Source organism: Papio anubis, chromosome 12 (genome assembly GCF_008728515.1).
Source record: "Papio anubis isolate 15944 chromosome 12, Panubis1.0, whole genome shotgun sequence".
NCBI classification, from domain to species: domain Eukaryota; kingdom Metazoa; phylum Chordata; class Mammalia; order Primates; family Cercopithecidae; genus Papio; species Papio anubis.
In genome coordinates, this window is record NC_044987.1 from 74,398,652 (window position 1) to 74,687,009 (window position 288,358).

The window sequence follows — 288,358 nt, forward strand, 5'->3', positions numbered from 1 at the left end:
AGAAGATTATTAGACATCCGCAAAAAGCTGTATGTGGCTTATTCACTACTTACTCAAAGGCTTCTTGCAAGCGTTTCTACAGAGGGTAGAAGATTTAACACTTGATTTCCTAAGTTCTCTTGAAGTTAGAGTTCCACACAGACTAGGTTCTAGAAATCAGAGGCATTCATGAACACTTGGAAGGCAAAAGTGAGCACTCGAACACGATGGCTGTTTGAGAGGAGATGGGATATTATGGGAAGTCACTTGGAGTCAAAACTGCTACAGGTGAGGAGCAATGGACTTCCTACAAGAACATTTCCATGGTGTGGTTTGTTTTCCTGATGTTATTTCTGACTATGTGAGATCAAGACCTGACTCCCTAGCCTTTTTAAAAAGTTTTGTGAGCTCCTGAATATCCTGTCCTTACATGCAACTAAGCACCCAGATTATTACAACTCCAAATGTTAACAATTAGCATTATTGTTAATAGTTATACCGCCATCTCCCATGACCCTCTTTCCTTTCAGGAGAACTTATGAAAATTTAATTTTAACTCATCAAGAAAGAAAATTAAAAACACCTATACATATAAATAAACCTAATTTAATTTTGTTAATTGATAAACAGAAGAAATTCATCCGTAATTTCATGGCTAAGGAAACTTCCAAGATCCTAGGTTTGAAAAAATAGGGTTTGTCCAACAAGAAATAACAGATTGATCCATAAAAACTTATAAATCAGGATTGGGATACTCCCCTTGCTCCCCTCCAACCTTAGCAGCAAGTCCTTTCTACACTCCTTTGAGCTGAGGGCTTCTGTGTGGGTTCTGGTCTTATTGCTGTGAGAGAATAGAGGACACTGAGGTTTCTTTATGTTTGCCTATTGATTAAAGGGATACTGAAGATAACTGTCACTAAGATTGCCAAAGGCCTTCTAGATACTCTGAGGAAAGGCCTTAAGAATAAGATGGGCTGGAGTAGCCAATGAGGTCACATCATCATATAACAGTCTGTTGGCTAATCTTTTGCAACATGATATGGATGGGTAAACTTATCCTGACTATTTCTAGGGAGGATCAGTAAACAATGTCAGTCTCTTTGTAATAATAATCTGGGTTATAGCAGGCTGTGTCAGTGCTCTGACAGGATTTGCCATTCCTATTTGTATCCACAATTCTCTACTATAAGACCTATGATTCTCTGCCTAGGTATTTTCTCTGGCCACAGAAGCTTGGCCATGCAGGACTGGCTAGATGTGCTGGGGCATCAGCATTCCTGGGAACTACCCTTTAATAATAACAGACTGGAGTTGGTGGATAAATAACTTATCACTCCGTGGGTGGGACAATTCTGAGACATGCTCTCTACAGTGTTCCAGAGGGTCTCCGGAGGATGAGGCCTCAGTTCCCTACAGCAGTAACCTGCTCATGATCATATTCTGTAAAGGCTACCTTTCCTCCTCTGTCTCACTTCCCTGTTTCCTTATCAATGCAACTCCCAAAGAAATGGTTTGTACTCAAATTCTTGTCTTAGGATCTGCTTCTGGAGAAACCCAAAGTCAGATAACAGTTAACATTTATATAGCACTTACTGTTGGCTGCACATTGTTTTAAGAATTTTATGATTATTACCTTATGTAATCCTCGCAACAGCCCTAGGAAATAAGTAATAATATTATCCCTATTTTACAAAACAGGATCCAGAGACTCAGAAAGTTTAAGCGATTTGCCTATGGTCACATAGCTAATAAATGTGGGAGCCAGAATTTGAACAACAGTGTCTGGCTCCACAAGCTGCATTTAGCAACAGCTACATTATACTTTAGACCTGTGCTGTCCCAAAGAGTAGCCACTCGCCACATATAGATAATTACTTTTAAATTAATCAAAAATAAATAAAATTAGAAATTCAGCTCTTCGGTTACAATAGTTATATTTCACGTGTTCAAGGGCCACATGTGTCTAGTGTCTATTATACCAGATGGTGCAGATATAGAACACTTCTATTATTGCAGAAAGTTCTATTGGACAGCACTATTATATGCAAGACCCTCTTTTAAATGTATGGTCTTTCCCAAACTTCCTTAACACCATAGAAACAGTAAAAGAAACTACAGAAACACTCACCAGCCGGGCATGGTGGCTCACACCTGTAATCCCAGCGCTTTGGGAGGACAAGGTGGGTGGATCACGAGGTCAGGAGTTCGAGACCTGCCTGACCAACATGGTGAAATCCCGTCTCTACTAAAAACACAAAAATTAGCCCAGCGTGGTGGTGTGTGCCTGTAATCCCAGCTACTAAGGAGGCTGAGGCAAGAGAATCGCTTGAACTCGGGAGGCGGAAGTTTCAGTGAGCCGAGATTGCACCATTGCACTCCAACCAGGATGACAGAGCAAGACTCTGTATCAAAAAAATAAAAAATAAAAAAATAAAATAAAGAAAAGAAACACTCACCTATTCAGAAACTTCCTCTATAGAGGCCATAGTGAGAGCTAGAAAAGATAGGAAAATGGCCTTTGAGTAGCTGCAGTAAATGTTGTAATTCAGTGCTCTAGAGCCCTTTAGCATTCTTCAGCTCTGTATGTAGGAGAGATACCTAGATCCTTTCCTTAACGTCCTTCCTTCTGATTGGCTCCAGCCAGTTCTATTTAGCATGTTTCTATTGTTTTCCTGATGGCATTAAATTAGAAGGTGAATACTGAGGTAGATTGGGCCTGGGGCTAGTGGCAAAGATAATAGAAGAAGAAGAAGCCACCAAAACCCCAAAACATGATCCTGAGATCCTGACTGTGAAGGAGGAAATGAACAACTAAAAATGGTGGACGATGAGCTCTAAAGTATGGCAGCTGGGGGGCAGCAGGAATGGAGATAGATAAACAGCCCAGCCAACTCAGGCTTTTACTTAGGACACAGCACTGTGACTGATGTTCCTTTGATGATGGCTGTGAGTCATCCAGAGAAGGTTAAGAGGAGAGTGTAATGCATTTTAAGAGGGTTTCCATCCAAAGTGACTTTTTTAAAAGGTGCATTTTCCACTTAAAGTATGTTTCTCTTACCTGGGAATTTATCTTAGCAAGAACTGTCATTGTCTGAGAGTGTTGAATGAAACAGATTTTACACCAATTAGCTTTACAAGGAAGTTCTTATTAAGGACTTGTATTTCTACCTTTTTTGCAGTGTGGAAGAATGCTCTCAGACAGGGAGAGAGAGTCAATTTGGGTTCTGTGAGTCTGAGCCAAGAGAGAATTTTAATCATCTCAGAGGAACCTAACCTGAGTAATTTTTTGACGTCACTCACTGAGTCTATTTATTAGAGTGATCAGCTTGAGTCTGGGCCACTATGCTTTGCTCATTCTCTGGCAAGCACAGACAACACTAAAAATATTCTCTAGAAGGGACCTCTGCAGTTTCCATGTTGGCATCTCTATTTCTCTGGGGTTTGAGGAGAGCAGCCTGCAGGCCATATGACCTGTGATGGGAAAGAGGACTCAGCTGAAGTAGAGTGCCCAGTGAAGTGAGTTTAAATTAGAGGGCTCTGTGACGATTGTCTGTATTTCCACCCTTTAGCCAGTCTTCCTAACTGGCTTCGCAGAAGAGAAGGTAGTGTAAAGACATATGTTTCTAGTATAAACTCTATTAAGGTAGATAAATATATCAAGAAGCAAGGGCTTTAGAAGAGCTTAGGGCTTTGAGCAATTGGTTGCCTCTGTTGGTAGAGTTACAAGATAAGCTGAAAGAAGGAGCAACTGCAGGACCCAGGATTTGCTTTTAATCTTATGCGGTTAGATGACTGTCCCTCCTTATTCCCAGAAAAGACTGGAAGATTACCAGAATGAATGGCAAGACTCTCAGTTTTCTTCCTTACTCATCAGCTTATACTCCACCCAACTTCCATCCTGTTGCCCTCCACAGGAGATTGCAGGAATCCTCTTAAACCAAACGAGAAGCCAAAAGAAGACTTATAGCTACTGATAGTTTAGGGTTCACCTCAATAAAACAGCAAGATCACTTACCATCCAATCACTCTATATTCAGATCCATCAATGGACGACTCTGCCATCCACATCTTCTGATTAGCACTTTATTGCCTCTCTCTCTCTCTTTTTTTTTTTTTTTTTTTTTGAGATGGAGTCTCACTCTGTCGCCCAGGCTGGAGTGCAGTGGTGCCATCTTGGCTCACTGCAAGCTCTGCCTCCCAGGTTCACGCCATTCTCCTGCCTCAGTCTCCCGAGTAGCTGGCACTACAGGTGCCCACCACCACGCCCAGCTAATTTTTTGTATTTTTAGTAGAGATGGGGTTTCACCGTGTTAGCCAGGATGGTCTCAATCTCCTGACCTCGTGATCAGCCTGCCTCGGCCTCCCTAAGTGCTGGGATTACAGGCATGAGCCACCGTGCCCGGCCTGCCTCTCTCTTAAATATAAGTCAGCAGCCCAGGATAACTAGAAATGTAAGAATAGCTTCTAATATGAAAAGAATAAAACAAGAAACCTATATTTGATATCCTCAGAGAGCTAGGAGAGGATGCTGTACCCCTTAAATAAAAACAGGAGGCTATAAAAAGTAACATTCTCAGAATAAAATAGAAGCTTTTAGAAATTAAAAATATGATCAAAAGAATGAAAAAAATACACTTGAATAAAACCCTCCCAGAAAGTTTAACAGAGGGGGAGAGAGAGAGAGAGAGAGAGAGACAGAGAGACAGAGACAGAAAGAGAGAGAGAAGAGAATTATCAAAGAAACAAGGCAAGAAACCTTCCCTGAAGTGAAGGATATGAAATTTCAGATTGCAAGTAGTCCTCCAGTACTCAGAACAATCAATAAAAACAGTACACATCATCATAAAATTTTAGAACACCAGTGAGAAGAGATAGATAGATCTTATAAGAAAAACAACAACAACAGAAGAAAAGATAAAATGGGTTTCTCAGCAGTGACACTGGAAATAAAAGACAGCAGAAAATACTTTCAAAATTTTGAGTGAAAATGATTTCCAACCTAGAATTCTTCCCAGAAAAGCTACGAGTCATATAATGGCAAATATGCTCCACCAAAGTGAGAGAGTAAACCATGTATAAGGAAAAAATAGGTTCCAGGAAGAGGGATAAACAAGTGATGGGCAGAAAGATAATTAAGCAGATGAAAAGAGAGGGAGTTACCAACTCAAAATAAAACATGTATGCAAGGAAATGTAATCAAAGTACACAATGTGTCTCAGCTAAAAATAATATGTATATAGTCTTAATAATGTAAACTCTGAATATATTTTTGAGAAACAAATAGTTGATGTTACTACATTGACAGCAGGTGATGAGGGTAGGATGTGTTCTATTTGCAGGGAGGGGTAATATACAAGGATTCTTGTTAAGTAAGTGGAACTGAAACATAAGCACAGGGAAGGCAGGAGTTTTTGTTTTGTTCACTGTGAATCCCAGTGCCTAGAACAATGCCTGGCACATAGTAGGTCCTCAATAAATGCATGTTGAATGAATGAAACTTTCTCCTAAGAAACACTTCTTCTAATAAATTTGTAAAGAAAACAGAAAGTAAGCCAAATAAATAAAAATAAACTTCAAAACTATAGTACATGGAATCTGTTCCCAAAATGTTAAGAACACCATTTTCCTACTTTATAAGTAATACTATAAGTTTATTTAAACTGAGTATCAAAATATTTAAGACACAATTTAATAGCTAGAGATTCCTAGGAAACTATTGTCTATAAATCTTTATGGTAGTTTGGTTGGTTGTAGAGGCCTTGAGCCTCAGAACAGTTCCAGGGAAATCAAGATGCAATTTTCTCAATTTAAAAAATAATTTTATTAACTTTTCCTCCCATTCACTCACTAATATCATACAAAGATGGACTGAGGAAAACTGCCTTGTTTTGCTTTGCAAACTGGCAGACTCCTGAAGAGATAAAGCCCTCAGTACTTCCTCTCACATTTAATTCCAGAAAGATTTCACCAAGACACTGATAACTTTTATTAAAATAAAAAGAGGTGCATCTTTGGATGAACAATCTTCCCTTCCATCTAACAGATCTAAATTGTGTCTACATCTCAATTTAACTTGGGTGAACTTATTGTCTGACTTTTAGGGTAATGAACCCATGAATTGTTCATTTATTCACTGCCTTGCTCTTTCTGCCTCATTGAGCATTTGCAGGAACCTATTATGTGCCAAACACCATGCAAAGACACTAGTGGAGGAACAAGACTAGGTCAAATAATCCTGGGTGCGCAAAGCTAAAATAGCTAGTCCCCTGGAGACATTCAAGAAGACAACAAACTTGACTAACGGGGTATGTTTGTGTTTAGGTTGTTAAACTTCCCTTGGTGTCTGGTAAGCACTCTTCGCAGAGCAGCACGCAGGGATCCCAGTCTTGGCAGCCTTAATAGAAACTACCACATAATCCACCCCAGGCAGGAGCTGGGTGCTGGGTTATGGGCCACCCAAAGTGTCACTGTGAAGCAGAGGGCCTAGTCCAGAAATTGTGCCATGCTATGGCATATTGGGGGAACCCACCCCCGATAATTCAACATTATTTCACATAGGTTCCTTTCTATTTCCCTAAGGGTCAGCCGGTCTGAGAAATAAAGGGAAAGAATACAAAACAGAGAAATTTTAAAGCTGGGTATCCGGGGAAGACATCAGATGTCGGCAGGTTCCCTGATACCCCCCAAGCTGCAAAACCAGCAAGTTTTTATCAGTGATTTTCAAAGGGGAGGGAGTGTACAAATAGGGTGTGGGTCACAGAGATCACATGCTTCACAAGGTAGTAAAATATTACAACACAAATGGAGGCAGGGCAAGATCACAGGACCGGGGAAAAATTAAAATTGTTAATGAAGTTTTAGGCAGCGTTGTCATTGATAACATCATATCAGGAGACAGGGTTTGAGAACAGAAAACTGGTCTGACTAAAATTTTACTAGGCAGGAATTTCCTCATCCTAATAGGCCTGGCAGCACTATGGGAGACTGGGGCTTATTTCATCCCTTATCTGCAACTGTAAAAGACAGACATTCCCAGAGTGGCCATTTTAGAGACCTACCCCTGGGAGTGCATTCTCTTTCTCAGGGCTGTTCCTTGCTAAGAAAAGAAATTCAGCAATATTTCTCCTATTTGCTTTTGAAATGAGAGAAATATGGCTCTGCTCCACCCGGCTCTCAAGCAGGCAGACCTAATGGTTATCTCCCTTTTTCCCTGAACATCGCTGTTATCCTGTTCTGTTTTCAAGGTGCCCAGATTTCATATTGTTTAAACACACATGCTTATGAACAATTTGTGCAGTTAACGTAATCATCACAGGGTCCTGAGACATGAATCCTCAGCTTACGAAGATGATGGGATTAAGAGATTAAAGTAAAGACAGGCATAGGAAATCACAAGAGTATTGATTGGGGAAGTGATAAATGTCCATGAAACCTTCACAATTTATGTTCAAAGATTGCAGTAAAGACAGGAATAAGAAATTATAAAAGTATTAATTTGGGGAACTAATAAATGTCCATGAAATCTTCACAATTTATGTTCTTCTGCCATGGCTTCAGCTGATCCCTCTGTTCGGGGTCCCTGATTTCCCACAACATCTCTCCTTTTCTTTTTACATAAATGTGCCATGGCGATGAAGGCTTGTTTGTTCTCTTGATTTTGACGCAGGATTCTTTGACTGGTCTGGCAACTAAAGACAAGCCAATTAAACAGAGAAACATAATTCCAAAATTTACTACAGTTGAGCCCCCAATAGACTTCATCCAAGTTGTGCAGTTTAATCCAGAAAGATTTTCTGCCACCTGATCTAACGCCTCAGCTCCAGGCACAATGGATAAATGAGCTTGAGAGACTTCAAAACTTTGTTTCTTTAATTTAGTTATGTCCAACGACAAATTATCTTCCCTACCTAGAAGGTGTCCTTTGACCATTTCCCATGAATGATCAATCTCATTATAGGAATATGGGATGATACAGAAATCCAAAATATTCCAATTACACTGCGTTTACATGTGATGTTCAAGACTTACCACCTGATCTCCAACCCAAATAACAGACTGTCTTAAATCATTAATTTGATTAGCCAATTTTTGATCAATGCCTTGTTGAGAATTCCACATTTGGGTGGAATTGGCTCGCCAATCATTAACAAAATGAGTTGTTTGAATAGATTGGTGTAACGCCATTCCGGCAGTGGTGGCCAGTGCAGTGACTGTAATTAGACCTATGATCACAGTGATTAAAGTGAAAACAAATCTCTTACATCTTTTTATAATTTGCTGTAACACTTCATTAATTAATTGTATTGAGGGGGAGGATTCCCAAGGTCTGGGCAAAGTTACTGGAATCCAGATTCCTTCTCGAGCTTGAGCCAACATTACACTTTTCCTGGAGTCAAAATGGGAGTTAATACAAGTGTTTAAATGACAATTAATGCATTGGACAGTTTGATTGTTCGTCCAAATTTTTATTTTTCCCGCTAACAGCATGTGAGGAGGCTTAACACAACTCTGTATGGGAACAGTCAGGTTGGAGGTAAGTAAAACAGAATGTCTGGATCTACGTTGATACTGAGGGAGAGGGACAGTATCGGGGACAACAGACAGAATAGTTTCCCCTTCCCATACTCGTAGTCCTGACACGGCAATAGCCAATTTCCAAAGTTCTGGGTGTTCTGGGCTCAGAATGGGGAGTATCATAGGAGGCCTCGGGACGGGGTGGGGGGTGGTAATGACTTTATCTTCCCATTTTAAGGGAAAGAACGAGCTGAACCTCCTATGCAAAGTAGAATGATGATTCTCATTCTCCCGATGAGAAATAAAATAAGTAGCCTCCAGGCATTCCCTTCTGCCAGAGGAGCAATTGTTTTTTAAATAGCTCTTTGGTGCCCAGTCTATTACTAAACCATATGAGTCATTTTTTGATATTACTGCATGTGAGTTAACAAAATCTTCCCAAATTAAGGTTTTAGATGGGCCCTCAAAATTTTTAGGGCATGGTTTCCCTGCAGATTTATATTGAAAGTATGGGGTATCTCCCATTACTCCCCCTTTCATTTGTTTTAAAGGAGAAAGGGGGAGGCCGGAGACCAAATGTCCCAGTTCCTCTGTAGCTGATCTCTCTGGAAGACAAGCAACCCAGACTTGAGTTTCTAGATGGATACAACCAGGTGGATGTCTGAGGCACAGGGCGGGTTATTTATAACTCATGGTAACATTAAATGCAGTGCCTTTTTCTCCTGGTTGAGCAGGGCAACGGTCATCTGTAGCTCCAGGCATCCACATACTATTGTTAGTGTAGATTTCCGCAGGAGCATCCATCCAGGTGAGAGGTCAAATAAGTGGAGGAAAAGGCACATAAGTCCAATAAGAAAAATTTTGTGTAGCAGGTAAATCAGTGTGAGAGGAAACTGGTGAGACATAAAGTATAAGGAGGAGAATCATTAAATAAAACCTATTGTAGGCTACATTAAGTGTTGAAAGAGGAAGAGAATAACAGAGGGGTGTTATTTTTAGGCTAACAGAAATGGTGAGATTTTTAGGTTTGTAAGGATAAAAAGGTAATCAGAAGTGGGATTAGTTAGATGGGTCTCCGTTGCCATCAGGGAGGATTGAATCAGACCCATTTTGATTTGGCGTGCCAGCTTCTGAGGAGTTGGCACAGATCTCACCACATCTGAGGGCAGTCTCTGACATGGACGTCTTTTCCCTGTGGTTTTCGTTTGATGATCTCCTGGTGAAACACAAGCATATCCTCTTTCCCACGTTAAGTAGAATCGGAAACAATATTTAAAGGTTTGGGGAAATCCTGTAAGGCAGTAATGACAGCAATTAACTCTGCCTTTTGAGCAGAGGTATAAGGGGTAGAAATAAGCTTGTTTGTAGGACCTACATAACCAGCATTTACATTGCTGGAGCCATCAGTGAACACTGTAACAGCCTCAGGAATGGGCTGATCTTTGGTCAATTGAGGGACCACCCAAGAAGTCATTTTTATAAAATCGAACAATTTGTTTTTTGGATAACAATTTTCAATAATGCCAATACATTAATCAAGTGAATTTGCCACAGTGCGGAATGTTGACAGGCAGCTTGAACTTTGAGCTGATTTACAGGAACTATGTTTAAATTCGGATCAAATCCGGAAATTTTAAGTATTCTACATTGTGCCTGTCCAATTAAAATGGCCATTTGGTCCAGATAAACAGACAAAGTTTTTGACACAGAATGAGGAAGAAAACACCAGTCTACTAAATCATTATGTTGAACTATTAGCCCAGTAGGGGAATGCAGTGAAGCAAAAACTAGAAGCTGAAAAGGGTGATATGGCTGCACTCTAGATAACTGGGTGGTCTGGGTTCTTTCCTCTATGACTTCCAGTTCTAGTGAAGCCTCACGGGTCAAAGTCCTGGGACTGCGGAGATTGGAATCTCCCTGCAGCGTAGAAAACAAGTTAGACAGCGCATAGGTCAGAATGCCTAAAGTAGGTCTTAAATAATTAATGTTACCTAAAAGTTTTTGGAAATCATTTAAAGTTTTCAAAGAATCTCTCCTAATTTGAACTTTTTGAGGTTGAATACGTTGTCTATTGACCACCATTCCTAAGTATTGAACAGGAGTGGTCTGTTGAATTTTATCCTGAGTGATGTGTAATCCAGCCTCTGTAACATGGCGGCTCAAAATTTGATAACAGTCAATTAATTCTTTTTCAGTGGGGGTAGCAATTAAAATATCATCAATATAACGAAGAATATAGGCCTGGGGAAATCGGGCTCGAACTGGTGAAAGCACTTGTCCAACATAAAGCTGGCAAATTGTCGGGCTATTCAGCTTTCCCTGAGGAAGTCCTTTCCATTGATAACGAGCTGCAAGCTCCTGATTATTGACAGATGGTACAGCAAAAGCAAATTTTTCACAATCCGATTTATGTAAAGCAATATGAAAAAAAAAATCTTTAAGATCAATAACTATGAGAGGCCAATTTTTAGGTATTAAAGCAGGGGCAGGCATTCTGGGTTGGACGGCCCCCTCAGGTTTACTTACAGGGTTAATGGCCCTGAAATTGGTTACCATCTGCCACTTGCCTGATTTCTTTTTTACTAGAAACACAGGAGAATTCCAGGGGGAAAGAGAAGGTTCCACATTTCCCAAGTTGTAACTGTTCAGAAACCAAGTGAGTTAAAGCCTCCAGTTTTTCTTTAGAAAGCGGCCACTGCTGAATCCAAATGGGTATGTCAGATTTCCATTGTAAAGGGATAGGATCAAGAGGTGTGGCATTGGCCGCCATTAAAAACGATAACCTAAACCAGCCCTATTTTCTTTTATAGTAACTGGGAGGGGTTTAGTAATCCCTTCATGTTTTGGACTGAGACTGAGTCCAGGAACAAACCCCATATTTTCCATCATATGCTGACTGGGAGCACTATAAGAATTACATGGAATATTAATTTAAGCCCCAGTATCTACTAGGTCCTCAAACTTTTTTACTTGAATGTGTATGGTGCAGGTGGGCGGTTGTTTAGAAATTACATTAATCCAATAAGCAGCTTTCTCCGGAGCCTATCCCAGGGCCACGTGTCTTATCTCCTTTGTTTAAAATGATATTAGGTAGTAAAAGCCATTGAGCTTGTTTTACAGTAGTAAAAGAAACAGGAGCTTGGCCTGGGGCACGTCATTTATTGCAAGCTCTCATATACACCTTTGTTACTTGTTTTGTGGTAAGAGCATCAAAGCCTAATTGGGCATAAGTATCAGAGAAAGCTCAGAGCCTGTTAGCTGAGCCTCAGTAATTAGAATGCCACTAGTCCAATTTAGCTGAGCCTGCAGACGGGCCTCCTCTGCCCACCAGGCTGAGATGGGGTTAGAACAGCTTTTTGCCAAAAGGTCCTAGTCTAAAGGAGGTAAAGTGACCTCCATACAAAAAATGCGTAATACCATTTTAACATAAGAAGAAGTAGGACCATACTGAATACAAGCATCCTTAAATTCTTTTAAAAAGGTAAGATTGAGAGGTACATAATGATGCAGACCGGAATGAGAGTGTGAGAAAGGGGCACTGAAGGAGCAGAAGAGGCAGAAGATTACTGGCGTCCATGTGTGAAGAAGGGTACAGAGAAGCAGGCTGGGTGGATGGCAAAGTGACTGGTTGAGGAACCAAAACGACAGGAGGGTGAGGGGCTGCAGTGGATGGGGGAGGGCCTGGAGAATTATAGGCAAATTATAGTTTGATCCTGGAGTCATTAGCTGACACCAGAGGTTTGAAGAGAGAAGAATTAGCATATCTATGTTCCCGGGCTGTGTGAGTACTGGCCATGGGAGCTTCAAGTACTGGCTCTTCCTGAAAAGAAGTAAGATCAGTAGGGGGTGACGTTAAGCCCAAGTCACCTGAGTTAGATATTGAAGTCTCAGTATCCTTAAATGGAGGAGGAGTAGACAAAGGGAGAGGCTGATAAGATGATGAAGGTCATGTGGGAGAGGAAGGTTGAGGAGGTATTAGGATGGCATGAACCAAGGCCCAATCACCCCAAACAGTGATGGGAACATAATTCTCTGTTCAGACCAGTTCCTGGAAAGTACCAACAAGATCCCATACTTTTACATACATAGTTCTGTCAGGCATATGAGCCAAAGCTAAGCCATCATATCCCCTGTGACCTGCACGTACACATCCATATGGCCGGTTCCTGCCTTAACTGATGACATTCCACCACAAAAGAAGTGAAAATGGCCTGTTCCTGCCTTAACTGATGACATTACCTTGTGAAATTCCTTTTCTTGGTTCATCCTGGCTCAAAAGCTCCCCGACTGAGCACCTTGTGATCCCCACCCCCACCCACCAGGACAACCTCCTTTGACTGTAATTTTCCTTTACCTACCCAAATCCTGTAAAACGGCCCCACCCCTATCTCCCTTGCTGACTCTCTTTTCGGACTCAGTCCACCTGCACCCAGGTGAAATAAACAGCCTTGTTGCTCACACAAAGCCTGTTTGGTGGTCTCTTCACACCGACGCCCATGAAAGTTCCTTTTTCGGGAAAACAAGGACAGCATTTTTCCACCACCCTGAATAGAGTGACCATATTTTCCATAGGCACTCGAACCTTTGCCTGTTTTAACAGGTCTACATCTAAGGTTCCTTTTTCAGGAAACCAAGGACAGTATTTTCCCACTGCCCTGAATAGAGTGACCATATTTTCCATGGGCACTCAAACCCTTCCCTGTTTTAACTGGAGTTTAATATAGAAGAGATAAGTATAATTTTTAGACTCCATGTGACCCACAGTTAACCCGGACCATACACAGGCTACTCACCAGTCATCAGGGAGTCGAACAAACGTTTCTGTGAACCAATGACGTTTCTCTGCACCTACCAAAGGGAATCTGGTTCCCACATGCACTTGGGAAAAAGAAAAAACCACGTTGGTGCACCAGATATTGGGGGAACCCTCCCCCGATAATGCAACGTTATTTCACATAAGTTCTTTTCTATTTCCCTAAGTGTTGGCCGGTCTGAGAAATAAAGGGAAAGAGTACAAAACAGAGAAATTTTAAAGCTGGGTAACCGGGGGAGGCTTCTGATGTCAGCAGGTTCCCTGATGCCCCCCAAGCTGCAAAACCAGCAAGTTTTTATCAGTGATTTTCAAAGGGGAGGGAGTGTACAAATAGGGTGTGGGTCACAGAGATCACATGCTTCACAAGGTAATAAAATATTACAAGGCAAATGGAGGCAGGGCGAGATCACAGGACTGGGGCAAAATTAAAATCGTTAATGAAGTTTTGGGCACACATTGTCGTTGATAACATCATATCAGGAGACAGGATTTGACAGCAGACAACCGGTCTAACTAAAATTTTACTAGGCAGGAATTTTCTCATCCTAATAGGCCTGGGAGCACTACGGGAGAGTGGGGCTTATTTCATCCCTCATCTGCAACTGTAAAAGACAGACATTCCCAGAGTGGCCGTTTTAGAGACCTACCCCTGGGAATGCATTCTCTTTCTCAGGGATGTTCCTTGCTGAGAAAAGGAATTCAGCAATATTTCTCCTATTTGCTTTTGAAAGAAGAGAAATGTGGCTCTGTTCCACCCGGCTCTCAGGCAGCCAGACCTAATGGTTATCTCCCTTTTTCCCTGAACATCGCTGTTATCCTGTTCTTTTTTCAAGGTGCCCAGATTTCATATTGTTTAAACACATATGCTTAAGAACAATTTGTGCAGTTAACGCAATCATCACAGGGTCCTGAGGCAACATACATCCTCAGCTTATTAAGATGATGGGATTAAGAGATTAAAGTAAAGACAGGCATAGGAAATCACAAGAGTATTGATTGAGGAAGTGATAAATGTCCATGAAACCTTCACAATTTATGTTCAGAGGCTGCAGTAAAGACAGGCATAAGAAATTATAAAAGTATTAATTTGGGGAACTAATAAATGTCCATGAAATCTTCACAATTTATGTTCTTCTGCCATGGCTTCAGCCGGTCCCTCCGTTCGGGGTCCCTGTGGCAGTATGGCCATCTGTCCCAACACTTCAGAAAAGTCCTAGTGACACAGACCTGGTCTTTGGAGCTAGTGCCAGCTTTTGAGCCCCAGTTCCAAAGGTTCAAATTTCCCTTCAAGTAATTATTTTTGGGCTTCTTGGGAGGCCAAACACCATTGTGACGCCTCTTGAGCTCCCAGCTTGCTTCCTGGGCCCTGCACACCACTGATAACATTGACAGGTTGGGGAGCCCACTGCTTCAAGGTCTGGGGCCTTCCAGACCTCTCCCACCAGGCTGGCCCAAGCGCCCCACGAAGAGTGGTGCTTCCCAGAACTCCTGGGCTACCAGTTCTGCCAGACCTCAGAGAGGGTGGTAGTGGCCGAGAAAGAAGCAGGGTAAAGGGCACAGTCTTCATGCAGGTAGCACCTCCACCTTTCCACTAAGCAGCCATTTATCTGGGCTGGAATCAGGGACAAGGACACAGAAGTTTCCCCTAGAATCGCAGGGCTTTCAATAAAAGGGCTCCCAAGTGAAGGTAGCCTTGCTGTCCCTCATTGCATCCAAAAGTGAGCCCAACATCTAAAAATCTAAACAATTGAACTCATGGACCTAGAGAGTAGAGATGGTTACCAGAGGCTGGATGTTCGTGATAGAGATGGGAATGGTTAAAGGGTATAAAAAAAAAATTGAATATATAAGACCTACCATTTGCTAGCACAACAGGGTGACTACAGTCAATAATAACTTAATTGTACATTTAAAAATAACTAAAACAGTGTAACTGGATTGTTTGTAACACAAAGGCTACATGCTTGAGGGGACAGATACCCTACTCTCCATGATGTGATTATTACAATGTATGCTTGTATCAAAACATCTCATGTACCCCATAAATATATACACCTAGTATGCACCCACACACTTTAAAAATTAAAAAACAAAGCAGAACCAAAAACACAAAAGCGAGTCCAACAGTCTAGACATAGAGAACCTTCACATACGTAGAAATACTCCTTAGAGAGCTGGAGTTCCTGGTGTGGTACTACAAAGGTCCTGGAAGTCCTCCTGCCTTACTTCGAGTTCGCCAGAGGCTGGAGCTACTTCTAGAACAGTTCTGGCTGCCTTCCCAGGGGAGGGGGGGGACTGCAGGTCACCCTGACTCAGTGCACTCTGCGCATCTGAGTTGCAGGCCGGGCGGGTCACCCGAGTCCGCGGTCCGGATTCTTCGTGGGTGTTACCTGGAGTTTCCTTTGCACCGGTGCTGGAGGCCAGCCCTTCCTAGTCCCACTAGCTGGGTCCTGCCACACGAAAAGGACCCAGAGGGCCTAGACAGACATCCCCTGAACTTCCTTCTGACCCACAGAAACAGTGAGCATCATCTGCAGGGGTTCCGCTAGCCCCTGGCTTTGCTTCCTGCCCAGCAGCCTCCAGCAAGGTTTCCCGAACGCTCTCTCCAGGAGTGCAGGGGGCGCCGACGGACTTATTTAGGGTCGCTGCTGCCAAGCGGCAAAGAGCGAACCTGAGGCCCGGGACTGGGGGCTGTGGTGAGAGGCCCCCTTTCTTTCTTGCCACCGGCCCTACCCCCAGCTCCCTCCTAGCCTATTCTGCCAAAGCTGGGATCTTCTCCTGGATCCCGGGAGCAAGAAGAGCTGGTAGCGCCGACTCCCAGAATCCGGCTTTCCTTAAGAAAAAACGGATAGGCTGAGTTCGTGTGCGTGGATGTGCATGTGTCGGTGTGCGTGTTTGGGGGACAGTATGTACCCCCGTTTGCATAAAACACGCCTGTTTTTGGAAACAGAAATACACGGGGCTGCTTTCGGGTCTGGGTGTGGTTAGTTTGGGTTGCTGCTCGCGCGCCCTTTTGGGAGCGGCTGGTGAGGGCGCATCTGTTCCAGTGAGTGCTGGCTGTCTGCTGGACTGTCTATGAATGCAGAAGGCAGAGCGTGTGGCGGGGATCCTGCGGTAATGCGCGCACCGGCTGGTCTGCAGTCGCGAGTAGAACGGGTGTGGAAATTCTTGGGCTGACCTGTGGGCTGCAGCACCTGCTCCGCTCCTCGGGTGGCAGCTGGACCCCAGCGCGCTCAGCTCTTAGCTGCTTCAGCGAAGTGGGGTAGGGGTGTGGAGCGAGACAGATAGAGACCCAGGCATAGACCATCTCCGCCAGGCAGCTTGGCAAACAGGGGCAGAGTTGCAGGGCAGCTGTGTAAGCAAACTTCGGCGCGGCAGTGGAGGGTCCTGGCTTGGGATGGGAGATGCTGGACCCGCAGTCGAGGATTTGGAGATACAGTGTCAGTTTAGCACTCTCCCCAACCTCTCTTCCGCTCCTGCCCATCCCAGAGGAGTGAGGTGGAGAAAGGTTGGCTGCCAGACTGGCACCAAAACAGCCTTCTTTTGGGGCCTAGGGTGCCAGGGCTCGAGGGGTCGGACGATATCCAGAGAAGCACCCCAGGTGGTCCAAAGAGATCAAATTTTGAAGACCCCTCCCTCCCCTTTTCCCTTCCCTTTTCTCTCCTCCACCACTCCTTCCCTGCGGTGGGCTCTTTCAGCTGTGGTCCCTTTAGAACCCAGGACTACTGCTCAACCTCGTTGGGGGTTCAGGTGCCTGGACTCGGGTCCCTCACTGCCGTGACAGGAGGGAGTGCGAGGCAGGAGTTTAGGAGCCAAGGAGGTGAGAGAAGCTCTGGCCCTTCATTGTAGGTGACGCCAAACTATCCTCGACTTGCCCCGACTCTTAGTTAGGTGAAAGTTCTCTGTTCTCTCCCAGGCTCTCCAGCTTCCCAAGCAATGACCTCAATGAAAAAAATGACAGCGGGGCGGACTGCCGGCGCTCCAGAGTACCAGTGCCGGCAGTACGAGCTATGACGCAATCGGAGCTCGGTCGGTCCTTTGATTGGCTAGTCCTGGCCACTTTGGATTGGCCACGCGGGCTGGTGAGGACCCCCCTCCCGCTATCTCTGTAATAAGAGCGCGGGTTCCGCAGGGAAGGCGCGCACAGCAGGCGTGGTGTTCATCCGGGGTCGACCAGCCGCTTGCGCTGCCCTGAAACTCGTCTCCAGGTGAGGAACTTCCCATTCCCCATTCCGCTCACTCTAATAACCTGCTTCTTCGATTAGTTCATTCGGTTTGCTCCATCACCCAGTTTGCTCCATCTGCCTGTCTGCCTCTCCGCCGCCATCTGGTCCTACCTTACAGCGGTGGTCCTAGCTCTCTTCCAGGCTGCGGAGAAGGCAAGCGGTTAGGGTTGTCCCGGCATTTTCTCCTACCGGTGCTAGAGGAGCCCAAGCATCCCCATGGCTCAGCGTGGGCGCTAGAAGCGCTGCGAGCCGAGGTAGGCGGGTCTGCGACCCTGGCATTGGGGCCAGGCTGAGCGCAGAATTCTGCGGAGTTGGGTCCGGGAGCGCACTGAGCTGTCTTTGTCCTTCGGGATCATGTTTCGTCCCTGGGAGGTCAGAACCCTGAGCCTTCCTCTGAGGCGCCTCCTGGTGAGCCTTCCCGGGATTCCGGTCCGGATCTGAGGCAGTGTTGTTAGCCGACTAGAACCGTGGGCGCTCACCTCACGGAGCTGCTGCTCAGCATCTGCTGCTAAAGTGCGCTCCGGTAGAGGGCTGGCTTTGCGGGCGAGTCCTGAGACACCCGTACCTGGCATGTTAAAAATTTCCCCAGTTCCAAGACTGAGAGATGAGCGCTCCTTTCTAATCCACCCTTCCCACCTTCCCCTCGCATGCGTTGGCGAGAAGCCTAGCAGAGGAGAAGGCGAGAAGACAGGCGCAAGGGGAGAGCAGGTCTACAGCAAGGTGCGTCCACGCCTGGTTTCGGCATAAATCAGGGCAGAAGTGTGGGTTTGTGTGCACGGGCGCGTGTGGCTTCTGCCTGGCCTTCAACAAAATAGAACCAAAATTCATCTGTTCTCTCCACCCTTCCCCCAGGACACCTTTTTCTGCTTTATCAAGCCATTCACTCACTGCAATGTATCTCTTGAGATTCACAGCAGCCCTTCCTGCAAATGAAGGGAACAGAGGCTCAGGCAGGTGAAGTAACTTGCCTGAGGTCACATGGCGGTTGTGGCAGAGGCAGGACTGGAACCTAGATCTGTGATGGTGCAGTAGTAACGTCATCCTTCCTTTACAGAGAGGCGGCATGGGTTTCCAGAAGTTCTCCCCCTTCCTGGCTCTCAGTATCTTGGTCCTGTACCAGGCGGGCGGCCTCCAGGCGGCGCCATTCAGGTGAGACAGCCTGGAGCCAAGGGCGCCTTCTGCTCCCACTGCCCCTAGGACCGGACAGCTCTGTGCCTCTGAAGTCACGCGTGGCTCCTGGTGAATCAGTGCCCACAGGTGGACTCTGGCCTCATGCCCTGTCCCCTGGGAGTCGCGGTGGCCACATCCCCAGGGGAAGAAGCAGCGACCAGGAAGCCTGGCTGCCTATCCTGGGGAGGGGCAGGCAGTGGCTCACAGCCTGCAATGAGTTTGCTTTCCTTCCACAGGTCAGCCCTGGAGAGCAGCCCAGACCCGGCCACACTCAGTGAAGAGGAAGCGCGCCTCCTGCTGGCTGCACTGGTGCAGGACTATGTGCAGATGAAGGCCAGTGAGCTGGAGCAGGAGCAGGAGACAGGGGGCTACAGGTGAGGCTCCCCAAGCGCCCAGCACAGGGCCTCCTCTTCCCGCAGCATACCAAGAAGGCAGATCCCAAAAGGCAGGAGAGAACACACTGACCAGGAGTCCAGCAAGCTGATTTGTCCAGCGGGCTCCCTTTCTCAAGTTCCAAGGGAGACAGAGGTCCCAGTGCATCTGGAGAGACTGTGGTTAGACACAATAAAAAGCTCCGTTTCTGAAAGCTGTTAGGACATAGATGTAGAAGCTTTTTCTAGACATAGAAAAAACTCAATTTCTGAAAACTGATAGGAAATGAAATGGGGAGGTGTGGAATCGTTCACTGTGGGAATTGCTCTTGTAGTACTGGGAGATCTCCTAGCATTGGATGAGTTAAGACTGGTAAGGGTGAAGCCAGGGAGAGACCCAATATCTCACCCACCTCTCTTGAGCGTGAGGGACTGAATATCATGTGAATTCCAGAAAAAAATCATCCTTCCCCATTCAGCCCTTCTCTACACGGCCCTGGCCCACTGACCCTCTCAGCTTTCCTAATGGAGTGTGTGTGAGCTGCCCTCCTGCCTGCCCCACCTGATCCCACTCGACATGTCCCCTGCCTGGTCCAGCCTTCTGAGTGACTGGCCATGGGGACAGTCCCTAGTGCATGATACTGTCTGGCTTGTCCTTCCCTTGCAGCTTAAACAGTCCTAAGATTTAAGTAGTATAGTAATCTGAGTGCCTGTCTGCAGGGCACATACTTGCAGTACCTGAACAACTTTCATATGTTCCCTGGCATCAACTTTGGGCCTGAAATGCCTGGCAAGAATAGAGACATAGCCAGCAGCTTGCAGAGGGACCACTACCCCACTTCAGGGTACCCCTGATGGCAGCTGAACTCCTCTCGCCTCTCCTGATTCCCCTTCTTGCTCCACTTTATGAACCTGATGCATGTGGATTCCTCTCTGATTTGTCTTCATGCTGGTATTGGTAGCTTTGCTTATGGCAGAGAATGTTTTGAAGACCTCAGGATGGAAGGGAAGACAGCAGAACTTACTGACCACATTAGAGATAAGAGAAAATGAGGGAAGCTTCTTGAGACTGTAGAGGGTGTTATGACAGAGCCATCCAATTTCTGCTTCTAAATGTACTATCATAAAATAAGCACATCCTTAATGCCTTGGCATTTGATGAATCAATCTATTTTTCTAAAAGGAACTGAGCTGTGGTGCTCGTTGCTCTGGTCCACATCCAAGGCTTGTGGGTGTCCAGTGCCTATGCTCAGAAGTATCCTTAGCTTCAGGGTAGCTGGATATGGGGCTTGGTGGGTCATCTTTGTGACCCAGCTCAAGCAGCAAGAACAGTGTGTGAAGGAGCTGGTAAGTACTTCTGGGAGAGGATGCTGCAAACCCTGTTCTCTGAGATTCTTCTGAAGACTTTAGGGAATTTCATTTTCCTGTGGTAAGGGGTAGTGTTGGTGCTTGTGGCTGGGGTATGGTCTCTATATACTCCTTGTGTATCTTGGGGTGGATCTGGGCCTTGTTGCCCACTTCTTCCTTGAATGGTAAGTGCAGGGTTTCAGCCCGTGCCCCATGGCTTGGAACTTTTTTTTCTTCTTTCTTTTCATGATGGTCTTTGGGCAGAGCTCCTGGCAAAGACTGCCAGGTCATTTCCCCTAACAGCTTTGATAATTGCAGTTTCAAGAAACACTTACTGTTAGGTGGTGTGTCGAAGCGTTGCAGTTCTCTTTACGGAGGTCCCATGAGGTGGCCTCCTCCCCCAGCTTTTCACTCACAGATCTTCTCTTCTTTCACCATCTTGCAAATCAGCTCTGCTGCCCAGAAGAGAGCCTGCAACACTGCCACCTGTGTGACTCATCGGCTGGCAGGCTTGCTGAGCAGATCAGGGGGCATGGTGAAGAGCAACTTCGTGCCCACCAATGTGGGTTCCAAAGCCTTTGGCAGGCGCCGCAGGGACCTTCACGCCTGAGCAGATGAATGACTCCAGGAAGAAGGTAAAGGTAACTGCCCTTATGCTATGGGATGAGAGGGGGAAGGGACTTGGAGTTAAAACCTACATTTTGAAAACCTCTGCTCTGCTAGGTTCTTTAGGTTCCTTCTGTCCAGTTACATGCTTCCTCCTGAGGTAGTGAGTTCTTTCTAGAACCTAGCTTGATGTTAGAATGCCCTAGCATTCTGTGTCATTTTTCTGAGAAGAGAAATGGAAGGGAAAAAAAAAAAAAAAAAAAAAGCTTGCTGGATTCAGAAAGGGAGAGGTCTGCAAACCTTAACCAGGGCCAGTCTTCATTAATTAGGCTGGTTTCAGAAAGGGCTGAACCCATGACTACAGATTCAGATGGATGAGCTGTAATCATAACCTACTACCAAGATTAATAGATGCAGTTGAATTATTTTAGTCTTCATTTGCTTTACAAGCCTGCTTACCTCTCATATGCATAATTCATAAATGCTGTTTAAAGAAGCACTTCTGTAAATTAGTATTTTTTAAGTAATAATTGTGATTATTCATGACTTGTCTTCTACTTTTTTTCTCTTCCTTCTCCTTTTATCATCTTCTTCCTTTTTCTCTTCTTTCTCCTCCCCTTCTTCTCCGTCTTCTTCTTTTTTTCCCCCTCATCTCAGGTTATCATGAAACTGAACTCACCGTTTCTGTTAATTTCTATTGACAACAACTTGGTGAGAATGCCCCATGGAAGATATACATGTTTGCCTCCTAAGATACTGAAAAAAAGGCACCTTTATCACTTGAAAGGAATGAAACTGAATGCAAAATAAGCTAATTCCATATTTATTGTGCATCATTTTTATATTTAATTCTATGTCCAGTAAATGTGATGGCATCTCTCATTGACTTATCTGGTAGGAAACTGGTTCTTTGAGAGCCATCCTGTTGATCATGCAGCTCTGCCAAACCTTAGGGGGACAGGAAATCACTGCCTGTTGTGGTCTCTGAGGACACGTGGTAATGGTGATGCTGTGCCTTGTTATCTAAGAACATGACTGTATAATTTGTTTAAGAAAATGTCAATATTGTGCCATTTGTGAACTTCATCAAGATTAAAAGCATATTTTGGATACATTTGTTTCAAAACCTTGATGATGCATTACAACTTGTTTTCCTATGTAATAATAATAATGATGATGATGATGATGATAATAAATATTTTTGAGTGCTTACTATGTATGGGCCAGATGTTATTTTAAAACAGTGCTTTATACCTGTGAATTCATTTAATCTTCATGACAAAACCATGAAGTAGATGCTATTATTCATGTCCCTTCACCTCTGAGGAAACAGAGGCAGGGAGAAGTCCAAGGTCACACACAGATAGATAGTGGTGGACCCAGGTATTGGGTTCCAGGGCTTACAGTGGAAATCACTGCACTATATGCCTTTCAACAGTGGCTCCTGATGTTTTTCAGAGACTTGTGAGCCATTCTTTGGCCTTGTTGCCTGATAAGGTAGACCCTCAGATTTTGGAGATGCATAACAAATTTTAAACATAAAAACAATCTAGTCTTTACATAATATAATGAATTTTTTGTACCCATTTCTTGGCTTCAAAAACGATCAGTTGCTACTGTTGTTATGCCTGTATATCATCTATATCCCTTCCTCCAGTGTATTATCGTGTCAATATATCCATAAATAAATATTTCATCATGTATTTCCAAATGGGAAGGGCTTTTAAAATGTAATCACAATTTCATTTAACAACTAAAATAAATGTACAATAATTTAAAATTCTTTAATATTACACATCAGTCATGGTTCAAATTCTCCATGTATCATGTAATATAAATGATAAGATGAAGAATTTACATATATTTATATATATGTGAAACCAGGGCTCAGATTGCTGCGTTCAAATTCTCCATGTATCATGTAATATAAATGATAAGATGAAGAATTTACATATATTTATATATATGTGAAACCAGGGCTCAGATTGCTGCTGGTTAATAATAAGTTTTAATTTAAGGCTCTTACAAATTAGAGGTTCCTCCCTCATCTATTTTCTGCCTTGTTGTTTATTTGTTGGAGAGACTAAGTTATTTATCCAATAAAGAGTTCTACATTCTGCATCCCTGTGGTTAGGTTTAACAGTTATGTCCTGTGAATCAGCAGTTGGATCTTGAGTGAGTGATGGGGAAAAGAAATAGGGGATGAGACCAGAGAGTAGATGAAGGCAAAGACAGATTATGTAGTACTTTGTAGGGCATAGGAAACACTGGCTTTTTATTAGTCAGTCTCTAGTCAGGAAAACAGGAACTACCTCAGTAATTTTAACAGAAATAATTTAATAAAAGGAATTAGCTAAATCAGTATTAGTGTAGTGACAAAGCGAAAGAGAAGAGTAATTCAGAGACAGAAACCATAGGAAGAGGCCACCATCCTCGAGTCTATGGGAATAAAGAGAAGAGGGGAGGTAAGCAAGATCTAGAGCCTTCAGGAGGATTCTCAGACCAATCAAGATGGGAAGCTGGCAGATGCTGGTATCTCTGAGGGGTTATCTCTGGTATCTCTGAGGCGATTCTAGAAGTAGGGAAAAACAAAACAGAACTTAAAACTGGAAACAACCTCACTGCCGGGGTAGAGCATCTCTGTGGGTGATGCCAACAGAATTAAAAGTCGAAATTGGAAGGAACCTGTTTCTTCTTATTCCAGATGCCTCTTGTCTCTTCTTAGGACCCTCAATTAGCAGAGCCTAAAAGGGGTTCAGCTGACAGAGGAAAAGTTGGTTTGCAAAGTCCCAGCCTTAGTATTTCATAGTAAATATGGGATTTTAAATTTACATGTAGGGAAGTTCATTTTTGTGTGATGTACCATTATATGAGTTTAAAAAATATATTGTCATCCAATTACCACCACCATGGAGATATAAAACAGTTCTATTCCTTCTCCGAATTCTTCCATGTTTCCCCTTTGCAGTCAATCACTCCTTCCACCCTCAGCCTCTGATCACGACTGTTCTGTTTTTTGTCCCTATAGTTTTGTCTTCCCGAGAATGTCATATGCATGTGGCTTTTTGGTCTATCTTTTACTCAGCATAAGGCATTTGAGATTGATCCATATCGCTGGATGTATCAATGACTTGCTTCTTTTTATTACTGTGTAGTATTACATTCCTGCATTGTGCCACAGTTGATTTATAAATTTACCCAAAGAAGGACACTTGAGTTGTTTCTCATTTGGAATTTACGAATGGAGGTGCTATAAACATTCATGGACAGATTTTTGTGTGAAGAGGAGTGTAATGGGCTGAATAGGGCACCCAAAATGTGTCCATGTCCTAATCACTGGAACCTATGTTTTTACCTTAGCTAATGTAATTAAGAATCTTAAAATGAGATCATCCTGAATTATCCAGGTGTGTCCTAAATCCAATGATATATCCTTATAAGAGATTCACTCAGAAGACACATGTGGAGATGGTGACATGACAGAGGCAAGGAGGCACAAGCCAAGGAAGTCTGTGTCTACCAGAAGCCAGAATCACAGAACAGTCTCTGGAAGAAGAGCAGCGCTGCTGATACCTCAATTTTGGACTTCCAGCTTCCAGAACTGTGAGAGAATAATTTCTGTTGTTTTAAGCCACAAAGTTTGTGGTAATTTGTTATGACAGCCCTAGAAAACTAATACAATAAATTTTCATTTCTTTTGGGTAAATGCCTTGGACTGGGATTGCTCGGTTATTTGGAAAGTGTGTGCTTAACTCTATAAGAAATTGCCAAACTCTTTTCTGAAATGGCTGTACCACTTTGGCTTCTTGCCAATCATGTATGAGAGCTCTAGTATTTCCACAAATAGGTATGTAGCAGTATCTCATTACTGTTTTATTCTGCATTTCCCTAATGACTAATGATGTTGAGCATCTATTTTACCATATGTTTATCACCTTTATTGAAGCGTCTGTTTAAATCTTCTGCTAAATTTTTATTGGTTTGCTTGCTTTATTATTGTTGAGTTTTTAGAGTTCTTTATATGTTGTGGATGCAAGATTGTTTTCAGATATATAATTTAGAAACTTCCTTCTCCTGAATCTGCGGATTGTTTTTTTCATTTTCTTAGCAGTGTCTCTCACAGAGAAAAAGTTTTAATTTGAGTAAGATCCAATTAATCATTGTTTTTCTTTTATGTACTGTGCTTTTGGTTCATGTCTAAGAACTCTTTGCCTAACTAAGGTCCCAAGGTCACAAAAACCTTATTTTATACTTTCTTGTAAAAGTTTTATAGTTTTATATTTTATATGTAGGTTTGTGATCTATTTTGAGTTACTTTTTGTATAAGGTGAGAGGCATAGGTTGAAATTCATACCTGTGAATATAGATACCCAATTGTTTCAGTGCCATTTGTTAAAAAGACTGTTATTTCACCATTTAATTGCCTCTGCACCTTTGTCAAAAAGCAATTGATGATATTTGTGTGGGTATATTTCTGGGTTCTCAATTCTGTCTAATTGATTGATTTGACCATTCTTTTGCCAATGCTGTGCTGTCTTGATTAGTGTAGTGTTAAAGCGAATCTCAAAACCAGGTAATGTGAGTCTTCCAACATTATTCATTCTTGTTCAAAAAGATTTTAGCTACATCTAAAATATTTTCTACATCTTTTGTACATTTTAGAATCAGTGTGTCAGTATCTACAAAATTTCTGATGAGATTTTTAATGGGATTGTGTTAAATCAGTAGGTTAATTTTGGGAGAATTAGCATATTAATAATATTAAGTCATCCAATTCATGAACACAATACATGTTTTCACTTTTTTAGGTTTTCTTTTTTTTTTTTTTTTAATCAGTGTTTTCAGTTTTCAACAGAAAGATTCTACACATATCTTGTTAGATTTGTAACTGTTTTATTTTTTGGTGCTAATGTAAATGGTACTTAAACATTTTTATTTTAATTGTTTATTGCTAGTAGATAGAAATACAATATTTAAAATATTAACATTGTATACTGTGACCTTGCTAAACTAAATTATTCATTTTATGAGTTTTTTTGGTTGTTGTTTCTTTCTGGGTTTTCTATGTAGACAGTTACATTTTCTTCTAGTAGAGTTAGTTTGAGTTCTCCCTTTTACATCAACTTATCTTTCATTTCTTTTTATTGACATATTACACTGGCTATAACTTCCAATATGATGTTGAATTGGAGTAATAAGTACAGACATCCTACTCAATCTTTGTGGTGATATTAAATAAAAGTCCATACATTCTTTGGTACTACTTTCTTCAAAATGGGAAGTCAATATCCCCTTTCCTTAAGTGTGAATTCTATTGACTGATTTGCTTCTAACAATAGAATGTGACAGAGGAGATGGTATGTGACACATGCTTAGAACATATAAGGTATTATAGTATCCTCCTTGCTTTCTTTCTTGGGTTACTTGCTCTAGGGGAAGTTAGATGACTTGTGAAGACATTCAAGCACCTATGAGAGGCCTACATAGCATGGAACTGAGGCGTCCTGACAATAGCCATGTGTGAGCAAAGTGGGGTTGCAATCAGCTTCGTTGGTGCCAGTTAAGCCTTCAGATGACTGTAACCCCAGTGGATACCCTGCCTGCAGCCTCATGAGAGACCTTGAGCAAGCACCATCAAGCTAAGTCATTTCTAAATTCCTAACCCACAGATACTATGACCAAAAAATTGTTGTTTTAGGCCACTAAGCTTTGGGGTAGTTTGTTATGTAGCAATCAATAATACAGTCTTTCAACATTAAATATGTTAGCTATAAATTTTTTAATAGATACTCTTCGTCAGGTTAAGAACCTTCCATAGAGGGGAACAACACACACTGGGGCTTATTAGAGGGTGGAAGGTGGGAGGACAGAGAGAATCAGGAAAAATAACTAATGGATACTAGGTTTAATACCTGGGTGATGAAGTAATCTATACTGCAAATTCCCATGACACATGGTTATCTATGTAACAAACCTGCACATCCTGCACATGTACCCCTGAACTTAAAAGTTAAAAAAAAAAGAAAAAATAATTCCAAGTGTTTTTCCTCCATCTATTGATATAGTCATAATTTTTTTCTTTAGTTTGTTAATATGGTAAATTAATTGATTTGAAAATGTTGAAACAGACTTGCATTTTCAGAATAAACTCTACTTGGTTGTGATGTATTATTCTTTTTATATACTGCAGGAATCTATCTGCTAATAAATTTATAGAAGAATATTTTGAGTTTATGTTCAAGGAGAGCATTAGTTTGTGATTTTAATATTTTTGTTTTTAGGGTGTTAGGGTACTGCTAGCCTCATAAAATTAGTTGGGAAGTATTCCCTTCTCTTGTTTTCTGGCAGAGATTTTTTGGAATTGATATTACTTTTCCTTAAATGTTTGTAATAATTTACCAGTGAAGCCTCCTGGGCCTGGGTTTTCCTTGTAGAAAAGTTTTCAACTATATATTAAATGTATTTAATGCATATGTAGGACCATTTTTATAGGACATTTCCTTCCTGAATGAATTTTGGTAGTTTATGCCTTTCAAGGGATAGATTCATTTTTATCTAAGTTGATGAATTTATGGGCAGAATTATTCATAGTATTCCTTTATTATTGTTGTTATTGTCTGTAGGGTCTGCATTAACACCTTCACTTTCATTAATGATATTGGTAGTTTGTCTTCTTTTTCTTTTTTTCTTGGTCATTCTGGCTAGAGGATATAATTTATTGATCTTTACAAAGATTGAGCTTTTGGTTTCATTGTTTTTCTTTGTTTTCTATTTGTAATGTTATTGATTTATACATTTATTGTTATTACTCCTTTCTTCTTTTTTCTTTGGTTATTATATAAAATTCTTTTTCCATTTTCTTAGGGGGAAAGCTTAGGTTGCTGATTTGAAACCTTTCTTTCTTTTTTTCCCCTAATGTAAGTATTTAAAGTTATAAATTTCCCTCAAAGCACTGTTTTAACTATAAATTTTGTTTTGTGACATTTTAATTTTTATTCAAGTCCAAATCTTTTCTAATTTATTTGAGAAATCTTTTTAATATAGTTTTTCTGGAAATGTATCATTAATTTCCAAATATTGCAGAATTTTTCAATTTTGTTTTTGATTTACATTTTAATTATGTGCATGATTTCAATTTTAAATATATATGTTAATTATTATTATTTCAATAGTTTTTGTGAAACAGACGGTGTTTAGTTACATGGATAAGTTCTTTAGGTGTAATTTCTGAGATTTTGGTGCACCCATCACCCGAGCAGTGTACAGTGCACCCAAGGCGTAGTCTTTTCTCCCTAACCGCCGTCCTGCACTTCCCCCAAGTCCCCAGAGTCCATTATATCATTCTTATGCCTTGCATCCTCATAGCTTAGCATTAAATTTCTAAATTTTAAACTTAAATTTTTGGCAATCAAGTGTATTAATATTTTCCTTTATAATTTCTTTTTTACCCTCAAAAACAGCTTCCCCCATGTGCAACTACACCAAGCTTTTATTTATATGTGCCTTAACTCTATGAATGGCAAAATTGTCAGAGACGATTTTTCAGGCATATTATACTCACAATCCAACTGGAATTTACTTTGTTGTGTGGGAATCAGAATATTGTCTGCAGCTTTTCATTAAGCTAAGCATATGAGGACGCAAAGGCATAAACATCATAGCATAGCGCTTGGTTAAGGAATAGCCATACTTTAAAAAATTTTAATTATGGCCGTTTCTTAATCAAAAAATCGGCCGGGCGCTGTGGCTCATGCCTGTAAACCCAGCACTTTGGGAGGCCGAGATAGGCGGATCACCCGAGGTCGGGAGTTTGAGACTAGCCTGACCAACATGGAGAAACCCTGTCTCCACCAAAAATACAAAATTAGGCGGACACGGCGACGCATGCCTGTAATCCCAGCTACTTGGGAGACTGAGGCAGAAGAATCGCTTGAACCCGGGAGGCAGAGGTTACGATGAGCTGAGATCACTCCATTGCAGTCCAGCCTGGGCAACAAGAGTGAAACTCCGTCTAAAAACAAAACAAAATACAAACAAACAAAAACTACTGGATGTTGGCGTGGATGTGGTGAAAAGGGTACACTTTTACACTGTTGGTGGGAATGTAAACAAGTACGACCACTATGGAAAACAATGTGGAGATTCCCTAAAGAGCTAAAAATAGATCTATCATTTGATCCAGCAATCTTACTCCTGGGTATCTACCCATAGGAAAAAAAGTCATTATATGAAAAAGATGCTTGCTCACGCATGTTTTATATTATAGCAGCACAATTTACAATTGCAAATATATGGAACCAGCCCAAATGCCCATCAATCAACAAGTTGATAAAGAAAATGTGGTGTGGGCCGGGCGCGGTGGCTCAAGCCTGTATTCCCGGCATTTTGGGAGGCCGAGGCGGGCGGATCACGAGGTCAGGAGATCGAGACCATCCTGGCTAACACGTTGAAACCCCGTCTCTACTAAAAAAAAAAACAAAAACAAAAAACTAGCGGGGCGAGGTGGCGGGCGCCTGTAGTCCCAGCTTCTCGGGAGGCTGAGGCAGGAGAATGGTGTGAACCCGGGAGGCGGAGCTTGCAGTGAGCCGAGATCCGGCCACTGCACTCCAGCCTGGGAGGCAGAGCAAGACTCCGTCTCAAAAAAAAAAAAAAAAAAAAAAAAAAAAAAAAAAAAGAAAATGTAGTGTGTATATATAACATGAAATACTGCTCAGCCATAAAAAGGAACGAAAAAATAGCATTTGCAGCAAGCTGGATGGAATTGTAATTCTAAGTGTAGTAACTCAGGAATGGAAAACCAAATATCGTATGTTCTCACTCATGAGTGGGAGCTAAGCTATGAGGATGCAAAGGCATACGAATGATTCAATAAACTTTGGGTACTTTGGGGAAAAGCGTGGGAGGGGATCAAGGAATAAGAGAGTACACATTGGGTACAGTGTACACTGCTTGGGTGATGAGTGCACCAAAATCTCAGAAATCACCACTAAATAACTTATTCATGTAACCAAACATCACCTGTTTCCCCAAAAGCTATTGAAATTAAAAAAAATAAAAAGAAAAGAGCTGGGTGGCTACGCTAATATTAGACGCAAAAGACTTTAAACAAAAAATTATACAAGAGATAAAGAGGACATTTTATAATGATAAAAGAGATGACCACTAAGAAGGTATAATAATAATAAGCATATATTAACCTAAAAGCAGAACTCCAAAATTCATGAAGTGAAAACTAACAGAATTGAAGTGAGAAGTAGGTCATTTGAAAACAAAAAAGAAAAATAAAAGATAAATTATGGCCATTCTTGCAGAAGTAAGGTGATACCGCATTGTGAGTTTGATTTGCATTTCCCTGATAATTAGTGACGGTGAACATTTTCTCATGTGTTTATTGGCCATTCGTATATCTTCTTTTGAAAATTATCTATTCATGCCCTTAGCTCACTTTTTGATAAGTTTATTTATCTTTTTTTTACTGATTTGTTTGAATTCCTTTTAGATTCTGGGTGCTAGTCCTTTGCTGGATGCATAGTTTGTGAATATTTTAGCCCACTCTGTGGATTGTGTTTACTCTGTTGATTATTTCTTTTGCTGTGCAGAAGCTTTTTAGTTTTAGTTTCATCTATTTATTTTTGTTTCTGTTGCATTTCCTTTTGGGTTCTTGTTCATGAACTGTTTGTCCAGGCCAATGTCTAGAAGAGTTTTTCTGATGTTATCTTCTAGAATTTGTATGCTTTCAGATCTTAGATTTAAGTCTTTGATCCATCTTGAGTGGGTTTTTGTACCAGGTGAGAGATGAGGATCCATTTTCATTCCTCTACATGTGGCTTGCCAATTATCCCAGCACCATTTGTTGAATATGGGGTCCTTTCCCCACTTTATGTTTATGTTTGCTTTGTCGAAGATCAGTTGGCTGTAAGTATTTGGTTTTATTTCTGAGTTCTCTTTTCTGTTCCATTAGTCTACATGTCTGTTTTTGTACTAGTACCATGCTGGTTTGGTAACTATAGCCTTGTAGTATAGTTTGAAATCAGGTAGATTTGTTTGTCTTGCTTAGTCTTGCTTTGGGTATGCGGGCTCTTTATTTTTCCATATGAATTTTAGGATTGGTTTTTCTAGTTCTGTGGAGAATGATGATGGTATTTTGGTAGGAATTGCATTGAATTTATAGATTGCTTTTGGCAGTATGGTCATTTTCACAATATTGATTCTACCCATCCATGAGCATGGGATGTGTTTCCATTTGTTTGTGTTGTCTGTGATTTCTTTCAGCAGTGTTTTGTAGTTTTCCTTGTAGAGATCATTTGCCTCTTTGGTTGGGTATATTCTTAAGGTGTTTTTTTTTTTTTTTTTTTTTTTTTTGCAGCTATCACAAAAGGAGTTGAGTTACTGTTTGATTCTCACCTTGGTAACTGTCGGTGTATAGCAGTGCTATTGATTTGTGTACATTAGTTTTTATCCTGAAACTTTACTGAATTCATTTATCAGATTTAGGAGCTTTTTGGATGAGTCTGTAGGGTTTTCTAGGTTTATGATCATATTATTGGCAGAGACATTTTGACTTCCTTTTTACCAATATGGATGCCCTTTATTTCTTTCTCTTCTCTGATTGCTGTGGCTAGCACTCCCAGTGCTATGTTGAATAAGTGATGAAAGTGGGCATCCTTGTCTTGTTCCAGTTTTCAGGGGAAAGGCTTTCAACTTTTCCCCATTCACTATAATGTTGGCTGTGGGTTTGTCGTAGATGCCTTTTATCACCTTAAGGTGTGTCCCTTCTATGCCAATTTTGCTGAGGGTTTTAGTCATAAGGAGATGCTGGATTTTGTTATATGCTTGTTCTGCATCTATTGAGATAATCATATGCTTTTTGTTTTTACTTCTGTTTATGCAGTGCATCACATTTATTGACTTGTGTATGTTAAACCAAACTTACATCCCTGGTATGAAACCTACTTGATCATGGTGTATTATATTTTTGATATGCTGTTGACTTTGGTTAGCTAGTATTTTGTCGAGATTTTTTGCATCTGTAGTCAGCAGGGATATTGATCTGTAGTTTTCTTTTCTTTTCTTTCTTTTCTTTCTTTTTTTTTTTTTTTGTTATGTCCTTTCCTGACTTTGGTATTAGGGTAATACTGGCTTCATAGAATGATTTAAGGAGGATTCCCTCTTTGTCTATTTTGTGAAATAGTTTCAATAGAATTGGTATCAATTCTTTGAATGTCTGACAGAATTCAGCTGTGAATCCCTCTGGTCCTGGACTTTTTATGGTTGGTAATTTTTTAAATTGCTGTTTCAATCTCGCTACTTATTATTGATCTGTTCAGAGTTTCTATCTCTTCCTGGTTTAACCTGGGAGGCTTCTATATTTCCAGGAATTTATTCATCTCCTCTAGGTTTTCTAGTTTGTGTGAATAAGGGTATTCACAGTAGCCTTGAATAATCTTTTGTATTTCTCTGGTATCGGTTGTAATATCTCCCATTTCGTTTCTAATTGAACTTATTTGGATCTTCTCTCTTCTTTTCTTGGTTAATCTCACTAATAGTCTATCGATTTTATCTTTCCAAATAATCAGTTTTTTAAAAAAATTTATCTTCTGTATTTTTTCGTTTCAATTTCATGTAGTTTTGCTCTGATCTTTACTATTTCTTTTCTTCTGCTGGCTTTGCATTTGGTTTGTTCTTATTTCTCTAGTTCCTTGAGGCATGACTTTAGATTGTCTACTTGTGCTTTTTCAGATTTTTTGATGTAGGCATTTAACGCTATGAACTTTCCTCTTAGCCTGCTTTTGCTGTATGCCAGAGGTTTTGATAGGTTGTGTCACTATTATCATTCAATTCAAAGAATTTTTAAATTTCCATCTTGATTTCATTGTTGACTCAATGATTATGCAGGAGCAGATTATTTAATTTCCATATTTGTATAATTTTGAGGTTGCTTTTGGAGTTAATTTCCAATTTGATTTCACTGTGGTCTGAGGGAGTACTTGCTATAATTTCAATTTCCTTAAATTTATTAAGACTTGTTTTGTAGCCTATCATATAGTCTATCTTGGAGAATGTTCCATGTCCTGATGAAAAGAATGTATATTCTGCAGTTGCTGGGTAGAATGTTATGTAAATATCTGTTAAGTCCGTTTGTTCTAGGGTATAGTTTAAATCATTGTTTCTTTGTTGACCTTCTGTCTTGCTGACCTGTCTAGTGCTGTCAGTGGAGTATTGAAGTCCTCCATTATTATTGCGTTGCTGTCTATCTAATTTCTTACGTCTAGTAGTAGTTGTTTTATAAGTTTGGGAGCTCCAGCGTTAGGTGCATATATTAGATTCTCTTTTTATTAAAGAGTTATGAGAGTTCTTTCTATGTTTTGGATACTAAACTCCTATTAAATAAATGATTTGCAAAGTTTTTCCCATTCTGTGGGTTATTTTTTTGCCTTCTTTTAAAGCACAAAGGTTTAAATATTGATGAAGTTTACTATATATATATTTATTTACTTATATGTATTTTTGAGGATTTGCTTGTGTTTTAGCATATATAAAAATCCATTATATATATAATCCATTAATATGTATGAGAATCCATTGATCAATTTAAAGCCACAAATATTTATCTATGTTTTCTTCTAAGAGCTTCATAGTTTTAGCTCTTACATTTAGATCTCTGATCCATTTTGAATTGATTTTTGTATATAGAGTGAGGTAGGGATACACATTCTTTTGTTTTCCATGTGGAAATCCATTGTCTCAGCACAACTTATTGAAAAGATGATTCTTTCCTACATCTAATTGTCATGGAATCTTTGTTGAAAATCAGTTGACTGTAGATGGTTAGGTTTATTTCTGGACTCTAGGTATTATTTCAGTGATATGTATATCGATCTTTTGGCAGTAATATACATTTTAAAGAATACTGTAATATTGCAGTAAGTTTTGAAGCTGGGAAGTGTGAGTTCTCCAAGTTTATTTATTTTTCAAGATTATCTTGGTTATTCTGGATTTCTTGCATTTTCATATTAATTTTAGGATCAGCTTGTCTGTTTCTGCAAAAGGGGTAGCTAGAATTTTGATAGGGACTGTGCTGAATCCATAGGTCAGTTTAAGGAGTATTGCCATCTTAACAATACTACCTTGTCCAATTTGTGAGCACAGGATATCTCATTCGTATCATGAATTGTTTTTCTGATTTCATTCTGCTTTCATTGAATTGTCTATTTGTATTTTATTGTATCTTGTTGAGTACACTTAAGATAATTATTTTGAGTTTCTTTTTCAGCAATTTGTTGATTTTTTTTTTTTCATTGAGGTCTGTTACTAGGGAATGATTATGTTCCTTCAGTGGTGTCATATTTCCTCGCTTTTTCATTTTGTTGTTGTGGTGGTGGTAGTGGTGTGTGTATGTGTGTGTGTCCCCACATTGATGTCTGTGCATCTGGTGGAACAACTGCCTGTTTCCAACTTTCTACAGTGTTTTACACAGAGAAGAGCATTCACCTACAATTGGATCTAACTGTGCAATTTGGAACAATATAGTGACAATTTCCAGATAAGTGCAATGGTATAGTCTCAGTGCAGCTTCTTTGGCTGCATTCAGCATCAGCAATAACTGTAAGTGCCTCAGTGGTTTAGGCTGAGGTGCATCTGAGGTGGCAGCACAGGTTGTTAACATCCTCAGGGACAAGGTATTTTGAGGTCCTCCTATTCTTGTTTTTCCTACAATGGGAAAAACATAGGTGACAGGATCCCTTTTGGTGTCAGGTCTGATATGTCCTATAAGCTGCTGCAGTGGTGCTGGATTCCAGGTACAGGTGCTCAGATTGGCTGTGTGGCTGGGGTCGTAGGTTCAGTGTCTCCGAAACCTCTTGTGGCATCTGGGTCTTAGGGTGCAAGTTTACTCTCTGTGGATACAGGTTACTCAAAGAACCAGAATCTTTGGCCCTGAGGCAACCCCTAGAAACTCTGGTCTAGGGGATAGGGTTGTAGCTGTAATTTTATCCTTAGGGGGCAGGGTACAGACCTGGCCCAACTCTAGGGAAGAAGGGGTGCTCTAGAGGCTTGAACCCAAGGCACATGGTACAGCTGCCATGCAGCAGTCTGAACCAATAAGGTTCAGTGGCAACTCAGCTCCCTGGGGATGAAGCACCATAGAGTGGTGATTCCATACTCTGAGGATGGCAAGGCTTGGTAGTATCCCTGACTCTGTGAAGCCAGATGCATTGGCAGCAAGTACTCCACAAGGGCCAACCAAAGTTGTTATTTTGGTCTCAGGAGACAGGGAAAAGCACAGCAATGGCTGTACTCTCCAGGGAGAGGGGTGTCTCAGCAGCTCAGACTCTAGGGAACAAATCCAGTTCCAGTACTAGAGATGTTTGGCCTGTAGGGTGAGGTGTCTCAGCTGTCATTGCTCTGTTTCCCTGCGAAGCAGAGTGCTACACCAGCTCAGTTTTGGACTACACAGCTGCTTAGCTTGACAAAGGCACCAATTCCCCAGGTGGTGAAGTGTCACTGCAGCTCAGGCCTTGGGGCCTTCACTATTCTAGGCAGCCCAGGTACCATTTTTCTGTTATGTAGGGCTCCGTCAAAGCACTATGTCCCTGGGAGATAATGTGCAGTTTTAGTTTAGGACCCTAGAGGCAGGGTGCAGCCACCATTGACAGAGGTAGATGAAGATATTGTGTCAAAGTACCATTTTCCAGGAGGGAGTGTTGTGCAGCTTCACCTCTTGCCTGAGGTAGCCAGTTTGGGGATGCGAGGGCAGGTGGAGCAGTTTCATCACAGCTTGGCACCACCAGGGAGAGTGTGACAGTTGCCTGAAGCTTGGTTTGGGGATGCTGAGCCATCAGGTATGGGTGGTTCAATTGTAGTTTAGCCTCAGGGATAAAGGGGTGCTGTGGCTACTCACCCCCAGAGCAAGGCATACTCCAGCATTAGTTCCCTTTTCAAAATGACATAGGGCAGTAGCTGTATGGGCCACAGGAGCAAGGCACAGTGTCAGCTCTTTCTGGGGGTGTACAGCTGTGTGAACTCTAGGTAGGTAGCTCCCTCAGGTGGGCTTAGTGCTTGTGAGGTCTGCAGGAGACCCCAGTGGACTGTAGCTATCTCAGGTGTTGATGGAGGATGCTGAGGTTCTCTTGCCTATCTTTTCATTGCAAGGAGAATTTCCTCCTGGTTTCTAGCTGATCCTGGTGGTGGGGGTTTGGAATGGTGGAGGCCTGGCATTTTATTTTATTTTATTTTATTTTATTTTATTTTGAGACAGGGTCTCACTCTGTCGCCCAGGCTGGAGTGCAGTGGCCCAATCTTAGCTCACTGCAACCTCCGCCTCCTGGGTTCAAGCAATTATTGCACCTCAGCCTCCTGAGTAGCTGGGATTACAGGCACGTGCCACTACACCCGGCTAATTTTTGTATTTTTGTAGAGATGTGGTTTCACCATGTTGGCCAGGCTTGTCTTGAACTCCTGGGCTCAAATGATCCATCTGCCTTGGCCTCCCAAAGTGCTGAGATTACAGGTGTGAGCCACTATGCCCGGCCATTTCCTTCCATTCTTTATGTGGCTATCCTGAGTTTTTGTGCTCAGTAGGGTTTCTGTTCCTTTTCTGATGTACTCTGGCATTTACCTTTTATTATTTTTGCTAAAAGGTAGTTTTTTATTTATTGTTTTGGTTGTCTTTTTTGGAGGAATGAGTGCTAGTGGTATCTACTTGGCCATGTTGCTGACATCATCTTCAAGATGTCTTTTTACCAGTTAGATTTTCTTTGTTTTTATGTTTTTGAGTTCCTCAGCATTTATTTGGGAAAGTCTTTATTTCTCCTTCATGTTTGAAGGATATATTCACTGCATATACTGTCCTTGGATAAACAATTTTTTTCCTTTAGTACTTTATTGATTATTACTTTTTAAAATAAAAAATATAAACTTTATTTCTCAACATAAACTCCATGAAAGTCAAGAGTCTTGGTGGGCCATGATTCAGGCCGTTTAGTCCATCCTTAAGAACTGAGGGTCCTGATAATTTAACCATATCAGTGAAGTCTTTTTTGACATTATTAACTGAAAAAAAGAGTGCTCTTTAAAGATGTTTTTAAGATTAGAAAAGAAAAATAAGTCAGAAGGAGCCAAATCAGGATTGCAAGGTGGATACCTAGTGATTTCCCAGCAAAATTCTCACAAAATTGTCCTTGTTTGATGACAGGAGTGAGGAGAAGCATTGTTACGGTAGAGAAGGACTTTGTGGTGAAGCTTTTGTGGGTGTTTTTCAGCTAAAGCTTTGACTAATTTCCTTAAAACACTCTAATAATAAGCAGATGTTCTTGTTCTTTCACCCTCCAGAAATCAGTGAGTAAAATGCCTTCAGCATCCCCGAAAGCTATTGCCATGATCTTTGCTCTTGACTGGTCCACATGTGCCTTGACTGGCCCGCTTCCAACTCTTGGTAGCCATTGCTTTGATTGTGCTTTGTCTTCAGGATTATACTGGTAAAGTCATGTTTCATCTCCTGTTACAATTCTTAAAAAAAAGCTTCAGGATTTTGACCCCACTTGCTTAAAATTTCCATCAAAAGCTCTGCTGCTGTCTGCAGCTGATTTGAGCACAATCATTTTGGCACTCATTTAGTGAAAAGTGTGCTTAACTTTAATATTTTAATCAGCATCATATAAGCTGAACCAGTTGAGATGTCTATGGTGTTGGCTATTGTTTCTGCTGTTAATCACTGGTCCTTTTCAATCAGAGCACAGATAAAATTAATTTTTTCTTCACAAATTGATGTGGATGGCTTGTCAGTGAGGGCTTCATCTTTAACACTGTCCTTTCCCTACTTAAAACAAGTTATCAGTTTGTAAACTACTGAATTCTTTGGGGACATTGTCCCCAAAAGCTTTTTGTAAAGCAACAATGATTTCACCTTTCTTCCATCCAAGTTTCACCATAAATTTGATGTTAGTTCTTGTTTCAATTTTAGCAGAACTCATATTGCTCTTATAGGGGCTCTTTTCAAACTGAAGTCTTATCCTTCCTTTATGCCTCGAATTAGATCCTGTTCAGACATGTCATAACAAGTTAGTACAAGTTTATTTTGGTGCAAAATTTTTTGAAGTGATGTGTAGTTTTTCTTTTTCTTTTTTTTTTTTTTTGATTGTTTTAAAATTCAAGTTTATTTCCTTTAAAAAAAAATTTTTACTTTATGTTCAGGAGTACCTGTAAAAATTTGTTACATAGATAAATTCATGTCATGGGGTTTGTTGTACAGATTATTTAGTCACCCAGGAATTAAGCCCACTACCCAATAATTATCTTTTATGGTCCTCTCTCCCTCCTTCCACCCTTCACCCTCAAATGGACCCAAGTATCTGTTGTTTTCTTCTTTGTGTCAATAAGTTCTCATCATTCAGCTCCCACTTATAAGAGAGAACATGTGGTACTTGGTTTTCTGTTCCCGTATTACATTTGCTGCAGCTCTGTCCATGTTCCCACAAAATACATGATTGCTTTCTTTTTTATGGCTGCATACTATTCCTTTGTGTATATGTACTACAGTTTCTTTATCCAGTTTGTCATTGCCACTTTTAAGATCCTTTCTTTATCCTTGATCTTCGGGAGTTTGTTTGTTAAATGTCTTGAGATATTCTTTTTTGGGTTAAATATACTTGGTGTCCTATAGCCTTCTTGCACTTGAATATTGATACCTTTTTCTAGGTTTGGGAAGTTCTCTGATATTTTCCCTTTGAATAAATTTTCTACACCAACCCCCTTCTCTCTACTCCCTCTTTAAGGCCAATAATATTAGATTTGCCCCTTTTAGACTATCTTCTAGATCTTATAGATTTGTTTCATACTTTTAAATTATTTTTTCTTTTGTCTTCTCTGACTGTATATTTTCAAATAGGCTGTCTTCAAGCTCACTAATTCTTTCTTCTTCTTGACCAGTTCTGCTGTTAAGAGACTTTGATGCATTCTTCAGTATGTCAATTGCATTTATCAACTCCAGGAATTCTTCTTGATTCTTTTAAATTATTTCAATCTCTTTGTTATATTTATCTGATAGGATTCTGAATTTCTTTTCGTGTTATTTTGGATTTTGTTGAGCTTCCTCAAAACAGCTATTTTGAATTTTCTGTTGGAAAGGTCGCGTATCTCTGTCTTTCTGGGACTGGTCATTGGTGGCTAATTCAGTTGATTTGGTAAGGTCATGTTTTCCTGGATGGTCTTGATGCTTGTGGATATTCACTGGTATCTGGGCATTGAAGACTTATGTAGTTGTTATAGTTTTCACAGTCTGGGCTTGTTTGAACCTGTCCTTCTTGGGAAGGCTTTCCAAGTATTTGAAGGGACTTGAGTGTTGTGATCTAAGTCTTTGGTCATTGCAGCCATATCTGCATTATGGGGCACCCCAAGCCCAGTAGTCTGTGACTCTTCCAATCTCATAGAGGTACTACCTTAGTGGTCTTAAGTAAGATCTGGGAGAATTCTCTGGGTTACCAGGCAGAGACTCTTGTTACCTTCCCTTACTTTCCCCAAGGAAATGAAGTCTGTTTCTCTGAACTGAGCTGCCAGGAGCTGTGGGAGGGGTGACATAAGCACCTCTGTGGTCACCACCACTGGAACTACACTTGGTCAGATACAAAGCAAGCACAGCGCTGTCTTACCTAAGGCCTACAGTGACAATTGCCTAGCTACTGCCTATGTTCATTTAAGGCTCGAGGGCTCTATAATCAGCAGGTGGTGAATCCAGCCAAGCTTGTGTCCTTTTATTCATGGTGGCAAACTCTCCCCAGCCCTAGGCAGTTCCAGAGATGTCATCTAGGAGCCGGGGTCTGGATTCAGGAATCTTAGAAATCCATCTGTTGCTCTATTCTACTGTGGCAGAGCTGGCACACAAGCCACAGACAAAATTCTTCCCACTTTTCCTTTCCCTTTCCTCAAGCAAAGGAGTCTTTCCCCATGGTCAGCACTGCTCCAGGCTCATGGTGAGTACTGCCTGAGCCTGGCTACTGCTGATGTTCCCTCAAGGACCAAGGTCTCTTTAGTCAGCTTGTGGTGAAAGTCACCAGCCCCAAGTCTCTCCCTTCAGGGACATGGGCTCCCCTCTTGCCCAGGCCAGGTGCAGAAATGCCATCCAGGAGCCAATGCCTGGAATTGTGGACCCCAGCAGCCCAATTGGTGCTCTACTCCACTGTAGCTGAGCTGGTACCCAAGCTGGAAGACAATATCCCCTTTACTCTTCCATCCCCTTTCCTCATGCATTAGTCTCTCTCCACAGCCACAATAGCTGGAAATGCACTGGGTCTTACCTGAAGCCAACGAAACACTGGGTCTTACCCAAGGCCTATGATGTACTACCTGGATATCACTGCTGGTTATTCAGGACCCAAGGACACTTTAGCCAGCATATGATGGATCTTGTCAGGACTAGGTCTTTCCCTTCAAGACAACAGGTTCCCTTCTGGCCAAGGGTGTGTCTAGAAATGTCATCTATGAGCTAGGACCTGTAATGGAGGCCTTAGGACTCTTCCTGGTGACCTATTCTGCTGTGGCTGAGCTGGTATCCAATTTGCAAGACGAAGCCCTCTTTACCCTCATCTCTCCTCTCCTTGAGAAGGAAGGAGTTTCTGTTGGAGCTGTGAACTGCACTGCCTGAGGTTGGGGGAGGGGTGATGCAAGCACTCCATTGGTTGCTCCAGCTGGTGTCTCCCTAGTTTGCATACACGTGAAATCCATTGGCTCTGAGTCCAGCCCATCACCAGGACTTTTCCAGGAATTGCAGTCCTTATGGCCTAGACCACCTTTCAAGTTTATTTGGAACCCCAGAGCACTTTATCCCGTGGTGATGGGACTTGCCAGAGCTCAGGTTCTGATCATAGGGATGGATGATTCACCTCTGGCTAGGGCTGGTCTAAATGCTCCATCTATGGACACCAGCTGAGGTTCTGCCCCATGTTACTTTCTGCCATGACAGGGCAGCACTGAGTTCCAATGCCGAGTCGCACAATGACTGTGCTCTCCCTCTCCCAAGAGCACAGATTCTTCACACTATGCGACTGATGCCAGGAGACGGAGAAAGGGTGGTATAGGTGATTCAAGACTGTCTTTCCTACTCTCTTTAGTGCTTTTTTCCTTAATATGATGTTAAAACCTGGCATTGTGATCACTCATCTAATTTTTAGTTCTTATGAAGGTGATTTTTTTGTGTGTAGCACAGTGGAACTTCATGCTGTCATGTTACAGTGGAAAGCAACACTGAGTTCTACTGCACTGAGAATTTGTTTTTAACACTATCATGGAAAGTCCTTGAGTTTCCGTGCATGCCTTGAGCTGAGAGTTTTGGGATGTAGAGACATAAGCATTCACCTCCATTCTGAGATCTTTGGAGTGTCCAAACTTTTCTATTTGGTGAGAACTTAATTGCAGGTAATCAGTTTTATGCTGAGTGTCATAGCTGCTAGGTCTTTATTCTGGAATATGAGCGGGCCTTTGTGCTATTTGTCATACATTAGCTAGATAAATGATCCTATATTTCTCATATTTTGCATATTTCGCTACACATTTTTTTCCTTCACTGTGATCATAGTATCAATCTCTGTATCAGTTAGGATTCTTGGCTGTAAGCAGTAGAAATGGACTCAGGACCTCTCATGCAGAAAGGCAAATTTTTGGAAGCATATCAGAGCTTCACTGAATTATTGAGGGCCGGAAATGTGGGAGTGGCTTCATTGGGTGGTCCTGGTTCAGAATCTCTTGTGAAGTTGCAACTAAGATGTCAGCCAAAGCTGCAGTCTTCAAAGACTTGAGGATGTGCTCTAAGGCTACTAATGTGTCTGTTGGCAAGAGGTTTTAATTTCTTGCCATGTGAGCATCTTCAAAAGGTTGCTCATGTCATGACTTACCTCAGAGTAACTGATTGCCAGAGAGTAGTAGGTAGGTGGAAAGAGAGAATGAAAGCACAAGATGGAAGCTGAAAAGTCCTTTATCCCTAAATTACTTCTGTAATATTCTACGGATTACATTGACCAACCGTAGCATAATGTGGGAGCGAATTGCACAAAGGCATGAATACTGGGAGACAAGGATAATTAGGAGGTATCTTGGAGGCTGCCTACTACCATGGATAAGTGGAGGAAAAGCTAAGAAATTAAAAAACAAACAAACAAACAAAAAACAAAAAGAAAACCTAGGGATGCTCCAAGGGCTGGCCAGCAAAACTTCAGAAAATGTCAGAGAGAGGGAACAAAACTCTTTATGTTGTTATTGGCATAAACATAAAGACAAAAGTCTTTATGTTGTTATTGCCACTGTAATTGTTATGACTTTTAGTCATTCTACATTTGCTCAAGATTGAGAGCCCTGGGAGACAGCTGAGCCTACTTCATGTGCTTGCATCTCCATCATGCTGGATTTGTGAGAGAACATCTATTTAACTCAGCTTCCATCATGGGAATCAAGCACTACCTTCCACCAAGACTACACACAACAGGGAATTCTCCAAATAAGAGGTCAGGATGCTAACTGGAAAGAAGGGTTAATGCTAGATACATCTGCCCTTTCCCAGAAAAGACAGTATCTAATAGAGTCATACAAAATTGAGGGACCTCCAAGTGGCTAATGTGATGTGTAGTCTGAGAGAGCTATGTAAATAATTAAATGTAGGAGTCACTGGAATTTGAATAGGAGGTATTTGAGATTATGATAATACACAAAAGAGCTAGTGAGTGTTGGTAGAGGTGAGATAAGAGGTCAAGAAGGAACACAGAATATTTGAGAGAGTAGGAAAAGTCAAGCTCATGGATACTGCCTCTTTTCTGATTTCTCACTGTTTGAACCACATGCAGGAACTGATTCACTTGTAAGTCCTTGCTGCTATTGTGTCTCTTAGTTTTCTTTTGTCTAAAAGTGTAGTCTTCCTCAATAGGCTAGAGCTGTTATCAAGCAGAGACTGTCTCATTCACCTCTCCCTTTCTTCACCCCATAACTCAGAGTTGTTTAGCTATGTTTTAACCTGCCTGGGAGGAGGAGATCTAGCTACAGTTGATTATCCTGCCCCTGCAAAAGCTCAAGAGAAGAAGCCACTACTGGATGTTAGCAAACAGCTATAGAAAAAGTGATTCATACCTTGCTTTGGAGGAGAATAACCTTTTTATTTTTTTTTATTTATTTATTTATTTTTGAGACAGAGTCTCGCTCTGTCGCCCAGGCTGGAGTGCAGTGGCCAGATCTCAGCTCACTGCAAGCTCCGCCTCCCGGGTTCCCGCCATTCTCCTGCCTCAGCCTCCCGAGTAGCTGGGACCACAGGCGCCGCCACCTCGCCCGGCTAATTTTTTGTGTTTTTAGTAGAGACGGGGTTTCGCCGTGTTAGCCAGGATGGTCTCGATCTCCTGACCTTGTGATCCACCCGTCTCGGCCTCCCAAAGTGCTGGGATTACAGGCTTGAGCCACCGCGCCCGGCCGAGAATAACCTTTTTAAATTGCAACGTTCATTTGATGATTCTTCAGTAGCCCTCAGATCTAAACCTCTGGAAAGATAGAAGTTGCTATGCAGACAAAGAGATAAATTCTCAGTGTATAGTATGACTTGTGTTAAGGAATAATATACTGTTTGTATAACTTTCAATTCTTAGTAAATGAATATTGTGGATTAAGCTCTTCTTACAAGGATGAGACAATAAAGGATAAAGCCAGGGGCCTTCTGTAGGAGATAAGGTCTCACCTCTAGTGTAAGCTTGTTACTTGTCCCAGTTATATGGGGCAATAGGCCTGCTTCTCAGATAAGAAACTAGAACTTGGGAGAACAGGTATAGGTTGCCAGAAGGGAAATGATCCCTTCTTTGGTTTGGATTTCAGGAAAGGGTTGTTGAGATATCTAGGAAAAGGCTCACTGATGATGGGTGTTAAGATGACACTGACCTCGTGGAGGCAGGCTGGAGACTGAGAAGGTGGGAACAAAGGGAACAGAGTCAACCCTTTGAAGCTAGTTTGATGATTATCTCTCTGGGATGGAAGTGAAATGTTATAGAACCTTTGAGCCCTGAGAATGAGCTCCTGATGGTGAAAACCAGCCTTAGACGATAAAGCCAGACTTCACTTCCCTTTGGTATTTATTTACCTGTTGCCCTCCATCTGGGTTTTGTGAAATCTGTTCAAGTCCTGGATGGTCTCAGCTAAGCTCTGAGGGTACCCAGGTTGGCTCTTGTGTTCTATAAGAGTTAGAGTTTCAAAGAAGAAGTCATGGTCCACTTGCCTTTGGCCATTAGAGCATTTGCAGTGTGGATGCAGAATAAAGCATGAACATGTTCCATGCCTTCCTGTGTATCACTGAGGCAGTGCCTGGAGAATCGCACCATCTCTGTGTGCCCTTCCTAAGCCAGGCTATGGTCACATTGCTGGTCCCTGCTTCTGCTGCCTCCTGGCATGGCATCCTCTAGAAAGGGTGTGAAGGCAAGAGACTGGATTTCTTATCACTTAGTCTCCAGAACTATGAGCCGAAGACCTAAATTTTTTCAAGGATTCATGAAAATGTTCAAGTTTGCATAGCATATTATTGGCTTCGACATATGAATATGGTGAAACAAGTAAATAAATGTTTATTTAAGTGTCTTCATGTCTGTTGGTCTACTCAACTATTATGTAGTTGCATAGAAATTGTATTCCATATGAGATACAGATGTATCTTATTATGATATGAGGTGAGAATTTCAAAATAAAAGGACTAGCAGCATCTTAAAATACTCTCTTCCTCAGTCTGTCCCGCTAGGTGCAAAGCAACCTCTTATCCACCAGAGGGCGGACTAAGCCCCGCTTCAGCTTCCTTTGCCAGGATCCCCTTCTCCCTGGCAGGTCGCAAGCAGGCCTCCCAGATTCATCTGTAATTCTTCCTTCTTTCTGAGCCTTGGTTTTCTGGCCTGTAAATTTGAATTAATGGTGCCTCCATCATCAAGGTGAGGCAACATTCTCCAAAGCACGTGGGATTCCAGAGGCAGGTGGTAATGTTAGGGAGGTGGAAGGTTTGAAGGTTCCTCTCATCTGAGAAACCTTACTGAGACATCTAGAGACTGAGAAAACTAGTGAGACCCATTTTGCTTTATTCTTGATTTCCCTCAAAGCACAAAGACTGGGTCAGAGATGGAAGAGTGATGGGAGTGGGGGTCGTTACAGGCATGAATGGAGATCTCCGAATTTTGACACAGGACTGCTCTTTTTCTTGAGCCTGTCCTTCCTTACTGAGATGTATTATTTCAAAATGCTCTCTGAGCTCAAAGGAGGCTTACAGATCTCCTGGCTGAAGATGGGGTGGGGGTGGGTGAAGAAAAAATTAGGGAGGTTTTATGAAGGAGTTAGTCTTGACCTGAATGTGCTGGTAGGGTTTTTTTTCAAATGAAATAATTTAAATAACTTGTTTTCCTAATTATAAAATAATATACACACAATATAGAAAATTCAGAATATAGCATCTCTCCCCCAAAAATATATGTGTTTCTTAGTTATCCCATCATTCAGAGAAACCCACCATTAACAGTTTGGTGTATGTTCTTTGTTTTACATCTTACCTTAGTTTTGTTCCTGCTGCTATAACAAAATACTATAGACTGGGTGATTTGTAAAGAATAGAAATTTATTCCTCACAGTTCTGGTGGCTGGGAAGTCCAAGATGAAGTCATCAGCAGATTTAGTATTTGGTGAGGGTTGCTCTCTGCTTCCAAGATGGCACCTGTTGCTATGTCCTCATGTGGCAGAAGGGCAAGAAGGGGGACAAACACTGTGTCCTCACATGGCAGAAGAGATGGAGGGTAGGGGGAGCTCACTCCCTTAACGCCTTCTATAAAGGTGCTAATTCCAGCTGTAATAGTGAAACCCTCATGATTTAGTCACCTCCTAAAGCCATTGCCTCTTAATACAATCACCTTGGAGGTTAAATTTCAACATACGAATTTTGGAGGCACACATACATTCAAACCATAGCACATCTTATGTACATATTTATAAACATGTATAACATCAAATCTCTTTAAAGTCTACCTTTTTCAGTGTGTATTTTTCTATGCTATACTTTGTTCTTCTATTATTTTTTGCTTATTTCATGTTACATTGAACAGATGTGCCAGAATTTATGTAATGAAGCCTATATACATGTAAGTTTTTTCCAGATATTAATTATCATAAAATGCTGTCATCTTTGGAGCTAAATTTTGCAAAATGTTCATATTGTTTTCTTAGCAGGGCTACACATGGGGATAATCTGGGACCATTTAATCTAAATTTTAATCTAATGCGATACTATTTTTTATCCTTTCTAGAAATAGGATTGTATAGTCAAAGGGCAACTGCATATGTAATTTTGCTAGATGTAGGAAATGTGGCATTTGGTATTTCTACCTATCTTATATAAGAGTTCTTCCTTCTCGAAGCCTCACCAACTGGATATGTTGTCAAATTTCTAGATGAATTCCTGGATGACCAGATGTAGGAGGAGATAGTGCAACTTAAGCAACAGACAACAGAAACAGACCCACAGGTTCAAACGTAGGGGAACCTAACAGGAAGAGAAATGTCAGCTCCATATAGGGAAGCACTTTCTGTCACCCTATCTGTCTAAAGGTAGTGTGAGATTCTCAGGAAGTTATAGGCTTCCTGTCATTTGAGGTGTTCAAGAAAGGCCAGATGACCATTCAGCAGAATGTAGTAGAGAATGTTTCAGCACCACTTTGGCATCTAGATCCAGGACCTTTAAGACTGGAGAAAAACACAAAACCATATTGATTGCTTCATTTTAAATACCTGAATCCATGATTATGAGATACTTAATTAGGCCCTTGTTGCTGCCATGGATTTACATGTCCCTAGTCCATTCACTCTCCCATTTACTTCTAGATCACTTTTACATGCCTTTCCTCAAACTCCCAGTACCCTCTCCACCATCCTTATTCTCAGCTTCTGACCTCGCTTCCTACTTCACTTAAAGGATGGTATCGATCAGAAGAGAGCCTTCACAGACTCTTATCAAAACATCTCTATACCTACTGGCATCTGAACACAGGTACTCTTCTCCCATTTGTTGCCATTGATTAACTTTCTGTGGCCCTAGCTAGAACCATTTCTTTAATTTGTGCAGCAGATCCCATCCCCTTTCCACTACTAAAAGGCATTGCTTCAGCCATTATTTATCTCTGCCTTCACCTTCTACTTCCCTCACTCCTTTGTTCCATCTTACTGATCTTCCTGCTCTTGCTCAAAGATACCAGCCATACTGTTGCCTTAGAATATTTGCTTTCACTGATTCATTTTTTGGGAAAGCTCTTCTCACAGATTTTCATTATACATAACTCTTTCACCTCCATTTACATTGACTAGACTTAAAAAATATCTAACTGTAGGCTTTTTACAGGAGTTACCTAAAACGTAAGAATACAGAATGGCAAAAGTAAAAGAATGAAAATACAATATACCATGCAAACACTAACTAAAATAATGATAGTGTAATTAATATTAATTTGAATAAAATTGACTATAAGACAAAAAGCCTTAAGAGATAATGAGGGCTATCTTAAGATAACAAAATGCAACATTTCCAGCAGAATGTAATAATTCTAAATGTAATTTCACCTAATAACATAGCCTGACAGTATATAAAGCAGAAGTACACAATTATAGTGGGACATTTTAATTCATCTCTCCCATTAATTAACTCCTCGTATGGGAATGGTCTATTTATATCTCTTTCTCCATTTACTAGGTTGTGAGGACTCCAAGGTAGAGACCTTGCCTTGATCATGGTTGTATTCCTAGTGATGTGCATGGTGCCAGGCATAGGACTGGCCTTTATTCATTAATGTTTTCTGTACTAGACTTTCTCCGGCAATAGTGAGGTCACCATGTTCTGAAGCATTCCTTAGGAATGCTCTTACTCCTAGAAGGGTCTTAGTCTTCTGAATTGAAAGCTGTCTCTCTCAGCACCCTACCCTCCCTACCCTATCCTCATGGGGCTTGGGCATAGATAGGTTCTAGAGGGCCTACGTTTTAAATCATAAGTAGTGTTAATTGTAGGGAATTTAAAACAGATCAATTTTTTATTTCCTACAAAGTCCTGGGTTGGGCATGGTTTCTATTAGAAGGATCCTTTCTAATGGATCCTCAATAATCTAATACATCCTCAATAATTTATCTGAGGGTTTGCATTAAGGCTTTTCAATTATTCAAATTGTCAGATTTTTCATCTCTTGATGAAACTTTTCTGGAAGCTTCTATCTCAGTTGTTGCAAGTGCTTGATCGCATAGCTTCTGCCTTTGGCAAGCCCTTAGCCAAGGGCTGTAAATCTGGGCCTATCAAAACCATTATGGCAATTTAGAGGCGTTCTGGAAAGTTCAGTGCTTCTATAGAGAGATTTAAATGAGACAGTGTCTGTGGGGACTTAGAGAGTTTGTAGGTCTTAGTTTTTCTCTGGGTTCTGCTTATAAACCACTGTGCTGGGCATCCTTCCCCATAGCTTCTCTGTCATCTCTGCTCTGCTCTGCATCTGGAGGAGCTGGTCTTCAGACCGTAGCACCTGGACTCTCTTGTTCCCTGATTGGGTTCAGCCAACAGAGGCACTGGCTGGAGATCAGAGGAAGGAGCAGAGACAGGTTAGGGAATTTCTTTTCCACTTCTCTTTGGATCCATGATTTCATGATCACAGTTTCTTCTGGGTAGCCTCTTCCAAGGCTGCCCTGGAACACCAGTAAGTGATTTCCCTGCTTGTGCCTCTATAATTGGTGGTGGTAATGGCTTCCCACAGTTGTCAGTCCCTGCATGCTTCAGATCACTTGCTATTATTCTCTTAACCCTTAACATAAATAGGCCTTCATTAAATTGTCGTTCAAATTTTAGCCAACTGGCCTTTCACACTGGGACCTGCCTGGAATACGAAAATGAACAGAATATGCATTTTGCCCGAAAGATGGCCCCTTTGCTTACCATCTGTCAGCTCAGAGTCCTTATCAGATACACCTGGAAAGACTAGGTCTCAGGTGCTGTGGACTTAGGCGTGGAGATTCAGAGAAGGAAAAGACACTTGTGCAAAATCAAAGAGATAAAAGATAAGCCTCAAGCCCTCATCCCCTGTGCTGTGTGCTTTCTGCTGTTGGGCCTTCTCTTTTAGCTGTCTTCACTGAGGAGACATGCAGAGGGGGAACAAATGAGGACTTGTAAATTGGCAAGCAAAAGTAGAAAACTCAAGCTAGCTTAAGGGAAATAAGAAAAATCTTGTTAGAATGTACAGATATCTCATGGGACCCCCAGGACAGGGAAGTTGTTCATTCTCATAAACCAGGGATGGGAATGTCCTTCTCAGGGAAAATTATTGGAAACCCAAGTCCTCTTTAAGGACTGGGTTTTCTGTTGGTTCTGTTTCTCTTTTTGCACCTGGTTCCTGGATAATCTCTGCCCCTCTTTGCTCTGACACATGGGGCAGCTACTTCCTCTACCATGCTTGAACCATTCCATGGCAGTTTACTGAATATCTATTGTGTGCCAGCTACTGTACTAGAAGATATGGTCTCTTTTCTTGTGATATGGAGGGCAGGAGAGACAGACAGTAATCAAACAAACAATCAAGGGAATTTCAGAGAGTGATAAGTGGCATTCATAGGAGAATGACCAGGGATGGTTCTTTGTAGGTCAGGGAAGACTTCTCTCAAGATGGTGTGACTTGAGACCCTAGAAGAGAGAAGAATTATGTAAGGTTTCATGAGTCAGAAGAAAAGGTTTGCATTTTTTTTTTTCTAAGTGCAGTAGTAAAAAGCAATTAAAGAGTTTTAGGTGAGGGAGGACAATCTCATATTTACATTGTTAAAAGATGACTCAGGCTGCTGTGTGGTTAATGAAGGTTAGAGGGCAGAAGAAGAGGCAGGGAGGTCCTCGCAGAAGCTCTAAGCAGGAGTCCAGATTTGCAATGATAGGAAATGGTGGAAGGGTTAGAGAGAGAGACTGGAGGCAGAGCAGAGGATTAGCAGACCAGTTGGATAGACAGAGAGGGAGATAGTATAGGTTAAGAGGAAGCAAAGGCAGCTCAGGTTTTTGTTTTGATCAGCTGGGGGTGGGGTGGTGCCATTTAATGACCTTCCTTGATGAGAACTCCCAAGCAGTCCCAGAGCTGCTAAGCACTTTCCAGGTGGGGCAAGTTCTTTCCTTATCAGGCTCCACAGCTTACTGATGGCTCCCAAGTGCCCCTACAGGTCACTTCTATCTGCAGGCCTTGTTGTCTCTGGGATCAGCTCTTGTCCCCACAGTAACTTTGTGAGTCAGATCGGGGTCACCAAGTACCGGCTTGTACACACTATCCTCACTGGTTTCATTTCAAATGTATGTTTTCCAAGCCCCAGCTGGGCTCCTTTTTTCATCCCTAATCTGTTCCCTTCTTTTCCACACTTCCCATGGGAGCCAGGGTGTCCTATCCCTGATTCCTCAAGGCTTCACTCCCACTTATACTCCTTTCTTCTCCACAAATTACCCAGCCTCTCACTTTGGGAAAAGGCCTTCTCATGTCTCTGCCCCCATTCTGCCCTTCTCAGCAGCAGGTGCCTTTCCTCCTGTCTCAGGTGAACCTCTGCACTTGTATTGAAACTAGAGGGGCTGCCAGACACAGTGGCTCATGCCTGTAATCCCAGCACTTTGGGAGGCCCAAATGGGAGGATTGCTTGAGCCCAGGAGTTCGACCAACGTGGTCAACATAGTGAATCCCTGTCTCTACTAAAAGTACAAAAAATTAGCCTGGCTTGGTGACGCATGTCTGTAGTCCCAGCTACTCGGGAGGCAGAGGTGGGAGGATCACCGGAGCTCAGAAAGTTGAGCCTATAGAGCTGAGATCATGTTACTGCACTCCAGCCTGGGGGATGGAACTGAGACCCTGTCTTAGAAAGAAAAAAAACGGGGATGGAGTGGAGTGGGGAACAAACCAGAGGAGCCTAGAGTGAGGCAGAACTGGGTTTGAATCTCTGACCTTCCGTAAACTGGCTGTCTGATCTTGGGGGAGCTATTTAACCTCTCTCAGCCTGCTTCCTTCCCTCTAAGTGGGGCCAGTAATAAATACATATTATTAGATTGTGGTGAGACATATATAAGATGAAACATGGAAGAAAGTACTTAGTACAGGCAGGGCTGGTATGTAGGAAGAACTCAATACATGGCGATGTAGTCACTGTTATTATAATTTTGTCTCTCTTCCCGAGACCTCACTTCTTTAATTACCTTCATACCCATCTTTCTCCCTGAGGGGAGCACAGGAAATGGAAGAAACACTGGACTCTGAGCTGGAGAGGCCAAAATGGCTTTTGCAGCCCGGCTGTCCTCCTTCCAGAAGGACCCAAGAAGCTGTTCCAGGCAAGACAGAGCAAGTTCCTGGGAATCTAAAGAGCCAGGGAAGGTCCAATGTGAGTCACTTCCTCAGTTAGCACCAAGGCAGTGACAGAAGTAGCATTTCCTGGCCATGACTTTGCTGAGGTTGTCCTGCTGTTTTTGGAAAGGTATTGCTTTTTAGGCTTCAGAAATGGGGACTCCATCTTAGTTCAGGATGCACGGCCACTGCTTAGTCTCTTGGGATTCCCCAGGAGCATGGGGTTAAGGAAACTGGGGAGGAAGTGGTGCGACTGACTCTACACAGCCCATGCTGCTCTTACACCCTGTTGGCCTTTCCTCCCTGACCTAAGCAGACTTTATTTCATTGTTAGGGAGGCAAAGCTATGGCTCCTCCTGCTAGAGCAATTCTCCTCAAAGTTTAGCAGACATCAGAATCTCCCGGGAGACTTGTTCAAATGCAGCTTGCTAGACTGTAGTGACAGATTTTCTGATTCAGTCGTTATGGGGTGAGACCTGAGAATTTGCATGTTGTTATAAGATCCCAGGTGTTGTCAAGATAACTGGTCTAGGACTACTCTTTGAAAACCACCACCGCAGAGAGTTGCATATTTGCATCACCATTTGTCCTTTGGCATCCCGTCTTAGGGCAGGGCATGATGTAGGGGAAAGACAAAGGGGCAGGAATCTTGGGTTCTTATTTTCACTAATTTACTCTGTGGCTGCATTTCTGAAGACGGTTTTGATTGTGAGTAAGGGAATATAGCTTGTTACTCTAAGACACACATGGACTTTGTTGGAAGGATACTAGGGAATCTCTCTAATTTCAAGGAACAGATTATAGTTAAGGTTTGGGAAGGACAAAGCAGCCTTGGAATTTATTTTCTGCCGTCCAGGGCACTCTGGTCAGATAGTTCAAATTCTAAATGCTAATGAGAAGTAATCTATTTGGCTCACAAGGGACAAGACTTTCCCACCCTCCCCCACTTAGCCAATAAGCCTCAACAGGTATTTGGTGGAGCAGACATACACAGCACTGCGTCAAGTAAACAGGCAGGGCTGCTCCCCAGCTCCCACCAACCTGAACTGAGCAGCTTACTACAGAGGCCATGACTGGGATTCTTCCCCTGCCTAGGCCTCAGTTTTCTTATCTGTACTATGAGGGGTTTGGGTTAGAACTTCATCACTAGATTAGTGTTTCTCAAAGTTGGCCTGCATCATAATTGCTTGGGATACTAGAAAATAGAGACCCACAATGTCCCAAGGTGTGCTGCTAAATGACCAACAACAGACTTTCCAAAACAAAACAAAACACCCCAATTTATAGTGTTTGCTCAATTTCTGTAGTGTAAATAAATACTCCTACTTTGGCCAAGTTCAAGCTAACAATGTGAAGTCACTGAACTTCACTTTGGGGAAGAGAGGTACATGTGGGCTCCAGCACACCACCCACCTACTGACTCAAAACCACTGATGGAGGCCTTGGACTCTGCATTTTGCCCCCCTTCAGGTGATGCTAGTGGATCATAAAATTTCAGAACCCCTGCATCCAGAGATCTCTGAGGGCTTTGCTGTCCCTTCTGTCTCTCCATTCTAATTATATTACAGGTTCTCACACTGGCTCTGGGAGTTGGGGAACATTTTCCTTCTTGAAAGAATTGCAGAGCAAGGCCTAGAGAGATAAATGAGCCATTGCCCAAGTGAGCTAATGATGCATCTGCACCAGACTGTCTGGTACTTTTTCTCCTTGTCCTCTGTGAGGGCCCTATCTCTCCATCCTAGGGGCAGGGCAGCATCTCGATGTGCACGTCTCAGAGGGATACTGGAGGTTGCAGCTGTGGGTACTCGGACCCATGCTCATTGCCCATCTCTAAGGGTGGGGCTGGATTTCAGCTGCTATCACTATGACCTTTTGATCTCTTATCTCCATCCCTGGAACTGAGAGCCTGCCTGGTCATCGCTATTTTTGTGCAGGTTCCTCATCTTGATAACTTCTCTGTGCAGGTAGAGGACAGAGTGGAGGATGCCGTTTTTTGTCCTGAGGTGCACTGGGGCAGAGAGAGACATGACAGAGCCATGAAAGACCCACCAACAGATGGCAGGGGTGACACAGAAGTCGGGAAGAGGAAAGTTAGGCAAGGAAATGTACAAACTGCTGAAAAGTTAAAAATTCCTTTTGTTTTTTTTTTTCTTTTCTTTTCTTTCTTTTCTTTTCTTTTCTTTTTTTTTTTTTTTTGACACAGGGTCCCACTCAATTGCCAAGGGTGGAGTGCAGTGGTGTGATCATAGCTCACTGTAACTTTGAGCTTCTGGGCTCAAGCAGTCCTCCTCCTAGCCTCCTGCCTCAGCCTCCTGAGTAGCTGGGACCATGGGTGCACATCACTTCTCCTGGCTAAGTTTTTATTTTTTGCAAAGATGAGGTCTAGTTTTGTTGTTTAGGCTGGTCTTGAACTTTTAGCTTCCACTTATCCTCCCACCTCAGCCTCCCAAAATGGTACTGGGATTACAGGTGTCAGTCACTGCTCCTGGCCCAGGATTGTACATTGTTTCTTTAAGGAGCTTTCAGAAGAAATCATTTTTACGCGGTAGTTAGGTTGGAAATTTAGTTTTGAACTGGGATGGTCCCTGACTCTCTTATTCTAGGGAGTAGCGGTTCTCAAAGCATGATCTCCAGATCAGTAATATCAACATCACCTGGGAACGTTTTAGAAATGCAAACTCTTCAACTCAGAATATCTCCCCCTCTTAGAGCTATTGCCTGAATCACCACGATTCCTTATTCATTTGTGGAGATTAAGCAGTCCTCCCTCAAAAAGCTCTTTTCCAATGCTGATGCCCCATGGGACTGCCATGATGGGCTATTTTCTCTGACTACAGGGTGGATGAGCTTGTGATAAGAGACACAACTGAGGAATTCTGGGTTGGGGATGGGGGAAACTACAAGAGACAATAGAGACTACTCTGGCTATAACAGGCCTTCTTAGGCACTTTCTATTGTGGCTGCTTAGAAGGAGGCCTGAGGCCAGCACACCTCCTGCCCCTTGGAGATATCTAGCGTAACATGGAAGCTTCAAGCAGTGGATAAGCTCCTGGTGAACTGAACTCTTTGGATCTCTCCTGCATGTCTGTCCTCTCAACTCTCTGGACTCAGGACTTCACTGCCTGTCCCACAAGGAACAGGACTTTTCTGCCCTCCCCTATGTGGCCAATAAGCCACAACAAGTATGTGGTGGAACAGACACAGGAGAGGGTGGAATGGACTGGCTCCAACCCTTGTCTCCTCTCATTCCACCAGGGTTTTGCCATCTTCCTACAGTATAACTTCAACTCCCTCGGGCAACACATGCTCTGTTCTACCCGATGCTGGGGCTCCTGTGACAGGCCTTGTCCCAAGGGCCCTGTTTATATTCATCTGGGCCTGAAGGACAGGATCCAAGCATTGGAGGCTGGTCAGTGCTCAGAGCCTCTGAGGTGCTCCCTCCTTGGAAGTGTGATCCCTTCAGAAGAGTGTAGCTGAGGCTTCTTTCAATGACTATCTAGGGGATACTGGGGAAACAATTTGGAGCTGCGGCTGGGGGTTGACTATGAACCTGGCAGACTGGAGTGTAAACCTGAAGTCTTTCGTCCATTTAGGTCTGAACTTGTCCTTCCAAAAGTGATGTGTGAAGCTGGTGGATCTGGGATAGGCCATTTGGAGAGGAGAAGAATGTGGAGTCAGGCTGGAGGGGACCTTTGCCTGATACAGCTCTGGACCAGTCCTGAGGCACCTACTTTGGTTTAGGTGAAATAAGCTATTTGTGGGTACACCTCTGAGCATGTTCTACCCGTGTGTCTTTCTATGCATCCATAAGCGTTCCCATGTGTATCTGTGTAGAGTCTCCATCTCACCAGCTGTGAGGCCACAGACAGGTGATTTAAACCACCTGGCCTCCCTTTTCTGTGTCTGTATTATGGGGATAATAATAACTTTTATAAAAGCTTACTATGGCAGCAAAATGAAACAATACACACAAGCTTCTTAGCACAGTTCCTGGTGCTCATGTGTTAGGCTATTATTATCAATGCCTTGGGTAATTTACTTAACCTACCTGGGCCTCAGTTTCTTCATGTGTAAAATAGGGATAATACCAGAACCTAGTACTATTCTAAGGATTAGAGCAATTGATACCTATGAAGTTCTCATATACGCAATAAATGTTAATGAGTAGAATGTATATTATCTTTGCATATGGATGTGTCTGGATGAGAATATCCGAGTCTGTAAATGTCTCTGAGCATGTCTTGCTGCTGGTGTGTGTATATACACATGTATATATGTGTTTAAGTGTGTTTATATGGCCAGACAGGCCCAGTCTCTCTGGTGGAGTTTGCTGTTGGCCCAGGTCTGGACTCCCTGAGCCAACTAGGGCCGGCGCCGGGGATGGAATTTCCATTAAGAATTAAGCAGGACAGCCCAGCATTGAGAAGTCAGGCAGGCAGAGGGGAGGGGGTCGAGGGGGAGGAAGCTTCAACTCTGAGCTCCCTTGGGCGGCCTCAGTACTGAACTGCCTTGGACAAGCTTTGCCTTGAGTCACAGGCCTTCTCAGGGCCATGGCCCAGAAGGATGGGCAAAGGGGGAGAAACTGTTTACAGGGGCCTCCATAAGGAGACTTGGAGTTGCTGCAGCCAAGGCTGGAGCCATGAGGCGGCCCCCCAGTAATGGAGAGGCGGCCAGCGAAGGTCCAGGTGGCTGGGGTCTATGGGGAGTCCAGGAGTCCAGGAGGCTGTGCTGTGCCGTACGTATCTGGGAACGTGGATGTGAGTGTGTGTGTGTGTGTGTGTATTGGGAAGTGGAGGGTGGGGGCATTTATGCCAAGTGCCTCCAGGGAACATCTAACAAACCAAGTCTGTTCCTCTCTTACCCTGAAACCCAGACACAGAGTTTGGGCCTGGAAAAAAAGATCTTTGAGGCTTTTTTGCTAACATCGATCTGTTTATGATCTAAGCCTCATTCTATTTCTAGCGTATAATAAAATATCTTAGTTTTCCAGGTGCTTTACATCCTTGACCTCACTTCATACTTTCAACAACCTCATGAGCTGGGCAGAGATTATTATGTTCCCCAATGTACATATGGGAAAACTGACGCTCAGAGGTTCCAATCTGATTCAATCAAAAGTTCATCACTGAAAAGTGGTGGGGGCGGGATGCCATCCAGGTTTCTCTGAGGAAGGAGGTGGAGACCGACCACTTCCTTCTTCCTTCCTTCCTTCCTTCCTTCCTTCCATTCCTTCGCTTCCCCTTCCTTCTTCCTTCCTTCCTCCCAGAGGCTCCTTCCTTCAGCTATTCTTCATTCCTCCCTCCCTCCTACCTCTTTCTTTCTTCTTCCTTTTGCCTCCTTTCCTTTCCTTTCCTTTCCTTTTCTTTCCTTTCCTTTCTTTCCTTTCCTTTCCTTTCCTTTCCTTTCCTTTCCTTTCCTTTCCTTTCCTTTCCCTCACTCTGTTGCCAGGCTGCAGTGCGGTGGCGCAATCTTGGCTCACTGCGACCTCCAACACCGTGGTTCAACTGATTCTCCTGCCTCAGCCTCCTGAGTAGCTGGGATTACAGGCACACGCCACCACACCCAGCTAATTTTTGTATTATTAATAAGATGGGGTTTTACCATGAGGGACTCAAGCTCCGGACCTCATGATCCACCTGCCTTGGCCTCCCAAAGTGCTGGGATTACAGGCATGAGCCACCACTCCTGACTGAGACTATTCTTATCATACCACCTGCCTTACCAGAAACAGACTCAGAGAGAAGATTCTGCAAACTCTGCCCATTTGAGTAAGACTGCGGTTTCAGTGGTAATGCCCAGCCAGGTGGCACCAAGCCCTGTCCCCAGCCCTAGACAGCACTTGTTGAGACAGGAACTGAGGCCCCTCTCAGGGAACTTGGGGAGTAGAATCAGGCTGTTCTGGATGACTGCAGGGTAGAGTCGAAGCTGGCTTGTCTGAGAGGAATGGCTTGGCCATTTTCTGAGCCCTGGGTCCCTAGAGAGCTGAGGAAGAGAGTTAATGTCAGAGAGCTACTGTGTGTTCGAAGCCAGGGAGCAGCAGTCAGCTTCAGCCAGAGCCTGAAAAAAGAAATAGAGATTATTAGCATCAAGGAAGAGAAAGCTGCAGCGGGACCTTGGCGTGGTCATTTTGTCATGGGAACGGAGTCGAACTCCTTCTCCCTGAATACATATTGTGAGCAAATTGACATAGTTTGCATGTGAGAGATTTAGGTTAGATGTCAAGGAGAACTTTCTGCCAATAAGAGAGTTCAAGCTTTCGAACAGGGCTCAAGGGAGACCAGGGGCTGCCTTTGCTTGAGGACCTCCAATAGGTCGAGATTCTCTGGGCTCTGGGGGACTCATAGCAAGATGGGGTGGGAGCGGGGGGTTGTATGAAATGACCTGGAAGCTTTCCTCCAGGTCAATAATGCCACATTCCAGAGTTTTTGGGTGGGAATCAAGTTCTTCTAGATTTAGCTATTTCACAGAGTCCAGGACGGGGGTCGGGGTGGGGTCTGATCTTATGTGACGAAGTTAGAAGGAGTTTCTGCAACAACCCCTGGTCATTTCTGGCAGGTCCAGGATGTGGAGGGTGACTTAGGTGTGTGTGACCAAGGTTCCAGAGGGGAGCACCTGCGGTTAATAAACCGTCTCATTCTAGGTGTTTGGGACCGATCAAAGCCGGGCTGCTTCCTCCTTCCGAGCAAGTGAACTGTACCCAAATCCCTCCTTGTTTTGTTTCAGCTCCAAGGGAAACGATTGCGGCACATTCCCTTCCCCTCTCCAGATGTTGGCATGCGGGGCACCTTGCGGGCGACCCCGCCCGGACGGCTCCGCGGCTCCCGGGCAATCACCCTGGTGCCTGCCTCCTGGCCCAGGGTAGCCCGGTCTCTAATTAGGCCTGACCGCGTCCCCATTCCAGCGATCCCGCAGATGGGAGGGAGCGCCATGTTTCCCCCGCCAGGGGCACCGAAATAGCCTCGCAGTCCCGCGGAGACTGCAGGCAGCCGGGGCTGACGCGGGACCAAGGCTTGGCAGGGAGCGCGCTGCTGTGGAAGGTCCTTGGGAGGCTGCGGCCGCCTGGGAGAGGGCGGGTGGGGGAGAGCGGGGCGGGGGGCGGGGGCCAGGGGCGGCCCCTCAGGCTGGGCCGGCAGAGCGGCCACTTCGCGCGCGGCCTCTGGAGCTCCAGCTGCGCCCTGCCACCACTGGCCGCACGCACCACCCGCCTTTCTCGCACGCTAAGTAAGTAGACAGCTCCCCTAGCTGGACTCAGGGGCTGGTGATGCCTCTGCCAACCTAGTTGGGAACAGTGCAGATTTGTGACTAATTGGATAGTAGGTGTAAGTGTGTCAGTGGGAGTGCTTGTGAAGGGGAGCTTGTGCCAGTGTGAGGGAGTGTGTCTGGGTGGGATGTCCACATGTGGAATTTTCTTGCATGTGCCCTAGGGTGTGAGTGTGGGTGAACGAGTGTTTCAGAGTGTGTGTGGTGGCCTGGAGTGGGCCACAGGTGTCTGTCTGTGTGGCACCTGCTGCCCTGGGTGGACTGTGTCTGTACCTGTGGAAATGCCTGTGTGTGTGTGGCAGGAAGGCCTCCAGGTGAGCTGAGCCAGTCTGCATGTGGATGAGTGGATGTGCCAGAGTGAACCCAGGAAGGCAGAAGCTGGGGCTAGGGAGTGTTATCTGAACTCAGGCTTTCTAAGGTGACCTGACTTGTCCCCAGCTGGGGTGTCTTCTCTGTGGGTCATTCGGCTTTGGTTTCTCAGGGCTTGGAGCAGGGCAGAAGCTCAGCCCTCACACAACACTGGAGTGAATGTGACTCTGACTGACCCAATCTGGCTAGACCAGGGTCAGGGAGACAGCTTGCGGGACCCCACTCTTAAACCAGGAGAAGAGGCAGGAAGTCAGGGGATGAATAGACAGGATGGCCATGGCCACCCACAAACACTCGCAGTGCACCCACGCTCACATGCTCAGCATACACGCATTCCTGTCCATTGCACCAGTCTTGCGCATACTCTTCTTAGGATAGCCACGCAACCATTCACATACTTTCAACATGTATACCTGTGGACAGCGACATGTATGCAACATGCACCCGGTTTGTTCAATGAATATGAACAAATGTATCCCTGGTGTGGCCCCACCCTCAGCCTCTAGCCTCCTCCAACTTTTGCCCCTTTTAACCTATATTTTGTACCTCTGACAATGGGTCTAAGAAACTGGCCTCAGTGGGGAATATTTTAAGTCAGGGACTTTGGCTGCAGGGGTCAGGGCAGACGGTGATATGGTGCCTTTGAGGGGTTCCGTTTAATCTGAAACTGAGGCTGTCCATGGAGCTTAGCCAGAGAGCATCTTGTCCCTTAAGCTCTGGGACTTAGAAGCAGTGTTTGCCCTTTTAGAAGTGAAAACTTCTAAACACTGCCTTTGGAAGGCAAGCCAGGTCAGGCTGGGATCTGAGACAGAGCTCTGCATATGTAATTTGCTCCATGCTGTAGTTTATACTCTGGATTACACCTGCTGCAGAGAAGCAGCGACCCTTCTGGGCTGGGTCCCAGGGCAACCATTTGGCAGGGAGGACAGTGAACTGAGCTAGGCTGATTCCTTTTTTTCTTTGGTTTCATTCAACCCTACTTCGAGTCTCCCTCCCACATGCTGGTGGGGGGATGGCATTTGCTCTCTCCTCTCCTTTCTTCCAGTAGTTATCTTTTTTTCTGGACAGAAACTCCTCCATGACCTCCTCGCCATGGTGACCACTGGGCACATACCATACAGCGCTTGGAAGAGTAGGTGCCCTAAAATACCAGCTGAGTGGTGGTGTTTTCTTCTTAGCAGAGTTTCTAGAGCTGTTCTATCATGGCTATTCCCTTCTGAATACTTTATTGAGGTACTCAGACTAAATGTGCTCCTTCAGTTGGGAAGTTAGAAAGACGGTATTGAGTTTCTCTCTCTCTCTCTCCCCCTCTCTCCCTCCCTCCCTCCTTCCCTCTTTCGTTTCCTTTCGTTTCCTTTCCTTCCCCTTCCCCTTCCCCTTCCCCTTCTCCCTTCCCTTCCCTTCCCTTCCCTTCCCTTCCCTTCCCTTCCTTTCCTTTCCATTGACTGAGTCTCACTCTATTGCCCAGGTTGGAGTGCAGTGGCATGATCTCAGCTCATTGCAACCTCCACCTCCCGAATTCAAGTGATTCTCCTGCCTCAGCCTCCTAAGTAGCTGGGATTACAGGCGCCTGCCACCATGCCTGGCTAATTTTTGTATTTTTAGTAGAGATGCGGTTTCTCCATGTTGGCCAGGCTGGCCTCGAATTCCTGACCTCAAGTTGTCTGCCTGCCTAGGCCTCCCAAAGTGCTGGGATAACAGGTGTGAGGCACCACGCCCGGCCTGAGTTTCTTCTGTCTTAATGCCTATGGTTTGGTCTAAGGGGTGACTAAGCTGTCACCCACCAACTCCTCTAATATGCAGGAGAGCAAGTTGGGTTCAACTGCTTTCTGAGGGGAATGCTGGGATCTATGTTTTCTTTGGCCTGATCCTACACCTGACCCTTGGGAGTGGTTAAAAAAGGGCAGGCTGTGGTCAGTCAAGCAGAATAAAGGTGGCGGGGAAGGAATTATTTTCCCATTGTGCTTCCCTTTTCACTCTGGTTGCTGGGAAGCTCTTAGTCCATCATATTGTTCTGTTGTAATAACTATGTTAGTTGGAACCATTGCTTTGACTTCTAATTTCTGCTTTAAAAACTTTATAGAATACACATTTTTAATTGTAAACTTCCACTTCCTTTGCTGAAGGAAATCAGAACAAATAAATGAAAAATCAGCAATTAAGCCTTCTATTGGTCTCTGGGAATGGGAACCACACTGAATTTTCTTGGGACATCCTCAATTTCAAATATATCATCTGGTTTTCAAACCTTATGTCTCAATTTGGTTTCTGTACCTTTGGACTCTAATTGGTGACGATGTCTTGGAGGTTTTTTTCCTGGTAGCTCTGGGACATAATGCCTATCTCTGTGCTGGCTCAGACAAGGGGGATAGTTGAGAATGAATTGGGCCATTGATAAACACCCCCTGCTCCGAGTGTTTCAGCTGCTAGCTCTTCCCTGTCTCAAAAGCTCAAGTGTCTGGGTGCCTGAAGGAGTTTGACCCTTGCCCTAAGCTTGGCCCTGGCCCCACAGCCACCCCTTCCTCATGTGACCCTGCCCAACTCAGGGCTCTGCTGGGAGGTCTGTGTCTCTTGGATCTGAGCCCTCCCCCAGTATGGACCACAACATCTCTGATCAGGGATGGCCCTTGTAGAACTGGAGCTTGGGATGAGAGCTTGGACTTAAGAGTGTGGAGGAGCACATGAAGGGCTTTACTGCCTCCTTGCGTGGGTCTGTGAGGCCATGGGCCAGTGCTCAGCACTTTATCCTTCCTCATATGGTGTCTCTAGTCTGCTAAGTGGTCAGGGAGTCATTTGTCACCTCTTACCTGCAGAGGTGCACCTCATCTGAATGCAGGGCAGGGTTCTAGCCATGTTGCAAAGTTGTTGAAACTTCTAATTCACTCCAAGACAGATTATTTTATGCTGCCTAAGGCCATTCATGTTTGGAAAGGAGAAAGCTGGAGGGTAAAACTTAGCAACAAAGAATGATTAGAATAACTCAAATGGTGGGCTTTCAGGCATTGCATTGGGGTTCTGCTTCTCAGTATGTGTTATGTCAACCCAAGCCGGTAGCCATTGCCTGCCTTCAAGATGCATCCTCCCAGAAGCATTTGATCACAAGGTAGGAAAGAGGAAATCCCCTGTGGCCTGGTACTGAGTAATGTGCTGGTCGCCTGGTATGGGTGAAGTGTTTGTTCCCTCCCAGATAAATGTCATCTTAAAAAGGTAAGACTAGGACTGGAGCACATCTCTGCTGAATTTTCACACTATTTAGACTCTGGTTGGCCCCTGGGCTTTAAGCTTAACCAAGTGAAAACAGACTTAAAAGCCAGCAAGAGCATTGTGTGAGATGGTTAGGACTTCTGTGCAGGAAAGGCAACTCATAGTACCTCACGTTTATTTATTATAGACTACTGTCCAGCTTCCTTTTTAGGCTCTTTCCATCTTTTGATTCTACACCAACCCTATGAAATAGTTAAGACGATTTTAAATATAACAAAACTGAAACACAGCAAGGCTAAACAACTAACCCAAGGTCAGAGCTAGCAAAGACTGCTTTCCAGATCTGTCTAACTCCAGAGTGTGTAGTGAATGTCCACTGACCACGAGAGATGCCAGCAACTCCCTCATTTCAAAGACTTTCAAAGCAGGAAAAACTACTCCTTTGGGCAAATTGGGGAATGAGGCTAAGGGCTTGACTTCTCCGTCTGTCTTCAGGACCTGAACGTGATCAGCATCATTAGCCTTTCCAGCCTCAGCTGGAGACTATTGCTGTGTGAGAAGCAGGGATTGAAGGGGTGGGAAAGGCCTCCTGGGCTGTGCGGGGATCTCTCCCCTTGCCTTTCAACCCCCCACCAGCATGGAGTGGGCAGTGTTGAACTTCTGTGCCTTCACTTTTTCCTGGAGCAACCTCTGTCCTGGGAACCAAGCCTCTGCCCAGACTCTGCCATCTGACTGGCCTGATCTCCCCTCCCCCAGCTCCAGGGTATCCTCAGCGCCAAACTCTGGGGGAGTTCTGGATGCTTTGAGGATGTCTCAGGGCAGATTAGACTCTGTTTGGTGTGATGCAGTGTCTGTAGGCGTCAGCAGTTTGGCTGGGTAGTTGTGTATAGTGTTCACTTTCTGCTGGAGAAATGAAGGTTTTGTCTTACAAACCAAATATTCTGGGTTTGGAAACCATGTGAAATGTGGCCTGTGGTTGGAGGGTGTAAACTGTGTTTTGGGTCTGTGTGTGGTGCTGGATTTAAAGACACTGTTGAGGGACAGAACAATCGGCTCAGGCCATCTCACTTCTTTTGATGGAGGGTCAGAGGTGAGCAGTACATACTGGGAATGTGTGGGAAAGAGAGCATGGGCTTTGCAGCCAGATGGATCTGACTTGGAGCCTCAGTTTCCTCATCTGTAAAATGGGGTTCCTCGTAAGGTAATGTGGTGCTAGAACTGGAAAGTCTATTTGAAATTCAGTGTCTGGCATAGAATAGGCAAACCGTAAAGTGCAATATCCTTCTTTCCTATGCCACCCACTTTCTGTGAAAGAACACTGGACTGATTGGCACAAGATCTGGATTCCAGCTCTGACTCAGCCTTGGCACACTGTATTATCTTGGGTTAAGTCACTTACCGTCTCTGAGCCTCCCTTTCCTGGTGCATAAAATGAGAGAACTCATTTCTCTCACTTCTCTGCATTTTCTGAGGATAATGAAAGAGTAAAGTTAAGGGTTCTCTTGGAAGATCCAGAAAGTACAACCAAAACGGATTCATTTATTCATGCCTCAGTATTAATTGAGATATTTTGCTGTGCCAGGGTCTGTGCAAGGTGCTGGGGGTAGAGGTAAGTTGGAATATCCTAGGCTTCAGGTAGCAATCAGACCATATGGCAAGACAGACTTGTAAACAAATAAAGGCCTGTCTGTGGGGCGTGATCAAAGCAGGTACTGGAGGCTCTAATGTAGCAGCAAGGAAGTGTTGTCTCCAACTGGGGCAGTCAGAGAGGCCTTCCCAAAAGTGTAAGTACTTGGTGTGGATCTTGAAAGATAACAGGAAGTTGCCAGGAAGAGGAGGACATTGTAGGTAGAGAGACCAGCATGTGCGAGGGCATACAAGTGTTGCCTACTGTGGTAAGTTTGGGGAACTTTAAGCAGTTGGGCATAACTGGAGCCTATGGTGTGGGTGGTCAGTAGTGTTGGCGATGAGATGGAAGATGTTACAAAGAGCTTTGTATGGAGTCCTGTCTGGATTGCTGTCCTGAGATGTTTAGACTTTTTGTCATATTTATGGGCAAGCACTGAGGTATTTTAAGAAGGGAGGGACATGGTTGGATATGGGCTCACTTATTCATTCAACAAACATTTACTGAGTGCTTCCTATTTTTATGTCACTTTAAATTTTGACATATCAAATATAATAAAAATGTATAGGAGTTGTATAAGAAATCCCTCTTTATCCATATCTCAACTGTTTACATGATCTTCCATTTACTTTATTATTTTCATTCTCTCCAATCATACAAAATATTATTTTTTTATTTGCATATATTTTTGTTTATATAATTTATATTTTACTGTATATTTTTATAATATATTTATTGTTTTATTATATATGAATACATATGAAAATGTTTATATTTCTGATCAATTGAGGAGAAATTGGAGACATGATGCCTCTTTAGCCCCCATATGTTAAGTATATATTTCCTTAAAAAGGATATTCTCTTACCACAGTGCAATTCTGTCCTAATAATGTCTTTATGGCTCCCCCATCTCTCTCACCTCAGTCGGGATCTAGTCCACAGATTGCATTAATTCATGTCTCTTTAGTCTCCTCGAATACAGAGCAGTTCTTTTGCTTTATTTTTTTATTTTTTGAACTTTATGTTTTTGAATAGTACAGGTCAGTTATTATGTGGAATATCTATCAATTTGGTTATTGTTGATGGTTCCACATGACTAGATTCAAGCAATGCATTATGGGCAGGAATACCACTGCAGTGAGGTTATGTCCTCTCCAGTTTTCATATCAGCAAGCACATGATATGGGGATTGTCCCAGTGCTGGTGATGGGAGCTTTTATCACTTGCTTAAGAATAATGTCTGCCAGTTTCTCCACTGTGAAATTACTATTTTTTTCTCTGTAATTAATAAGTAATTTGTGGCGAGATACTTTGAGACTATGTATAAGCTGTTCCTTATCAAACTTATACCCACTGATTTTAGCATCATTGATCATTTTGAATCAATTATTTCTTCCATATTTAGTAGTTGGCATTCTACTTTAAAAAAATCTTTCCTCTCTCCCTCCCTTCCTATCACTAGGGTCTCATGAATTCTTCATTTATTCAATGGGTTATAAATCAATTATTATCTTTATTTTATTTCATTGTTCACATTGTCCCAAACTTAATTAGTGGGAGGCTCTGCAAGCTGGCTTTCTTTGTTTTTGATGCATCCCCACAATTCTCTATGCTCTTCCTTACTATTCGCTATAGCAAGAAGCTACAGGCTCAGTTTCCTTTCTGTGCTACAGCCCTGGAATTAGCCATTTGTCTAAAGAGCACTGGATCCTTTTAGTGGAAAATGATATTTAGAAACCAAGATTTTTAAAGGCCACCTGTGCTCCTTGTTATTGGTGTGTCATCATTTATATGCTCTCTTAGCAAACAGAGTTAGGACATATATGTATATTTATTTCTCCAATCAACCAATACAATACATTGTTACATGTTTTTAGAAGAAAAAACCCAAAGACTGCAATAGAGAGTAATGGGGTAGGAATACTTTAGATTGGGTGGTTAGAAAGGGCCTCTTTCAGGAGGCGATATTTAGGAAGACAGCATGAGGTGGGTGGATGGATTGGAAGAAGAAAGAGCCTAGAGATTGTTTTAATTATTCATACAGTAATTACCAGGGCCTGAACTAAGTTCAAATGGAGAGGAAGTGGAATTCAATAGGACACAGTGACTGGTGAATGCAGAAAGTGAGGGAGATGAAGGAGTCTGGGGGACTCCCAGTTTGATGCCTCAAAGGCCTCTCAAACTCAATGTGTCCAAAACAGAATTTCTGTCGTTCTTCATCATACTAAAACCTGGTCCTCTTCAGGTATTTCAGATTTCATTGAATGACTCCTTCTTCTGGGTAGCTGCACAAGTCAGACAGACCTGACGTTCATCTTCAACACCTCTCTCCCTAAAAACTCACATCCAATCCATCCCCATATCTTGTTGATATTAGCTTGTAAATATCTCTCAAATCTTTCACTTCTCACCATCTCCACCAGCATCACCCTAGTTCATGGTACCATCTTCATGTTTCTAGGGTACCACAAGAGCCCCCGGTCTCCCTATATCCATACTGGTTCCCCTCCAATTTGTTCTCCACATAGCAGCCAGAGCACATTTCAAAACTCAGCTATGTTCATATCATTTTCTTCCTTAAAAGTATGTTAGTTGCTTCCTATTGATCTTAAGATAAAGACCACACTCTTTAGTAAGTCCTACGAGGTCTTGCTTGCCTGGCCCTGCTGCCCTCTCTGACATCTCCCTACCTGGCACTCTCTCCCTGGCTCTCCCTGCCACACTGGCCTCAGCTGAGTCTCAGTCCCTAGGGCTTGTTAGGCTCCTCCTGCCATAAGTCTTTGTATTTGCTGTTCCTCTGCTTAGAATGCTCACTCTTCCTGACTCCACCTACTGAATTCCTTCTTTACTCTCAGTTCTCAACTGAGTTGTCACTTTCATAATCTTCAGGGCCAGGTCCAACCCCATTTTATAAAGTTTTAAAACATCATGTACCTCCTTCAAGGCTTTATCATAGTCTTAATTTTACATTTACTTATGTAATCATTAAAGCTTACCTTCTCTGTGTGATGATGAGCTCTGCGAGGGTTGGGACCATGTCCGGTTTTGCTCATTACTTTATCCTAGCAGGCATAATGGTACCATGTTACTGACACATGCCACAAATATATGTTGAACAAACGAGTTAATGAAGGTTTATCATCTGAGTAACCAGACAGATGATGGAACCATTCAGTGGAATAAAAATGAGGAGAGAAGTAGATTTGAGGAGGAAAATGATAATTCATTTTGGGACACCTGGCATTTGGGGTGACTGCCAACAATGTCTGTCCCTCAGAGACCTTACCATCTTCTGTACAAATTAGGATGTCACTAAGGAGCTTTTGGGGGGCTGGTGACAGGTGACATCTAATTCCCAGATGATTCTAAGAAGGTCCCTGGGGGAGGTGGCTAAGTCACAAATGGCATCCCTGAGCTGTGGCTTCCCTATCTATCATTATCTCTGGTTTGTAGAGCATACAGGAGATAGAAGGGGTTCCCAGTGGTCCTGACTTGGCTCCTTGGGTACTTGTATAAAATATCTTTACAATCCTATGAAAGACTACTTGGAACTTTAGTTACTTTATGATTCACATTTGTCAGGAGCTGCCAACCTCCTTCCTACCTCTAACACTGCACTAGACATAGGCTTAAAGGAATACAGAAAGTAGGTCTTACTAAGCCCGGTGAGCCATCCTTTCAAAGATGTCATCAGCACTAGGACAGATGGCCCATTCCATCCCTCTGACTTACTTACTCTTACATTCCTCACTCACTCATTCAACTTTCTATCTCATCTTGTTCATTCGGTCACTTACCCACATACCCATCTGTCACCCACCTATGCATCCATGAACAAGAGTTTATGTTGGATTTATAGCAGGACTCAAGGCTAATGCATTATCTTCAGTCCCACTCCTTTATCCCTCTTTTCTGTGGTCCTCACAGCTCAGAATCCTAGGCAAGGAGACTGTCAGGGGTTGGAGAGATGTCACTGTGCTAGTCTAGGGCTGGGCTGGGTATGATTGCAGGGTGTTAGCAGGAAGAGTGGGAGACCAGAAGTGGCCACACTGATTACTCCTCTTGGCTCATTGTCTGCTTTTCTGGCTTCCCTTCTTTCATTGGTGATGAGAACTTAGAGATTAGGTAGATATAAGGTAGATATAAGGCAGACTGGGCTTTGCGGAGGTATTAGGGGGCTCTGGCCTTAAGGGGAAATAGGAACACAGCTCCCTGTGAGCCCTACGGTGGAAAATGTGATGCTTTTGTTTTCTTCTTCATTTTAGACTACGATTGCACTTTAACCCTGTTGAATTTGCAGAGAGGCTATGGGAGGGTGGGAGAGCAGGATTTTAAAATGTGGCATTTAGAAACCAGGCAGTAGACTAATCCTGGCCACATTCCCCTAGAAGCTGCTCTTTCAGTTCTCTTAGGCTTGTCATTTACAAAGAGCTCCCTAGAATGTGTGCTATCCATCTGCTTCGGTGGCCGACAGGGCTGGAACTGAGAAGGCATAGGACAATGACAGCCACATCAGATAACAGCATCTTGGAAAAATGCCCGAAGGTTGCAAGGGTCTAAGTTACAGACTCATTCACTCATTCCCTCCCTCATGAATTCATTCATTTATCTACTTAGCACCTACCTAGTAGGTGCCATATTTAATTCTCAGCCCTGGAGACATGACAGTGAGCAAAACACATATTTCATGCCCTTGGAGGATTTGGTTTGGGAAGAGAGACAGTAAACAGGGTATATACACCATACAGAGTGTGAATACCATGGAGAAATATAGAGAATAGTAAGGGAGCTCCAAGGGTGGGAGGGGTTTATACATTTATACAGGGTCAGGAGGTTTTTCTCTGATAAGCAGGCATTTAAACAGAGGCCAAGAGGAAGCTATGTGAATACTTGTTGGAAGAGGAGCCAAATAAAGAGAAGAGTAAGTGCAAAGGCCCTGAGGCATGGTTGAGAAAGAGCTTGCCGGTTCATATGATTGAAGTTAAGTGAGGGATAGGGATAGTTGAAGGAGTTGAGATCAATGCAATAATGGGTGCCAGCTCATGAAGGCTCTGGTGGGTTATTTGAAGAACCTTGGCTTTTAATATGAGTGGTATAGTGAACATTCAAAAGTTTTGAAGAGAGAAATGACATGCTATAGCTGCTATGAAAATAGTAGATTGTTACTGGGAGGAGAAATGAATTAGGAGCCTATTATAGTGATTTAGGTGAGCGATGATGGTGGCTAGGACCAAGGGTCACTTATTCATTCATTTATCCTCCATTTCATTTTTTATTCTACAGATGTCTCTGTAACTCTGTCTGCCCACATATGAGGCCCCTTAGCACTTTGCATCCATTCCTCTGTCCGCCCCGCTCCCATGATCTGTCCAGCTATCCTCATTGCTTTCAACAAGTCTTTACCAGCTACTTGGAGAGTGTTGTGCCAGATGCTGACTAATATGGGCATATTCTTGTGGAACTTTGGCTCTCTCAGGGAGACAAGATGCATCCGTAGGAGATCACCAGTCAACTACAAAACCAAGGAAGTCTCTCAGGCTCAGGATGAATGGTGTCAACACTTCAGTGTTTCAGGAACCCTGTGGGCTGGAGGTCAGAGTAAGCGTCTGGGTGGAAGCCACATTTAAGCTGAATCTTGACAGGTGGGGAGGCCAAGTCAGTCCTGAAGAATAACAGGAAAGTTGCTCTGAAGCTTGAATGTAAGGGGCATGTTGGGGAATACTGGGTGGTAATGCTAAAAGGAGGTGTTGTGGGCTGGAAACAGGATCTAGAGAGGAACAAGCACCAGGCTAAGGAGTTCACATCTGAGTTGAGAGAGTTTGGGGAGACACAGGTTTTCAAGGAGATTTTACAATGAGAGCCGTGTTTTAAGAGGCTGAAACTAAAATCAGATTGAGGAATAATAGGCTGGGGACTCAGAGAGCAAAAAGACCATGGCCTTGTGTGAACCTGCTTGGCCTTTAGGCCAGCAGGAATGCTGAGGCTAGGAGGACTTCTGGGGCGGCTCCTAGATGCAATGGTGTGGGGCTCTATGGCTAACACAAGCAGCAGGATATGGTACTGGCAGTTCCTTGGACAAACCCTACATATCTCCTATAACTCAAAATCACCTTTGAGCAAAGAACACAGAGAAGCCTGGGTTCTGGGAAGAGCAAGCTGGAGAAAAATGTTCAGGTCTGGGCTCTGGTCATGAATGACTCTTTTAGAAGCTTCTGGGGTCACTGGATTGTAGGAACATTAGATTCAGAGCAGGAGCTCATCTAATTCAGCCCTCTATTCTTATAGATGGGAAACTGGAGGCCCAGAGAAGGGGCATGTATTGTGTAAGGCACTATAGAGCACTTGTTTAGAGAAAGGTCAAGCATCTCATTGAACTCATGCTGGAGGAATTTCTATGTTTTATTTAATTATTCATTTACATATCTCTTTCAATGGAAAAATAAAATTCTAAGAAGAAGAAAATTGTTCTGTTCATCTCCTCTCTCATCTAGCTGGGCCTTAACACAGAGCAGACGCTCTGCCTGACCCTCAGGATCACAATGTCTCCCCTCTTGACCCAGACAAAAGCAGAGTGTTAGGCTTGTCTCAGAGCTGGCCAGATGTGGAATCAGAAAGAGCTGCCTGTGGATGGGGATAGAGCCTGACTCTGAACCCCTTATCTATTCGTGAGGCTTGGCCTGTGACTAGTTTCTATCTCAGCTATGTCCTTGGTGACATCTCACTGGTGGCCATGATCATGGCTGTTGCCATGAAGGGGCCTGCTGAGAGAGAGGAGAGGGAGGTTTTGGTGTGGTGAGGGGATGTCTTGTGCCTGAGGCCACTGCAAGAGGAGAAAGCCTCTGCCCAGCTGGAGAGAGAGCAGCCCGCAGGGAGATTAACAGCCTCAGATGGGCACCCAGGATACACACTTGGGGCTTAAGGCCATTGCTTGGTCTGGCCTGAGGCTGCGCCTGCAGGGACTTCACCAAACTCACATATTTGTTCTCTTGCTGTCCTATGAAGCTTAAAGCCACTTCTTTAAGAGCAGCCTCTCTGTGCAGTCTGCAAAAGTCTATGGCTTAACATCAACAAGATTTTAAACTGAAGTGTCTTTTGATGCACCTCCATCCCTGCATTTAGGATCCTAGTGGGGAGGGCTGAAGCTGGAGATTTCTTGAAAAGTCAGAGGCATTTGGGCCATAGATCCTGCCAATCCAGGCACCAGGGTTCGCGTCAATGCTGGATGCGTAATTGGTTCTTAAGCTCTTGGTCAGCACCCTGTCCTGTTTGTCTTGTGCTGTATACTTGGCAGAGGACTTCCACATGGAGAGGGGTGAGTTATACTGGTGAGCAAGCTTATTTGTAGGCACAGGAAAATAAGTACTCCCTCACTGTGTTCCACGTTCCTCAGAGAATATCTTGGGGAGGCAGTGATGGGATCATTATGCTCTTCAGGATAGCAATCTTAGATCAAGCAATGTGGAGGGAACTTGGATAGGTGAAATTCTAGAAGGAGACTAGAAAGAACTTGGATTCACAACATGGTGAAACCCCGTCTCTACCAAAAATACAAAAATAAACTGGGTATGGAGGCTTGCACCTGTAATCCCAGATACTCGGGAGACTGAGGCAGGATAATCGCTTGAACCTGGAAGGTGGAGGTTGCAGTGAGCTGAGATCGTGCCATTGCACTCCAGCCTGGGTGACAGGGCAAGACTCCATCTCAAAAAAAAAAAAAAAAAAAAAAAAAGAAAGAAAGAAAGAAAGAACGAATGAACGAACTTGAGTTCTAATCTGGCTTCTACCACAAATTTGCTGTGTGACTTGCACAAGTCATTTATCCTCTCTGGGCCTCAATTTCTTTTTGTGCAAAGTACAGAGTTGAAAAAACCCCACCATTTCTGAGACCCTGTTTTGTATAACATTCCAGATATCTTACTTACATTATGCCAATAGGAATTTTGGTTAGGACTCTGTCTTCTGGATTTCTATCCTGACCAAGGGCTGATTTTGCACTTTGCCTGAATTATACTTTTCACTCCTTTTGATCTTTTAAGAGATTTATTTATTTATTTTTTCCACAGACCATATTGCCTAACAAAATCCCTCCTATTTTCATGGAATCATATAGAGATACAAAGCAGTGTCATAATGTCATATCCATTATTATATTTTAAGTTTTACAACAAATGTGCCAGGTAATCAAATATATATTATTATCCCCAGTTTGCATATGAGAAAAGAGGCCTAGAGAAGTCAAGTAACTTGACTAAGTTTACGCAGTTAGTTACCGGCAGAGCTGGGGCGGGGATGAAGGTTTCTTGGCTGCTAGTCTGTGTTTGGTTGTGCCGCTTTTTGGACTTGGGAAGGGGTATCATAAGGACTTCATGGGATAGGACTTGTGGGATTCATTAGGTGGCAGAATTATCAAGATGAGAGCACCTGCCACCACATACCTGTACCATGTAAGGTTGAAATGTTCTTAGCCTGGGGCAGCCCCCACGCACCTGGACCCAGAGGTGAGGGGCTAGACTGGCCCCTGTGCCCAGCTATGCAAAGATCAGGGCTGTAGATAGCCCTCTGTGGAAGCTATTACTGACAATCCAGCCCTGCTGTCTGCTGTATTAGCAGGATGGTGGGTATCTGGCCACTGCCTCTTAGTTAACCTTCCTTTCTTCATTTTAAGAAGCTTTTTTATCTGCTTGGTCCTGGAGCTAGGCTGGCTCTTTCTGGCTGCAGAAAGGGGCTTTTAAAGTATTTCTCTTAGTTTATTTCTCTCTGGGCCAATCCAGCCAGATCTTTGCTTGGGGCAAGAGGGAGCCTCAAGGGTAGAAGTATGTGAGCAAGAAGAAGCTCTCCTTTTACATACCAGTCAAGAATGACTGGACATCATCTGCCTCCCCAGCCCCATTCACTTTCTAATTGTAATTTGGGATCTGTGTGTGTGAGCTCTGAATAGGTTGCCCCCCATCTTCCCCTCCTTTCTCATTAATCAAGTTTCCATATTTTCTTGGGTCTTTTTAGGGGCTTGCTGTTCTGTTCTCTATGTTTACTCCAAGGTCAATATCCCATTGTATTTATTAGTTTTTAAAAAGTCTTATGATCTGGCAGGAAAAGTCCCTCCAATTTTTTCCAGAAACATTTTGGCTACACATTTCAGATTCAACCTGTCAAGTTCTAGAAAAAAATCCTATAGGGAGTTGATTGGAATTGGACTGAATATTTAGATCAGTTTATGGTGAATTAATATTTCCCTATCATATATATGGTATTTCATATGCATGAATTATCTATTAACTTATCTTGGCCTTCTTTAATATCATTTAATAATGTTTTACAATTTTCTCGAGAAGGGACTTGCACATGTTAAGGTTCATTTCTATGGCCTTTACATATTTTTGTTGCTTTGTTAATGACCTCTCTTCTAAATTTTACTCTGTTTATGCTGGTATCTATAACTATACTTGACTTTTGAATATTCATTTCTGACCAACTTTCTAAAACCTTATATAAATTAAAATAATTTTTTTGTAGATACCCTTTGATTTTCTACACAGAGAGTGAGGATGAATTGCTAGTTCATATGTTTTCATAAGAATTAGGGAAAGGTACCGTGTCTGCAGGGACACAGACCCATGGATACCTGGCTTGCCAAGTGGACCACAGCTCTGTGCCTGGTGGACCCAGCCCTGTGTTGGGGTGGCTGGATGAACACAACAGAGGCCAGTTTCAGACTCCTCACTCTTCTGGCTGTGTGCTGGTATGCACAGGCAGATGTGGCTGCCTGTGAACCACATCAACTGTAAATAATGATGGTTTTGTTTCTTCCCATTCTAATACATTTTTCTTTCTACACTAGCTAAGATCTCTAGCACAATAATGAGTAGAAATTGTTGAGAGCTGGGCATCTTTATTTTGTTTCTGATCTCACAGGAAATGCTTTCATTCAACATGTCATCAAGTATACTTCTCGTGGTATATATTTTTTCTTGGTAGATACCCTATAATCAGTTTAAGGGTTGAGATGGTCATAAGGTTTTTTCCTTCTTTATGTTGTGAGTTTCACTGATCTGTTTTCTAATGTTAAAATAACCATGTATTTTTAGGCTAGATCCAACTTAGCCATGATATACAATCCTTTTCACATATAGCTGGATTTTGCTTGCTAGTATTTTGTTTAGTTTTTTTTTTCATATATGTTTCTATATAGATTGGCCTGTATATTTCCTTTCTTGTGTTGTTCTTGTTCAATTTTAGTATCAAAGTTATTTAAGCCTTATCCAATCAATTGAAGTGTGTTTTCTCTTTTCCTATTCTGCGGAAGAATTTGGTTATTTTTCCTTTAAATGATATAAACTCATGCTTCTCTGGGCTTGGTGTTTTCCTTATGAGAAGATTTTAAACTATTGATGAATTCTTTCAGTGGTTATAGATCTACTTTTTCTTGAATCAACTTTGGCAAATTGTATTTTCTAGGAATTTATCTAGCTTATTTATGTTTTCAATGATATTGCATAATATCCTCTTATCTCTGCTGCATCTGTAGAAATAAACCTCTTTTATTGCTAATATTATTTCCTCTTTTTTTCTGTTTTTTTTCCAGATCTTGCCAGCAGTTTGTCTATTTTATGTTTTCAAAAACCAACTTTAGTCATTATGTTTATGTTTTGTTTTGTATTTTGATTTGTGTTTTATTTAATGTTTGCTCCTATCTTAATTTCTTAATTATTTTCCTTCTGATACTTTCTTTAGAATTATTTTCCTCTTATTTTTAAAGTTTCTTAAGTTGGAGATTATTATGTTGGAGAAGTTGGAGATTCTTTGAATTTTCAGATCTTTTTCTAATTTAAGTATTTAAGTCTATAATTTTTGTTCTTAGTTATATTTTATCTATATACATGATTTTTAATATGTGTATTTTCATCATCATTCAGGTTTATTTTCTAATTTCTGCTGTAATTTCTTCTTGGACCTATGGCTTGTATGTTTAAAAATATATGACTGTATGGGGTATTTATGTTGGGGTAGAGATTGCAACCCCAATGTCAATCTTTTGAAATTTGTTGAGGCTTGCTTTAAAGACTAGAAAGTAGTTGATTAAGAAAAAAAAAAAAAAGAATGATTCATGAGTGCTTGAAAAGAATGTGTATTCTGGGTGTTCTATTTATGAACATTAAATCTAACTTAAACGTGCCATTCAAATATTCTATATCCTTACTGATCATTTTCGTGCTTGATCTATCAGTTAATGACAGAATTGTGTTGAAATGTATGTGATTCAGGACTAGTTCATTTCTCCTTAAAGTTTTATCAATTTTACTTTGCATATCTTAAAACTATGCTATTAGATATATCCTCATTATTGTATTTTCTTAATGGGCTGAACATTTAATTTTCATGTAGTGAATCTCTTCATTGCCTTAAAGTTTGTTTTGCATTATATGAATACATTAGCATCAGATTTCTTTAGGTAAGTATTTTTATGGTGTATCTTTTGTGGCCTTTAAGTTTAAGCTATTTTAGGTCTTTTTGTTTTAGGGATACTTCTTGTAGCTAGCACATAGCATGCACAACTTCCAGCCCCCTCCATGTATTGCACCCTTAATAATCTCTGCTTAGAACTGGATAGTTTAGCTCATTTCCCCTTAATGTGACTACTATTATACATTGATACTCCCCTCTACATACTTTCTTTCTTTCTTTGGTTTAATTTTTTAAATTTATTGCTCATTTATTTTTTCCTCCTCTACACAGTTCAAGGGAATTGTCTCTTTCTCTATGTCTGTTATTTTAGTTAATTACTTTAGATATTATAGCATTAATAATAACCTAAAAAGCCTAAATTTAATTTACATCTCTATTTTTCTTCCCCCAAAATAGAACCTTGGAGCACTTTAAACAACTTTAGTCATATCCTTCTAAATTATATATAATATTTTAGATTCATCGTTTCTTATCTCAAAAATGAGGGATTATAATTGTTTTTTTTTTATTTGGAGGCGAGGTCTTGCTCTGTTGCCCAAGCTGGGGTACAGTGGGGCAATCACAGTTCACTGCAGCCTCAACCTCCTGGACTCAAATGATCCTCCCACCTCAGCCTCCTGAGTAGGTGAAAACACAGTTAGGATTCACTGCACTCGGCTTTTTAAATTTTTGTAGAGATGGGGGCTGCACTACGTTGCCCAGACTGATCTTGAACTCTTGGGCTTAAGTGATAATCCTGCCTCAGCTTCCCTAAGTACTGGAATTACAGGAATGAGTCAATGTGCCCGGCCCTGTAATTGTTTTTTAGTTAAAGTTTCTTTGGATTTACCCACAGTTTTAAGCAAGTTTGCTCATCATTCTTTCTTGTATCTCAAACCTTCCATATGATATTACATTATTTCTGCTTGAAGCAAATCCTTCAGAATTTCCTTTAGTGTGGGATTTTTGTTTGTCTGAGAATGCTTATATTTCATACTTATTCTTGAAATGTAATTTCTATAGATATAGAATTTTGGGACAATGATTTTCTGGCATAATATATTTTCTTGTTGTCTGCTGAGTTTCATCATTGTTATTAAGTGATCATCTGTCAATCTAGTTTCCTTTTCCCTTTGATTGCTTTCAAAATCTTCTGTCTTTGGTGCTCATTAATATTATGAGTTGTCTAGGGTGTGGATGTATATGTTTTGTATTTATCTTACTAGGGATTCATTGGGATTTCTGAATTTGAATGTTGTTTTGTCTTTCAAAAAATCCAGGGAACTGAAATTTCAGCCACTGATTCTTTGAATATCACCATTTCCCCATTCTCTCTCTTTGCAAATATGATGAAATACTTGTTAGATCCCATCACTCTATATTTCTTAGCTTTAATTCTCTCATATTTTTTCTCTCTTTTTCTCTCTGGACTGCATCTTGGTTAAGTTCTTTTGTTCTATCTTTTAATATACCAATCCATTTTTTAGCTGTGATTAATCTGCCCAATGAGTTTTTCATTTTAATTATTGTATTTTAATGTAGAAAAGGTCTATTTGTTTCTTTCTCAAATTTTCTTGGCCATATTTTATAGCCTTTGTTCTTTGAAAACATTTTCATGACTCTCTTTTATTTCTTAAAACTAAATTCTCTAATCAAGTCCCCCATCCCCACAACAGATAATGTAAATTCAGGCCGTAAGCCTATCTGAGGCCCATAATGTGGTCATTAATTCTCAACTTTCATTGTTGACAATTTTGATATAGAAGGTTTATTTTCCATTTACTCTTAAACTGAGTTTCTGGTTTTCTGGATCCCTATTTGATTCCTCCCCTTGGGAAGTTCCTAGGCTTTATCACATGTTTCCTTGCACTGTACACATAGGAAACAGAAGTCCAGAGAATACAACATTCAACAGATGTCTCAGGAAAAACAAAACAAAACAAAACAAAACAACAACAACAACAAATTCCCTTCAACTCTTGCTTCGGTTTCCTGGTTCTTCTTTTGCTTTACTTTTGGCCTCTCCAGCTTTCTTACACTTTTGCCAACTCAGTAATATATTTTAAAAACATTAAAAGGATAATTATTCATCCTTTAAAATTGTTCTTATGGAGCAGTATTTAAAGTATCTGGGCTACTGTATTGTTGGAGATAACAATCTTATATGAGTTTTCTCTATAAGGAGAAGGATTGTCAATTAAAAATCAGGTGCTAAAAATAATGACTTGATATGCCTCTCTAAAAGAGAAGGTAGAGTCTTCATCCTCACCCAACATATTAACTGTGTACCTTAGCAAATTATTGAACCTCTCTGGGTCACCATTTCTACATTTTAAAATGGGGATAATAGTAGTACTGATTATTTTGGACATTTGGAGGAATATGTGAAGTTATTTATGTAAGACACTTAGAAGGGTTCTTGGCACATAGTTAAGTGCCTAATACCATATTTCTTTGGATTTAAGATGTTATATATTGTAAGATCCCTCTTCATGAAAAAGAAAATATGGTTCCAATTAAACGATGACACAATGCCAAGATGCCATTGACTGTAACATACATCCCAATTTTGGTTGTTAAAATATGAAAAAAAAGATATCTTAGAATGACCTGCCTATAGTAAATTTTAGCTATTATTACAAATGGATGCATATGAGCAAAGTAGGCAGTGGTTGAGAAACAGAATCTTAGTCTCAGAATTGATAGGACTTAAATGTTTGTAGGTACTTACTCCATCCCACCATGATCCCATTAATTTCTGGACTCTGGCTGTATTGTGCATGAGTTCACTTCTGTGTCCAGAGGGCTGTCTTTAGACAAGCAAGATATTCCACCATCTCCTCCAAGACTGAGGAAGAAGTGACTTCTATGTGTGTAGCACATTCATAGGTGCCTTATATATAGCATTTACTTTAGTTCTCACAATTAGTCTCATTAATGAAGACAAGTTGCTATGACCCCCCAACATTAGTGGCTTAACATATTGTTTATTTCTTGCTTACCCCACAGATTGATGTGGATTAGGTGGCTCTACTCCAAGCTGTGATTCAAGTCTCATCTTCTTCCTTCCTTCCTTCCTTCCTTCCTTCCTTCCTTCCTTCCTTCCTTCCTTTATTTATTTATTTATTTTTTGCTTTGCCTTATTGTGGCTTTCGGGTTGCTTTGGCATCACTCAGCAGGTAGAAAGGGGAAGAGAGAGGGAGCATCAAGAAGGTACACCTTCTATTATAATTTAAAATTCTTTAAGACCTTGCCACTTTATTTATTCCTATTTGGAGGGAGAAATTAGTGTAAGTTAGGGTGTTTGAGGAGGCCTGCCAGATGAGGTGGGATTAGAGATGAATCCTGAGGCACTGGAATTACCTGGAGATAGAAAAGAGAATTGAGGGAATTCAGTCAGGATATGCTGGGGTGCCATGACTAATGCATACAATTGTGGAAGTGCAAGATGTTTTTGGACCATCATAGAACACTGTGTTGGTAGAAGGATTGGGCTTCTACTCTGTGCTAGACACTGCAAAGCACTAGACCTAAACAAGTCTTGATAAAACAGTATTCTGTGAATGGGTTGTTTTTCATGTTTGATCCATTCTGTGCCCCAGATGGATGTGGATCATGTGGCCCATGTACCTTACACCCCCTGTTTCCCAACATAAAGGATTCTTTAACTGAAGATGTTATGACAATGACAACAGGATTTGCTGAGAATGATTGTGTTGTGCTCACTCTCTGGGATATTCTGTTATATACAATGCTTCTAAAATAGGTGATGGTTCTGTCTTTTGTCCCTTTTTGTCAGTGAGCTGGTGAGAACTCTTCACCCTTGGGGCCAAGCCAAGGTTCTGGTTCAGTGTGGATTCTCCTTTGAATGTCCCATACTACTTTGGTCACATAGAATGTGAGCTGCGATATTAATTGTTTCTTCTGGGTCAATTTTACTCATCACAGAAAATGTCTTAGTGTTTTTGTCTGTGTTTATTCAAAACATAGTTTATTTCTTAGCCCATTTTGTGCTGCTAGAACAGAATGTATAATAGAATGGCATAGACTGGCTAGTTTACAGTGAATAGAAGTTTATTGGCTTACAGTTCTGGAGGCTGAGAAGTCCAAGATCAAGATGTCCATAGTTTTGGTGTCTAATGAAGCCATTCTCTTCTTCCATGATGATGTCTTGCATGCTGTGCTCTCTGAGGGAAAGAAGACTGGATGCTCACATGGTGGAGGCAGAAGGGCCAGGAAAGTGAATCCACTTCTGTAAGGCCTTTTTCTAATGGCATTAATTCATTCATGAGGGCTCTGCTCTCATGACTTACAGGCATATCTTAGAGATATTGCATATTCAATCCCAGACCACTGCAATAAAGCCAATATTACAATAAAGAGAGTTACACGAATTATTAGGTTTCCCACTGCATATAAAAGTTATGTTTATGCTATGCTATAGTATATTAAGTGTGAAATAAAATTATGTCTATGTCTAAAAACAATGTACATATATAATTAAAAATACTTTATTGCTGAAATGCTAATGATCATCTGAAGCTTCAGCAAGTCATAATCTTTTTGCTGGTGGAGAGTCGTGCCTTGATGTTGATGTCTGCTGACTAATCAGGGTAGTGGTTGCTTAAGGTTGGGGTTGCTGTGGCAATTTCTTAAAGTAAGATAACAGTAAAGTTTGCCACATCAATTGACTCTTCTTTTTATGAAAAATTTCTCAGTGGTGTGTGGTGTTTGACAGCACTTTACCCATCTTAAAACTTCTTTCAAAATTGGAGTTAACCTCTCAAATCCTGCCACTGCTTTATTAACTAAATTTATGTTATGTTCTAAATATTGTCTCTTCACTAGGAGTAAATAACATCTCAAGAAATTTCTTTCTTTGCTCATCCATAAGAAGCAACTCCTCATTCATTTAGTTTTGTCATGAGGTTGCAGCAATTCAGTCACGTCTTCAAGCTCCACATCTAATTCTAGTTTGCTTGCTATTTTTAACCACATCTGCAGTTGCTTCTACCACTGAAGTTTTGAACCTCTCAAAGTCATCCATGAGGATTGGAATCAAATTCTTCCAAATTCCTGTTAATATTGACATTCTGACCTCCTCCCATGAATCACGAATGTTCTTAATCACATCTAGAATGGTATTTGCTTTCTAAAAGGATTTAAATTTAATATGCCCAAATCCATCAGAGGAATCACTATCAATGGCAGCTACAGCCTTACAAAATGTATTTCTTAAATAATAAGACTTGAAAGTCAAAATTACTCCTTGATTCATGGGCTGCAGAATGGATGTTAGCCGGTGTAAAAACATTAATCTCTTTCCACATCTCCATCAGAGCTTTTGACAACCAGGTATATCATCAATGAGCAATAATATTTTGAAAGGAATATTTTTTTCTGAGTGGTAGGTCGCAACAGTGAGCTTAAAATACTCAGTAAAACATGCTATAAACAGATACGCTGTCATGTAGACTTTGATGTTACATTTACAGAGAATAGGCAGAATATATTTTGCATAATTTTTAAAGGCCCTAGAATTTTTGGAATGGTAAATGAGCATTGACTTCAAGTTAAACTCACCAGCTGCATTAGTCCCTAACAAGAGAGTCAGCCTGTCCTTTGAAACTTTGAAACAAGGCTTTGATTTCTCCTCTCGCACTATGAAAGTCATAGATGGCATCTTCTTCAAATATAAGGCTGTTCTGTCTCCATTGAAAATATGTTGTTGAGTGTAGGCACCTTCATCAATAATTTTAGCTAGATCTTCTGGATAACTTGCTGCACTTCTCCGTTAGCAGTTGCTGCTTCATCTTGAACTTGTATATTATAGAGATGGCCTCTTTCCTTAAACCTAATGAACCAACCTCTGCTAGCTACCAACTTTGCTTCTGTAGTTTCCTCACCTTTCTTAGCCTTAATAGAATGAAATAGGGCCTTGCTGTAGATTAGGCTTTGGCTTAAGGAAATGTTGTGTCTGGTTTCATTTTCTATCCAGACCACTCAAACTTCCACCATATCAGAATAGGCTGTCTTGCTTTTTTATCATTCGTGTGTTCACTGAAGTAGCATTTTTAATTTCCTTTGAGAATTTTTCCTTTGCATTAACAATTTGCCTAGCTGTTTGGTGCAAGAGCCCTAGCTTTTGGCCTATCTGGGCTTTTGACCTACTGTCCTAACTAAGCTTAATCATTTCTAACTTTTGATTTAAAGTGAGAGATGTGTGACTCTTACTTTCACTTGAACATTTAGAGGGCATTGTAGGGTTAGTAATTGGCCAAATTTTAATATTGTTGTGTCTCAGGGAACAGGGAGCCCAGAGGAAAGGGAGAAAGATAGGGGAACGGCAGGTTGGTGAAGTAGTCAGAACACATACAAAACTTATTGGTTAAGTTTGCCATCTTACCAGGGTGCAATTTGTGATCTCCCCAAAACAATTACAATAGTAATATCAAAGATCACTGATCACAGATCACCACAGCAGATACAATAGTAATGAAAAATTGAAAATATTGTAAGAAATTACTAAAGTGTGACACAGAGACATGAAAGGAGTACATACTATGGGAAAATTGGCACTGATAGGTTTGTGTGATGCAGGTTTGTCCCAAACCTTTAATTTGTAAAAAAGGAAAAGAAAAAAAAACACAACAGTATCTGCAAAGCACAATAGAGTGAAGTGCCCTAACTCCCAACACTGCCACACTGGGGATTAGGTTTCAACCTATGAACTTTGGAGGGGAAACACTGAACCATAGCAATCTCTATGTGCTAGGTTTTAAATCATATCTCTTCTATAGGACGCTTTGCTTCTTTCCAACATATTTAATATGTTTTGCTTTTTAATTCTCTCCAGTGGAAAGCAGCTCTTTGGATCTGAAGTCTGAATAGGAAATGGATCCTTCATTGGCCACAAAGATGGCTATCATGAAACTTCTTACAGAGTACCATTAACTAGCCTGCTGGGTCAAAGTAGCTTCTGGTATTATTATTTCACTTTCTCTGAAATATCATGCAGGCGACATCATCTTGTGTAATTTTGACCACAACACTGAGAATAGGTTTTATTCCCATTTTACGGATGTAGAAGCTGAAGGTCAGAGAGGCCTAGTAAGAGGCAAAACTGGGATTGGAATCCCAACCCTGAACTTTTGGATTTTCAAGACCTCACCAGGCTACCTTCTAAATGTTATTGAGCAAACTCCAATTTAGAGGATTTGAGGAAGAAATAAAATCAGAGAAGATTGGATTATCATGGTTGTTGATACAATGCTGTCATTTGCTCAAGACTTTCGATTTCAGAGAAAATTATATTTGTTAGACTATAAGAGATTGTACAATTCTCTCTCCTATGTCATTTTCCCAAGGGTATACAGACCCCTTCAACCTGGGTCCTCATCATGACTCAGAGAGGGAAATAGCTTGCCCAGTGTGCCCTTTGAGCATGATTTATGAAACAGGATGTATCCAAATTTTCACCACGTTGGAGCTATTCAATTTTCTCTAATGGCCTTTATCTGAGAGTTATGTCTATTCGTGGCAGTCACAACCAGTAAGTCATTAGCTTAAAGTATGCTGATTGTTAATTTTAGCACCCTGGGCCCTGGGCCCAGTGGGAGAGGTCTCTCGCTTTTGCAAATCGAAGCTAAGGAACATTTGAGCAGTTGGCAAACATTCACATCAGGAAAAGTTAGAAAGTAAGAAGGAATAATTTAAAAGTTAGAGTAAGAAGCAGTAGAATTGTTGGAGCTAAGGAGGCAACAGGATAGCTGTTTTGCTGGCTGCCTCCCTACTGCTAGGCACTGTCCTCACCAGAAGAGAGGTGGAACCAGTCTTTAAATCAACACCTGCTGTGTGCCAGGCACTTCACATATGTGAGCTCACTAATGTGCCTAGCGTTCTTATTTTATCCTTATTAGAGATCCCATTTTATAGACAAAAAACCTAACGCTCAAGGTCACACAGCTATTAACGGATGGAGCTCACATTTGAACCTGGGCAGTTGACTCCTGAATCTGTATTCTTAACCAACAGAGCTCTGAATGGGGGTGACTAAAAGGGCCAACCAAGCCTCCCTTGGAGCTACACTTTGCCTAAGATCTTGAGATCTGGCCACCAGATTCTCACTTTTAATCATTAAATAATTTTCAGCTCAGAGCTAGCTCCCAGAATGCCAGTAAGTGCAGCTTCCTTGTGTGGCTTAGGGCTGGGAGCTCCTCTGATGAGTAGCTGGTCAATCAGAGCCCCAGAGCCAGGAATGGCCCACCCTGAGATACAAGGTGAAGACAGCTCTGGCTTTCCTGATTCCAGGAGCCTGAGCTTTCCTCTGAGATGGCCACACAAGCTCCTTCAGGGGAGGCCGCTTGGACAAGCTGGAGCTCTCTAGAGGATAAACCATATAAACCAGGTGCTGGCACACATGGGCCTCAGTGAGGACACCTTGACACTGGGCTCCTCTCTCTCTGACCTCTGGGGACTCATGGGCACTTCCAAGTTAACCTGCCTGTCCCATTCCAGAGCTGAGCTGAATCTGAACAGAACTCATGAATTTCCCTGCCCACTCTCTATTTCCTCGTACTTGATAACCACAGCAAAGGAGAAAGTGCAAGCATACTTGCACTTTCCCAGTTTTGCAGATGGAGCACTAAGGCTGCATTGACTTCCTATGGTAAACCACTCTGAGGCACTGGTGGGTCTGTTCACTCCAGCCAGGCAAAGCCTTATTTGGATTTCCCATGGTGGGAATGAGGAAGCCTGTGTGCATGTCCCAGGTGTGGCTTGGCTTACTTTGTGACCTCAGTAAGTGTCTTTTTCTTTTCTTTTTGATTTCTTTCTTTCTTTTCTTTCCTTTTTTTTTTCTTTTAGAGGCAGGGTCTTGCTCAGGCTGAAGTGCAGTGGCATAATCATAGCTCACTATAACCTTAAATTCCTGGGTTCAGCCAGTCCCCCCACCTCAGCCTCCCCAGTAGCTGGGACTACAGGAATGCACCACCATGCCCCATCTAATTTTTCAATTTTTTTTTTTTTGGTAGAAATGGGGTCTTGCTATGTAGCCCAGGCTGGCCTCAAACTCCTTGCCTCAAGTGATCCTCTTGTCTTGGTCTCTCAAAGTGCTGGGATTGCAGGTGTGATCCACTGCACCCAGCCTCTCTTCTTCTTCTGAACTTGTCTCTCCATTGTCCACATTAACCCATCTGTGCTTCTGGTTCCTCATCTGAAAAACTGAGGTAACAATAGTAACCTACCTCATGGGGTTATTTTGAGGACTAAATGTAAAGCATTTACAACAGTGCCTTATATGTAGTAAGTACCCAAGAAGTGTTTCTCCCTGTCTGCCTCCTCTTCATCCTCTTCCTCCTCATTATTATTACCACTACTACAAGAGGATAATCTCTAGGGCCTCCCTACTAGTTCTCATACTCTGAGAGTATAATGTGAGCTCCTCCAAGAAGGCTGCCTGGACATTGCCCGGGAACTATAGTCTTAGCCCTGTCAAGTTCATGGACATATTTCTGTAGATGAGATTCCTATTGCCTTCTAGGTGAGGCCTAAAAGGTAGATGTATCCAATTAATCAGGTGGAGGCTTGCGACCTTGTTTGAGCTTTGTTGAAACTATTTGGGCTCCAGCATTGAGAGTCAGAACAAAGGTCTGGGTGGGGGCCCCCTCTACCTGATGCAAGTCGTTCTGGGCTATCTAGCGAGAGTCTCAGGTCCTGGAGGAGATTCAGCCCTGCTCTGTGAGTCCTTAGGTCTGTTCTTCCTACTTGTTGGGCTCTGTTATCTGACAGCTGTGAGGGGCTACTGGGGTTTCCTCCAGGGAGCTAGAGCTGTCTATATTTTATGAGGCTCAGTTCATTCAGCAGGGCTGGGTAGCAGCTTGCTTGGGTTCTTGTGCCTCTCCTGGGAACGAGGGCTCTTAAAGTATCTGATTGCTGCAGGATGCCAGCCACCACAGCTAGCAATAGCTCCAATGACTATTGCCACCCTTGCCCAGGTCACATAGAGGTCAAGAGTATGGTGGGGAGGGAGATGTGTTGTGATTACCTCCTAGAGCTCTTTGCAGCCCTTCTTTCCACTCCTAGGTTCCCACCTCTCCACTCCTAGGACTTTACTGCTCTGACTGAAAGCTTGCACCTGCCTGTTAAATTAGCCCTCATTGCTGGTCTTACTTTCTGGAGTTCATCCACTCCACTGGTTACCATGCGGACTGAAATTCCACTTTGATCATTTCACTCCCCTGCTCAAACACCTTTGATGGCTCTCTACCACCCACAGGACAGAGACTAAATAATCAGTTCCTTTCATGGTCAGGGCTATAGAGGCACCTTCCCTCCAGCCTCCTGAGAGAGATCTGGGTTCCCGAATACTTGCTCCATGTTCTGGTTTCCTTGCTATGGCTCACACTGCTCTTGGCACTGAATGCCCTTGTCCCATCTTCACCTGGAAAAATCCCTCCCTCCATTTGAGGTCCAGCTCAGACGTCACCTTCTCTAAGGTGAACAAGTCTTCTGTATTTCCCTAGCTGAAAGTGACCACTCCTTTTTCTGCATTCGCATGCTACTGAGGTAGTTTACTATAAACTCCACCACCAGGCTAGAGTGCTCCAGCCTTCTTGAAACACTTGCAGTTCCCTAATCTCACCATGCTCATGATTCTGGGTCAAATGCTCTTCCTTGTGTCCTGCACACTCTTCCTTTTAGCCCCCTTTCCTTCCTCTGCTTTTTCTACATTCTTTCAAGTTTCAGTATTGGAGTGATGCCCTGAGAAACTTCCCATGGTCTCTTCTCACCACCTTCCATTCTGACCTCGTACTGCTTGAAACTTGCTTGCCGCACTTCGGGGGAGGGTGACATTCCCTTGATTACCTGTCATTGCAGTTTTTGCACAGCATTGTGACTGTCCACTGATCTGTCTGTCTGTCCTATGGGAGAACTTGATGAACACAGAGCTGGGGGTGGGGAGGGAGGCTGCCCGACTGGGTACAACCAGACAGTGAGGACTGCAAGAACTCAGGAGGGACAGGCAGCTTTGTCTCAGTGGATGTTAGGATGCAGAGCGCTTTCAATGCACAGTGCGTATGGTATGCAAAGGCTCCTCCTCCCAACCCTGAGTATTCATCTCACTGAATACTCATCATGGCATGGTGAAATAGTTACCACTGTCTCCAGTTTATCCATGAGGAAGCTGAGCTTCCTTCCACAAGAACTCACCCAGTCAGTGAACAAGTGTCTATTGATTATTATGCACCAGACTATGTCAGGCACAGGGGGTATGGCAGTGAGTGGCACATTCCTTTAGTCCCTGCTCTTACCTTCAGGGGAGAAAGACATTAAGCTCTTATTAAGCCCCTAATGTTACAGTTAATTATTTAATTACAATTGTGATAAAGTCTATGGAGGAAAAATACTGAGGGGACTAGGGAATCTTAATGAAGGACGTGACTGAATCCACGGGTCAGGGAAAGCTGCCCTGAGGAAGTGGCATTTGTTCTGAGCTCTGAATGATAGGAATAACTTGGTGAGAGGAGACAGAGGAGAGGTTGTTGGGGTCAGAGGAACGAGTACCTTGAAGGTGCTTGGCAGGGGTAGGCGTGGCTTGCTGCAAGGATGAACAGCAGCCAGAGTGGCTGCAAGGCTGAAGGACAAGAAGGGTGGTTAGACAGGGACAAGATCCACGTGAGGCAAGTAGGCCATGGCACGGTTTGGTCTTAGTAGCAACAGGAAGCCATTGAAGGATTTTAAACAGTGGGTTGATGTGATTAGATTTGTGCTTGAGACCACCCTGTTGGTTGTGTGGAGAACAGTTTAGAGAGAGGCATGTCTGGAAAGGGGCGAGTGATGAAAGAAAGCCCTTGCAGAGGTCCAAGTGAGAGATGCCAATACCTTTGGCCAGGGAGGTGGTCATGAGATGAAAAAAATATGATGAGGGAAAGGGATGTATCAAGGATAATTCTCAGGCAAGACATCCAGATCTAGCCTCTGGGCTCTAAATTCTGTGTATTTTGCACAGGCCGGGGAAGGCAAATTGAAAAAAAAAAAGCCTATATTGTAGCCCTATTTTAAGGTGTAATCTGCATACCAGGTACAGGGTAACTTGATTCTTCTGCAGGTACCAGGAAGCCTCAGAAAAAAGTCTCCTTTCAGTCTGAAGCTCCTAGTCTGTGCACTTGATTGGTGAATCCTAGGTCATGTGCTTCTGCTCTGTGTGCCTGATTGGTGGCACCTAAGTCATGTGTTTTATCCTTGCTGCAAAGGATTCTGCCAAACAAGGGTCTGGCTTTTTAAGTTTCCATGTTGGGAGGCAGGTTTCCCTTACACTAAGACTCTTAAACAAAGGGATATTTCTCAAATGTAGGAAATGGGTTCATATGTTAGAGGCCAGAAAGAAAGATAAATGTTTACACGTGGATTATCTTGGTGCTCACAACAATCTTGTGAGGTTGTCTATTTTTGCCCCGTTTTACAGATGGGAAACAGATATGGAAACTCTGGAAAAGCCCTGATTTCTTCCCGAGTAAAGCAGTACTCTCTAAGGGTCTTTTCAGCTCCAAATGGTCGAGATTCATAATGATGGGCTGACAGGACATCTCTGTTGCTTCCAGTTCTTGCACTTTCTGGTCTTGGAGAAAGAGCTATATCTGCCTGGTGCTGTCTAACTCCTCTTCAACTCCCCAGCAACCTCCTCCCTGTTCCTAGAGCTGCCGCCAAAGCTTAACTACTTTCCACAATACTTACTCTCCCCTGTCCCTTTCGTGTTGACAGCACTAATATTGACAGCCCTAATGGGATTGCAGATTAAGCAATCCCAGACATGTTTGGAGCTGTACCTGGATCGGCCCTTTAGACAATGGCGGAAACCACCTTTGCTCCTGATTTTAATTGAATAATTTACTGTAAATAGCCTCCATTTCCTCCACAAACCATGTGTCATTAGCCAAATGGAGGTGAGCAAAGGCTGCGTCTAATTGGATGTGGGCGCAGAAATGAGCTGTCCAGATGGAGCTGTTGTCACAGCAAGCATTGAATTAAATCAGAGACACTTAAGACTTCAAGTCTTTCTTGTAAACTAGCCACTTCTGGTGGGAGCTACATAGCCCAGAGCCCTGCAGAAACAAGGCTGCAGGATCCATGGTGGGATTTTCAGTGAATTAGGAAAGGCCCTGGAACAGGTGATGGAGGGATTTCCTCTTTCCTGCTCACTCCTGCATGTGTCCTTTTCACCTCTCTTCCTGGGAAAAGCAGCAGCTCTGCTCTGAGATATATTTCTTAACTCTTCCTTCCAACAGGAAGGGTACTTCTTCTTGGAGGCTGCTATATGCCAAGCACAATACTGGGGACTTTTGCAAGTAATCTCATTTAATCCTCATGATGCTCCTGGGAAGTAGGTATAATTGAGGAAACCACATGTTCAGTGGGTTGGCAGTTTTCCCAAGGTTATGTACTTATCAGGTCAGGATTTGTACAAGTCAGGATTTGAATCTATCAGATTCCAAAGTTCATGTTCTTTTTGCAACACCAGTGAGGACACAGAGCCCAGGACCAAGGGCTTGTCTTTAACTCAGTTTTGGTTTCCTAACATTCTGTGTAACTTTGGAAGGAGTTTATTCTTCAAGTCTGCTCAACAGGATGAGTCTGACTTAGGGCTGTGGGAGTGGGTGGGTGCAAGAGCTTCAGACTGAAGATGGAACTTTGCAGTAGGAGCTTCCCTGAGGATAGCATGCTTTAAACAGGTCTATTTGAAGCTTTAACTGGAACTATGATTTCCCATCCCCCGAACCCTTTAGGGCCTATCTCTGTCCATATGACTTTCACAAAAGTGACAATAAATGAGGAACAAAAGAGAAATGTCTCCTTCTCCTTCCATATGACTGCAGTGTTTGCTTTTCTTCTTGAGGGCTGTGTCACTGAGGGCTGGCACTAGATGAAGCTGGAAGATTCACAGTCCGGGAAGTGGGAGCAGTAGGCGGTGCTGGTGAGAGGGAAGAGTGCTGGCATCTCTGAGAAGTGCCCTCTGGGGTTGGGTGTTGCCATTCAGAAATGGAGTCAGGCTGTCTGTTAGCAAAGGCTGAACACAGGCTCTTATCTTCATCTGCTCCAGCACCTCCCCTTCAATCATCAAACCTGGATTCTAGTCCTCTGCCACCTACTAACCTGTGCTTCTCACTGAATGTAAGAGGTCTCATCTGTAACAGAGGATGATGATAGCATTAAATGAACTAATACTATATGAAGCATTTAGAACAGTACCTGGCACATAAGACATGCTCAGTAAATATTAGCTATAATTATTATTGTTATAGATACTTTATAAACATCAGCTGGGTTAAACAAGTATTTCCTATCTCGCCTTTCAGATATTCTTCCTCATCCTTAGTGAAAATGAGCTGTGATTCCTCTGAGGCCTAATCTGATTCACAACCCATAGTCTTGACCATGCAGGTCATTGGGTCAGGACTGTGCCTAATCCCACATTCAGCAAGATTTGGCTTTAGACATTAAGGAATCTTGTCTTTTGGGGGCAAAGAGGCAGCCAATAATGACACAGTCTGTGAATAGGGCAGTGATGCATATGCAATCAGATGTCCTTAAGGTGCCTCCCCAGCCTCTGGGAACACAAGAGATCACATGAAGGAAGGTTTTGTGAGCTGGCAGGCTCCCCCTGAATACCTGCTGGGAAGTCATGGGTAAAAAGGATGAATGATGGCACCTCACTGGGATGCTTTAAAAAAATCGAGATATATTAGACTTATTGCAGTTCCCTCAGCTAACAGCCCAGAGGCTCCTGAAGGAAAAGAAGTTGATTGTTTTGGCTTGTTCCTGCTGTGTTCTAGCTGGCTTTTTGTGCTCACTGCTTCTTTCTGAAGGCTTCACAGGTCGGTGATCCAGAATTGGCTATAGAATTTACGGTCACAGAGCTGTATTTCTGGAATCTGCCTCTTAGGAATTCAGAACACTTTCTTGCATTCAGGCTTCTGCTCATGACAACTCTTTTTTTTCTCTGGGTCCCTCAGAAATGACTTGAATCAGAGTCAGAGGTTCACTGTAATACTCTATGGTATGTATGCTTCACCTCATCCGAAAGTTTCCTCTTGATTCAAACTTCAAAGGGTCCTGGAATTTTCTCAGTATTTCCCTGTCTCCTCTCCTACCTTAGGCTCTAATCCCCACTTCAACATATTTACTTTGCCTCTTTTCTTCTCAGTAATGAAGATGTGGAAGTAAAACAAAATCTACTTGCTCACTGCCATCTAATCACATCTTAGCTTTTACCCTAAGAAGTTGGTATTTTCCTTTTTTGTACTTTAGTCAAACATATCAAAAGGGAGCAAACACCTCATTTTATTGTTTCTAGTGTTTCTTTTGTGCCATCCCTTTCAGCCTATTGGCTCACTAAATTCCAAAAATATACCTTCTAAATAATGATAATAATGATGGAAATAACAATGCTGATAACATATGCTAATGAACGCTCGCTGAGCCTCTCGCTGTGCTAGGTGAGTTACCTGCTGTATCTCATTTTCTACATCTCCCTTAGCATAGATGACCAGAGAGCTGAGCACATAGCAGACTTATAGGACATAACGATAATAATAGCTAACTATTTATTTAGCTCTTACGTTGGCCATATACTTCCACATTCCTAATCTCATGTCATCATTATAATAGCTCTTTAAAATAGATATTATTATCCTCAGTTACAGATGAAGAGATGGGGCTCAACATCAATGTATTAAAAATTTATCCCACTCATTCTTTCAACAGAGGTGTAGAGTGCAGGCTAAGTGCCTGGCCCTTGGCTCAGTGCCAGAAACACATGTGGTGTCTACCCTCAGGAAGCTCACAGTCTAATGAGCTCCACAGACAGAGAAACAGGCAACAGCAGCAAGTCTCTGGAATTATCTAGTGCCCTAGTTTATTCTGGGTTCCTGCCTCCCCACACTTTTCCGACTGACTATTTTCTTCTTTCTTCCCAGCATTATGATGAGTGCTTTGTGTTCACCCACATCACTGTTAAAATGCTCCTCCTCCATTCTTTTCTATAGGGCTCCTGTGTAATCACGGAGTAAGACTCTTCTGTTGATGTGCCCAGGCAAAGGTGACAGAATCTGCATATTCCTCAGGGAGGGCTTACTCATGGGCTTGGAGGAGTTGGCAGAGAGAGAGAGAAATGAAAAAAAGAGATTGTATACAAAAAGGCCTCCAGGAGCACAGCAGGGACAAGGCAAGGGAGAAAAATACAAACAGGTGGGTAGTTGGTTTGGGTTCAAATGTGAGGCACAGGGAAGCCAGCTGCATCCTCGGTGCTGGGATTGGGAGTTCCTGGAACCTGGATTACTTTTATTCATTAGGATGCTTTTGGCTGTGTAGAACAAAAACCCTCACTCAGACTGACTTAAACGACAAGAGCTTTTGTTTTCTTAGATAATAGGAAGCCTAGAGCTGGGCCAAACTCCAGCCTTAGTTGATTCAGTGGTTTAGTGATCAAGGACCCAGCATATTTTTCTTGGAGTGTGCTAACTTTGTTCTCCAGCTAGTGCTGCTCATGATTGCAAGATGGTCTCTAGCAGCATTGAAGTGGATATGCTCCCTTGTTCAAGTCCAACAGGAGAGATACTGTCTCATCTTGCAGCTCTCTGTTGGGAGAAAGAACACTTTTCCTAGAAGCAGTCCTGTCGTGGCTCATTGGCCTAAATTGAGTCACATGCCTATTTCTGAACCAACCACTGGCAATTTGGGTACAGTTGCATCATCCGAAGTGGAATGGATTTGGGAAAGCAACCACTATGCCAGTAACAGGGTCACATTTTCCAGGACAGACTTAAGCATAATCACAGTGAATAACCCAGTTCTACAGTGGTAATAGCCAGGGAATTAGAATGTAGAATTGCCAGTTTTAGCAAGTAATACAGGATGCCCAGTTAAATGTGAATCTCAGATAAACCATAGATACTTTTTTGGTACAAGTATGTCCTATGCAATACTTACAGGCTGTGTGTTCCAATATTTGATACATACCAAAATAAGTCAGGCAAATATTTGAAATTGGAATAAGAAAATATTTTAGAGGTATAAAGTGGACTAGGGACTTAGAAACAAGATCAAATCTGGGTTCTGCCTTACTTGTATGAGGATAGTGGAGTGAAAACTGGTTCAAAAGAAGAAGAGGGCTAGGAGGCCTTACCTCTTTGCCTGCTTTGGTTCCTTGTGGCCTGGGAATGGGAGAGAAAGTGATTATGCCTCCTCTCTTAGGGCCTTGTTGTGCCATCCTGCCCTCTATTTTCAGGGTCACCACCGCTGCGAGCAGGCCTTGCTGCAGATTGGGATCAACATGATGGCGCTGCCTGGAGGTCGCCACCTGGACTCCATCACCCTGCCGGGTCAGCGGTAAGTCCTACAGCTGTCACTCCAGGCCAGGCCTACCCCATCTGAACCCTGACTGAGGTCCAGTTCCAGCATCCTGAGGCTGCAGGTGACCCCATCTTCCCATGCAATTTTCTGGGGAGGAAGCCGAGGATAATGTATTGGGGATGCCATGTTCACTCAGCAAATATCAATGGAACTGGACCCTGGGACACTGAAGAATCAGGCACATCCCAGCCTCTAATGAGCTGAAGTCTAATGCTGAGGCTGACCATAAAACAAAGAATCAAGTGGGTGTGCTAGTAAGATAGAGGACTCCAGAGGAGGCTCCTGATCCTGCCTGGCTAGGGGGCTGGAGCCCCTGGGGGTCCTTGGCGTTAGTGGAGGCCCTCTCTGAGGCTTTTGGAAGGTGTCATTCTACCCTTGGATGTCTTCTCTTTTGCCCAGAGCACCAAGGAGATAACGGAGCATAGAGCTGATCCTTGGAAAGTACTTGTTGTTCTGAGTTGGGCAATGAGGGAGGATGGGAAAGGCACATACTGAGAAGAAGGTGAAGCCCGGATAATGAGGGGAGAGGGCTTGAGAACATCCTGTCTGAAGAAGGAGACATTTGGGGCCACCAGAAGTGCCTGCACACAGCTGGAAGATGTGACAAGGCAGGTTCTGGTTTAATGTGACTGGTCCTGGAGCCTGAACCTGAACCAGTGTTAGAAGTGCCAGGGTGCTAGATCTTTCCTGCCCAACTGTCCCCATTTGCCGGGTCCTGTACTGATTTGGGTATGGAAGTCCTGTGGCCCTGGAAATTCCTGGCAAACCTGGAAAGTTGGTCACTGTAATGTAGGTTTGATCTGTAGAGGAACTCAGCAACCTCAGAGTGCTTGGGGATTCCACTTAGCCTTATTTATTCATTTATTTATTTTGCTGAGACATTTTGATGGGGTTATTTTGAGGCAACACAATCCAAGTAGATTTTGTAAAACTATTAAGCCATCGTTTTATTTTGTAATGTCTTGTGTTAACATATTCCATGTATCACTGACATTTTACCTTTATCCTTAACCCTCCATCTGAATTACTTGGGATTTCATCTTACTATGTTATTACTTTCAATATTGTTTGTTTGGTTATTATTTGTTTTGGAGTATGTGTTGCTTTTAAAATCAGAAAAAATTATTATTTGTTAAAAGTCTACTGGAACTGGTTTAGCCTCTGTGTACACACCAATCTGATCCCACAAAGCCATCATTATAAAGAGATTTTAGGATGTGATATACAATTCATGCATGTTCCTGAGGACTCAGGGCATGGTTAGAAATGCCACTCAGAATTTCCTCTGCAGCTGGAAGCCAAGAATAAGACATCATATGGGGATCCAATTATCTTTGCACACAGCACCTCTAAGGTGGAACTCAGAGATGATGAGATACAGACCTGTCAGGATGTATGTGGTTTTTTCAAGATGGGGCCTGCCTTAGCCTGGAATGGCTGATGGCCTTTCATGAGACGGGGAAGTGGGGTCAGCTTTGGACACATGACTGCCTGGCTTCAATGCTGAGCTATACATCTCACTAGCTGTGTGGTCTGTGCAAGTTCCTGAACCCTATCATCTGTCTCTCACTTTTCTCATGTAGAAATGGAAGTCATCCTAGCACCTTCTTCATAGAGTGAATGTGAGGATTAAATAAATCTATATATGCAAAGTGTGTGTCACATATTGAGAGCTACATATGCAGAGTCATTACTTATTGAGTGCCTGTTGCTGTGTGTTGGAGCTCTTCACGTAGGTGATATGGGGAAATTCTTCCAGAAATCCCTCTCCTGACCCCTAACCCTCAGCAAGTGACCTGAGTGAGAAAAAGAAATCATAGACAGACACTCTCAACAGCCTAATATTTTAAACCAGGAAAAAGTAAAACTACCCTGGTTGAAGTGAAGCTTGAGTCTCCCCTGCCCAGAGAGTAGGTTGGGAACTGTGTAGTCAGGTGGATAGCAGCAGCTCTGGCTACAGGGCTTTGGGATCCCTCCAAACACCCCCTTGCAGTCCTGGTATGGTCAGATCTGAACCTGTGCTGGGGTTGAGAAAGCCATCATCACAGGGACATTTAGGACAGTGGTTAGGAGTGCAAACGCTCCAGCTTGGTTCTTGGTTCTGCTACATAGTAGTCATAACTTTGGGCTTTAGTTTCTTCATCCATGAGGTGAGGATAATTTATACATGCATCATTGGGTTTTAGGAGCATTTAAAATTATGTGTATGAAGCCCCTACATGGAGCATAGGACCTGCTTAATCAACACTAATTTCCCCTGCTTCCCATGAGGAATAGGTGCTCTGAGTAGAGAATGAGGTGCAAAGATCAGATCTTGGGCCATTTTAGGCTCCTGAGAACCACTGACCTATCTCTCCCTCTCTCTCTCCCACTTCCAACCTCTTCAGAAGTTTTAAGGTCACAGGAAATTAAATTACATACAAATGATTTAGGAATCAAATTATTAGGAGGCAAGGCATGATTTCTAACTGATCTTGCACAGCAAATCCATTGGGAGGAAGACCCCAGACTAACATCAGGAGTTATGGCTGGCCATAGAAGATGTAGCTTGTTAAATTTTTTTTTTTTCCTTTCTTTTTTTTTTTTTTATTTTTTTTTTACAATATCTTCATCCTTACAGTTCTGATAGGGTGGGATGAGCAACAGAGAGAGGGTAGTATTTCCTTTAATATGTTCACAGCCTAGCATTGCCAGGCCTAGCCAGAACACTGGGGGAATAGAATCCCTGGACCTAGCAATCTGTTAATTGTGTATGTTCTAGGGGCCTATGCATGGTCCACGTTCACAGAGAAGGCGCATATGGAGTTATAGGATGTCGGAAGTGTTAATTTGCCTATGATGCAGTCTGAAGCAGTGTAATAGGCAGACAGTAGCAGTCACGTCTTTTTTTCTCCTGTTCCAAGTTGCAGAGTCTTCTCTTGTGGGGAATAACATCATGGTTATTGTCTCCAGATAAATAATTCATGCTGGATAATTGACTTCTTTCTGTTGTGTTCCACTGAAACTGAATTTTATTTTGCAGTGCCATTGTTCACCTCAGTGCACAAAAATAAACAAGTACTGCCATGTTGCATGGAAGCATCCAGCAGCCTGGGTAAAGCATATGGGTGAGGCCATTGGTATTTGAGACCATTGTGAGTAAATAGTAGCACAAAAGGCTGTTCTAGATGTGGATTCCTAGGAGAGAGTAGAGGTCAGGAGCAACAGCTTCCTAGCCCTGGGGTTGGGATCCATTGCTGAACTGGCATGAGTGACAGGAAGTGGACTGACAGGGTGCGGTGGTTCTCAGCTCTGTATCTGAGTGTCCTGGGATGCTTTCATATTTAAAAACAATAAAATAAGCAAAAGAACAAAACGCTACTCTTGGAATCTCTTATGTGGGGCTAAGTGGTTGAAAACATGTAGACCTTGGAATCAGACTTGGGTTCAAATCCCAGTTCACCTCCTACCAGCTCTGTGACCTTGAGTGACTGTTTAAGCTGTCTATGCATCTGTGTTTTTTTCAACATAGTGGCAGTGACAGCTGCTTTAAAAGGTAGTAGCAGTGCTTGGATCCAGCAGGGAAGGTCTCTGTAGAGCCTCAGGGTGCTTTGCAGTACACAAGCCTCACTTTCCCAGGTCATAGAAATCAGTAGTCCCCATCCCTGGTCCTCAGCCTGTTAGGAACCGGCTCCCCGCACAGCAGGAGGTGAGTGGCCAGCAAGAGCAAGCATTATTGCCTGAGCTCCGTCTCCTGTCAGATCAGAGGTGGCAGTAGATTCTCATACGAGCACGAAACCTACTGTGAACTGCTCGCATGAGGGATTTAGGTTGCATGTTCCTTATGGGAATGTAATACCCACCACTCACAGCCTCCCTGCATGGAAAAATTGTCTTCCGCTAAACTAGTCCTTGGTGCCAAAGGTCCCTGGTGCCGACAAGGGTAGGGACTGCTGGTGTAAATAACAGTAATAATCTATCTCCCTGAATGGTACTACCTAGGTTTTCCTCTAGGATTTTTATGGTATTAGGTCTAACATTTAAGTCTCTAATCCATCTTGAATTAATTTTCGTATAAGGAGTAAGGAAAGGATCCAGTTTCAGCTTTCTACTGATGGCTAGCCAATTTTCCCAGCACCATTTATTAAATAGGGAATCCTTTCCCCATTTCTTGTTTTTCTCAGGTTTGTCAAAGATCAGATGGCTGTAGATGTGTGGTATTATTTCTGAGGACTCTGTTCTGTTCCATTGGTCTATATCTCTGTTTTGGTACCAGTACCATGCTGTTTTGGTTACTGTAGCCTTGTAGTATAGTTTGAAGTCAGGTAGCGTGATGCCTCCAGCTTTGTTCTTTTGACTTAGGATTGTCTTGGAGATGCGGGCTCTTTTTTGGTTCCATATGAACTTTAAAGCAGTTTTTTCCAATTCTGTGAAGAAACTCATTGGTAGCTTGATGGGGATGGCATTGAATCTATAAATTACCTTGGGCAGTATGGCCATTTTCACGATATTGATTCTTCCTATCCATGAGCATGGTATGTTCTTCCATTTGTTTGTGTCCTCTTTTATTTCACTGAGCAGTGGTTTGTAGTTCTCCTTGAAGAGGTCCTTTACATCCCTTGTAAGTTGGATTCCTAGGTATTTGATTCTCTTTGAAGCAATTGTGAATGGAAGTTCATTCATGATTTGGCTCTGTGTTTGTCTGTTATTGGTGTATAAGAATGCTTGTGATTTTTGCACATTAATTTTGTATCCTGAGACTTTGCTGAAGTTGCTTATCAGCTTAAGGAGATTTTGGGCTGAGACAATGGGGTTTTCTAAATATACAATCATGTCATCTGCAAAGAGGGACAATTTGACTTCTTCTTTTCCTAACTGAATACCCCTGATTTCTTTCTCTTGCCTAATTGCCCTAGCCAGAACTTCCAACACTATGTTGAATAGGAGTGGTGAGAGAGGGCATCCCTGTCTTGTGCCAGTTTTCAAAGGGAATTTTTCCAGTTTTTGCCCATTCAGTATGATATTGGCTGTGGGTTTGTCATAAATAGCTCTTATTATTTTGAGGTACATTCCATCAATACCGAATTTATTGAGCGTTTTTAGCATGAAGGGCTGTTGAATTTTGTCAAAAGCCTTTTCTGCATCTATTGAGATAATCATGTGGTTCAGGACATAGGCATGGGCAAAGACTTCATGTCTAAAACACCAAAAGCAATGGCAGCAAAAGCTAAAATTGACAAATGGGATCTAATTAAACTAAAGAGCTTCTGCACAGCAAAAGAAACTACCATCAGAGTGAACAGGCAACCTACAGAATGGGAGAAAATTTTTGCAATCTACTCATCTGACAAAGGGCTAATATCCAGAACCTACAAAGAACTCAAACAAATTTACAAGAAAAAAACAAACAACCCCATCAAAAAGTGGGCAAAGGATATGAACAGACATTTCTCAAAAGAAGACATTCATACAGCCAACAGACATATGAAAAAATGCTCATCATCACTGGCCATCAGAGAAATGCAAATCAAAACCACAATGAGATACCATCTCACACCAGTTAGAATGGCGATCATTAAAAAGTCAGGAAACAACAGGTGCTGGAGAGGATGTGGAGAAATAGGAACACTTTTACACTGTTGGTGGGATTGTAAACTAGTTCAACCATTATGGAAAACAGTATGGCGATTCCTCAAGGATCTAGAACTAGATGTACCATATGACCCAGCCATCCCATTACTGGGGATATACCCAAAGGATTATAAATTATGCTGCTACAAAGACACATGCACACGTATGTTTATTGCAGCACTATTCACAATAGCAAAGACTTGGAATCAACCCAAATGTCCATCAGTGACAGATTGGATTAAGAAAATGTGGCACATATACACCATGGAATACTATGCAGCCATAAAAAAGGATGAGTTTGCGTCCTTTGTAGGGACATGGATGCAGCTGGAAACCATCATTCTTAGCAAACTATCACAAGAACAGAAAACCAAACACCACATGTTCTCACTCATAGGTGGGAACTGAACAATGAGATCACTTGGACTCAGGAAGGGGAACATCACACACCGGGGCCTATCATGGGGAGGGGGGAGGGGGGAGGGATTGCATTGGGAGTTATACCTGATATAAATGACGAGTTGATGGGTGCAGCAGACCAACATGGCACAAGTATACATATGTAACAAACCTGCACGTTATGCACATGTACCCTACAACTTAAAGTATAATAATAATAAATAAATTTAAAAAAAAAATAATAATCTATCTCCCTCCCCCCAGGTAGTGAAACCGATGCAGTCTCTGGTCTGAGTACCTCCCTGGGGGGTGGTCAAAGATTTATTCGTGGCAGTGAAGGGGCCAGAGGTGAGCTTCCTGGATAGCAGGAGACTGTGACTGCTATGTCCCTAGCTGGTCTTCATTTGCTCCTCTGGCCTCCCATCTTTCCATCTGGGATGCTGATCTTCTTGTTGGTTCTGGGCATGGTGGTGGTGCTGCTGGAATATAGCCATGGTGGTCAGCATGTTGGACGCAGGCTTTGCACTCCCAGAGTTGTGCCCTCCACCATCACAACCTGGCCTTCATATTCTGCCAGGATCCAGATGACCCAGTTCTTTGGCTTAACTTTCTTTATGGGAAGCCTCCTGGGGTGTAAGCTGGAGGCCAGGGTCCACACAGGGCTGGGTCCAAATGTCCCCTTCCTTCCCCACTTCCTTCTATAACTTATCTAGCACACAAATCATCTATGGCATTTAGAATTTTTCTCTCTGAATCCCCGCCAGTGAAGAGTCAAGGTGATTAATAGACTGGCCTTTGCAAACCCCCACAACGAGGTTGGCTTACGGTTTCAAGTACTTGTTATGGGCTGGGTACTCCACACAGCTATTAGTCTTCACTATGACCTATGTGTATAATTATTATTATCTATATTTTGCAAACAAGAGGTCATAGGTTGAGTTCTATGGGAAACAGCCTTTGAGGTGGGGTTTAGAGTTCAGCGTGGTTTTTAGTGACCATCTTTGGGATCAATGCCTATGGAAGGGAGAGGAAGGAAGCACGACTGGGCAGAAGGTGAAGTTGAGCTGCAAAACCTGGCTCAGTGAAGTCAACTGATTTCGCAGGGAGCTTTGGAATCAGAGTTGTTGTCCATTGGCCAAAATGTCCAGGGCCTTCATGTCCCACCTTGATCTGTCATTGGAATGTGTTAGAAAATATTTTAAACTGGGAAGCCATTAGGCTGGGGCTGCTTCAATACTTTAGGTTTCTACATAGCAAACTGAAGCCCAGCATCAACAGTAAAATGAAACTAGAAACTGTACTGATCAGAAATTAACTAACCTTTAACTAGGATCTTTCCCCTTTAGTCATTACATGCATTTTCTTTGTTCTCCTTTGTGTTCAGCCCATAAAAGCTTGCCACCCATGCTGCTTCAGAGGAGCTCTCCAACCTCTTCTGGGCTCTGAGTGCTGCCTGATTCATGAAATGTTTTTTTGCTCAAATAAACTCTGTTAAATTTATTTTGTCTAAAACTTTTAGACATCTTTAGGAAGGATATGATCTTAGGTGAGGTGGCTCTGAGAACATCTGGAGGGCCTGAAAGCTGAAGGCTGTTGGCTAATGATACTCCCAGCATCTGGGACAATAAATCCTGCCAAAAAGGGGAATCTCAGCAGCACATCACAATGTCTATCTCATGAGGGAACTGAGCCTTGAGGAGGTGAATGAAGTTACTTGCTCAAGAACAGAGCTGACAGGTAGAGAGCTAGGTTACATATTTCTATCTGGTGCTTAAACCTGAGTGCTGGGTAGTACTCTAATCAGTCTCTGTCTTTTCCATAAACAAATCATTTACTCATTTATGCAAGTACTTATTTATTCATTAGCTTTCAACAAAGTTCTTCTATAAATATTTATGGAGTACGGGTCATCTGCTTTGTATGGTGCCGTGTGCTTGAGGACATGTTGGTGACCTAGTTGGACATTGTTTCCTGCCTTCATGGAACTCAGTCATTATTCACTAACTTCTCTTTTGGCCTGAACAGGCCTGGATTTGTAACAGGCGTACAGTTTGGGGCTTTCATCTGTGACCTCTCCCTGTGAGTGAAACACTTTGTCACATGGTTTCCGTTCAGCTTGGAGTATGAGATGAGCCCGGACTGGATGCAGCTGCAGCTTGTGGCAGGCAACCTCCTGGATGCCCATGGCTAGCTGGGGAGATAACCAGCTTCCCTGAGCCAGTGGGGGCCATTGCAGGCCAGCTTGTCTCCATGCAGATAATGGCTTGCATATGTGTACCTCTGTTCCGTGGCCAGTTTTCTGCTGCTGGGTCATTTTCTATGCCTGTGGTGCTATGTGCAGACTGTAATTATGAATGGGATAATTGGATATTTTTCTGTTGTTTAAGCTGAAAAGAAGGCCAATCAAAGCTAGACTTGAATTCCATCCTTTCTCCCATTTCCAAAGAGAAATCCACAGAAACACAGGGTGTGACCCTGAGAAGGCAGAGGGACAATGATTCAATAGTTATTTTTAAGAGGAGAGGCTGGATTTATACTTTTGTACAGTGCTGGGAACCGAGATCATAGAGGCATTGGGTATTGTTGCTAGAGTTTCCCCAGAGTTCATCTATGCCATCCCTTCGTTATAAGATGGGGAAATTGAGGCCCAGAGAGGGGAATGTAGCTGTCACAATACTCTTCAGTCTGTTTTCCCACCTTTTGGAGTCCTGCCTCCTCTGGGTTGTGTTTCTTAAGCTAATGCTTTCACTCAGCCTTCAGTAAATCTTAGAATCTCTGTGTCCCCATTTCAGTGGAGTTCTCACATAGCAACTATCTGTAATAGAGAAATCAATTTCATTCATTCATTTGAATGAGATTTACTTTGGACTGAGAACTTACTTTGAACCAAGCCTGGGGTAGGCCAATAACGATTTATGTATATGTCATCTTTTCTGCTCAAGGATAAATGTCCTGAGGGCCTAAGGGCTAAATTCATATTTGGTGCATATTTGTGTTCCTGACTATGATTAGAATGTACACAGTAGGATCTCAATAAGTGATTGTTGAGTAAATAGATGTTTAATAGCTGTTTGATAAATGAATGATTAACTCTTGGCTAGGGAGTCTCAGGTGATGGTGAGAAATTAAATTAAATAGATTGGATTGTGTTTTTTTCTCTAAGACACTCTTCTGTCTCCAGCAAGCTATTCTCATTTTTTCAGTACAAAATTACTGTTTGGAGGGAAAGGGTAAGTCAGAGATTTATCCTGATTAATTTAAATACTCCCTTTGAGTGGGAGCCAAAGATTTAATTGGTTGAAGGAGTCAGAGAGTTGAAGAGACTTTGTTTTCTTCTAATGAAGAATAATTAAGAAGTATTTTTAGTCTTTGCATTTAAGTTCACTGGAAAAAAGTTTGCAATCTCATCATCAAATCCCCTGCAGGAGAGCACAGTGCAGTGGGGAGCATGGATTAGGAGCCAGGGACCAACCTTCCACTAATATTCTGTCAAAATATTCTTTGACAATTTTTCTCTCTCCTTGAGCCTTAGTTTCTTCATCTGAGGATGAGGAGGTAGATCCCCAGGGACCCTTCCAGCTTTAACATTCTAAGTCTATGAGTGGGTTTTGAATGCTTTTGTCCCTTTTTTGGACAAAAATAACCCATGTTAGTGCCACAGGGATAGGAAAACAAACACATTGCTAAAACAAGTTCTCATTCTTTCCTGTGAAATGTGCAAAGGGGTCTAGTGTTTGCCTTGTGGCTGGGAGGGACATTTCAAGGCATAGTAGTTTGGGAGTCCTCCTCACATCTGAGAATGTACCCTGTTCAGGTTTTATAGAAGCCCCTTGGTATATCCAGGAAAAGTATTCTATTGTGGGGTTGTGGAGTGGCCTACGGTGCCCAGCCTTGATGGAATATAATACAGATAAACCCATGGATCCTAGCATTCTAATATTCTGCAAAATTTGAGCCAGTCATTTTCGACTTTACCTCCACCCCTCTGGCTCCACTTAGCAACCTGCCCTTTTCTCAACACATGAGTCCATGGTTCTACTTCTTTGCACATGGTGTTTCTTCCGTCTGAAACTCTATCCTCTTCCAATACTAACTCTTTTCCTGGGAAACTTGAGGGCATCATTTAAAGACTAGCCTGGAAAACCTACTGAGATATTCTGGCTTGGGTTACATATCTCTTCTCTGTGCTCCCCTAACCCTCTGTGTTAACTTCAAAATGCCATTTGTGGCACAGTGAGCCATAATTGTTTGTTTACAATTATTTAGTAAACCTTTACAGAGTGCCTATGAATTACTGGGTGCTGTTGTAGGTATAGGGAGTATGTCACTGTGCAATAAATGATTCTGCCCTTATGGGGACCATATTCTCACATCTCTCCTCTGTAATCCTAGCACACAGGCCCAGTGCCTGGCCCATTTGGGGTGCTTAGTACATTTTGGAGGTCACTTCCAAGTGTTTCAGGTATAGCAAATTGTTCCTTTACAGAGAACTCCCCACTTCACACAGAAGGTAGAATAAAGTAAGGCAGAGAATTCCAGACTTTGAAGACTTTTAAAGTTCCATTCTAAATGAAAAGAAATTAAAATGAGCCAAGAAAAGAATAGGCATAGATTTCCAAAAACTATTCGCCCTAGAGTTTTGGGGACACTGGGCACCAGATCAGCAGGATAAGCTGGGAATAAGGAACAGGTACCAGTAGCTGGAGGCCAGGGCACAGATCTTCTGAGCTGGGAAAATTGTTCTCTTTGGCCTCTGAGGGGTCAGGTAGAATGACCTTCTCCCAGTGGTAGGCTTTGGGTAATGAAGGAGGTGGTCCACAAGGCAAGGGCAGAGGCAGGGCAAGGCCACTGAGGGAATAAGGAGACCCGTAGGCAGATCCCATGAGGATCACTCCCCACTGTGTCACTACTTATATGATCTTTTGGGCTTCCCTGATGCTGCTACAAATTCATCAGAGGTCTGTGATGTTTACGCCAGGGCCACAAGTTCTGTCCTGAATGTTGAAAACATGAACCCCAATTTTCCTCAGAAAGAAACCAGACAAGGGTTTGAAAAAAGACCAGACACTCCATCATCTTTATATGATCATAAGCTATAAAAAGGCAATCGTATGTCACATAAAGGCAGTCTTGCATAGCAGAAAGAGCTCCAGATTGTATTTGAGGGTTTCAGTATTAGCTAAATTGCTAAAAGCCATCAAAGAGCATAGCGTAATAATTAAGAACAAGGCTCTGGTCTTACATTGCTTGGATTTTTGTTTCCACTTATTCACTGTGCAATGTTGGCCAAGTCACCCTGCCTAGCAAATCTCAGTTCTGGGAATCTCATAGGATTGTTTTGAGGGTTAATTAAGCCATTAAGATTGAATCAAGCATTTAGCACACTGCCGAGAACGTAATAAGTACTCAATCAATTTTAGCTTTATTGCCACTATTAACAATGAGGTCCTAGACAAGTTATACAATGCCTCTAGACCTCAGTTTCTCCTTCTGTAGAATGGGGATGGCAATCTCCAATCATCAAACCACAGTGAGGCCTGGAGCAGAAGGTTCTTGGTACATCAAAGATGCACTATAGTTGGTAATCCTCCCTTTCTGTTGGGTGGGTTAATTTCTTCTGACTTTGGAATACTCCTGAGGAAATAGTGTATGGAGAATACTGTTTCATACTGCAATTTCTTGGTATGAGACTTTGCTACTCCCTTCTCCCACCCCAACTCCACCCTAGATAATTCCAGCTTAGAAAAAAGTCATCTGGCCTGTAGCCTGATATGTGGAGATGATTGTAGTTGCATTTGGCTTTGTGTTTGAGTCTGCTAGACTTCAGAAAGCCCAAATTTTAGGACTCAGTCCCCTCATTCCAGATGTTTAGGACAGCCTCCATCAGAATGCAATGAGCAAAGTTACTTGGGGAATAGGCAACTTCTGGGAGCTGGGTAGGACTCCTGAGAGCCATGTTCACGGTCTTGGATGCCCTCCTTGCTCTCCAGGCAAGGAGACAATCTTAATAGCATCAACTTCAGATTTCAGTTCACTGTGGAGACTAAGGAAATAAAACCTGAGTCCTGGCCCCTGAGCCCTCCAGCTCCTTGGCCAGGGACCTTACAAGCTCCTGACTGCCGTGGTTTTCCATCATGAAGGGAATGTGACTCATTGCCAGTCCATCTGCGTTGACCTCAATTTTTAATTCCCATCCTCTGTGTGAGTAATAGGATCAGTCGTTCATACTTGCAAAGGAAGGATTTCATGCATAGTGAGATGGCAGCTCGAAGTTCATGGCTGAGGACAATTGATCCACTGGGAGTTGGAAGGGGCAGAGAAGCAGCAGGCAACCCCCACCACACAGCCAGAACTGCTCTGTTTAACCAGACTTTGCATACTGGGGTCAAGCAGCAAATCCAGTAGGAGAGGTGGAGCCCAGAAAGTCAGGGAGCTAATGACAGAGAGTCAGGCAATCTATGCAATTATGGGATGTTCAGCACTAACACAGTCCAAACCTTAATGAGCTGCAGTCCCTAGACTCCCAAAATTGAGAAGAGCGCTTATTATATGGCGGCACCGTGACCGTGGCTGGTATTAGATGGGCTTGTGGTGGGGCCATGTGTGATTCACCAGGTCCAGTCTCCTTCCTGAGAAAGCTGGGGCGCCCTTTGATGGCCCCTCTGCAAGGCCTGACCCTGACTTCTGCTGTGGCCTTGTATTCTCCACTTGTCAGAGGCCACACCCTGTAATCAAACCAAATGAAAACAGTTCCTCCCTGGATGTGTTTCCTATCTCAGCGAGGGCAGCTGCAAGAGAAACCAGGGGAGTCAATTTCAATTCTTTCCTCTTCCTCACCCGCATATCCTATCCTCTCCCTCCCAGATCTTCCTATCCCATGCCATTGCCTTAATTCAGGCTTCTGTCTTCTCTCTCTGTTTCTAACTATCATTTCCCAACAGGCTCCTCTCCTGCCTAGGATTTAACCTGGCTGTGATTCATTTTTTACTGATTCTTTGCACAATTGTTGTCACTTCCCTGCTCTAAAATGCTTTTGGTGGCTCCAAGTTGCCTTTGAGATTAAATCCACATCCCTAATCATGGCATTCAAGGTCTTTGATCAACTAGTCCCTGTTTCTCTCTTCAGACCCCTTCCTGGTCCCTCCCTCAGAGGCCCCTGATGCTATAGTCTAGTGAAACTTCTTGCCATATGACTTTTTGGCTATATGCCTCTGGGTCTTTGTACATGGTGCCTCCCCTATGTGGAAATCTTTTTGCCTTTGTCATCATGACAACTCTTCTCCTCTAAGAACCAGGGCAAATGTCACCTCCTTTGTGTAAATATTCCCAGGCGAAGTCAGGCCCTCTGTCTTCTGTGATCCTAGTCTATCCTGCTCATAGCTTCTTGATGGTAGTGTGGTGTTTAGTTGATAGAAGCTGAGGCTCTGAACTCTAGATGCCTGAGTTTGAGTAATGGCTCCATTATTTACTCACCATGTGGCCTCTCCAGACAAAAGTCTCCTCATCTGTAAACAGGGGTAATAATAGTACCTCCCTCACACGACTGTGGGCAGGCTTAAAGGAGATAATATATAGAGAGGGCTTAGACACTGCCTGACTCCTTGCTGGAACTCAATACTTCAACTACTCTTATAATTATAACCAGATTGAATTGTTGGTGGTTTTTCTGTTGTTGTTTTTTTTCCTGTTTGGGTCTTGGCTGAGCTCTATGAAGGCTGGGATTTTCTCCTGTTCAACTTTGTAGCCTCAGCTCCTAGAACAGGGCTTGTTCTGAGCAGGCCCCTGGAAAACACCAGGAGACTAGGTCTCCAGGCCTGGCCCCACTGTGCACTGGCTGTGGGACTTGAGACAGGCAACTTCTCCTGGCCTCTTGCACCTGGGGGCCCTTTTGGAGGGCAGAGCTGCCAGTGCAGCCCCAGGTGAAAGATCTTTTTTCCCTGGGTCCGCCTACAACTGAAAACAGAGAATCCTCCTTAGGAGCCTGAGGCTTGGGAATGGAGCCAGGGCATGGTGGAGGCAAGGTACCCAAGTGGTGGCTGGAGGCTGATGGAGAGTTCTGGAGCCTTGTAGATGGTGGAGAGACTGGCTCTTGGAAACCCTCTAGTGGTGATTTCTATACACTCACCTGCACTTCACAGAACCATGCAGAGGTATCAGGATGGGAATGGGCACATTACGTCTGTGAATTCTCCTAAATGTCCACTTTGGCAAATGAAAATATTGTCTTTAAAGTAGGGAGAAGAACAGAGTAGAAAAAACAAAGCTAAACCATTTTTAGTCTATACAACAAATCCCATGTTACTGCCATGAAAATTCATGACAAACAATAGGAATAGCTGGATGTGTGTGTGTAGGAATGCATTTATAAATTTTACCTGACAGTACTGCACATGATGTTGGAACAGAGCACAGCCTAAAGCAGTTTAACATAACACTGAAGAACATGTAGTCTAGACACTGATGAGCTGAGTTCAGAGCCAAACTTTGCCACTTGTGATCTGTGTGATGTCAGATACATTACTTGACCTTGCTAAGCTTCAGTTTCCTCATCTGTAAAAGTAAGATCATAAGAGTACCCTCCTCACAGGGTCATTGTGAGAACCAACTGAGATAATACATGTGAATCAATCCCCATGATAATTGGCAAGGGCCCATCCTCAATTAATGCCATTATAATGATTATGGATTTTATCTCCGTGACCCTCACAACCCAATGAGACAGGACAGCAGTATAGCTTATTATTATTCACACTTGATAAATGTTTAAATATAATTAAGTTCCATAAATATAAACCAGCTGCATCGTTAGTGTGTCAGGTCCAGTGCCTTGCAGATAGTTTAGCATGTAGCATGGTGGCATGTAGGGAGGACAAGACAGACACAAGATCTGCCCTGCCTTGTCTAGGGGGTGAAACAGACAATTGAAAGTTGTTAAACAATTGAGACCAGTGTAGATCAGGGGAAAGACAGAGTGCTACAGACATGTGGGGCACATGGGACATAAACTTGTTGAGGAGTCACAGAGGACTCCTTCAGAAGAGACATTAGGTCAAGACTTCAAGGTTGTGTAGAAGTCAGCAAGGTAAAGGGGAAGTGGGAGAGAGGGACCAGCATGTGCAAAGCCTGGGAGGCTGGAAGTCACAGTAGCAGGACTGAAATAACTCAGGGCTGGGACAATGGTTGGAAATAAGGGGGGGATGAGCAGGCCAGGAAACTGAGGCTCAGAGAGGACACGTGTCATATGTAAGGGCACACAGCTATCAAGAGGAGGGAGTGGGAGGAGGGCACAGGTGATGGCTCCTAATCAGGTGTTCTTGTGGCTTATATCATCATAATGACTCTCATACATATACTGGCAATACAGATATACACATATACCATTTTTAGAGGTTAAAAAATAAGTCATTCATGAGTTAATGAAAGATCAGAGAGTGTTAATAATGTCTTCTCTCAATTAGAGGGCATCTACAATGCTGGAATTTGACAGTTAACAAGATGGGGCTCTGAGTCATCAAAGAGAAGGGAGCTGTCAGATGTACACATTGGCTCATAGGAGTGGAAACAGTTACCTGGAACTAAATTCATGTTCCTTGGCCTTCTGAAACCGAAATAACAACAAGTTCCATTAGGGTTCTGGACAGACTGCGGAGGTGCTGAGAGCACAGACTTTGGAATCAGGCACTGGACTGAAATCTAGCACTGTCATTGACCAGGTGCAAAAACCTCTTTGAGTCTCAGTTTCTCCTCCTCTGTAAGATGAGGGTAATAAATAGCATTTTACTAAATACTAGTTAGATATCATATGTGCAAGTTCTTGATATGTGCCTGCTATGCAGAAGGTACTCAAGAGATAGTTTGTTTCATAGTGTGCTTGGAACTATGCTACATTAAAAATAATTTGTTAGAATAGTCAAGTCTCTTCTTTACCCTCAAACCCTTCTACCAATTGAGAGAAGACCACAGCCTGGAGAAATGGATGTAATAAAGTGTTGACAGTGCCATAATCCATGCCCATGTCACAAATTACTCTCAGTATTAGCTTCAAGGTGGGTTGGTGGGTCTCATTTTGCCTCCCCCAGGACCCCTGGGGTTATACCATAGGATTTACTCTTTTACTGTATTATACCGAACAGTTTAATTAACAGAAAATGATATAGAACACATGTCAGAAAATGATACGGAACACCAAATATTAAGTGAATAGGATGAAGAGTGAAAAATGGAGATTTCTGAGTAATGTTGATCTGAAAACTTTTTCTGCTGCTGCAGCTTGGAGCAGAGGACTAATGCGTGGAGACAGGAGAGAACACAGAGAAGCTCAGAGGAAAAGGGGGCATTTCCACTGCAGGTGGGCACAGGAGGCATTTTGTGGAGCCCATTGAAGGAGCAAAAACCTTCTCAATGTTTCTGGTATTACATAGATGTGTCAGTGGCAAGTTAGAAACATTTTTTTTTTGAGACGGAGTCTCTTTCTGTCGTCCAGGCTGGAGTGCAGTGGCAGGATCTCAACTCACTGCAAGCTCCGCCTCCCAGGTTCACGCCATTCTCCTGCCTCAGCCTCCCGAGTAGCGGGACTACAGGCGCCCGCCACCACACCCGGCTAGTTTTTTGTATTTTTTTAGTAGAGACGGGGTTTCACTGTGTTAGCCAGGATGGTCTTGATTTCCTGACCTCGTGATCCGCCCATCTTGCAAGCTGCTCAGCACCAAACACTGGGGCAGGGTTTACACTTAAAATGTGAACTTGGAGTGGTTAGGGTTGGAGAGACGAAGAATTGCCTGCCACTTACATAAAACCGCTGATGCACAGTAGGGCCTATGCTGACGCAGCTCAGCGTGGTATTCAGAAGCAGATCAGAAGCAGAGCAATGAAAACATTGAAAAATGTGAACAAGATTAGAGTAGTCACATTTCCTTTAGTAGCATTTGACTGGGTCTTCACAAGAGCCTTGGTGCGGAGGGATGGGAAGTGAATAGCCTAACTATGCTGTAAATTATTTATAGCTTGTTACATAAATAATTATGGTTTAATTAGCTGTTTATTAAACAGTTTATAGTTCACTGCATAGCAGAGGTTAAGTCATTCTAAAGTCATCTAAAGTGTTGTTTTTATAAAGCCCTCACTGAGAGAGTCTTCCTGTTGGGTTATAGAGAATGGGCTAGATGGACCTAGATGAAATCTGGTCGCAAGAGTTCTTGGGGGACCTGGGAAATATTTTGTTTACTCAGAATAAAACCCAAAGTGCTTACAATGGCTTCCATGGCTTTATGTGATCTGGCCTAACCCCTTCTCTGAGCTCCCCTCCTACTAATATTTCTCTACTCTAGCCACACTTATCTCCATACTGTGTCTCAAACAAAGCAGGCATCCTCCCTCCCAAGGCCTTTGCGCTAGTCTCTGACCGCCTGCAACTCAGTACCCACATTTCAGCTAATTCTTTCACCTCCTTGAAGTGTTTGCTCAATCTTAGCTTCTCAATAAGCCCTGCTCTGACCACTTATTTATAGTGGCAGTTACTTCCCTGCTTTCCACAAGACAATTGTGGTACCCCTTATTGTACCGTTACTTGTTAATAGAAATCATCTGCTTTTAACATACTGTATTCATTTTTATTTATTATATTTATTATTGTTGTCTGTTTTCCCCTGCTATGATGTGCTCTCCACAGGGGCTGAGATGTTGGTTTGTTTGCTTACTAATAAATCCTAAGTAGCTAGAACAGTTCCTGGCACCTATTTGACTCTAAGTAAATATTGTTGAATGAATGAAACTTGTGAGAATATTCAGGGTGAGACTTGTGACAGTATGTCAGCCATGCACTCTGTATGGATGCTGGGAGTGCCTGGAAGTTTTTAGAATGAAGTTCTATGAGAGGACAGTCCAGTAAGAGGGACTGGACTTCTTGAAAAGAAGAGATGGTAGGTCTGTTAGATTCACCATGTCACAAATTGAACCTATCATTGTGTCTTCCAAATTTATTTCTCCTATCCATTCAGCTGCTCAAGTAAAAAATCTGGGTCTCATCTCTTCACTCTCTCTCATTCATCATCTATATGAATCAGTGTCCAAGTCTCACTGATTTTATCTTCTTAATCATTCTTGAAGGATTTTTGCCCAACATCACTTCTGTCATCAGAGCTGAGAGTTCCTACTCACACTTGAAAGTCATTTTGAATGAATATAAAATCCTTGGCTCACACTTTATTTCCTTGAGTACTTTAAATATGCAACTCTACTTTTTCTGGTATAAAGTATTTCTCTCAGAATCTGATGATAGCGCAATTTTCTGTCTCTTATGGGTAACATGCACTTATTTTTAGATGCACAAACAATTTCTTCCCTCCCTGCCTCCCTGCTTTCCTTCTCATTCTTTTCTCTTGTGCAATAATCTTACTATCTTACTAGAGTATGTCTTGCATGTTTGCTTTCATGTATGTAGTATGTTCTTTCAAAGTGTAGTTTTAATTCCCCTCCCACATGTGAAAGTTTTCTGATTTACAGTTTTAGTATTTACCATGTTTCTGTGCTTTGAATTCATTCCTTAGGAACTTACATTGTGTGTTTGTTGGATCTTCTTACCTAACTTTAATGTTTGTTGTTTTCTCTCAAATTCTTTTTTTTTTTTTGGGGGGGGGGATTTTGGGATGGAGTCTTGCTCTGTCGCCCAGGCTGGAGTGAGTGCAGTGGTGAGATCTTGGCTCACTGCAACCTCTGCTTCCTGGGTTCAAGAGATTCCCCTGCCTCAGCCTCCCAAGTAGCTGGGACTACAGGCACCTGCCACCATGCTTGGCTAATTTTTTGTATTTTAGTAGAGACAGGGTTTCACTTTCTTCATTTTTTTATTTTCAAAGTTTTCTTCATTTTTGCATTTGATTTTTAAAGGCATTATCTTATGTGTTTCTTCTTTAGTCTTTGTTTCTAAAATGAGTTTCCTCTCTTTAATTCCTTCCTGAGTTAGGACATTTCCTTTCTGAGAATGTATGTTTCTTGTTCCTGTCTTTTATAATTTCCTCAAAATTTTAAGCTTATTTTGTTATAGTTTTATCTGTTTTAAGAGTACATTTTTTTTCTGGCATTTTCTCATTGTAGAGATATTATTCCGCTCTTTATTCTCTTTTTGAAATAACTATATATGGAATGAGACTACAATAATTTTCTGTTGCTCATTTTTAAGTGAAATTAGTTTTCATGGACCTTTAGAAGAAGGCAGGGTTCAGGAAACCTATTCTAACTTTATAGAACTCCACCTTCTTTTAGTATAGGGTCCAAAAATATGATGACCTGCTCTCTGAGCATTCCTAGCTCTGCTTTCTTCCCTCACATTGATTTGAATATCTCGTTCCTGTGCCTCTGTTGTCCCTGTCACACTGAATTTGGATTCCACTCCCAGGAGTTTCTCCCTAATGTGGTGCTTTGTTGTCGAAGAGATTCCTGGTGGGTCAGTATTGAGAGTTCATAAAACACCCTGTACTCAGCTATATCGGAAAGGCAAATCACCTTCTAGTTTCAGCTACTGTTCTCAAATTACTATGCTGTGCTTTCCAGTAAATACTCAGAGCTATTTTGGGTTCTCCTTTCTCATGTTCATCAGATGCCACCTTATTGCTTCTTTCTTCATCTTCTCATAAGATAATACGATATGGTTTGACTGTGTCCCTACCCAAATCTCATCTCGAATTATAGCTCCCATAATTCCCATGTGTTGTGGGAGGGACCAGGTGGGAGGTAATTGAATCATGGTCGTAGTTTCCCCCATACTGTTCTCATGGTAGTGAATAAGTCTCACGACAGCTGATGATTGTATAATGCCTGCCACCAGTTCAGATGTGCCTTTCGCCTTCCTCTATGATTGTGAGGGCTCCCTATCCATGTGGAACTGTGAGTCCATTAAACCTCTTTTTCTTTATAAATTACCCAGTCTTGGATATGTCTGTATCAGCAGCATGAAAACAGTATAATAGAAGATACTGAGCAGGTCTTACGGCTGTTGGTGGGTTGTCCCCATTTGCTAGTATTTCGAAGTTTGTGGGGATAACTTATCATCTAGTTTAATTATAAATATCCATGAGGCAGAGGTTGTCATATAGTTGCTCTGTCAGTTTTCATGTGGGGGTTTGAAGAGACTGGAAAAATATGCACCGCCACTGCCATCTTTCCAGAATTTTCTTCATGTTTTTGACTTTAAGGTAAAAAAGATTTGATGATACAGCGGCTTTATTAGAACTGCTCTAATAGGAGACTAACACGTAGAGTATTACCCATCAGGTAAAAAGACCAGGAGTTAGTTATTACTATCTTTCACCATTTGCTGGTGAGGAAACTGAAGCACTGAGCAGTTATGTTAACTTGCCCAAAGTTACATAGTTAGCAAGTCGCAGAGCTGGAATTTGAATCCAGGCAACCCAGCTGTAGCGTTTATGCTCTGGTGGGAGCAGTGGTAACCAACAGAAGTCTCCACGATGCCTAGAAGACCCAGCGGCATGTCTGGTGGTGGTACCCTGGTAACTAGGAGAGGTAGCAGTAAGAGAAGAAACGGTGATTGTAACAGTCTGAGATGTCCTGTGGAGTCCAGAGAGCATGACATTCACTGGAAGGAATGGCAGCCATGCTGGGTGGACGTGGGATGGCATGGCAGCTGGGGTCATGCCTAGTGTAAGGCTGCTAAGGAATAAACGGTGTCAGAATCATTCAGTTCCACCTTGTGGTTGCTGAACCAGTCTTTTCCCAGGGGGAGTGGGGGAACATATGTGAGATGAACTCTGGGGACTCTTAGATGCACTTGAGCGAGCCTCATGACCCATCATGATGGGAAGAGAGTGAAGTTGGGCTGTCTGTCTCTTCTGCTAGACTGTGTAAGCTTCCTGGGGGCAGGGATCACCAGAAGAAGGCCTGAAACATTGTCGGTGTCAATAGTGTTTCACTGAATTAAGTTGACCAGGGATTGCCTGAGAGATACTGCTTAATGTTTTAAACCTTGTTGAACTGGTTGAGAATATCCTATGTTTGTTCCTGGTGTCGTGTCGGGACAGACACTCCTCAAGAGCTTGAGAATATATGCCCACAACTCACCAGAGCGCTGTTTGCTTTACATTCAGGCCAGGCTCTGAGAATTGGGATAACGGTTGCTAAGGGTCCAAGCTCTACCCAACCAGAGCATTGCTTAGTGGAAGACAGGAACATTTGCAAAAATGCCTTGGATGCGAAGTTCCTCTGGTTCTAATGCCGTCAGCTTCAAGTATTTCAAAATCTTTATTATCACACTTTTTGTGGGATCTAGTTACTGGCCCAATGCTTAAACTTTTGCCACAGGGCTGGGAACTCACCTATACTTTGTCTGACATGCTAGCCAAAGACAAAATCCACACCTCCTAAAATGTAATTCCAGAGCAGAGGATGGGATGGGTTTGGGAGATTCCTATGTGCCAGTCCAGGACACTCTTGCCCAACTTGTGTAACTCCTTGCAAGTTTGGAAAGTATTTTTTTCAAATAAGCTGGCTTGGCAAGGCATACAATGCTCGTCTCCCAGGCAGTCTCAGCCTTACTTGATTCAATTACATATTTATTGATACTACTGTGTGTCAGGACTTGTGCTGAGATGAATCAAACAATGCCTGCTTTTGAGGATGTCTCAAAGTCTGGTGGAGGAGAGACACAGATGGGAAGCTGAATAGTGTGGTCAGTAGCACAGTCTCTGGAGCCAGACTGCCTGCATGGAGTTCTGGCTCTCTTAAGTCATGTAGCCTTTCTACACCTCTGTATTTTCACCTGTAACATGGAGCGAATAAGAGAGTAAACTGAGTAAGGTTGTCATGAGAATAAAATAATGTATGATAAGTGCACAGCTCTTGAGGCACTGTAAAAGTTCAATAAAAGTTATTACTACTGGTAGACTTTTTAAATTTTTTATTTCACTGTGACTTCAGAACTGCTTTTTGTCTAATTCCATTTTTTTTTTTTTTTTTTTTTTTTAGCTAAACACAACAATATTATTAACACAGTAGTTCAGTTTAAATGTGAGCAACTTGGGTGCAAAGCATTCTGGGAGAAGTCAGGCTGGGTGGGGGTTCTTGAGCAGCCAACCCATTTTTTCTTTCAGCTGCTAATAGGCCAGAGCCTCTGAATGTCTTCCCTGCCCTGGACATAAGTGACATGCACCTGCTTGATGGGGCCTGGGGATTGGCCACTGAGTAGAGGTAAGGGAAGGCAGGGATTCCCGTGCTTACTAATTTGTTCTATGTTTTCTTCTCAGTATGTCTGGTTGCTGCTTGGGGAGAGAGATTTGGTGCTGTTTAAACAATCTCTAGAAATAACACTTGTTTTAAACTTTTTTTTAAGAGAAAGGGTCCCGCTTTGTCACCCAGGCTGTAGTGCAGTGACACCATCATAGCTCACTGCAGTCTTGACCTCCTGGGCTCAAGTGATCCTCCTGCCTCTGCCTCCTGAGTATCCTGAGTAGCTGGGACCACAGGGAAGAGCCACCATGCTCGGCTAATTATTATTATTATTGAGATGGAGGTATCGCTATGTTGCTCAGGTTGGTCTCAAACTCCTGGTTTCAAGGGATCCTCCCACCTCTACCTCCCAAAGTGTTGGGATTACAGGCATGAGCCACCACACCTGGCCTAAGTTCATTCTTAAAGTAAACCAGATTCTGCTTTCCCCCACTGGCACTTTGTCTGTCCTCATTTCTAGGACTGTTACCATGAAAGGCAACTCCTGCAGCTGGACAGCTCTGTGTGGGTTTGGCCTGAAAGCAGAAATGATATCTTGGCAGCTTATCATTCTTGCCCACCCTCCTCCCCAGAGCTGTAGGCAGGGTCAGGGGCTCACAGTTTCCTTTCATCTTCCTTTGCCCATAGCAGCCCCAAGTTGTTGCTTGAGCAAATGGTCCTCCCCATCTGCCTATGTTAAGGCTGCCTCATCCCTTTCTTTGCTCATCTACTTTATTATTGTGTTTTATTTTAAGTGCTGGGATACATGTGCAGGATGTGCAGGTTTGTTACATAGGTAAACGTGTGTCATGGTGGTTTGCTGCACCTATCAACACATTACCTAGGTGTTAAGCCCCACATGCGTTAGCTATTTATCTTGATTCTCTCCCTCCCCCCCACCCCACTGACAGGCCCCAGTGTGTACTGTTTCCCTCCCTGTGTCCATGAGTTCTCATTGTTCAGCTCCCGCTTATAAGTGAGAACGTGCAGTGTTCGGTTTTCTGTTCCTGTGTTAGTTTGCTGAAGATAATGGCTTCCATATCCATCTGTGTCCCTGCAAAGGACACGATCTTAATATGGTGCTCAATACATGGGATGTGCTCAATATATTCCAGTCATTATTGTATTTCTAGTTATTGTGACATGTGCAGAGGTGTTTTATATGGGGAAGGGCAGCACAGAGAACTAATATTTTTGAACGTCCTCTTTTGTGCCATGCAGTGTGCTAGGCCCTGCACATTCATCACTTAATTTAATTCTTCCATCAACCCTGTGCAGAAACCTCTATTATTATCTGTTTTATAGATGAAGAAATTGAGGCTCAAATTGGTTAAGAAACTTACTCAAAATACAAACTTAGGTTGTTAAAAGTCAGGATACTGGTTATCCTGGTTGGGGAGTGACCAGAAGGGGCACAAGGGAGAGTTCTGGGACAATGGTAATAGTTGGGTTTCTTTATCTGGTTGCTGAATTCATGAATGTGTTGACCTTATGAAAATGTATTGAACTGTAGCTCAATATTATGATGTGTTCACTTCTATGTACATATGTTATACTTCAATGAAAATTTCAGAAAATGGAAAAAAAGAAGCAGCAGCTTGCCTAAGGTCACACAGATTATGAGAAGCAGCGCTAGCTCTTCCTACCCTTATGCCAGTGTGCAGGCCTTGTTTGCTTGTGTCTGGATACGTCCCCCTTATGCTCAGACTCTAATACAATAGGCTACTCAGTCCCAAGGAAGCTGTGACTCAAGGCCTGTCTGTTCAGGTGGTTAAGGAAGGAGCAGGGTCATTATGAGCTGTCATGAGGGACCTCAGAGGGAGGGTCCCCTGACATAGCTAGGCATTGAAGGCACAGGTCCACGAGGCTCACCTGGGATCCAGCCATTGGTGGGCTGTAGGACAGATAATGGGGGCCCAACTGGAAGACAAAGCTACTGGGAGTAGCCATGTTCCTTTCCCCTGAGAGAACAACTTCCACCCGTAGTTTGGCTGGTGACCGCTTTTCCTTCCACTTCCCAGTTCTTTGAGGAAGGCTCCATTCCTGGCTCTTTAGCGAGCTTTCACCTACCATCCTGGAGCTTGGGCTCTCCAGGTCTTCCCTGCATGAGGCTCATGATATAAAACCAGAGAGACAGCCAGTCTGGGCTCACAGGGTTTTTTGTTTTTTGGTTTTTCTTTTGTTCTGTTTTGTTTTTTGTTTTTGTTCTTTTTGAGATGGAGTCTTACTGTGTCACCCAGGCTGGAGTGTAGTGGTGTGATCTCTGCTCACTGCAACCTCTGCCTCCCAGGTTCAAGTGATTCTCCTGCCTCAACCTCCCGAGTAGCTGGGATTACAGGTATGTGCCACCACACCCAGCTAATTTTTTTTTTTTTTTTTGTACTTTTAATAGAGACAGGTTTCACCATGTTGGCTAGGCTGGTCTCGAATAGTTACAGATTTAGAGAAAGTTGTAAAGGTAGTACAGAGTGTTCCCATATACTCCACACCCAGTTTCCTTCACTGCTGACATCTTATATTACCATGGCACATTTGTCACAACTAAAGGACCAGAACTGGTCCATTGCTATGAACTGAACTCTAGACATTGCAGTTGTCCCTTGGCATCCATGAGGGATTGGTTCCGGGACTTCCCACAGTTATGAAAATGCATGAATGCTCCAGTCCCTGATATAAAATTGCCTAATACTTGCATATAAGCTACACATATCCTCCTGTATACTTTAAATCACCTCTAGATTATTTATAATACCTAATACAATGTAAATGCTATGTAAATAGTTGTTATACTGTGTTTTTTATGTGTGACATTTTTATTGTCATTTTTTTTGAATAATTTTAATCTGCAGTTGGTTGAAACCATATATGCAAAATCTGTAGATATAGAAAGCTAACTGTATTCAGATTTCACTAGTTTTTTTCATGAATGTCCTTTCTCTGTTTCAGGATTCCACCCAGGATATCGTATTATACTTAGTCCTCACATCTCCTTGGTCACCTCTGTTCTATGACAGTTTTTCAGTCCACCTTTGTTTATGATGACCTTGACCATTTTGAGGAGTATTAGTCAGGTGTTTTATAGAATGTCCCTCAGTTTGGGTTTGTTTGCTTCTCTCATCATGAGACTGAGGCTATGTGTCCTGGGGGAAGAATGCTACAGGATGAAGTGCACTTCTTATCATATCCTATCAGGGGTACATGCTAGCAACATGCCTTATCCTTGGTGGGGTTAAACTTGATCACTTGGTTAAAATAGTGACTGCCAGATTTCTCCACTGTAAAGTTTCTTTATTTCTCCCTTTTCTATACTCTTTTCTTTGGAAATGATTCACTAAGTGTACCCACGCTCAAGCTCCTCCACCCCCAGTTTTTAATCATCAAGTTTATATGAGGTAAGTCCTGTAAACACATATATAGTCATATATTTGCGCAGATAGGGATATACAGACACACAGACAGATACGGGCATCCAGATAATATAGACAGGCACCCAGATGGATTCATAGCTACAAACACAGATGCTGGTAGGCACAAACACACAGGGCTTGAAGAAATCAATAGTTCTGTCACTCCAGTTCTCCTACTAGCAGAGTGCTGAATCGATTAGGAGTTTAATTAACACAGCTTCTGAAATCTCACTTTCTTTTTAATTCTTACATAGCTTTAAAAACAAGAACTAAGTATACACCTCCTGTGTGCATTGGGGTGGAGGGCTTGACAAAAATGTGAGTTGTGGGTCTGAGCAGGCCTCCCAGGGCCTTGTTCTCCTTTCCTACCTCTACCACAGCTTTGGGGTTGTGTTCGTTCTTTCCCTTCCAGGCCAGAGGTAAGGGGTATGAGTGTCTCCATTCAGAGGATGCCAGAGCTTTTCCTCGGGGAGCAGCCCCAACACACAGGTTTCCTTGGAGCCAGGTGGTGGTGCCAGGTGCCGTGATTTGGCTGTTTTCCAATCCTACCCATCCCTACCTCCCCTGCCCTGCCACCCTCCAGTATATTCTCAGAGCTCTCAATGCAAATGGCCAACCCCTAATCTGGCACTGAAGGCTTCTCACAATCAGGGCCTTGGTGTACCTTTCTGGCTTTCCTTATCATGGTTCCCTCTCTTCCAGAATGTACAACTCTAGAGCAGGGGACTTACTTATTGTCCCTTCGACTACCCCACCCTGGAATATGCTCTCACTGTCTTGACAAGTACAAACCCTACCCAGGGTATGACCACCTCCTCCAGGCACCTGCCCCTGATCTCCAGTGGAAAGGGGGAGTTCTCTTCTTGGAATTCCAAGCAGACCTTTACTCTAAGAAGAACACCAACTCAACTATGTTTAGTTATTTGTGCACTTGTGTCTTAGAAAATGTTCTTTTAGTTACAAGCAATAGAAATTAACTATTGGATTTGTCTGTCCACTCCCCAAGTGATCCTAGAGGTTCTCATTGAACAACTGAAGTTGCCATAGTTAACATGTCCCATGTACAATAATTCGTGTCTGTATGACCCTTGGTTCTACGTTCCACAATTTGGGGAAAGGAATTGGATTAGTGCAGCTTGGTTCAGAAGCCCACCCCTGGATCAAGCACCAATTGTTTCCAGGGGCATTTTAACACAGTCCAGACGTGGCCACAGATGGCCAGGGATCACCCCTGTGTTTGGGAGGAGGGGACTTTAGCAAAGAAGAGGGAAAAGCTGCAGCCTTGGTAGCCATCCCAAGAGGTAGCTAATGAAACTTGTCTTTATGATTGACAGAAGAGAGAGAAAAAGATGCTGGAAAGATAGTGTAACCGATATCCACTGCAAAGTGCTTATGCAGTGAATGAGTCAGTGTGCAAGTGACTTGTTCATTTGTTGCCTCTTAAAAGCCCCTAGGTCATTTTGCCTCCCATTTCTATGTCTTTAGAACACAATAACACAGTTTTTCCATCTTTAATAACTCATTTCCCATCGTGTCAATCTCAGGGCATTCTCTGGGTAGCTTGTGTGATGGAGGCATATGAAGTCTCTGCATAGGTACAGACTTATGGCAATAAATGCCTGACATTTGGCCACTCATCAATGGGCATACATTTTCTGAATAACTGATATATATCAGACACTGGCAATAAGCCAGGCACAAGAGACTGTTCCCCATGGGACTTGGGGAGTTCAGGCACACACACCAATTGCAGTAGAATGTTATTAGTGCCCTATTGAAGGATGCAGGGGCTCTGAGGAGGAACTCATGAGCTCTGGCTGTAGTTTTTTAGAGGAGGTAACATAAGAGCCAGGTCTTGCAGGGTGAGTAGAAACTTGCCAGGTAGAGAAGAAGAAAGGAGGATTCTAATCTGAGGGAGAACTGCGTGTTCAAGGCTGTAGAGGATTGTGGAAGAGAGTGGTATGTTAGGGAAATAGGGAGGTTGAATGTATCTGAGGTGTAGAGTGTGTTTGTGGCAGGGGCGCTAGGAGTTGGGGAAGATGGACAAGGGAGATGTGTGGGAAGGGAGACTGTGGCGATATCATGGAAGCTCTCTCATTTTAGCCTCAGGAGTTTTGACTTATCCAGGGAATGGTGGTCTGGTAGGGCTCAACTGAAGGATTTAAGCAGCGGAGAAACATATTTCAATATCTATGTAGAAAGTCCAAATACATTCTTGGGGGAATGTGAAGCATTGGGGCTTTTGAAAGTCAACATGGCAACATCTATTGAATTACAATTCTATTCCTGGGGATCTATGCCCTAGAATTAAGGTTCTGATGTGTCAGAACATATGCATGAGGGTATGAATGTTGCATTGTTTATAAAGGTCAGGAGCTGAACAAAAAGTGAATGCCCAGCAATGGCAAAATGGCTTAATAAGTTGTGGAATATACACAATATGGAATAGTGCTCAGACATTGGAAAGAGTGTTTTAGGATTCTGCTGGATGACTTGAAAGATTTCAAAGTTAAGTAAGAAAATAAAAATGCAGCAGGATGTGTATATATTATGGTCATATTTACAAAACAAGCAATAGGTCAGAAAACCTTATAAATGTATATATACTTAGATAAAAGTCTGTGTAAGAATGCATGAGTGTGGAGAAAAATATAAAATGATTCTTACTAGGTTAAAGTTAGTTGGCTGAGGTTGGCAGGGGTGGGCAAATATAAGGGGATGATAATAAGATGCAGAAGATTAGAAGTTGTCTGCAATCAAAGAGTATATGAGATGTGATTCTATTTAATGTAAAATTAAATATGTTTTCATAAGGATATATTGGCAGTAGGGTGCTGTGATTTTGGATTTAATGGATTTCTCTTCTCTGTGTGTGTGTCTGTATACATAGTATACATAAACATATACGTATGTGTTCACATACATATGCATATATATGTATACGTTCAAATTCTCTGCAAAATGTAATAGCTATTTCCATGAAGGGAGGCAGAGGCAGAAAAATCATTGGTTATTTTTTAAACACGATTTAAAAAGCATTTCCTAAAAGAATCATATGTTCAATTTCACAATTAAACATAAGACTTGTGGTTAAAAATTACATGTAAAAGCCTGTAGTCAAATAGTTGCATATTTCAGAAAGTCCTCCTCCTTCTCATTAAATAACTGTAAACATGAAGACATGATTTTTTAACCTTGATAACAGGAGTCTGCCTTATAATTTCAACCCTACTTGATACCTTTGCTTCACCAGGCTGGCCTCATTGGTGCCCTTTATTTGCTATACTGACTCAGAATAAAAGCCAGGTCCCCATCTTGTCCAACACAGCCCTATAGGATCTACTCCCCTAACCCCCACCTCATTGCTCTCAACTCATCTTTCACCCCAGTTGACTCTTCCCATGCTACTCTGGCCTCCTTGCTATTCCTCACACATCTCAGGACACTTCTGCCTCCAGAGCCTTTGCACTTACTGATCTCTCTCCTTGGAGCAATTTGCCCTCAGATATCCACATGGCATCCTTCCTCGTGTGCTTCAAGTCTTTGCTCAAGTGTCTCTTTCTCAATGAGCCTCCTCTGATCCTCTTATTTTAAATTGCGAGGTCTACTCCCCCATCCACCCTTAACACTCTCTAGCCTTCTTTCATATTCTCTTTTCCTTCCTAGCACTTGCTACTTGCAACATACATTGCTCATTTATTTTGAAAATTGACTGTTCTCTCACTTGAATGTAACATTCGCTAGAGAAGTGATTATTTGTTTGCTGCTACAGTCTAGGTCTTAGAACAATACTTGACATGTTGTAGGTACTGATATTTTTAGATGAGTGAATGAGCTGGTGACAGGTGAAGAATGTTTGAGGCAGGTAAGATCAGCGGCAGAAAGACTAATCAGAATACTGTGTCAAGCCAAAGACAAAAGAACTTGCGCTCAGCCTTAGTCATTAGCTATGCATGTCTTCTGTTGTGAAATAATGGTGAAATTTGTTATTGTCTTTTTAGTTTAGTTTTGTTTTTAAGCTTTACTTTTAATTGACACATAACAATTATCTTTTAACTTCTCGTAAGTTTATCTTGATTCTTTAGGCAGATCAAAAGCTTTTTGAGAGTGGAGGCTTGATATCTTCGTATCTGCTTTTCCCACAGTGCCTGGCACTTATATGAAATATAAGGGACCCAACAAATGTACGATGCTTTATCAATGATCTGATATTACTGACTTTTACTTGACTCAGTGAATTTTAGACTGCATTTTATTTGATTAAGATCTTAGAAACTAATCTACGTTCTCATGCTGTTGTACTAAATAAAGTTAATTTTATTCCATTACAAAAGTAATATATATGCTCACTATAGAAAATTTGGAAACTAGAGAAAAGTTAAAAAGATGAAAAAGACTTTAGTTATATTACCCATTAAGAGCCTTTAGCATTGTAATGTGTTTCCTTTAAATATTTTTCCTAGATGGAGCTTTCTAACGTTATTATAATAATTGTGTGTTTACATTTCCATTTTTGCATACTGCATTCCGCACTTTATTAGCACACACATTTTTCTTAGCTATAAACTTTTGGAAAGCATCATTTTAAACAAATTCATACTACATAATCATAGCTATACTATAGCTCACTTAGCATAACCGTTATTTGATATTTAGGCTATTGCCATTAACTTTTTTTTGAGAGATGGGATCTTGCTATATTGCCCAGGCTGGTCTTGAACTCCTGGCCTCAAGCAATACTCCTGCCTCACCCTTCCATTTCCCTCTTATTGTAAAGATCATTGGCTACTCTGTCAGACATAATTGCCTGTTGCTTATTAGTCATCATTGGCTACTCTGTCAGACATAATTGCCTGTTGCTTATTAGTCTGGTCATCTGCCCTTAAAACTTTGTGCTTCAGACTTATCTGTAAGATGAAGAGAATGAGAAAGGACTGAGAATATCAAGATGCATGAATAGGAGAAACACTGCTAAGCATTTAATAGGTGCTTAGTAAATATCAGATGGCCTAGAATTGAGACCTTTGGAAATCATGGGGTGTTGATAATTATCGTGGTGCTGTTTCCTGGTTGCAGACTGCACCTGATGCAGGTGGACTCAGTCCAGCGCTGGATGGAAGATCTGAAGCTCATGACCGAGTGCGAGTGCATGTGTGTCCTGCAGGCGAAGCCCATCAGCCTGGAAGAGGATGCACAGGGTGACCTTATCCTGGCAGGTGGCCCTGGCCCTGGAGACCCCCTGCAGCTGCTGCTTAAACGGGGTTGGGTCATCAGCACAGAGCTGCGCAGGATCGGGCAGAAGCTGGCCCAGGACCGCTGGGCACGGGTGCATAGCATGAGCGTGCGTCTGACCTGCCATGCCCGCTCCATGGTCAGCGAGTACAGTGCTGTCAGCAGGAACTCCTCGAAGGAAATGGGCCAGGTCAGCTGCCCTGGGATAGGAGTGGGCGGGAACTGGAAGTCAGGATGCTTTAGAGAAGAGTGGGTTTGAATCATATGTTGTCTGAACCTTTTTTGCTCCAGAGGCCTTTCTCCCCTTCCAGTAAAGGAGGAAAGAAAGAGAGTAGAACCTTTACTGAGTGCCTACTATGTGGTGGACATTGTGCTAGGTGTTTTTTTAAACATGTATCTCATTTAACTTGCACAATCTGTGAGGTAGGTGCCACTACTTTGAGAAGCTGTGCAGTGGTTAAATTTATTGACTTTAATGCCAGATGGCTTGGGTTGAAATGTCAGCTCTGCTGTGTGGACCTCGGCAAGTTGCTTAACTTCTCTGTGTCCCAGTTCCTTCGTCCTAAAAGGTATAATAATATAATTTATTTTATAAAGTTGTTGTAAATACTAGATTAATTGTTACATGCAAAACACTTAAAGCAATTAATTAAAAATGTTAGTATTACCTTTATTTTATAGAGGAAACAGGAGTTCTAGGAGGCCAAATAATTTATTTAAAGTTACACAGTGAATGGTATAATAAGTAGGGTCCAATCTAAGCTTGTCTGATTCCACAGCCCATGACTTTGAATCTTCTTCTGAAAGCCCAAAGTGAACCATTAAAAATCTCCCTTGTTATTAATTCTCTCTTTCGTCATTCTCATTTCACCTTAGTGCTTTGCCCTTTGCCTCAAACTTTCTCTTCCTCAGCTTTGCAGGCATTAAAACTTCTCTTCATTCTTCAAAGCCCAGCTTAAATGCCCATTCTTTCCTGAAGCTTCCCAGCTTCCTCAGCATAAATAATTGCTCAGTTTCATATTCTTATACTCCCGAAGCAGCCTACCCTGATCTCTTTTGCCACCTGTATCACACTGTGTTATATTTTAAGTGCCTGTTCCCCAAGTCACATTACTTGATTCTTCATTTTTAATGCCCCTGAGTGCTCAGCATAACAGTTGGTCCTCAGTTAATGCTTACTGAGTTGAATAAAATGGACTTATTTTTCTACAGATTGAGAAACTGCTAATGGAGAAATGCTCAGAGCTCTCGGCAGTCACAGAGAGGTAAATTTGGACCCTGGATCTCCCAGGGTCTGCCCGCCTGACCTCTGGCGGGAGAAGGGGCTGGTAGCTTCTCCCAGAGGGAGAATGGGAATGGGAGGCCTGGTGGTGGTTTCAGAGTTTTCTTTTTCTGACTTTTGTCAGAAATCTTAAAATATTCTCTTGAAATTTTCTGCCCCATATTCAGGCCCTAGGGATAGGGTAAAAGGCAGAGGAGAGGCCTGGGCATAGAAAGAAAGAGGATTTTCTAGGAGTTGGTAACAAGGAAAAGGTTTTCCACGGCTTTGGGAAGACCCACAGGTCCCCAAAGTCAAGGCAAGGTGAAAGCAGATACTCACACCCTTACACAGACATACACATAGACTTCAATGCCCACAGACACTCACTTTCTCATGTACAGATATATAAACACATGCTTGGACCAGCACAGAAATACACTCACACCCTCTCCTCCATATTTCACACACATAAACATCCACGTGTTTATACTCAGATATGTACACAAACTCAGCCTCACATGTATGCACACCGAGGTGTGTGTTGACATTTTTCTTCACCCTTCCCAGAGCCTGTATCCTGAAGATAAAACCTGAGCTCCCTGAGGTCTTTTGCTTTCCTGGGTGGAACACTGTCAGGCCACAGGGGTAAATTTGAACCTGATCGCCCTCTGTTTTTCTTGTCTGGGAAGAAAATTCTCAAGACTTTCTGCACACTCTAGGCAGCCATTTCTTAAAGGGCCACAGGCATTGCAATCCACCTTTACAGAGCTCACTAGCAATACCTGGCACTTGGCACCTGTCTTTGAAGTTTTTTGCCCCTCCATCTCCCACCCCCACATCACAGACAAGATAGACCCTGGCTGCAGTGATGGCAGATTCTGCAGGGAGAAGCCCAGAGGTATACATTTTCCACATTCTGATGGCCTTTCTTCCTGGTAATGTGGACTGGTAGTCCTCATCTCAGGCCAGCACATCTCTGCACACTAAGAGACCAGGCGGCGAGCCAGCTATGGAATATTCTATCTCTGACTCCCAGTTGCCGATGTCTTCACGACACACCAGGCTTGGAGCAGGTCCAGCTCTGGACCCTGCAACATTTCTGGGCTGACCACATGCCCCTTCCATTGGCCCACTCCATGGTTTCTTCTCTTCAGGTGCCTTCAGGTTGAGAATGAGCATGTCCTGAAGTCAATGAAGGCCTGCGTGAGTGAGACCCTGAGCATGCTGGGCCAGCACTTTGGCCAGCTGCTGGAGCTGGCCCTGACACGGGAGGTTCAGGTCAGTGCAGGCTGGGCTGCGGGGAGGGGTGCTTGTGTGGACCCTTGGAGGAAAGGAGAGAAAGAGAGGCTGAGCCAGGCTTGGGGAAGATACTGATGTGGACTTTAGTGGGAAACATCCTACTCAAACCACCAAAGTCAACTCCAGCGTTTGTGAAACAAAACTGTCAGAGCTAGGCTGAGGCTTCCCGAGCACCTAACCCAACTCTGCATTTTCCAGCTGTGAAAACTGGAGCCCAGAGTGGGGAGAAGCTTATCCAAGGTCACACAGCAAGATGGTGGCAGAGCCCAGCATCTCCCAATTACACTTTCAGTATTACTCCCACCACCCTCAATCTTCTCTGTTGAGTTAATGTTCACAGTGTACCCAATGGGTCCTTACTATCCTGAAAGAATTGAGGCACCTGCAGGGAATAAGCCAATTCTAGAAATCCTGACAACAAAGAAGAATCTAGAAAGATCATATAGTCTAACCCCTGCCTCTAGGCAGGCTTGTGCTTGATTCCAGAAAGAGGGAGGGATTTGGAGCCTGAAGCATCTACTTTCAAACTGTGGTTCTCCGTGGAGCCTTGGTTAAGTTCCTGAACCTCTCTCAGCCTCTTTTTCCTCCTGTATAAATTGTTAAACCTGCTCCAGAAGAAAATTTTGAGAACTAAGCAAAGGCATATGGAAGGTGTTTAGCACATAGTGTGGGTTAAATACATGTTATTTCCCTCCCTTGCCCTTTGCTATTTTAAAAACCTCCCAGTAAAGCAGATTCCATAAGGTTTTCATTATGAAAGGTATTTATGGTTATTTATAGTTACAGAAATATTGTGTTACATATTTGCCATTCTTTTCCCACCACCAAATAAAAGCCTACCACAAATAACAAATCTCTTTCCATGTCGGCTCCTCTCCAAATTCAGCCTCTCTGCTGAGCCCAGGGTTTGCTTTCTCTCCTTCCTGAGTGTTTGGCTGGTTTGGCGCAGGCCCTTCTGGCTTGACTCACATGCTGGTCCTGCCTCATCCCCACTCCTCCCACAGGCCCCCATGTCAGGGCAGCTGGCCCTGAGTATTATCACCCCCCACCCCAACCACAGGAAGGTCCTCAAGGGCCACTCTCCATGTCTTGACAGGGACAAAGGGAAGGAAGGGCCACAGGCTGGGGTGCTGGGGCAGGCACCTGGAGCTGATGATCCAGTGCTGACAGTCACATGCAGGGGCAGGCAGTGATCAACCATCAAGTCCAGAAGGACGCAAGGGACACAGGGACCAAAATGGGCAAAAAGGTCGAGGGAGTGACGAGCAAGAAATATTGGAGTTAGTGGTGGGGAGGGAGACCTGGAGCAACTTCTGAGCAGGGGTACAGGTGCTGGCTGTTGCTTTTTATGCCATTTTTATGCCCACATTCCTGGAAGTGCCAGGTTCAATTAAAAGAGCTGAAAAGGGCCGGGCGCGGTGGCTCACGCCTGTAATCCCAGCACTTTGGGAGGCTGAGGCGGGCGGATCACGAGGTCAGGAGTCAAGACCATCCTGGCTAACATGGTGAAGCCCCCTCTCTACTGAAAATACAAAAAACATTAGCCGGGCATGGTGGTGGGCACCTGTAGTCCCAGCTACTCAGGAGGCTGAGGCAGGAGAATTGTGTGAACCCGGGAGGCGGGGGAGGCGGAGCTGTAGCGAGCCGAGATCATACCACTGTACTCCAGCCTGGGTGACAAAGGGAGACTCATCTCAAAAAAAAAAAAAAAAACCAAACAGACAAACAAACTAACAAAAAGGGCTGAAAAGGCGGTGTTAAGCTGAACTGTGAATGAAAGCCAGCTGGGTTTGGAACTAGTCATCAGTGTTTTCTATGAGGCAGCGAAGAGGCAGGATACCTTTGATGCTATAGGTCAGAAGAGCCCGGGAAAAGCTCCCTGGGCTTGCTTGGAGCCTACTTCCCTGGCCTTTGGGCTGTATAGTTGGATCCATTCTGCTATTCCTTCATTCTGACCATATTCAGGGTGAAATTCCTGATCTGGTGCTTCTACTTCCCCAGCTGTCCCCTGCTCTAATGCCAGGTCTGACCACTTGGTTCATTGATGCCTGGCCTGGAAGCTGAGCAGACCAGCTCCTGCTTTGTTAGAATGGGTTCCTTATTGGTCTTCCACCCTGGTAGGAGTAGGGGAGTGGGGTGTGTGGCCACAGAGTGTTGTCCTCCATTCATCTGCACATTAGTTTTCTTTCTGATAACCCCCTTTCCTGGTGCTTTCCCCTTTCCCTGCCAGCGTGTCCCATGTCCCTCTTAAGGGCTGAGTCTACCATGCTCATAATATATTTTTGGCTGATCTTTGGCTTCTTTTTACATTAGAAAGTTTCCATACAGGACAGAAGTGACATCAGGAGATATATTGGCTGAAGACAGGGTAATTTGTGTTCAGTGTTGTAAGCATGTGTTTCTTAAACTAGTGACTCAAATATTTTTCCTTAGGATATTAGTAATTATACCAGGATCTTACATTTGTACTGTCTTGATGTAAATGAAATCAAATCTATTTCTTTACATCAAAATTTGTCTTATGATGTGCCATTCTGCTTTGCAAATCTTCCAGAAGGTCCTCATGCACTTATAGTATTTCTTGTCTGAACTGCAGCTTCCATAGGCAGGGATTTTGGTTTGTTTTGCTCATTCATATATCTCTAATTACTAGAACAGTATCTGTTATAGAATGTTAAGCAATATATTCCCAACTTTCAGGGTCAGAGATTTAAAAAATATTATTAAAGCATCTATTTACTTCTTCTGAGATGTGGGTGTTTTAGGAAATGCAATTCAGGAAACATTCTTTTAGCACTAAGAAGTCATGTGGGCTTGAGCAGAGGAACAAATCTCCCCATCCCCTTCACCCCAGACTTAAGGGCTCTTTGTACCCCTTCAGTTATGGTTGGGAAAGACTAGTACAAATTGAGAAGTCCTGAAGGAACCTCCCACTGTTGTACAGACAGCCTGGACGACAGCTCCTGAAGGAAACCCAGCCCCCCACACACTAGAATGAGGCCCTCCTTGCTGAGATGAACAAAGTATGAAAATTGAAGCGATTGTATCAACCTAAGAATCTGGGACTTTTGATTATTCCTAGAGGAAAAGAATTTAAGGTTTTTCTTTTACTTTATTTTTTCCCAGGGAACTTTAAAACTTTAAAATAGGAGCATATTAAAATTTTGGAAATATTTATGTTTGTCATCTGACAAGTGTGTTTGGATTATCTTAGTATTGCCATTTAATCTCACTGCAACTTCTACTTACCTACATTGGGCAACATGGCTGAGCAAAATCTGCTCAGTGGGAGAGTGGGAAATATAATAGGAAGCAAATTTCAATCCTTTTGCTTTTGGAATAATCCAAAGTCCCAAATTCTTAGGTTAGTACAATCTCTTCAATTTTTATACTCTGTTCATCTCAGCCAGGAGGACCTCATTCCGGTGTGTGGGGAGTTGAGTTTCCTTCAGTAGCTGTAGTCCAGGCTGTGTCTTCAATAATGGGTGGGGTTCCTTCAGGACTTCTCAATTTGTACTAGTCTTTCCCAATCATAATTAAAAGGGTTCAAAAAGCCCTTAATACTGGATACATAATACTATCACAGCACTACACATATATTCTCAGAAAGTTAAAATAAGCCAATCCTCAATTTCTATAGAACTCCAAGAACTTCAGGCAACCTGCTGTCCCAGGATGCCATCCTTAGGGTTGCCGAAGGCCTTAACAGATACATGTTCATCTGTAGCCAATAAAAAAAAAAAAAGGATGGGTGACTGAGATGGTCTGGCTGGCAGCCTTGGTAGGATGTCAGTCAGTTTATTTCAGTTGTCTATAGTCTATAAAGATTTGTGAACATACACCCACTGGGGGAAAAAAGTCCACCGCAGGTTAATTGTGGTACTATGTTTACCATATATGGGGAGAAAGAATGCCTCCTTTCTCATTGATGGGCATTTGAACCGTTTCCCTTTTCCTGCAAAGTCAGGCATTTGCAGCTTCTTTACTAGGACTTGCTTGATTTGCATTCTTTCCCATTCAGCATATTCAAAACATCTTAATTTCTAGCTCCCTGAAAACACTGTTTCTGCCACTCCAGCATGCATTGATTTGGGCTTCCTGAAGTGACAGACCAGTAGTCTTCAAACCATTTCAATTGCACCGCATCCCCCAGGTTCCCAAAGATTTCCCAGGAGAAATGCAAGCACATATAGTTTTAAGGAAATCTTATTTCCAGATCTTCAATTTTCATTTGTTTTCTTCCTTAAAAATGATCTTCCCAATAATATACTGAGTTTTTTATAGGCTTTCTATTATTTTCCAAAAGGCATACTCTTCACCCATCCCAAATTTTACAGTACATTGCCTTGCCATGCAAAAATCTTGGTATGGGAGTGGAGAATCAAGCAAAGAAAAAGCCTTCATTCATGAACCATTAAGACCCTTAGGCTCCCATTAACTATTTCCATGCTTTATACATATTTATGTTGAATGTGCCATTAGAAATTGTGTATTTTGGCTGGGTGTGGTGACTCATGCCTGTAATCCCAGCATTTTGGGAGGCCTGAGGTCGGCAGTTCGAGACCAGCCTGACCAACATAAAGAAACCCTGTCTCTACTAAAAATATAAAAAAATTAGCCAGGCATAGTGGCATATGCTTGTAATCCCAGCTACTTGGGAGGCTGAGGCAGGAGAATTGGTTGAACTCGGGAGGCGGAGGTTGCCACAAGCCGAGATTGTGCCATTGCACTCCAGCCTGGGCAACAAGAGCAAAACACCGTCTCAAAAAAAAAAAAAAAAAAAATTGTATATTTTTCCCAGTGTGAGCAGTTTCTCAATTCAGATATATTGTTGTGTGTGTGTGTGTGTGTGTGTGTGTGTGTGTGTGTATGTGTGTGGTTGGAGGGATGATTATAAAAGTTTTCAATTTATTTTATCCCTTCCATCCGTTTATTCTCAAACAGTGCATGGTTCTTGAGGGACATTCTCCTTAAACCAAAGCAAAGAGAGCACTGGTAGGATACATCAAACACTAAAAATTGCTTTTTTAGGACACATTTAAATGCAAGCAATTTCTCTCAGCTATTTTTCACACTCATCCCTAGGATGTGACATTAGCTGGAAAAAAAGTATCTTTGAAGAGCCAAAGACTAAAAGTTAATGACACTGATTCTTTTAAATGTAACTGTAATATGCTTTTGAGAACCACCAAGATTTTCAAGGTATATTGGATAAAATACAGATATAAGTTCTACATTTAAAAAAAATTTTGGTGCACATTATTTAACAATTAAAGTCTTTTTGCCAAAACATTTTCTGAAATATTTATACTACTTTTTATTGCCTGTTAAGAAAAGAAAAAATTAATTGCTAGCAGTTATGCTAATTAGATGTAAGCAGTATATACCTTTCTTTTTCTTTAAATACATAGAAAAATTTGATGGTGAGAGCTACTAAAATTAATTGAATTATATATGCTTTTTAAATTCTCAGTTCTTATTTAATTATTCCCTAAAGACACCAAAGTTTAATACATATGTGCCTATTTACTAAAGGAATACTGTGCTTTTTGAATCATATTCTTAGATTTGTTATTAACTTAGAATGTTTGCTATGTATTGCTTTGCATTATTACAAATTCAGTAAATTATTTTATCTTGGCTTTATAACGTATACAAATAAATCAAATTTTATTTTAGGTCTAATTTATTTTAATATTTACAGTTTTGGGATTTTTTTTCCTGTAGAGAATGATCTTCATAATTATTTGTCAGTAGGTTTTTGCATTTCTTGAAATACATATAGAAATTTTGTTTTGTTTTGTTTTGTTTGAGACAGAGTCTTGCTCTGTCACCGAGTAGAGTGCAGTGGCAGAATCTCAGCTTACTGCAACCTCTGCCTCTTAGGTTCAAGCAATTCCCCTGTCTCAGCCTCCCAGGTAGCTGGGACTACAGGGCACGCCACCACATCTAGCTAATTTTTGTATTTTTAGTAGAGATGGGGTTTCACCATGTTGGCCAGGGTGGTCTTGATCTTTAGACCTCGTGAACCACCTGCCTCGGCCTCCCCAAGTGCTGGGATTACTGGCATGAACCACCACACCTGGCGAAACATTTCTTAAATAGAAATGAAGTCAGGTCTTTATTGAGAAAAAGTTAACTCTGACTTGGCTGATTGGGTTGACTAAAAGGACTGTCTTTGCCAATTAGGTTATAGGGTGGGTATTTTTCATAAATTAAGTAAGTAAAAGCTGGAGCTTCAAGCTTTCAACAAAACATATTTGAAGAACAAAAATATTTTATTAAAAATTGTATTGACAATGAAATAAATAATACTTTGATTTTCCCAGTCCTTTCCGAAAAATTCAGGTGACTCAAGGTGCTCTTAAGTGAAAAAGTAATGGTTGTAATTAATAGTTATTTGATAAGTCTTGGAAAAGTACTTTTGGAATTTTTCCCAGAAATTGAGAAAGTAAATGAACACCTCTAATGATTGGGTAACAAATGCTTTTGCAAGTCAAATCTTTTCCAATTCTTTGCTTTTGTCAATTTAGAAGATCAATTTAGAGGAGTTATCAGCTGCCAGATTATTAAAGATAGTGTTTGATGATAGATTGCTATGTGATTACATAAGTTAGAAGGTGACTCAAGGGATAAAACACTGTAGTACACAAACTCCTCTCATTTCCCTCTATTGATTTATGGGAACAAGATTTTTTGGAGTTTACATCTAAAAATATAGCATTAAGTCAATATTCAATCATTGATACATAAATGAATTATCCTAAAAATGATAAAAAGCCTCATTCATCTCATTTAGAGATATATTTATTTTAAAAATAAAATTTTTATAACTTACAGTTATTTATCAAGACTTATAATATATTTATTCCATTTGACCAATTGGGCTGATAATAATCCTCAACCAAGAAAAGATTTTTTTTTTTAACAAGGAGCTTGATAGTAACAGTATATAACATTTCAAATTTTAATGATAAGTGTGATAAGGGTGATCAATAAAACACTTTAAAACTTAAATATATTACATTAAATTCTGAAGGAAAATTGAAATGGGAATACAAATTTAATGAAAGATGCAGAATGTTAAAAAAGAGATTATTCGTGTATTTTTAAGTGAATGATGATGGTATCAAGTTGTTTTGGTATTTAGAATCTATTGAATACATTTGAAAGAGTGATGTAATAATTTTTTTTACATCAACATTGCAATTTTCTGGAAATCACATTCTTTCCAACTTTGTTTTTTAAACTTATGATAAAAAAATTTAGCTGTCAAATTAAAAATGTGCAAGGGGTCATATATTTTTCAAAATATTTTTAGGGTGAAATGAGAAAAAATTATTTTGACATAAGATATGCAAGTGCTTCTCTTCTAGTTCTGTATCATGAGGGCTATTGTCTCCTCCTCTTACAAGAGGTTTGCTTAAACTTTATGATTCCTATCTGCTGGAAGGAGTTTCCATTTGGTTTCCACATTTGCTGCATTTGAACATCATCCTCAGCAGATACCTGAACTGAGGCCACTCTTGATGTTCCCGAATTCTGAGTACATGAAGGTCACTACCTCTGCCAGGGGCTTCTCAGAATAGCATCTTCCTATAGATTTTGAATATACCAGTTTTTAATAGTATTTCTCTCTGCTACTTTTTTTTTGTTTTTTGTTTTTTTGTTTTTGTTTTTTTTTGCAGTAATGAACTCTGCCCCCAGTGTTCTCTTTCCCTCTGTTAATCCTCCATTCCCTTTAGAGAGACTCATTTGAATTTCTAACTATTTACTCTCCTTCTCATGTAGGTGTCTTTCCTTTTCTAACTCATAGAGTGAATGCAGCATCCGGATCTGAGCTACTTTTCTGCTTTTACTTCCCTTCCCTTTCTGACACATTCTTTTGTTTTTCCAACAACCTAATCTAGATGTTGGTATTTTCCTGATTGAGAGAAATGAAATCAATTAAGTTTTGGGTCTGTCAAAATATTTTATTTCTAAGATATCTTATCCACATTTGTGTTCCTAAATTGGATATTCCCACTTAGGAGGTATTTTCCCATCTGACCAACAGCTCATCTAAACCTAGATATAATTATTATTTTGTCTACCTTCTCTTCAGTACATCCAATCTTTCTGTGCCTTCCCTCAGAGTCCTAATTCATGCATTTCTCCAGCATGTTCTGTTAAGACAAAGGAAATACTGCATCCTCACTTCCAAAAACTTTCCCCTGAGATGGTTTATCCAGTAATCTTTCGAATAGTTCATGTTGAGCTCTGTGGTCTTTTCCTGTGTTCCGAACTCTATTATTAAAGTATTTTTTAAAAACCCAACAGCGATTACTTTTATTATATCTCACAATTTTAAGGGTCAGTAATTTGGACAGGGCTTGGCTAAGTGATTCTTCCATTCTGTGCAGCAACAACAGATGTGGTATTCAGCTGGCAGATGGCTTGAAGAGTACTAGATAGTGGTATTCACTCACACATATGGTGCCATGGAGGGGATGGCTGGAAGGCTGGCCTCAACTGAGAGTATTGATAAGGATCTTACACATGGCTTTTCTAGCATCACATTCTCAGTTATCAAACTTCTGATATGGAAGCTCAGGGCTCCCAAAACAGTGTTCCAAGTTCCAAGATGCCTGGATGGAAGCTTCAAGGCTTTTTATGAAGTGGCCTTGGAAGACTTAGGACATTACTTCTGCCAAATGCTGGCTTCTATTGGTCAAGCAAGGCATTAAGACCAGATTCAAGGGAAGGGGAATTAGAACTCATAGAGAGATGTCTCTGTAAAAGAAGTAGAAAAGAATTTGTAACCATCTTTAATCTACCCCATCCTGTCAATGCTATCTGCATTTTATGTAACCCCTTTGCACAGATGAGCTACTCTACTACGTCTGACTACGGAGTTTCTATCCAAAACTTTAGGGAAAGGTCTCACAATATTTTCCTGGCTCCTTCTGAGGAACTCATGCCAGTTTACTTTTTGAGAGTTTACCTCCTTTCTGATAGATTTCACTGGGTTGCAGTCTCTCTTTTTCAGATTGACAGACAATGAAAAATACATTTTTTCTTTTCTAATTCCTTATGCAGAGAAGTGAAACTACAAGCATCTCCTTAGCCCCCTTTTAATCCCTTTTCCTTGGTTTTTAAGATCTTATTTTTTTTTTGTTTCATATCTACCTAGTATGCATTTTAAGAAAATGTTTGTCATTCAGCCTCAGCCTATCTTCTTTTATTTATTTTTTTCAGTCTTTCACCACTCTTCTCATGATATTGAGTGAGGCATATTTTTGAAACTTTTCCAATGTCTTCTTGATTTCCTGAAAAAACAAAACAAAACAAAAAAAAACCACCTTGATTTGTAGAGACTGTGTCAGTTTGAGGCAGATACTAAGGTAGGAGTAGATAGGAAATTCCTATGATGCATGCAGAGGAGGAAGCAGAAGCAGGCATGGAAAGCCCTATTGCAGGTCTGACATCTGAGAAAGAAAAGGAGGAAGGAAAAGACTCAGACAGGGAATCAAGCCAAAGTCCCCTGTTGGAGGAGTCCCCTGTCACACAGTCATGTTGTGCTCAGTTATAACTAGGAGTAGCTTAGGGGAAGTGTGGCCTTGGCAAGAACACAGGGTATATCCAGAGGGGCAGTTGCAAGGCCCCCACTCACAAGCTTAGGTTACCAACACATAGTGTTAGATACGAAGGGAATGGGAAGCCAGGATGGAGACCCACTCTCCTATTTGGCAAAAACTGCTAATGAGGCTGGACAATAGCCTTACCTTGAGGCTTCAATCTCCACTAGTCCAGGTGAGACCCTGCCTACATTGAAGGAGATGGATTTCCTGACCTTCAAAAATCAGACATCGAATTCAGAGGGGTCAGGGCCCAGCTCCTCCCTAGACCACATAGGTAACCTTAGTCAAGTCTACATCTGTTTCCTCCACTATGAAATGAAGATTGGACAGATGACTTCCGAGGTCCTTTCCAGCTCTGACAAATGGTGATATTTAGGGCCTTGAAGATTTCAGTGGAGCCTTTGATCTCATATCTTTCCAGATTAACACTGTAAAGGATGCTTACAACTTTTCTTTGTCAGAGATCTGATTCACTGAGACATATCTGAGGTGTAATTACTGTATATATGTGTATAGACATTAACATGAAATTATTCTCAGACTTAAATTGTCTAATATTAGCAGCTGATTGCAAAAGACATTGGATTTGAATTGTTTAATGTAATGCTAATTTGCTTCAAGTGCAAACACTAATCAGGAACATTAGGTAATCATCATTTAGGTACAGGACCCCAATATATGAAATCTGCATTTTCATGTGAGCATTAGTATCACATGTGTAGCTGCTTACGGTAACAGTGGGAAGAATTCTAAGAAGTGTGATCATTACAGGGATTTGTAGTGACAAATCTTGGTTATTAATTTTACATTTTGTTGAATTTCTAATAAGAGGCATCTATCAAAACTTAAAGCATAATTTTTGTATTTAATGTAGTTTGATTAAATACACACTTTATCTTAGACTGCTATATCTAGATTAGCACGTTGTGCATGTGTGAGGAATTTCATAAATTTGAATAAAGAAGACAAAAGGGAGAGCCACTTACCTTGAGCCTCAAACCTCCTAATTTTAATCATTTTACAAACAGGGAAACCAAAGTGTAGGGAGCTTAACTGCACAAGATCACAAAATTATAACTGCTTACAATTTTATTTAGTTTCCACCTGGCAGCTACCTTTAGAAATCCTTTATATATATTGACAACCTTAAAAAATGGGCACAACCCCCTTAAAAGATAGAAATTGTTATTTACACCATTTTATTTATTTATTTATTTGAGATGGGGGTCTTGCTATATTGTCCAGGCTATTCTTGGACTCCTGGACTTGAGCAATCCTCCTGCCTCAATCTTCAAGTAGCTGGGACTCATAGGCACTTGCCACTGCAGCTGGCTTATTTTTACACCACTTTATAGGGGAGGAAACTGAGGCAAAGAAAGGCTAAGGTGCTCCAAGTGTTGCTCTTAAGTATCTTTTCCATAACACCGGTGTTTAATTAAAAATAAATTTCATTTTAATGTTTTAAACTGGCAACTGAAAGCGCATGGGTGGCTGCTCAGAGCACCCAGGTCTGGAGGTCTTACTTTCTTGCCTGAGGCCCTTGAAGGTTGCTCTTCTCAGTCTCTAGATCCATTCTTTCTAGGAGAAAACTTGAGCTACTGGTATTAATTAGCAGGAAGGAATCCTTTATAATCAATGAATCACATGCTCCAAGGCAAATGGCTGATGATGAAGTGGTTTTAAGTTACACGAAAACCTTTCCCTCAGAAATTAGCTAAACTTTTCTAGAAATAATCTTTGTATCTTTTTTGTTAATGAATCTTTCATTTGCTTTCCTTCCTGAACCTCTCTTCTTGGTCTTATGTTCAGTCATTCCCAGACCCTCTCACCGCTAGCCTTAGGTTCTTCAGCCTTGATGAGTATAGCATTCCTTACCTAGTTACCCACCCTTTGACAGGATTCCCAGTGTTGCTATTTCGTCTTGGCCTTGCCCCCCAAGCAGCAAGCTATTGGAGAGAGCAAATGTCCAATAAAAATATCCCTCAAGCAGTAAACTACTGTGAAGCACTTCTCTTGACTTAACCCTTGAACCCATCAGTCAGCTGGAGTTCACCATTGGCTAATAGCCATTCAAAATGAGCAAATTCTTTGGTCACAGCTATAGCCACTCATTAGTTTTCAATTTGATGGTTTGTTAATTTAACTGATGGTTTCTTTTCTCATTAAGAACCAGTAGATTCACAAAATGGTATTTGCTGAGCTCATCAATGTTGGGAGCTGATTTTCTGAGGGACTAGGGCAAGGCTAATTATGGCCTATGTCCCAAGGGCTTGAAATTATCCCATATCTCTAAAATGTAGCTTAGACCTCTCCCTAACTGATACCTTTCCCAAAGCTAGAACCTCATTGCCCTCACAATGGGACAGTGGCTAGGGGCAGGAGTAGATTTCATGGTTGCTATTAGGAGCATGGGCCCACTGGTGTTCCATTAAGATGAGCAGAGGGTAGAGGTGGTGAGTAACTAGCTAACTTTTCTCTCCCTTCTTAGGCACTGGTGAGAAAAATTGATGCCTCAGACAATATCTACACCACAGAGTCCACCACAGGGAACCTGTTCAGCCTGACCCAGGAGGGGGCTCCCTTGTGCCGCATCATAGCCAAGGTGAGCTTCATGGTTAGGGGTCAAAATGGCAGGCCTGGGGAAGTACGAGGAAGCTCACTTGTTCAGTGGGAATAGCTGGCTCAGGAGGTCTGTCTTGGCCCCTGCATTAGCTGCCGAGTGACCTTGGGAGAGTCACTTATCCTATCTGGGCCTTGGTGTCTGCATTTTTAATAGGTGGCTAGCCCCTCTGATTTCATTTCTTACTTGAGACAGAAATCTGGTGCCCCCAGAGCCTCTATCTTCTTTCCTTATGTGGTATATGTTATAAATATCAACCATCCTTCTCCATCTCCACATATCCTTCCCTTCCTGGCAGCTGTGGTGTCCCTGAGGTCCATGGGATGTGGTGATGTAGTGAATAAAGAGATCATCTGGCATGTGGCATTTTGGGTGATCAATTGACCTTATATGGCTCCCTGACATCATGGTTGTAAGACATGGGATGTCTCAAACCCAGTTCAAAGAAAAGTTTATTTTTCCATATAGACTTGTGTATGGTTTAAGCTCTATCCACATCTCTTAATGCTGCTGCTATAACAACCTATACCCCATAATAATTAGCAGTAGCATTATCAGGAGAAAGAGGAGGAACAGGTCTACAACCATGACCTTTGCCACAAACTCAGAGGTTTGTTCTCTGGGTGCCCTTTAGTCTCTTTTTATGTCCCCTTAGAATCTTGTGATTCTGCCTGTGATCCTTGGAAAAACAGGAGGAGAATCTGGGTCCTCTATTGTTTTGTCACCAAAGATACCGGCCAGTGTTCAACAGGCATCAAGACAAGATGGGGTCTGAAATACACTCAGTCTCTGCCTAAGCTTTCCTACTCCTCCCAAAAAAGGAGGCTATACAATTCTCTGAACAAAATAAGATGCAAAGATGTGCTCACGGAATACGAGAAGGGAGAAGAATGCAGGCTAAACTACAAAGCAGACTTGATTTAACGAATGCTTCTCAAGTCTGTTGGCATGTTTCTCCTTTTAAACCTTCCTGTCAGTTTCTCCCTCTCCTAGGCTGAAGAGGAGCCCAGAGACAGCCTCCCTCTCTCCTCTGGCTCTCTCTGTTGGTTGGGTCCTACATTCTGGCCATGGACTGGGGTGGTTGTGGCTGTCCCAGGTGCTTGTCTGAGGAGAAAGAAGAGAAGGCACAAGGGCATAAGTCATGGCCTTCATACCTTTTGTCTTTGTGATTTGAATGTCCTTCTCTCTTTTTGCCACTTGGAAAACTCTTACTCAGCATTCCACACTCAATTCTGTATTCTTCTTTATTGCTTTCCAGACACTCTCCCACCTGTGGTGTCTAAAAAGAGTAGCAGGCACTGTCTCAGCACTTACCATATTCTATTTTGTTATGTGTTTTAAGCTGTGTGCTTTTCAAGGACAGAAATATCTGAATCATCTCTGTGTCCTTGGTGCCTAGTGCAATCCCTGCACAAAGTGGGTACTCAAAGAGTTTGTTGAATGAGAAAGTTACAAATTCACAGATCCAAAATCTTTGAGAGTTGGGAGGGAACTGAAGTTCATTCGACCTTCAACTTCAGTAGGGGTTTCTGAAGGGCTGTTGAGTATCCAATGGGTCATCCTGTATCCAGAAACAGGTTCACTGGGCGTGGAGTATTTTAAATAGACCCCCTTTTTTCCCTTCTCTCATGTCCCCAGTTCTAATGCAAGTTCTCAGGGTACTACACTCTGAGATATGCAAAGCTAGTATGGTACTCTCTAATAACATTTATACTCAGACTAGATTCATATGTATTGGAAGAGAATTCACATATGTTTGACTCTGTTATATTTCTGACACTACACCGACAGGGTCTCATGTAATTGTCATGATTCTGTGAGGAGGGTGGTATTAACATTTTGTACAAATGAAGACACTGAAGAACAGAGAGATTAAATAACTTGCTGAAGAGCATATAACTATCAAGTTGAATTGCAGGTATTTAAATTGTGAGCTTTGATTCCAAAGGATTCATTGCACTTAAATCATATGCCTGGGAGTAGGTCTAGGATTTGTGAGGCCAGAATCTTATAGAATTACCGGGGCCTTACTTAAGTAAAAGATTATAGAATTCCAAATTCCAAATTATTTAGAAAAGTGGGTTATTTAGAACGAGAAAATAATTCAAGAATATTTCTGGAAGGCAATTTTTTATTTTTTAACCACTTTTTTAAAATTATTATACTTTAAGTTCTAGGGTACATGTGCACAACGTGCAGGTTTGTTACATATGTATACATATGCCGTGTTAGTTTGCTGCACCCATTAACTTGTCATTTACATTAGGCGTGCCGCCTAATGCTATTCCTCCACCCTCCCTGCTCCCCCCACCCCATGATAGGCCCCAGTGTGTGATGTTCCCTGCCCTGTGTCCAAGTGCTCTCATTTTTCAATTCCCACCTATGAGTGAGAACATGCAGTGTTTGGTTTTTTGTCCTTGCAATAGTTTGCTCACAATATTGGTTTCGAGCTTCATCCATGTTGCTACAAAGGACATGAACTCATCCTTTTTTATGGCTGCATAGTATTCCATGGTATATATGTGCCACATTTTCTTAATCCAGTCTATCATTGATGGACATTTGGGTTGGTTCCAAGTCTTTTCTATTGTGAATAGTGCTGCAATAAACATACATGTGCATGTGTCTTTATAGCAGCATGATTTATAATCCTTTGGGTATATACCCAGTAATGGGATCGCTGTGTCAAATGGTATTTCTAGTTCTAGATCCTTGATGAATCGCCACACTGTCTTCTGGAAGGCAATTCCATACTAGGTTGGTTTGCAGGAATTCACCTACATGAGAAAGTGATGCCAACCACATTAATATATCCCACCAAATTAAAACAAAGCATGCCTCTCACACTCAGCTTCACGGCTGGATCTGAAAAATGCCTGCAGCCACTCCAATACTACATTAGAGGAAGACTAAATCAAAAAGGATGGTGGTTTTCGTTAATTACAATGGGAGTTGTAATTCATTAGCTTCATGGTTAACTTGTCCCTGAACTCGGCTTTAAGATACTTAGAGCAAATATAGGCAACTGGTAGCCCTAGGACCTCAGAAAGGTCTTTCGTTTCTGGTTTCCATTCTTTTTCACTTGAAATATGACATCACCCGGAGACAGAACCAGCGATCTAATTGGTAGCAAAGTTATGTCCTTCAATAGACTTAAGATGCTAGTCACAGGAAGATGCCCCAGCAACAGTGGTTCCCAGTGCCTACTCTGTATTGCAGTCCCTCAGAGAGTTTGTGGAAAACCCAGATACTTGTGCCATATCCAAGATTCCCTGGGGTCCTTGGGTAAGACCTGAGAATCTTCATTTTAACAAGCTCTACAAGTAGTTCTAAAGCATGGCCAGACTCAAAATCACTGATCTAAGCCCGTAAAGCAATCTTAATAGTAGAGCAGCATAAATCCTCATCAACTCTTGTGAGTGGAGAAGTGAGTTATATGTAATAGCAATAGCTAACATTTGAGTGTTGCTGTGTTTTGTCTTTAATGCATTACATACTTCCTTTCTTTTAAATCACAAAACCATCCTATGAAGAAGGTACCATGTTGTTACCATCAATAGTTGAGGAAATGGTTTAAGGAGCTTATTCAGGATCATACAGCTGACAAGGGGTCAAGACAGAATTGAACCCCAGTCTCAGCCTCTTTAATTTTAATTCAGAGTTCATGGTCCTAAACACCACAGTGGTGACTTCTGGTTCAATCCTTGACCCTTCAGGTCCTTGAGCCAAAGTGTGACTCAGGAGTTCTCAATCCTGGATACACAATCGAACTCTTAGAGAGCTTTAAAATTTTTCGGATTCTGATTTAATTGGTCTGGAGTAGGTCCTGGGATGAATATTTTAGCTTTCCAAGTGATTCTACTGTGCTGTGTGGGTTGAGGATCTCTACTCTCTTTTGGGAGTCATTTAAATGTATTTAACCTGAAGAGCTTGTAGTGGTGTTGGGGCAAAGGGGATGAAGGAGATAGCATTGGATCTGTTTTCTCCAAGGATTCTGTGACTCAAACATTTAACTTAGTCAAGAGGGTTGACTGTAGATTTTTGTCTTGGTGCTGTTGGGGAACAGCGAACAGCTCCAACCTCTGAGCTGAAACTGACTTAACGTTAGTTTGATGATTAACTCCAAACAGTAAGTAGCTGAATTTCTTTTGGAACAATTACCATTTTTCCCATTCAAAATGAGTTGCAAACACATGCTGGGTTTGGGTTCTCTGTGTGGATCTGAGGTAGTCTGGGTGGGATAAGGACTTCTTCTGAATGGCACATGGGGTCTGAAGAGATTTTATGTTTTGTAAAGAATGGGCCTTAGAAATTTCCTGGGAAGGAAACTTTGCTTGACAGTAGCTCTGAAGCTCTGGGTGTTCTGTTTCAGGACCTGAGCACTCAAGGTCTGTTTCCATGTGCCGCTTGATATAGACAGCTCCTACCACCTGCCAGAATTTGAGCTTCACATTCAGGAAAGCAGAGAGGAGACATGTATTTGGTTGTAAGCCAAGATGATGTTTGGCCTCCTGCAGATTTAGTCTCCTGTCAGGACCAGGCCTTAACTCCAGTTAAACATTAATCCCAAACATTTCCAGTGGTAGAAACAGGGGAAAAGGCCTGGGTTGGGACGAGAGGACAGCTCTCATCCCAGCTCTACTGCTAGCTCACCGAAGGAAGTTGGCCAGACCACTGGGGATTAACTCCTCCTTGGTACCTTTGTGGCCTGAGGATGCTGGACTGTATATTTAAGACACCTTCCAAATCTACCATGCTGCCTGGCTTTCCCAGTGTTTTCATGGGAAAAGTAAGGTTGCAATTTTACTTTTATCCTATTCCTTTTTAAAACAGAAGGCTAAGGTGAACTATTTGCCACGTTTAGTCATCACTTCCTACATTTCTGTCCACAGGCTTCTCAGCTGTTCCATCACCTCCTCAGCTACTCAGGGATCTCCCATGCCCCTAGCACTCCTCTGGGCTCTCAAGAGCCATGACTAGGAGTTGTTTAAAGATTTGGAATGATCATTTGATTATTTACATGGGCCACACCCTCCAGAGCCTGCCAAGAGAATACTTGAGTCTTACTGAATATTAACAACAACGATAATAATTACTATTTATTGGTGGCTTCCTATGTGTCTAGGCCCTGTGCAGGGACTTTCACACAGTTGTTGTATCTTGTCTACATGACCCCTCTGAGAAGTGTATCAGTGACCCTGTTTTACAGGTTAGAACTCCAGGACTCACAGTGGTTGAATACCTTGAGCAGTTGACACTTGAAACTAAATTTGTCCAGCTCTGGAGTCAGTGCTATTTCCATTTCAGCAGCTCAGTTGGTTAAAATCTAGAGTCTTTCCCTTTCCAGGCAAAACCCTGCTACAACAAATCTGTCTCCCTCCTAATCAGTATTTCCTCTTTTTCTGCTCCTGGTCCACTGCACAGTAATCAGCTTGCTTGCTCTGGGTATGAGGCTGGTGGAGGTCAAAACTGGGAGGCATTGGCAGGAGCTGGGGACAAATGGGAGAATATGAGCTTTCTGAAGCCAAAAGTGATCAACTCTGATGATGATGGTTGTGATGACAACTGTAGTAGCAGTAGCAAAATAAATTTAGTTTTATAGCGCTCACTTTGTGCCAGATAATGTTTTAAGGGCTTTATACAAATAACGTATTTTAACCTCCCAATGATCGTCTGTGGTAGGCAGGATCTACCCCCATTTTCCAGGTGAGGGAGCTAAGACAGTGAAAAGGTCCAAAGCTAGTAAGTGACTGAACTGGAATTTGAACCTGGCTGTTTGGCAGCAAAGACTACGCATCTGGTTACTGTTCTGAACTGCTTCTCAGCAGCCCCTCCTCTTCCTCTTCCTCCCACCTCTTCCTTCCCACTCTCTTCCTTTCTCCCACCAATCTTCCATGCCCATTGTTTACTCAAGCATGATGCTATGCTTTCTATTCACCATCTCATCTGATTCTCCAACAGTCTTTTGATTTGTCATAATTATAATTCCCATTTTGAACATGAAGAAACAGAGTTTCAGAAAGAATATAAATAATGTATTCGAGGTCACACATATGAAAGCAGAGCTGGGATTTTTTTTTTTTTTTTTTGAGACGGAGTCTTGCTCTGTGCCCCAGGCTGGAGTGCAGTAGCGAGATCTCGGCTCACTGCAAGCTCCGCCCCGCTGGGTTCACGCCATTCTCCTGCCTCAGCCTCTCGAGTAGCTGGGACTACAGGCGCCCGCCACCTCGCCCGGCTAATTTTCTTGTATTTTTAGTAGAGACGGGGTTTCACCGTGTTAGCCAGGATGGTCTCGATCTCCTGACCTCGTGATCCGCCCGTCTCGGCCTCCCAAAGTGCTGGGATTACAGGCTTGAGCCACCGCGCCTGGCCGCAGAGCTGGGATTTTAACCAGGTCTACAGATTCCAAAATCTTAATCTCAACCTTCTGATATTTCAGGTCTAAAGGATGAAGTAACAGAGTGTTGAAGCAGAGAAAAAGATTCAAGGAGGACTTCCATCTTTCCAGCTCATCTTTTCATCCATTTTTCTGGGCTGGAAAAGGGAGTCCTTCCTGAATCTTCTCTCTGGGAGAAGATGGGAGACTAATTCCTCCTATAGAATTACTGTGTTTGGGTTTCCAGTTCTGACAGTGATGCAGGAGCTGGAAGTCCCTGGCATGCCCTGCACAGCATCCTCACCTTGGATGCTCAGTAGATGTACCCAGTGTTGTGACAGTGTGGGGCAGTGACCTAGTGGCCTTCCTCATCCACCTCTTTGCTGCCTGCTGTTTTGTTTGTTTGGGTCCTTCATCTATCTTAGCTGCCTCTGGGAGAAAACATGGGCAACCTCTCTGAGGCTTGTCCTCTCAGCTTCTTGGGTTCCTCTGAAGGCTAAAGAATAAGCCCAGACCTCTCTGTGGTGATGGTGGCAAACTCCATCCCTTCCCCTGTGCAGGGCACAGAAAACTCCTCTGGGCTTCATCAAAATTATCCCCCCCCCACCACCAATAGCTCCTCTGTTATTCCTTCCACCACCAGCCCACACACCCCATAAGTGATCTCTTCCCACTTTATGACAGCTCATCCCAAATCTCTCTGAATAATTCATACTGTTATGTGGCTGGGCTTTGAGCCCAGAGCTTTCTATAAAATTAAACAAGCTTTAGCCAACAATGTGATTCTGCTAGCTCAGGCCATTCCCAGCTTCACTCCAGGATGAGTACTGCACTTGGTTCTTGAATGGGGGCTCCAGAGTGGTCCTCAAGACCAATCCATCTTATTTCCTCTGTGGCCTCCTTCCTTCTCTCTCCTCCCACATATCCTAGCCCTCAGGGCCTCCTTCATGAGGAGGTGAGACATTCTTCTAACCAGGAAGCCTCACATAGCCTGACCCTTACACACTCTCCAGAACCAGGTTCTAGGCCTTTCCACATGCACTAACTCAATTGCACCCCCAACAGCTCAGATATATAACTATCATAGCCCATTTTTAGCCAACCTTAACCAGCAGGAAAGCCAGGATTTGGACCAGAATCTCCTTCTTTCGGATCCAGGAATTTCCCCCTCCCTCTCCTGGTAGCTAAAAGTGCTAAGAAGGCCATTTTTCACAGGCTTGAGAAAGAGGTAATGAGAATCCAGTGCAAATGCATGCAGAGGCTTAAATATAGTTGTGCTGGGCTCGGTGCCTCCTGAGCCAAAGGAGGGCTGCCACATTCATCCTGGCTCAGGCCTCATGCGCGTTCTTTGGCACTGTTTCTTCATTGTCTGCTTCAGATGTAAATGTCTATCAATCAGTCATCTCTCTCTCTCTCATCTATCTACATATATGGAGAAATAATAGTTATATAATATGTATGTTTAAATATAAGCACACATATATAAAAATATATATCCATATATATGAATGTATATTTACATCTGGAGGAAGGCTAGAAATGACCAGCAGGGCTGGCTGAGGTGAGCTTAGGAGTTCCATTTCTTTCCTTCTCATTCTAAAGAGTAACTTGGTTTTGCTTCAGTGACTCTCTGAGGTCTGTATGTAGAATCCTCTTGCAGATGTCCCAGGAACTATGGGAAAGTAGGAAGGCAGGAGTAAAGGTTGTGGAACGAGGAATCAGACGGGTAAGTGTCTGTCTCATGCCAGACATTTTTACTGAAGTAATTATGTGCACTTAAAATCAGAGTGGTTCTGTCTTGACCCTTCTACAACTCCCTACCCTCCAAGCACTTTAGGGCTTCTGCTCTGTGTTCTTTTAACCCTGCACCCCCAACCACATGTCATTGCCCCTCTACCCAGCTTTATACCAACTTTTAAAATCATCTGCCTTCTCTATGAGACCATGAGTTTATTAAGGATGGGACTGAAGCAGTCTTGCTCAGTGTCCAGCATGATGTCTGGCTTATAATAAACCATTAACATTTGTGAATGCGTGAATGAATGTACTAGCCCTAAGTTATGCCCTTTCACACCAAAAGAAATGAGGGGAATTCAACCACCCCAAAGAGAAGTAGGAATATATAAGTTGTGATCACTCTTAGTTGATTATAAAATGTCAGAAATTATGAACTGCTCCAGAGTTGGGTATCTTCATCTTGACCCCTGAAGTGACCAGCAACAAAACTCTTAGAATGAAAAGGGCCCACGAGCCTATCATTGTGGGACGGAGAGGGAGGGAAGATCTGAGATTGAGCTAATTTGGTGAACCTGTGCTGGGCTGCTTCTTCCAATTGTCCATTCATTGTTTTATCAGCCATTCACTGCTGCATCCTCAGCATACATGGAACTGAGCCTGGCACATAGTATGTGCTTTTGTTGTCAGAATTCTCAAAAACCTGACAGAGGATGGTCTTTTGCTGAACTTGCCTTCTTCCTGTAACATTTTGCTTAGTTTTGGGAACTGGTACAAGGAGGTTAGTTAGACCCAGGAGTGATGAGGTTAAAGGCTAGTGCCCCGAGGGACCCAGTTCAGATCAGTTGCTCATGCATTCTTTACTGCTGCCAACCCTAGGCACCCTGCCAGCCTTCAGGGAGGGAAAGAGGGAGAGATCTGGGTAAGGCTAGATGTGGGATATCCAATTCCTGCCACTCTAAATGCCCCAGTTAGTGTTGCCACTGGTTTGCTTGGCACCTTGATTAGTCACTCTAGTGATCTCTTGGCTCCCAGAGCTAAGGTTGGCTCCAGTGATTTTTATGAGTAAGTCTGACTAGTTAGCAGGGCACCTGGATAATGAGCTCTGCACTCCTAGATTCTTGCCTGATGGTAGACACTTTACTGGAAAGAAGTTTCCATAAACAGCTCTCACAAGGGGAAAAGGACATATTCACCACACTCAAGAGCTGAGATGATTGTTTTTAAAAGGGTTGTACACACACACACACAAACAGGAGTAAAGGAGTGAAAATGAAAATGATGATGTGAATATAGGCTGAATTATTTTACCCATCTGGACTTCAGTTTTTTCTATCAAAAAATGGGAGGAAATGGTAGTGCTAATATAAATGAAACCTTTTTTTTGCCTGCCTCCCACAGCAGTTGGAAGGATCCGAGGAATAGCCTGGTGACTGTTAGCAGAGGGAGATCTAGTCAGTTCCTCCCACCTGCCTCAGTTGGTTTTTAGGACCTGCTTCCTGTGACTCCAGGCCTGCTCTATGGGGGGTTGCTCCAAGGGAGTTGCCAGATGTTTGGGAACCCTGTTGAAGGGTTCTGATCGCCAGCCCTAGCAAATATGCCTGCCTTGGCCCCTGGCTCCCGAGCCCCAGAAGCACTTATGGTATCCAATCTCCAGCTTGGACTATAAAGGGTAACATTATTTCTGGAACCAGCATTTCTGGGTAGCATACATGTGAACATGTGAGCGTAAGTGTGTTAAGTGTGTGCGGGGCGGGGATTGCTGGAGGCAGGGAGGACCCGAAAGCATATCTGGCAAATCAGGGATGTCACTTATTCTTGAGTTAGCCCCAGACAAGGTCACACAGTAATAACATGATGTGATATTTCTTTCTCTTGGCAGGAGGGTGGGGTCGTAGCACTCTTCAAGATTTGCCGGCAGGACACTTTCCGGTGCTTGTACCCCCAGGCGCTCCGCACACTGGCCTCCATCTGCTGCGTGGAAGAGGGTGTCCACCAGCTGGAGAAGGTAAGGACAGCTGGCTGGGTGGTGCCTGAGCTCCTCAAGCCAAGTAGGGGTGAGGGCTAGGCCTCATGGTAGCCATCTGTTCCTTTTCATGGAGCAAATGCCCTGAGTAGTCCTTTTCCCAGGCACCATTTGGATAGGGCTGCTGGGACCTGGACTATGGGAGCTGGCGAAGAGGTGAAGGAGATGGGGACTGAGGAGCCTGAGCAGGAAAGGCAGGGCTCAAAGGGACACTCAGCACTTCCTAGGTGGGGTGACAACTGGGGAGACTGCTGTGAGTGGAACATGGTAGAAGGCAGGCAAGTCAGGGGTGGTGCTGGGGTTCAGGGTGGTTGATTCTTCACCCACAGCAGGCCTCCTGAAGATGGAAGAGGATCCAGATCCTGGGGGCATAGAGTGGGCAAGAGCAGGGCAGCACTGGGTGCCTGGGAGAGCAAGTGGGACTCCTCTTCACTAAAGACCAGTGGGCTTGGGTGAGGGAGGTGGAAGCCCCAGTCCAAGTGCTCGCTGGGCCAAGATGGCATGGGAGTAGGGTGGGGTTAGAGAAGGAAGGCGGTGATCAGACAGGCCCTGGTGCCTCTGCTCAAGCCTGATCTATGGTGACATAACTAATTCCAGCCACCCCTGACCCCTTCCCTGGTTGTGGGGCTGAGGCTGCTCCTCTACTTAGACATGTGTGAGTCTGAGCTTGTGGATACGCTCTTGGGGACTCCAGCCAGGAGGGCTGGGTGGCAGGGGCTGAAATCTGGGGTTCCCCAACCAAGTTTCCAGGAAAGATGCTGAAAATTCTTATAGAGAAGTGGAAAGGCCTGGTGTGTCCTGGTACTATGGTGCTACCTGCAGGATTTGAGGGAAGATCTGAGTCTGTTCACGTGAGCTGGTCTAAATGGGGACAGGGGCCAGCAAACTGCTATCTGTCCTCTGCCTCCATGTCCCACAGTCTAGTCCTGGCAGCCCAAATAACTCTACCCTACCCTCAGTTTCTTCACTTTGGTCTGGACTCCTAGACAAATGGTCATCTTACTTTTTACCCTGCCTCTTTCCAAATCTACTCAGATTATCGGGACAGGGTCATAGAATCATGAACTTAGAGATGCTCTTATCTAAGGATGGAATGTGGATAGGAAACCTGCTCATTTTACAGATGACAAGGCTACAGGTCAGAATAGGGAAGTAATTTGCCAAAGGTGACAGAGCAAGATAGTAGAGGAGCTAGTGCCAGCTTTTTAGACAGAGTGCCCTCTTCCCACTGGGTTGGAAGTTTTCACATCTAGTTGCTATAAGCACTAGATTTGAAGGTGAGAAATCCATGCTTTTCCTTCATTGTGCTACTCATTGGGTAGCAAGGCTCTGAGGAGAGAAGTGACTAACTCAAGGTCATCTACCTACTAAATGAGAGAACCAAAAGCCAAATCCAAGTCTCATAAGACTGAAACCAATTACAGTTATCTCTATTTCAGTGGCCTGTCTGATTGTGTGAGCACAGACATGCTATGCGTGTGCTGTCTTATATGGCAAAATAGAGGAATGGGGAGGGTGGTGAGAGAGAGAGGGAGAGACAGATGGTGGACTTGATAAAGGAAATACATTGAGCATCCTCAACTTCATGTTCGGAATAATTCCCTCCCTTCTCCTTGGGGTCAGGGGTGGCTGGAATTAGTTTTGTCCTTCCTTGGATAGTGTACAAACAACCAAATAGGGTTTGTTTCTCACCTTTCCTGTCTGGTTGGCAGGGAAAATGGGAGGAGAAGATAGAAGGAGCTTGGGATCACCAGCTCTCCAAAAGCAGCAGATTGTATGGCTTTAGTGAGCTTGCAGTGCAGAAGGAAGTTTTCAATTCAGGGAAGAAAAACAACAGGGTTTTTCGTTTGTTTGTTTAGAGCTGAAAACATGTGCAGCTGGGACAGCTGGAGGCATTTTTCCTTTCACCTATCTGATGCTGCTCAAATGCCAGAGTGCTTTAATGTGTCTTTCCCAGCACAGATGGCCCAGGTCCTAGCCTGGGATTCAGACCCTGCCCAGTTGAGCAAAAGGAGAAAGAGATGCTCATAGTCTGGGGGGTTACTACGTGCCAGGTGCTGAGCTAGTCCACTACATATGTCCTTTCATTAATGCACCAGAAACTTGTGAGGTGAGCACTATTAGTATCTCCATCTTAAAGATAAGGAAATGGAATCCCAGGCAGTTTAAGTGACTTGCCTAAATAACATAGTAAGTATTGGAGCCAGAATTTGGACCCACATCTGCCATAGTCCAACACCCAGTGTGTGTCACGACCTCGCTAGTTTAATGGTTGCTCTGAGAGCACTGAAAAGGTCCCTGCAGCTTAATCCCAGACCACCTTGCTGTTCCTGGCCAATGTGCTAACCCCTCACACCCCCAACTGGCACAGGGGATAGTAGCTTACCTGGACGTTTCTCCCCTCCAGGACAGACTGCTTATAATACACAGACTCTCATGAAATATTTCCTCTGGGCCAGGCACTGAAGAGGAATAAGACTGACCCTGGCAAGCGCCCCTGAGTGATCAGAAATAACAACTACATTGTATGGCAGTTGTAGAGCTTGCAAAGTGACCCCGCATGGAGTCTAATTTCATTTGATGCTTGCTTCAGATTTGAAAGTGTCCCCACAGTATGGATGAGAAAACTGACATCCAGAGAGGTGAAATGACTTCTTGTGTGAAATCATACATTATGTAATTCATTCATTCTGCAAATGTTTACTATCTGCTATTTGCCAGGCACTGTTTTAGGCGCTGGGAGTATAACAGTGAACAAAACAGACAAAACTCCTTGTCTTCATGGAGCTTACATTCTAGTCTAGAAGATAGCAAGTTATGGTCCATGGGCTAAATTCAGCCTGCTATCTGCCTTGTCTGGCCCATGAGCTAAGAATGATTTGTTTTTTCATTTTTAAATGGTTGGGAAAAAAACCAGAAGAAGAATAAAATTTTGTGTCCCATGAAAACTTATGTGAAATTCGAAGTTCAGCCCATAGTTTTATTAGAACACAGCTACACTCTTTTGTTTGGGTGTTCTCTATGTGCTTTCATACCAAAACAGCAGAACTGAATAGTTGCAACAGAAAGCATATAGTCTGGAAAGCCAAAAATATTTACTTTCTGGCCATCTGTAGAAAATCCTTGCCAAGCCCAGTTCTAGCAGGTAAGGAGGATGTCATGACCATCATGAGAGGAATAATAACTAACATATATCAAATACTTGCTTTGGGCAAGCACTTTGCTAAGCCCCTCCTTTCATCAAGTCATTTATTTCCTGCCATCGTGTTATATCCCCACTGCTTTCAGAAGAAAGGGAGACTCAGAGACACGAAGCAACTTGCTCAAGTGCACACAGCTAAAAAATGGCCCAGGCAGTAATGTAATTCCAGCTTTGCTGGGCGAGAGCCAGCCTGGGCTGTTAACCATTTTGCAGACCCAGGACTCAAAATCTGATATTGTGAGACCACTGTCCATGCTCTTTTCCTCCATATCATGTTGCTTCCAAAGTTGTGAGAAGTTCTAGAGACACCTGTGAGGGCCTTAATCTCCCCCACTCTCCACCTATGTGCCCTCCCTGGGTCCTGTCCATGCTTGCCACCCTCTGTGACCTGGGCTGCTCAGCCCTGCCCACAGAGGCTCTGGTGAGGTTGGCCATTGTCAGTGTTGAGGATGGAAGATGGTGAAGACCAGGCACAGGCTGGATTGTAGAAACCACAGAGTGACAGGTGAGTGAAGGTGGAATGGGGAAGTGTGGTTCCCTGGGGCTCTTGCCAGCCACCCACTCACTGGGCATGGTTCATGGCCTAATTAGATCACATCAAAGTTCCAGCCTTCCCCTCCTGATTTACTGGCCTGGCCTTCTCACTGCGGTTCGCTTAATTAATTGGCAGTGGGAAACGTGCTGGATTTGGTGAAATTCATCTCTGTTGTGTGGCTTCCCCCTCCTTTCCTTCAACCTTGAAGAGGTTCATTAAATCCTGCACAGTCTCCAGCGGAGTTGTGGGTCTAGACAGGTCACTGCATCCATCCCAGTTACTGCTGTGTCATGCCTGAGCCTTGCCCGGTTTGGGGGACTTGTGTGGTCATAGATTCAGTCATGGTCTCATTCACTTACTCACAGGAAGTCACTTCATCTCTGCTGCTTCATTCCTTCTGTTTGCCAGTCAGTCATTCACTTACTTTTAAACTCACTCAAATTCCAGTGCTTTAGGACGGTGAGGCAGGAGCATTGCATGAAGCCAGACTCGCCTGGGCAATATAGCTAGACACTGCTTCTTAAAAAAATAAGTAAAATAAAATAAAATAATAAGTAAACTTACTCACTCATTTGTTCTCTCACGAAGTCCACCATTAATTCACTCTGCGAATTCCTTTTATCATTGAAGCAGCCTATTACAGTGGAGAGACCGGGAACTAGAGTCAGGCAATCCTGGGTTTGAGCAGATTTTTCTCACTGTGAGCTTGGATATGTTTTCCTGGGAGACTTTCTTAGCACAGTTTCTTGATCAGTAAAATGAACCTATAAAATCTTCCTCATGTATAGTAATATGATGCCTGGCACAGAGTAGGCAGTGAATAAATGGTGGCTACTGTGATTGTGGCAGGTACAATGCTAATCACTGTGACTCTGAAAATGAATGGAAGGTTAGGGTCTGGTGGGGAAGGGAGGGCTGGCATGTGGGAGAGGGGCTGGCCTGGTCAAAGTTGCAGTGAAGTGCACACATGGAGAAGCTGGGTGTGGTGGGGAGATGAGTCCTCATAGCCTTTCCCTTTAACAGATGAGGAAACTGAGACTCAGAGACTGTGTTTCCTCAGTCGTGAATGTAGAGCTTGGATGCAAACCCAAGTCTGGCTGATTCTAAACTCCTGCTCTTTCCTCTGCTACCTGGGGAGAGCTGGTCCTTCTGAGGCAAGGACTGCAGAGGGATGACTCCCTGGGAGCTGAGTTCTCTGTGTTGGCCTGGGCAGGGGCCAGACATGGACACCCACCAAGCAGGGATGGAGGCAAGATGCCAACACACAGCAAAGGCCTCTCCACGAGTGTCTGACAGGCCTTTTGAGGCCCCATTCTTTCTTTTCAGAGTTGTCACGTGGAGGTCTGGTTCATCCGGGCTCCAGCCTCCCCACATCCTAAGCTTCAGGACATCTGTCCTTCCTTCCCTGTGTCCTCATCTGACATCACTCCTCATTCCCAACCCCTGTGCTGGGCTCTGGAGAAAAGACAGGCTCCCTGCCTCCCAGGATAGCTGATGGGGAGAGGCCTAGCAGGACGGACAGTGGTAAGGGCTGTCCCGTGGCCATCAGAGGCTATAGGCAGGAGGCCCCACCTCTGGTGGGGTTGCCGGTGTAGGCAGCACCAAAGAGGCAATGAAGCTGGTCCCAGAAAGGCCAGGGAGGAGCTCCCAGGCAAGCCGGAGGAAAGCAGTCTTAACAAGGGCAGGGGCAGAGGGGACGCCACAGCAGGGAGCCACCCCATGGGGCTCCAAGTCTTTCAGGGTCTCTGTGTTCAGTGAATTGGGAGAGCCCCAAGGAGGAGGCAGTAGTCTCTGGACCTCACTTGGAAGAAGACTTGAGGGAGAAAATGAGGGCCAAGGAGGGAGTAAGGGCCCCAGAGCCACACAGTCCAGCAAGAGCAGATGAACCCAACCTGGTAAGGGTGGACTGCTCACAGTGGCCTTCTGGAGGACTGGAGCTGGCAAGGTGAACTACCGTTACCAAGTGGGAGGATTGCAGGGTTTGGGGAAGGCTGAAGAGAGGTGAGGGAGCAAGTCACTTCTCCTGTCTGAACCCCAGCCTCATCTTCTGTAAAATGGGACTACCACCTTACCACCTCCTTTATAGGGCTGCTACGGTGATGCAATGAAACAATATGGGTGGGTCTTGCAGCAATGATGCCTGCATGGAGAAAGCACTCTGCCTATGTTTGTTTCCTTTTCCTCCTCCCATGCCCATTTGTTTCCACTTTTTCAGGTTGGTCTGGGGAAAACTTCACATTGCCCCCAAAGGACCTGGTTGTTGGGGATTTTGCAATGACTATGGCAGGGTGCCAGGTGCTCTGAGTGGTGAAAGGGAAGGTCAGGGCACTGCTGGTTCAGGGATTGTGGTTGGATGGGGCCAGGTCAGGATGGGGTTAGAGGGGGCTGCAGACTAGAGCTGGACTGGGGACTATGGTCTGGATGAGGGGCTGGAGATGTTAGGGATAGGAAGCTACACGTCTATGGCCATAAGGCGTGGGGGCACTGAAAGCCCAAGGCTCAGACAACCTGCAGGACAGTTCTGGTCATTGTCTTTTCCAGCCTTAAGACCAGAGATGGTCTCACTTTCAAAAGAGCATCCTTTTATTCTCACCCCTCCCTTTTGTTTTATTTTTTCAAATAACGAGTTAGTTCACCCTGTGCTGGAGCCAAGGGGGGAGTTTAATGAAAATCAATACAGAAATTAAAGATGAGGGGAGAGCGGGGAGGAGGGCTCAATTTCAAGTCCAAGAAGAAAATCACCAAGGGCAAGAGCTGGAAAAACTGCTGCCTGTCTCCATGCAGCTCCCTCACGCCCCACCCTCATTTCCTGGGGCAGCTTCTTGGCATCAATAGGCCCTGACAGCTGAGGTGCTGGGCTGAATGAGAGATGAAGACAGAGAGGCCTAGACTGAGCTCTTGAAGTCCCAGAGGCCCTGGGCAGGAGGGAGTGGGCTGCAAGGGGGGGTGGTGCGGAGGCTCTGTGGCCCCTGCTGCTGTTTTACAAGAGTCTCTCTCCACTCTCTGCTCCCTGTATGATTGCAGATGGTCAGAAACAGCTATTTTTTGCAAAAAATGAATAAAAAATTCAAGCAAGCAAAACACCCTCACTTTAATCAGTTTTTCTCACCATTATGCCCATTTGCTTTTCACAGTCATTTTGTAAGGAGGGCAGGGAGAGATGGTCACCTCCATCTTATTTACAGAAGAGCAAATTGAAGCTGGAAAGGATAGAGATACTGGGAGGGACAGAGGCTAGACTGAGAACCCTGCGTTTTTGCTCCTAATCCTAAGTGCGCCCCCTGGTCCCATTAGGTGAATGATGTCATAGTGTGCAGAACCCAAGGCAAAGCTACTATCTTGCTAGAGTTGGTTCTAATATATAAGCCAGGCTGGATAGAGACAGAGGGGCTGTGAATGCAAGGCAAAAAAATCTGCTTAATTTGTCTTGCAATCCTGTCTTTACCTCGGAGTAGCTTTTAGAGAGAGGGAGAAAGAGAATGCCTCTGAATGAAGGTTGCAGGTGCCTCTTCACCCCTCTTTGGCACTCAACCTATCTAGGATTATCAGCTTCCTCCACTCCTCACCCCCAAACACTAGCCTTCAACTCCCATGGGAATGGGCTAAGGCTTTGCAGAGAGCCCCAAGGTCCCAGGTTAGCTGTCTGTGCTGTGACTCTGGCTGACAGGCAGAAAGGAATTGGGGCTGGCACTGTCACTGCCACTCTTCCCAGCCTTGCAAGGGGGCAGGGCCCATGACCGAGCCTTCCCAGAGGGATTGTGGCTTGTTCACTTTCGACATGCCAAAGCTCCTGTCTGTCTGTCTTGATGGCTGGGATGGGGGCATTTAAGGAGGCCAGGATGCAAAGAGGCAGGAACTAAATCAGCCACACTGCCCCACCAGCCCTCTTCCCTTCTAACAAAGATCTAGGCTGAGATTATGGGCCAGTACTTTCCAGACTGAAGGAAGGCCTTGCTGGCTCGGGGACTGCGCCTTTCCTGCCAGGTCCAACCTGAGTTTGGAGAAGGGATGGGGCTGGCAGGCAGTCCGGATGCCTAAGTGCAACAGTGGGTTTGCAGGAGCAGGCTCCGTCCGCGGAGGCTCGGTGGGACCCCATGTGCTGTGCAACAGCGACCCCTGGTGGATAAGAATACCAGTGGCAGCTCCATCAGGCTGCCTGGGGTAGGCTTCTCCTGGGGCTGTTGAGGCTGCTGGTCTCCGGGCTCCAGGACCAACAATCAAGGCCAGTGTGTGGGGCGGAGTGAGTGGGGTAGTAGGGGAGGTTTACAAATTCAATTTTTTTCCTATATAGACACCCAATTGAGCCAGCACCGTTTATTGAAAAGACTATACTTTTCACACTGAATTGAAGTCATACCTTTTTCTTTTTTTTAAAAAATAGTGATATATGCATGAGTCCGTTTCTGGATTTTTTTTCTGTTCCATTAGCCCTTTTGTTCGTCTTGTGCCAATAGAGCACTGGGCCTCTATAGTCTAATACATTTTTCTATTTGGTAACATAAATTTACCAACTTTGTTCTTCTTTAAGATTATCTAGGTAATTCTTAATTTCTTTGCAGTTTTATATACACTTTAGAATCATCTTGTCAATGTCCACAAAAATACCTGCTGAAATGTTGATTGAGATTTTTTAAAATTTAAATTTTTGGAAATGGACATCCTTGTTTTTTTTTTTTTTTTTTGGAGACAGAGTCTCACTCTGTCACCCAGGCTGGAGTGCGGTGGCATGATTCTGGCTCACTGCAACCTCTGCCTCCCGGGTTCATGCGAGTCTCCTGCCTCAGCCTCCCAAGTAGCTAGGATTACAGGTGTGTGCCACCATGCCCAGCTAATTTTGTATTTTTAGTAGAGATGGGATTTCACCGTGTTAGCCAGACTGATCTTGAACTCCTGACCTCATGTAATCCGCCCACCTCAGCCTCCCTGACCTCAGGTGATCCGCCCACCTCAGCCTCCCAAAGTACTGGAATTACAGGCATGAGTCACTGTGCCCCACCAGAAATGGACATCTTAAACAATGTAGAATATCCTAATCAATGAACAAAGTACATATCTCTACTTCATACAAACTGTCTTTAATTTCTCTCAGCAATGTTTTGAGTTTTTAGTGCTGGCATCTTGCACATCTTTTTTAGATTTATTTCTAGTTATGATTTCATGCAAATGTAAATGGTGTTTTTTAATTTTTATTTTCTGTTGTTGCTAATACATAAAAAATACAAATTTGATATTGTATCCAGTAATATTACTTGCTATATTTACTTACTGTTTTTAATAATGTATAGATTCATTAGGGTTTTCTATGTACACAATTATGTCATCTGTAAATAATGACAGTTTTGCTTCTCCTTTTTGAATCCTTCTATTTTTGCATTTCTTGTCTGATTGCATTGGGCAGTATGGTTTTAAATGAGAGCAGTGATAATGGATATCTTTATCTTGTTACTGATTTCAGGTAAAAAGCTGTCAATATTTAATTTATTATTTTATTATTAAGTATGATACCGTTATTATTTTAAGGATTAAAAATGAGGCTCATAGAAGGTGGATAACTTGCTCATTTCACCAAGTCAGCCAGGAGCCCAGGCTTTTCTTGCTCTGAAGGTTGTGCAACTTCCTGGTATTACAGATATCTCTGAAACAGTGCTGCTCGACTCAGGATGTCCATGAGAGTTACTTGAGGAGTTTTACAAACTAATGATATCCCCAGCACTTTAGGAGGTCGAGGCAGGCAGATCACTGCACTCCAACCTGGGCGACAGAGTGAGACCTTGTCTCAAAAAAACAAAAACAAAAATAAAAGCTTAATGATACCAAGACTGTACCACAGACCAATTAAATTCAAATTTCTGGTGGTAAAGTCTGGGTATATGTGTCTTTAAAACTGTCCTAGATGATTCTAATTATCTAAGAACCAGGCTGAGGACCACTGATCTAGAAGCAGATTGGGTACAATTCAGATCCCAGCTGCGCCCAGTAGTGCTTTGCTGAAAACTTGGTATGTTCTTATCAGCACATGCCTAGTAACCCTAGCCCAAAGAGAAATCCACCCCCAAAGCACCTTCAGAGCATCTGTTTGAAAATCGGCTATAGGGAAAATCATCTGCTTAATAGGGAAATTATTTACTCTATATACTCTTAAGTTATTCAATCCATAATTGCTTTCCACCTTAATAACTCATCCCCGCTTTCTCTGCCTATATATCTCTTTCTCTCTCTACGTCACTGACTTGCCTGCCAAACTGGTTGTATAATCCCTTTCATTCATTGTTCCATTCCATATTACACATTAATATTTGTGTTTTTCCATTTAGCTTTTAACTAAAGATTCTTGTTTGACATAGCAAAAGAAGTTGAGTGCTGGGATATATTAGTTTGGAGGAGGATAATATTATCATCCTGAAGACCTATTTTAGCTTCGGTAGCTTTCTATGGAGCTCTCAGCTCTACCACCACTCCGTAAAACAAACACCTCATTGTATAAAGGGAGTCTTTAATTAATCCCTTAGACTGTTACAGACGTCATCCTGAACCTTGTCCCTATCTGGTGTACAGTCCACATTAGCATTCTGCCTCTGACCCATGGGTTTATTTATTCCATGAAATGCTTTGCCCTTTCCCTTGGGCTGTCTGTTATCTTTGCTTCCTTGGACATGACCCTTGCTCCCCTTTCTGATTATAACTGAATTTGCCCTCTAACTATACCCTGGACAAACAGGTCCATCCTGCCTAGACCAATGAGCAGGATTCCAGTCGCTTTGTGATTCCCACTCATCTTGTATCTTCCTGCAGTCTTTAGGTGTCTGGAAGGACAGAAAGAAACAGAAAATTTGGATGTCTCTAGGTCACTCTGCTGCTCCTATGGCTGAGTTTTCAGTGCATTCCCATGATTCTGTTTAATTGTTATAATCCAGCAACCAACTGTACCTCCTTTTCCTTAAAATTAGACACATAAAACAAAAAAAAAAAAACCTCCCTAAAAATCAAAACTAAGAAAAGCAGACTAGTACCAGTGTTATATAATGGGCCTTTGTATATTAGCCTGTGTCCTTTAGATATTTGCCTAAAAACCACCACTGGTGCTTTTCCAATAATCAGTAGGAGAATATTGCCCATAAACCGGATATGATGCTTACTGTACACTTTGGGTTCTTTAACTGCAAGGGTTCTGCTATGGTTTGATTGTGTCCCCCAAGGTTTATATGCTGGAAACAACTCTGTTTCCAACCCAGTGCAACTCTGTTGAGAGCCGGGACCTTTAAGAGGTGATTAGGTCATGAGGGCTCTGTGCCCGTGAATAGATTAACGCTGTTATTTTGGGAGTGGGTTAGATATCTTGGGCGTGGGCTCTTGATAAAAAGAGGAGTTCAGTTTTATGGCCCCCAATCCTTTTATGCAAGATCTCTTGCCCTTCTACCTTCTACTACAGAATGACACAGCAAGTGGGCTCCTGAAACTTGGACTTCACAGCCTCTAGAACTGTAAGAAGTCAGTCTCAGGTGTATTTCATTATAGCAGCATAAAATAGACTAAGACAATTTCCATGCTCTTCCTCCCACTCCCTGGGAAGAATCTCAGCATTTGCCAGCCCCTTCTGTATCCAGACTCCAGGTGCATCAGCTCTGCTGCCCAGATGATGACCAGGCCAGGCCATCCTCATCACCACTTGCATGCCCGCCCATGAGGAAAGTCTGGCTTCAGGCCCAGGCCCATTCCATTCCATGTAAAAGCTAATTATCTATAAGTGCTTCCAGCAGCAATTTCTTTAGGGATGTGAAAGTGCTTTGATTAGATTGTTCTCTTGGCATCATTAAGTTTACAGCAAGGGATGGGAAGTGCGTGATTTGGGGATGGAGACTTTCCTAAAGTGGGACTTGTGTTTGGGGCTGCTGGCCTCAGGGTGGGCTACTTCTGGGCCCATCATGGGAACTAACCTGGCCCTTTCTCCAGCTTCTCCTCTTCTCCCCAGAGGCCCCAATGAGGGAGGCATGGGACAATGAGTGAGGAGGCCAGAATTGGAGTCCTGGCCCTGGCATTAACTTGCCATGTGGCCTGGGTAGTCTCGTCTCCTCCCTGGGCCTCCATTTCCTCATCATTCAGCCCATACTTCATCAGTAAACTGCTGTGTGTTAGGCTTCAGCTGGATGCTGAGAACCTAGAGAGAATTTGGTATAGGAGCTGCCCTGAGGGCTCAAATCTACTTGGGGAATATGCATGTAACCGGATGAGACCATCTAACTTGATAGGTGTTCTAGCTGAGGTCAGACCACAGTGATGTGGCAATGGGGAGAACAGAGATGACCTCTTCTGGGTGAGGCAGGTGCATGCATGTTCACAGAAGAAGTGACATTTGACCAGATCTGAGAGGGGAGCAAGGAGGGAAAACAGGGAAAATGACCGCTTCAGCTTTAAGTGAATTGGGTTTGAGGTGCTGTGGAATATCCAGGCAAATTATGTTTAGAATTAAATATAAAATGATAAGATAGCAGTGTGGAATGTAGATGTGGATCTCAGAAAAGAGGGCTAGGTTTGGGGGTCATTGTAGGGAGTCACTGAGGCAACTTGTGTTTGGGGGCCTTTGTCTGATATGGAGTAAACAGGTCTGGCTGCAAAACCTGTTATATGCCAGTTGAGATGAATGCAAAGGAGGAGAGGCCAACAGAGCAAATGGTAAAAAGTGGTGAGCTAGGGAGGAGCCCAAAATGTGGCAACATAAAGTCTCAGCAGGAGATCAGGGCAAGATGGAGAGAACTGAATTCTCAGGAGCAGTAGAGGTTACAGAGAGGCCAAGTGAGAGAGGAACTAAGAGATTGAGATTTGCATCAGACAATTTCTCAAATCCTTTGTAAGCATATGATTTCTCTCTCCCCTCTCTCACTTTCTCTCTGTCTCACTCTCCATTTTCTTGTTGCTGTGTGTCTTTGCGTCTTCATCTCTGTCTTTATTTCTGCTTCATCTCTGTGTCACTGTCCAGGTCAGCATCTATCACAATGTAGGTGCTCAGGAAATGTTTATTGAACTATAGAAATGCAGGGATAGTACTGACTTTCTCTTTATTTCCTTCTGAGGAGTTGCAATTGTTCATTGCATTGTTCCTAGTCAGTAATCCAAACAGAAATCACTCCCATTTTAAAAGTCCTGGTTCTGTGCTGCATGACTGAAGGATGTCTAAACAAGTGGTTAAACTTTGGGCCCCAATCCAAAGAGCTGACGTTCTTGCTGTGATCTCAGTCCCAAAAGAGTGTGCAGAAAGGAGTTCTGGAGAGAAGCCCTGTCAGGAGGCTGGGACAGGCAGAAGTGGGGTGAACCTAGGATTCAGGGCCCCAAGTCAAGGAGCCATCAGGTGGGGAGGGGAGGGAATGATGGTGCCACCATGTGGCAGGCACTATACATGCATTCTCTCATTTAATAATTCCAATGGTCCTCTGAAGTTGTTACTTTTAGCCACATTTTATAAGGAGAAAAAAACCTGTGAGATTGGTATTATTCCTGTTTTACAGATAAAAGCTCAAAGTAGGTGTATTAGTCTGTTCTCACATTGCTGTAAGGACATACCCAAGACTGGGTAATTTATAACCGAAAGAGGCTTAATTGACTCTCAGTTCCACAGGACTGGGGAGGTCTCAGGAAACTTACAATCATGGTGGAAGGGGAAACAAATACATCCTTCTTCATATGGCAGCAGCAAGGAGAAGTGCAGAGCAAAGCGGGGGGGGGTGAGGGGAAGCCCCTTATAAAATCATCAGATCTCATGAGAACTCACTCACTATCACAAGAACAGCATGACTCAATTTCCTCCCACCAGGTCCCTCTCATGACATGTGGGGATTATGGGAACTACAGTTCAAGGTGAGATCTGGGTGGGGACACAGCCAAACTATATCAGTAGGTAAGAAAATTGTTCAGCTAGTAAAGGATAGAGGCAGGATTCAGACCTGGGTAGGCCTAACTCTAATGTCTGTGCATGTTCTGATGCTACAGGGATTGCCTCAGGTGCTGGGAAGCCCAGAACCCAGTGGTGTGGGGCGCTTGAGTGGACTCCTACTATGGTGAGCTGGGCTGTGCAAGAGCTGCTGAGATGGTAATGAATATGAAGATCAACTTGCTGGCAGCAGACCAAGTGGCCGGTCAGCTGCATCCGAACCAAACGCTATTAAAATTTGGCCCCTATGAAAAGACAGTAAACAGGCAATTCATAGTAGAGGAGATCCAACTTGCAAAAAACAAAAGCCAAAACAAACCAAATCAAAGCAAAATAATGATATTAAAAGTCTTTCCACCTCATTAGTAAGTGGAGACATGCAGGTTAAAATACAATTTTTATAGCCATAAAATTGAAAAAATTTTAAAATCTGCCAATAGCAAGTATTGGCAAGAATCTGGTGTAAGTGTGATTACGTATTACTGGTGGGAATAAAAATTACTACTATCATGTTGCAAAACACTTTGGCAATACCAATAAAGCTAAAGATGTGGAAACACTATGCCCTAGGAATTCCACTCCTAGATTGGGATCTCTGAAGAAACTGGCACATGTTCACCAGAAGACATTTAGAAGAATATTTATAGCAGCACTGTCCATTATAGCAAAAACTGGGAAGCCACTCAGACACCCATCGACGGGAGAATGCATAAATGAATTGAAATTGATTTATATAATGAAATACCATACAACAGTGAGAATAAATTGATCATAGCTACATGCAACAAAAAAAAAGAGGTTTCATAAACAAATACTGACTGGAGAGAAAAGTCAATTGCTATATTCAACATACCATTTATGTCAAGTACAAATCTTATAAAACTAACAGTGGATACATGCAATAAACCTCTGAGGAAAACAAGGGAATAATATGCATAAAACTCAGAGTAATGGTCCATCCAGCAGGAGAAATCAGAGGTATGACACCATGAAAGGTATGCAGGGGACTTCTTGATTTTATTTCTAAGACTAGAATTTCTGGATATTAGGCATATACATCTACACCTACAGGTGTTCATTTTATTATTTGTTAAAACTTATTCTCTCTCTCTCTCTATATATATATAAAATATGTACATATATATATATATATATTTCCCTTTCAAAGGGATAATTAATGTTACCAAAAGAGATCTGAAATGTATAAAACAAATTAAAAGGGATCAAGACAATGGGCAATTGGCAATTGTATAGACAACTCCATAGATCCTCTGGAAACCAAAGGACAGTGAAGGAATTGGGATCTACATCAGGACGGGGTCACTTTCCTGGGGTCAATAATCGATTTAAGTTCTCATGTTGGCTGTTTCTCCAATGGTATCTTTTCCTATAATTGCCTTTACTTACAATAGCTCCTCCATCTACAATGCCATTCCTTTAGCTTTACTTGTCTAAAGTGTGTCCTTAAGTATTAGGTCGAATTTTACTTTATTGTATTTATTTCCCGCTTACTAAAGGCCTACTACATGCCAGACCTGGAGCAGCCAGGAGTTAACAAGTTGTGGTCCCCAGGCTTGCAGAGATGGCAGGGGAACAGGGGAGGAGACAGACAAAGGAGCAGAGAATCACACAGTATTAGTGCTCTTCCGAATTGCTGGCACATAAAAGTCAGCTGTGGAGCTGTTAAAAAGCAGATTCTCAAGCCTCCCTGGCGATTCTGGTGGAATAGGTCTGGGTGGGGTACAGGAACTTGCTCTTAGGAAACTCTCACTGAATTTGATGCAGCTGGTTCACAGACCTCACTTGGAGAAACAGGGCCTGTTGGTGTGATAAATATGACAATGATAGCAAAGGTACTTGGGCATGGGAGCCCCAAAGTGGGCCATGTCTCCCACCTGAGGCATGGACATTAAGTCAGGGTAACCTCCAGGAGGCCCCTCTGTAGAGCATCTTCATTTGTAATTTGTAGGTGTGAATCACCTTCCCCACTGCAGTGGACACTGTTCCCAGCACAAGGCTTGGCATGCAGTATATGTCAGGGATGTTTTATTCAGTGGGGTTTCAGAGCAGCAGTCTGGACTAGGGAGCAGGCCTGGCAGCCAGGCCTTGGGTGGCAGCAGACCCTGGGGACCATCAACTCCTTGGCCTTTCCGGTATGTTCAGATTGGCCTATCTCCAAGCATGTGTTGGGGATTAGGGCAAGTTACTGGTTTGGGTCCGACTGGTATTCACATCTGAGCTGGGAACCAGGATAGCATCTGCAACCACGTTGAGATTAAGGAGACGGGATTGTTAGAGACATTTCTCCACTAATGATCCTATAACTTCTTAGCAACGAGCTTGATCTGTGCTGGAAGGATGAAAGGGATGAAGGCCAGATGGGGTAAGAGGTTTCTTATGATGGCAATAGGGCTGCTTCCTGCTTCTAGTCCCTGCTTCCCTTCCCTTTTCTAGGCCCAAACAACGCCCCTCTCTGAAGGCCTGTTAGTTAAACACCTGGCATGAGTCCAGTTCTGCCAGGGACCACATGGCTGCTGTTTGTTTCCTTTTATTAAGCACATCCAGGTGAGTTTTATTGCGGACAGTTCCCTGGGCTCCTGTTTCCACATTTATCTCCTCTGAGTCTGAGATTGCCAAAGGCTTTCACAGCTAATGGACCTTACAGCTCCCAAGAGCCATTTAAGGGAGGCACAGAACTCAGTGGTGGTAATTAGTCAAACGAAATGCAGACCTCTGGAGGCCCACAGGAGCTGAGTGGCAGGAAGATATAGGGACAGAAGCCTCAGGTCTGTGGCAGGTGTAGGGAATGAGCACGGGCTGCTCCTCACCCACCTCTCCTGTTCTTCCCCTGCCTCATCCCTACCTCCCACTCCCAACCTGAGAAGGACTTGGTGCTTGGTGGCAGGGTCCCCAGGCAGGCTGGTGCCCAGGGCATTTGAGGGGCTGCAATAGCACTGCAGAGCTAATCTTGACAAGCTCCTGCCCTCTTTTTCTCCAGCAAGTTTTGTGTACTGACCCTGATGGAGGCTGAGGTCTGAGCTCAGATGCCACTTCTTAGGAGGCAGCATAATCAAAACCTGGGTTTTGACACCAGGACCATTTGAGTTTGAATGCTCTACCAACTGCTTTTAAAGTTCTTGATCTGGGGCAAGTCAATGAACCTTTCTGGGCCTCAGCTTTCTCATCTGTAAAATGGGGATAATAATACTGACCTCAGAGGGTTATTGTAAGGAATAGATTGTATAATAACATGTGCACTCTATAGAATGGTGCCTGGCACACTGTAAGCACATGCTCAGCAGAAGCTGTTATCATACCAAAAGCAGGTCTGGTCCAGGCAGAGCTTGGAAACATGTTCTTATCTGGCACTAATGTCCCACCAGTTTCAGGTTTGCTCCTTACTGGTTGGGCACAGAAAGCAAGGCCTCCAGGGAAGCAGCCCCATTTCTATCAGGGAGGATGGTGGAGGACAAGATGGGGAAGGAAATACTAAGCTCATCCTGTTGCTAAATATGAGGAAGAAACCAACATTTCTTGAGCATCTCTTCTTATCAGGCATTGCCTGCTTTATCTCTTCAATCCCACAACACCCTGTTGAAGGGTGATGAAACAGAATCTCAGAGAGGCTAACTGACTAATGCCAAGTCACATAGCAAGGAAGAGGGGTCCAGGATTAGAGGTCGGGGATGTGAGATTTCTAAGTGACTATTCTTTTATGACAATTTGCTGTGGTTGATGACCAGGGTCCTGCCTCTGGACACTTGACTTGCTGTCTGCTCTCTAGGAGGCCCATGGAAGGTTACTGATCTCCGCTGGACTCAAAGGAGGGGCCTCCAGGTGCCAGAATTTGAGTCATTCTGAGGGCCTTTTCACTGGATTGTCCCTGGCTCCACATGGGGTCCTGGGCTGTTCTGGGAAGCCAGAGCTGGCTTCCATGTAGGGGGTGCTGAATCTGTCTCATTAATGCCATGGGCAGTGGTGTTCACCCAGAATGCACAGGGGAGCTCCCTCTCTCCATCTGCAGGTGGATGGCGTTCTGTGCTTGGCCGACATCCTGACTGACGACAGCCACTCAGAGGCCACACGGGCTGAGGCTGCAGCTGTGGTGGCCCAGGTCACCTCCCCACACCTGCCCGTCACCCAGCACCTCAGTAGCTTCATGGAGAGCATGGAGGAGATCGTGACAGCCCTCATCAGTGAGTCACCCTGGGCAGTGGGACCACTAGGAGAGAGGGCCTTGGCACAGTTGTCTTCAGGAATAGCCAGGAAGGCCTTCCCATCTGCCACTCATTGCACCCCAAATATCTCCTGCATAGATGATCACATTTGCTGAAATCCCACCATTAATGGATCTGAATTAGGCTTTGATGAGCTCTGTTGTCAAGAGTTTCCTATTAAAATGTGTGTGGCCCTCTGAGAAGCAACCTGAATTATTGTCAGTTTGGGATTCAATGGCCTTTCAGAAGGGAGTCCAGGACAAGCCCTAGAAAGGAGTGGTGCCTCAAATTTTGAGGTTCAGATACTCAGATTGAGAGACTCTGATAGGCATTTTTCCTAAAGTCTCAGTCCTTGTACCCAGTGACTATGAGAGTAATGACTGGGGAAAATGGTTTCTCAGAGAGCACCAGCCCACCACAACCTGCTGCCTGAAAATCCCACCATTGGTCTCACATCATGGGGCCTTGAAAGCATTGACTCCTCTAGGTTCCCCTATTCAAACGTATGTATCCCTGGCAGGAGAATCATAGATCCGTATCTGAAATATGCTCTTTTCTTAGTTTTCCTTTGCTAAATTATAGAAACTGAAAGGGCCAGTCTGGATAACAATCCCCAGGGAGTTTTTTGTGACCCACCTCTTTCTTTTAAAAGTGCTAGTGCTAGTAGTGATCTGTGTTTCTATTTCTCTGTCACTCTCTTTATATCTATATCTAATTGAAATGAAATGAAAGTTAATTTCATCAGAAAATTTAGGATTAGCTCTTGGAGTGACCATGTCAGGGCTGGAAATATCTGAAATAGCACGAACTTAGGGGCAACATAGAACATTGGGCTAGGAGTCAGAACCCTGGGTATGGACTCAGGCTTTTCACTTATCCATTCAAGTGGCTATGTGCAGCAAGCCTGTGGCGGTGCTGTGTGAGGTCCCGCCACTCACTTCTTACCATGTCACATTGTAAAACCCACTTCACAGTTTTCCTAATATAAACAAGACATTGCAACTAGTTTCTCTCAAGGGTCCTTCTAACTCCAGAATTTGGAGATCTGCAAGTACTTCGCACATAGGAGACATCAGTTAAGTTGACTTTATGGCTGATTCTAGTCATGTGGGCAGTGGTACTCACAGGTCAGGCTAGGAGGATCAATTTGCCAATGTCCACATTTATTCAAAATTGAGAAAACATAGAAGCCCATTGTTGAAAGTCTTGGCTCGGGGGAGCTCAAGAGACCCTACAGTTTCAAGCATACTCTCTGGGTGAAGAAATCTAAGCCTAGAGGGGTTAAGTTACTTTCTCAAGGCCACACAACAGCACTAGGACTCACTTATGCCAGGAGTCTCATATTCAACATCCACCAGAGCCTGGTAAGAAACGTAAATGAGTTGAAGAGAGGCAGGTGGAAGAATAAAGGTGTTTGAGTCCTGTGTCAAATTGAAAAGTCCATGCACTGTCTAAAGGGGTGGTCACTGGTAAATTTCAGTTGATTGTTACCATGTAGGAAAGGCATAGACTTTTAAAGATAAGACAAAAATTGTTAACTTCATAGAAAATTTCTCAATTTATAAACATTATCAAATAAATGAAAGTACATATATTCAAAGTGACCTTTCACTATTGTCATATATTCATTCCTGCTTCACTGCCCAGGCTGGGTTTCTCCCTGGAGCCAAGGAATCTTCCTATTTATTTCATCCTGATGAAGACGCATTGTATAGTCCACTCTGAGATTCAGCAGATATCTTCTGGGCAGGAAGCCAGAGCTCTGTTCTTTGGTGGGAAATAGCCCTCCAAATTCTTGCCATTCCCTGGAAACATTTATAAATGAGTCACTGGAATCCTCAATTTAATCTTCCTAACACATCCCAGGTGACTCAGACTGTAGTTCAAATAAATGTGTAGCAAAATTAAAAGGCACTTAGTTGGTTGTGTTAATAATTGCTGTGTCAGCAGCAATAGCAACTGAATGAGAATGAGGGGGAGTGTTAGGACCTAGAAGGAATCTTATAGCAAAGTGGGCCGATGAGCTCTGTAGACTCACCCAAAACCTTGGATGTAGGGAGGTGGCCTGGAAGGGGTTGGGGACTCCAGTGATTTCCCCAAAATCAGAGGATAGGGCAATCATTGGATAAAGGGAATCAGAGTTCTTAATACCTTGGCTAATCTGTTGTTCCAGTCCTGGGTGGTTGGATCAAGAGTTTGAATTATCTAATGGTCAAACCTGGGCTGTGGGGAGCAACATTGCCCAGAGGGAGGCATTACCTTCCTGATAGAACCGAAACGCACGTCTGTGGAAGCATTGCTGGGAATGAGTCAAAGAGGCTGAGAGACCAGATGCAACTTGGAGTGTAGAAAGAATGGGGACTTCGGAGTCAGGCAGACCTGGATTTGATTCTAACCTCAAAGAGTTACTTACTGGCCATAAGACCAGGGGCAAATCACTTAACATTTCAATCCTCAATTTCTTTATTTATAAAATAGTGATAAAAATGGGATTGTTGTAAGGATTAAATGATGTAATGAAGTAAAAAATATGTACAGCAGTGAGTAACACTCAATAAATGGTAGCTGCTGCTACTACTAGCTTCTCTAAGATTCAGCTAGTTGTAAATGTGGACAATCATTTTCTAATTTGAGGGTATTCAGAATTTAATGGCACAGTGCAAGGCCCACTGCAGGTGTTAGACTAATGTTATTGGTAGAAAAAGGGTTTTACTACTAAAACTAAAAGATAGGGATCAGAATGTGCATTCACAGGTAGGTGCCAAGAGGTGGCTGGAAGTATAGACTGTCTGGAGGCAAGAACTAGGGACCAGGATAGAAGATAGCTCAATTTTGTCTCCCGAACTTTCTTTCTCTCCTGGGACTCTTTTCCTGAAGTATGGCCTTGGCTCCTGTGGTTTTGTAGAGGTGTTATCAGTAGGAGAGGGACTGGACTGGAGAAGTACCTTGATTGATAGTCAAGTTGGAGCTGAGGGCCAGGCATCAGGTCCACTGAAATGGGGGAAGCACCATGGATAGAGCCCATCTATGCCTCCTCCTTTGGTGGGCGTCCATTCCAGGTTCTGTGGAGCCCATGGAGGATGTGTCAGGTGGTGGAAGGATGAGGTCACTCTGCTCCTTAAAGGCCCTTAGTACAATTACAGATGGTAAATGGGGGAATTTGGTAGGGCTAAGCTAGGACCACCAGGATTAGAGACAAAGAGCCTGACATTCAGAAACTTGGTATAGGACTTTCTTGCTGCCAGATGACCCTTATCCTGGGACTGAAAGAAAGCACCGAAGCTCTGTTGATGGCAGCTGGAGGGGTATAGTCTCTCTCTTTCACCTTTAGTCTCTTCCTTAAGGCAAGCTTAGCAGCAGGCTAGTGTGCATTACCGGAGACACAAATGGACTGGGAGCTCCTTCCCGACTCACAGGCTTTATATCTCTTTTTCCTTTGGTCTAGAATATTCTGTTTCCCCAAGTATTTTTATGACTGGCCCATTTCTTCCCTTAAGGTCTCAGCTGTAAAGTCACATTCTTAGGGACACCTTTTGTTGCACACCTCAGCAGACCGCTAGTTATTCTCTCTTAGCACTTGTTTATTTTCTCCCTCGTGTTTATCAGACTTTGTAATTATGTACAGTAATTTTTTTAAAGTTTATTTTCTCTTGCCCACTAGTAGAGTGTGAGCTCAACAAGGGCAAGGACCTGACCTGTTTTGTTCACTATGCCATCCCAAGACCCCAGTGGTGCCTGACACATAGTTTTCATTCAATAAATACTTATTGGATGAAGGATTGAGTAGAGTTACATACCAGGTTTCAAATCCCATTTGCCACCTGTGTAGACAGATACTGTTCCCTCTTAGTAGCCACTTTCCTCATCTGTAATATGGCTATTATAACACCTGCTCAAAAGATCTCCCAGAGCTACTGTGGAAACCAAATGAGACAACTGATATGAAAACACTTGGCACGGAAGTTATATTCTTTCTCATTGCCATCCAGAACTGTGCCAAGAGGCCTCATCAGGGGAAGTCTTCCTGCTGGCCTCTGCGGCCCTTGCCAACATCACGTTCTTTGATACAATGGCCTGCGAGATGCTCCTGCAGCTGAACGCCATCCGTGTCCTCCTGGAAGCCTGCAGTGACAAGCAGAGAGTGGACACGCCTTACACTCGGGACCAGGTAAGATGCCCAGAAGGCACTGAGCCCAGGGCCCATGGCCATGGATACAGAGGTTACGAGGCCAGCGCTTAGTTTCTGAGGCAGGGGAGAGAGCATGGGGGTACTGTTAGTTTTGCATGCTATAGGAAGGTAAATATTCTCCACATTTCTCATTGACTTTGAAGCCTCTTATGAGACCTCCTACCCCCTTTACCCATCCCATTATGAGTTTTACATGCTGCAGGAAGGTAAAGGAATATGTTTTCCATGTCTCTCATTGACCTTGAAGCCTCTCTATGAGATCTCCTACCTGCTTTGTCCATCCCAGCCACTATAGGGCCTTCCTCAATCTCTGTTCAGATTGCCTGTTCTTGGAGACAGAAAGACCCACGGAAGGTGCTTAGACATCCTCTGAAGGTCTGTGTCTGGTCATGTTGGTGACCATCTGACACTGAACCCTATAGTGAACTGCTTCCCTCTTTACCTCCATGAGAAACAGGGGCTTGGAGCAGAACCTTCATTCGGGGCCTCAGCCTCCACATCAGTCATAATTTTCTTTGTATATTTGAGCTCCATGAAAGGTTTTCTTTGGTAGAAGAGGGGTTTTACTACTAAAAGTGTTCGAAGACATAGAATGGGGGTATTTTAAAGGCTCTTTGAACTCTGATGTTCTAGAATATTATCCCATTTCACCTCTGGCCACACTTGGCCTCCCACATCACCACCAAGCAGTAGGGGTGGTAGATTAGGTGGTCTCTGTAAATTCCTCCCAGTACCTGAGCTCTAAGTTACATGATCCTCTCATCCTCAACTCAGCTTATCCCTGTCTGCATTTTAGCCCCCACAACATCACCTCTTCCAGCCTTCTCTCTTAACTGAAGCTGCTTTGGTTTCTGTTCCATGCCAGCAGCTCCAGGAAGGCCTTCCCTGATGGTTTTGGCTCTCTGGAATTGCCTCCTTTTCTTAGAATTCATGCCTCACAATGCAGTGTTGACTTATCTAATAACATTTATTCCTCTTAATTATTTCATGTGATTTTCTTCCTCTGAGGGCATGATCCATGTTCTGTATTTCCCTAGGATTTTTAAAGGCCTCTAGTGTAGAGCTGGTGCCTTTGGTGAAGTTCCCCGAACTTTGTCAGTTATTTCTTATACTTAGAATCGCCTGTGAAAGGGCAGCTGACCATAGAGGCTCCTGTTCGGAGAGAATTTTCTAGTATCTAAGCATTTGTATATGAGGGTTCTAAAAATACTGTGACACTGGTGATATTTGCCCCATTTTATAGATAAGAATATTTTGGCTCAAGAGGATGTCCCCAAAATTAAATGGTTGGCAGGCAGCTAGCTAGCATTTAAATGAGGATTAAATTTAAATCCTGACTTAGACCTTGATCTTTGACTCTCATCTGCTGTTATCTTTGAAGAAAGGAGGTGGTGCTGCTGTTGAACCACAGACTGAATGTTGGTCCTGCCTGGGCCATTTATCAACTGAGCGACATTCAGCAAGTCAAAGGCTCCTGGTTGTTGGATTTTCACATCTATTAATTGGGACATTAATGTTTACATTGCAGGGTTATTGTGAGGGTGAGTGTAATAAGATATGCAAGGACCTGATATAAGGCTTAGCCCCTACTGAGTTCTTAATAAATGGTGAATATAATTACTTTTTAAACCTGATGCTCCAAAGAAGAGCATGAGTAGTGAATTATCCAAAATCCTCAGCTTGGCCCTCCAAACTATATATGATATGTATGATTCCAGACTTCCTTTCCAGTCTAATCTTATTACTTCTAAGAGTTGGAGAAGTCCCCATAGAGACAAGGTGTGACAGTAACAGATAGAGTGGTGGTACCCTGGTTGACTATTGGCCTGATTGACTCCTGAGGGAGACATGCCCCATGTCTACCCTTGGTAGTGGGGAGGGAGACAGGAGGGCCCACCCTTTGTGATCTGCCTTACTCATGCTCTTGTTCTCTTCAGATAGATACCTCCAGTTGCTGGGTCTCTCATCTATCTGACATAATTTTAGGTGCCTTCACCTTCAAGTGCCTCTCCTGTGGCAGACTCTAGTCATTTCATACAAGATCCAGTAGTGAGGCAATAAGACAAGGAATTCTGGATTCAGACAACCTGAGTTTGAAGCTTTTTTGCTATTAATAATCATGTCACCTTGGGCAATTCACTCTGAGTCTCACTTTCTTAATTTGTAAAATGGAAACAAATAATACATATTTTACAAAGTTGAAATAAGAATTAAATAAATTAATAAATATAAACTCTTGGTACAGACGCTGGCACATAGAAGCTATTAAATCAATGGAAGCCACCGTCAATGTTATTACAATTGGCCTTTGAATGTGTGGCACACAGCATTGAATGGGAACCTCCAGAGAGGAGTTCCCTCATCTGTAAAATGGGCATGACTTCTTCCATCTTGGACGTCCTGTGTCTCTATGTGTAGAAGTCCCCTTCTTATCACAAGGAATGACTAGCCCCCTCTTGAAGCCTCACTGAGTCCTATGAAAAGGAGATCAGGGTGGGGAGAGAATGTGGTCATGCTGCCAGCAGATAGTTCTCTCTGTACCTGGAGTCAGCACCTTTTCATGTTACTCCACTGTCTGAGCCAGGCACGTCCTCCACTGTCCTCAGGATGGCTTCACCTTCTGCCCTGGCTCAGAACAACCACTTAGCTAGTGAAAGTGCACCCATTAAAGAAACAAATGGCTCTTTCCTGTGGCAGCGGGAGGATTAAGGTGATCAGAGGGCTCTCTGTAATGAAGACAAAGAAGATGAATTAGGTTTTGAAGTGCTCACCACCCCCTGAAATACTTAGGAGATTAAATGCCCCATGAGGCTTCCGGTAATGAATCTGCCAATGACGCCAATGCTGTGTGGAACCTCTTGGTCTTGGATCTATACGGACCACCTCTGTTTGGACAATGAGAACCCCTCCATCATCCTGGCAAGCCAGGTCCACTTAATTTGTTCAACAGAAGCCTCGTTGCGTATGCCTATCCTGTAGCCACCCTTGGGATGTGGACGTTGGTGAGGGCAGCCTTGGACATAGGCTCTTCTACCCCCTTTGGCTAATCTACAGGAAGGTGGCATGGACTGCAGCTGATATTGTCAGCCATTGAAAAGCCTGACAAGCAACCTGGATAGTCCTATGCTTTCATGCCCAGGAGGTATTTTCCAGGAGCCATACTGTCCATGGAATCCAGCAACAGATCTGACAGGGGGAGATAGGAAAGGGGCTACCTCCAAATGTGTTGGTGAACTTCTGCCCTGTCTGTCAAGCAGCGATAATCTAGGATGGAAGAGAACTGATTATCTTGTCTAATATATAATAGAGATTTTTACTGAGCCTGACTTTTTGTGGCCTTCAGGAATTAACTGCTTTCATAAGGGCAGGAGTGCTAGTATATACTTCCCACAATAATACCTCATCTGTTTGGCATTTTAGAATGACTAGATTTTGTAACATTTCTGGGACCTCACTGTGAATACCATTTATCAGGAAATGCCAGTCACTAGGGGTTTCGTTTTTGACTCACATCTCAAAATCTCTCTATAGTTTATAAAGCTCTGTTGTGTACATATGTGACATATTAGAAACAGCACAGGTTTTTAGTTCAGACAGATTTGAGTTCACATTCTGGTTCTGCCGTTTCCCAGCTATGTGTTAGTAGACAAATCACTTTACCTCTCTGAGCCACAATTTCCTCATCTGCGTAATGGGAATAATAACATTTGCTCCCTCCCTCATGTCATTATGATGATTAGATGGGATAATGCTCGTAAAGTACTTAGAACCAAAGCGAATACTCAATAATGAATGGGACGGGGTTCTCTAACAGAACCAGAGGCTGGGATAGGTCTGAGACAGGGAATGTAAGCTTTGGGACAGGAAGGTAGGGTCAGGAAATATAGTTAACGTGGTGGCAATTGTATTGGTCTGTTCTCACATTGCTATAAAGAAATGCCTGATGTAATCCCATTACTTTGGGAGGTTGAGGCAGGCAGATTACCTGTGTTCATGAGTTCAAGACCAGCCTGGGCAACATGGCAAAATCCTATCTCTACAAAAAAAAAAAAAAAAAAAAAATTAGCCAGGCATGGTGGTGCACACCTGTAGTCCCAGCTACTTGGGAAGCTGAGGTGGGAGGAGGCTTGAGCCCAGGAGATGGAGGTTACAGTGAGCCAAGGTGGCACCACTGTACTCTAGCCTGGACAATAGAGCCAGACCTTGTCTCAAAAATAAAAATAAAAATAAATTACCTAAGACGGGGTAATTTGTTAAAAAAAAAAAAAAAGGTTTAATTGGCTCATGGTTCTGCAGGCTGTACAGAAAGCATGAAGCTGGAATCTGTTTGGCTTCTGGAGAGGCCTCAGAAAACTTACAATAATGGTGGAAAGCAAAGGTGAAGCAGATACATCGCATGGCAGGAGCAAGAGCAAGAGAGAGTGAAGGGGGAGGTTCTTCACACTTTTCAACAAGAACTCGCTCACTGTCACAAGAACAGCACCATGAAGATGGTGCTAAATCATTCATGAAGGGTCCACCCCCATGATCCAATCACCTCCCACCAGGCTCCACCTCCAACATAGGGGATTACAATTCAATGTGAGATTTTGGTGGAGACACAGATCCAAACCATATCAGGGATACTGTGTAGTATTGGAGGAATCCAGGATCCCAACACCCTGTCCTGACCTGCTCCAGAAGCCCCTCCCCACAAAGCCAAGGGCAAACCAAGCATAGAGAATATGGTCTGACCTTTATACGCTCTCTAATACTGTGGGCTTACAGCCCAACATTTGTGTAATCCCCAGGGTGAGACAGCTGGGCTTCACCCAGGAGAGCCCTTCAGCCTATTCGCCAGCAATACAGGACTGACATCCAAAACAGTTCCATGGCTTTTATCATGCGGTCTCCTCAGCCTTAATCTTAGCCCTCCAGGCTTGCCTCTTTAGTAGTAAGGGAAAGCTGGTCCTGTCAACAAGAAGACCCATGTACCAGAGAGAAGAAGCCATGTGCTTGTCTTTGGGTCTAGGCAGGAGCCCTTCTCCTAGTCTCCACATCTGTCCAGCCCTCTCAGGTCTTGCACCCTGGGCCCTGAGCCATGTCTGCCAGCAGGAGGGAGAGGCTCAAAAGAGAGCAGAAGAGGAGAGGGCTGTACCTTCTCCTGGGCTATCTTGCCTCTCTGGCCTTGGAAAAGAAAGTATGTTCAAAGAGACCACACTTTTCTTCCCTTAGATCCCTTAATTCTACAAATCAATGTCCTTGTCTGGATTCTTTCTGCTCTTTGGTAGAGGAAGCGGCATGGAGGGAAGACTGCTGAGACATTGCTAGGATGTGAGGCAGGCCTGGTTCACACCTTTGCATCGGTCTGCAGGCAAGTGTTTCTCCTCTGTGTGTGCTGACATCAAAAGGCCTCACTAACCTCCTTCCTACCACACAGGGACATTTCTTCTTGAATCAGTGACATGGGAGGTCGCCTGCTATCCTGTATCAATTTCCTGTCTGCCTCAATTTTCATGTCTTTGGAGGCCAAAGAAAAAAAAAATTGAAAATGCCAGAGAAGGTAGTGAATACACACTTTGCTGTTCCTCTGATGGGAAGGGTTGACCTGCTCTGGTACAGGCTCCCCTTTGGGAGGGATCTCACATTAGCAGCGTGTCTTGGCCACACGGATGCTCAGCCCCCCGAGTGCTGCATGTTACTTGGCTAGTGTTTCTTGACACAGTCTGTCAAGGCTTGGGTCCTTTCAGGTTCTCCTGCCCAGAGCAAACCATATTTATTTTATTTAACAAAGGGTGCTTGATATTAACTCATTGAATGCCCATACAGGTCTTAAAAGATACCTTTTATTTATTTACTTATTTAGAGACGGAGTCTTGTTATATTGCTCAGGCTGATCTCAAACTCCTGGCTTTAAGTGATCCTCCTGCCTCAGCCTCTGGAGTAGCTGGGATTAAAGGCATGAGCTATGGTGCCTGGCTGAATTATTTTTATTTCTTATGGTAGGGCCCCCAAGGATGTCCACATGATAATCCTTAAAACCTGTGAATAAGTTACTTTATATAGTGACAGGGATATTCTAGATGCGATTGAGTTCAGATCTTGACATAGGAATATTATCCTTGATTATCCAGGTAAATTCAGTGTCATCACAGAAGTTCTTGTAAGAGGGAGGGAAGAGAGTCAGAGTCAGAGAATCAAACGTGATTAAGGAAGCAAAGGTCAGAAGGATATACTCCCCTGAGCCAAAGAATGACAGCAGCCTCCAGAAGCTGGAAAATAGAAACTAGGAAATTGATTTTCCCCTAGAGTCCCCAGAATAAATGAAGATCTCTCAACACCTTGGTTTTCGCTATGTAAGACTCATTTAGAACTTCTGACCTCTAGAACTGTAAGATAAAATCATGTCATTTTAAGCCACTAAGTTTGCAATAATTTGTTATAGCAGCAATAGAAAATGAATACACCAAGGCACAGAAGGTTAGGTAACATGGCCAAGATCATAGCAAAATGTGATAGAGCCAGGATTCAGATGTAGGTTGAGCTACATGCTTAGCTATTACATTATACTGACCTCTTACCTAGGACCTCTCTCAAGGGTGATGTCCTCTGGATTCACCAAACAACTGCAGAGGGAATGGTGCCCTTTCTCTTAGGTGGAATAGAACTTAATTGAACATCATCAGGCGAGACTGAATTAGTCTGGGCTGGGGAAACTGTCCGCCTGGCTCCTGCACTCTGCCCCCTGACAGCATTGCTAACTTGTATCCAACCAGGTAAAACAGTTGTCCCTAAAATCCCACCCATGGACTTGACTGTGAGGATAAACATTGACCTCTTTCCCCTCTATGTTACGGCCCACAAAAGGATGTTTTACAAGGGGGACTCAAAGCAGGGCATAATTGGCATTTATTCAAATTGTACTTAATTGAATACTTCATCTGCACCTCCAGAAAACCACATGGGGTACAGGCTCTGTAAAGAGGAAGTAATTTTCATTAACAGGATCTAAATTAGTCTGACACAAAGACCTACGTGGTGCCTGTGACATGGCTAATAATTACTGTGTAATGAACCCGTTGCCACAGACAAAGGTTTCCTTTTCTTTTCCTAGTTTGTCCTTCCTTCCTTCCTTTTCCTCCCTTCCTCCTTCCTTCCCTCCTTCCTTCATGGATCTGCATGTCAAGTAAGTGTTTTTATTCAGAGAGGCCAGCCTGGTGATGGTGGGACGTCACAGCCCCTGTGTGGTGGAAACAGAGTCCATACTTCCTGCCAACAGCCCAGAGATAGCCAAATAAACTCTAAACTGACATGGACTGGGCCGTGTACCTCCTCCCTCATAAGAATGTGCACACGATGCCTCTTGGGGAACTTTCCAACCCAGCTTTTTCCTCTAACTCCTTCCACTGAGCCCACAAACACAATCTTAAAAAGTACAAAGATAAGTAAATAAATAAGTAAAAGAGCCTCTAGGTCCTAAACCTCCTTTAGTCCTATTATCTTCTTAACTGCAAATAGGAGCTTGTCACCCCCGTCATAAAACACCTGGTGGTACAGAGTTGCTTTCAGGATAAAGGTTCTGGAGTGTTCTCCTGTCCTTCCTCTGGCAGCCGACTGTAGTCATGCTCATCCAACCAGGCCTCTGATGGGGTCTGAGCTGGAAGGGGTTGTCACACGCACACATGCTGCAGCAACCTAAGAATGCGGAATCCCCTTCCAACATGTGTTTAGAAGGAAAGGAGAGAGAGAGATATTCTACTAATATGGTAAAGTTTTTCCTTTCTGTTTAAAAGAAGACATTTTTAAATATATTTGTTATCCAGAGTAAAATAGCAATATTTGTTATCCAGAGTGATTAAAATGTAGATAATACTCTTTCTTGGTAGACATCACATTACTATCCAGTTTCAGCATTTTAGCTGCCTGAATTGTACTCAGTAGACTGTCAACTGCCGTCTCAGAGGAGGGGGTAGGGGCACAACCTTTGCTTATACCATCCTGCAAGCTTTGAAGAAATCTTTCAAGAGACAGAGGCTTGTATCAGTGAGAATTGTTTTTTAATTTAATTTAATTATTTATTTTAATTACCACTTGAGAGCGCTGTCCATTTCTGTGAAAGTGGGTGAATTTTCTTCTTGCTATTTATGTCAGGAGCAGTGTTGTGGGTGGTATCTGAGTTAATGGGTGCCATGTTTCCAATCTATTCTAGTAGCATTTTGGCACCCTTTTGCAGTTTGGGGTCTCCGGAATGAGTCCTCTGTCAGCCCATTCCTTAATCCAGTTTGTGCTTGTGAGTTCTTTTCTCCCTTGACTGTACCAGGGGTTTCAGGTGAGGCTGGTTACAACCCATAAAGCTGTAACTGAGACTCACTGTCCACCTGGTGTCAATACCGCTTTCCTACAGGCAGAGACTTTCAGCGATGACTGGTAAGCGAGGCTTACCACAGACTTGTAACGTGCAGCTGAGTATGCACTTTCTCATCAGATTCCATATAATACCCAATGCTTGATAATGCTGCCCCTTCCTACTGATGCCCTCTAACGTGACCTTAGCCTTCATTCATCGCAGGTTGAAAGTAGGTGAGGGTTAGTATTCAGGAAAGAAGCTGGGATGGAAGAACTCAATCCAGAGTAAGAGCTAGCTATCGAGGACAAGCCAGCACAGAGGAGTTTGAGGGGCCAGGGACCTGCTTGTTCTGTCTGCATTTCAGGACTGGGGACCAGAGCAGAAAGACAGCTGGGCCCCAACTTCACCCAGGGTTATGCTAGTCTTTCCAGGGTGTCCTGGGGCCCTTGGGAGCCATGCTATAGCCGTAGGCTGATAAATGGGTATTAGTCACCGGGGAAATACATCTGGGTGGCAGGAGCCCATGAGGATGGAAGCAAATGCCTTGGAAGGATAGGCCCGGTGGACAGGAAGGAGTCACGGGAGAAAAGGAAGCTTTGTAGCCCCTGTCTGACCTGTCTGTAGGAAGTACCATTAAGGTCAGGTGTGCTCATTTTCTCAGTTTCTAAATTCTCTTTTCCAGATTGTGACCATCTTGGCAAACATGTCTGTCCTAGAGCAGTGTGCCTCTGACATCATTCAGGAGAATGGTATGTCTTTGCAGCATTGTACATGTTATGTGAATTATCTGGATGTAGGGGACTGGTCTTTGTGCTTGTGTGAATGCCTGTGCGGGTATGTAAATAGGTACATGTAGCCGGGCGCAGGGATCACGCCTGTAATCCCAGCACTTTAGGAAGCAGAGGTGGGTGGATCAACTGAGGTAAGGAGTTCGAGACCAGCCTGACCGACATGGTGAAACCCTGTCTCTACTAAAAATACAGAAATTAGCTGGGTGTGGTGGTGGGCGCCTGTAATCTCAACTACTCAGGAGGCTGAGGCAGGAGAATCGCTTGAACCTGGGAGGCGGAGGTTGCAGTGGACTGAGATCACGACATTGCACTCCAGCCTGGGTGACAGAGCGAGACTCTGTCTCAAAAAAGAAAAAAAAAATAGGTACATGTGTCTCCACGCTTGCATGAGCATATATGTGTGTGCTTGTATGTGGGCAACTGGGCCTATATATGTGAATATTTGTTTGCTTTTGTGAGGCCTAAATTCTAGTGGAAGACAGATAATGTATAAGAAGATAGCAAATGTCCAGTGATGATAGTGTGACAGTGCCCTGGGGAAAATGAAGCAGGGAAGAAGAGTAAGGTAGTATCAGGGTGGGGTGGTGATGGTTGGTATTTTAATAAGATGGTGAGGAGAAGGCAAATATTTCATATGATCACCAAATAAAAAAATCTATTCCTACCAAGGGATACATTCCAACTTTAAATTGTTCCTATCTTATTGGATTTGGCTGCAGTAGAAAGCTGAGGAAGGGATGAGTGGTAGAGCAGGTGAGGGCAACCTGAATGTCTTTAGCCCTCACTGAGAGCATCTCTTCTCCCACTTGCTCCCTTGTTCCATCTGGTGCTGAACATGTCACCAAGGTCCAGGTGGGGTGGGCCAGGTTTCATTGGCCTGGGAGCTGATCGAAGCCGTTTCTGCCAACGGACAAGGCGGCTGCCTTGCAGCTGGGAGCAGAGATGGTGAGGGCTTCCTGTGACTGGGAAATAAGGGAGCAATTAGCAACCAGTTGGAAACCAGAGACGCTAATGAGGCAGAGTGAGCTGGGAGCCTGGGCCGGCTGCCTCTGCTCTTGCTAAACCCCCTTCTCCCAGGCTTCCCTGCTGTCTTAACAAACATACAGTTTCCCATCCCCCATTGCTCTGTTACTAATTGAAGGACATCATTTTGTGTTAATTTTATGTGATTGAGCTAATAATGAGAAACTTTGCTGAGCCAGCTGAGGCCATGAAGCTGAGCTATTGCATCTGTGCCCTGTTCTTTCGGCACTTATAGAGCCTTATGTTGAAGTGTTCAGTGGGAGTGGGTCTCCAAAGGCCTGTGAATTTGAGATGGGAATATCTGGCATCTGTAGAGGGTTTTATGGTTCACAAAGTGCTATTGACTGACTCGCTCAGTAAACAGTTATTGAGACCTAATATGTGCCTGGCATTGTGCTAGACAACGAGAACAGAGATAACTAAATCCCTGCCTTTGTCCTAGAGGGTCTCACAGTCTAGACAGAGAGCACAACTTAACAAAAGTGACATATGATAGAAATATAACATCTACAATAGAATAATGCAACAGAGGGAGGTTGTCATGGTGATTGAGGTTGAAAACTGGAACCATACTCTGTGGGTTTGAATCCTGGCACTGTGTTTACTAACCATATGACTTCTCAGTTTTTTCATCAACAAAATACAAATAATCCCTACCTCATAAGGATGTTGTGAGGATTAACATGAAGCATGTTAGAAGATGGTCTGGCACAGAATGAGCACTGTGCTAAGATCCTCTGCTCTTTCAGGAAACAGTGGCAGTCTCACGGGGTTTACCTGAAGAGAGTTTAATGAAGGAGCTATTTTCCAAAGCAGGGCAGGATTTGAGGAATCAACAAAGGTGTCAGTGCAACTGGGGTATACTGGAAGACAGGCCTCTTAGGTCTGGACAGGGCAAATCTTGTTGTACAGGCTGGGCTTTGAGAGTCCATGGTCTAAATCACAGGTTGCAAACTTAGATGTCTACACAATTCAGACAGGTAATGTAAATGGATGAGGTGAATTCACCAGAGACAGGATCAATCTCTTTTAAAGAAGGAACTCATAATAAGCTTTAAAAATTTGTTGTCCAGAAATGAGGGCCTAGGGTTAAAATTCAGGAGGCAGTTTCAGAAGTCAGAAATCTAGATTTTTACAGAAATCCTCCAATTAGCACACTATCAAAAATCTAAAAAATTGTAGACGCTGTGTGGAGCAACAAAACAAAGCAAAACTATATTCTTGGGTAATGTCTGGCTTAAGTTCTAAGCTGCAGAAGCCACTGGGTGCAGAAGAGGGGAGTGTGGGATGGGCAGTTGGGCAACAGCTCACACTGAAGATAAACTTTTACTACAACCTGCAGGATGGAGTTTTTTAGATGGAGCATCAAGAGGGAAAACGGCATCCCTTGTAGAGAGAAAGACTGGGTAAAGGCAAGGAGGTATGAGTGGATATGGGTGTGGTTTCTAGAACAATCAGAAGACGAATCTGATTTCAGGGGGAGGTAGGAGGCTTCTCAGAAGAGATTATTCAGGTCGAAATCTCTCAGTTTAACTACTGCACCCTTTTCCAGCTTGAGTTCACTCTAAAACATTTGATCTAGTTATTATCCAGCTTAGGTTTGGATCACCTCTTACCTGGGGGATTCATCACTACTGGACCTGTCTGAATTGCAGCCAGTATCAGAAGTGAAGAGGTGATGTAGAGAAACCAGTTATCTGAGTTTCTTTCGTTTTTGTTTTCTTAATCCTAAATGTGATGCTACATCTGAATTGTAGTAGCAGCTCCCTCAACTGCTAACTATGTGACACTGGGCAAGACACTTCACTTGTCTCTGGGCTTCAAAATGGAATTATAATGGTACCAAATACATGAGGCTACTAGAAGGTTTTAGGGCATTATGCATTTACTATGCATTTAGCACAGTGTTGAGTAAAAGCTCAATAATAGCGCTAAAAAAATAAAGATGTCTTCAGATGTTCCTCCCAAGTATAGTGACTTGGTACATGAAGACACCCTCAGGAGTAGAAGGCATGGAGAAATAGCCTTGTCCAGCTTCTGCCCTGTGGGTGAGACCCCTGAAGTCATCCTGACAGCCTTTGCTTGCACCCTGCAGCCACCTGTCCAGCTGGCCCCATGGGGAAGGCTCCATGCTGGGGGTAGGTACCAACTGTTCCTTGCTTCCTGCCTAGGGGTCCAGCTCATCATGGGCATGCTGTCCGAAAAGCCAAGGTCTGGGACCCCTGCTGAGGTGGCAGCCTGTGAGCGAGTCCAGCAGAAAGCTGCAGTGACCCTGGCTCGTCTCAGCCGAGACCCAGATGTGGCACGGGAGGCTGTGCGGCTCAGCTGTGAGTGGTGCTTGCTGGCTGTGACTGGAGTGGAGTGGGGGGATTGGGGGCAGGAGCAGCTCTGATTTCATGGTGGCAACAGTGGACACAGGGCAAGGACTGGCTGGCATAAGCCCTATCTCTGGGGGCTAGAAAATGCTGGGATGGAGGCTCAGGGGTGCAGCCCCTAGTCTAGTTTGTAACCTGGGGCTGAAGCAAGAGGGAGAAAGGACCTAGAGTGGTAAAAGTTGGCCAGAATAGTGACTCACCTGCAGACTGTTAATAAGAACCCCATTATTTCATTCACTCATTCATTTATTCACTTGCTTAGTTATTCATATACTCGTTTGTTTACTTATCTACACGTTCATTTACTCATTAATTTATCCTTTAGTTCATTTATTCATTAACCCATTCATGACTTCATTATTCACTATTAACTCCTCCATTAATTCACTCATTAACATGCTCATTCATTCAGTTAGTCACTTATTTACCCAACAAATATTTTCAGAGCACCCACCCTACGCTAAGCTCTGTTCTGAGTGCTGGGCATGTGACACTGGATGTGACATTGTCCTGACCACAGGGGCTCACAGCCTCATGGAGGTGACAAATAAAAAAAGGGATATTCTCACTTCAGTATCATGGGAGTGACACTCAAAGCATGTCCATGGTGCATTTGGCATGCACAAGAAGTAGCCCATGTTTATCTGGGTGAGTCAAAGAATGTTTTAACAAGGGGGCGAGTCCTCTGCTGTGGTTTGAAAAAGTAAGTAAAAGTAAGTAAAAAGTGAAGACTGAGAAAGGGCTTTTCAGGAAGAAGCGTGAGAAAAGGCATGGCAGTGTCACCAATCCTCCAGGTACCCAGAGGGACAGCCTGGGGCAGCAGAGGGTTCCTGCTCCTTCAAGACCTTACAGAGGATGGACACGCAGACTGCATTTGCATACCTTCTACTGCTATCGTATAATGAGGGTTTTTTTTTTTTCTTAAAGTTTGAAAGAAGTCAGTCTGCATTGCAAAGCTAAGTCATTCACTTAACTCTGCTCAGTAATGCCCTAGGAAATATTAGTAGAGTCTATAGTTTTATGTTATTTTAGCCAGAGTATATTTTCTGGCTGAAATTGGCACTTGAGAAAAAAAGACACAGCTAGGAATTTTGTCTGGTAAAGATTCAAATGTTAACCCACATCTGTGGATTTGGCTTGGATGCTTCAGCTTGGCCTGACCCTAACCAGGCTCTGCTCACCACTGAGGGAGTAGAAAGTTTCCACCACAGACTCCCCGAGGTGGGTTCAGCCCCCTTCTCTGGCAGATTGGGTGTGCAAGGGAGGCCCAGAACCTCTGGGTCAGGCCCGACTGGGCCCCGTCCTGGGCTTGAGGCTCTCCCTGTGTCTCCTACAGGCATGTCCCGTCTCATCGAGCTCTGCAGATCCCCATCAGAAAGGAACAGCAGTGATGCCGTGCTCGTGGCCTGCCTGGTGAGTTCTCAGTCTTCCCCCAGCTTTTCCCCTGGCCTTCAGGATGCAGACAAGGGGGCCAGGAGAACTGGCTGTGCTGTGGCTGGCTTCAGTAAGCCATAAAACCTCTCTGGGCTTTAGCTTTTCTCTTTAGGATAGTGATCATTATAATATTTGTTTCACTTAATTCATAAAATCGTGATGAAAATTTTATGAGGTAATATGTGTGAAAGATGATGGCTGAGAAACTCCCTCTTCCCTCTGTTCTACCACTACAGTTTTAGGAACAGGAACCTTTGAGGTTCCTGTGGAACGCTAGTTGGTGTTGTCTATGTCATGGTGCCTGCAGAACATGGGAGCTAGGATAAGGATATCCCCTGCCTATTCCAAAGGGAATAAAGGGAGAAAAGCCTCCACTTATCCCTACAGGGAGCCCATCTGGTGGCACTCTTCCAGCATTGTAGCTCCCTCCACCTTTGTGGAACAGAACGAGAAGGAACACAACAAGATAGAGTGGACTATTCAGCAGCAACCTGGATCCTCACCTTGAACACAAGCAAGTGTATCCTAGGAAGTCCCCACCCAACTTCTTTTTGCTAGGGGTCCATCATGAAATAATCAATAGTACCAGACAGAGAATGCACACTTCGTCTATATATTCTTCCCTACTAGGGCTGTAAGGACTCTCAAAGTAGAGTAGCTTCCATTTGAAAACATTTAGGAGCAGGGAAGCCACTCTATAAACAGAACCCTTAAGTTCCAGAAGAAAGTGCTGGCTCTTGTGATCAAAGAACACAAGGGGGAAGTGATGGATTTAAAGATCCTTCAAGCTGTCTCACAGTAAAGTCCTCTCCTCAGCCCATTTTGAGCTGAGCTTGTCTCTTTTCTGGGAGTTTCTGATGGGCGTTTCGCAGTTGTAGAAACAGTAGGGCATTACAGTCAATCAGACCTGTCTTGGTTGTACCATTAATGAGCTGTGTGACATTTGATAAGTCACTCAATGCTATGCATTTTATTCAATAAATGTTTACGGAATGATTCTGTGTTCCATTCACTGTTCTAGGCTATGGGGATACAGCTGCAGGTAAAAAAGACAAAAATCTCTGCCCTTCTGTGGCTTTTATTTTGGTACGTTCAAGGCAATCTTAATCTTCTTGTGCCTTTGGTGGTCTGGTGAAGCTTACAGACCCCTTTTCAGAATAATCTTTTAAATGCAAAAATAAAAATAAAATGTATAGAATTAAAACCAAAACCAATTATATTTAAAATTATTAAACTATTAAAATATGTGATATATTAATATATTTGCTTTTTAGTCAACACATTAAATAAGACCTAGCAGTAAGTCTAGTAAGTATTGTCATCTTGACTCGTGCAGACCATAAATGGTATTTGAAAATATTTTCAACAACTTTCATGGGCTGTGAAAGTATCTGTAATTTCTACTGGGAAATCACAAGTCACAGGGATTGCGAAGACGCCATGGTTTGTTGCTGCATTCACATTGCAATAGAAGGAAATGCTAAGTTTCAGTTACAGGTTGGTGAAAATAAAGATGTAACTTTTTCTCATTCAAATTCACAGATCCTCTTAATTCCGCCTGTTCTAGCAAGTGAAGTGAGAGGAAATTAACATGTAATGATTGACCCCAACTACCACTGCCTGACTCTGAATAGACCCTGAGGAAATGTTGGTAGCATTGAAATCACTTGGGAAACTATAAAGCTCCATTCAAATATGAGGGCTTGTGATTATTACTGCTATCATTTTTATTAGTGTGAAGGAGAGCACACAGAAGAGCTTGGCTACTATCTTTAATCACTTTAAGGACTTTCAAGCCGAAAAGGGATTATATTTGTTCTGTGGATGAGTTGGTGGATGCTGAAGAGAACCCCTCCCTCCCTAATCCATTCTCCGTGTGGCTTCTGAGTTAATTTTCCTAAGGACAGTTTATAATCATGACACTTTCATGAAATCTCCATCGAACCTTTTCATGGTTCCCCATTATTTCTGGGCCACTGTCCGTCTGTTCAGCCCTTCTCAGTCTGGCTCCGACCATCCCTAAGGCCTGCAGACCTCCCACTGTCTCCAGGCCCTGTCCACCTGGGTTAAGCCAGAGCACCCTGAACTGTGTGCCTTGACCCTTGCTCCCAGCAAATGTTTTCTCTATAACTCTGTTTATTAAAATTCTGCCAATCCTTCCAAGCTTAGATGTAAATCTCTCTCCTTCACAAAATTTTCCAGGAGCTCTGTGTGGTGCAAAGCCAGAGAATAAACAGCATGAACCTGAGCCTCCTGTCTTGGATTTTGTTTCACTCAGTCCAAGGCAGGTTCCATTATCTTTGTCCCAGGTGTTGTAAGGGGAGGCTCTTGGAATTCAGACACAGGCCTGCCTGATTCTAGAGGCCTGCACTTTTCAACCAGACCGTCTTGTTCCAAGCCATGCTCTTTCTCTCCCCATCTCTTATGGCACTGGTCTCCAGCATTGACTCATGGAGGAGGATTTGTATTTTCCCCCCTCTAGCCTGGAACCTTCCCAGGGCAGGGGACTTTTTCCAGCTTTTTGTATATCCATGGGACGTTGAGTTTGGTGACTATGTATTAATTGACTTGGGGACTGATAGACTTGCTTCCCCTTTTCCTAGCTCCCAGTCTTGGGGGTGTCCATAGTTTGTCCCTAGGAATGTTCCAACATTTGAGTGTGGTCTCCTGGCTGGTGAGATTCACTTGGAGTCTAGCCTGGCAGGTGGAGTTAGAAGCCACCATTCCTGTTCTTCCCCAAGACCTTTCCAGCTTCAAAGGCTCCCTTCAGGTGGAGGGAGGAAGGCTCACTTATTGTCTCCCCTGTCTGGGAAGGTGGCAGTGCAGATCATCTCTCCCAAATAGAATGGTTTTTTCCTGAATGAAGCAGCTGTCAGTAGGTTGCCAGGCTTGTTTAATGCTTGGGTGCTTTCGGGCTATCTGGGAATGAGATTCTAGGATGACTAGCTGTTTAACCCTCCCAGAGAAGCAGAGGCTGAGAGAAGGGTTGGCAAGGGTGCAGGGTCCTTTGAGGCTGCTGCACACTGAGGAGGGGGTGCTCTGAGCTATGGTAGGGTTCATGTCCTGTAGACTTTCTGGGGACCGTGGGGAGGTAAGGGTGTCTCTTCTCTCTCTGTTGTTCTCTGCTGTGTTTTGGTTTCTGCTTTGCTCTCTTTCTAGGGTTTGCCTTCTCAGCAGTTTCTCTTTCTCCTTTCCCTCCCTCCCCTCTTTTTATCACCATAACTCCTTTCTGTCCCTCTCTACTCCTTCCTTTTTCTCTCTGCCTCCTTACCTCACCCTACCTCTCTCCTATTATCTCCCCTCCTCCTAAGGGCTCTCTCTTTTATTTTCTTTGCCACGATTTCTCTTTTTTTCTCCATCTCTTTTTTATACTTGGTCTTTTTTCTCCACCAAGTTCATCTCTGTCTGTTTTAATATTTCCTTCTTGTTCTTTTTTCTCTGTTGTCTCTTTTTCTCTGTTTTTTTTTTTTTTTTTTTTTGGCTATTTCCCTTTTCTGTCTTATTTGCTCTCTTGATAAGTCTATGTTCTATTTCTCTGTGTCTCCTTGTCTCCCTTCTTGCTTTATTTTTTATCCCTAATGATGCGAAAATGCACTGGTGGCCTTATTTCTTCATCTTCAGAAAATCCCTGATTCTGTTTTCTTGGTGAAAACTCAAGGGCAATGGGGTTATCTTTCCCTGTTGGAGCCAAGAAGAATCAGAAAGTGCTATGAAGTTTACCCTCATTAGCCCATGGGGTAAACCATGCCCCATGAGAGTCAAGATGTGCTAGTTGGAGGCAGTTCTGGGGAGTCTATTGCTAGAGTCACAGACCCTGCTCATTAATGCACAGAGACACATGCTCCTTCTCTTTGACCCTGCCTGGACATGACAGCACCTGTGACTCCCAGCAACCAGCTCAAACTATCCTCTCTTTTCACTTTGTTGGCCTGATTTCTCAGCAACAGGCTACCTGCCATGTCCAGGTAATGAGCGGTACCCCAGCCTTATGCTCAATATAACCTTGTATCCTGGGGTTGCAGCATCCTACCTGTGTGTGTAGGTCTGAGTGCCCTGGAGTCGGACTCCTGTGTGATGTCTGGAAGGCCACTTTCCCCCTCTGAGCCCTAGTTTCCTTATTTCCAAAATGGAGATCATGACACTTAGCTTGCAACATCATGTAGGGATTAAGTGAGGTGCTATGGGGAGAGCCTCAGTGTTTGCATTCCCTCCTTCTTTGCTTCTTTTGCCATTCTAGATATTCCCCCACTCTTTTTGCTTCCAGAGGTGGGAGAAGAGAGGTACCTTGTTCCCTGCTGTGTATATGCCCAGGAAGAGGGAGGAAATAAATATTTATTAAACACAACATGCATTGCCTCAGTTAACTGGTAAACAGGTCTAGGTAGGTGCACAGCTCACATTTAGTTTCAGGTTGCACTATCAGCAGATCTCAGTATTAAAGCACTTCGTTTATTCATTTCTTTTCAGTCAACATTTATTGAGCCCTGTGCCAACCTCTGTGTTGTCTGCTACAGATACAGAGAAATAGAAAACAAGATCCTTACTCTCGAGGAGCTCAGAGTCTAGTGTGAGAGATAAATACCTAAAAGCTAGTTACAGTCAAGTGTGAGAAACTTGAGGTCCGCCCAGGGGCCCTGGTTGCACAGAGGAGGGAGGGATGGACTGTCTCTGCTTCAGGATAATTGGGGAAGGCTTCATGGGGGAGGTAACAATAGGCAAGAGCAGGAAGTCACTTCAAGTCACAAGTAAGAGTATGAGCAAGGAGGAGGGGGTATAGCTCAGAAGTAGAGCATTGGATTGCAGATTAAGAATATGAGCAAGGACACATGGACATAAAACAGAAATAGCATAGTCATTGCTTATTGTGTGGGGAGCTGGGGAGTGATTTTATTCTGCCAGCACCTCTCTTTGCTGTTCATCCCCCTTGCCAGATGTTGAATTTCTCAGTAGCAGAATCCCTATCTACTTTTACAATATGTTCTCCCTCTCTTTTCTTGTTTTTTTCCATAGTGCTTTCCATAGGACCTTGCTGAATTTATGGATGAATGAATAGTTCTTGCCATTCTAAGTTTACTTTAGGGATCTGGAAACAGTAAAGACCATTACTAAGATTATTAACAGCTTTCAGATGACATCTATCTTAGTGATCAAGGTGTAAATAAAGCCAGGTGAACAAGAGATGTGGTTGCTATGTTGACCAGGGGACCAAGATGGTCGCTGGGGTGCCAAGTGGCCAACATGATGATCAGCCCAAATTGTCTGGTAAATGCACCACTTCCTGAAATGCACATTTCAGGGTAGGTGAAGGAAATACACATACCTGACATGGCCCAGTCTGATATGTGTCACCTCTTCTGTCTTCTCCCCAGGCTGCTCTGCGTAGATTGGCTGGGGTCTGCCCCGAAGGCCTACAGGACTCTGACTTTCAGCAGTTGGTCCAGCCTCGGCTTGTGGATTCCTTCTTACTCTGCAGCAACATGGAGGAGAGTTTTGTGTAGTGGGTGTGGGAGAAGAAAGACATTTGGCTGTTCTCACGCCCCCTCTGAGTACGCACCAGTGAACACACCTGACTACACACAAGCTCTCCTCATTTATTTATACTTAACTTATTTTTGTGTGAAATAAACGGAGGGCGAAATCTTAGAGCAACATCATCAAACAGTCTGTGGTCCTTGGGAATCTTCTTTGTTTTTTATTTTTTGACTTCTGTAGCTTTTCAGTTGCAGATGTTGAAATTCATAATGGCTAATATGACAGATTGTCATGGGTGATTCCACTTCATCTTATTTTTTCTACTCTCACTATATAATCTTGCCTCATTTTTTAAAACTTCGGAACCAGAGTATTTCAACTGCCTAGCAGAGTTTTTTTTTTTTAAGCTATATTTGCTCTTCCCAAAAATCTAACATGAATTCCATAATTGGGTAGAATATATTGGAAAAAAGTTTCTTTTTCTTCAATAAATGGAATTATATATATCCCAGATTTTCTTATTAAGTTGTGTTTTAAACTAAGTTCTTGCTTCCCAAGGTTTCATTCCCCCAAAACTTTTCCAACCATTAAAAGAATTGTCTTGTTTTCACAGGTGTATAAATAGGTTAAGCTCTGATTGATTTAGTGAGAAACCAAAGTGACTTTCAAAAATACTTCCAAAGGCACCAGAAACCCTGCTTCCTTTGGCTTCTTTTCTTTTGTGTAACCTCCTGTTCACCTCCTGGTGAATAGAATCTTCAGATGAGGCTTATTGAATGATTCCTCCTCAAAACTATACTTGAGGGCAGTGGTGTGCTGAAGCCAGCTCATGCCCACTCACAAGGGACAACTGTGGGAATTTCTTCCCAACTCTGCACTCAGTGACCTTGTGTTGGTAGCCATGAGCTACCCCATGAGCCCTCATGTTGAAATTGGCCATAGTGGGAGTATTTACACCACAGAAATTCGCAGATGCTATAAAGCACAGTTTTGCCTTTTTTTTTTTTTTTCCTAGAGAGCTGGTTTACCAATATCACTGCTTGAAAATATCACAAAAATCTGGGGATCCTTCTGAAAATATTAATGCCATCATATTATGATATAATTTACATGATATAATTGTATAAAATCATGATTATAATAATGTTTCAAGAAACATTTCTTAAATTCCCAATTACTAGTTTAAGTGAGTTAATCTAATGAACCAAGTCATGGGCGAAGCATGTAATGTGCATTATCTAATTTATTCCTCACAATAATCACGTAAGTATTAATGAGTGTATTCATATATGTTATTACCTATAATCAGATTAAATTATTTGTCCAAGGTCACTAGCTAGTAAGTGGTGCTAGGATTTGAATCTGGCAATATCTATTACCAAAGCCTTTGTGCTGAAGTCATATGCTGTATAGAAAGGTAATGTCTAGGTCCTCCCACCTAATGTGATGATGATGATGATTATTATGATAGAAAACCCTTATGCAACATTAACCAGGTGCCATGGATTTGTTTTATATCATTCTCGGTATAGATATTAACATTTATTACTATATACCCATTTTACAGAGAAGAAACAGAGGAAACTCATTTTACAGACGCAGCAACGGAGCTGAAGTAGCAAGAAAATGGCAGACCCTGGATTCAAACCAAGGTCTTCTGAGTCCTTATACAAAGCTTCCATTTTTAGAAATAAGGTATATATATATCACTGAGTTATGCTAAGATATTGGCAACTTTCATTATATGATATCAACAAATAACTTTTGTTAATATCATTATGATCTCATCAGAAAAGTTTTTAAATATTGGGAAGCTATCAAGCTTGGAAGCATAAATTTTGTCATTGGCAACAAACACTGTCAGTTGCTTCCCTTGAAGAGATGGACTCACTTTGTTCATTTTTGAGAAAATGTCTGCCAAACACCTCAGTCTCAATAACCACAATTTGTTGACTATTCTTTCAAGTAAAGGTAGTGTTCCATAGAAAAAGCAACTAGTTCATACAGCAGGTCAGACAATCACACAAGTACCTTTCTCTTGAAACTGACATGCATTCTGCTTTGGCATACAGTAGAAATGCCTGAAGTGCAGTTTTCATATCACTCAGAATAGTTAAAATGGCATGTACCAGGGGTCAGAATTTAATACACTTAATAATTTTTACTGCTTCATCAAGGATATTCCTAAGTGGAATTGGCATTTTAAAAATTTAAGTGTGTGGCAGTGAAGAATACAATAACTATAAGTACAGTTTGGTGCCACTGCCTTGATCATATTAAGGTGCAATTTTACTTACCATTGCTTTTGCACCATTAGTGCAAATGTCAATAAGTGGAGAAACGTAAATAACTTCTTAGTATTTTTATAAAAATAGTTTTGACCTCACAGAGCTCCTGAATGTGTCTTAGGAATCCCCAGAGATCAGGGGCCCTACTTTGAGAATCACTGATGTAGTTTAATACTAATTTTATAGTGAGGAAACTGAGGCCTGTGTTGAGGGGAAGCACGTGATTTTTCCCCAAAGCATACAGAATGAAGACTAAATCGTAGCCTTTTGTGTTCAAGGTCAAAGTTCTGCCCATTCCTCAATATCAGGCTAGTTGGTCACTAATATCACAGAACTGGAAGAGATTAAAGGAGAGTAGCTCTTCGGATAATATATAACATTGAACATTCCTACACTGCAACCTTTATTGTGAAAGTGCATATATATCAGCCAGGGGCCTAGTAGGAAACAGAGTTTAACTCGGGTGGTTCAAATAATAAAGTTTTAGTAAAGAGACTACTTGGAGACTTGAATGCAGAGTTAAGGGAGCTATTGAGGGATGCTGAGTCGCCCAGAGACTAACCACCAAGGTAAGCCCTTACCATGCTAAGGGCGGAAGGGTCAAGTGAGATAATAGTGTTACCAAAGTCCACTGAGAGCTGCAGTTGTGGCAGAGGGGCTTATCTGGTGGGAGCCATAGGGACTCAGCTGCTGTGAGGGACATGGAGTCTGGGCAGGGAGGAAGCAGGACAGAAATACCCAGACCATCTCTTCTCACCTTCTGACCTCCTTCCAGTGCTTCCCATTGGCTAGTACTCTGGTGAGAGCCAGTTATGAAATCCTCTGGAACCAGCCACTTGAGAAGACAGCAGGTTAGAGAAGAGTAGAGATTGGATCTGGGTAAGGTTAGGATGGGGCCAAACTGAGAATAATAGCACAGGTAGAAAAGTCTACATCCTTCCTTATTCCTCTGAAAAGCAACCAGTATTACTTTGGGCCTAAAGCAAACCATCAAGTAACAGGATTTATGAGACTTGTTTTAGAGAAGGGGAAAGTAAGGGGGTTATAAGTAGAGGTAAATAATATCCCTCCTTGGAGCCTTGTTTCAGAAAGAACCAGGTAGGGTGGAGTAGGAGATGGCAGCGCCTGGAGAAAGGGAAGTAGATTGTGTCCCAGGCCTCAGAGTAAGGAAGATAGAGATATTCGGGGAACTACCTGTCCCAGGCCTTAGAGGAAGGAAGACAGAGTTATTCAGAAGTTGGTACAGAGCTGAATCAACTGCAGCAGACTGTTAAAATCACAGGAAGTCTATAAAGAGAGGAGTCAGCATAGTTGATGGTTCCTAGACATGGGACCAAAGGCTGTGGCCAGAAGTGTGCTCCAGGGAAAGGTAGAAGAGTCTCCACCTTCCACACCAGCCCTTGACTCTGCCCCATGGTTTTCCCATAGTAACTTTCACTCTGCTGACTCTCTACCTACACTCTGTACAAGACAACTACTATACTGGGCAGGACATTGACCAGCTATGTGGCCTTAGGCCTTCATGATTGAGGCCATGGGCATAAAGTCCTCACTAGTCAGGTGCAGCCACAAGTTAGCTCAGGTCACACAGATCAGGTTGGAATGGGGGTGGCTGACTGATTAAAAGTCAGGATTTTCTTGGCCTAAAGCACACATATTGCCTGCAATCTTCCTTTATCTCTAGGCCCTAGGATGGGATTAAGGCTGGAACTGGGTTTTCAGGAAGCCCACAGGTTGAATAGAGTCTACATCTATATACTGTGTCTAGATGGGGAAATCTGGACACCCAGATTCTTTAGGATACGTGGGCAGCATGCTATGGAGAAACAGTCACACCAGTTGGAATCAGGAGGATTCCTCCATGAGCTAAAAATCCTAGCTCTACCACTTTATTGTTGTTGACTTTGGACAGGGCTTTGTACCTCTATGAGTTTCTGTTCTCTCATCTGTAAAGTAGGGATAATACTCCTGCCTGATCTCCCTCTTAGGGTTAGGATTAAGATTAGGGAAGATCATTTGTATGGAAGTTCTTAGTAAACTATAAAGTTCTGTGCAAATGTAAGTTGTTGTCATCATCATTACTGTCATCATTTTGGAAAGGAGTCTATAGACGACCCAGTACTTCACTTTTGTTATGCTGGGCCCCCTTGACAGTATCCCTTCTAACAGAATTCTTCATTATTGCTCTCACATCTCCACTGAATGTCTTTACTTTCTCTATTATTTGACAGTCCTCAGGATCATGAAGTTTCACCCTATATGAAGCCATAATCTGAAAATTCATCTGTTTGTCCTAGCGTTGGTGTCTATCTCTTGGCATGTTATCTGTTTAACAAAAAAAATTACTCCCAAATTTAGTGGCTTAAAACAATGACAACTACAACAACAGCAGCAACAGTAACAACAATAACAAATTTATTCTTATATTTCCTGTGGGTCAGATTTTCAGAAATAGCTTAGCTGAGTGGATATGGCTCAGGATTTCTCATAAGTTTCTAATGAAGATGTTGAAAGCATTCACAGAATGGCAGAGCAAGGGCTCCCAAAGTCTGCTTCTCCATAAAAGCAATGAGAACACTGTTTAAGATTGTAAAAATCAATTTTTTTCAGAACTTTGAAAATTAATTAAAGGCTTGCAATAATCCAAGGAGTTCCAAAGAAAAAGGCCTGAATCTCTGTAAGAACAGTGAGCTTTGTAGTGTTTAACCTGTCTCATTCTCATACCTCTCTCCCTAGCTCCAGGGTATTCTTAAAGACCAGCAGCCTCAAAACTACAATAGCTGTAAAAACCAGCAGCATAGCACACCAACATGGCACATGTATACATATGTAACAAACCCGCACGTTGTGCACATGTACCCCAGAATTTAAAGTGTAATAATAATAACAATAATAATAATAATAATAAAAAGAAAAGCAGCAGCATAGCAGCTCCTGGAAGAAGCAAAATGAGTTTGGAGTTTCTGTAAAAACTCCAACTAGACATCCATATGCAAAAGAAATCCAACTGGAAAGCTACATTATGCCAAACACAAAAATTAACAGGAAATGCATCATAGACCTAAGTATAAGAGCTAACACTATACAACTCTTTGAAGTAAACATAGGTGTAAATCTTTATAATCTTGGATTAGACAATGGTTTCTTGGCTATGATATCTAAAGCAAAAGTGACAAAAGAACAAATAGGTAAATTATATTTCACTAAAATTAAGAACTTTTGTGCTTCAAAGATCACCACTAAGAAAGTGAAAAGGCAACTCATGGAATAGGCAAAAATATCTTCAAGTCATGTATCTGATAAGGGGTTGATATCAGATACAATAAATTATTATAATTCAACAATAAAAACACAACCCAATTAATAGCTGGACAAAGGATTTGAATAGATATCTCTCCAAAGGAGACATACAAATGGTCAAAACGTATGTAAAAGATGCTCATATCATGAGTCATTAGGGAATGCAAACCAAAATTGCAATGGGATACCACTTCATACTGGCTAGGATTGCTAAAATGAAGAAAATACAATAACAAGTATTGGTAAGGATATAGAGAAATTATAATCTTCATACATTGCTGGTGGGATGGTAAAATAATACAGCCACTTGGAAAACATTCTGTTAGTTCCTCAAAATATTGAACATAAAGTTACCATATGGCCCAGCAATTCCACTCATGGTATATGTTCAAAAGAAATGAAAATATTCACACAAAAACTTGTACACTAAGGTTCGTAATAGCATCACTCATAGTTGCCCCAAAGTAGAAACAACTGAAATGTCCATTAGCTGATAACTAGTCTTTAAAAATGTGATAAACTGTACAATGGAATATTATTTGGCAATAAAAAAATAAGGCATTGATGTAGGCTAAAACAGTGATTAACTTTGAACACATTGTGCTAAGTGAAAGAAACTAGTACAAAAGGCAACATATTGTACTGTTCCAAATATATGAGATGTACGGAGTAGCCAAGCCTGCATGGATAGGCAGTCGATTAGTGGTTGTCAGGGGATATGGGGAAGAGGAATGTGGAGTAACTGCTAGTGAGTATGGAGTTTCTTTTTGGTGTGATGAAAATTGATGGTGAATGTTGCACAACTCTGTGAATATACTAAAAATCCAGTGAATTATACATTTTAAAAGGATGAATTTATGATATGTGAATTGTATCTCAATTAAAACTGTTACTTTTTAAAAAGGTGTTCACCAGGGCTGTGATCACATTAAGACATCAACAGGATTGGAGGATCTGCTTTCAAGGTTGCTCACTCACCTGGCTGGGAAGGTGGTGCTAGTTGGTGGTGGGAGGCCTCAGTTACTCTTCATTCAAGCCTCTCGCAGGCTGCTTCAGTGTCCTCTTGACGTGGCTTTTAGCTTCCTCTAGAGTGAGTGATCCAAGAGAGATAGAGCCAGACAGAATCCACCCTTTTTATGAGCTAGCCTTAGAAGTCACTTAGATGACTTCTGACACATTTTGTTAGTTAGAAGCATGTAACTGCATCTAGACCTCATTCAAGGAAAGGGGAATGAAGTTCCACTGTTTGAAGAGTGGATTATCAAAGAATTTTCAGACATATTTTAAAACCACCACATTGATTATATTTTTAGCAAGGCTTTTCTGTCTAAAATGCTATTTTGCTAGTCACATTCATGTTTTCCAAACTCTTTCTAAACTGCTCACTCAATTTCAGGAAGTCTAATGTGTCAATATCTCTCAGGTCCCAACTATCTCCCTGTGTCCCACTGCTACCAAAATGAGCATACAGAACTGAAAACAAACCCACTCCTTTTCCCTGTACTCCCCTCCACGTCTCTCACCATGCCAGCCACCAGCTGTGGTAGAACAAAGCCAGCAATAATTGCATTTGTTAGAAGAATAAAGGTAAAGAGAAAATTACCACTGAAATTTGATTTCAAAAACAATTCAAAAGGGAATAAAAGGAAAATGCAGCAAGCAGAAGAAAATGTACTTTCTTGCTTAATAACAATATTCCACACCCTTTGAATTTTTTTGCTTGGGATAAGGAGGGCTGGGAGCAGGAAGTGTGTAAGTCTAATTTTCTAATATAAGGTGTAGAAAAGAATAAGAAGGGAAGATCAAAGAATGAGGAAACTGAGAGCCTACTCAAAGGCAATGAGACACAAATGACACTACGTAAGCTTCCGACGTACCATCCTTCATGAGAGGACTTGCCCTAGGAAGACCTGCGGCTCTGTCATGTCTTGTCTCTGGCTATATTAAACATCAGAATAATTACTATCCCTTCAATGCTACCTTTTTGTAACACCCACAAATTCATAGTGTGGAAAGATGGTGTTACACATAAAGGAAACTTTATTAACAAGCAAAAGAAAAGGAGGAAGAAAAGGAAATTGGACACAGAATGGAAAACTCAGGCCAAAGACTTGCAGGGTCTTTCTTTTCTTTTCTTTTTTTTTTTTTAAATAATATTCAGAAAGGTGGAACCTTTGAAAGAGAAAGTTTAAATGAGGAAAGAAGGGATGACGTCAAGCCCTGGATGAGATTTACAGTTAAAGCCCATAGCAGGTGGGAGAACGTCCTGTCCTCCCTCTCCAGGCTGTGCACCCCTAGCAGGCAGGAGACATGAATCTGTCTCAACTGATGAGACCCTCTCAAAGTCCAACCGATTTTAACAGAGCCTTGGAGTGTAGACTGGGAACTTGGTCATATCTATGACCTAGGTAAGAAGTCATAACAGGGACCCTGGGGCAAAGAATCCTATTCTGGAACACAGAACGGGGAAGAATTGAAGGAGCCTTTCCTCAGCTCAGTGGCTCCATTTGAAATTTGCCTCAAAGTATGGAGCTAATGCTGATCATAATTATTGAGTGCCTCCTACCTGGAGTCATTTACCAAGTGTTACCTCTCATTTTCTCCTTGTGAGTTGGGTGCTATTATTGTATTTCCACACATACTCTCCATTACGGATGGGGAAGAGGCTTAGAGGGGTCAAGTAGTGTTGCCAGAACCAGAAAGTTAATGCTGATGCGGGATAGATTCCATATCTCTTTGACTTTAGAAGCTAATTAGGAAAAAAGTAGGTACTTAACACCATACACTTATTAGCAGCTAGATGTGGCGCTGGATCTTTGTAGAGCCATTGTCCTCCAGCAAACATATCATGAAGGTCTGCTCTAGGCTCAGGAAAGAAAAATAAATATAAGTAAGTGCCAGGATTACCTCTGATTTTAGACTAGAGGGTGGCGAGTTGTAGATAAGCCAATTCCTTCAGAAAAGCTTTAAAGTATAGTGGTTAAAACTGTAGACTGTCGTGGATTTGAATCCTGGCTCTACCATTTACTAACTATATAATCTTGGGAAAGATACATACCTCCCTGTGCCTCAATTGCCTCATATGTAAAATGGGATAATGATAGTGCCTTAGGCATAGGATTGTTGTGAGAATTAAATGTGGCAATACATGGAAAAGACTTAAAATAGCGCCTAATGGCAAGTGCTCAATAAACGTGGTTACAATGAAAGTTAACTGAATCCCACTTTTGCATCTATTCAGGTTGCCTGGTCAGGTTGCCTGGTCATGCTTGACAGTGCTTTAGATGCAGGCCCATAGTGTGTTAGAAACAGAGACTATTAATCCTGTGAGGGATGCAGAGACCATCTAGGCTGAGCTCTACATCCTCCACCTAGGAAAGAAGAAACAGGCTTAAAATTACAGAGCAAATAAATGGAAAAGCTGGTACTTGGATCCAAGAAATAACAACTACTACTATCACAGCTGCCATTTTCTTGAGCACTTGTTCTGTGCCAGGCACTGTATATATACTACTTCACTAAATTTCTAAAACAATTCCTGCTAAGTAGATATTATTGATTCCTTTTTACAATTAAGGGAACTGAGGTTTAGAAAGACTTTACATCTTGCCTAAGATCACGTAATAGAAGGCAGGATTTGATCAAACACTTTCTGAAACCAAAATCCATGATCATTCCACTTGGTACATATATATTTTATTTTATTTGTGTATACATAAGCCCAAACACTATACACGATCTTAAAACACTTTGGCAAATTCCAGACTTTATTTGAAAAAAAAAAGTTTACATTTTAATTAGTTAATTCTTAAGCACAGATACACAATATTTTAACACTTGTTAAAATTTCAGTCATAGATATGAAAATTCTTTCAGGGAGAAAGAGAATAGGAATGAGAATAAAATATAAAGTAAATAATGAAAATAAAAGTCCTGTGCAATTCCTGACCAACACCAGAAAAAATCTCTAAAATACTCCTTATTCTAGCTTCAGAGTAAAGCATCAAAGACAAATCAAAGTGGATGCTATAAATTATCAGCTCAATTTTTAAAACAATGACAGCCTTTGGGAACGAATGCTTTAACATGTCTTTTTGTTAGATATTTCTGATGGTTCCTTTGTAGAGATTCTATTTATTTCCACAATCTTGTCTTCTTTAACACAGTTTTTATTGGGGCTTCTTATACAACTTTTGGTGCTATCCATAACTGATAAAAATGAAATAAGAGGCTATTTGTATGTATATGTAAGTGTGTGTGTGTGTGTCTCAGACTTGAGGTCCTCAAAAGAAACTGTGCAGCCCAAATATAAATCCATAAAGTGATTTTTATAAAGGGGTCTATAAAGGGATAATCTATAAAGGGGTATTTGCTTATTTTCAAATTTTGGCACTACACAGAAACAAGAATCTTCAGTTTGCCTATGTGGTTAATATGGCATTCTCTTGTAAACTCCATGGCCTCTTTCTTGTCCACCCTGAGATTGAATCAGTCCCACTGCAGACATATCCCACCATCAACTCTTAAAATAGACCCAGTTCTCACCTTGGTGCAGGCCATGATGATCATGCATGACAGCTGGAACATGGGAGTCATACTACATATGAATGAGTGTGTTTCTGCTCTTGGGGAAGGCAGGGGAAAAAGCAGCTTTCAGGGCATTAGCCCAATTTTGCAGGCTTGGCTGCTCGCACCATTCCCAACTGTGCCGTGCTTTCAGCAGAATCCATGCATGACTTGAGGAACAAGGGTAGGGGAAGGGACATGCTAATTTTCAATGGTTTTTGAAAAATTTATTCTTTAAACCTCAAACTTGTTAAAATTTAATAATGAACTTACCTATACTTCTAAAGTACTTCTAAATTGAAAAGTTCACCATTTAGATGGTATACCTTGAGAAATGTATCAAACAATCCAACTGAGAAAGTTCATGGCCTCATATCAGGTTGGCACTTTTGTATGGCAGTTCTTGGAGAAAATTTCATTTCTTTCTTTCTTTTTTTTTTTTTTGAGAGGGAGTTTTGCTCTGTTGCCCAGGCTGGAGTGCAGTGGCACGATCTTGGCTCACTGCAACTTCCGCCTTCCAGTTTCAAGCGAAATTCTCCTGCCTCAGCCTCCCCAGTAGCTGGGATTACAGGCACCCACCACTACACCTGGCTAATTTTTGTATTTTTAGTAGAGATGGGGTTTCACCATGTTGGCCATGCTGGTCTCAAACTCCTGACCTCATGATCCACCCACTTCAGCCTCCCAAAGTACTGAGATTACATGCATGAGGCACCACACCTGGCCTGCAAGGTTGCCTGCTCTCTGTGACTAGTGACCAAAAGACAGTGGGGTTGGTCTCCTCCCCAAAGACCAGTCCACAAGAGTAAAGGTTGCAGGAGCGCCCACACACCTGACCTATGGTCTTTGCCTTCCTCCTAAATGTCTATGCCTTGAGCTTCGGACATTCAGCTCTCATCCCAGGGCTCTTCCAAAGCAGACACAAATTTTAAAGTTTCTTTATTAATTAAAATATCTTATTTCTCTTCTTTGTTATTTAAGGGTATTTTTCAAGATTTAAGTGGCTCTCCTCTTATTGCCTGATATTTCCTTAATGATGGAGCCTGCTAAGGCCTGAAATTATAAAATTGCAGGATCAAAAAGCTCAGTTAAACAGGCACGTGGTCTTGGCAAGGATGACAGAGAACTCATTTAATCCAAGCCCAAGATGCACATATCCATTATTATTTACTGATTGCAAGACATTTTGAACCTTGTATTTATTTTAAATTTTACTATAGAGAAGAGATTGGTAGCAGCAAATTCATAAAATAAAATACTATAAGTAAATTTGAAAAATTTGTCATCTGAGTGCATCTCAACATATTGTTGGAATAAGAAAAAGAAAGTGATAAAAGATATACACAGTACAATGCCATTTATACAAAAATTGAATGTGTAAAAGATACTAAATTATATTTATGGAAAAATAATATGTTGTTAAAGTATTAATACATGGATGGTGTTATGAGGTGAATTTTATGTCCCCAAAATTCATGTTGAACTCCTAACACCCTGCCCAGTGCCTTATAATGGGATCTTATTTGGAAAAAGGGTTATTGCAGAAGTAATTAGTTAAAATGAGGTCATATTGGAGTAGGATGGGCCCCTAATTCAGTATGACTGGTCCTTTTTATAAGAGGAAATTTGGACATAGAGACACACGTACAGGGAGAAGGCCATGTGAAGCTGGAGTTATGCTGCCCCGAGTCAAGGAACTACCAGAAGCTAGAGAGAGGCCTGGAGCCCATCCTTTTCTAGTGCCTTCAGAGGGAGCACAGCCCTGCCCACCCTTGATCTCCAACTTCCAGCCTCCAGAACTGCGCGACAATGAATTTCTATTATTTAAGTCACTTGGCTTATGGTACTTCTCTATGGCAACCCCAGGAAACTAAAACACGTGGGAAAGATGCACATGAACTTCAAGACAATATCTACCCCTGGGGAGGCAGGAAGGGGAACAGGATTGAAGAGGAGAATATGAGACCTTTATTTCATTAATAGTAAAATAAAAGACCCTCAGTATATATGGGAAAATGTTACTAGCTGTTAAATCTAGGTAATAGACATATGGGTGTTTGTTATAGTATTCTCTGTACTTTTTAAACTATCCCAAAATGAATAAAAAAGGTATTCAGAGGAGTGTCTCAACACACCTAAGACCAGCAGTGTTGTCTCTGGTTGTTGGTTCTAAAGCTGTAATCAACCTAAAGCCCTGCCAGTCTTTGGTTATAAAGAGAGAGATTGTCAGGTCAGAGACTGAAGATGCTGAGAATCTATCAAGACCAGTTATGCAGAAGAAAACCGATAGCTGGCATAGACAGATTTATTTTTAGAAACAGCCACTTTATTCACTTGTCTTATCCCTTGAAGGTTCTTTATAATTGTGACTGCATCGCTCATCCAGCTTTGGGGTTGAGATGTAAGGTCAGAATTTTACCAATTAGAGGAGTAGATCCTCATAGAAAAGACTGTCTCTGAAGCTAAAGCTCCTATAATACCCTGTCTAGAGACAGCTCACCAGGGCAGTGGGTGATGTAATTTGATCTGTTAATACTTAACCAGGAGAGACTCAAGAATTCATACTGACATCTGCTGGACCCTTTGAATACTTTCTGGTGTAAGTTAGAACCAGAAATTCTGGAGCAGAAGAACTCCCAATAGGCCCCTTTAGGGACTCTCTGACCTGGGGCGGGTGTGTCAGCATGCTGAGATATGCAACTTGAAATCAAATTTAAGATCTTTTCCTCACTGCACACATTTAGCATAATACATCCATGGCAGAATGAGGCAGGACATCTAGGGTATAATTAACAATCACTATTCTATGATAGTCTCAGCAACACAAATGCCAATTTGCTTGTCAAATTCCAAAGAGAGAGGAAGGGAGCATGTGGTAACAATACAAAACAAGGTCTTTGTTTTCAGGGCTCAGCTCAGCAACTGCTCTGTTCTTTGTGTAGCAGGAAAGAAAATCTTGTCAGCTCCTGGTCCACTAGACTCTAGATACAAAGTTACTGCGTGGATATCTTTCCAGAATCAAATTCCAATACAACTCAGTTCTCTGGATATGTGGTGGAGTCTGTAAAGATGTAAATTGAGAACCGGGAGCCCAGTGGAGGAAGCTCAGATAACTAAGATACTAAGTTCCTTTGCTTGGGGCTTGCTGGATACACCCTGTCAAAAGCTCTAGCAGTCATTAGATTTTGTTGTTGCTTAATAAAGACAAGAAATCAAATCGTTACTTAATAGCTGGAATTTGTTTGACAGGAAAAATTTTTCTAAGAGTGGAACTATCTGAAAAAAATTAAAAGAATTCTATTGTGGTATGCATATTGAAAGCTATTCTACAGATAATAATAGAGTTAAACATTTTTATCTTGAAAAGCAACTATTGATTATGAAAAAATAATAAAATGTTTCTCTTTTACTCCATACTGTCCTGATATAAATAAGAGTTGCATGATTTGAGTTGAAATCGGATTTTTAAGCAACTTTCATTATTTTTATCTACTTTTGGATGAGAGTTAGCTCTCATATTCTTTCTGTTGAAGAAACAGGATGAGGGAAGGAGATAAACATTTATTAAGTTTACATGCATCTTTGAATTTCATTCCAAGATATTGTTATGACCAGATTACAGATGCAAAACTGTTTCTCAAAGAGATTAGATATTTTTCTCCAAATTTCATGACTATTAAGCAGCAGATTCAGGATAGGAACTCAGTTTGGTCTGACTTCAAAGCCTATGCTCACTTTTCCTTACACAATATTGTCTACATCTGATTATAATTGCTGGGTTAAAAGAAAAATGACCAGATTTTACTTAGATTTTCTTTGTGACCCTAAACAATTGAAAATACACATAATCCCAGTGTTTGAACTTGAACCACCCCCTCTGATGTGAGACAGAACCTGAAGGTGAAAATGGCGGTACGATCAGCGGGAAAAAACGTGAAGGCCCAATTGATGGAACTTTGGTTTTATATCCAAGGTAGGCATGGATCCAACAGCCATGGGGCAATGGAGAGGATCTTACCCAACCCAGCCTGCCTGAGGGAGGCCGGCCCACATCCACAAAACCCTAAGCCCTGATCACTCTCTACCTTTATTTTTATTTTTATTTTTTTTAGATGTTGAAGGCAAGTTTCCAACCAGTCCTGCTTTCCCTGTACACAGGATAGTGACTGTAAATGTCATCGGGCTCCATCCATTTATTGTGCTATTGACTGGGTACCTGAAAAGACAACAGTAGAATACAGTTGAGAAGCACTCTCATGATGAAATGTAATGATCTAATTTATTCATTTTGTAAATGTGTATTTAGTGTCTTTTTTTTGATGTCATAAGACAGAACACAGATATGGGGGTCATCTAGATCTGGATATAAATCTCAGTCAGCCACTTAGTATTTAACCTGAGGCTATTATTTAATATCTCTGTACTTTATCTATGAAATGAGAATAACATCAAGCTCACACGGTTGTTGTAAGAATTAGAAATAGTATATGGGATGTGTCTAACACAGAGCCTAGTACCTTGAAGGTACAAAACAAAATGCGACTTATTATTGTTTTTGTCATTCATATATTTAAAAGAGTTATTTGTGCTATATTGATGTAATAGAGATTATCATAGACCTGGGGGACAAATAAATGGAAGAATAGGAAACTTTCCCTGCCTTTGAGACATGCAAATCTAGTCCTGGAGCCAGATGCAAAAACACACGATGATGGGATGAGAAAGGTTTTGTAACTGAGGTAAGGGCAAGCTGCTCTGGGAGCACCTCTTATGGTTTACTATTAGTTAGCTTAAATATAATTATATATAGGAGCTACAAATTAATATAGAGTCTAAAGATATTGGGTGCCTGTGGCGTCCACCAATGCCTCACAAGGGTTAGGCCCTAAGCCAGGAATCTCTGGGCCAAAAGTGGAAATTACGTTTCCTTTCATGCATCAACTCTGATAATTGATAGTGGGTTCTTGCATGGCTTTATTAGTGGAAATTCTGAGCAGAGAAGTTTGCTCACATTGTAGAAGCAGCATATCAAAGAGACTGAGAACTTGGCTTTTGGAGCCAGGCTGCTCTGTTGCTTGCTTGATCCTGAACAAGTTTCTTAACTTCCTTGTCCTTTAAGTGTCTTCACGTGTATGCCTGGTTCTGATCCAGGTTTTTTTCTGCCATATTCTGAGTTTTAGCTTTAGTTTTTGTGTGCTGGTTTTCAGTTCTTTCTATACCCCATAGTAGCTGCTGTTCCATTGTGGCCTTTACGAGTTTATGACACTTTCTTGTATCAGAGCTGATATGTAACAGCAAGGACTTCTCATTCTTTCTGTAATTGCTTAAATTCTAGTCTTTAAAGTATAAAGGAACACAATATTGACCACATAAACTCCATAACCTTTGTTTTACTGCTTCAGGCATTTTAAATTAAGCACTTATTTTGAATTAGACACTTTATCATCTCTGGTACAATCTGACAAAATTATATTTACAAATGAGGAAATAGAGGCTTAGGGAAGTTAGGTGGTAACTACCAAGTGGAAGATCTGAATGTAAACTTTGGTATTTGGGAGTCCAAAGTTTGAGCTTCTTCCTTTCTTACCACATGCTGCATCCTGGAACCCACTGTTTTCAGCACTTGGTTCTAGCACAAGTTAAGATACAGAACTTTGAAGAATATTAAGAAAGATGGGAAAATTAGCAGGAAAATGGGGTAGAGCTCCCAGAAAAGAAATTAACAATTAAAAATCAAGTGCATTCAGGGACTTAGGATCTAATCCACTTCTATACTTTTCTGCAGGTGTGAGAATCAGGCTGGACCGATTTGGGTTCACGTAATGGAGGTGAGGAAGATCAGAACTGCAGGGCAGGCATGGCAGGATATCTGGCCTAGTGGAAACAGTGGGACTGGACCTCGGGGAGGGGACAAGTAGAGCTAGCAGGCTGAAGCAGACAAGTAAGCCTATCCAAATACTGGAGCACAAGGCAGGGCTCCCATCTTTCTGGGTCCTAGCTCCTCAGAAGGTATCCCAGAGAGAGTAAAATAGGCAGGTGGCAGCCTGGCCTTCCCTTGGACAAATTATCTTGCTGAAGGGCAAGGTGCCTGGAGCTTCCATTTCCAATAATAAGACAGAGATGAGGTACCCTGATTGACACTCACTGAAAACAATGGAAAACAGTGAATAAGTTATATACAACATCTTATTAAAAGCTTTAATGAGCTGGTGAGAGAATAAAAAGCCATGATCCAAGCAAAAGTGAAAATCCATGAGGCAAATGTTTACCATAAAGGCATTTGCTAACAGATGGAAAACAGCCTCACATAATACTATTGGATGAAAATAAAGTCCAGAGACTGCTGGACATACTGAGTCCAAAGAGAAGCCCCTAGCAAAAAGCTGGGGCTCTAAAGGATTTTGTCTGCACTGTAAGGGTGAGTTAGAAATAAACCCAATCATCTGACCCAGAAGGCTGAAAGAAAAACTTCTGGTCTTGATTCTTGGCACCAATAGAAAGAGGGGAATTTGTGCCATAAGAAGGCCCTCACATGAGTTTTCAGACTGAATTTACATTATCTGGGTGATACACACACACACACACACACACACACACGCGCGCGCGCGCACGCGCGCACACACAGTATCTCCAGCCCAAGAATTTTGATTAAAGTGGTTCTTTAATTAGATGAAAGCACAGTTCTCTATAGAAGAAACAATTTCAAAGGCCTCAAAGCATTTCCGCAGACAAAGCTCAAAGACATACGAACTCAGTTCAAAATACCAATAAGAAACAAAGAGAAATATAGCACTCTCAGAAAGAGGCAAAAATATTAGAAGAGCTAGACCTACACTGAATATAGATATCTGACTCATCAGATACAGAATATGAATAAGAATATTTAATTTTTAGAGAAATACAAAATGAATTCACAATATTTGCAAAGTGCAAAACTATTAAAAACGACCAGGTAGATTTAAGATAGAAACAATGGAACTTCTAAAGTTAATAAAAAATAAAATGATTGAAAGGAGAATCCAACAGATGTTTTTAAAAGCAGATTAGAAGCAGCTAAATAGTGAATTAATGAACTGGAAGATATATCTTAAAAGGTATACATTTGAGAGTTCTTGTGGGCAATACGGAAGAAAGATTAAGAAAAATGGAACACAAAGTTAACAGGTTTAATTTTATGAAACTGGAATTCCACAACAGGAGGAGAGAATCAGCCAGAGATCTTATCTGAAGATGTAAGGGCTCAAAAACTTTCAACACTGGTGAATGACATCATCATCATTATCCCATTCAGAAACTGTGATGATTTCCCCATAGAATAAACAAAAAGAAATCCATATGTATGCATATAAAAATGAAACTGCAGAACATCAAAGACAAAGATAAGATCTTAAAGGTAGACAGAAGGAAAAAACCAGATTACTTTAAAAAAAATGATAATTGGAACAACAGCCAGCTGCTCAACAGCAAAAATGAAAGCTGTAAGTGAAATGATACTGTCAATGTATTGTGCTTTCATTTTCTATTGTTGTTATAATAAGTTATCACAAAATTTTCAGCTTAAAAACACACAAATGTAGTATCTTACAATTCTGTGGGTAGGAAGTCCAGGTGGGCTCAGCTTGTTTCTCTGCTATGAGTTTCACAAAGCTGAAATCAAGCTGTCATCCAGCTGGGCTCTTATTGGAAGGCTCTGGGAAGAATTCACTTTCGAGCTCATATGGTTGTTGGCATAATCCAGTTCCTTGCAGCTGTAAGACTGAAGTTCCTGTTTCTTTGCTGGCTGTTAGCTGGGGATAGCCATCAGATCCTGGAGGCCTCTCTCTGGTTCTCTATCTAGAGCCAGCAACAGAACCTCAAATTCTTCTCATGCTTGGAACCTTTTGATCTTCCCTTTTGCTGTATCTCTCTTCTGCTGCTGCTGCATATCTGTGACTGAAGGCACAGGAAGTTCTCTGCTTTGAAAGGTCGCTTTAGTTAGATTGGACCCACCTGGATACCCCAAGATACTCTTTTTCAAAGATCAAACAAGGCTACCTAATTACACCTACAAGATTTCTTTTGCCATGTAATGTAACCTATTAACAGGTTCCAGGCATGAGGGTGTGGACAACTTTGGGTTGGGAGCATTATTCTGCTGACCACAAACTAACAGAAAGTAATGATTTGAAAATATTTTTCAAGAATAAAGGGAGAATGACACTATTAGATTAGCAGTAACTAAGAGAATTTGTCACCAAACAACTCTCACTAAAGAAGATGATAAAGAATGTGTTTTAAGCAGAAAAAATGTGACCCAAGAAAGAAGGTCTGAAATGCATCAAGGAATGAAAAATAAAAAAGGTTGTGCATTATATAAATCAGAAGTAAGTCCTTTGTAGATTAAGAAAAATAAGCTTAAGTTAAAATATGTGACAACAATAATTGTTTAATTGAGTGGAATAAATGTATTCTAAGGTCTTTATATTTGTTCCTTGAATGCAAATAGACTTATTGTGAAGAATGTACTTCAGGCAGAAGACATCTGCAGTGTCTCCTGGTCATCAATCAAATTTCTTATTTTATCTATGTTCAGATTTGGAATAAAGTTATGCTATCTTCTTAATAAAAGTTACATAAGTTTCTGGAATAATTTGTAAGATAAAAATATTTTGAATAATCAGCAAACCTTCTCAATAAGATCATCTAGTGTTCTTTATGGGAAGATTTCTAGAAACACCAATTCAGTGTATTTAGGGATTATTGCATCATTCACTTTTTTTTTTTCTAGAGTCAGCTTTGGTAAATCGTATTTTAATTCATGTTTCAATTACTTATCAGCATAAAACTTTCAAAATATTCCCTTATTATCTTTTAAATTCTACTGAGTCTGAATTGTGTACCGTTACTCATTTCTGGTGTTTTTGGGCTTTTATTGTTTATATTGATCAAGTTTGCCAGAAGCTTGTACATTTTACTAGTTTATTTAAAGTACTAATTCTTGGTTTTGTCTATTCTCTCTATTATACATTTATTTTATATTTAAAAATCTTTATTTATTTTTCGGTATGGTAGGTATTTTTAGGTATATGTTTTTAAATTGTTCTTGCTTTTTTTTTTTTACTTTTAATCTTTCTGTATCCTCCTAGCAATTTTTTTCAGTCATCATGGTAAAAAGTACAATTTTCCTAAAACTTAAAAGTACGTGAAATCCTTTGCCTCAATGAAATTTTCCAAGAGTCTTGTGGTTCTCTCAGGCTAGGCATTTCTACAGATACTCTTAGTGACAAAGTCCATTAAGCCTGAGACCACAGACATATTTGCTCAAGATTTGATATGATTTCTAGGAATAGGGAATGATGAAGCAGAATATAGGATTGAAATCTCAAAATGCTTCTTAGATGTAGAGAAGAAGTAATCTAACCAAGAATTAGTTTTATTTTTAGGGAATATTTGTATTTTTGGAGAAGGGGATAAAATAGGTTAAAATAAAGACCTTTCTAGAATAAGACCAAGATCAATATGATGTGATCTCACCAAAAAAAAAAAAAAGTAACACTTTGCACATTATTCAGAATTTGAATTGCAAGGACATGCACCAGAATAAAAACATGTCCAGACGTCTTAGAAACTGAACTGGCCTTCATAGGGATCTATTAGCAATTTTAAGGTCACTTATTGCTAAACAGAGACTTCTTGGTTATGTCCATCATCTGTGAAGAATGAATTACTAAATTTTACAGACAGTAGACTAGTAAAGACAAGAAGAACATTTCTTTTTTTTTTTTTTTTTTCTTTTTTGAGACGGAGTCTCGCTCTGTCGCCCAGGCTGGAGTTCGGTGGCGCCATCTCCACTCACTGCAAGCTCCGCCTCTCGGGTTCACGCCATTCTCCAGCCTCAGCCTCCCGTGTAGCTGGGACTACAGGCGCCCGCCACCGTGCCCGGCTTATTTTTTGTTTTTTGTATTTTTAGTATAGACGGGGTTTCACCGTGTTAGTCAGGATGATCTCGATCTGCTGACCTCGTGATCCACCCGTCTGGGCCTCCCAAAGTGCTGGGATTATAGGCGTGAGCCACCGCACCTAGCCTAAGAAGAACATTTCTTAAGTGGGTAGAACGAGGTGCTGTAAGAAAGGCAAATATTTTTCCTATATACCTTGGCTACTATAGCAGACTATATAAATCTTGTGTCCAAATTAGAAGCTATCTTATTATGCCAATCCTTTTGGTAGAAGAGTACACTACTGTAGTTGTACCAAAGATTAGTGAGCAATGAAATGCTCCAGCACACATACAAAATGGAAAGTTTGAACACTGCCTTCATCATAAAGTGGAAAAGGTCTCTGAAGAAAGGTATATTTTTCTTCATATATTGCAGAAGTTCCAATTTTAACATTCAATCCACTTTCCCAACCACTTCATGCAAGTTTCCCAGGTCAGTTTAGAAAAGAAAGATTTCATGATCGGGTTGAAGAGTGGAAGATAGGAAGACACTCAGAGATGATGGGCTATATGCTACATCAGTCTCTATTAATCAATGAAGCAGAAAATAGAAGCTATTATAGCATGTGTTATTCCTTTGTGTACATTCAGATTTCTGTTTAGTATCATTTTTCTTCTGACTGAAGAACTTTTAAAATTTCTTGTAGCATATACATCTACCAGTGTTGAATTCTTTCAGCTTCTGTGTACCTGAAAAACTATTTCTTGCGGATGTGAAATTCTTGGTTAACAGTCTTTTTGTCCACCATTCCCCTAGCCCCACTTTTGCTCCACTGCCTTCTGGCTTATATTGTTTCTGATGAGAAGTCTGCCGTCATTCTTATCTTTGCTTCTCTATATAATGTGTCTTTGATCACTTGTGGTTTCAAAATGTTTCTCTTCATGATCTGTCTTAAGCAATTAGGTTATAATATGCTCTATGTGGAGCATATTATAATGGTTATTATAATTTGAATTCTTTCAGCTTTTTGGATCTGTTTATTGTTTTCATCAAATTTGAAAAGATTTTGGCCATTATTTCTTCAAATGCTATTTCCGGTTCACTCATTCTTCTCTCACTCAAGGACTCCAATTACAAGCATATTGGACTGAATGAAAATTTCCCACAGTTCACCCATACTCTATTCATTTCCCCCCAGTTTTTGTTAAAATTTTATTTTATTTTGAATAATTTATATTGCTCTGTCTTCAAGTTCACTAAAACTTTCTACTGTACTATCTAGTCTGCTGTTAGTGCTATCTAATATACTCTCATCTCAGACTTTGTAGGCTATATCTCTAGATGTTCAATCTGGGTCTTTTAAAAATATATCTATCATGTCTTCACATGCTCTTTCTTCTACCTTCTTAACATACTCTACCCTCTTGAAGATATAGTGTATATTTATAGTAACTATTTTAATATTGTTCTATGCTAATTCAATCTTCTGTGCCATTTTAGGATCTGTTTCTATTGATGGAGTTTTCTTATTACGGGTTCTAGTTTCATGCTTCTTTGCAAGGCTAATTATTGATTGGATGCAAGACATTGTGAATTTGTTTTAGAGGTACTAGATATTTTGTCGTCATATAAATATTTTTGAACTTTGTGCTAGGATGTAGTTAAGTTATTTGAAAACAGTTTGGTAATCTTCAGAGCTCTCTCTCTGTGCAGCTCTCTCATCACTGATAATCTGCCCTATCAACTCTAGCTGCCTTGACTTCTTGGACTCCTAACACCATCTTCTCAATTCAGGAAGACTACCAACCTCTGCCTGCATTCCACCTCCTTGCATTGTATCCTGGAAATACTCATTAGGTGGTCAGATGGTACAATCAGAGGTCTCACTTCATTTGTTTCCTCTTTCTCAGAGAATTTACTGTCCTACGTTGGTGATGTCCAGTGTCTGAAAACAATTGATTTGTATATTTTTCCAAGATTTTAATTGCTTCAGGTGAGAATCAAATCTAGTCCCTGTTACTACATCTTGTCCCAAAGCAGAAGTTGCCCTTCTATTAATTACAAAATTCAGATATTCACTGACTATAAAGAAACTACTTTAGTCAGAAAATCCTTTCTTGCTTTTAGATTGTCTTTCAACACATAATAAAAATCTAGTTGACATGTTTTGGGTGATGACTATGAAATAGACTCAGACTGTTCCATTTAAATAGATATGATTCTTGAACAGTGAAGGATCATTAACTCCTTTCATGCTGGAAATAATTAGATTCAAAAATCTGAAAATCAAGATGGCAGAAGTTATAGTCTCTAAAATGACAAATAATATTTTAAAACAAATGATTTGAGATATCAGCAATTCCTTGACCTATTAAAAGTGTTTGCCTTCACTCATCTGGAAGAAACAATGCTGCTGAGAAAGAATTTGCTATGGTATCAAGAAATTAAGTACTTTAAGCTTCAAGCTATTTGTTGTTCACATCAGGATTGGCCAAATTACCTGATTATTCAGAGTCTGTCTATGTTATGTTTCAGTTCCTCAGTCACAGCATTTTTAGAGCAGTACTGTAACCTCAACCTAATCCTTAGCAGTGGCCATGAAGGCTGGAATGGATATATGGATACATGGATAAATGGATATATGGACTATATGGATACTATAGCAGTTTTTCTTACAGCTTTAGTTTCTTGAAAAAAATGCTGTTTGAAAGTAAGAATTACTCTAAATATCTACATTATCAACTTCAAATTGGTATAGAAAATGTAACGTCTGTTATTGATACAGATAAATACAGGGTATTCTGCAATTTTTACATTTCTGCATTTATTTGAATCTGAATTCCTTATGGTAAAATATCCAATTAACTCGCAGTCACTGCTTGTCAAACAATGTAACCCTACTTAGTATGTCAATAATTTTGTTTTCAAAGGTATATCTATTTCATTAAATAATTATTATTTTATTAATATAGTAATACTTTTCCCCTTCCAGGTGCTCAAACATTTAGATACTGTTATCCTTTGGGAATGGATACTTTGATTAAATCTTTGCCTATTATGCATTAAAGTAGCCTATTAAATATTCAATTAGTCATGGTTATGAGACCTCATGGCTTTTTCTACATGTTCTAAGTCTCTTTTTGAGATGCTATTTCCTCTTTTTCCTAATCCAAAATTAAATAACTAAGGTCTCCCAACCATCTTTAGGCACTTATGGTGTAATGCTTTCAACTTCACCATTTTCTGAAGGACATTTTTCCTTCCTTGGCAGTGATGTGGTACTTCTTTTCTCCATCCGTGGCTGACGGGAATTCCTGATTTTTTTTATTTTGTTTCTTTTTCTTCACAGACTTTCATGGAAATTTCTTTAATGGTAGTGGTTGAGGAGGAACATCTTGCGTGAAGATGATTTGAACTAGATAAGTGAGATCATCTTTTGAATAGCATCCAACATGATCTTGTCTGTCTCTGATCAAGTCTTTATTGCTCAACTCCATGGGAATCAATATTTTTCCCATAAATCTAATATTTATGGTTTTACAGGAATAAAGAAGGAAATTTTTTATGTTATTGATTAGGTTGGGTTCTAAGCCAGTATCAGACTTGATACCATGGCAAATTCTACTACAGGGCAGTTCACTTTTCATAAAGGAAGGTTTTAATTACAAGTAATTCCTGGACAGATTCACTCTTCTCTCTACATAACTCTTCCAAATAGGATTGGTCAGGCCAGGGCCACTGTATTACAAAATGTGGTATAGTTAAATGGTGACCCCTGGGGTTATCCCACACACATCCTTGGGCCACGTTATCCTCAAATTCCCTAGAGCCTGAATTTCTTGTCTGTTATTCTTCACCAAGGACTTATATATAAATGCTTTTCAAGAGATTAAATTCCTTTGTAGTCAATGGCCTGCATGCTTTTTCATCTCTGGGAGGGTTTTGTCCTTTACTGTTATGGTCATCTTCACCTAAGATGGAGGCAATTCCCTCCTTTCAGTTACTCAGACCAAAAGCCTTGTATTAATACCTGCACGCAATTCTTCCTTTTAAAAATAACCCATAGCCAATGCAACAGCAAATCTGCTTATCTCCAACTTCCATTTAAACACATATTTTAGTTATTTTGGGCATGGCTTTTCTTTACTACATTCATGAGACAACTTTATAAACTGCAACAAAAACAGATGGTTTGAGAGCTGGGTTGGAGCTAAGATTTAAAGAAATAGTGAGTCCAACAGCACTGAAACTATTCCAGTCCATGGACAAACAAGGAAACATCCCATTTATTTCAAGAAATAAGTGTCGTATTCAGAGCAAAGTCCTGGGAGCCTCAGATTCATAGACTGAGGGTAGATGTCCCATTTGGGTCACATCTCAGTCCCCAAGAGCCCTGCCTGGGGACCCTGTGCTACTTGTTGGAGGCAACTCCTATTCAAAGGTGTGTGTTTGATTTTTTTTTAAATCAACCTGATACTTGTCATTAAATTGGCCCAATCTACTTACATTTATTGTAGCCATTCATTTCTAACATCTTGTTTAATGCTTTCTTCATCTCTTCCCTCTTGCCTATTTTTGAATTGCACATTTTTTCCTTCATTGTATTTTTTATCTTTACTTCTCTTTTTTCGGTGGTTACTTTGGAAATGTGTCCTGCATGGTTAATTTGTTAAAGTCAAAAGGTAGGTTGTATATTTACCACCCTCCCAAACATTACAAAGATCTTAGAATACTTTATCTTCAATCAGTCCTTACCAGAGAATATTATTGTTTTTGTATATTTATCCCTTTTTTTTTACTTATAAGACATTATCATTTTGTTTAACATAGTCAAAATCTGTTTAGATTCACATATTCACCAATTTACTTGCTCATCATTTTTACTTCTTCTTGAATATTTCATCTTAGCACACTCTCTTTAGAGAAATATTTGGTCAAATCCACCAGGAGACAAGTATAAGAATGTACGTATCAGTCCCCCCTATAATGTCCCAACCTGGACAACCCACACATCCATTCAATAGTATACTGGATAAATATTTTGTTATATTCCTTCAGTGGAAATCTATAAAACTATGAAAATTAATGAATTTATGTTGTACAGAAAAAGTGAATAAATCTTAATAAAACAAGGCTGAGCAAAAGGAGTAAAGTCACAAAATGCATATTTTGTAATTTTATTTACATGAAATTTTAAAAATGCAAACGGAATAGTATGTTGTTTAAGGATACAGAAACGGGTAATGCAATTATAAAGAAAATCAAAGAAGTGATAAATACAAAATTCAGGAAGATAGTTACGTCTGAAGGATAAGAAAAAGGACTGGCATCTGAGAAGAGAACACAGAGCACATGTAATAAAAATGTTGTCTCTCTTAAACTCATTGATGAGTACAAGGATGTTTGCTCTATGCTCAAATATTGTGCCAAAGGCATTCCACCTATTTCCTCCCAGTTTCTACCTCCTTGAAGTTAGGCAAGGCCATGGAATTGGTTCAAGCCAATAAGTTGTAGTCAGGATTGATATGTGTGTGTGTGTGTGTGTGTGTGTGTGTGTGTGTGAGAAGTGTGTGTTACTTCTGGACCAAAGCATGAAAAAGTCAGTGAATGACCCTCCAGCTAACTCCTTCTCTTCCATAGCCTCATGTTGAGATGGGGGAGCCACAAGATCATAGCAGCCTGAATTGCTGAGCCATTGCATGGAGAGTAACTCTGGAGAAGTGTCCAGGCCAGCAGCTGATTTTGCAGAGATGAGAAGTCCATGTTTATTGTGCCAAGTCACGGCCATTTTAGGGTTGTTTGTCACTACAGTATAACAACCTGGACTAATGCAAGTATTTTTACAAATACTCTTTTATGTTTATTCAATATTTAACAAAATCAAGTTAGAAGACTCACATTAAAAATTTCAAAGAATACAAACCACCGAAGAAAGAGCACCACCCAGGACTTAGGTATAAGTAGGTCATGACTACTTCCAAACTTCTCTAGCTTGAATGGTAATGAAATTACCATGCTGATCTATTGACCACCTGTTGGGTCCAGAGAAAAGTAAATAGAGCAGTGGGCATTCATTAGAATCAGCTCTATGGTGCTCAGCCAAGGAATGGCCTTGCTGACTCTAGCCTGTTTTGCATCGTTATTGAACTTGGCCACATGTATACGTCTGAGCTCCCCCAGTGGGGTTGAACATTCCTTGAGGACGGGATTATGATGTTTCTTGCACCTTCCTGCCATCTTCATCCTGGTAACAGGCTTGTGAGTGATCCTCAGGTACTTGTTGCATTGAGCTCAGAAAGCGTTCTTTTCCTCTTCAGCTGAAGTTGTTGACAGCTGCCACATCCTCCCTGCCCTCTCCCACCTTGCCAAGCACCTTTGGCCTAGGGGCCTGCCAAACAAGACCCAGGGGACACAGTTTTCTAAGAAAAGCTGGCTTCTCCAGCAGGGAGGATTTGCCAGCGGCGGGATGTCATGCGAAACAGATTGCAGACGCCTCGCCTCCGTGGCCATCAGAATCAGAAATGCTTGCCTGCCAATCAGCATTACGGTGAAGAACTGTGACATGACAGTTGTCTGACTTGTGTTAATACGTTCTAATCTTGCAAACTAATTTTGTTCCCCCATTTGGCCATCCCTGTACTGTGTTTGGCCTGCCAGGGCTGGCACCATCCATCAATCTTAGTTAGTGGCCTGCTCCTTCTACCTTACAGCTGAGAGTGTCCCTGGTCCCATCAAGACACCCATACCCCCCTCAACAAAGCCTTCTTTTCAATCAGCCTGTAAGAATGCAGTCATTTGGTTCAGAACAAAGATGCATGTTCTTGTCTGCGAGGGCTGACAAGATGACCATTGTCTGATGACGTTTTTCAGGATGGCTTTTCTGGGTGGAGAATTCCCCATGCCACAAGGAGAACATTGTGGGGCTGGTTGTCATTTATGAGCCAGTGAAACATGTTAAATTTGTTGGAGTCAAACTCCCTGACCTCTCTTTGGGCCTAGTTTCCCCATCTGGATGTAGAGGTCTGGGCTACATGATCACCAAGGTATTTTTTGTCTCTGAAATTTGATCAATTCAGTCCATCATTCTATGGCTGTTGATCCTCATGTCTGACAATAGCATTTTGTTTCAAGTTCTCTTTAGGTTACTATTTTAATACTTTGGGGGGCGCATAGTGGTGTTACAAACCCCTTGAAAATCTGATGAAAGAGTTAAAACCTTTCTCCCTGGAAAAATGTACTGACACAAAACTTGTACTTAAAATTTCCTGAGGTTTGTGACTCCTAAAAGTCAATTTGTGGTCTCTAGAGGTTGAGAAACCTAATTTTGATTTGTGTCCTGATTTTATTTCTTACTCTGGCATTTACCTTATTTTTAAACCTGCAAGCCATATTAAATGATTTTTTTTTTCATTTTTTTCAACATTTTGTATTGAAAAATTTCAAAACTACAGAGAAAGTTCCGATGGATATTCACCTACCCTGTAACTATTAATAGATTCACCAACTGTTATATTCGCTATGTTCTCCTTGTCCTCTTTCTCCTCCTCCTTCTTTTCCCACCTCATCCCTCGCTTATCCACCCCCCCACCTACCCCCTCCCCCACTCCCCTCCCCCACCGTATGCTGGAGGCTGGGTTTTGGAGATATACAAAACCCAGCCTCTTCCCTTTCCTCTTCACTATCTTGTGGGATGATAAGAGAAAGACACTGTTAATTGCATAGAAAGCAAACGTCACCAATGCCACATTAGAGTCATAATAAGATACTGTGGAGTGAGAGAAGAGAAACATTTCTACTAGAGGTAAGGGTCTGGGGACTGATTGGCAAAAGGTATCATGAAAGGGTAGCAGTTACCCTATCCTTGAAGAATGGGCACTTTTGGTGTAGGTTATAGTGTGAGCAAAGGTATTGAACTGGCTTGGAGCAGAGTGAATATGAGCAAAGATAGATACAGTTCTCCTTTGGAATTGTTTGTATTATTTTTCTATCCAACTGGCCCGACCCTAAATGAATCCATCCCCTACCAAAGCCTTTAAAAATATCCCTGAGAGAACCTAGTACTCTGGGTCATTTCTGGAGCCCTTCGTCCCTTTATCAATGAAAGAGAAGAGATGGCTTTTTCTGCTCACATGACACTTGGATAAGGATCAGGTAAGGGTTACTATACAACCTGGCCTCCTCTCCCCATCTAGTCTCTTAAATCCCTTCCTGGGATCAGGGAGGGGTTGATCCAATCTTCTCAGCCAGAACTGCCAGCATTGAGTGTTCACCAATTTTGAAATCCATTGAAAAGCAAGGAGCACCTGCGATTTTCTGATGAGCCACAAGAGGGGGAAGTGTGAACACAAATGAAAAAGGGGGGAAAAAACCCACACAAAAACAAAACCCAGCTGGGAAGTGAACAGCTTTTCTGAGCCCTCATTTCTGATGCAGGCTAGCAGTTTCAATCTGTTAGTTTCTCTGTCTCTGTCTCTGTCGCCTCTCTCTGTCACTGTTCTTTCTCTGCCCCTCTCTCACTCTGTCTCTCACTTTCCCGCTGGAATTTCTCTGGGAAAAAAATGCACATTTGTTTTTCTGCCTCTAGGTTCAGAAATCAGTTGCACAATTTCTAGATGGGGGGAGTTAAAGATCTGAGGGGCTTTAACTTTAATTTGAATATCAGTCAATGGGGAGTTTTTGCAGCTAAGCTCCTCATTTCTCACAAAAACAAAACAGAAAAGCCTAAATGAAATCAGTGCCATTTGGCTACATTAATACTAACATTTAACAATTGTGTAGCCCTCTCCTTGTGCCAGGTGCTGTTCTAAGTGCTTTGCATAGGATGAACCCTGTTAATCCTCCTAGCTACCCTCTGGGGTCGGTACTATTATTGTCATCATTTTACAGATGAAGAATCCGAGGCACAGAGATGTCAAAGAGCTTGGTCAATATCACACAGCTAGTGTCAGAGGTGGGATTTGAAGGGGGCAGTCTGAGCTGAGACTTTCTGCTCTTAATCTCCCTATAGTAGCTAGATCTTAAAATTAATGAGTGTATAATGTTCAAAACAAAGGAGGTGATGACCCTAATACAGCCTCCCACAGTCAAATCAGATCTGGTTGTGTTCAGCTCATAGGAGCATATATTAAAAGAGATAGTTAACATTTGGAGCTGCCCAGGTGCAGCTGATGAGGGTAATAGAAATAAGGTCATATGCAAACCATTTGGCTCAAGTGAGGGGATTTAGTCTGGCAAAAATGAAACAAAACAAAAGAACCCAAGAGTAGAGGCCAGAAAAATTGTTATCAAATATTTGCAGAGACTCTGAGACCTATCTCTTTCTCTGGAGGTTCAACAACTTTCTTTCACAGATAGTGCCCCTGCCCATCGGCACTCCCTGAGCAGGCGGAATATCTGTGGCTTATTTGGGTCAAGGTTTCCTGATCAGTCCCAAGACTGGCAGGAATTCCATTATCTGGGAAGAAGACTGACCCTCAATCATTGGAGCTTCCTTTGCCTCCTGAGAGGTTGTTCAACCAGGGCTTACTTTCCTAGACTGTAGGGTTAGGTCTGCATGTGTCAGTGATAAAATGCAATTTGACATGTCCTCATGAGTCACTTCAAACATAACAGGAGTATCTTTTCCTTAAAAATAATGCACATTTAATATAGAAAATTTAGACATTATAGTAAAGTACAGAAAAAAATATCTTACATTATCCCATCACCCTGAGGAAGCCAGTGTTAACATTTTATTATACTTTCTCCTGGTCCTTTTTTCCTATGCATATATCCTTTCCACAGTCTTCTTAATGGTTCTGAAAGGAATCCTTTCTGGAGAGCCATAAAGAAAACTCAGAGAAATGTCGCAGTCCATTATGAAGCATGAGTCAGAGCTTCCTTCAGCCTCAAGAGAATGTCTTTGGTGAAAATATTTCAAAAAACATTCTGAAAAAAAGTAATGAGTTTATTTCTTCTAGGACCTCCTCTAAAGAGTGGGGATTACTGAGGCAGAGAACAGAGTGTGGAGTATTTGGACTTCATAGTAGCACGAGGTGGGGAGGGGAAGAGAAAGCCAGGCCTGGCATCTTTTGTGGGCCAGGCACTGAGCTGGACACTTCACTCACTTATTCATTTATTCAAGAAATATGAGTGCCTATAGTGATGGGCACTGGGGATGTAGTGGTGAGTACAAAGGATGTGCTGTGGATCCTGCTCTTAGAGAGAAACCAGTGTCAAGGGGAAAGCTGAGAGTAACTAGTGGAGGGAACAATCAGAGAATATAATATGCAACCGAACACAGACAAGGGTTGGGTAGTTGGGAAAAGCTTGCCTTACGGAAGGGGGATTGGATCTGAGGTCTAAAGAATAAAATGGAGTTGGGTGAGGGGAGAGGAAAAAGAGAGAACATTCCAACAAGAAGGTAGAGTATATGCAAGTGTTTAGCTGGAGGGTGCATGGCATATTCCTGGAGAAGAAATGAGACCAGATAGACTGCAGAGAGGGAGCAGAGAAGTGAGGCAGTTAAATTTAGAGACTCTAAAAAAGAATGAGCTATAGTACATGCAGCAACACGGATGAATATCACAGACTTAAACTTGAGTAAAAGAAGCCAGACACAATAGCGTGCACAGCGTATAATTCATTTAAACTAAGTTCAAGAACAGGTAAAACTAATCTGTGGTGACAGTCAGGACAGTGGTTATCTCTGAGGAGGCTGGCATTCACTGGGAAGGGGCACAAAGGAAGCTTATGAGGTGCTAGAAAATGTCTATTTCCAGATGATGGTGACCCCAGTGTATATGTATGTAAAATTTCATCACGTTGTATGCCTAAGATTAGTGTACATGACATACTTTACTGAATGTACAATCTAACTCCATGAAAAAATACAATAGACACATTTTAAATGTATAATAAACCACTCAAAGTGAAATCCATGGGCTAATGCTGCTCTATGAGCTGTTTGCTACCAGTGGGCAAGCTTCCTCCAGAATGCAAATCAACACACGACTTCTTTCGTGGAGAAAGTCTCACTGGCACAGAATGCTAGCAGCATGCTTGTGCTGGTGATGTAGCACCAGTGGAGGTGAGAGATGATGCAGCTTGGATTGCAATGAAGAAGTGGGGGACGAGAGAAGTTAATGAAGAGTCCTGTGAGGTTTGGTTTGGTTTTGTTTCTGTGTGAGGTTTTTACAAGTTAGGAAATTGAGATTAGAATGGTGACTACTGTGGTCTGAATGTTTGCATCCCCCTCTCCAAATTCATATGTTGAAGTCCTAACCTCTAAGGTGATGGTATTATGAGGTGGGGACTTTGGGAGATTACTAGATCATGAGCTGTGCTTTCATGAATGGGATTAATGTTCTTTTCAAAGGGGTCCCAGAGAGCTGTCTTCTGCCTTCTGCCACGTGAGGAGGCAGCGAGAAAACACCATTTTCAGTCTTGATCTTGGGCTTCTCAGCCTCCAGAAGTGTAAGAAATAAATCTTCATTGTTTATACCCAGTCAATGGATATTTGTTATAGCAGCCTGAGTGGACTAAGCCAATGACATAAGCATCCAAGGTCATGCAGTTTGTAAGGGGTAGGCTATTCCAATTCACCATTTCTTTGCAAAGAAATAAAGAAATAATTTGAACACCCTTATATTTTTCTATAGAAAAGGGCTGCTATAAGCAACTTTCCAAAGAGAATCCTAACTTTTTTTGCTTCCAAATGCAGAGCTCAATCGTCCTCTAATATTCAGATAACAACGTCCGTTAATGAACCTTTACTCTGGGGCCAGTGCCCTTGGATATTTTTTCACATCTTGTCTCACTGGAGCCTCCAAATAATCCCCTGAGGGAGGTATTATTAACATGCCCATTACCATTTGAGAAAATTAAACATAAAGAGTTGAAATGCTTTTTTTCCTGGGGTCACAAAGGTTTGAATTCACCAGGATTTGAACTTGGGTCTACATTTCATTCATTGCACTATGCCCAGTCATGCTTCCTGGCATGTGTCCTTTTCAGTGAGGAAGCAGTGGCTGAGTTTGAGCCATTGAGTGATTTATCTGTGGTTGAATACACATTGAAGGGACCTGCTCTGGGCTCATGGGGGTTTCAGAAGGAAGACTCATATACATTGCTTTTGATGTTCACCAGGGCAACTCCATTCTAGGCCTTACGAAACTGTTTCTCCCAGCCACCTGGCCTATATCTTACAACAACTAACACAGCAACACTCCCTTGAGTCAGTTGTTTAGGGCAGCATAAAGGGCTTGGTTGGGGGCTACACTACCCAGGGACAAGGAGGAGATGCAGACTGTGTGGCTGAATATTATGCACCACCAAGGAGTTAGTTCCACTAAGACCCGTAGGATTTTAGAGTAGAACCAGACCTAGGTCAGTTCTAGATGCCAGCAAGGAATATCTGCAGTCATCGTAGTTACCTAATCTCTTTGTGGCTACTTGGACCAATTAGTCTGAACACAAACATGGACCTAGAAATAGAATGACATTTTGAGTCTATTATCCTGGATTTTGTCTCCACCTACCCACTCTGGTTAGGTGAACACTGAGATACAACTTTTTAAAGCCTCAGCTTCCTTACTTGTAACATGGAATAACAATATCTGAACAGTATTGATATTGAGATTCAATGAGATCATATATGTGTAAATGCCTACCATAGAGATTGCTTCATACCAGCTACTCAATACATTATTTTTCTTTGTTTTTCATGAAACTGGCTTTCTTTATATTTTTTCTCACTGTCACCCAATTCCCTTTAGGATTCAGTTGTTGTTCTCAGTGTAGTTTTCGTGTGTGTGTGTGTGTGTGTGTTTTCTTGTTCCAGAAGATGGATCCATCTGGGGTGGGAGGTGATCCCTGAGGAGTGAGAGGAAAACAGTGTGGGTTTTTGCAACGTGACTCTCTCTCCATTCCCATTTGCTTCTTCTCCCTTAAGTCAGGGCAGTGAACTTGAATAGGCTTTGATGGGTTTCCTAAAGGAGGTTTGGAGAAGAGAGGGTCATAGGGTGAGAAGAAAGCAAAGGGAGTGCCTCCCTAGGTCTGAAACCCCATGCCTGCACATTCCAGTTCACATGGTGCAGGCAGCGACTCCCACCCCACGCACTCCTGGTGCATCTCTCCTCCACCAGCACCTCTCAACCCTGATTTTCTGGCATTGGGGAGGGAAGAGACGCTGTGGTTGAATTGGGGGAATAAATGGTTTTCTTGTTTCTGAGAGGCAGAAGGCAGCCACGGGGTCCCCTAAACATGCCTGGAGCCATTGCCAGTGGCCTCTGAAACCATGCGTACCAGGGTGCCTTCTCTGGTTCCCACCCACCTTACAGGTTATAGGCTTCCTGTATACCAGTGCCAGGGCAATGTGTCTGATGCTTTGGCTTAGTTTCATTTTAGAGAAGAGCTGGAACCATAACCCAAGGAAGGAGCCTCTGCAGGCTGTTTGACCCAGGGGAGAGAAAAACTCCTCATTTTCTTTCATGATGGCAAAGGATTGATCTAGTGATTTTTTTAAGGCCTCTTGGTGTCCACAGCTCAAAAAAACAGGTGATTTTGCAATGTTGTTTCCAGTAAGTAAATCCTTTTCTTTTGTTTTCATTTTAAGAAGGCTTAAAAAGGCAGCAGGAACAGAAGCCTTGAACGTTTAGGATACGGGCAACTTGACACAAGGTGATGAGCTGTACTAACATTTGTTTCTGTGGAAAGGTTTGCAATGGACCAAAGGACAAGACAAATAACCACATGGCTTTTTAAGAACGAATGATGAGAAAATTCCTTCATTTTGGAAGGCAGGAATGAGTTTGTGCAAGTTGGACAGGGTGGCAGGAGGTGAGGAATAGAGTCAGGGAAGGACTTCTAGCAGCTAAGGAGTGTATTTCTGATCCAATGAGGTTGCATGACTTGGGGGCAGGGTAGTGAGATGTGAGTGGATGATGGAAAGAAAGTGCTGCTCACTGTCCCTGAGTTATGGGGAGAAACTGGATCAGGAGGAGGTTGCTTTCCTGCCCTGGTTTCCTCCTCCCACTGGAATTGGAAGGAAGTGGATTCAGTGTTAGTGAGTCTTCCTTGGAGCACTAGCTGAAAAATCTACAGATTAGGTGACTAGGAAGGACTTGATGGCCCTAAAGTCCCTCTTTTGTGGTGGGCTTCAGTTAGTGTTCCTGCTCTGCTCTACAGCTAGGATATTACATTAGTAGAGGGAACCAACATTGCATGGGCTTTTTAACCCTAAGATCCTGGTATAGTCTTTGAAATTCCCACAGTGTAGTGAAAGAAACAGAAAATGATCAAAATGGAAGAAACTGCTTGCTATGATAGAAGCATAAACAAAAAAACTCTGGGGTCCAGAAGAGAGAGCAGCCATGTATTGAGGGATAGAAAAACTTCACAGAGGAGGTGATGTTTGATATGGGTTTTAAAGGATGAATAGGAGTTTGTCAGTCAAAGAGCATGAGGGAAGGCAGTCTAGTAGAGAGAAAGACACGTAAAAAGGCACAGAGATAGAAGAAGGCATGACATGCTGGGCTATAGTGAGTGGTGAAGTGAGAGTGAGGGATGTTGGGATGGAGTGACAGGAGGCGCACTGAGGAAACTAGTCTGTCTCCAGGGTGAAGAACTTTGGATGTCATGCCAGGAAGCTTGAACTTACATCTGTGAGGAAGGGAAAATTAGCAGAGTTTTACTTTTTAAACTTTATTTATGACACGAACTCTATATATATATTTATTTTTGAAGAATTAGTAATACAGATAAGTAAACAAAAATAATCACTTTTAACCGTACCCCACTGAAAATAACTACTGGTAACAATCTGATCTATATCTTTTCAAAACTCTATATCTATCTATCTATCCATCATCTATCACCTCTTAATCTATTCCTCTTTCATAAATAACAACATTATTCACACAAAAACACATACACTCACACATACATAAGCACTGTATGTATATAAGCCCCCCCACACATAGTCATCTCTCCATATCTGCCGAGAATTTGTTCCAGGACCCCCAAAAGAATACTAAAATCTGAGGATGCTCAAGTCTCTTATATAAAATGGCGTAGTATTCTCATACAACCTATACACACCCTCCTGTATACTTTAAATCATCTCTAGAATACTTTTAAAATCTAATAAAATATAAATGCTATGTAAATAGTTGTTGTATTTTTTTTTCATTTTTTTCACTATTATAGTGTTACTTTTATTGTTTTTTTTTCCTCAAATATTTTCAGTATCTGGTTGGTGGAACCTGCTAATACAGAGGCCTGACTGTGTATATCTCTTTAATTATTTGGATTTTTAAAAATTTAACATTTGTTCATTGCCAATGAACGTATTCCCTGGCCTCATCCTTTTTGTGGCTACATGGTATTTTAATGTATGCATCCACATCTGGAATTCATTTAACCAGACTTCTATTATTGGAGATTTGGGTGATTTTCAATTTTCTCTGTTGTAAACAATTCTGTAACAAAAATCTTTGCAAGCATGTACTTGTGTAATTTTCTGATTCTTTCCTTTGAATAAATCTATAGAAGTATTATTGACAACTTTTTGGAACTTTTAGATGTTTAAATACGCAGGATGGGTTTCAAGCAGGGAAGCAGCTATAAGATTTTTACGTAGAAAGCTCATTCTGGCTGCAGGTTGTCTAGAGAGGTCAGGAAAAGAGCTACTTCAAGGGTTGATGAGGACTTGAGAAATAGAAATGAAAGAGAAATTTAGGAGATAAAATTAACAGAAATATTTGTAATTTGATATGTGGGATAGATTTGCAGAGTGTAAATGTAAATTTTTAACAGTAAAAAAATGTTTTAAGGCAATGATAGTCTTTCCTTTACAAAATGGAGGAAGAGAAAGCTAGTGTCCAATAGTGTTACAGGCTTGTGTTCCCCCACCATGCCCAAATCCATATGCTGAAGTTCAAGATAATAGTACTTCAGGATATGACAATATTTGGAGCTGAGTCTTTAAAAAGGTAACTAAGTGCACATGAGGTCACTAGGATGGGCCCTAATCTAATATGGCTGATGTCCTTGTAAGAAGAGGATATTTGGACACCGTTGGATACAGAGAGAAGACTGTTGAAGACACAGGGAGAAGAGCGTCATCTACAGGCCAAGGAGAGGCTTCAGAATAAATCAACCCTGCTGATACCTTGATCGCCCTCTAGAATTGTGAGAAAATAAATTTCTGTTGTTAAGCCCCGACTTGTCTGTAGTGCTTGTTATGGCAACCCTAACAAACTAATACAACTAGAAAACAGGATTAGATAGCAGGGTTTGTTGCTGTTGTTGTTGCTGAGACGGAGTTGGCTCTGTTGCCCAAGTTGGAGTGCAGTGGTGCAATCTCAGTTCACTGCAAGCTCCGCCTCCCGGGTTCACACCATTCTCCTGCTTCAGCCTCTCGAGTAGCTGGGACTACAGGCGCCTGCCACCACGCCCAGCTAATTTTTTTTTTTTTTTTTTTGGTAGTATTTTTAGTAGAGACGGAGTTTCACCGTGTTAGCCAGGATGGCCTCAATCTCCTGACCTCTTGATCCACCTGCCTCGGCCTCCCAAAGTGCTGGGATTACAGGCGTGAGCCACCCCACCCAGCCTTTAAAAGGTTTTTTGAATTCTCCTTCTCCACTTTCTTCTTAGCCACAAATGGGTTTGTAATAGTTCGGTAGCAAAGGAGCTCAGTGGTATAATCAAACTCTGTTTACTAAAGATATAAAAATAGTACAACTAATCAAATCAAAATTGTGTTATCAAAGGAATTCCCATCAATTTTCTAACCATTTACCTGATAACTCTCTCATTTGATTAAAATTTTTTTTTCTTTTTTTATGAGCAATTGATCTTTGTAAATTTTCTGCATATTCCCAGGGTTAAGTGTTTTAGTGTATAATTATCCTACATTGTGTTTGTGAACTTCCAACAAGCTGCCCTCCATTCTTTGTGGACAATTTCATCCTTGGGTTTGTTTACCTATGATTATTAACATATTTAAATGCAACTGCATAATTTTGATGCTTAATTTCAAGTTGATACGTTGAGATGTTTGAAGAGGAAATTAATGTAGCCGATAAAATAACTTCAATAATTTTCAGGCATTTTAAAAGAGTATGTAAGGGTACAGCAAGAATGTTACAGAATTTTGTTCATGGAAATTATTGGAAACTTATTTATCTCTGGCATGAGCATTGCTCCTAAAATATTCTCTAAAATGCTACCATCTTGGAAAACCTGCCAATTCAAGATCAAATTGACACATGATGTTTTCCTTGTGTGGGCTACTTTGAGGGAGTCTTGAGCTGCTTGGTCATCTGGAATACTGAAAGGCAGTCCATAGGCCTTTGCCATTTCAGAAGAATCTGACTCAATTATCTCTCAAGGAAAAGTAACCTTTATCTAAAGCTGATGGGACAAGTACCTGGGTGACCCATGTTTCTTTTGGAAAACTCCCGTGTTCTAAGTTTAGATTAGCTGGAGTCTGGAAACTGAAGAAGCATCCTCATTGAACTTCGCTCTACCCTCTCTGGGTTATGGAATGTCTATACAGGACTGAGGCTAGGATAGTCCATGACAAGCTCAGGACATCAGGATCTTACTTTAGGTCTTTTCCATCCTCTAACATTTTCTAAGTATGTTGTCTGTTCCAAGTTCTGTCCCAGGCACTGGTGATACCAAAAAAGACAAGCCATTCTTTCCTCAAAGAGCTCACAATATTACCAAGACCTTTATCTCTAATTGCGCTTTGCAGGACATGAGAGCACAATTAGAGATAAAGGTCTTGGTAATATTGTCCTGTTCAAATAAATGTGAGACAATACAAGAAATGATGTATATTCTATCCCTTTCTAAGAGTCACACTGTACAACAACATACTAAGGGTTCTACTGCAGACATTAAAAAAAAGAAAACGACAACTTGTAGGTAAAATATCTAGAAACATGACAAGGAATACACTTCAGAAAATGCTGAGATTGTGGTGTGTTCCAGTCCTGGGATTCCTGCTGCCCATGGTCCTCTTGGTAACTGTCAAAGTTACAACTCACCTGATCTTTTGCTTGCCTTTCTTGGGTACCGAATTTACACGGCATTCATTTATATAGGCCAAATCATTTTACAAGAACCCCAAGGGCTTCCTTGAATTCTTTTCCTGTTACAGGAGATTTTATTGTTTTAAATATTGCTTACAGTAAGTGCGTCACTGGCTGGGAATCTTTGGTTAAACTGAGATTTCAGAGTAATAGAATCCAATCCAGTCTCTAGGGTTCATTGTGCACGTTGTTGGTTGGGTTTTCACTCAGATTTACAAGGACAATTACAGTTCCACTGGTTTAAGCTATCCAGTGAAGGTCTCCCTGAAGGCAGGGACTGAGGTTCTTCTTTTGTCCGTTTGTTCACCTGCCCGTGGCCAAATATCCTCCTTCCCTTATGACGCAGAGAAAACTTCCCATAGTACTGTCAAGATTGAGTTGTTTCTTTCAAGTTTCAAGTCAGTAGCCCCGCTTATATGAATGTTACATTAGGTATACATCAAAGTCTTAGCGTTCTCCCTCCTACCACCTTCGTCTTCAAGCTTACATATCCTACTTTTTTTGACCAAAGGTTAGGCTGAAGAAAGTTCAAGAAAACCTCAGACATGGCCATCTTCCCACTTTCTCAGCCTTCACATGGCTTGGGAATGTTATTTCCTGTTGTGTTTCTTGAGTTTCAGCCCCATTCCTGCCTCATCACCACCATTCCGTCAAATCTCTTGTGAATAGCTTGGCAAGCCACCTCTGAGCACTACACTAATGTCAGTGAAAGAGGGTGAAGAAGAAATGATATTTTGAAGAACTGAGAATTAATAATAATGAAAACTTGTGTGTGGATATCAAGGTTATCTTTTCTTCTCCCCCATTGGCTCATGTTTTTGAAGCTATTTCATTCTAAAATGGCTTTGCCTTGGGGACACAGATAAGAATCAGACAAAGCCGAGGTCCTTCCTGTAAATGTCACAGGAGCCCCCACTCAGTGAGCTGGTCTGTCCCATTCCAAATCGGGCAGCATTGCTCAATTCACTAAGTTTGTGCTTAGGTCTCTTAGAGACTCGATGTATAATCCCATGCTATGTCATCCATTATTCATGATTCATTCAGCTATCACCTGTGGGAGAAAAACAAATGAAGACAATGTGGTTCCTTCTCTTAAAGAACTCACAGTCCAGTGGTGGAAGTAGGCTCCCAATCAGGTCATTGAAATATTGATATGCATGCAAAAGGTAAAGGCATAGGGAGGGCGGATGGGGGCATAAAGAAGAGGTGCCTAATGCAGCCTGGGGATGGAGGATGTTAGAGTTGGCATCTTTTTAAATGGAATCTTAAAGTAGGGGGCAACAGAGCTGTTCCACAAAGAGGCAGGTAGGAAATAGTTTAGGCGTTGGTGTCCATACAGTTACTGTCACCAATGTGCAATGCTGCCATTGTAGCAGAAAGGTCATAGACAATAGGTAAACAAATGGATATAGCTCTATTCCAGTAAAACTTTATTTATGAACTCAGGCAGATGGATTTGGCCTGCAGTCATAGTTTGCTGACATTATCTTAAAGCATAATAATAACAAATAGCTAGCTATACAATGCCTACTAGATACCAAACATGGCGTACACACAGACACACATATATATGCAAGCACATATACTTATTTAATCCTCACAATGATCCTATGAAGTAAATATCCTAATCTCCATTTTATAGTAGAGGAACTGAAGGCACTAACAGGTGAAGAAAATTGCCCAAAGTTGATTAGCTGTTGAGTAGCAGAGCTGGGATTCAAACTTTTAAGTTGTCCCTAGAGTCCAGGCACTCAATGACTACTCTACACAAGGCAAGAATAAGGGAGTGGATATACTATGAAGAGGAAACAGCATAAGCAAAGACCCACAGGCAAGAAATTGTATGAAGAGTGCACAGAGGAGTAAGTGGCAAGCAGACAGTGGCAAGAAGGGGCTGGATTGTGGGAGGCATTGAATGCCATGCTGAAGAGTGAGGGCTATTAAATATAAAAGACAGCACCAGCACTGGGGAAGAGACAACACATTATTCTGTGACTTAACCCTTCTCCTTTGCATTCCTGGAAGCAGTACTTTGACTGGAGGGAGGCAGGAGCAAGCGCCAGGTTTCTGCAGAGGCTGGAAAAGGAGCAGGAAGGAGAGTCCTTTGGCAGATGCTGGTTTTCCTAAGGGCCAGCTCTGATTGGAGGATGACCCAATCGAAGGAGCTCTTGCAGGGCTAGGGGCAGTCTGAGCACGGCTTCGCTGGCCTCCCTCTTAGGTTGCCAGCCTATTTGGCTTGGCAGAGGTGGAGTAGCACAGTTAGCCCATCAGGCCAAAATTCCTCTGCCAGACATGAAGTTTAATAGTCATCAGAGCCCCATAGCTGGGGAGAGTTTATAAATTCTCATACTTATTATACACAAGCCACAAGACTGTTTATTGAGGGTTTTTTTTTTTTTTAATTAAAGCTCCAGTTCAAGCCCCACCCACACCATTACCTTACTGAGTGAGTTATTTCTCTCTCCATCTTTTTAATGGGCCACAGTCACCCTGGTCTCTTGCCTCAGGCACAGGGGAGAGCTCTGCTGGAAATAAAAGTGTCTAGCTTGGAAGGAAGCAGCCAGCTGCAGGCCAGGCTGGGCCAGTAATTGGCTGAGATGATACTGGAGGCTTGGCTAACAGGCCCAAATTGGTCCCTAATCAAGTCCAACCCGAGAGCTGCTCACTTCCCTGGGCTGCCAATTTTCTTCTTGCTGTTGGGCAGGATTCCGGCTGCCTGTACAAATGGCGCTACAATGGTTAAGGGCAGGAACACAAACCCTCTTCAGAATCCATTAGAACATGTCACCTGCTTTGTCCTGGAAGAGATTCGGCTTCATTCATCTTTTAGCTTCCTGGTGCCAAGTCCTCAGCCCAGATTTGGGGAAGCCTGGAGAGGCTGGAGGTCTAGTCGATGCCAGCACTGCTGGCCATGGTAATCATCACCTCGTCTCCTCTTGCACTTGATGTACTTCAGAGGACTTGTCTGAATACATGGACTTGAGGACAACTCTGTGCAGAGGCCCAGCAGGCATTATAATTCCCCATTTTGCAGATGAAAGAAAATCCCCATTGTATAGATTTGAGAGGAATCTCTATTTGGCGGAAGAAGAAACAAAATCTCAGAGAAGTCAAGCAAGCTTCCCAAGGTCCCACAGCATCTGGTCCAGCCTGGAGCTGAAACTAAACTCCAAATCTCCTGGCTACTAGTCTGGGCTCTTTGTCTTTCATTTTTCTTCCATGAGAGCCAACAGAATTGTGAATTTCTGGGCAGGTGTACTCAGGTTAAGTAGCCTTGGGCCTGGCTTAGCCTGGGACCAGTGGATGCAATAGACAGACGTGTTCCTGGGATAGGTGGTGGCCCATGGGGAGGAAATGTCACCAGAGGTTAGGGCATATGGGTGTAGAGAGTAGACGGGTGGACACCGTTGCCAGGCAACTAATCCCACACTGCCCCAGTTACCTAGGTGATGGTGGAGTGAAGAGGATCTGGATAACACTGAGTGGGGATGAATTCCAGGTCCTTCACTGTATCTAGGCCTTGGCGTAAAGATTTCTCTTTTTCTGCTGATTTTCTTCCCCAGTTATCTAGTCCTCATAGTGGCACTAGGATGCCTCTTCCTTTCAGTTATTGCCTCCTTTACCCCAGCAGTGAATTTGTTCATAGGTTTTTTATTTTTCCCTCAGCTTACTTCAATGTCTGCCTTAAATTGTGAACTTTGGAGGATAAGACCCAAGCATCAAATACAGTTAATGAACATTTACTGATTTCCTAGTAAGCGGAAACCTATTTTCATATTCATTAACTCAAGTCATCTGGGGGATGGGCTGGCTCTGACTGTCTTGTGAGAGCCAACTGTGTACATCTCTTCCCAATCTGGCATTCAGTAACACCATGTTGGTAACTTGAAGCCAGCCTCACTGAGAGTATTTACACCACGAAAACCCACAAACACTAAAATCAGGTATTATATTTGTTGTTGTTGTTGCCCACAAATCTGGTTGTTAAATATTTACCAGCACACAACTGTAATTCTCTCCACAACTCAATGAGGAAAGTGTTTATTATTTTCATTTTATAGGTGAAAAACGGAAACTCAGTGAGGATAATCAATTTGCTCCAGGGCACTCAACTAGTAAGTGCGGATTTGCCATTGGAACCAGCCTCACTCTGATTCTAGAGCCTTTGCTCTTTTCATGCTACTCCACTTATGGTCCTGGTAATGCTTCAATTGCATGGATCAGAGATTGGGATTCTGTTGGAACAAGTTGCAAGAACAAGACATACAATTTTTACAGCACTTAAAAAAGTTTCAAATACTTTCATACTTATTATGTTACTTGATCTTCACAACCATCTTGTAAAGTAGATGAGTGTCATTACTCCCACTCAAGGTTGAAGAAATTGAGACTCAGAGGTTAAATAAACATCCCTTGGTCATACCAGTAATAGATGGTGAATTTGAAGCTGCAACATTTGTTAAATGATCCTTGGTTCAGGGTACTTTTCATCATTCATTGTAGCCTCAGATCTTGACAAAATACATCCTAGCTAATCAAACATTTCACCTAAATAGAATTTTTACCTTTCCTCTACTTGTGAGACAACACAATGAAGTTGTCTCATATTAAGAATTGATTAGAAAGAAACAACAGATACATGCTAGGATCAGCTTATATCCAAGTAAACCAAATCTCTGGCTCCTTCTAGGTCTTAAACTGTAATATGGGTGGTAGTGGTGGCAGCAGGAGGGTGAGCAGGGGAAAAGGAAGGGATAGCAAGAAGATGAGGGCTGGATAAGAGAACTCGGACATTCTGGGATCCTGAGATTCCCAACCTCCCTCCAAATTCACTCACAGTCCTGGACAGTAAGAAATACTTTCAAAGAGATCATTTCTATAAATAGTTCCTTCCAAGAAATACTCTAATGTTCTCTGGACTGACAAGTAGCAGAAAAGAGATGGAGACATTGTTCCACACTTACCAACTACCAAGGTTGAAACAGAAGGGTTTTCTTTTTAACTCTGAGTAAAATGAAAAAGGACTTTAAAGAAATTTGCTAGGTATTTAAAATTCTGGTTAACTGAGATATGTTGATCCCTATTGAACCATGATGTGGGGCAAGAGAGCGATGCAGAACAAGGAAACCAGGCATCTGCGGGGCCATGAGAAAAGCTCTGGGAGTGGACTTAAAATACACAATGGCAGCCCTGCTGTGGATCAACTCTGGGACATTGGGCAGATCACTTTGACTTATCTGAACTCCAGTTTCTGCCTTTATAGACTAGAGAGAGTAAAATAACCCTACAAATAGTTGTTTTGAAAATGAAATTAAATGGGATAACCAATGCAAAAGTGAATAGTGGGTATTCAAGAAATGTATTCAATCAATGTTTTTCAAATAAATAAGCTATTTTGTGGCTCGCTCTTGAGAAGTCAACTCTTAGCTGTTCTTTGTCAAAAAATCCACCTAGCATAGCATAAAATGAGTTAAATTTTATTCAGCAATCCAACTGATTGTTCTCTTTTTTGCAAGCCTGTTTAGAGAATGAGGCCATTCTGCTGCCACCTCCCTGGTGGCATGGTGCCCAGCTGCTTTCTGTAGGCAATGGTGTGAAAAAAATTTTAATAGTCAGTCATGCCCTAGAGTGGGCATAGTTTATAATTTTCCATGACTTACTATGCTCAGCGTCAATTACTTTTGATTGAATATATATATATATATACACTTTTAAATCACCTCATTAATAGTGGTGCTTGTGATTTTGTTTTCTATTTCTAATAGAAATCTACCATTTTTCATTCGGTGGTTTCCCAGCCAAGTGGGAAAAAGACAGCCAGGGTGAAATAGATCCACTAAAAACAGTTTATGGAGAATATGGGGCAGGAAAATGTTTTCCAAACTAGTACTAGTAACAAAAAGGGTTACCCCTACATGATTTTATTTCTTTTTTCTTGTTGTCTTACTATCACATCTATCCATCTTAACCATTTTGGTTATCTTTCAGCCCATGAATTACTTAATCTGTGTAAAGCAGTGAGTCCAAGAAATGGAGAGAAAAGAGATTGAGTTAATGCATATGAAATTCATAAAACTATGCCCAACACACAGAAATCATTGCATTAGTGTTTAGTCACAAGAATCACCACTTTGCATGTGAGTGGATAGGCTTTCTGCAAATTGAGATGTTGGAATAGTTTATCTTCTCAACTTCCAGCTTGCTATCTTTATGTTTCAACATTCAGCACCTCTCCCTAACCTTAGCCAGGTTTCATATATGCTTCCCAGACCGTTCCCATAAAATCTTGCTCCCAGGAAAGACTCTGATGGATTTATTTAGTGAGGTGTCAAGGATGAATGCTGTTTGAGGTGATCACTGGGTGGGGTTGGGGCTGCAGCCAGAGGATTCCCTTTAGAGGGCAAATTTAATAGGGGTTTCAAGCCTCGTTGTAGGAATTCACATCTAGGAAAGGCAGACATAGTTTAGGGGATAGACTAGGAGTAAACCCATCAATTTTGTTGGCCTTCACAGATGTCAGGCAGCCCTATGGGCTGAGCAGTTCTCATGGGATCAACAGGGAAAGAAGCAGCACTAAACGACGTCAGCCATCAGTGCTATCCTTTACAGTGGCCTCAATATGTGATGCAACAATACATTCTTCTTCTAGGCTTCAGCCAAATAAGATTCCTTCTTAGTGCCCACTAGATACTGCCAGAGTCTCTCCATTTTCCTGGTAGAGCTTTAGAAACAAATATCAGCTATAATAAGTACTTGGCCAGTCCATATGTCTATCTCCTGGGCTTTCTGGATTCTGCTTTTGCCTTGATGAAATACAGAGATGCAGCAATCTCTATGCCATTGGTCCTCCAAATAACACCAATCCCAAGAAGCCAACAGAATGAATCTGCTTTCCTGACAGCTCTCAGGTATAGGCCTGGTCATTTTGCAGGCTCAGTGTTCTTTGTTCCTATGCCAGCCCCTGTGCCAGCGAGTTCAAAGCCACAGCAAGTGTGGTCTGAGAAAAACTGGCCATTCTATCTGCAGAGTCTAGTTGGGAGGAGTGTGACCTGATTGGAAGGACACAGATTCCAGGGCTGGGAGAACAGAGTTCAGATCCTAGCTACTCCTAGGATTTGGACAAGTCCTTTTGTTATTATGGACCTCAGTTTTACTAATCTATGACATAGAAATAGAAATCTCTGCCTTGAATACACCCAAGGGTTGTTTTGAGCAGATGAAATCCTGGCCTGAAGCTAAGATCAAGGGTGAGCTGCCCCTTGGCCTGGGGCTTAAGTTTTCTGAAGGGGTTGCAGAGAATCAGCTGACATTGTCTGAAGAGCAGGGAGGGGATTCAATGGACTGGCTGCGCTTCTCTCTGATGATCTGTGAACATGGACAGCAAACCTTCCAGAGAAAGCCTACCCTGGTCCCAGGTGATATTTGCAAAAAATGGGACCCTTGGGCTAAGTAAAAGACCAGATTGTGGAGGGGAAAGTTGATAGAAATCATAACTGACAGGTCACAGATTTAAACATTTATTGACTCCAGCTAACTATGCATACTTATTCCAGTGCTACATACACTTACTTTGATCTCAGACACACACTCTCTCAAGATGTCACAAACGCTTGGATGTTACACACACTCAGCCTGTTACACAAACACACCCATGCAGATGTTACACATAATTTCTCAGACGTCCCCCGCACTTACTCAGGTGTCCCAGACACTCAATCATAGGGTAGACGCACTGGTTCTGTTCAGCTTCACACTGTCTTAGGTATTATTTGGTTACATGAGACTAAGCCCACTCAAACCAGCTTAGGCCAAAAGGAGATTTGTTGGAAAAATTAAAGCTATGTCACAGAACTTTGGATGGGAGGCAGCAGCAAGGCGGTGTGTGACTTTTTCCTCTCTCTTTTCTGGAGAGGAATGAACTAGCACCCTGGTTTCTGCTCTCTGCATCTCTCGAGTCTGTGGTTTATTTTGTTTCTCCTCTGGCCAATTTTTTTTCTCTGCTTGCATCCAGCTCATCATAGCTGTTCTTAAACGATAAACCAGGCTTTACTGGGTTTTGCTGTTCTTGTTTTTAATATCATGATAGAGCCCGTTTGTCTCTGCTCTCAGAGACTAGTCACAGGCTACCCATTGGTCTTTCTTTTTAATTTCTAATGTTAATTTTCTGTGTTTTCCATCATAAGACAATTTTTTTTTGTTATGGAAAATGGCAAAAACAAAATATCAGCAAAAAGAAAAATAGGACTCATCATTACACCACTCAAAGATAAATTACTTTCTTCTCATTTTTCTTTCTCTGTGGTTATTTTTATAGCACTGGTCATACAAAATAGTATAATTTAGAAATTATATTTTAATATCTATTGCAGCAATATGGTTGAAGACATCTTCCTTCAGGCACATACTCTCAGGTGAGCCAATCAAGGCTCTGGTGCCTTGGGTTGGGCCCTGGTTCATCTTTGCCTCAATCAAGAACAGAGGGAATCTTTAGGCAGCTCAGGTGAACTGTGTTTGACTAGGTTGGGGGCCACTGCCTCGGGCATTTTCCCTAACTCTCACTGACACACCTGCACTCCCAGGAATCCAATGGACCTTCATCTCCACAATAGTTCTAATTTGAACCACTCTAGGCTTCTCAACAAGGGGCCTATGCCCTGAGCTTCAGGTTCTCAGGGGCACTCTGTGATTGTTTGCCAAGTTTTGCATTTTGCATTTTTTATTTTTTCTGGAGGAAAGAGTCCATAGCTCAAAAATATCCACGATCTAGAAATTCAAGAACCCCTTGTTCACTATCAATAGCAAAGGCTATCCTAGACTGCAGGGGCCTTGGCCCTCCTGGTTTCCAGCCAGCCCAGCCTTAGACAGGGAGAATAATCAGCAAAAGAAACTAGCTTATCCTTCTTCCTCTATTTTTTTAACTTTTGTTTTCATTTTTGAGGTCTGATGCACATTATACTAAACTGTTAAAAGGGGTGAGAACCTTCCCACACAGAAGAAAATGGAATTGGTATGCAAAGTAAGCCCAGTCTTGAATAATTAATTCTGATTTGCATGTTCAGATGAGCCTGAGAGCTGCCCTGGCAGCCGGGAGGGAATTCATATGCAGGAAGGTGGAGGGTGGTGTGCCCAGAAGGGGAAATTTGGCTTCCCCAGGAACCTTCACTGTCTTTCTCAAGTCAATTCTTTTGCTTTCTGGAGCTATAAAAGCCCTGGGAGATGGGGAATTGAGGCTCAGGGAGGGGGAAGTGTCTTGCCTAAATTCACACAGCAAGTTAGTGACAGAAAATATCACATAGTGATTAATAGCCAGGGATCAGGGATTTTGGGATCACCAGGGTTTTAATCCTGTCACTTACCAGTTATGTGACCTTGGCAAGTTACTTAATCTCGCTAAGCCTCAGCTTCTTCGTCCGTAAAATGGGAACAAACAATAATATGCACTTTATAGGGCTATCGTAAACATTCAATTCAATGTGTACCATGCTTATAAGCATGGTAGAAATGCTTGATTGCTCTTGCTGTGGCTCTTATTATCAAAATCCTCCTCCTCCTTCTTCTCCTGCTTCTCATCTTTAACAATGGAACCATAATTAGAACCCAGATTTCTTTATCAGCACAACTTATGTTAATCAAAAGCAGTTTAGGGCCTTTGGTGAGCCTCAGTGCCTCCTCCTTGCTAATTATTCTCTGGTATCATTGCTAGGGAACAACAATACTACTACTAATAAATAATAACATATGCCAAATGGGTGCTTCTTCCAACGTACTTTGCTAAGCACTTTGCAAATCTTTAGGCCCCTGAAGGTGATAATTCACCAAGGTACTAGACCACAATGTTGAGGATGGAAAAGAGGCACCATCTAATGGGATGGGGCGCTGTCTGAGGGGTTTGAACAGAGAGGCTGTTGAAACTCAAGTCTGACCCAAGCATATGCCCTCCTCTCAGCTCTGCTGCACCAAGCATTGGTCAGATCCTTTCAGAGGTTGGCGCCAGTCAGACTGCCCACAGTCTGCAGTTCTGAGACCCACTGAAGCTCACTGGGGAGAACGGAAGCCACCGATAGACCCCAGGTGTACATTCTGAGGAGCGGCACATGTCCTCCCTGCTTCCACTATCTGAAAGAAAAGGGGGTCCCATGGAGGAAGGACCCAGTGTTGAACCAGTGGGCAGAAGCTGTAGAGAGACAGATTTTAACTGTAGTTTAATTCTGTGGAGCAAAAACTCTCTACAAAGTTAGAATTCATCATCGAGATAAATTCGAGCCACTAAGAAGTTTTTGTTGAGGTCCCTGGGAATGTTGTAAAGAGGGGCCCTTTAGACAGGATGATGCTTGGGGCCCCTAGATCCCTGGAACTCTCAGGTTTCAAGTTTCCCGGCTGGTTGATGAGGCCCTTTTGCCTTCATAGAACCAGGTTTTTCTACTCACACTGTTTAGGACTCAGGAGATGCCAGCCAGGGAGCTGGGTTGTCCAGTTAGTCCTTGATAAGAGAGAAGCAACTTCCTTTTCTCGTACCATGACCCCAAATTAGAAGGACCTTCTGCAGATGTGATAGGCTTAGCCCCGTTGGGCCCCAGGGGCTTATTCTCAGAGGCAGCATAATATAGTGAAAAAACAAACAAACAAACAAAACAAAAACAAAACACTGAACTTGGAGCCAGACATTCTGCGTTAAATCCCAGTACTACTCATAGTTTTTTCACTTTGGGCAACTTGCTAAACTTCTCTGAACCTTAGATTTTTTGGGAGATCATGTTACCCACTTAAGGATTTTTTTGGGAGGTCATGTTACCCAATGTAAAGAGTAGAGATAATACTTGCATGGCACCTGGCACAGCATAGGTAAAGTCTATAATGTGTCTCAGCACATGTACATTATAGAGGTACATAAACACGGGACAGTTGTGCAGACTAGATGAGAGAACAAATGGCAAAGCCTAAATGTCACTTTCCTTTCCTCAAGCCCTGTTCATGTGTTAAGGCAGCTGTGTCCTCTGATATGTCATTCTCAGTAGCCTAATATCTTTCCTCAAGCTTTACTTTCAGAAGCCCCTATTCTGCTGATACTGAGAGGGGAGGCTAAGCTGGGACTAGAATGCTGACAGAGGATTTGTATAAATGCAATGAGAAAAGAGCCTCCCAAATGTATGGTAGTGCCTGCTCACTGATGTTCAGGAAGACTTTAAGCATCTGTTGTAAGATCGCACACCTCTGGAACCCTGCATCTACTTGTTCTGGAAGAAGAATCAGAAAGCAGAAAGAGTGCAATCCAGAAAACCTGTCTCTGCCCCTTACTACTCAACCTCTCTCTGCTTTGATTTCCTCATCTCTAAAATGCAGCTAATGAATTCTACTGAGGATTTTGATGAGAATTCTATGAGATGAGTGGTGGACATATCTAGCCAATGCCTAGGTGGCACTCAATATATGCTAGTGAATCTGCATCTGGAGAGTTGAACTCTCTGCATGGCCAAGGGCTAACCCTATAAATACTAAGATATTTTTAAAAAGTATTTTACTGCAGATCTTTATATTCTTCTTCACTGAGAGAAAATGAGTATAATTTAACCTTTACTTGGTGACGTAGGTTGTCACTATTAACACCAGCCACTACTCAGTAAGGTCCTTGGGAAGGTGGGTAGGACTGTTTGCTTCTGTGATAAATGGCTCCAGAGCAAACTTCTGCCTCATCACTGCTATTGCTGCATCTGCAAATAGTAGTTTTTCTCAACAAATTTAATTGACTGCCTCTCCTATTCTGTAGGCTGGAAAAATAACATCCAAGAGTTTTGTGAGTAAAATGAGTTTCCAAATCCCTGAAGGGCTCCCCACGGTTAAAGCACATGGGTTTGTGACAGTTCTTTTGGCTGGCATATCTCAATTGCTTCCTTACCTGTACCTGGGTGCATTCTAGACAGAGATAGGATAAATGATGACTTGTTCTCCAACTGGAAAACAGACTGTGGAATCCTACATTGCTCCTGTACAGCTTGTCTAAGAAGCACGAAGTACAGGGGGAGCTGAGGAGCAGCACTAACTCTGTTCTTTCCTTTCTTTCCTTCCTTCCCTTCCTTCCTTCCCTTCCTTCCTTCCCTTCCCTTCCTTCCTTCCCTTCCTTCCCTTCCTTCCCTTCCTTCCTTCCTTCCTTCCTTCCTTCTTTCCTTTCTTCTTTCCTTCCTTCCTTTCTTCTTTCCTTCCTTCCTTCCTCCTTCCCTTTATCTACTTTTCTTCTTCTATTTTTTTTTTTAACCTTACTGTTGTGAGGACTTACTCCTTTGTGCACACAGTTGTATGTGGTTGGGATACAACGAGGCTTGGATGTTAGTGTAGTTCAGTTGGCTTGCCTATATCTGACATTCTTACTTTTAGGAGAAGACTGTCTGTAAATCCCTGATTTAAAGATGCCCAAACCACTGAGCTTGTGCTCAAAAATCAGAGAGAAAATCAATCTTCAATTAACCTGTGGTACCTTTTATGCTTATGTTAATGAGAGTTACAGACAATATAGTAGGTATATGAAAACTTCACTTGCAAACTTGGGTTAGATTAGAAATAGGGGCAATGGATTGTTAGATCCAGAGTTGCTGCCTTGAGCATTCCAAAGACATATTCATTTGCTCTCCAACTGATCATTTAAAATATGGAGTCTAGTTTTGAGATATTTCCTGCCAGAGAGTGTTGTGATTCCCAGACACTGAGGCCTGGGCATACAGAGGCTCATGGACACAAGGATTGCTCAAAGCACACACATAGGCATGCACATGGCCCTGGACAAAATCCATCTGACCTGCACACAGGTACACATATGCACACAAAGGCACCTAGGTGCATCTTCTTCACCTGACTTCTTTCCTTTGTCTGGTTAACTCTCCCTTATTTTCAGGTCCTAGCTTAAGTGCCCATTCCTCTGAGAAGTCTTTTCTGATTTCTGTTAATTTATATGTCCCAACTATGTATGCCAAAAACACTCTCTGTTCCCCGATCTTAGCACTTATCCTGTTTTACTGTGATTGGCTATTAATTAACATATAGAACCCTCACAAGATCATAGCTCCCTGAGTAGAGATGCTTTCAAAGATTTCACAACCATTATAACTTCATATTGTGTAGTACATAATAGATGCTCAATAAACATTGTCGAGTGAATATAAGGAATGGTTACATAAACTCAAACCAACCCACAAAATCACTCTGATATACACACTCACAAAGACATAAATGTATACACAAATATGATATGTGCACAGAGAGATGAGCTTCTGCGCTGTTATACACACCCATCGATCCACAGGGCCAAAGCAGGCACACACTCTCCCAAGTACAGAGATGCTCACATTCACACACAGGCCCATATAAGGGCTGTTATACGCATACCCACAAGCAAAATACACACGCACGCACCTCAAGGAAGAGATTTTCCTCTCACTTGTATTCATGACCTGTGTATGCAAATTGGATTTTCAGAATGTTCTAATCCTTTGTTGACATTTATTAAGACAAAACAGAGGTGGGCACACACAGCCTCTTGGCTGTGCGGATCCGTCTTTGCTGCAATGTAATGTCAGAAACTGTTGATGCAGAATTAATGCTCACTTTTACGAGTTTATCTTATGTCATAGAGTTGAAAAAAACCTCGGTGTAAATATTCATCATATGGCTTAATTGGTTTGATGTACCGTAGCAACAAGCACAGTGCCAGACGCTTGCTATGGAGGCCTCCGCGTTGTTTCAAAGTCTTTATTATTATGACAGCAAAGTCTTGTTCATTAAAGTTTCACAATCCATTTTCATTAGGTTGAAGCTGAGTCTGTAAATGAACAGTTGCTCTGAAAAATCAAGCCCTCACAGTTCTCGCTGGGGAGGCAGCGCGTCTGTATTAATTATCAGGACGCTGGTGTCGATCGACGATGTTAATTGCACTGATGGCTCGTTATTTGGGGAATTGCCATGCATTTCATGCAGGGATAATAAAAATGAATTTTTAAACAAAGAGACTTAAAATAATATCGAATCTGCAGAGAATACCAACATCAAAGGCGTATCTCAAAGCTTTGAATTTTATCTTTGTGGTCCAAAATGTTAAAGAGGCGCCCGCAATGCAGTTGGTTCAAGTTTGCAGTGAAGGAAAACAAAACAAGAGTTAATTAACTGTTATTACAAACCTTTTCAACTTTAATTTGACTTTCAAATATTAGCATTTATCTATGAACTGTGCTTCTGGGTTTGACAAATTAGTTTTCACAGAACAAGTTTAATTAGGCGTCATTGTGCTTTTATGTCAGTTTTCAGAGCTCCAGACAATGAATGGATTAACTTATTAAAAGTCATCTGTTTAAAAGACTTTGTCGAATGGCAAATGGGTGGGCAAAGTTGCTTGGCTTTGCAAGGAGATGGGGAAAATGATATTGCTGGTTGGGTGTCAGGGGGGTTGTAGATCAGATGAAGAGGAAATTGGCCTTCCTGCCAGCTGAAGCCTGCTTCTGGTTCACCTCCATTTTCTTGTTCTCTCAGGTGGTGAGGGACCTGTGGTCACTATGCCAACCCAGTGCCTAGGAAAACTGAGCTGAGGAAGGCACCATGTCTATTGTGGAGGAAGGAAATGGCAATGGCAATGGAGAGAGTTTTAGGGTCTGTTTCCATGGCAATCTGTGCTTGGCTATGTGTTATATTCCATCATTCTCTAGTTCAGAGTTCAGCAAACTTTTTCTGTAAAGGACCAGACAGTCACAACCGCTCTACGCAGACATTGCAATATGAAAGCAGCCATAGCAAAAAAAAAAAAAAAAAAAAATGCAGCTGTGCTCCAATAAAATTTTATTTACAGGAAGAGTAGGAGAGGCCATCCTTGGCCCAGGGGTCATAATTTACTGACTCTTGCTCTAGTTGAATGTCACGTGTTGCTCCGGCCATAGCAACCCGAATATATTCAACAAAAGGGAGTCTCTTCTCTGTTAATTTTCTCCTCAAAATGACTCATGACTTCTCAGTCATCAAACATTTTCTGACTTTCATCTAGGCATTGCTGGACAAATGGTGATACACAGATGGTTTATAAAGTGTCCCGACCTTGAAGAGGTCACATTCTAATGGTGGAGCTCCTACTTTGGAATCTGCTATGATAGGGCTGGGGTGTATTTATTTTGACTTGTTGAGTTAGATGTCTAGCAATGTACTAGAGCAGTGCACACATGGCCTTGAAGGTGTTTCTGGAAACTTCAAACACACTCATTGCTGCAAACCCAGGACACCTCACCCAGATCCTGGGAAATGGAGTGGATGGGACAGAATTAAGTTGAGAAACAAGTGAGGTAGGCTAGGCCAGCCAGGATGCAGTATCTCAAGAGGCATGACCTGGGCAGCTGGCCTAGAAGTGGCACGGAATAAGAGGCAAGGCACTTTTGGCCTCTTTGGCTCATAGTAAAAATGGAAAAACAGAAGTCTAGAAGGAGATCTGGACTTGTCTAAGTTCAAACTGTGGAAAGAATAATAGGCCTGGAAAGTGAGAACTTAAGGAAAGAGGAGAAAGAAGCCAGAAACCACAGGTCTAGTTTCCAGCCTCAGGACCATTGACACCACCCATCGCCATCTCTGGCTTCTGCTTCTCCAACTCCCCACTTCCAGTGTCAGTCCCCTTTTTCCTCCCTATAGTTTCAGCCTGTTCTTATGCCCATAGCAATGGGTACACTGGGCAGGCAGGATTGAAACAGCTTTGACCTAATTCTGCTTTGCTTCTGGGGGCTGTGCGTGGTATCCCTCTGGGAGTGCTCTGCTGAGCCTGCCTCTCCTCCCAGCTTCCCTGCCCTGGGGTTGCCTAGGCTGAGGGCTTACCTCTGGTTTCGCTGGAGGCCCACCCCTTGTCCTGAAGCCAGGGTTGTATCTGGCTTGTGCCTGTCATCCTTGGGTCATCCCTCCTGAGGAGGGCTGCCCACCTGCCTGACCATGTCTGCCAGATTCCCTTTCCAGGGTCATACTTCCCTGAGGGAGCTGTCTTACTTACAGATTCCTCTGGTGTTTAGAAATTTCTGAGTCTCCCAGACCCTGAGTCTTGCCTGCCTTAGAGGCCAGGCCCTGGATGTGTCCAAGATCAACCCATAGTTCCATGCAGACTTTTGCCAGCCCTGGGATGTTGTTATTAGGAACCTTCCAGTACTACATGTACTCTGGACATGAGAATTATAGTCTGACCATAACACAACAGAGGATGGTGAACATCAGACAGTAACTTGTGGATAGAATGGAGATAAATAAGCAAAACAATAGTCAGGCAGACTTTAGCTGTACTTGGGGTGAGGGGACAGCCTTCCTTCAGGCTTCCAGTGTCTAAGATTGATTTATGTATACCCCTATTATCACTACCCAAGAGATACCTCAGTGAGAAGGAAAACAAAATAATTTCGTTTTATCTTATTACAATCTTTTGAAGACAGATTTATTAATCCCATTTCACAGGTGTGGAAACTGAAGTTTGGAAAGGAGCAATGAATTGGATCAAAGAGCTGGTAAGTTGTGAGTCTGATCCGAAGAAGATGCTCTTTCATGGCTTCCCACATTAACCACACCCTGAAGCCCATGCCAGGAGGATGGATTCTAGCCAAGTGCTCTCTAGCTAAGCACACAGGGCATCCACTTCTTACTTTGTCAGTCCCAGGAAAGACTATGGCTTAGTGCACACATGCAAATGACATCCAGCTTCTCACTGCTGAATCCCTGAGCACAAGCACTTGTTGTTCATTTCTATAAATGTTAACATATCAGGATGTATTTTGACACACTACTAAGATAAGTGCTAGAGCTGACAATAATAATGTATAATTTATGTCTCTCATATTACCTTCCCATCACTATGCTTACATTATTACATAAATTAGTTTAATGTATCTGACATTCATCAGATAATTTAAGCATTTGTTCTTTTGTCTTCGTCTCCAGCTCTGCAGGCTTCTAGGCTGGGGATCGTGGCACCATTTTGGCATTGACTTGAGGGCGCCCTGGAAAAGTTATGGAAGACTTTCCTGACATGCATAGAGGCGATTTACTTTCTAGGAGAGTGATTAGACCATAGGGTACAGATAGCCCTGGAGAAGCACTCACCTCTGAGGTAGACTGCAAAAATACCCACAAATTCTTCCCATCCTGATATGAATACCCCTTTATAATGAAACGTTGGAGCCCCTCCCATCCAGAAGTACAGTCTATTCACCATTTTAATTTGGACTTGGCTATGTGTCTGGTTTTGGCCAGAAGGGCATCAGCAAACTTGTGCCCAGTGACTTGCCCTCTTTCTGCTTGTGAAATCTACACCTACCATTATTTGAATGGAGCCCCAGAGAGCCTGCTGGATGATGAGACTCAAGACCCAGTTACCTCCTTTGCACTTGCTGATACTCAGCCATCTGCCAGACATGTGGGTGAGGCCACAGACTGCTAGCTAACTGTAGCTACATGAATGGGCTCAGTAGAGGCCGCAGAAGAACCACCCAGCTGATCCTAGCCCAAATTGCTGATCCACAGAATTCTGAATTAAATGCATGGTTGTTATTTTAAGCCAATAAATGTTGGGGTAATTTGTTACACAACAAAAGATGATAGAAAGCTGTGGTTGATTGATAGGGGAGCCCTCCTTATAGTTGTTATGGAGGAGAAGGGGATATTTCTTGAGTTTCTACTATACCTCCAGGAGGGCTGAGCACTTATACATATAATATCTCCTTCAGTCCTCACAACAGATGTATTATTTCCTTTGTGATGTAGCAACTATTATCCCCATTTTATAGTTAAGAAGACCTAAGATTCAAAATATTCAGGTTTCTTGCCCAAGGTCACAGAGCTAGTAAGTGGTAAAGCCGGGATTCAAACTCAAGTCTGTCTGCTTGCACACCCCAACCCTGATCATTTATTCAGAACTTAAAAAGGAGATATGTTTGAACTGATGAATTCTGAGGTTGCATTTTTGCCCCAGGTGAGGAGCATACATAAAACAACTCCAAGTGTTTGCTATGACCATAGTCCAAAAAGCATCAATGCAGTGTCTGTTATTTGCAAGGCTTTTTCACTTGCAATATCTGACTTAATTACTCAGGCCTATAAAGGCTGTATTATTATCGCTTTTTTCTGGACGAGGCAAGTAGATTCAGAGAAGCTAAGGAACTTGCCCAATATAAGCAGGGGAACCAGGACTTGAGCTCAGAACTCTTGAATCCAAGCCCCATGCCTGCTCCCTTGAGCCAGGCCATCTCTCTTTCCAGTTTCCTAGTGGGACCACAGGCTGGATGCTTTAAGTTCCAGAACTTTATCTACTGACAGAGATGAAGACAACTGATTTAGAGCTGCTACTAGTGTGGGAGACCCTGTGCTAGACCCATGTAGGTTTCAGAGACAAATAGGCATGGTCCCTGCCCTCACAGGGCTTGCTCTCTGGCTGGAGAGACAGCACTCCTCAGTGTGGTAAATCTGGGTCTATGCAGTGCAGTTGTGTGGAGCATTGTCACATGACCAGGTGTGTCAGCACCTTCTTTTCAAGTGATGCTAACACTTGTCCACTTGAATAAATCAACACGTCCATTTCCACAGTCAATGCCTATGCCCCATGCATACCCCCGGGACCCCTCCAAAGTGCATCACTCTGTTTTCATGTTCACAAGCGTTAAGAAGCAGTCAGACTTAAAAGTGAAATGTCCAGTTTTGGTGAGGATATGAAGAAGCTGATAGAATTAGTAAATTGATTCAAATTTTTCCATAAGAAAATTTGGGTTAGGTAACAAAATCCTCAAAATATGTATACATTTGATCCCCAAATTCTAGGAGTGTATTCTAAGAAAATCATCTACCATGAAGATTTGCAAAGGTTTGGTTATAATATTTTTAATGATAATGATATTTAATTGGAAACAACCTAAATGCCAATAATAGGTATTGGTAAATAAAATATATCCACACAATGGATTGCTAACCAGTGAGTTAAAATGATGCTGCAGATAAGTATCATAAGACATCATCACAAGAAAATGTAGACTAGAAAAACAATATTGTGGTATGAATTCACCATGTAAACAAAATATATATGGAAAAAATTCTGGAAGATTGTATGCCAAAGTGTTAACAATGGCTATTTCTGGTAGAGAGGTTAGGAAATTAGGGATATTTCTGTTTTCTCCTGTATGTTTCCTTGTATTTTTTCTATTTTCTTCATTAGTGGTGTGATGCTTTTAGTGGCGAAAAAATAAAGAGGACTAAGCCATATTAAACAGCATTCAGCATTTAAAATAAAATTTTTACAAAACCTGTTTGCAGAAACCTGGAAATCTGGGTGATATTGATGGTCTAGTTTTGAATTCCATAGAAAGGTAGTTACAGAATTTTAGAAGTGAGGGACAGGAGAAACATTACTAAGATTTAGGAACCAATACCTCATTCCTTTCACCCTCACCCCAAAACTATCTGGCTTTGTTACTCACAGAGTTCATGTCTCTTATTTTGATCCAAAACAGATCTGACCATTATTTAGTACAAAGAAAAAAGTCTTTGGCATCAGACAGTTATGGACTTATCTCCTACCTCTTGCTACCACAGTGATAATGAGCAAGTCAATATCACATCGGTCAGCATCCATTTCTTTGTCTTTAAAGCATGGATATACAGCCTGGCTTGCAACAGTGTTGAGAGAATTCGTGTGTAAAGAGCCAAGCATAGTACCCGACATATTGTAGGTGCTCTATAAATTGTCATCATTATTATTGTTGGTGTTTTGGTATTGTTAGTATCACTTAAAGGAACAAGAGAGTTTGAATGCTATGCTCATATTTTCTGATGAGCAGATTGAATCAGCAATAGAAATAGACTTTTGCAAGGTCCCAAGGGTAATAAGGAATGCTGGTTGACAGTTGATTCCAAGACTCCTCTCTTCCTTGGCACCGGCATTTTAAACAGGTTCCCACATACTTCAACCCAAAGCATCTTCACTCTTGAAAAAACCACATTTCCTTTTTCAGGCAGGCAGGTCAGGATTATTATCTTACATGTATAGGAAAGTGTATCATTTGTCTCCATATAAACATGGCTTATCCTAGAATGGGGCCTGATGCCCAGCTCTGCATGTGCCCAACTCTGCATGCCAACTCTTGCCTGTGCTGATGGCAAAACGTTGGTCATTGATCATAATGCCCTTTTTTCCAAGCCCAGGCATGGTCTTGAGATTCTTCTCAACATGTGTTTCATGTAGCCATTGTCAATTGATCAGAGGTGGCAAATAAGATGAAACCCACTTGGCATGTATGGTTGAAATCTGGGAGGTGGGAGGAGGCAAAGGCTGAGGGTTCATCTATTTCCACCCCTGATTTACTTCTGGGAGGTTAGAAGAGTCTTTTTCCCTCTGGGCCTATTTTTCTCATGGATTCAATGAAGTCCTAGGATTACATCAGATATGATGAAAGGTTTCATTTCATGTGTCTATTTTGACGAATTAGTATCTCTATAGAAAGTATCTTATACAAAAATATTCAAGGGCCACATCCAGAGTTGGCTGGAGAGGGTAGATGAGTGATGCCTGCCATGGTGTGATATGAGCTGGGGCCGAGGTAGGGGTGCCAGGTATTTGCTGTTCCTGGATTGGATAGTCTCGAGTAGCTTGGAATTTTTAGTTCTCGGAAACGTACTGGGAAGAAGTGACTGGTCCAAATAAGATTTTAGTAAAGCTAGGCTCCCTGTTTGGGGCTTGTTCCACAGACTCAAACGCTACGTCAAGCCTCTGGGCAGCATGAGTATTCCTCCAGAGGAAATAGGAGTTCCGGGTGAATGGGCAGCATCAGTCCTTTCTTTTCTGGGACAGATCCTGGCTGCCCCAGTGAGGCTTTCTGCACAGCCTGACACCTCTGACTGCAGCAGTGGACTCTGCATCCAGGGCCAGGCTGATCCTCCAGGCCAGCCAGGGGACTTTCTCTGGGTCCTTCCCAAAAGGTTTGGGAAAGGAAGTGATTAGATTCCAAAGTCTTTCCCCTGGGGTGGAGTTGGGGGGTGGGAGGCATTTCCCAGAGTGGGGCTTTGGCTAGGCAGGGGGCTCAGCTAAGAGCTACAGGGAAGCAGCAGGGGTTCCTTAAATATGCAGAGGGAGCAGCTGCCTTTGATCTCTCCAGCGGCAGAAGCAGCCAATTCCCGCTGAGCTAGAGTGTGCATATGTGCCTAAGGGTGGCATGTGCTGTGTGTGGGTTAACATGTAAATAAGGGTAGACTGAACACCAATGTGTGCACACACATGCACAACTACAGATACATATGTGTAGACTTGTGTATACACATCTGTGTATGTGTGCTCTATTAGTGTGCGGGAGTTATCAGTGTGTGTATGTGTGTATGCTGTATAGTTTGTTGGGCCTAGCACATGTTTGTACTTTCATTTATCTGAGATATCTCTATAATGCAATGTTATTATCTGCCCATCAACCCCCATTTGAGGCAATTCTTTTTCCTTTACTTATTCTCAGCATTACTGCCAAAACTACAATAGTAGTTCAATCTGATCCTGCCTCCTGGCTCAATCAACTTATCATGGAATGAGTTGCTTCTAGTACCCACTCACCTGGTCACAGATGGTCAGGAGATGATGTGGTAGATTGTGTTACTCTTTAGAACATTTATTGCCCTCTTCCCCTCGTTGAGGTTAGGATGCCCGAACAACTTACTTTTGCCAATGGAATGAGGGTCCGGACACATGTCACACTTGAGTATGACTTCTAAGAGCCCTTTCATGGCTTGCCACCTTTTCTCCTTTCCCTTTGCCATGAGGTATATGATATTCAGATAAAGCCTGTTCTATTATTATGGTTCCCAGAAAGGAGGTGATATGGAGCAGAGCTATAAGCAGCCCATAATAAACCTTAGCAGAAGTGAAAAATAAACCTTGTAGGAATGAGCTATGAAGATTTTAAGGTTTGGTTGTTTTTTTTTTTTTTAATTTTGTTACTGTAACATAACTTATCCTAAACTAACTAAAACAGATGGGCACTGGAATCAATTGTCCCTTCTCTTGGATTTTTGAACTAGGAACCAGAAAGCACTTGTATTTATCTACCATGTATCTGCTTATATCTACCATGATCTGTGGCTGGAGATCAGCAGGTGTATGACTATATTTCCCACATGTGGAGAAATGCCGTGTTTTCCATTTGCTTTTTGTGTGAAGCTAACACACAGAGAAATAGAGACCAAAGTGAGTAAAGACGTCGATAAAGTCCATGGTTCTGAATTAGGCAACTCCGAGGCCAAGTTACATCCTTGCTTTGCCTCATCTGCATTGTGCCACTTCACCTTGATTCTAAATTCCCCTTTTAATGAAAGCCAATGTGAGTTAGGTAGGTTTCTGTCACTTGCACAAAGACTTCAATGTAATATGCATGCCCTTGTATGACTATATCCTTGTGTGTATTACACTGCTATGTGTCTGCATGTACTTTTGTGTATTCATGTATGTGTCCCCATTTGCGAAATATGTGTGTCTGTGTATCCTTGTGTGTCTATGTGTGTCCTGTTAGTCATATGCAGCCATATAGTTATGTTTATAGAACATGAGTATGTGTGTAAATTTGCTTGGCAAATAATAGGTATTCAATAAATATTTTCTGAATGAATATACTCTATTACAACAGAATGTTCATGTTTGTTGCACAATATGTGACTAAGAAAAAACTTAGTCACTTATTAGGGTGTGGGGAAGAGGGATTGTTTATACATGGTAACAGTCTGCTGGAACATTTCCTGGCTGTACTTGGACTTGTGGTGGGGATGATCTGTATATTTCCACTTCTTCCAAAGGGTTTACACATTGGAGTTTGCAGGTTACCTCTTGGGCATCTGCTTAGCTGGGCTTCATCCACCTTTGGTCCATTGAAAATAGAAGAAAGCATAGGCCCACCCAGCTGCTCTCTTGTGGTGCTGGGACAGTCACTGTGGAGGCCTGGGAAAGTCCTGTGTTTCAGGAGGATGTTTTGAAAGGATTGCTTAGGTCCAGAGTCAGGACGGCTGATGTAACTCCCAGCCACCTGCTCAAGTTCTCAGTCAGGCTTTCATCGTTGTAACAGGGAGTTTTAATCAACAGACTTTCTGCATTTGACTTTGGCAGTTTTATGATTAGGCGGTTTGACAGAAGCTTGGGATTTGATTTCTGCTATTTGCACTTTATTGTCATGTGTTAGGAGAGTATTTTGAATTGGTGAGGTGGAAAGATTGAAGAGACAGCAGTGAAGGGCAGTAGAGGCGAGATGGCAAGATTACTACAAAGAAGGAAAACATCACACTTGGGGGCTTTCTGAGTGAAAATCAGGGACCCCTGGGGTTGAAGGAACTTTAAAGATTAACTGCTTCAACCTAACCCCATGCTCAAATTTCCTCTGATAATATTAATTGTAATTACAGTAACTATAATAACAGCTATTCTGTGTAAGTACCTACCAGTCTTTCAGGAAGTTGTTGGAGTCAGGCTTGATAGGCTGCAGAGAATACAGATTCACCCAAGAAAGCTCAGGTCCACTCTTTCTTTTTTCTCTTCTTTCCCCTTCGTCTTCATTATCACTGATACTCCACCTGTGTCTTTTGTTCTGATAACCACTTGGGACAATATAAAACAAGTCCAAACCTTCTCTTGTGGGACAGCCCTGCAGAGGTACAAAGTCAGTGCTAGTGGCCCCCATAGTGGTGTCTTTTCCAGACTCTTTAGCTTCAGTCCTTCCTCCTCTGACCTTGAGCTCCCTCCCTCTCCTGTTTTCCTCCTCAGACAAATCAAGCATATGAATTTCTCTCTTCAAATGTGGCTCCCAGTTGACCTTATCTTCCCTAGTGAGGTGTGTCCAAGATAAAAGCGCACTTCAGGAAAGACTTGTTATGCCCCAGGTGTGTCCTTGAAGCACCTTTAAACCCAGTGGGATTTTTGTAAAGAAGAGTCCCTAATGTTACAGGGTCCCTCAAATCCTGCCACCATGGTCAGTCACCATCAGTTCTGGAATGTTTAAATCAGTTCAGTTCAATTCATTCAACAAATATTTAAAGTATGGACTTTGGAGTCAAGCAGACCTAAGTTTGGGCTCTGATCTATCATTTCTTAGTTGTCTGATTTAATATCAAGTGACAATTATTCAGAGCTCCATTTTCTTTTCATCAGATTTACAAGGGGCAGTCATACCTGACTCATGGGCTTTCCATGAGGGTTGATGGAAACCACATATGAGAAACACTAAGAACGATGCTTCATCCACCCACCCGCTCACTCATTCATTCCTTTATTATGAAGGATAAGAGCTTGGAATATTCAGTGGTGAACAGGTCCTTGTCTTCAGAGTTTTGAGGAGTACCTGCTTGCCACATACTCAACAAATATCACCCTGCTGACCTCCTTCATGTCTCTGTACACACAGGAGACAGTGCTGGGAAACTGGGTGTGGGTAGAGTCACAGAAATGAATAAAACAGGGCAATGGTTCCCAGGGAACTGAGATATCAGGAAGAGCACTATGGCATTATGGAGTTGGAGAGGGGGCTGACCAGTTTTTAAGCTTAAATTTGAATTTGACACTAAATCCTAGAAAGAAAGAAACAACAACAACAAAAACCTTGACTTTCTTGGTAACTGGGATGTTGATAGTCCAGACAGAAGTCTCTACTGGAGCTGTGGTAATTGTAATCGTAGGAGTCCAACTTCTCAGAAAGACCAGCAAAGCTAGAATCTGGATGAGGGAGATTAGCTCTGAAGAGAATTATGGGGAGATGAAGTTCATTGACTATTCCTGAGTGTCTAACTCTGGTTGGATCATTCATTCACATTTATTGGAAGCCCAGTATGTGCCAGGCATAGGAAGTGTGCTGGTACAGATCCTTGTGTTTTTACAGTATAATGGGGGAAGTTTGCCTTCATAATCCGGTATGAAGAATGCTAAGATAGGGTGGGTAGTATCACAGTAATTTCCTATGTCATGGTGACCCAGGGAAGTATCATCCTTCTCCATCCTTTTTCATTCACTTCAACTACAGGTGATGTTTTGACCCCTAGGGGACATTTGACAGTGTCTGGAGACATATTTGGTTATCGCAACTGGAGTGAAGGTTTGCTACTGGCATCTAAAGGGTAGAGGCTGAGAATGCTGTTAAACATCCTACAACAGGCAGGACAATCCCCTTCAACAGATAATGATCTGACCCAAAATGTTCATAGTGTTGCTGTAGAGAAACCCTGATCTAGAAGGATTCTAGAAAGCTTCTCAAAAGAAGAGATACCTAGTTGGGTCCATAGGATGAGAAGTTAACTGGATAAAGGATACGGGTGGGCAGACCTCCAGGAAATGAAACAGCAGATTCAAACATGTGGAAATGAGAGAGCACAAAGAGAAAAGCAAGAGCCAGGGTGGGTCTCAGTATTGCCCCTGAGACCCAGAACTTTAGAGCCACCAATGTGCAACTCCAGCCTGGAAGAGCCGTGGACACAAGACTCAGACCTGTGCGAGCTCCAGTATGGGCTGTGGCTGAAAAGCCAAGGCGATGGGGTCATCCAGAGTCTTGGGGGCCCAATCCCACTCCAATGTATCTATAAGGCAGGACACGGAGTCAAAGGAGATGATTCTCAAAACTTAAGATTTAATGTTGTTGGTCATGTTGGTTTTAGACTTTTTTGGGACAAGTTACCTCTTTCTTCCTTCCTAGTTTTCCATTTTGGAATAGGGATGTCTATCCTAGGCCCATGCCACCATTGTATTTGGGAAGCACATAACTTTGATTTCACAGGCTTACATTGTTGAGTATGTGGAGAGAAGTTTGCTTCATCGTGAATCACGCCTTGAGTCTCATCCATATCTGGAATGGGTTGATATTTAGATGAGACTTAGACTTTAAAGTTGGTTTTGGAATAAATTAAGACTTTTGGGGATGTTGGGATGAAATAAATGTATTTTGCATGGGAGAAGGATATGAATTTTGGGGGCCGGGGTGGAATGCTATGGTCTCAATGTGTGTGTCCCCCCACAATTCATATGTTGAAACCCAACCCCCAAGGTGATAGTATTAAAAGGTGGGGCTTTTGGGGGGTAATTATATCATGAACTCCACCCTCATGAGTGGGATTAGTACTCTTATAAAAGAGGCCTGAGGAAGCTTGTTGGTTCCGTCCACCATGTGAGAACTCAGCAAAAAGGTGCCATCATTGAAGCAGAAAGCAAACCCTCAACAGATACCAAATCGGCTGGTACCTTGGTCTTGGACTTTCCAGCTTCCAGAATATGAATAATAAATATCTGTTGTTTATAATTGACCCAGTCTAAGGTATTTTGTTATAGCACCCTAAATGGACTAAAACTGATCTTTCTTCTCTTTTTCTCCCTTCTCTATTTTGACTTCTCTCTCTCCTTTTTTGAGGTTACCTTGAAGTTAGGCCAATAACACCAAGCAAAAGAATGGGATTTCATGCTAAATTTATTTTAGTTTACTCAGCAAACATCTCCCAATTTCTCACTCCTAGCACAGTGAATAACACATATTAAGTGCTCAAAAAATATTTGTTAAATGAATGTAAGAATAAATTTCAGTCTTAGTTTAAATGTCATCTCCTTGGAGAAGCCTCTTTCTGACCACCTTATGGGCAACAGTCCTCCATCCTAAGTTAGTCTCTACACCACTGCTTCACTTCATTTCTTTCATTGTACAAATAAGGATCTGAAATTATATTAAAATATGTATTTGTTTGTCCGTTATCGTCTGTCTCCCTTACTAGAATATAAGCTCTGGAAAATCAGGGAATTCATCTGGTTTACCTATCCTCCCTAGTGCCTGGAAGAATGTCAGGTACACAGTAGACATTCTCAAATATTTACTGAAAGAGGTTTGCTGGTTGGCTTCTCTGTGTCAGACCCTGTGATAAATACTGGGGGTTCAGAGATGAACAAGACATGTTCCCTGGCCAGAAGACTCTTTCATGTTGAATAGAAAATGCCAAGTAACAAACCTGAAAAAAACAAGCAATGGGGAAAGGATTCCCTATTTAATAAATGGTGCTGGGAAAACTGGCTAGCCATATGTAGAAAGCTGAAACTGCATCCCTTCCTTACACCATATACAAAAATTAACTCAAGATGAATTAAAGACTTAATGTAAGACCTAAAACCATAAAAACCCTAGAAGAAAACCTAGGCAATACCATCCAGAACATAGGCGTGGGCAAGGACTTCATGACTAAAACACCAAAAGCAATGGCAACAAAAGTCAAAATAGGCAAATGGAATCTAATTAAACTAAAGAGCTTCTGTACAGCAAAAGAAACTGTCATCAGAGTGAACAGGCAATCTACAGAATGGGAGAAAATTTTTGCAATCTATCCTTCTGACAAAGGGCTAATATCCAGAATCTACAAATTTACAAGAAAGAAAAAACCCCATCAAAAAGTGGGCAAAGAATATGAACAGACACTTCTCAAAAGAAGACATTTATGCAGCCAACAGACATACGAAAAAATGCTCATCATTACCAGTCATCAGAGAAATGAAAATCAAAACCACAATGAGATACCATCTCATGCCAGTTAGAATGACGATCAGTAAAGTCAGGAAACAACAGATAACAGATGCTGGAGATGATGTGGAGAAATAGGAACACTTTTACACTGTCGGTGGGAGTGTAAACTAGTTTAACCATTGTGGAAGACAGTGTGGCGATTCCTCAAATATCCAGAAATAGAAATACCATTAGACCCAGCAACCCCATTGCTGAGTATATACCCAAAGGATTAGAAATCATGCTACTATAAAGACATAAAGACATATGCACACGTATGCTTTTGTGGTGCTATTCACAAAAGCAAAGACTTGGAATCAACCTAAATGTCTATCAGTAATAGACTGGATAAAGAAAATGTGGCACATATACACCATGAAATACTATGCAGCCATAAAAAAGGATGAGTTTGTGTCCTTTGCAGGGACATGGATGAAGCTAGAAACCATCATTCTCAGCAAAATATCACAAGGACAGAAAACCAAACACCGCATGATCTCACTCATAAGTGGGAGTTGAACAATGAGAACACATGGACACAGGGAGGGGAACATCAGACACTGGGGCCTGTTGCAGGGTGGGAGGCCTGGGGGAGGGATAGCATTAGGAGAAATACCTAATGTAAATGACGAGTTGATGGGTGCAACAAACCAACATGGCACATGTACACCTATGTAACAAACTTGCATGTTGTGCACATATACCCTAGAGCTTAAAGTATAATAATAATAAAGAAAATGCCAAGTGAATATAACTGAAGCTCCACTTGAGGCTCACTCATCTGCCATCATGGAGAATGGATTAGAGTTAGGAACCACTAACTGCTATAAGCTACAACCTCAGAAGTCAGTGACATAATTCGATAAGAGTTTTATTCTTCTCTCTTCCCAGTTTAATGCAGGTCTGGAAGCTCTCTACCAAATGGTGACTCAGGAACCTAGGCTCTTTGATTTTGCACTGCCATTTTGCGAAATGGGAGAGTTGAAGATCACACTGGAAGTGGCGTGCATGGTGATGGCCTAAATTTGATAGGCTGAACCCTGCCATACAGCCCTCGTTAACTGCAAAGAGCTATGAATATTATCCATACGTGCACCCAGAAGGGAAAGGAAATAAATTTGAAGGTCACAGAGCCTTTTGTTTTTGCCATTGACAGGATGGAAGGGAGAGGTCATAGAATAAGACAGGAAGACCACTAGAAGAATTAATGAGAACCAGTACCAAAATAATAGCAGTGGCCATGGGGCTTTTATTTTTTTTTATTTTTTGAGATGGAACTTTGCTCTTTTTGCCCAGGCTGGAGTGCAATGGTGTGGTCTCGGCTCACTGCAACCTCTGCCTCCTGAATTCAAGTAATTCTCCTGCCTCAGCCTCCCAAGTAGCTGGGATTACAGGTATTTGCCACCAAGCCCAGCAAATTTTTGTATTTTTAGTAGAAACAGGTTTCACCCTGTTGACCAGGCTGGTCTCAAACTCCTCACCTCAGGTGTTCCACCCACCTCAGCCTTCCAAAGTGCTGGGATCACAGGCACTAGCAACTACACCCAGCTGGCCATAGAGATTTTAAAGAGAGAATTGGATGAGACTATTATCAAACCCAGAAGTTACAAATCACATAATCATGCACTAGTTTTAGGAGTCCTTTAATAAAATTACCATGAAACTTTTGTCGAGATGCCTCCCAAAGCTGCACTTGTTTCATTAGAAGTTATTCTGAGGATAACATGTCTCTGCTGCTCTGAGAATGTTACTATTGATTCAAAGTGACAAGGTTGTGTCTTACTGAAGAGATAATTGGATCATGCACAAAGGGTGAGATTTTGGGGTATAAAGATTGCCCATAACTTTTTCTGTGGTACCTCTATTCTTTAGCTTTCACATAAAGTCCTCCCAAATGAGAGTGCCCATTATGTGCCAATTTCTGTGCCAGGTGCTCAGGGATATGAGAAGGGAAAGATATGAGTCTGACTCTCAAGTGACTTAAGTTTTTCCTCAGAGAGAAGTAACTCATGTGACACAATTATGGAACCCAAAGACATCAAACCTTGAGCTGCAGTTGCTCAATGTTGTATGGGCTCCCAGCAAGGTGAGATTATTGTGAGTGTGTGACGATGCTAACATTTTTGAAGGAGGTGGACCTTAAGTTGAGTCTCAGAGTGTTTTGTTTCAAAGCTACCATTGACTTGGGGCCTCATATATTCCAGAGGTTGATAGCATGACTTTGGAATCGCCTAGGCCTGGGTTTGGAGCTGGCTTCTATTGCCTACTAAATCCATGGTATCAAATAAATGTGGATAAATGAGACACCATAAACAGGGTGCCTTATGCAGAGGTCATGTTCAGTAAATGATAGATGTTAGATTGCAAGAGAATAGTAAAAGTATACTCTCTGAAGCCAGAATTTTGGGGCATAAATCCCAGCTCAGCTCCTTACTTCCTGTGTGATCTTGGTCAAGTCACTTATCTTCTCTGTGCCTCAGCTTCCTCATTTGTAAAACAGGCATAATGCTACTGCCTATATGTAGGGCTGCAGTGAGGGCTCAAGCCATTAATAGATATATAATATATAGATAATACGTAACATATATATTAAAAACATGTGACAGTGCTATATGCAAGTAGTACCTATTAATATCACTATTATAAAAGTAATCATTTCACATCTACATGTAATCACCTCTACACTGGGAAATAGAGGCATTTCCCTCCTGGAGATCCACAGAATAATCCAGACGCACACTGTGCATTTTTTCCATGTGTGTCTGTGTGTGCATGATGGGAAGTGATGGCCTGAGTGATGGAGTTTTTTTTTTCTTCTTCACGTTGTGACATTGACACGTGCATTTTCAAATAAATTGAGTTCCCATTTTGCTATACTCATTTGGCAGCAACCACAAGTTCATGGAAAAATATGAATAGACAAGGGGAAGGTGCACAAAAGGGGGTGGCGGTGGGAGAGTCAGAGAATCAATTCACAGTTTGTCAAGACAAGAGTATTAATGCTTCCCTTTTATTAAAAAAATTAATGCACTGGGTCCTTGTCTGTCATGGATTGTAACAGCTATAGCAATCACTTATTGAATACTCACCATGTGTGGGTTTTTTTCTAAACGCCTTATGAATGCATTATCTTATTTAATTTACACAATAACCTAAGAGGCTGGTACCATTTGAACAGGCTTTAAGAGGTTAACTGGCCTGAGGTCACACGGTCAGTGTATGATGGAGTCAAGACTAAAATGCAAACCTTTCTGACTCTAAAAGGAAATGGTCTTAACTGCAGCTGATGTCCAGCCAGGACCTGCCAGGACAGTGGTACAGATTGTTTGTAGTCACCATCTTTTCTGATGGGTGGGACCCCATCATACTGGCTGTTGAATAATCCCACTATCACGACTTCTCAACCTTGAGGTGATACTACACTGTTATAATCAGTGGTAGGGAAAAAGGAGGCAAACGTAGGGTATCTTCTTACAACCTGTGACACATTGATTTGAATCTAAAGACAAATAAAACTAAACTTTAAAATGCACAAGATCTTAGGAATAAAGTGGTCATCAAGTATATTTGCAACACCTAATCATCATGGTGGAAGGGAAAGAGCACTGGGCTATGAGTCAGAGGAGCTGACTTACAAATACTTCTGTCCTCCAGGAGAAAGATGCTATTGACAAAAGAATTTTGGTAAATGCAAATAACACAAAATGAAACAAAAATCTAAAAAGGAAAAAACAGGCACAATTTTCAAATTCTTATCTCTTAGGGAAAACCCTTGGGAACTACTGTGACCATTTTTATGGCTCTGTGTACTTTTAGAAATATGTTTATATATTCCTCCGTCTGTTGAGTGAGAGGTTGATCTTGGAGGTCCTTTCTGGCTGAAAGCATTCTGATAATAATTCAATAACTCCTGTCAAGGTGTGCAATAGGAGAAGCTCAGGATGTACCACTTTTGACTGGTTAGCTGGGTTCTAGTTCATCCCCAGTGAAGAAGTGTCTAAGGGGAAATTTTCTTACTGTGTAAAACTGAAAAGCAGAACTCAGTACAGTATATAATCCTAACAATGCCGTACGAAAACGCAGTAAAAATAGAGTCAATTATACACTGTCAAAGCTTTTCTCTAAACAGCTGCCTAACAGAATATGACAATTTTTCCTACAATGTAGTAGAAAATAAAAAAAAAAATTCTCTCACAATGCCAACTACACAGGGCCGAATTCATTAACACTTTATTACCTTAAACTCCATTGTGGGACCAAAATAATATGACGCAACTTGTCACTTTTTTCTTTTCCTGGTTTTGTTACTGTGACATATTAAGATTTGGGCGCCTGCTAGTGTGTTGTGATCTACATTTAATGATCTTAACAGGGACTTAGTAAGACATTGTTCGTTTCTCTTGCGCTATCCCTGAGCGGAGTGTTACTTGAACAGTCAGACCCAATTATATCATAGTGTAATTTACAAAAGAGAGGGGGAAAAAAAAGTTCTTTTCATGGTGTGTTCCCCAATGAGACTAACAGTATTGTAGCAGTTTCTTGGCTCTGCTTTGCAACAATATAATTAGCTATAATCTGAGCATTTGCATATAGTACATAGAGCAGAGTAATTCTCTGCTTGCTGGTTTAGGATGTAAAACAGTCTTTTATAAGACAGTTGCTCTGATACACCTAATTTTACTTAGCACATTTGCATCTATGTTGTGGCTGATCGACACAAATGGAAATTGTCACTTTCAATATGGAAGGAAAATGAGGAAATGCATCATAATGAAAGGTAGTTATTTTCTCCCCGCCCAGTAGATTTTGATTGGGGGCTTATTATTGACTCAGGACTGGGGCAGAACCCTGATGCCTTAGAAATAAAAAGCTGGACTTCATTGTAGTCCAAACTTTGTATGGCTTTCCAGTTAGGGTTACATTTCATCCACTTTGTAATTATACTTGAGAATGTCAAGTGCTTCAGCACCAGGATAGCTGGAGCTTCTATTCGAAGCACAGGTCTTTGTTTCCTTTACTAAACAAGAAGCTACTAGTAGAGAATTGAGGAACAGAAAGAGAGTTTACTAGTTTGTTATCTCTTTCTTGTAAACTGTCCACTTTCTTACCCTTAACCACCAAACTTGAGATTGATCATAAATCCATAAACTGGTCCATTAGTTTATTTCATTAATTGATTTCACCTTAGAGAGTGTGTGTATCAATCCAATGTGTCAGGCAAATCTTTGCATCAAAAAATCTCTTGAAAATCCCATCGAAGTACATTTAAGGGAGTTAAGAAGCTCCATTACAAAAGGCCTATGGGAACTGAGCCAATTGAAGGAGTAGTGGATTCACAGTAATTTTCCATTTCAGGCTCCCTCCAGGGCACACCTAAATTGTAGGTGAAATAGTCTCATGTTTAAGTAATTATCTCTCTGTATCCCTATCTTCTCGCCTTTCTTCTTTATCCCATTTAAACAGAAGTGTTTAGTTGACAGTAACCATGACCTTCAACCACTCTCACTAGACTGAAAGCTCCACTGGAATGTTGGTCTCATTTACCTTTGTTTCAGTACTAGCACAGTGTCTGATACATAGTAGGCACTCAGTAAGTATTTATGGAAAAGAACAGTTGAAAGGATTTGCTAATCCTTCAACTTTCAGCCACATGAGATATACAACTTGGAAGATTGTGGTGGCTCTCAGGCCCCAGTAGTCTTGTTCATCATCTCCATCTTACTATCTTGAAAATTCAAAAGATGGTGGAGCTGAGATGGTAATGTATTTTCTCCAAAGTTTGATTTATTTACTCACTACAGGTTTGGGAATGTAAAATTCCACCTTTTGGATCGGATTAGAGCTAGCTTTTGGTCAGCCAACATGCATTAATTGGACATTGGGAACTGTGGATTCCTAGAACTATAAGGTGTTAATGCTAGAAAGACTCTTACAAATAATAAAGTCCAGGACTCCAAATTCACAGGTAGATGTTATGGGTTACATTGTATCCCTCCTACACTAATTCATATGTTGAAGTCCTAACCTCTAATACCTCAAAATGTGACCTTATTTGAAGATAAGATTTTTACAGAGACAACCAAGTTAAAATCTTAAAATGATGTCATTAGGGTAGGCCCTAATCTAATAAACCTGATGTCTTTATAAGAAAGGGAAAATTTGGACACGGAGACATGCGTAGAGGTAGATGTTATAAAAAGACACAGAGGATGACCATGTACAAACCAAGGAGAGAGATGTTGACTGGATTCTTCCTTCATATCCCTAAGAAAGAACCAGCCCTAATAACATCCTGACTTTGTGTCTTCAACCTCCAGAAATCTATGACTACAAGATACTATTGCTTAAACCACCAAATCTGTGGTACTTTGCTATGGCAGCGCTAGCAACCTAATACCATGGGTAATCTGGGGACCAAATTAAGGTAAATACCCAGGCTGCTTGTTAGGCAAGAGGGTAGATGGTTTTGGCCAGGCTTAAATGTGATCTTTCTTGGCACTAGCAGCTATTTTTGAGAGGTCATGCAGTCACCTCCACTGGTGATCCCTCTTGAAGAACACTGTCTAAACTTAGATGTTTGGGACTGTTTAAAATGTTTAGAAAATGTTTAGGAAGAAAGAAACATATGTAATGATTAAGGACATGTGGCAAAAAGAAGCCGAGCTCTTCCTTCTATGATTTACTGCTTGTCCCTCAACCAACAAATTTGCAGCACATCAGTGAATGTTTCTTACTTAGCAATACTTGTTGTAACATAGGATGTCAGATTTATTTTCCTATTTTTTTGTGATTTTTTTTTTGATGGAAGTTGTAAAAAGAGTAGGGGAAGGAAGTAAAGGATATAGAAATTGGGAAGCAATGGAAAATGCAAGATATAATTCTTAATGATTTGCATACCAGCCCTCCAACTTTTTAGCTTTTAACTTGAAATAATTTTAATCCTTCAAAAAAGTTTCAATAACAGTGAAAGAGCTCCCATATTTCTTTCACCCAGGTTCATCAGTTGTCAAGATTTGTCACATTTTACCACATTTCTTTCATCATTATATATATGTTCTTTTCTTATTAAACATTTCAGCGTGACTTTCCTAAGAATGGGGTTATTTTCTTATGTAACTGCAGTGCAATGATCAAAATCAAGACATTTAACATTGATATTAACTGATAGATACTATTTAAATTTCACCAATTAATCCAATTATGTGTTTTACAGCACCCCCCACCAATTCAGGATCCAATGTAAGATTATGTCTTGCATTTAATTTTCATGAATCCCTAATTTGCTTTTACCTGGAAAGATCCCTTCATCTGAAGATACCAAGATATTTTAAAGAACACAGTACAAGTCATCCGTTTTGTGGATTGTCCTCATTTTTGATTTGTCAGATGTTTTCTTGTGAATGGAGCCATGTTGTACCTTTCTGGCAGGAAACCTCCAAGGCTGGCTGTATCCTTTCCTGTGCCTCATGCCTGATACTGGGTTGTCTCACCAGGTTCCTCTCACCCAACACACTCTATTGGTAGATGAAAACAACAGGTTAATAATGAGTACAGCTAAAGATAACTTTTGAAAGGAAAATGTATGTCTTCATCCATTCATTCATTACACGCAGGAATTTTATGATCTCCAGAGCACCAATTTGTTCTTCTTTGGAGAACAGATATATTAGTTTTTGCTTTGTTTCAATGGTTTTCAAAAACTGTTCAAGTTGTAGAATGCCTGGAAATCAGGACCCTTTTTATGGATTTTTGAAAGATCCTCTCTCTAAATGCCTATACCAGAAAACAAAGTGTAAGCTTTCCCCTCTCCCAAGTGCTCACACACAACAAGAAGCAAAACAAGCTGTTGAACTAAACATTATCCATTGTTTCTGAGTTTTCCTGTTAATAGCTTGTTCTTGGCCCAATCATTTTGTGTCCTGTGAGGCCAGTCTAGCAGTGCAGTGGCAGCTGGGTCTGAAATTGTAAAGAAAAAATGTGGGAAGGAAAGGTTGTAGCTAAAGGAATTTCCTCATTAATATGTGTTCTACAAATTGGAAAAGAATGCTGATGTTGGATTTTAGCTTCAGAATTCATTTGTGAAATGCTTGCAAAGAGGAAGGATGAGAACTTTGGTTTTCTACAGCATGTTTTCTCAAATGGTACAGGATTAATGGATTATTAGTGTGTGGAGATAGTGGTTCTTCTCCCAGTCTGTGGGATGATTTGGTGGGGCCTAGGGAGCTAGAACCCCTGGGGTGATTGCCTGTAACCACAAACAGCTTTGTGAATTAATCTCCATAGGCTCTTAAAATAATCATTTTCTGTGCCTACCGTAAAGCGAAAAGATTGGAAAACACTATAGTCACCTGCTTTATTTTATGCCTCTCTGAAAGCAGGTGCCTGAAGGCAAGACTTGGGTCTTATTCATTCATTTGTCTTTTTCCATGCATAGCATAAGGCCAAGCACACAATATTTACTCAATATATATTTATTGCATTGAAATTGCTGACTATCTGCTATGAGCAGGCACTGCAAGGAAAGCTGTGATGGTGAAGCAATGAGAGACTGCTTGAGGGGCCACTTGTCTAATAGCTCTTGCCTTGGAAGATGGAGAATCTTTTTAAACACAGCTTAAAGGACACCTTAAATCTGAAATAGAGCAAATGACAAAGTGGTGAAAGAAGAGACACATAACACATTTCTGGAGAAAGAGAGTGAACCCAATCTCTGACAGGATTAGCAGGTTAATTAAAGAATCTGTCCTGATGATGCTGGCACATCTTCAATTCAGACTGACATTAACTCAAGACACAGGCCCCAATCTATCTTTTCCACTAGCTGCCATGAAGCTGAAATACTTACCACACAAGTTGATTCTTAAGAATCTTCTAGGCATGTGTAACTCTATTCCAGGTGGAAGCCCACTCCAGGAGAGGTGATGAGTTAGCTCATAGATTAGCAGGAATGGGGTTATCTGATTAACCTTGACCACTTAGTTATGGCCAGTAGGTATAATGAGCAACAGAAAGGGAAAGTTTAGATGTAGTGAGCAAATTAACTCTCTTTGAGCATCTCTCACATGCCTGACACAGTGCTAAGCATATTGCCTCACTTATTTCATTTGATGTGCTGATTAAGAGTGGCTAGTATGGTGTCAGGTAGACCTGGGTTCAAATCCCAGCTCTGTTATATTCTGACTGAATGACTCTGGGTAGGCTACTTTTTTGTAAGCCTTAGTTGTCTTATCTGTAACACAAGGACAATAATACCTTTGTATTAGTTTCCCAGGGATGCCATAACAAATTACCACAAATTTAGTGCTTTAAAACAACAGAAATGTATTTCTTTACAGTTCTGGAGGCCAGAAACTCAAAATCAAGGTGTCAGCAGGAGGGAGCTTCCTCTAAAGGCTCTAGGGGAGAATCCGCTCTTGCGTCTTCCAGCTTTAGATGGTGCCAGGCATTCCTTGGCTTGTGACTGCATCACCCCCATCTCTGCCTCCTCCTTCACATAGCCTTCTCCTCGGTGTCTTTTTCTATTCTGTGTCTCATAAGGACATTTGTCATTGGATTTAGGGCCTACCTGGGTAATGCAGAATGTTCTTATCCTGAGATCACTAACTTATTGGCTATAGAGAGCATGTCACAATATTATAAAGTCTGGGAACTAGATCTTATTCACCTCTGTTAGCATGTTAAAATAGGCTCAGAGAGGTTTGTTACCGTGTCCAAGGTCAAAATGGGTTTCCTATACAGTGCTGAATAACCACAGAGTCTCTGTTTTTGTCCCTCATTGTGAAGAGTGGGTTGGATCTTCCAATGCAGACCCTAAGACAAAAATTTGGGTACAAGTAGATTATTTGGAAAGTGATCTTAGGAAACAGACAGTGGGAAAGTGAACAAGGTAAGCAGAAAAGTCAGTGCAAGCTGCATTATTGTGAGTGCATTACTGCTGTGGGCACTTGGGCCTAAACCCTACCAGGACCGTCTGGGAGGTTGATGTATATGAGAACACAGGTAACCTCCAGGATGGGCTGAGGGGATACATGGGGGCAATAAGAGCTTATCCTACCCTCATAAACTCTATGGTGGCAGAAATCTTGGGGGATCAAGGTAAGAGGAAACACTGAAGTAAGGGCTGAAAATGGGCAACAAAAGTCAACCTTAGCTTTTGGTAATTTTGCTTGGGCCACTCTTGGGATGTCTGATGGAATCACAGATTCTCAGTGCTGGAGTGGGCATTACCAGTCATGGGATTTGACCTCACTCCCATTGATGAGATTCCCTTTACAATAACCCATATCCTCAGATTTGTCCTCAGCGTTGGTCTACAGCCACTACTTAGATGCACTGCCTCCTGAGGCTGACTATTTTATTGCTGTACACCTCTAATTATGAAAAAGATCTTTATGTTGATTCAAAATTTGACTTGTTGGGTCTTCCACCCAGGAGAGCTAGTTCTTTTCCTTGAGCCCTCATTCTTCCTTAAGAGATCTACTTTTGCTTACACATTGCTTTCAGCTTTACAATCCCTTCCTGTCCCTGCCCTAAAAGCTGTGGTTCTTTGGAAACACGGTATCCAGCTCCCATAGGGCTCCTGTTTATAATAGTCTAGGGAGTAACTTAAGTGGTTTTAGAATGAAATATAGCTGAACTGTTAGGGTCAATTTAAGCATATGGTACAGAAAGAAGAACATCTACTCAACAAATGCCAAATAAGCATTAACTTTGTGTGTCAGATCTGTAGTTAAGAGTCTGTTAGAAGATATGGACTCATGATGATAAACTACAATGCCCAGGATAAAGGTCTTGAAAGGCCACTTCTAGAAGGGGCAGAATGAGATGTGCCATGCTTACCAAAGCCTGAAGGACTACATACTCTGAGCGTTGCAATTTCATCATGGAAACTGGGGAAGACTTCATGGAGGTGACATTTGAATTGGGCATTGATGAAAGGTTAGGATTTTAACAGACTCTAGTACTAGCAAGAAACGAACCTGGAGATATGGGAGTGGCACAAAAATGTCCTGGAGATGAGGGCATGCATGCTTTATTCAGGGAATGGCAAGTTATCAGGGGTTTCTAAGAGTTTAGAGTGTGTATGGTTATGTGTTTGTGTGGTTAGTAGCTTATGAGTTTGGGATGGCATGTAACAGGCCCACTTAGATAATATTGTATGACACCTGGTCTTGACTTATCCATTCGATGACAGAAATGTCTTCAAATGCTTTTGCACATGGAAGAGAATGATTCAGTTTTATTTTTAAAAACAGTCACTCTAATATCCTTGTGCAGGATGGGCCAGATTGTGGTGAAACTGGAGATAGGAAAATTAGGTAAGGTGGGAGTGTAGACATTCAGATAATTTGCCCATCTGTGCTTTCACCCATTTTTTTTAATCCATTCTTTCATTCATCTGTCCATCCATCCCTCCAATCTTAAGCATTTGCATGCAAATTATTGTGGTAGGAATTAATATTTTGAAGAAAGGAAAGATTTTTCTATCTTCAAGGGGATTATGCTGTAGTAGGGCTTGAATTGGGGAAGTGGAGAGAAGGATAGAAAGATGTTTCAAGATTGAAGTAGACTCATCACTGTCAAATTGCAAGTGGATGGGAAAGAAGAAAAATTGAAAAAAATCCCTAGATTTTGTCACTAGAGAGGGATACCTGAAATCCAAGCCCAGTTATACTACTGGCTATACTATACTATACTATACTATACTATACTATACTATACTATACTATACTATACTATACTATACTATATACTGGTTAAAGACTTTCAATGGACAAGTCCCTATTCCTCTCTGGGCCTATTTTCCTCATCCAGTTTGGACTGGATGACTTATTTCAGTGCTTGACATTCCAGGATCCCATTCTTCTATCTCTTCTGGCCCATTGATTATTGGCAGTATGATGATTAGGAGCTGGCAAACACTGGAGTGTTTGGACATAGAAAGTGAGCACAGGGCAGTGTGAATCAGTGAGGAAACAAGAGACAGATGACTAGGGAAACAGGTTGGAATCAGGAAACAGGGGCTGCAAGTGTCAGAATCATGAGCAGTAGTAAGAAACACAATTTTTACTGCTTTGTTCCATCACTTCATCTTCCAGCTTCTGACATGCTTCCCTGCTTCTGGCTCTAACCTGGCTGGAGTACTCCCAGAAACAACTGCTCAGAAGCCAGATAACCACAGTTTCTTCCCCTTCCGTCTCAAGTGGGTCTAAGCCCTGGGTAGGCTTGAGGCAATTTCAGACTAGCAGGGTATGGACCAGGGGACACTTGGGTAAGGACACGAGTGCTCTTCTCCTCTGTGGGCTGGGTGCCTTGTCACTCTGGACTAGAGCTTGTTCACTTTCCTTCCCCTGGCCTCTCCTCAAGGCCTTTGTCCTACTTGGCAAAGAAAAGTCATAGAGTCAGGGACCTAGGAGGATATGAGTAGTCACTGATTCTAGAAGACTGGGTGCTCCTTAAGGCAAGGGCCACACCTTGGTGCTTGCTGAATTCTCAGCCACTAACAAGATACTGGTTCATAATAGGTGTTCAATCTAACTTCATTGAAGGAATAAATGATTGAATGGCTGGCATCAATAAATGCTCATTGAAGGAATGAATGAATGATTGAATGATTGGAACCAATCATGTACAAATGACAAAACTGAAGTCCAGGATGGTCAAGTGGCTGCTGAAAAGATCACTGACTTTGGAGTCAGACAGAGCTGGGGTCATATCTTAGTGCCATTTCTTCTTGGCTATAGCTCTTTAAAATGAAGACAATATGTGCCCTGAAAAGAGAAGTTATGAAGATTAAAAAGATATTGCATCTAAAGCTTCTAGAATGGTGTGAGCACACAGTTTGCACCCAATATTTTTCGGCTCTAGCTCAAGGGTGTACAGAGTATCAGTGGCAATTCTCTGACCTTTGGAAAGAACTAGGGGCATCATGTGAGGAACCTTGTTTGAAAGGCTCTAAAGACCCTAGACAGCCTCATCTATCTAGGGCACCTTGGGATACAGCCTTCTTAAAGGGAGAAGGGGGATGGACCAAATGGCCCCGGCCCTTCCTAATCCCTTTTGGGTCTTGGAAACAAGGATGCACTTCTGATCCTGACCATGGGGTGGCACCAGCCCATCAGGTTAGGTAACACAGTGGCAGCAAGGCCTCTCTGCTTCCCAGCAGGGGAGTTGGAAGAGGGTGGGGGCGGGGAATGAGCAAGAGTGGGGGTGGGGTAAGGAGCAGCCTAGAGAGTCCAGGTGTTTGTGCCTCTGTGCTTGTGTGTGTGCCTTTGTGCATGACTGGGTGGGGGTGGGCTGTAGAAGCATTATGAGGGTGTACGAGCATGTGTGTGAGTGTGTGTGTGTGCCTGCGTGAGCACTAACGACTCAGAGAAAGGGGGTCTTTGTTTCACTCCTGTTTATGTGCAGGGAAATCATCTGACCTAAATGAAATCGCTCTGCCCTAAGGATATTAGTATATGGCTGTGGATGAAGTTAGGCTTGGGGACGTGGAATTTTCAAGATGTTAGAGGCACTAAAATTTGTTTAGTCAACCCCCTCATTTTACTCATGGGATAAACTGAGGCCAGATGGGGGCTCTAACCAGGTATGCCATAGACCCTTGGTGGGCTGGGCCAGAGCCCTGGCTCCCTGATGCTGCCTACCAAGGTTTGAGTGTTTGAGCCTTGAGGCTTCCTCAGGACAAGGAGCTGGACCACCTGAATATGATGGGTGACCTCCAAGAAGCAGCCCCCAAGATGGGGCTGAGGACCCATTGCTTAGTCTAAGCTGCATTCAGTGGGAGCTACTTGGCTTCTCCCCCTTGCACTTCACTCCTCACATCTTGATCCCAGAGCCAGCCCAGACAGGCCCTGTCATCCCCTAGGCAGAACCTCGACAGTAGCTGACCTCGCTTAGAATCCCATAGCAGACAGGTGACAGCCCGGGAGTAAAGTCCAGATCTCCTGTCTTCTACCCTGTGTCCTTTTCCTGCTGCCATTGCTTCCATCTCACCTTCGGGGAGGGGCTCCACCTACCTCCTCAGTAGCCAGGGGATCAGGCCTCTGGGGCACCAGGCCTCAGCTCTGCCTTTTCAAGGAACTCAGTGATGTCTCCGTCCTTTAATAAGGACCTTGAGCTATACCCAAGGCCTGATGATAGTCACAGAGATTTGGTCACACAACTGGTCTGCAGCTGGTAAAAATGATGGCGAGCACCGCCATTTGTTTGAGTTTACTCTGCTCTGAGGTCTGGGCTGGGTTCTTTAGCTCTGGAGTCAGACTACCTGAACTTGAAGTCTGCCTCCTTCACTGTCTAGCTCTGTGACCTACAGCCAACGTCCTAACCGCTCTGATTCCACATTTTAAAGCCAGAGATGTCATGTGTGCCCACCAGGGAGAGTTGTTGATAGGCTTAAATGAATTAACACATATAAAGTGCCTACCACTAATGTCTCAATACATGTTGTTACTGTTACACTTTAAATCTTACAACAACGCTGCCCCAAATGGGAGATATGATGCTCCCATGTTATGAATGAGAAAACTGAGACTCAGGGAGATGATGTATGGATTCAAAGTAACATAGCTAGCAAATGGTGGGTATGACACTAAAATCCAAGTCTAGATTCAGACCTTATGCCAGTCCTCTGAAATCCTTTATTGTCCCATTACCAAGTCCAGGAATGAAGGGTGGTCTCCTTTATCAAAGAAATTCAATGAAAGCAAAATCAAATATTGTATATGTTTGTACATGTATATATAAATATGAAGGAGCAAGAAAGCATTTAAGAAAATAAAAAATGACTTTTTCCTATACCTAGTGTTCTTATCAGGCCCCAGGTTTGTCTTGAATTCTAACCAGGATGGTTTAGGAGACAGACATATCCCAGAAACCCCTCTTGGTCTGCCAGGAGTCCTGCGCTCATAGCACCCTTCCCTCCCAAATTACCCATCCTTTGTTGATTCAAATCCATCCCACATGGATGAGGGTTCTGTACTGGGTAGCAGGATGGTGCACCCAGACTCCCCAGCATAGTTCATAATCAGTGCCCCTTTATGAGCTCTGTGCCAATGCATAATCTGTGTTATATAAAACATAGTTATGAGCCCTCATTATGGCTGGGAGGCCATAGTTAAAATAGAAGTTACCCAGTTGCAGATGTGCGATGTCAGGCCACTAATGAACCAGTCTGGCAACCTAGTAGGTCCCACCTGGTCCAAGGAAGGGCCTCTGTGCTGCTTCACCCCAGCCAGCATAAAGCCTTCATGATAAGCACTGTTTGCTGGATCGCAGCTTTCTTGAAACTCTTCCTCATGATTCCTCCATCAGTGGAGGCTCCCTCCAACCTAGACTGGCAGTGAGCATCCAGGACATGTATAGTCATCCATTCACCCAACCATCATCTTTGGAGCACCCATTCTGTGTGGCACTAGAGAAGCCTTGATGAACAGTGTCAACTCTTGCTGTGCCTTCATGGATCTTGCAGTCAACACCTTTAGGGGCTATAAGTGACAGATATGAACCAAATTACTGCCATTTTGGGATCTAGACTACCCATCTGATCCCAAATTGTGCAGAGCCAGCAAGGCAGGTGGGAGGGTGGCCAAAGTAGCTAGCTACAAGGCAGGACAATTCTCGGGGAGCCTCGGATGAGGGAGGAAGGAACTGGGGAATCTGAAATGCTCAGCAGGAACACTGGGGTTGGAATCAGGAGCCAAAATTTGTAAATCAGACATCAGTAGAAAGTGAATGAAGTCTTGGCTGGGCACAGTGGCTCACACCTGTAATCCCAGCACTTTCGAGACCAGCCTGGCCAACATGGTGAAACCCTGTCTCTACTAAAAATACAAAAATAGCTGGGCATGGTGGTGGGCACCTGTAATCGCAGCCACTTGCGGGGCTGAGGCAGGAGAATTGCTTGAACCTGGGAAGCAAAGATTACAGTTAGCCGAGATCCCAGATCATGCCACTGCACTCCAGCCTGGGCAACAGAGTGAGACTCAGTCTAAAAAAAAAAAAAGAAAAAAAAAGCGAATGAAGCCTCCCTGCTTCCAGTTTTGTTATCTACAGTTAATTCTTCACTTAGCAGCCACAGTGATCTGTGAAATCATACTACATTTCTCTCTGGCTTAAAGCTTTTCAACGGTTCCCCATTACACTAGAAATAAAATCCAAACCCTTTCCTATGGCCTGCAAGAGTCTGGACAGTTTGTGTCCTCCCTCCTGCTTCTCAGGCCTTAGGTCTTAAGCCTTACCACTCTCCCATTCCTCTCTGCTCCACTACTTTGACCATTGCTCCTCTGATTTAAGCACACTGACCTTCTTTCTATCCCTGGAAACACTGGCAAGTTTAGTCCTGCCTCAGGGTCCTCACACCACTTTCTCCCCCTGCCTCAGGGTCTTTACACCCATTTTCTCCCCCTGCCTGAAATGCTGCTCTCCCAGATTGTCACAAGGTTGGCTACTTCTTGTTATTCAGGTCTCAATTAGAATGTCACCTCAGAGTTGCAGTAGGCATGGGAATTTTGATCTTTTCATCTCAGAATCGGTTGTAGGATCTTTGGAAAGCCAGCACCATACTGTGATGCCTGGGATATTTCTGGATTAGATCCTCATGGACCTAGGGAAAACTTCATCCCACCAGCAATGCAATCAGAAATGGAATAGATGTCTGCTCTTACAACAGGGATAGGAAGTGAAGAGACAGTTTGCCACCATAAATTTTGGACTCTTCAAAAGATATTATTTCAACAGAGCAAATGGATTTTGTGTTTTTTCTTCTAGACTTTTTCCATATAAATCAAGTGAAATCATTTTCCAAATATTCATGTGCAAGGCATCATTCAGTTATCTGGGAAAATCTTACAAAGAATTTACAATACATTAGTCCCAGCTAAGGCACTGTGGTAGAAAAGATGAACAAGACTTGGCCACTTTCTCCAAGTATATGCAGATCAGATGGGAGGCAGGCATGGCCATTATATCTGGAAACAGACCTCCTGAGTTCAAATCTTGGCTGGGTGTCTTTGGAAAAGTTATATAGCGGCTATGTGTCTTATTAGCCTTCTTGTTAGTAAAATGGGACTGATGAAAATAATGCTTCAGAGGAGCATTGGAAAGATTAAATGAATTAATGTAAGAATAGAGCCAGCACAGTATCTGGGACATTATAAATGATAAGTGCCAGCGAATAAGGTTGTTATAAGGTAAAGTGAAGTAGGCTTTCAAGGGAGATGTACAAGGTGCCATGGGGACAAAAAACTGCTAGAGAAGGACAGGAAGCACTTCTTGCAGAAGATGGAAGTTCCCTATGGGGTGGCAGCATCATGTCAAGGCAAGAATAGGGTCTTTGGAAGATAGGCCTCTTTTTCAATTCTAGCTGTGTTAGTTATCAGCGTTGTGACTTTGGGCAAGTTATTTAACCTGCTCTGTGACACAGGTATTGTCTCATGAGAGCACTGTGAACATTAAATAAAATGTCATGAGTGAAGTTTCTGGTACATGGTAGGTGCTGGATAAAGGGCCCTGTTGACTATCCCCATGAAGAATTACATTGTGAGGGGATGCTGTGTTGCGTGGATCCCATCAGCCGTCTTGGGTTTTGCCCAACTGAAGAAAACAATCTCTTCCACAGTTATGCCTTTTTTTAAGGGCAACCTGATTCCAATGTCTGATGATCTGGGAGCATAAAGACCCAGCCTGTCACTCCCACTAGAGATGACTCTGAGTGACCATCCTGGCTCCAGAGCTCTCTATAGGTCCAAGTGAGGTCTTAATTGGGACTGCATTACAGCTCAGTGTCTGCCCCTGCCCTTCATGCTTCCTTCATTTCTTGTCTTAGTAAACTCAGGCTATGAACAAAATATCACCAACTAGGTGACTTAAACAACAGAAATTTATTTACTTACAGTTCTGGAGGCTAGAAGTCCAACATTAAGTTTGGTTGAAACCAACCAGCAGGGTTGGTTTCTGATGAGGGCTCTCTTCCTGGCTTGCAGATGGTTGCCTTCTTGTTGTATCCTCATGTTGCTTTTTCTCTATGTTCATGGGGAAAAGAGAGATTTCTGGTGTCTCTTCCTTTTCTTATAGGGACACCAGACTTATCAGATTATGGCTTCACTCTTACGACCCTGTTTAACCTTAATTATCTCCTTGAAGGCCCTAACTTCAAATACAGTATCACTGGGGGCTAGGATTTCAGCATATGAATATTGGGGGAACATAGTTCACTCCCTAATATCTCCCCTTCACAGGAATGGATCTTAAATGTACTCCTTAGTAATGCCTCCCACTGTCTGTCAGTTGAGTGCCTTCTGGGGAACCTAAGGTGCAGACACACTTGTAAATATCTCAGTGTACATTGTGCCTGGAACATAGTAGTTACTCAATTCATCTTTATTGAATGAAATGATATTTGGACCAATATTTGTTAATAATGGTCAGAGAAAATAAAAATCCAGCTATTCCATTATGGGTTTTTATTTAAGTATTTATGTACACAAACACCACAAAATTTAGCCCAGGGATCATAAAGTCAAGTAGCCTTTATTTGCTGCATAGGAAAGGGGGTCATCTGACAGGTCTAGGTTCTAGTTAGGAAGGTCTAAAGGAAAGAATGGAGAAAGAAATTTCCCTTACTGACTGCCTTCTGTAAGCCAGCACTATGCTAGAAGCCTTGCGGGCACAGATTTTCACACATACAACTCGACTGCTCTCTGAAGCAGAGATCTTTGCTAACTCCACCTGAAAGACAGAGAAAGAGAGGTTTCCCTTTCAAGGTCACACAGCCAGCCAGTGGCACAGTTGAGAGTCAATCCTCACACAGCATCCAAGGCCCTGGAAGGAAGGTAAGAGTCCCCAGATCCACTCTCTTTCATCAGAGGCATCACCTGCAGGTTGACAGTGATAGGCCTGTCCTCCCTCAACCCCAGGGTGTGCCCGTGCCCCACTCCAGCTGCTGTTTCCCAGAAGCCTTTGCAAAGTTGAGGAATCAGACCTCTGGGGATAAGGCTGACACTGGAAGTTAATGACTATCAGTTGATACAAAACACTTGTTTACATGTTTCCATCATTAGAGGTTCCAGCCTCACCTCTGCTGGGCCTCCTGCCAGATGTTTGGAGGGGGTTTTTTGCAAGCTGTGCTGTTTACTAAATACTAAAGCACCCATATTAAGGCGTTTTAGTATTAGGCAGTACGATGTTGCAATGTTGATAAGGGGTAATTGAATTTCTTTATCTGGAGCAAAATGGACATAGACACTCTGAGAATTTGCTCAGCTGGGGAACACAGATGGTTGCTGAAGACATGAAGCTTCCCTTCTAGAGCCTCTATTGAGGAGAATAGTTTGATTTAATGGTCCTTTGAGCTTTGTATCTGGCTCCTGGTGGATGCTGAAGCAACACTTCCTGAGGAAACCAGGGGAGACTTTATAAGGAAAGTGATATTTACACTTGATGTTAAAGCATAAATGAGATTTTTCCAGGTAGAAAGAGAGTATGGGGAAGGGCAGTCCGGAGGGGAAAAGAGCAAGTGCAAAGGCACAGGAGTCTAGTAGTTTGAAGACAGAAAGCACCTCCTATAACACTAAGCACACCTTTATGTCTGGCAGCTTTCTATCCAGACCAGTGGCTCTCTACCCTAGATGAACACTAGATGAACACTAGAATCATCTGAGGAGATTTAAAAAAATTACCCTACCCTACCCATCTCCCAGATTTAATTCAATTAGATAAGATTCTGAGTGCCAGTATGTTTGGAAAGTCGTCTGGATTAGTCTAACATACAGCCAAAGTTTAGACTGATCCTTACATCTCAGTGACTTCTCGCCTTCTCAACTTTTAGACAAATGCATTGCGGAGAAACTTTGGTCAACTTTTCAAATTTGTTACCAAGTGTGACTGAAGTGCAAGATGGGGCTTCCTCAGTGCTCAGCCTTGAGGGCAAACATTTCCCTTTGGGCTGGTGAGGCATATGAGGCACCCTCTTTCCTGTCAAAGCCTGTTCGGGGAAGAATAACTTGTAGGAAGAGCTCAACTTTGACCAGATCTTGACCACATTAATCACATAAGTAAGCAAATACCAACAGGGCCCCAGTGCCTTTACCTGCAACTTTCCTTCTGCTGACTTTTCTGGATGAAGAAAAAAAATGGTAAATTATTCAAGATTGGGGAGAGCAGGTTTTCTAACTGTGAATTGTAAGATGGCTGAATTAGAAACTATAGTAGTCTATACATGTTTTATCCCTATTTTTTTTTTCTCCTTTGCAGAAGAAGATTTCAGTTTTCGTTTCTCCCAAGCAGGGCTGCTCACTTTGACATTCCCTGGGTGTCTGTAGTACTAGGCAATAATTAAATATCAGGTGCATAAGTTGCTCTTTAATTTGACATGTGTGCTCCAGGCAATAACGGCACGCAGTGCCATGTGGGAGTGTAATTGCTAAGGAATAAAATCTTGTAGCGAGTGAGATCATTGTATCAGGTACGATGTGACAGCTCATTTGATCATTATGCCCAGGCTAAAGAGTTTGCCTAATTAGTTTCCATTAAAACTCACCCTTTAATCAAGAGTTATTCTTGCATAAAGAATGTCACTCGGTCCAGATGAATGAACAATGGTTTCCCCTTGAGATTGGACTGTCGGCTGCACTGGGATGCCATATGTCTTTTCAAACAATCCACACCCGGCCCTCAGCTGGGAAGCCCAAGCTGGAATGGTTGGTATAAGTGGAGAAGAGGGAAGATATTTGGAGGAAAGAAATGGATGCTTCCAGCACTTGTGGTTGGAGCTTGGGGTCTGAGGGAAGCCTTCTGACAGGCACAGAGACCCGGGATTCCAGAGAACTTCCATATGCAGAGAGAATGAGGACATAAAGAGGAAGAGGTGACTTGGTCACAGGTAGGTTGTGGCAAAGCTCAGGCTGGGACCCAGTTCTGACTTGCAGCCCACGGCTTGCTCTTTCCCAATCAACTGCTGACTTCAACTCTCATGCTTCTTAGGACTGAGCACATAGAGCTTTATCTCCTGACCCACTTTGAGTACTGGGCTTTGAGATGGCAAGAGTGAGAATGAATGCTGGGTATACTCAGCACTTAGTCTTGTTCCATTTCTATCTCCTAGGCTCTGAAGCCAACCTACTCTTCCTCTGAATCCCAGCTCTGTCCTTGAATAGCTGTGGGACCTTGAGCAAGTCACTTGAGTTCTCTAAGATTTTATTTCTTTACCTACAAGGTAGAAGTAACAATATCTACCTCCTGGATAAAAGGACTCTTCTCTGGGTACCTGGAATTCAGGGTACCTCCTCTTAATTTGGGATTCTATTTTGAGGAAATGTGTGCCAACATTATGTAGTGTGTTGTTGTTGCAACTCCATCCACCCCCATGAATGTACCTACCCCTATATAATGATGATTTCCAAATATGTATCTTTAGCCTTGATCTTCTTACTTTTAACCCTGAACTATCATTTGTCCACTATTAATGAACAACTGACAATTTGACAGTTGTCAACTACTAATGACACTTCAGCATCTCAGGAAAACCCACCTGATCGGGAACTCATTGCTCACCTATTCCCCAGGCTTATTTACTTTTTAATTTTTTGCTGACTTTGCCAAACACTGAGAACTCCAAGCTAAGTAACCTCAGAGCCACCCTTGAGTAGTAGAAAGAGAAATGCAGGAAAGAGCAAGAGCTCTCAGTCTGAAGCCCTGACCTGGGCCAGCTCACTTCAAAAATGTCTGTGCTTAACTTAGTGTCCTCGTATTTAAAATGGGAGGAAAATGACATTACATGCCTCCCAGGACAGTGATCTGATCCTTGCTTGACTTTTGACATCAGCTGCTATTTATCTTCATCAAATAGCCTTTACTACAGAAGCTGCAGACTACATACTGCCCCCAGATCACAGTTGTCATTTTAATTTATGCCTTCATGCATTTGCTCATATTGTTTTTCTCTGCCTGCAGTATTCCTCCTTTTCATGCTCATCTGGAAAACTCCTACTATTCTTTATGTCTCAGATCAAGACTTATCTTTATTAAGCTTTCTCTGGGTTTCCCAGACAGCGTGACGTACTCTGTTCTTCACTTTCTCACAGTACTTTTCTCCCTGTCTCTCTGGGATTCTTATACTTCACATATCCTATTCAATCTTTAATATCTTTTAGCTTTTCTTTCGTTTTTTCTGTCTGTTATTTCCTCAGTTTGGCCTTCTAATTCACTAATTCATTTTTCTTAAATCAAATTGATTTTGTTATTTATCCCATTGATTGTGGTGTTATTTACTTTGGCTATTTACATTTTTCATATTTACTATTTCCATTTGGCACCATTTATTCATATATCATTCTTACTTCTTATTGCTATCATTTCTGCCCATATCTCCTTAAGTGTATTTAACATGTTTATTTTATATATTTGGATCATTTGTTTCAACATTTCTGCTTTAGATGTTATTCTGTTTGTTATTTTCCTTTACAGTAATTATATCTTTACATCTAGTTATTTTGGTTTATAAAATGGTGTTTTCCTGGGGTTTTCAACCAATTACTTAGGTAATCTGTATTGGGGAAAGAATCAAGGTCAAGAGTCTGTCTGGTCCCATGGGTTTAAGGAGAAAGGGGAACAGATGAATCCTAGTACAGAAAGCCCAAGACCCCACAAGCCCAGTGGTTGGAGTTATGCTTTCAACCTGTAGGATTAAGTGGCAAGGGGAGAGGGTGGTCTCTTTAGGTCCTGTCCCCGAGTCCTGGGTTTAGGAGGGGGTAGGGTGAAGGTGTGAAAGCCTAAGGGCAGCAGAACAGACCTGCTTTGTTTTAATCAACTCTTAATCCCAGCAGGGAGTTCCTGCTGCTCCAGCGTTGGCCTGGCTGAGCTGTGAAAGGGCAGGCAATGGTTTGCCTGAGGCAGTCCCAAGGAAGGTGAGATCAGCATTTCAAAGATTCCCTCCTGCACATTGGCTGGCACCATCTCTGGCTGCCCTGGACCCCTTGAAGCTTCTCTACTCCCTGGCACATGCCAGTTCCAGGAACTGTTCCCAGAGGGCTCACTTTTTTTGTTGTTGTTAGTTCTTTGAACCCATATTTTCCCCTTGCTTCCACCATTTTTTCAGTGTCCATATTTTTTGGAGGAAGGAGAGAGAACTAGTCAACTATTTCGACATAAACCAAGATTTTATATTTTTTAATATTTGATACAATATCTACAAACACATATGTCACATTTGTTAGATGGCACAGTTGTTAAAAACAAGGACTCTGAAATTAGACTATTTGAGTTTTTAATTTTACTTAATGAAATATAAATAAACTTTATGGGTATATAATATACATCAAATAAAATTTACTCACTTTAAGAGTGTAGTATGGGGACTCTTGGCAAATATATACACCCATGTAACTACAACTACAACCACAACCTATATAGAGAATATCTTAAAAATTATATATTGACAGATTATAGTTGTGTATATTTAAGGGGTAATGTTATGACTTTTGAACACAGTATGGAATGACTGACTCAAACTAATTAACATATCAATCACCTAAAATATTTAACACTTTATGTGGTTAGAGTGTTTGAAATTTATTCTCTTGATGATATTAAAATGTACAGTACTCAATTATTAACAACACTATGCAATTGATCTAAAAACAATCAAACTTATTCCTTCCATCCAACTGAGGCTTTGAATCATTTTATTATTATCTTCCCATTTTCCCCACCCTCAGCTTCTGGTAGCCACCATTCTACTGTCTGCTTCTATGACTTCCAATTGTTTTAGATTCCACATATAAGTGAGAAATTGTGGTATTTGCCTTTCTGTGTTTAGCTTATTTCACTTAACATAATGTTCTCCAGTGCCATCCACATTGTCCCAAATGATAGAATTTCTTCCTTTTTTAAGGCTTTGTGTATATGTACTATATTTTCTTTATACATTCAACCTCTGATGAATACTTAGGTTGATCTTGGCTATTGTGAATAATGCTGCAATTAACATGTGCATGCAGATATTTTTTGACATACCAATTTCAATATTTTTGGGTTAATACCCAGAAGTGGAATTGCTGGGTCATATAGTCATTCTATTTTTAGTTGTTTTGAGAAACCTCTATACCTATATAGAGAATATCTTAAAAATTATGTATTGACAGATTATAGCTGTATGTATTTAAGGGGTAATGTTATGACTTTTGAATACAGTGTGGACTGACTGACTCAAACAAATTAACATATCAATCACCTCAAATATTTAACACTTTTTGTGGTTACAGCATTTGAAATTCATTCTCTTGGTGATATTAAAATGTATAGTACTCAATTATTAACAACACTATGCAATTGATCTAAAAAAAATCAAACTTATTCCTCCCACCCAACTGAGGCTTTGAATCATTTTTTAAATCATCTTCCCATTCTCCCCACCCTCAGCTTTTTTGAGAAACCTCTATACTGTTTTTCATAATGGCTATATTTATATACAAGTTTTCTCTTTTGTCCACATAATCCCCACCACTTGTTGTCTTTTGTCTTTTTGATAATAACCATTTTAATTGCTGTGAAGTGACATTTTATTGTGGTTTTAATTTGCATCTTAATGATTAATGATATTGAGAGGTTTTTCATTTGTCTGTTAGCCATTTATAGGTCTTCTTTTGAGAAATATCTATTCAGGTCCTTTGCCCATTTCTTATTCAGATTATTTGTTTTCTTTCTATAGAGTTGTTTGAATTCCTTATGGATTTTAGATATTATTCCCTTATCAAATGTATGAATCACAAATATTTTCTCCCAATGTGTAGGTTCTCTCTTTACTCTGTTGTTTCCTTTGTTATGCAGAAGCTTTTTATATTGATATAATCTCATTTGTCTAATTTTACTCTCATTGCTTGTGCTTTTGGGGTCAAATCTAAAAATCATTGCCCAGATCAATGTCAGGTAGTTTCTCTCCTATGTTTTTTTGTAGTAGTTTTACAGTTTCTGATCTTATGTTTAAGCCTTTAATTCATTCTTAGTTGATTTCTGTATATAGTGTGAGATACAGTTTCAATTTTATTCTTTTGCATGTGGATATCCAGGTGCTGATGACATGATCTTATATATAAAGATCATGTGCCCTTCTGAGCATGGGGCCCAGTGAGACTTCACAAATGTACAGGTGTCCTTCTGAGCATGGAGTCCATTGATTTTATTCTCTGCTGTTGCCATCTTGGAATCTTAATACTTTTTGAACAAGTAGCTCCACATTTCCATTTTATACTGAGCCCACCAGATTATGTACCTAATATTAATATCATACACAACCATTGTGCATTTATCAAAACTAAGAAACTAACATTAGAACAGTACTGTTAACTAGACCACAGACTTTATTTGGACTGTACCAGTTTTCCTACTAATGTCCTTTTTTCTTTTCCAGAATCGAATCCAGAATATCACATTACACTTAGTTGTCATGTTTCCCTAGTTTCTTCTCTGGGACACTTTCTTTGTCTTTCTTTGCCTTCTAGGCAAAGACATGTTCCAGACCAGGACATGAAACTTTTACATGTCCTGGTGAGTTATTTTGTTCCTCAACTTGAATTGATCTGATATTTTCTCTTTATTAGAGTGAGGTTATGAATTTTTTAAAAGGATATCACAAAGGTGGAGTGCTCTCAACTCAGCAGAGGTACATAATCTCAACATGACTTATCACTGGTGTATGTAATCTTGATAACTTGGTAAGGGTTGTGTGTGCCACGTTTCTTCATTAGGAAGTTACTACAGTTCCTTTCCATGCTCCATTTGTTAGAACAGAGTCACTAAGTCCAGTTCACTTTTAGTCGGGGGAGGGGAATTAAACCTCCCCTCCTAGCGGGAATCATATAAAACAACTTGTGAACAAATGTTAAAATCACCCCAACAATAAGTAAATATTTGTGTGGGAGTTTATGCTTCTTTGTAGGTCTCTAAGAACTTGAATCTGGGTGTTCCTGTGTTGAATGTGTATAAATTTAGGATAGTTAGGTCTTGTTGAATCAGACCCTTTACCACTATGTAATGCCCTTCTTTGTCATTTTTGATCTTTGTTGGTTTGAACTATGTTTTGTCTGAAATTAGGATCACAGCCCCTGCTTTTTTCTGTTTTCCATTTGCTTGCTAGATTTCCCTCCCTCTCTTTATTTGGAGCCTATGGGTGTCATTACATGTGAGATGGGTCTCTTGAAGACAGCATACCATTGGGTCTTGCTTTTTTATCCAGCTTGCCACGCTACTCCTTTTAAGTGGGGCATTTAGCCTGCTTACATTCAAGGTTACTATTGATATGTGTGCGTTTGATCCTGTCATTGTGTTGTTAGCTGGTTATTATATTGGCTTATTTGTGTGGTTGCTGTATCATGTCATGGGTCTGTCTGTTTAAGTGGGTTTTAGCTGGTAGTGGTCTTATTTTTTCTATATTTAGCACTTCTTTCAAGATCTCTTGTAAGGCAGGTCTGGCGGTAACAAACTCCCTCAACATTTGCCTATTTGAAAAAGATCTTATTTCTCCTTTGCTTAGGAAGCTTAATTTGTCTGGATATGAAATTCTCGGTTGAAGATTTTTTTCTTTAAGAATGTTGAATATAGGCCCCCAATCTCTTCTGGCTTGTAGGCTTTCAGCTGAGACGTCCACTGTTAACCTGATGAGATTCCCTTTGTAGGTGATCTGCCCTTTCTCTCTAGCTGCCTTTAACATTCTTTCTTTCATTTGACCTTGGGAAATCTGATGATTATGTTTCTTGGGGATGATCTTCTTTTGTAGAATCTTGCAGGAGTTTCTGTATTTCTTGAGTTTGACTGTTGGCCTCTCTGGCAAGGTTGGAGAAGTTTTCATAAACAATATTCTGAAATATGTTTCCCAAGTTGTTTGCTTTGTCCCCCTCCTTACAGGGATGCCAGTGATACATAGATTCAGCCTCTACATAATTCCATACATTTTGGAGGTTTTGTTCATTTCTTTTTATTCTTTTTCTTTATTTTTATCTGACTATATTATTTCAGAGAGTCAGTCTACAAGTTCTGAGATTCTTTTCTCTGCTTGGTTTATTCTGCTGTTAATACTTGTGATTGCATTGTGAAATTCTTGTATTGTGTTATTCAGCTCTGTCAGATTCATTAGATTCTTCTTTATACAAGCTATTTTGTTCTTCAACTCCTGTATTGTTTTATTGTGATTCTTAGTTTCCTTGGATTGGGTTTTTTCATCCTCCTGAATCTCAATGATCTTTGTTCCTATCCATATTCTGAATTCTATTTCTGTCATTTCAGCCAGCTTCTCACTGGGGATTAGTCCCTTTTATTGGGCAGGTCTTTCTTCCTGGATTATGTGCCAGCTTCATTACATTTAGTTAATGCTTACTAAACATGCCAGAGATTCTGAAACTCTAATCTATGGGACCTATATGTAACCATACTAATATAAGTACTGCAATGCCTCATTAATTTGAACTCAAAAAGATTCAGAATTGGAGTGAACTTGCACTATAATACAGCTGAATTTGCATTTTGATTGTTTCTGAAGACTGACCAACCACATGAAAAAAGTGAAAGGAATCAAGAATAAGCATAAGAACCACCTTAAGATGATCCAATCCCATGATTCTTGAAACACTATTTTTTCTACTTTAATATGATACTGGAAGCCACTTTATTGTTTGAAAAAGGAGGAAAAATGGAATGAAATCAGTAAATTTATCAGACATGCTATTTAATCATTAAAACAGGTTTTGAAAATACTTAAACTAGGCAAGCCTTAGCTACCCTAGTCTGGGCTTCCTCTAAGTTTTGAAATAAATAATTGTGTATTTATACTCACAGTCTCTATAATTCCAATTGCGCCTGAAGAGAGGAACTATGGCAATCCCTGATATTAAGGGGCAATGAATGAAATCTGGAAGGTGCAAGGCTCTGGCCTTCCTACAGTTGTCTTTGCCTTCTTGAAGATCTCATAAAGGCCATAGTGTTTTCCCAAGTCTGTTTTTGCTTTCACAGCTGAGGAGGCCCAGCTACCCCTCCAGCGGGGGCAGTGGTGGGAGTGATTTTCACCCCATTTATCTCTTCAATATCAGCAATTTCTGTGTGTTCCTAACAGCAATGGATGTCATGCTGGGTAATCCTCTTCCTGTTGTGAAAGAACCTGAGCAATTACCAGTGAAGTATTCAGGAAAGAGCCAAGGGAAATGATAGCTAATGACGCCTTTTATCAGACCTACCAATATTTGAGCAAACATGCTTCAGAGAAAATAGAGATTTTATTATCTTTATGGATATACAATGAAAGTTGTGTTATAGTATTTGAATGTGCGTGTGTGTGTGTGTGTGTGTGTGTGAATCTATATGTTTTAAAAGTCTTATCAGTATTCTTTTATTAAGAAATTCATTTACTTTCAGGGCAACCTTTATCTTTTCAGAGAATCAGAGAAGATTAGAAAAAAATTGGCCTTCTAACTTTTCATGTGTTACCCCCTTGCAGTGCTACTATCCCTTCTCTTCAGAGCAATCAGTGGTCTTTTAAAAACATAAAATGGATTATATCATATCCTCCATTAAAAATCTTCCAATGACATCCCACTGTACTTACAATAAATGCCAAGCTGAGGCTCACCTTGACCTTAACAGGGCCCTTAACGACATGGCCCCTGCCCACTTCCCACCACCCTTTGGGCCAGCCTCATCCATGCTCTGGCTCACTGTGTTTCTTTCTGGTCTCTAAACATGCAGGGCCTGTTCTCATCTCAGGGCCCTGCTAGTCCCACCTGCTTGTCCCACTGCCTGCACATACCCTCCTTTCTGAAGTAGAAACCACCCATCTGGTTACTCTGTTTCACTTTTCATTGTTGGATTGTCTTAAAAGCATTTGTCACCCTCTGAAATAGTCTTGTTTGTTCATTTGCTTAATGTCTGCCCTTCCTCAATGTAAGCTTCCTGAGGGTGAATCTTCCTGTTTTATTCACCACTGCATTCCCAGCACCTGGAAGAGTATCTGGACACTAACAGGTGCTCCATGTATTTTTGAATGACTGAGTGAATTAATGAATATAAAATTTGGCTGCCACCTCCATCTGTTGTGCTTTCCCTGGTCTAGTTTTTCTTTCAGGATTCCAATACAACTTTGGAGGAAGCTACCAACTGGTAGATCAAGTTGGAGTGAGTGCTATGTGGGTCAGGGAAACCTGGCTCAGAAGCCAGCTAAGGCAGGATGGAACATTTGGAACTCATGGGGCTGCACTGTAAACGGGATCCTCTTATCCTCAAGTTTGAGATGTGGGTGTCAGGAAGCTTCTGAAAGAGATAGTCAGTGGACATTCAACAGTTATACGTTTGTGCTCTGCCAACTGAATGAATGATTGCCATGAGCACAGGAAACTCCTGAGAGCCTCCTTTAGCAGGGAAGCCCTTTAATTGTATTTCTAAAATACTATCTGCCTCTATTCTGACACTTCTGTTACCACTGCACTGCCTTACCTAAGGTTCACTTTATCTCTCTCCTGAGGAGATCCTGAAGGATCTGTCTTAAAGGCAAGTGCCAATGGTGAAAATCCCCTGCTTCCTCCTCATTGGAGAATATGGGAGTCCTAGCCTAGGGCTGCGGAGGTTTGCACAGATGTTAACTATCAGATAGAGATAAAAAGGGTGTTTGCTGCCCTTTTAATCAATTGATGACCTTTCATAACCATTCCTCTTGTAGACAGTGACCCCCTTTTATTCCTAGCTGCCAAAGACAATTTGCTGTACACTCACCCCCACCACCCAAAGTCCCAGATTTACTGCTTTGCACCAATCTGAACAAAGTGGCAGATAGTAAAACATTTCACCATTATTCAATCTAGAAACTAAAAACCTTTCAGATAAAAGACAACAGAAAGACTTAGGCCCATCTAATTCAAAGGTTCTTAGGAAATGTCATCGACCTCATGGAGCCTGTAGGAATCATAGTGCAAGAACTCATTATCATGTTTTGCTCCAAGAAATACCATTAGAATAAAAGCTTCTAGGTCGGGCGTGGTGGTTTATGCCTGTAATCCCAGCACTTTGGGAGGCCGAGGCGGGTGGATCACCTGAGTTTGGGAGTTCAAGACCAGCCTTACCAACATGAAGAAACCCCATATCTACTAAAAACACAAAATTAGCTGGGTGTGGTGGTGCATGCCTGTAATCCCAGCTACTTGGGACACTGAGGCAGGAGAATCGCTTGAAACCAGGAGGCGGAGGTTGCGGTGAGCCGAGATCATGCCATTACTTTCCAGCCTGGGCAACAAGAGCAAAACTCCTTCTCAAACAAACAAAACCAAAAAGAGAGAGAGAGAGAAATGGCTTCTATAAGTTGCCCCTATAACATATGGTAGAACAGTTATAAGGAGAGACAAATGAAGCAAGGCTACCCATGATTTTTACCCTTTATTTGAAGACTTTTCTTCACTGAGGTCTTATTAGATAATATTTTCTCTTTGTATACTTTGCATTTTGTAAAATATGTTATTTTCTATGAGCACAGAAAAAATTCATCCAGATAAATCCAAGACCAAGGATATTTCTTAGATTAATGTCTTTTTCCATATAAGCATCAGCAGATGAGAATAAAACTCAATGTACATAAATACCACATGTCTGTAGAAAGGCGTTTCCCGAACTAGAGACTCAAAGGACACACTTTCCAGGATATTCATGTCACAGAAAATGTTTGGTGCACCATTAAGTCACATTTACTGTAACAGAAGCTCTATGAGAAGAAGGACTTTGTCTTTTTTTTTTTTAATACCATTGCAGCTCCGGCATCTAAAACAGGTCCTGATACCTAGTAGGCACTCAAAATATTTATTATTAAATGAAATGTTGCCTTAAACTAATTTAACCAGGTTTCTTTACTGCAGGACTTTCCAGAGTCTTATTATGCTAATATATGTAGTGAAGCTCCAAGAGGAGGCACTGGCATAACTTATTTCTCAAACCTATTTGAACATGGGTCACCCCAGGATATATCTATTCACACCTAGTGGCACTGTGTTCCATACAAGTTTGGGAAATGCTGAGTTACATTAAAAGGACGGGCAAAAAATGTCTAAGGCAAAAGGGAGTGCAGGTAGTTAATCCACAATTTAGGTTCTGTTACAAGTTTTTGCTGACTTACATTCTTTGATCTTTGAACACACGAGAAATGAAGAAGGAGATGGAGGAGACAGCACGGGTGGGAGAAGAGAGAGGAAAAACAGAAAGGAAAGACAAAGAGAGAGACAGAGAGAGATGACCATTTGAGATGGAAGAAGTGGTACTCTGAATTGTAGGAAAAATTCAGACCATGCTGGGCTTTGCTGACAGATGATTTGCAGCTGGAAGCTTCTTGTGGAACCTAGTGATGATAATTGCCCACAGAGTGGATTTACCTTGTAAAGGCTTGCTTGAAGCCTTATCTGCTCAATTGGCTGTGACCAGGAAAGAGGACATTGATGGTTAGATCTGTTCTCTTTTTTCGATGTAGGTTCATCCACGCATCCTTTCTACCCTGGGACACACATTAGTGAATGGTCTGGATTCGTTACTACAGAAGAAATTAGGCACAGATGAAGAGTAGGTAATACTGCAGATTTTGGAGACAAGCAATTGGGTTGATGGTGAGTATCCTGCATGGTCTTGGACCTATTAACCTCTCTGTATTTCAGTTTCCTCCTCCAAAAGATGGAGATGATAATAATATTTACCTCATAAGGTCCTGAGTATCAAATAAGGTGATATATATGCATTTATTACAGTGCCTTGCACATGGTAAGTGCTCAAATGTTAATTATTGGTATCATTAGTAATAGTAATTAAAGATAATATCTGGTTGTTCTGTTAACTCATAACTTATAGTTCAATTTATTTCTATGAACCTCATGTATAGCATTATGTAAGTAGACTTTGTAAGTTATTTCTCTTAATACAAAACACTTATTACAAAATCTACTTGCTGAGGAGAATTTGATACATGGTTTTGAAGGTGGGTATCCTTTGAGGAAACAGCACTTCTTGCAAATAGAAATATTCCCCCTCACCTTACATTATTGGTTCCTCTCTCTAAAGAAAACAAGATAATGCCTATCCTGGAAGAAAAATTTAGACTTGCATCTCAAGCAAGTTGCTTAATATCCCATATCAATTTTACTTTTTGCCCTCTTTTATCTTGTGCAATATGTTCCAAAGCCAAAATCTCTGACTCCAATTCTCCAGGCTCTGTTCTACTGTATGAATAAAATGTAGCACAGCAGGAAAAAATGAGCCCTTTCTACACCTCATTTTCTAAAGTAGGGTGGGAGAAGGCATCTCTCACCTGTTATGCACACCTTCGGCTCCTAGATCATAATTACACCCGTCAACTGGCCTTGCTCCATTTTGATGGCTCAACCTAGCTACCTGGAGGGATTCTTTTAGGACTCTGGAAGGAAGATAAAAATGGCGATGAGTGACTATGTACAAGGGTTGAATTATATTTAATTTAAAACAGGCCGAGCACGGTAGCTTACGGCTGTAATCCCAGCACTTTGGGAGGCTGAGGCGGGCAGATCACCTGAGGTTGGCAGTTCGAGACCAGCCTGGCCAGCATGGTGAAACCCCATCTCTACTAAAAATAGAAAAATTAGCTGGGCGTGGTGGCAGGTGCCTGTAATCCCAGGTACTCAGGAAGCTGAGGCAAGAGAATCGCTTGAACCTGGGAGGTAGAGGTGGCAGTGAGCCGAGAT

At 42.2% G+C, this 288,358-nt stretch overlaps 2 protein-coding genes across 6 annotated transcripts; both read left to right on the forward strand.

Annotated features, from left to right (window-relative positions):
• The first annotated feature begins 16,798 nt into the window (after positions 1-16,798).
• LOC101017906 (calcitonin gene-related peptide 2) lies at positions 16,799-21,841 on the forward strand. 3 transcript variants are annotated; one of them, XM_009186517.3, is made up of 5 exons: positions 16,799-17,514; positions 18,587-18,681; positions 18,939-19,076; positions 20,871-21,055; positions 21,684-21,841. In XM_009186517.3, the coding sequence occupies exons 2-4, from the start codon at positions 18,596-18,598 to the stop codon at positions 21,028-21,030; spliced, it is 384 nt and encodes a 127-aa protein (XP_009184781.1). In that variant the 5' UTR covers positions 16,799-17,514; positions 18,587-18,595; the 3' UTR covers positions 21,031-21,055; positions 21,684-21,841. The 3 variants fall into 3 exon arrangements, with proteins under 3 accessions (XP_009184781.1, XP_021781695.1, XP_031509211.1); XM_021926003.2 differs by having other exon boundaries at positions 18,587-19,076; XM_031653351.1 differs by lacking the exon at positions 16,799-17,514 and having other exon boundaries at positions 17,532-19,076.
• A 33,931-nt stretch (positions 21,842-55,772) lies between these two features.
• Positions 55,773-191,146, forward strand: INSC (INSC spindle orientation adaptor protein). Of its 3 annotated transcripts, none has more exons than XM_003910179.4 (13): positions 55,773-56,114; positions 92,566-92,666; positions 123,395-123,740; positions 124,763-124,815; positions 125,966-126,089; positions 138,219-138,332; positions 148,343-148,468; positions 166,170-166,341; positions 170,352-170,530; positions 179,560-179,626; positions 182,863-183,018; positions 184,403-184,479; positions 189,870-191,146. In XM_003910179.4, exons 1-13 carry the CDS (start codon positions 56,019-56,021, stop codon positions 189,996-189,998), a joined length of 1,740 nt encoding a protein of 579 aa, XP_003910228.1. In that variant the 5' UTR covers positions 55,773-56,018; the 3' UTR covers positions 189,999-191,146. The 3 variants fall into 3 exon arrangements, with proteins under 3 accessions (XP_003910228.1, XP_021781693.1, XP_021781694.1); XM_021926001.2 differs by lacking the exon at positions 55,773-56,114 and adding an exon at positions 131,949-132,028 and having other exon boundaries at positions 84,350-92,666; positions 125,966-126,117; positions 189,870-191,144; XM_021926002.2 differs by lacking the exons at positions 55,773-56,114; positions 189,870-191,146 and adding an exon at positions 185,522-187,761 and having other exon boundaries at positions 84,350-92,666.
• Positions 191,147-288,358: the final 97,212 nt, after the last annotated feature.

Coding starts and splice junctions, on each gene's coding strand:
- LOC101017906 (XM_021926003.2), top strand. CDS start 18,805: ATGCCCTGTCCCCTGGGAGTCGCGGTGGCCACATCCCCAGGGGAAGAA. Junction 19,077..20,870: donor CAGGAGACAGGGGGCTACAG/GTGAGGCTCCCC, acceptor CTTGCAAATCAG/CTCTGCTGCCCAGAAGAGAG.
- INSC (XM_003910179.4), top strand. CDS start 56,019: ATGAGGCGGCCCCCCAGTAATGGAGAGGCGGCCAGCGAAGGTCCAGGT. Junction 124,816..125,965: donor CTCTCGGCAGTCACAGAGAG/GTAAATTTGGAC, acceptor TCTTCTCTTCAG/GTGCCTTCAGGTTGAGAATG. Junction 138,333..148,342: donor TGTGCCGCATCATAGCCAAG/GTGAGCTTCATG, acceptor TTCTCTTGGCAG/GAGGGTGGGGTCGTAGCACT.